A 288,358-nucleotide genomic window follows, 5' to 3' on the forward strand; every position below is an offset into this window, starting at 1 on the left:
TTAGCTTTTCACACGCAGTTAGGAGATAGTTGTCTCTCTGTGAAGTTTGAGATGAAATACTCAAATGCAAGAGGAAAAAAACTATATCACCTACCTTAAAGAGGTCTTCAGAAACCTGCTGGGAAGAGTCTGAAGAGGAAAGATAGGAATGATACACCACCATTTTTGAGAAAGGATGGGATAATCCCATTGGTTACTACTATGCAGTAGTGTTTTCAAGGTTACTTTCAACTCCAGAGCAAATAGTTTGCAAGCAGTCCTGAAGATTTAGCTAGAAAAGAGAGATTCTTAGAAGTGAAAAAAGAGAGTCATAGGCCACTGGGTGCTGTGTAATTGGCACTCAGCCCCAGTCACAGAGGTGGGAGCTACATCCAAGCTTTCTCCATGTTGGAAGTAGGGAATATATTGAAGTTGGAGGCAGTTTAGTGAAAGCTCATTTGGACTATGCAGTTCTGTAAAAATGAAACCACTTTACATACAGCTTCAAAAGTAAGGTTGGAAGCACCAAGTCCCCACAGCTCTGAAATGTTCTATTTAAACAGCATGGAAATTCAGTAGCTTGATTCTTGTGTTTTACTTCAGTTTTTATTTTTTGCAAAAGCATCTATATATCTACATTAATGTAGATCTTGCCATATCAGTGTAAAATTACTTTAAAAGCAAAAAAAATCAAAACAAAACAGTAGTCGAAGGAAAGGTAATCTTAACCTTCAGATATCTCAGAAGAAATTATTTTGCCAAGCGGGGATCTGCAGTGGGTTAATCAGCCTTTTGCAGAAAGTGAAGGAAGAAAAATCTCTGACTAATCTCAAAGTAGTTGTCATGGGTAAAATCATCAAAATGTATAGAAGAAACAACACTTTTTAGTTTGAATGCATCACATTTTTTACAGACAGAAAAGACTTCCTAAGGACATTCTTGCTATCTTAAATCCCTCAATCTTGCTCAGTGTCATTTCTGAATGAAACCATTGTTGAGGCAACACTGAGTTGAATAGCTCCATCAACCTTCCTTAATTTTCTTGAAGATTATGGGAAAACCTCTATAAATCACTTTTATGACCTCATGAAAAACTTGCAGTTGTATGGCAACACTTGCATGAATTATGAGATAGCCACAACAAGGACCAAAGATGTCAAGAATGCCAAAGCAAAGCTTTTTGTACCCTGGGACATGGCATTGCATTCCTCAAATCTGCTGTTGGCAGAAACACCAAAGGCAGACATGGAATCTACACTTCTCTCTGTCTCCTAAATGCAAGGCAGGGATTTGGAAAAGCTGGGAAGGCACCGTTAAAATAGCCTTGAGAAGGGTCATTAGTCTGAAGATGTAGCAATTTAATTCCTCATTAGCATTATAAATTAAGCAGAATATACACATGAAAAAAATACAACAAAAAAATTCCAACATCATATACTTTGTGAAAAAAAGAATGCAGGAAAAATGCTCTTTTTTTTTCCTTTAAAAAAAGAAAAAAAAACCTTTGAAGTTTACACAGTATCTTTTGCTGAGAGACTTCATGCAGTTCCAGTGATTTAGTATCAAGCAATAGACTTCCAGTTGGTCTTTCTTGGAATTCCTTCTCAATTACCATGATCTCACACAGTGTTTTTCTCCCATGTGTTGAAATCAAAAGTCCCAATTCAAGAATCACTTGGCTTTATGAAATTTCATGGTACTGGAAACCTAAAGCAAAGCCTAAATTTTGCAACTTTTAGATGATAAACTGAGAGACAAACACCTGGAGTGTGTTAGAGCTAGAGACAATTGTACACGTACTAACTAAAAGTTATGTGATTCCAACTGCACTGAAACACTTCATAGCAACAAATTGATTTTGTCAGCACTACTTTCTGGAGGAAAACTGCAAGAAAGGTTCTGGCTGTGCTAGAGAACCCAGGCCAACTTTTCGGAGAGGACACAACAATATTTGGCTTTGTGCTTTAATTTTCTACCATATACTAGATAATTAATAAAAAAAAAAAAAAAAAAAAAAAAAAAAGAAGAAGTGAAATATTCTAGTTTTGTCAAAATATTTTTTTTTTCTATTATTGACACTAAATGAATCTTGAGATATTTCCTGGCAAGCGTACTGAATGTTTCAATTGTCACCCGCATTCAGAGCAGAGTCAGACTCCCAAATCTCCCCCCACTGCTACTGAATAAAATGTTTATCCTCTATCAATGGCAGCAACGTTCTGTTTAGGCAACCCAAACATAACCCCTCGGTGAGTTCCCGGAATAGAAATGGCAGAAGGTCCTGGGTTCAGCCTGAGTGAGCTTTGGCCAGGCTGACATACTCTCACCTCCTTCTGTCCCCCACACCCCAGTGTGCAGAGGGAGGCCACAAATGTCACTCTGAGGCACCCCTGGGGATGGATATTATTGATGTTCTGCTGGCCATGCTACAGCAAAGTGTCCTGCAGCTGCGGTAAGATGTGGAAAGCAGATTTGCTCTCCCGTTTGATTTCCACTTTCTCTCCTTCCTCCTCTCACTTTGGATAACTCTGTGACTTCTCTTGCACCTTAGAAGTTTTAGTTTGGGATAGAAGCAGCCATTGGATATGAGGAACTGGGGCTCTGTGTTGTGATTCAGACAAGCCCATATTCCATTTTTTTAACTGATCTTGACACCTCTCTTTGGAACAGAGAGCTGAGATGATACGCTTTCTGCTTTCTCCATTCCTGAGGTCTGCTCACACTGCTATTTCCCCTAATCCTCTTGCCCAGGCCCTGCTGTTTGAGCCAATTCCCTGAGCTTCTTCTCTCTCTTTTTCCCCCTGCCATTATTCCAGGTGGTTACCCATCCCATTTCACTTACTTCAGAGTGTCACCAGGTTGCTGCCAAAATCTCTTCTGTTTTCTCTCCCGTTGTGTTCACTCTTTCTCTTTTTTTAACTTTTAATCTCAGCCCTGGGTGAGGTGCACTGAGCAGTCATGATGAAGCTTTCAGGATGTTAGAAAGTAAACTGCTGGAAGAGGTCAGCGAGAGCAAAAACCAATAAAGCACAAGAAAGAAGTTTGATACATACGAACAAAGCAATTGGTAATGATGTGAAATAGTTGGGTCAACCAAGGGCTGTGCACAAATGAAAAGATTCACCTCCAAACACCTGAAAAGTTTACCTAACCTGCTTTTCCTTGACAGGAGTTAGTCTGTTGCCATGAACCACCGCTAACAGCTTTACACCTTATGTTTATTTGCACATCTCCAGGCATAGATGAGCATCTGGCCATGAGCAGCAGGGTGGATTCTTCTTTCAAAAGAAGCTCCTTAAATCCTATAAGCCTCCTGGCTTCCTTTTCTCTTCCATTCATTGCTGCGTATTACCTGAAAAGTGTGATTTAAGGCCAGGTTTTCAATATTCTCTCTTAGCACCAGAAAAACTGTTGAATTCAAAGGGGTGGCCTCTGATGTATGGGATTGTTCAGTGTAGAGGTGGCCTCCTTGAGCACCTACTTCATCGGGCAGCCATCAGATAGCGTAGCTCTCATTAAGGAGGGCAAAATTCCCTATTTGCCAGGCAGGGAAGGTTTGCCTACAAAAGGACGGTGATTTTTGAGATACATTTCACTTCCGCATTTCACAGTTTTACTCATGGGGAAAAAAAATAAAAGAAAGAAAGAAAAAAAAAAAACAAGAAAGAGAGAAAGAGAGAGAATTGTCAGCTCAGATTTTCCAATTTTCATGCTTAGAAAAAGCAAAGTTTTTTTTAAACTATGCGATGAAAATCAATATCAAGAGTGGTAGCCACAGTATGTTAGAGACTATCTCCCTCCTTTTCTCCCTTTCTAAGCTACTGGCTTAGAAAGATGGGAAATATTTTCCTTCCTTTGGTGCTTGCAAGCTGAGACCCTCTGACTCTGCTCTCAGTATGACTCCAGAGGGTAATTAAATGAAATAATATCTTTTGTGGAATTATATTTTCATAAAATTCCTTAGAAAGTACAGAACTTTCTGTTGTTTCATCTGTCTCAGTGTCATTGCTAGCATACAAGGAAGCACACTGACACTTTCATGATAGCTGTGGTACAATGACCTGAAAGGAACAAAATCCTAGTGCCTTGCTCAGATGGCCAATTCAACATGATTTTTCCCTGCTCTGGGAAGTCAGCCAGACTGCCAGCTGCAGCCCATGCCACCCCTTGTTGGACCTGGAGGGCTCTTTCTTAGACCTCAATGAGAGCAGCCTTTATTAAAAGGAGAATTACAGTATTAATAGGAATTTTTTTTTTTCCTAATGACAAAGAACTCAATTTCTTCATACTTGGAAGTGGTTTTATACCCAACTATGCCAATCTCAATATTATCTCAGATGGATACTTGTTCCCTGGAGGCCCTTAGGGGAATGACCTTATGTCCCTTACCTTTGATAAAGCACTGCTTGCATGCATATAATTCAATTAACATCATCAGCTTATGCTAATTTTGAATTTAGATGGCATGCTGGAAATAAACAGGAGTGTTTATGTCTGTCTAGAAAGAAAACACAATGACAAGCTTCCCTCCTCCATGCCATACACACCGCTATACCCACACCAGTCTGCACGCACACTGCAATCCGGCCAGCCCCTGCCCTGCGAGAAGCCTTCATTTAGCTGCCTGTGCTCCCTCCATTTCCTAGGGGGATTTGGACAAGCAGAGCAGCCAAAATAACACAGAGTGACACATAAACATCCTTTGTCAACCATTTACTTCTTGCTCTACTCCTCTGCCTGCCGCATTCCTGATTTTGTTGGTTATTTTTCTGGCGTTGGTTTCTTTAATTTAGGGTGCTCTACAGACTGTGGGCTACAAGGATGGCAAGGAAAATACATTTAGAAGTGGAAAGGATTACCCAAACCAGAAAGAGTACTTCATTTAGCATAGCCTGGCTGTTCATAAGAAAAGGCATGTCCCAGCCTCCCCCAGCCCACTGCAGAGCACAACTTACATGAGGAGAGGTCGAGAGCCGTGTTGACGTATCAGGTCCCAACAACAGCAGGGAGTGTGGTTGTGAACACATCCAGGAAGGAGACCAAGCCTTAAATCACAGAAGATGAAAGAAGCAGCCTTTGTGATCAGATGGAGGGAAAGAATTCCTTCCTGACTTCATCCTTAGCAATCAGGTGAGCAGCTCCTACGCAGCCATAGCAAGCAGACACATGAGGAGCTGTAAGGTCTTACAGGTTCATCAGCAGGAGCTTCCCATGTTTCATCCGGGAGGATTTCCCTTGCCCAGGCTTTCTGTGTATCTGGGGATGAGCAGGGCAAAGTGTTGATTTTGAGGGTGCTGTTCAGAGAAAAAAAACACAGCAGTATATGACATGTCTTAGTGCGAGACATGCAGAACTCCGTGCTGGGAATTCATCAACTAGGGATAATTTTTATCTCTGATTAAAGCTGTGAGCAGGCACAACTCTTTCGCAGTTGACAGCTCTGGGCAAGGAATGGATATGGCAGAATTGTCTAAAATACAACTCAAGTTAATTTCCTTGGATCCTTCAGTTCTCATCAACATGGGCATTTTCTGACGATCTGATTTACTTACCAGCAGTGCCCAGTCATCTATGCCAAGGCAAAGAAAAACAGAGGACATATGCTGAAAAATTTGTAACATGGTCCCCTAATCAAGTGCTGGCTCCATCCTGTATCCTGTTATAAATTGTAATCTACATTGTGTCTACTGTACACACACCATTATTCTTTCCTCTGATGTTTCAAGCAGCTTTGTCTGATTGCATTTAAATACTTTTTTGAAGTCATTATTGGTTCTCCACTTATTTATACGTTGCAGGGCTTGGTGGTTATCTCTTTTTCTTATTAGGAGAGGGACTCAAGGTTACATTTATTCTTCATATCCGAGGAGCCAATTAACTTCCAGGCTCCCCCAATGCCATCTCAATAAATAGAGGCTGCTGTAGCCGTATTTCCTTCCAGAGGGAGACCAGGATGTTCAGCCAATTCTGAATCCACTCATAGCACTGTTTCATGGTTGAGATATTCAGAGGACAGTCTCCACTGGAGAACTAGGCCCTTCTCTGACTGCTGTGTGAGCCAATTTCTTCATCATGTTTCTATTATTCTCAGAGTATCTGCATAACCCTGCCCAAAGGAAACTAATTTCTGAGCAATATTATATTGAGTATCTTTTGTTGGAGGTGGGGGACATGAAGGGTTTTTTCTTAAGGTTTGACAATAAAATACGCTCTCATTTTTTCCTCCTGTAGCCTCCTTACTTCTCCCTACAAATCCACAAAACACCCTTAAGATTATTTACCTTACTTTTAGAAGAGCTATGGGTTAGACTGGACACTGTGCTTTCTGGAGCAAGGAATTAAAACACCAATAGCGGCTTTCATGGGAACAGCTGTCCTAGAAAGAGAGAGCACCTGGGGCACAACCCCTCCATAAATAGTGTGGCTCCAACCCTCTTAAATATCCTGAGTAAGCCTCACTAGGAGTTGTGGGGAGCCATTACATATGCTTAAGTCCATATATCCCACCAATATGAAGCTTTTTCTCTGCTTGGGGGCAGAGGAATGGTGCCAGCATCAGGCCCTTGTTGAAGTTGGCAAACTGATGGGGGCAGCAACATTTATGGTGATCTCTGCCTTGATGTGTGGCAGTGCACTGCGCCTCGTCTCACTTTCTGCAAGTCCTTTTTTTCTATCCTTGAAGGCGAGGCCGTGCAGGTGGCTGCGTTCCCTGGGACAGGGAGAGTTATGTGACTGAAAGTTGGCTGAGCCCTGCCGTGGCATTGTGCCGTCCCAGCTGGCAGCACTACATCATCCATGCAGTGCCAGCCGGGATCAACCAGGAGTCAAGGTCAGGAAGGCAATGTAAGGGGAGCCAGCGCCACGTGGAGCAGCTCAGAGAGGATGTTGCGAGTGTGGGACTACCCAGCTATGGCTGTGAAACTCTGTAAGGGGGAAAAAAAGAGCCAGCTTCACACAAAAAAGTGCCATTTTGGTTGAACTACAAATAAAACCCAGGCTGAACTGAAAGGCAAAGAGGGTCACAATGGGTGGCTGTGATGAACACACAGTGAAGGATGGAGTGCCAAATCTTGCCAACAAGGGGCAAAAAATAAAAGCTCCATTTGTGAACCTAATTGGCGCGTGACACAAATGTGGTAGCAGTAGTTGAGCCATCCCATCTGGCACTTCTTATTAATCAAAAGACTCTAAAGCCAAGGAAACCTCCAAAAATATCTATCAACAGGAGCTGAGAAAGGGAGAACGTAAGGCAACCCTAACTGTGTCTCCAGAGGCTGTGCTTGATGCTAACAGGTGGCAATGAACACTGCGTGATTTAGAGCTCAGAGGGGAATAGGAATCTGAAAGATCAAATATCATTCCAAAACACAGCCAAGCTTTATGACCTACATATTTGAGCTCTGAGTCTTCCAGGACAGACCTGAATTTGAAAATGGGGGAGAGGAAATGGTTATATCAGCTCCAGCTCAGCATTTCTTGCCTTAAAATCATGTTGGCTTTCAAATAGTTACAAAAGAAATGGCTAGCTCACCTGACATGCATACTTTCTGCAGAACACAAAAAAATACAAAGAAAACCTTCTTTTGTTCAGATGCTAGACTTACTGAAACCCACTTCTTTCTTCCAATAGCACCTAGCATCCCTGACCCATTAAGTTGCGATAACATCCACACTCATACCCTGTATGAGGGTTGATTGGATGGTGACTGGCAGAAGGTCTACAAGTGATTTATGAATACGATTCAGTAGTGCTCGTCAATATGCCTTATGAACAGCCTGCTTCCTTGAATTGCAGTAGGCATCTTTTCTACAAAGATGCACACGGGTCTCAAGTGCATTGCAGGCAGCAAGAGCTCTGCAAGACAGCAACAAAGTGAGGAGAAGGAGTTCAGAAAAGGAAGCAGAAGCTCTGGAGGAGAGAAAAATAATTTGCCCAACAAGTCATAAGACTGAAGCTCAGCAATGGAAGAAGCTTGCTGTTTTGGCAAAATCTTGCCTGGATTTTGCCTCTGGAAAATAATGGAGGACTCCCTTAACTCTGTATCTGTTATCTTTATCTCTTAGCAGCACTCTGGAGTAGAAAGGTAACTGGAAAAGAGTTTATGCACCCCATAGTCAGTATTAAGCAGCAATATTAGCTATCACGGGCTCTCCTGGTAAATGGGGTCTGAACTGGTCTGACAAAGATTAGAAGTGGAGGCTGCAGAGAGTGGAGAAGGATTTGTTTGCCTTCTCTATTGTGTCAGAACGAACCCTGTGAAAAGAGGACGGTGCAGCTTTAATAATAATAAAAAAAAAAAAAAAGAAAGAAGGAAAGAAAGAAAAAAAGAAAGAAAGGTGCCTCAGTTGTCTCGGCAGCTGATCAACAAAGGAGCAGTTGTGAGCTGTAACCTCTTGGAGCTGCAGTCTGGAACATGACACATGTCAGGCTATGATAAATGGTGCGGAGTGTGTGCAATTTCAAGCGCAATGCCCTTGAGATGCTCAGGACCCCGATCGCAAATGTTATTGTTAAATTAAACCTTAAAGGAAGGATTGGAAAGGGGAGGGGTGAGTTTGTGCGTGTATGTGCGTATGCGCGTGCGTGTGTGTATTTATTTCTGTATGTATGTATGGATATACGAAGCACAGAAGGGATGGGAAAAGTGGCAAGGTGAAAAGAGGAAAACTTTGTATTTCTTTTAATTGAATTGTGCATCTCCTAGTTCTGGCTGAGCCATGGGAGAACTTCAGGTAGGATTTTCTGTCCTACGGTCATTTTATTGCATTTGCTCCATCATAATTTAATACCTAGAGATCAGCTAAAGTAAGCAACGGTAAGAGTGAAAAACAAATAAATAAGCAGGTACAGTGCCACACATGCACAGCTCATCTAGCTCAAGCATTCTGCATCCATGTACCTTTTAATGCAGATAAGTGGCTTGTTTCTTAGGCTGATTTCTGGCACGTATTTGTGAGGCAAACACACTTAAAAGATGCTCTCAGAAAGAGGGGTGGTGTTCACAGCCATAACTCACCTTGGGGAGCGTAGGCCTGGAGGCAGATTTCATCCCCAGCCAGTAGGCACAGCCCGAAGTTTGGAGCACACTACTTCTGTGGTACCAGCATCCTACTTTCCTCCTGTGATCTAAGCATCAGAGCTGGAACAGAAGCAGTAAATAGATGTTTTAAACAAGAAATTGAAATAATGCAAGTAGTGGAATAGAGAAGAAAACAGAATGATTGAGAGACAAAAATAAGCACTTTCACAACCTGAATAACCTTTTACTAGGAGAGGTGGTAAGGAAGGCTCAGTGATCCTTGCCCTCTGGCTTTTGTTTTAGGCAGGTGGAGTGGGGAGGGGGGACCACATCTCCTGAGCTCCCATCTCCTCCCTCTTGCTCCTTCCAGGGAACAAGATCCAACATACCTCCATGCTGAGGGTGTCTCTTATCACTCAGGACCTGGACTTTAACTTGCTCCTCTCTTCTATTCCTCCTGTCACTTATTTTATCACTTCAGCCTTTGTCATGTTTCAGCTCATGCAGATTCCACAGAAGTCCTTCCTTTACCTTCTTGCCTTCCATATTCCCTCCCCCATAGCATCCGCGCTAAGTGCAACCACTGTAGGCAGTGCAGGAAGCACGGAACAGAATGGAGCTGAGTAAATGAGGAGGAGAACACGGAGGGGTGAGATATGGGGTGGGGGGTGCTGGAAAGTGTTCAAGGGGAAATGCTTGCATGACTCACATAACTGAAGAGAAAACAAGGCATATGAGCAACATAAACCCTCCACTGGAAACGAAGATGGGAAAAACCTTTAAATCATAATAAAAACTCAATTCAAACAAGCAGTAAAAAATAAGAAAGAACTAGCAATGACTCATCAGGTAAGATACATTGTTTGCTCTAATTTCTACCAGACACAAGATAAACCCACTGGCCAGGAATGACCAGCATAAGAGAGTTCCATGACCTATATAAAACACTTAAGACAAGGAGAAGAAGAAGAAGCCTGGCCTCTATCAGCTGTATCCATCTGCTTATTGCTCCTGGTTGCCTCTACAGTAGTTCCTTGGTTACTACAGCCTTTAGGGTGACATGACAACATTGTAATCGAGGCCCAGATTTGGGAAATATAATGAAGGCAAAAAAAAGTGCATTAGAAACCAAAGTTCTAAGTATTATTATTTTTAGAAATCATCTTACAAACATCCTATGGCTTGTTTTGTGCTTTTTGGCTACCGTTGCCTAGCGTCCAGGAAAAGTCAAGTCCTTTTTCGGTTCTTTGGAACATTTTCCCCACGTTTCTTTTTATTAAAGAAAATAAACATTAGACAAAAGCAGACTTTATTGTAACTATAAATAATTCAATGCAGATGGATTCATGGAAAATACCAGCAGGCAGATTTTCAGAGAGAAAAAAGAGGAATGCTCTAAGGTTAGATGGTGAAGAAAACAGAAAGGGTGAAGAGTCAAGAAACCACAAGTTGTCTTGAAAAGAATAGATACAAATAAGACAGTAACAAGTGATGGGTAAACAAAAATAAAGGTAACTTGGAAAGGCAACAGAATACGTTTGAAAAGTTCAGGTTTTTTAGTTATAAACATGGTTGTTTCCTAGTGCCACGGAAAAGAAGCCATTTACTGTTGGTCTAGGAAGAGATCCTTTTCATAATATCACACAGTGATTTGTTATCTCTCTCATCTTCCCTTCTTACTCTTTAGGAAACAATTGGCTGTTACTTATAACGTCAAGATGATTACTGAATATCTATGTTCATGATGATTCTCACATCTAATACTTGCTTCATGTGACAACCCAGACTCAGGTGTGTGGCCAACTTTCTTTAGCAGCACACAGGAGTGCATTGCTCTGTTACAACCTTCTTCACAAGATCCTGTGGGCTCAGAATCCCAAGTGGTTTAAACAGATGGGTGATGGTACACCGACAGGTACCTGGGAAATAAGCTCTGTCAGTTGATAAAACTGTTCAGTATTCTGCCTCATCCTGGAAAAATGCCCTTTGCATTGCTTTCTCTCGAACCAATGGACAGTGGCCATTATTTTTCTAAGCTGCTAGAGCTCTTTAAAATACAGATAAAATACTGAGGAATTAATGGGAAGCTTGGAAATCCAAAGTCTACTTTCCACCCCGGAATCAGCCCATTAAGCAGCATAAATCTAGTTGTGCTACAGTCCAGGTGGAAGAATCTAAAAACAATTCTGAAGGGTATCAAAATGCTTTGAGACACTAATGGAAGATAATGCCCAGATACAGTGCATCTGGTTCCATTCGTACACCTATCATCCAATACCTTTGTTCATATACGTGTTTATCCATACCCATCCAACACCTTCATCCAATACCTACTCATATATTTCACATAGAGTCCTCAAACCATTTAGTTTTTCTCTCTCCACCGCTTATTCATCTGAATAAACATCAGCACACAGCCATTGAAGTCAGAAGGTTCAGAAACACACTCAGGAACTCTGAAAACGTGGAGAAGTGAACTGATGGCAGAGAAAAACAAACAGAAAAGTCCTGTTTTTCTGTTCAATAGCTAGGAGGAGTTGGTGAGGAAACGGGTGGTAGAAAGGAAGAAGGACATTCATAGAAGTGGAACAGCTTTGCTTGATTGCTAGAAAACTTTTCAAAACCACTGATTTTGCTGATGTTGCTCAAGAGAAATGCAGTGGCTCCTTTAGGTATAAGTTCTAAAGGGCAAAGGTGAATAAAAACCTGTTAGGGACTAAGCTGGAATCACTGAAAACAGCACAATTCCAAAAAAACCCCAAACCAATGGATTATGGGAATACTTCTATGCACCATGTGAGACACACAGAGCTTGTTTGTGCAGACACTCTTTGGAAAGGGATTGTATTTTTGTGATGCATTTTGGCTTCTTCTGTGTTTGTTGTTTTGTGGTTTTTTTTTCAAAACCAAGTGGCAATGGATGCTGAAGCGGAAGGCAGAGGAGCTTTAGAACAGGTCTGTGAAGACAGCTGGGTCTGTCTCTTCTTCTCAAGGTTGCTTTTGGGAAAAGCGCTGCAGTAGCAAGCTATCTTCTGCAAACACAAGGCATCAGGAGAGACAGAAAGAAAGGTTTGCAGGAAAGAGAACCACCCAGCTAGGGTGAAGAAAAGGCTTACTCTGGGCCTGTAAACATTTGAGAAACAAAAGTAGAAGCACAGGGAGAAATCATCTTGTCATTCTCTGCTTTGCTACACGCTGAGGGAACAGCACATTGTTCTCCAGCTGAACAATGCCCCATTCCCACCAAGTGAGATTTTCTCTCAATGGGAAAAGAATGTGAGCTTTACTTTGCTTTATTATCAACTCTGTGCATGTGGAGATAACTGCACAGGCTGGTCGGTCTCTGAAAAGCAAAGATGCATTTTGATCAAAATTGGATTACTGGGCATTTCATTTCTCCTTAAGAATGGTTGTGAACTGATTTCTCATTTACTCAATATGCAAAAAAAATTAACAAAATAAGAACTGTCAAGACTGAATAATGATGTTGAAAAGAAAAATAAAGCCCCCAAAATTCCTGAAAAATAATTGGAATGAAGCAGCTCCAAGTCAGATTAGTCTTAAATCTTCTTATGATGAAGGTTCTTGCAACCAAAGGCAAGTTATTTCATTAGGCTGGTTCTGCATTTTTAATACCCAGTCTATCAATTTAATATAATATTTTTTGGTTATCAGGAGCAGCTTTTTATTGCTATATATTAACAATATTGCAATAGGTTTAGGAGCAAGAGTCCACAATCAAGGCAATCACAGAATTAAGTGCTTAGTCAAGTCCCAGTCAAACTGCGGTCAGATGGGTTAAAGGGAGATGGACAGAGCTGCCAATCCCAAAATACAATCCAGCCTTCAGTCCATCCTGCAGCCAAAGGAATAGCACTCTGTTGACTTTAGCAGACTCTGCAATGGAAAATATTTCTGTCCAAAACAAAATTGGCCTGTAATCCGGGTAAGCTATTCAGGGCAAACAGTGGCAAATTTAGCCCTTTCTCCTGTTTGTAAATCGTCCATGTACGGACTTTGTTTCTTTTAGTAGCTTTGCATGTATTCTTCTGACAAATACTATATATAGAAAAATTTCAGCAGACTAGCAACATTGATTATGCCTTGTACTATCTGTGATAGATCAAGGTGATCACTGGTCCTCTAGGTTATGATGCGATTTAGCCACAGAGTCAATATGCAAAAATATCAGTCTAAGACATACTGTATCAGATCTTCATGAATTTTAAAGCGCACGTCTGAAGCTCTTCCTCAATCTGTTTACCAAATCAGTATGGCTGCTCCCAAATTAAAGTGCTGTGCCCCATAAGCAAGAAGATCAAAGTTATGAGCCATCATAATCTTGCCTGTGCTAGTAAATAATAGCAGATTCAGCTGCAAAATAAAAGCAGCTTTGGGAGCTATATTATTAACATTTCCAAAAGTTTTCCTAATGATATCAACCTTTAGTTCAGGTTGCCCAGAGCAGTTGTGGGTGCCCCATCCTGTTCAAGGCCAGATTGGATGGGGCCCTGGGCAGTCTGGTCTGGTGGGGGACAACCAGCCCACGGCAGGGGTTGGAACTGAGGGAGCTTTAAGGTCCCTTCCAACCAAAGACATTCATGATTCTGATTCTCAAAGTAGCCCAGAATGCCTGGCTGTAGATCCTGAGCTGAGCAAAGTGGCCTAGACTAACATAGATGCAACAGAGATGTCCTCTTTATTTTGAAATGTTTTATATGCGTTTTGAAGGATTCTTAGTGATAATAAGGTTATAATAACTGAAAGAGAAATGTCTACACACATGCCAAACACCAGAGAGATCCTATATGTTTGCGTCAAATATGGAGGCAAATTCAATTCAAAGACTGGGAGGCTCAGCCTGATGTCACTGAAATCTTCAATGATATTTGCTAACCTGGGCTTTATTTATTTAAAAATTACAACTTAGTGACTTACAGGTTTCATTTCTCTAAGGGAAAACACCTGTGCAGATGACTGAAGGATATCCACATACTCATTAATACATTCAAGCAAAGGAAAAGTTGATCTATAATCACAAATAAACTATTACCTCTGAGATATCTGATTCTCAAGTATGTCAGGGAAAGGAAAGCCCTGCATGGGTCACATTGACTTCTCATCTCAACGTTTACTTACGTTTCTCCTCAGGAAGAAAACTTTTCTTGCTGATGTACCACTCTCTTGTAATAAAAAAAAAAGAAAACAATCCCCTTCTGCCGACATTCCCTTCTGAGTCTGAGAACCTCTATTGTCTTTTCTCTGGTAATAAATGATAATAATTAAAGGCAAATACACAATAATTAGTCACACTAGGTTTATCCATCTGGCATACCTGTATCTCATCACTGTGTCTTTGAAACAGATGACAAGCACCATATTGCACAACATCCTGCTAATGGGTCTAAGCAGGGGAAAAGAAGGTAAAAGGGTTACCACAAAAAGAGGAAAAAAAAGAGAGAAAGTGAAAGAAAAAAAAAAAAAAGGTCAGCAACAGGGAATGAGAACATTATAGACATTATACAGCAATGAAAAAATAGCCATGGCTGACTGTCAAGTTGCAAACCACTTACTGGCAGACGTGCTTTCAAGCGGGGTTAGGAAAACATGGAAGTATGTCTCACTCTGCTTAAACTACCTCCTGCTTAAAATACCTTTACCTGACGTACCTAGTGTTGAAATGAGGAACATTTCCTGGAATATTTTAGCTGGCTATGCAGATGTAATAAGGAAAATGAGATACTTTAAGATCTTTGCTGGGACACCTGAAAGGTCTGGGTTTCGTTCAGAGGATTGTGTTATGGACCAAGTAATCAGCTATTTTGGTCCCTCTTCACTGAAGGCTGATTGATGCACACCAGGAGTCCCTCCTCATCCCTATCAGGGCAGCAGAGCAAAATTAATATAGCAAAGAATTTTTCAACAAATATTTACTCCTTTAAAAAAATGATCAGACAAGGCTGGCATTTGATTTCTGGGAACTTCTGAGAAGCAGATTTACTTGTATAAATAATCACAGAGAGCCAATTTCAGTCACATGTATTCAGATTTCGATTAAACCTTCACAAGTGCTTCACCTCTCAAACAAGCACGAGAAACTTGCATGCACTGAGGGCTGATTGCTGGTAATGACTTTCTGGTTGCAGTGCAGCCATGCCCAAGACAACTGTCATGGAGTTGGCCAAGCTACGTTACCTAGCTACACACACAAAAAAAAACCCATAAAAGCAAACAAAGGCGGTTCCTGGCCTAAGCATTTACAATCTAGATATAAGACAAGCATCAAGTCATTTTGTGCTTCCCTAGATTTAGCCTGTCTGTCTGAGGCTTGCATAGCTGCAAGCTATCAGTTGGCAGAATAGCCAATCATATATCATGAGGTAAAACAAAAAATAAGTAGACCATTGGTAATTTATACCCATTACTCACCAAGGCTTCAAGGCAAAATCACGCTCTGGAAACATCAGGCTGCTCTGTTACCCTTGTTATGGGAGGGTTTACATCTGGCTAGGATTTAGGAAACATTTCAACAGATTCTGTAGGTGTTATTGAGCCCAAAGTCATCCCAAGCAATAACATATCTGATGGGACTGCTAGCTGCTAGCTGTCCTTCATTGGGCATTCTGGTCTCAGGAAGACAATACTGTGGCGAACAAAGGCTGAACCTTACCTGTGTTTGTCTGTGCTCAAGCTTTCAGGGTTTGGTAAAAATACTCAGGCAAATTTGTTTTCGTGCAGCAATTCCAGTACAATAGGAGCTCAGATCTAATGAAAGAAATTAGAAGAATTAAAGAAAGGAATGGAAAATGTGATGTACTCCTAGCACCCTACATCTGACCATACTGACAAGAGGAATGCATCGCAAACTCTTTAGAAGGATGGGTTTTTCTCCTCATATATCTAGCATTTACCTTACATGTGGTTTTCCAGCCCAGAAGCAACTCATCTCAACCTGGGTAAACTCATTGGTGTGCATCACACCCAGTATGCTGCAATGCTCTGGCATTACTCTGCAAATGAGTTGCATCTCCCCCGGCCTAGTAAGCACAATGAGACTTTGGGACAGGGAGTGAAAACAGAGCAAAAGGCTCGAGTTTGTTATTAATTCTTCCTAAGCAAATTAACTGGGAGCAGCTTTTCAACATACTTCCTGTGCATATTTTCTATACAAAGAGAGCTTCTCTTGTTTGTTTCTCTCTTCCTCTGGACAGTCCCTTGTGATGATTTTCACAGCTCTTATGGAAACAGCTCATTGTTCTGCAGCAACTTAATTAAAGTGTACTTCCATGCAAAATTAGGCTATTGTATTTATTTAAACTTCATGGTAATTGCTGTACAAGGGCTGTGTCTACATCCGACACCACACACCCACATCTCTCCCCCACCCCACCCCACCCCACCTCACCACTCCCAAAGGAAATGGCTCATCCTGCCCTGGTGGAACTCCTCATTGACTCAAGTGATGCATTTGAACTTTAACCTCTGGACAGCAATATTTGCTTGCCATGCCAGCACCTTTATGGATGAAGGGTATGCGTGAGTAGCTCTGAAGAAAGAAATGTGTTGCTTGTGGTTTTCTTCTCTGGAGCTTAAGCTAATTCCATTTTGAATATGGTATTTCACACTTTCTTTACTAGGTCCCTTGGCCTTTCCTAGGCTGGTTTTCTTTGTGACCAAGTACTCTAGTACCATAGGAAAGCTATTTTCTTAAAATCTTTCAAAGTTCATGAGCTCCACCTACATCATCTACAATGTTAAATGTACAATTTCAAAGAAAACACAGTTGTCACGTATCACTTTATGTTCAAACATTATCCAAGTAAAGGGTAAAATAAAGCTCTGTAATTTAGTTTCTCTCCTTTTCTTTGGGGGATGGAGGGGTGAGAAAAGGTGGAGATCACTGCAAGTTGTTTGCAGAACATTTCCACGCAGAAATATGCTGATTTTCAAAGAGCTGTTAGTAAATTCAAACCAGCATCAGATTTCACTGACTCCACTATGGCTGAATATGTCTAAGCAGAGTTGCGGTGAGGAATAAAAATAAAATAAATGTAATTAAAGCGTCCAAGTGATCTGGTGTCAAGGTGATTGGCATGCATTATTTTGTCCACAGAGAATGAGCTCCTCAAGAGAGTTTTGCTGGAGCTGCACCAGCAGACGGGAGCTCTGCCCCTCTCCAAGATCATAACGAATGCTCAAATTTGAGTGAAGAGAGCCCAGTCACACCACGGGAAGAGGAAAGCTGAGGTTTCTGGCTCATCATTGTCAGGATGAAATTGCACTTTCTGTCATGCTCTAACATCTTGTTTAAATCAGTGTTGTTGCAATGCACTTGCGTAGAGGGGTTTCATATTTAACCTAATTTTTCAGATTTGCTGATTAATATACCAGTGTCCAGCAGTTCATAAATCGGTTGTCTAAACACAGACAATAATCCAAGGCCTGTTCAGAAATTATCTCGTCTGTTTTCTGCCAGGCTTCTATTTATGCAGTTGATAACCTCCACTTTCTTTCCATCTAAACTGATTATTTTCTTTCATGCTGTCCCACAGGGCTGTATGCTTGTGAAACTCTGAACTGGCTCTCTCTTCTAAATCGTCATCAGGAGCGAATTACTATTGCAACATCATATCACTATCGCTCAGATTTGCTTTGATTTATCTGCAGGCTGATCCCAATAGCCCAGCTCTGCTTTCCTGCTGAGTGGGTATGTTAATGCAGCTATTGTCCCAAATCTTGTGGTAGGCTGACCATAGCCAAACTCTTTCTTTGCAGTTTGCCTGTTTGGTTGATGGACTCCATCCTGACAACGAGGGCTGTGTCCACCACTTGGAAGAAGATAGGAGAAACCCTTCAAAAAGCAGAAACACGGTAATTCATCGCCTCTGAGAAAGCTTGAGCGTAATCCTTTGGACACAGAGAACAGCTTCAGCTGGAGATTTTATATCCATTGACAACTTCTTTAGTGCTAACTCTGACTATTCCTCTTCTCTGCATAACTGACTGATCACTGTATAAATGTCACTGAAGTTTCATGACTCTGAGATAGATCTTCCAGCAAAATTAATATCCTTGACACTGGAATATCTGCTTTGGCATTCCTTGTCCTCTTTCATTTTTTGTTGCAACCACAACCAGAGTACTGATTGTACAACAAAAGGATGTTTCCAACCCCAGGAAGACTCCAAAGAAGTTTGGTGTTCAAAAGTGCATATAGAGGCTCTAGATGGGGTTTGAGAACAGCCTGCTGCAGGTGTTAGATATGCAACTCAAAGGAAGTGCATTCCTGTCTAGGACCTCTCACCTTGGGGTAACACAGGGTTTAGTAAATACGTAGAAAAAAAAAATTAGAAAAATGGGTAATCTGTTTTTGTTGTTGCTGTTTTGGTGTCCACCCTCTCATTGGACTAGGCTCAGTTTCTAGGTAGAAAGGAATTTGGAGGATTGTCTGTGTCGCTTCAGTTTCACTCATTTTCACTCAGGGCTGTAACCTCAACTGTCTGCAGTCTGCTCTTGCATGTTCCTTCTTGTGCTGGTCTAGGAAATTAGGAGATGAGCTCAGCATCTCAAATAAGCTCCCAGTTTCACCTGCAATCCTTCCTGAGCACAGTGCCTTGGGCCCCCACTCTATGTTGGACTGCTTCATTAGTGCAATCCCTTCTCTCCTCAATGAAGGGCTGTTTTACTGAGCTTATTTGTACACACCAAAGGTTCTGTGCGGAAAGGCAGAGACGACAGCTTCCTTTGATGCAAACCTAGTAATACGAGTGCACTTGCTGGCATAATACACCTGCACTACAGCAGGAAATGCAAGTGAGGTGATATTTGATCTTCTGCATTCTTACGATGCTCTTTTTCACATGGTTGATATGGCTAACACCAGGCAGTGCTGTATCAAGGCCTGACCCCAAAGGAAGCATTTGGCAGCTTTATAAACCAGCCAACGTCATCCTTTAACCCTTGCAAAATGCATGGGGGCCACACCTTACGAGGCCTAAGGAGAAGAAAGAAGAAAAGCAAAAATCTCAGCCACGACAGGAACAGGGAGAAACTTCAGCTCTGTTATCACTCCCCTTCATCTGCTCAAACTCCTCACTGCAGGGGTTGTCATGGTGATGCAGGTTTGACCTCTCACTTTTTACTCTTCCAGGAGCTAAAAAGGTAAAAATGAGCCATTCTGTCTCGAATGAAAATCAGCCTCCCTCTGTCAAAAGACGCTGAATCGCTTTTTTCCCCCTTTGTCAAACCTGAATGTTTCCATAGGTGACATGGAAATAAATAACTGGTGCTGAGCATCATTGGTGGATTCGGCAGGATGCAGCCATGGGAGAAGGCTGAAGAGCGGCAAGAGCGGTCCATACCCAAGTTTCCCATTAGTCACAAAGCTCCATTGTCCCAAATTTCTCCTCCATCTCTGTGGTCAGGTCCTCACTCAGCCAGCTAAGCGTGGGGTTTGTGTTTCTGACAGCTCTAGGGCAGAAAAATCAAACTATTGATTGAACTGTGTAGCGGCCTCATAAGGCATTATTAGCAGCCTGCTGTAAGTGAGACTAGAAAGGGTAAAATCGTTTCTTTTTATTAATATCCTTGAGTCAGGCTTCAGCAAAACCCAAGGTTTGGCCAGGTTGGTAGCTAAGTGATGGCACCATCTCCCTGTCTCTGCATGAAGCTGGTAATGCACACATAGGGGTTTATGTCTGTACGAGGGGGTGGCTTATTTACTGGGATAGAGCCCCAGTCTGAACTGTGAGCCAAAGTAATCTCCTTCTGTCGATTACTTTTGAATCTAAGTCCTCTGCTTTGATAACCAAATCCTTCCCTGCTTTCTCGTTCCCTCCTCCAGTCTCTCCTCTCACCAGTGCCAGGGTAGCATGACATGTGAAAGCAGCATGACTTCAAATCAAATATTCAGGTTAACGATGAGCTGGCCTTGAATGAAACCTTTGAAGAACTCTGATGCAGACTCCTCGATGCTTTGCATGGCTCCATCAAATCTCTCTCTACCAAAAAGACTCCCTCAGTTCTGGCTTAAGTGAAAGCTACTGAATTTATTTGACTGAAGAGAAAAAAAACTAAAGCATATACATAAAAAAATATATATACACACGTGAATATATATATTGACTGTGTGCATATTTATATATGCCTTATATATATAAAGCATCAGCCTTAAAAACCTGCTAAACTGCAATTGAATTCTGGAGTCATCTGAAGTTCAAACGTTTCTCACGGTTTTGGTATTAAAGTTCCTGATGACCAGCATTGCTGGACCATGTACTGCTGTATAGGTCCTCACAGCACCAAGCAGAAGTCCAGCTCATCTCCAAACACTGTTATCCTCAGATTATCTCTCTGGCAATTCTTTATCTACATTCTCATTTCTACCTTTGTCTCTCTCTCCAAATGAGCTTTTGTTCAGTGAAGTAGATTCCACATTTTAGTGAAACAACTCAATTCAGCCACGGTCTGGTGGCCCTTCTCCCAGCACCAACCCCACAGACACACACAGTAACCCGCAGTTACACTCCAGTGCATGAGACACGTCCCTCAAAGGATGGGGGCTTGAAGACCTCTGATGTTTCACAAGAGTGAGGATATAACTGCCTACCTTTTGCATCAGCCACCATCTCAATCAGTAACTTCTAATCTGTTTGAAAACTGAGGAATATGGGTAACACCACCATAACCTACCTTACTCCTTGGCATCACCTCTCACGTGTGTAGTTCTTCCCTTCCTTATCACATTCTTGTGATAGTTCTCAAGCTGCTCCCTCCTCCACTTCCTTCTTTCTGGTTTTGGGAACCAAAACTTCCTTTAACTCCAGCAGTGACCGTCGCTCCAAAAGTCACTGTGACCACACTGTTCATCCAGCAGAGTCATGGGACACTACAGATTGCTTCTGGCTCTCAGCTAGAAAGTTGCCGATGTCCTAAGTTATGAAGACAGATGGTATAAGTGCCAACACTTCAAGAGCATCTCACAGTAGGGCATTCCACAGGTTAATTATACCTGAGAAACTTCTTCTTTTACAACATTAGATCCCAGTGAGCCTGGTTTGCCTCTATAAAAGATGGTTTTCATATTACGTGCAATCCATTTCCCCAGCACAGATAGGCATTGTCTATGATTACGCTTTACAGGCAAAAAAAACCCCCATATTATCTCAGACATACCCTTTTGTCTTAATTTCAGCTATACCAGAAGCAAATCCAGCTCTATTTACACTTATTTCAGGGATCGGGAGTGAGAGGGATTGAAGAATACAGTGCCCTAATCCCATTGTTTTCATATCATAATGCTCTGAAAAAAAAAAAGAAAAAGATAGTTGAGGGATGTTAGGAAGGTTCCAACTTCTCTATATTTACAATCCTAGGTTCAGCCCTGAAATGCAAATTATGAAGAACTTCCCCTCTACCACCCCTTTCTCTCTCTCGCTCTCTTATCCTACATTTTCTGCAGCCTGAAAGATGTAAGTCATTAGATAAATGACTGCCAGTGGAGCGCTAGAGCTGTAATGTAAACTACAACGACTAAATTCATATGAAAAAAAATAATACATCCCCCAGAGAAAAGTTCTGCTTTTCACATTTAAATGTACTAGTTATCAGCTATTCCTGCTCACAGGGCATTAAAATACATTCTGCTTCCTAAGTCCTGATGCAGCTCTAACTGGACTCCAGCTCGGAGCTAAAATAGCACATATTTCACAAAGTGGCGTAATGTAAAACTGTCGTCTAAACATCTCTCTTCTCTCTAGGTCTCTCTCTAGGGCTTTCTCCACAGAATCCTGCTTCTTCTTTACAGTGCCGTCATTTATGTCTTTGTTTATTAGTGGAACGAACTTGTCAGTAATTGTCTTCCCACCAGCTCCCACCCCAGCTCCCTCTATGCTCCTCTGCCCAGCTGGGGTCAGCAACAATGGGAAACACTCCTGCCAAAGATGCTTCAACATTGGCCCTACAGCATGCTGTGGGGTGAGGAGGCCGCTCCCAGAGATTCCCGAGCCCAGAGGTCCCTGCTGGAGCCATAAACAGAAATAGCACTGATGGGAGTGAAGGGGACTTGGCAAGGAGGTCACCGTGCAGCCTAGATGCACACACATGGACCCAGCCCAAGGGCTGGAGGAGGTGTATGGTGGGGCTCGCAGGACAGATGGGACGACCTTCCCACCTCACCATTCTAACTCACTGCTTTAACCCACGTGCTCCCTGGACGCAGCCTGCAATCCCTCTGTCCTTCCTCTCCTCCCAGGGATTCGCCTCACGGACGGCTCGCTGCGGGTTCCAAAGGGGCTGACAGCATGGTAGCTGTCTGTCCGTGGCAAATGCGAGATAATTTAAAGGACTTTAATCCTTTTTCTTTGCCAGTCTGCCTGATGAGTTCGTGCAGGGTGGTTCGTACACAGTAAATTCACACCGTAATTTACTGTGTACTAATTTCTCCAAGCTTTTAATTTCACAGTGTCTCAGTTTCCTCATCTGTAAAAGAGAGATAATAAATACTTTCCTTTCTGGCAGGAGTGCTCAAGATCCTTCAGCAGTAAACATAAAAGCAACCATTTTAAAATAGTTACTTACAGAAACTTAATTTTCATTGTAAGCACTTATTTGTGCCTGATCTCTTACTACAGCAGCATGACGCCAGCAAGGAGAAGCAAATCAAATATAAGAAGTAAATAAGCCTGCTAATAATGCAGTGCTGACCATCACAGCTTTTACGTGCAACTGCTATTGCAAACATTTGAAAGCTTTCTGCTTCCACCCACCTGTGATTCCATTCAAAGCAAACGCCCCTAAAACGATGCATTTGCAATAAAGACACACGGGAGTGTTTTCTTTTCAAAAGAACAACGTGTCAGGAAGGCCTAAACCTTGTATTCCTTGGGTTTTGTTTTGAAGGAGTGCTGCATGATCAGACCCAGAAAACAGTGTGGTTTTTATTTCGGATTTTTCTAGACTGCTGTAGCCCAAGGGTCCGTGCTATAAACTGGAGGAGAGCAGATTTTAAGAGGAACATGGTAAGGGCTGTTTCTGATTGGAATGTTTGCTTAAAAGTTTTCCTGTACAGGAACTTTTCCAAACTGGTCCCAGTTTCAGCCCTGGCCAGATTTGCCTTATAGGCTCAGCTCCTGAGATCTGCCTTTATTCTTTCTGCTACAGCTGAGACAACAAGAAAAGAAAGTTTGCCTTTAAAAATTGTTCTTCACACTGAAATTATGAGTGCCAAATTAAAACCTAAATACTTCTGAGGTCAGAAAGCCAACAGAAAATCAGGAACTTCCCTCATTAATACCCACATACTGGAAATTCTGATTAACATATGAAACAGAACCCTCTGAAACATATATATACGAATTAAGACTTTTTCCTCGACTGCTGAACAAAACTTTTAGATCTCTCCTTCTCCATTAACAAAGCAGTTCAAACCGAGTTCCCTCCTTTTTAATTCTGCAGGTATTCCTAAGCGATCTGCACGCAGGCAGGCAGAGAACGGTTAATTTCCATCCTCCGTTGCCTCCTTGGGAGTTTCACCCCGCGGTGTAATTCCGCTTCGTTCTTTCCCGTGGAGCTCAACTGCCCTCCGCTGGATGCGAGAGGCAAACGCACGCCTTCGTTTTACCGACAAAAAGAAAGTACGAACCCGGGGCGTAATTCGGTTATCCGGTCGCTTCTCCTGCCTGTCCCCATCACAGAAAGTCCCCGGGGTTGGCATGGTTGGAGTGAATCGTTTTGAAAATATATGGCTGCCAGGAAAATCACTTTCACTCCATCCCCAAATGGCTGTTGAGATTCTTGTTCGGGCAATAACTTCTAAACAGAATATCTCCTTCTAGAACTGCAGAGTTCGACAGACAGGAGAAAAACTATTGGGAGGAGGCACAATTAGGGGGCTTGGTTTAATTCATCTTATTGCAAAGTTAGGGACTTGAGAGCACGGGCTCTTGCACTCAGGAGTCTCCTTTAATGTGCTTCTGTAAAGGCTAATTTCTGCAAAGCTCAGAAATAAATAAAATGAAACCTCTAAGTGTTGACTGCAATAGCACTAGCAGCAGCAGCAAGCTGGCTGGCTCCAGCAAAAGCTCTTGTCCATCTGCCCGACATTTCGATGCCTCAGCTGACTTGAATTAGGAGAGAATAACTTGGAAGGGTTTTCAATCCATCCAGCCCCAAGTTAAGGAGCCCTCTGGAGCAACGATTTCCATCACATAAGCTGCACAGGGGGCTCCTGGTTGTGCTCCTGATGGCTTCATTAGAAGCACAGTGGTGGATCAGTGCAATACCAAAAAACAGCCCGAAAAAGGGGAGAGTTGCCCCTGACCTCCTTTTGCAAGGCACAGAAATAGTCGGGTGCAAAGGGGGAAAAGAAAAAGAAAATCAGCTGAGAGCACTTCACCATTCCCTGTACCTAACATTATGGTGCCTTCTCCCCTCAAGCATGCACGCCTCCCATGCACCACATGTTGCAGTGAACTTTTGCTCCTCAGAAAATGGGACAACACATTTTCCCGTGCAGGCGGATGAGGACGTTTGCATCCATTTCCTGCAGCTTGGAGCTGAAGGCTGCCATTTTCTGATCAGGTTTAACATTGTTGGTGCCTTGAGATTTCTCTTTTTTGCTGCTGTTGAGGCCCTGTGCTGCATTGTCTGGTTGAGTCTGCCCATCACACATAAGGAAATTGAGTAGAACCCTGACCCTCTGCCTTCTTTGCTGTAGGAGTCTGCTTTGTGCTTTCCTGCATTTCTGCAAACCCTGCAGTCTATGCGTAGATGCAATCCTACCAAGGTGGAGATTTAGTTTGCCTAACTGCAGGATCTGACCTTCGGAAGAGCATTCTAAGTCCCTGCAGTTCTGATTTGGAGCTTAAGCTTTGGCCTGGAATAACAAGGACTGTGAAGGAAGCAATAGGTTACGAGCTGGGTGAAACCATACCTGCTTCTTGCCAGAAGAGCTAACAGGATTCAAGCAACTTCTATTTTCGTTTCCCTTTACAGAAAGAAATAAAGATATTCAAACTTCCCATACGAGCTGCAATAATGAAAATAATGTGCACATTAATTTGTACGGGGGTCAGTGAGTCTCCCCAGCTCAACGATTTTCAAACAGAGTGCGTAGTAAGCCCATAAAGCATTTATTTTTCATAATTTATGAAGCATTACATATTGTGAGTCCACAATGCCAGCTGACGTAATATGCAATAAATTTGAAATAACAAAACATTTCTCATGTTTTTTTCCTCCTGATGTGACAACGTGGGACATAAATTTTAAAGAAAGTTGCCGGAGAAGACAAAGGCAAGGCACAAGAAAAGTATGCTCTGAAATCAGTGAGTGCTTCTATTCCACCAATCAGTTAATGAGCCGTTCCCCCGCTCATGGCTGCAGCGTTCATCTTTTTGAAGCCAGAGCAATTGGATGCCAGGGAGAGATGCAGCCCTGATCTGAGAGCACAGCCAGAGCCATCCTGCCCTGCCCTGGGAAAACCCAACCCAGCACCTACAGCAAAGGGGTGAAAAAGGCAATGTTGTGCAAAGCTCCTTTTCTTCCATAGCAATTATCATCCCCTTATTTCTGTGGAGAGCAGCGGTGCTCTTTGCTCTTTTAAGGATAACTTTCCCGTGGTAATTTTCAGGAGTATATAATTGTGAGACCATAACAGAAAGCACTAAGCAAAACAACCAAACTCACCTATATGTGGCTATGAAAGCAAGCTGATCAAGTCTCATGTTAGAGAAGATGTACTGCAAGGCTGAACTCTGAAACTCTCAGTAAACTCAAGTTACTTCCACCATGCAGCAAGAGTGCAGCATTCAGCACTGTTGGGTTTTGTTTGCTCTTGTTTTGTTCAAAGCTGCACCAAACCAATGTCTGCTTGGAAAAATGCTGCAAAGCAAGAAAGAGGAAACTATGGAATCACACAGTCATTAAGGTTGGAAAAAACCTCGAAGATCATCCAGTCCAATCATCAACCTATTAACAGTATTGCCCTCTAAACCACAGAACTTACATGGATGCATGATGCAGAGCAGGAGTGAAGGGCAGAACAGAGTAACAGAAAAGCGTCTTTCCCTGGGGTCTGTACTCCAACTTTCCTTATAAACAAACATGGAAATACTTACAGATCACAGAAAGAATGCATTGCAATTAAAAAATGATCTGTCTTTTTAATTTCAGTGTCAGCCTTCAAAGGTTTTGATTAAACTTTACGCCAGAAACCTAAAAGGGAATGAAAAAAAACCACACCTCTATATGAACAGTTCTCATCAGAAAAGATGTGAAGCTTAGCATCTTGGAAGCCGGTTTCCTAGGGCAGACAGCAAGCTATGTGAGCAGGGACATCTACTGGCAGAAGAGCCAGAGCTGGCCCTGCCCTGAGCAGAGTGAGAGAACTTTGCATGAAAAATCATCTGTCTCAGTGACAGCAGTGGGTTTTGCCTAATCCAGTAAGAGGAACACACAGGGGAAAGGGAGCAAAGGAGACTGGCCTGTGCCCAGGGTGAAATTAAGTTTCCCATCCCAGGCTGAGGTAATGGAGGAGGATGCTGGGTGCAGTCCGAACCATCCCATTTCTAACCTGTTTCTGCTCTCCCACAGAATTCTCCCCATGCACAGAGGCAGTGAGCGTGGACACAGCCCTCCACCAGGGAGGTCTGGCCATTCCTCCCCTTCCCCAGCAGCAGATACTCCAGGCAAGCAGCCGAAATGTTGTCAGAAGTGAAAGGCTCCTTTGCCTCCTCTCTGCCCTCTAATAAAACCACAGGCGACAAGACATATTTAATCCCTACTGGAAAGATATGTACACTGAACTGATTAGACAGAGCAGGCACCAGCCTGACCCCAACATTTGAAACACTGTCTACCGTTCTCCAGACAGGACGAGGATCACAAGGAGGGCAGGCTGAGTGTGAGAAGCTACTTAGAAGTGTTTGTTTTTCTCATCTCCAAATCAAGACAAATTTCTCAACTCCTTGTAGGAGTCCTGGTTCTCTAACTCATAAATGGAAAGAAGTGAGTGTCTTTTTTTGTTTTGTTTTTTTTTCCCCTTCCTGTGTCTTCTCTCTCCCCATACTGCTTTCTGCCTTCAGGGTATCTGTTCTATACTTCCAAAAAAATCCATCTGGTTATTTTACTGTAACACACTTACCAGAACTGTAAAATCATAGGGGAAAAAAAAAAAAAAACAACCCCAAAACCATTTGAAAAGGACCTCTGGGGGTTTCTAGGCCAACCTCCGCTTGAGGCAGTATTAACATCAACACTAGATCAGTTTGGAGACGGTCTTGTGTAGATGATCCCTGAAAGTCACCAGGGAGAGAAATCCCACCCCTTCCCTGAATGACATGTCCTACTTCTGTGCTGCACTCTAGGTGAAGAAGTTTAGTTCTAGTTTTAAACATGAACCAGTAAAATACTTCTTAGTTGTGCATAGTACAGCACCAGCCTTGGAGGAATGGTCTGAGATTTTCTTTATTTTTCTGTACTCCTGTCTGACTGCACGTGCTGGACACGAAGGCTCAGGCAGGACAGGCATTGTCCCACAGATAAATCTTCAGTGCATTTTAATGAAGAGATCCTTCAAGGCTCCCTTCAGAAGCAGATTTGGTACTTGAATTTCTACACAAAAACATTAAAAAAAAAAAAAAAATCAGTACCTTCTTAAAGTCAGTTCTAACTTTACATGACATGTATGCTACCTAAGTTAAAAACAGCTGATCTAGTAAAGCAGGCTAGAAGCCTTCTCCCCTGAGTAGTGACTGGCAGGGCTTCCAAATAATTAATTTGAAAACAGAAAGGGAACAGAGCAGCAGTGCTCAAGTTCAGTTTGTAACTGGATTTCAAAATCGTGCATTGGATGACCTGCATTGGAGCTTCAGTTCAACCCATGTTTTTCTCCAGTACCTTCCCAAAGAAAGTCCAGAATTGGGCTTAATCTGGTCTAGCTATCACATCCCCACCAAGCAGTGGGGGAGTTAAAAGGCCGACAGGGTTGGACAGATCAAGCAGGAGTGCTAGGATGGAAGGGAACACAACGAAGTTTTGATGGATACATTGGCAATGAGATATAGTCCCAAGATGGGATTCGTATAAATACCTCAGATATATGATAAACCCAAGTCCTATTTCAGGGTCATCAGTCCCAAATATACTCACCCTCCCTTTGATTACACAGGGGTGTAAGCAGATGCGTTGTTCCAGGCTCTTCCCAAAGGCAGTTGCTGAAATCCAGGCAAGTGATTCTTCAGAAGTAAACCATTCTGAAGCCTTTCACCCAGCTGACATTATGGTGATCAGAAAATGATACATAAGAGTATATTTCTTCACAGTTCTGGGCTTCATTTAAAATATTTCACCTGCTTGCCTTTCTTCCTTCTTTTTTTTTTTTTTTTTTTTTTTTCCCCAGTCATTACACAAAATCTGAAAGATAAAAGAGGAAATTCATTTTGTTACTTTAAATACTTATCTCAAGCTCTCAGTTTGACTACGTCAAATGCATGCAGCATGCTAAAAATGCACAAGGGAAAGAGTCCCAAGTATATAGTTAAGGGATTGTAAGAAGAAAAAATAGAAAACAACAACAGCAGATCATAGAAGAAGCAGTGTCTGAAAAATGAGAAACAACAAAAAAAGCAGAGAGCTATAGCATGGTAGAAGAAAAAATAAATATACCACATAATTTATTGCAGGGAGAGTTCTGAAGAAAATGTCTTGTGAAATAAATACAATGCTCATGAGGACAAGAGATCTCATTCATATCCAATCTGTCTTGTGTAAAGAACTAGGCAATAATGTTCAAGTAAGTGAGTCACTGCAAGATCTCCCAGTTCGGCTGAAGATTGCTCAATAGAAATAATAACAAGCCACAGAAAAAAGACAGTGTAAGTACAGGTGGGAAAGGGATACAAACTCAGAGCAATAAGCACATACAAAATACCGAGAGATTGCAGTACAAAGTAAAGGCATGATATGTGTCCTTCTCTATCTTACAGACTGCTTTTCTTTCTGTGCTTCTTTGTGACGGTGAAGATCTGCTGCCATGCTCAGGCTGACAGCCCCCCCGTGCTTGTGCTCGAGACGGCACAAACATAGACAAGCTGGATAGAGGGTGACTTATTTTTGGATCTGAGGTCGGGGCCATCTCTGTGAAGGGACATTGGCTTCCCTCACAGTTAGCCATCAGGATTCAACATCCGATACCTTTTGGTGCCACCAGAAACCTGTTGGTGGAGGAGCAGAGTTGCTGATGCCAAGCTCTCTTCAGGTGGTGGTGGCTCAAGCGTTTAGCTAAAGGATATTTACTGTGCAGCATCTGCACCTAAATAACTCAGAGGATAGCATTTAGTGTGTGCCATGTGACATTTTGGTATGAAACAGGGCCACTATTACAGTCACAGAATCACTAAGGTTGGAAAAGACCCCTAAGATCCTGTAGTCCAACAGCCAACCCACCCCCACCATGCCCACTGACCACATCCCTCAGGGCCAAATCCCCACGGCTCTTCAACATCTCCAGGGACAGTGACTTCACCACCTCCCTGGGCAGCTGTGCCACTGCATCACTGCTCCTGAGAAAAAATTCTTCCTAATATCCAACCTGAACCACCCCTGGTGCAATTTAAGGCCATTAGCTCTTGTCTATCGTGTGCAGAGCGCTGTAGCCACGTTGGCAGAGCTCCCCACCCAGCAAGCAGATGGACCTGGGAGCTAGGGCCTGATTCAGCCTGCCTACACCCGCAGAATGTGTCTGGGCACCTTGTGCAGTCAGAGAACAAAGCATCCTCAAGTGAGTGATGCATCACCCTCTAAAATCTGAATCTTGTGAGAAACACTCAGGTTCGTTTCCTCGCAAAATTCAGCAAAGCCTGTTTTTTACTTTTTCATTAACTGCTTCTGGTCGGTACTTCAAAAATGTTTGAGGAATGAAAAATGAGGAGGAATTGAGTATCTTTGCTGCAAAGCAGCTCTGGCCATGGGCTCGGAGCTTTGGAAGGGGCAAGGTGGGAAAGGAGAGGGGATTAACAGGACAGCAGCAGGATCTGCTGATTGAATAGAGTTTTCCAGCCCAGGATTACAAGTCTACAGCATGAATCCCCTTCTGTATGCTGTTTTTAGCTGCTGCAAATGTTTTCATAGCCAGGCTGAAATGCAGTAGGAAGACTGTTTTGTCTGCTCTTGCTTCCTCCTCTTCCTCTGTTGCTGGAGCCGAGGCAGCAAGCAGCCAGCAACAGAAGTAATGCAAAAAGCAGCTGTGGGGAGAAGGCAGGAAGGATGCAGGGAATGGGATGGAGTGGACAGGGACAGGGCATTGTCCTCCAGCCATCCGACACCTGCAGTGAAACCATACCTTCCACCCCTGGCAAAAAGCTGAAGGACACATCCCAGCTTGGGCTGCTGGGTGGTCCAGCACTCCCAGGAGTGCTTCAAGAGAAAAAATGCTATCAGCTCACAATGGGAAAGCATCCTCTTATCCACACAGCTCACCATTTTCAATTTTAAGTTAGAGTTTTGACTAGTTTCATTTTAATTTTTTTTTTTCAGGGGACGAGGGTGGGGAGATAATTTTGTAGAGGATAATATGTATCTGAAATGAGACAGATCACTGCTAGAGCCAAGAGCATGTTATGATGTCAGAACTGCGAGGAGGACATTGCATGCATTTTAAAGAATGAGAAACAGAAAACAGCAACAGCACCTTGGTGTCTTGACCAAGGTTGGAGCATGAGTCAGCCATGGAGGCAGGCAGGGAGCAATGCTGGTGCCTGGAATACCACTAACTGCAAAAAATCCTGGAGTGAAAAACCACATTAGTGTTCCTTCTTGATGAACAACATTTGTTGAAGCTGTTCAAACTGCTACTATGGAAATTTTTGCCATGCACAGTGGATGATACATAACAGGCAATGGAAACATTGCCCGCAGGTGTGGCAGTGTCTGTTTTAATTGCAGGGATGCTCTTCATGGGGCTCCCACGGCCAGCTGAAGGAGTCAGCTTGCGGCTGTGATTGCTCAGTAGCACGGGATGCTGTGGCCAGAGTACAACAAATAAATGTGGGGATGGCAATTAAACAGACACACCAGTGTCCCTGAAACACTTGTAGGAAGGAAATGTGTTTGCAGCTGTGCATCAGCACACACCATACTACCTAAGTTTTGGATTTTGCAAATGCAGTTAACGTGACTTTTTCAATTCAAAGTGCTGTAAAGATCTTGTAGCCTGTTCTTCAATCATCGCATGTTTCCCTGCCAGAGGATACATCCACCACTAAGATCAACCAGTCCAATTGTCAACCCACCTCCACCATGCCCACTGACCACGTACCTCAGTGCCAAACCCCCATATTCCTTGAACACCTCCAGGGACAGTGACCCCACCACCTCTCTGTGCAGCCTGTGCCATTGCATCACCTCTCTTTCTGAGAAGTTTCTCCTAATAACCAACCTGAAAAATATATATAAATATATATTTAAAAAATTCAGAGGTAGAGTTTTATATGCTTGTATATTTAACACACTTCCTGATATGCCTCTGAAATAAATCCAGTAACAACAATCATTTCCATCTTGGCAGTGAGTAAACTGAGGCAGAGAGCCCTGGTGTGCCCTAGGGCAAGCACTGGAGCTGAGCATCATGACCCAGCTCCCTTCACACACTGTGCTATTTAAGGACATAACTACCACATCAGTAATGTCAAGAAGACTTTAAGTGACTGAGAGACTGCTTTAAGTGCCCAGCTTGCAGGTTACATCTCACCTGTGGGAATTTGAAGGCTATATGGACATTTGATTTCATGAAAAGCGATCTGAAATGCTGCTTTAAAGCCTTTTGCATTTGATGGTTGCACAGCAAGTGGAATTATCCTCAGCATGTCACAGTCCAGTGGGCAGAGATGGTTTGTAAAAGCTGATAAGCCTTGTTAGGGTTTACAACTTCGTATGAACTTCAGTGATAAATACTGCATTCATGAAATGCCAAATGCTGCTGAAACACTGGCATGGGCAAAACAGATTACAGTTAATGTGGGAGCACATAGGTACACCATGCAGCAAATTACAGTCATGATGCGCTTCCACTTGCTGTGAAAAATAGGGGGTTTTGAGCCAGTTGTATCCCAGTAAAGAGAGATCTAATAGAGCTAATGACTTGCTTGTAAATTAACGAAGCAAGAATGATGTGACCAAACTCCTGCATGAGTACAGAAGGAAATGATTATCAATATTTGTTCATGGCTCTCATTCATACTTTACCTGTTGTGGTGAGGAAATGTGTTTATGGGCACACACTGCCAAGAGCAAAACAGGGCCTTCTTTTCCTTCCATTTTAACAAAAAGATGACAACCCTATTTACTGTGAAACCATCAAATTGTCTTTACTATTTTTTTTCCATAATTGATTAAAAGAAATTTCAGAACAATGTAGATGAAAGCAAAGCTTGATGTTCTGAAGTGCTGAACTTCTCAGACCTGTTTTGACCTGTGTGATGGAGGTCAAAGAGAATTTCATCTTTAAGATCAGCCCTAACTGTGAATGGGAACTTGCTGGCAACAAGTGACAACATTGTCTTCTGCTTCAAGGTGAGATGCCTCAGACTGGCATCCTAGAGATTACCCTTTGCTTTGGTCTAGCTGTTAAGAGGCTGGGAACTCTCATCTCTCTCGCCTGATTCTGAATGCACCTTGATCCATCTTGTGAGATAGGGGGAAGAATGAAGAGTCCAGAAAAAGAATAATCCCTTTTGCCTACATTAAATATACTCCATGAGCACTGCATTTCATGCTGATGTTCTGCTATAGTCATTCTTAGTGCAGCACTCTGACTGTTGATGTTCATCTGTTATCAGTGACCCTATTACTTGTTGAGTGCATTGGTTGAGGACTCTTTTATTGTTCTTTGGTCTTTACAGCCTTCAAATGTAAGGGAACCTGTGGCTGGGATCCTGAGCACTCTGATACACCTAACAAATAATTATTAGCATTCCAAAACCCATTCTATGTTTTGCAGTAGCCTGGAGATTGCATAGCAAGAAAACAATTGATGTTAGGTAACATTGCTGCAAAAATTCAGCATCTTTTTCCTGCTATTCCCCTCCAGTCTCACTCACATTGCCCATCACATAATCTCTCACAAACCCCACCTGTCAGCACAGGATCTGTAGTTCATGAAATGTGCCTGGTCATGGTGTTGGGTTACCGAGGCTTTCTATAAACAGAAGTACTTTGAATGACTTGTCATCTCTTACAAATTGAACAGGGAAAATGAAGGCAATGAGTGACAGAAGTCTACAACAAAAATTGCAAAGGCACTTCCTTTCACTTACCATGACACTCTCCAACTAAGCTGGAGTTTCACTTGCAGTGCCAGGGCTGATCAACGCTGCCTTGCACAGGTTTTTTTTCTTGCTTATTTGCTAGGCATCCTTGATGCTAAGCAAATTTGCCTCAGGGTTGCTTAATGCTTCACAGTCCAAATATTCCTCCCTCCAATTGAAGATACTGATAGTGATATTTAGTGTGAAGCTTGATGGAAAACAAAATCTTCCTGCTATGTTTTGGGGTTTGCTTTTTTACATCTTCTCAGTTTAATGCCCTCCATGCATTTCTTTATCCCACCATTAAAAAAAAAAACACAGCAAAGCAAACTGTACCTTGGGGCTCACCAGCATGAAGACGTCAAGGAAAAATTTTGCCTCTGTCTTTCAGTTTGGTGATGTCCTCTTGAAGCAGCTCTTTTATAGTTCAGTCCTATCCCTAGGAAGCAAAAGGTCACAGTTAGACTGAGTTTCCAGATGTCAAAAAAATGGTACCACATTTGTTTAATGCCATTTGGTGTCCAGAGACACATCAATGGCACCTGCTGATGACTCTGGTGGGTAATGCATTCCATGCATTTGTTGTGTTTCCCATCTAAATACTTTCAAATCTACCATGCTAAGTAGATAGCTGTGTGTAACAAATAATAAAAGAAGGGAGGGCACAGTAACATTACCAAGAAAATGTGTTGGCTTCAGCTTCCCCATGCATAATTCTGTAACGACTCCATTTGCTAACAAGGAAAAGATATTAGACTTTTGTAAAGTAGAAGGCAGCACCACCAAGGGCTTAATTATATAATGAAACATTCTCAAAGCCCTCACATTAGCTCACTTATGCTTAGTGGAAAAGGCATTACCTAGCAACAGTCACTAACAAATCACAGGAAAAATAATAGAGATTACATGCTACATCACTCTACAGAGTTAAATCTGGTAGCGAGCTGTGCTCCTCCTTTCATTCTGTATGGAAATGCCCATGCTTTACAGGTGTGAGGTGGAACAGGTGCACTTTAGAGAAAGACAGGGCAGCTGATCTTTCTTTAAAAAGCGGTCTTTAAAAGATGCCCATGGTCTGGCCAGAGACAGTACACTACAGCACAGATCTGACATGAGAAAAATGACCACTTTCATGTTTTCATCAAAGACATTATTCCTCAATTACTCTTAGAAGGATGAGCCATTGCTTTGAGCACTGATCTGGCTCTAACTGTGCAATGCATATCCTGTGTGTGGCTTGGCAAGGCAAGATAATAGAAATTGAAAAAGACCTCTAAGACCACCACCTAGTCCAACTGTCCACCAATAGTGCCCACTGACCACGTCCCTCTGCACCACATCCCCAGGTTTTTGAACCCCTCCACGGATGGTGACTCCATCACCTCCCTGGGCAGCCTGGGCCAATGCCCGGCCACTCTTTTGGAGAAGTTTTTCCTAATGTCCAATTTGACACTCAATAAAGTCCAGCAGCACCATGAGCATTGGGCTTTACAGGACAGCACCTTTGTTTTCATTTCCATCCTACTGCTGTGCATTATAGTGGCAGAAACTCTTAGAAATTGCAGTGGAAAGGATCACATCAGTATTTAAGACAGTTATTAGAATCATCTCCATCTTGTAAATTGCAGCAAGGAAAGAGAGATTGGTTTTATTACGAATTATGCTTTGTTAACAAGTTGTTAGCTAAGTTCTCACTCCAGAATATTTAGAGCCAGCTAAATAATATGTGTCAAATCATTGATCTGACAAGTTTCACAACTTTTTTTTTCCACTTTAAATTTCAAATATCTATTCAAAAAATAGCATGTTTGGTTTTTCACTCAGCTTTAATTACCAGCGACAGCATGAGAGGGAGAAAGAACAAAGCTGAATGCACAGATCCCAGAGGGATTTTTCCATCTCTGACCATTAAGGAATAAAAGTAAAGAAGGAAAAAAAACCCCAACAAACCAGCATCTCCCAACTTGGAAACTGAGACTGCTTATGCAGAAAGATGCAATGCAGCCTTTCCGCTCTGCTAGCATCCCTTGAGCTTGCTTTGCTGATTACACCTGTAGCTGAATGCTATGGTAGAAAACCTTGTACAATAGGATTATTAGAGGCAGCAGTTCTGCAAGGGTGTGATGTTGGTTGTGCTGAGTATGATATGGCTGGTAATGGAGAGAAAGGGAAAAGCTGCAGCACAAAGCTCTGCCCTTCAGTCAGAAAACTGCTTCAGGTTGGGTGGCTTAAAGGTACAGGTCTGTGATTCTTGGGAAGAGATACCTCATCATTGTTTCAGTCTTCAGTCCCAGACTCCAATGGAGTGGTTAAAAGACACATCCCTGAGATTGCACCTGACGTTCTGCTCTCCTATTACAAAGCAGAAGGATGCCAACTTCGAAGCTTAGAAATAAAAGCGTACTTCCTAAGTTAGATACCTGAATCAAGCATTCTTAATTCAAGCTGAAAATCCCACTGCAGGCACAGACCTTGAGCAAGTCTGGTTACGGTGATGTTCAGGTAAGGCAGAGCTTGCTGTTAGGAAAGGCTTGTGCTCTGTGCCCTGCTTTTGGAGGTCTCAGACAGGACAGGGCTGCTATGACTATAGCATTACTCAGAGCACGTGGAAGTGGCACAACTAGATTCCAGCTCCCCGGTAATTATCAGGTATACACGAAAGAGCCAATCAGGCACCCAAAAGGACAGGCTGCCCTCTGCTCCCCCTGGGTGCAGCTGGCTCCTTATTTCAAGCGCAATCTTAAATGACAAGGAAAAGGATTTGCTACAGAAGCAATGTTGTTTGGTATCAAAAAAGATTCCTCCTTCTTCCTGCCCCCTCCCCCTGCCTGCTTTTCATGTTTTATACAAAACTCACCACTCTGAACACTCCTGGATTTTCTTCCCTTCTAATAGTAAAGAAGTGAATCTGATGTCTCCCACTGATGGCTTCCTAACCTCCAAAAGCATGTGTTTATCATGAGTTTCGGCTATCCAAAATAGTTTTGACCCAAGGTTACAATGCATGCTCAGATTGCTTCCAAGTGGGTTAAATGGATGATAAGCAAACATTTCATTACAGACTCTCCGTTATTGTAAGGATGTGCAAATCCCCAGAACAATTTTCAGCATATCCTTGGGAGCTGCACACAGCTTTGCACCTGGAGCTTTGCTGGGGTTGAGCCCTGCTGTCCCTTTGCTAATAGAATGGAGAGGTGGCTCAGAGCCACCTGCACATTGCAGTACAGAGCTCCAAGCCTCCTGCTAGCTCCACCCCAAAATTAGTTTTAACAGGACTGTGCTGAGTCCCTTGATTTTTTGGTGGTGCAAATGGTCCAGCGTAGACTATCAAGTTTGCAAGGTGAACAGGCACTGCTGTCAAAGTGATTCTCATTTTAAATGTTGCTTATTATAAAATAACAGAGATGATGGTCCCGAAATGCATACCCATCCCAGATCAGCACCACGTACCCACCTCTCTCCCAGCTCAGCATGCCTTTCTAATTTAAACTACTTCGAAGCCCTCCATTCACATTAACCCTGAGTGGGATGCCCGGACCCAGCCACATAGCCAAGGACCACGTCCCCATTTTTCCCATTCCCACTTCTACACCCACCCAGGGCAAGAGCCCAGACTAATTAATGGCAGAGAAAAAAGAAGCCTGAGAGTGCTCTGTGCACATCTGAGATGGGCACTCTGACGATTCCATTTACAGCAGCACAGGGGATGGATGAGGACAGAGCACACTTACCAAGTCAGGCAGTAACTGCACCCTATATCTAGTCAAGCAGGAAGGGAAGAGCTGATCCAATATAGCATTAATGTAGCTGTACAGGTTCAGCTGTGTGTGGCCTGCTCAAGCATCACAGGCACCACACCAGATTTTTTCTTCCCTTGTTATTGTTAAACTCACTGCCTAAAAATGTTTAAATCCATGCTAGAATAAAGAAAACAATATGAAGACTTACTTTTCTTCTCCAAAGCACTTGCTTCTCTAAGAACCCCTATATTTGATGCCCGGATTTGGTGCTTAGCCTACAGACAGCAGCAGGCACACGAAGGATACTTCGTTATTGCCAGCAAAGTGTTCTACATCCCTAGCTCCAGCCTAACCACAGCAAGGCTATCAGTAGCTCTGTTCTGCAGCCATCAGTGTCATGCTGATACAGCTGTGTCATATTGCTCAGTTTAATCTGTTCTCACCAATTTCCAGCCTCCGTAACTCTTCTTGAGCCCAAACCATCCCTGGTGCAGGGCTGTCCATAGCAGTGTCAGGTCCAGCCCTTTATTTTTGTGGTACTATGGGGATTAGCATGGATTTACCTATTCTTGAACAGAAAAGCGTTCAGGAATACGTCTGATCATGCTTTGCTAAGTATGAAATGTCCTTCTATTTAGCAGATGCTTGGGCCCTACTTTGACCTAACACTGAGTGTTTCGAGTAAACTGCCAGCAGCCCCGTCAAACTGTTGTGGGTAATTTGGAGTATGAAATGTGTTAAATTATTCAAAGAGCTGAATAAGCATAAACAGGCAGTACAACAAGAGAGATATGCATACCCAGCGATGCCGACGTGACATTTAATACATCATATTAGCACTCCTGTTAGTACAAAGAGCTGGATGCCTAGCACAGCAGCAAATTCACAGGCAGAACACAATGTAACTGCATTTTGCCCTGTGCAGCCTTCCTCCAACTATTTCCCTTTGCAAAGCTAGATGTGGTTTCCCTGTAACCAAAGGTGAAAGCTTGGAAGCAAAATTTGATTCCCCCTTGCAATGGTCAGTACAGGAGGCCAGGTCACCCACCTCTGCTTCTCACTGGCATCAATCACTGCACTGATAGCAACTCTCTGATTGAGAGCAGGGGTGTATATCACATCAGGATCAAGCCCCAAACTGTCTGCTAGTGGAAAGCAGGCTCCTAGGTGGGGAAACTCTGCTCAGTAACAAAGCTATTGTGGCACGGATCACATGCAGGCTCACAGTGCATGTCTACTTCAGAAATACATACAAATCCCCGTGTCCTAGTAAAAGCTGACACTAAATCAAGAAAAAACCTTACATTTTACCTACTGTGGAAGCACTCCATTATTTCTTATTCTTCAAAACAAAGAGTGTTTTCAGGTTACTGAGTATTTCTGAGATCTCAAGGGATTACACATCAGGGGAGGAATGAGATGCTTCTGCAGTTGAGTTTTCATGATGGCAAGCACCAAGGGGGAAGTGATACTCTATACTTTGAAAGCTTTAAGTTTGGGACTGGCAATCCAATCTTCATTGCTTGGTTTGTTAATGAAAATAGAAACAAAACTTACAAAAAAAGAAATGTTCCACAGAGCCAGCACGTAACAAATAAATGGAATGATCTCTCCTGAGAGCAAATGGACGCCCTATTGATGGAGTTAACATAGCCTGGACAAAGCACTCATGGATGTGAAAATACTGTCAGAAATACGCCTGTATCAACAAGGGATGGACTAACTGAACTAAAAGGCCTTTCCTTGACTTTTTATGATTTCCTTTTTTCTTTCCATTTTTTTTTCCTCCCTCTCTGCAGCTTTAAGTAAGGGGGGTAGGATTAACTTGCGCATGGGTGAAGTCTGAGTGTGAATGGTTCTGAAGTCAGTTTGCTATCATTTATACACCCTTATCATTGAGTCACCATTTTCTTTTCTTTTTGATCCCATTTGGTGTAGCTAAAAACTGTGATTTTTATCTAACGGTCTTACAAGGCTGGAAGAGACATTAGTACATTTTGCTCATTCCTTTGAGGCAAATACACTGCAGTGTGTTTCTTGGCTCTCCTTTTTCTTGCTTCTGAACCACATTTAGCGATAACATTGGGTTGCTGAGTCTAACTCCATGAAAAATGTTTACTAGCTTTGTTATCACAAGTGCTTTGTGGGAATATGCAGACAAAAAGTACATAGCATAGATTTTCAAATGGTGAATGGGAACTCGTCATATAGGCACTTGGAAAAACTCCATTTGAATTTACAGTCTAAACCAATTTCTGTTCCTTCTGAAGTGAACAGTAGAAAAATATTAAATGCCATCTTGCCAAAAACATAACCTCTGCCTATAAACACACACAAAAAAATGGGCAAACATTGTGAAGAGAAAACGTTGATTCAAATTTTTATCTTTAAAAATAATTGTTTGTTTTTCAAATGTTTTAAGACGTGCATTTTCCTGGGGAAATGGCCAACTTGTATCAATTATTTAGAAGCCTTTGTAGAAAGCCAGCTTAAATTCATAACAAGAGTATCAGTTCAAGAAATGTGAGTCTAAACATCAAGTATAGTTAGTTGGGGAACAAAAACAAACCACATGATCTCTCAATCCAAATTACACAAGATAGGCTGCAACCACAGCTGCCCATAGAAATGACATGATAACTACTTGGAATTATGAATTGATACTGTTTTTTGCCTTCTCGTAATTATCTTAAAAACAGATGGGAAAAAATATTCTAATCTCCACTTCTCCTGCTGCTTATACAATCATGGAATCATTAAAATTGAAAAAGACCACTAAGAACATGTCGTCTACCTGTTGACCCATGTCCACCAAGCCATTCCCTAGGTGTCACATCTACTCTTCTCTTCAAAACTTGCAGGTAAAACAATTCTACCACTTCCCTGGGCATTCTGTTCCAACTTGTAACCACTGATTCTGAGAAGAAATATTACCTTTAAACCAGTCTTTTGGATTTATGGAGGGTAACTTCTCTGAATCAGCTTGCACAACTAAACTCACAGCCAAACCGGTAACGAAAACATAGAAATCAAGTCTGCATCAACTACTTCCCTCTGTGGAGTAGCTCAAAAGGTGCTGCTCTGCTTGTTGGTATGGATGCCACCATGTTTGTAGGCAAAGAAGCCAAGAGAAAGGCTGGGAAAAGCAGTGAGACCATTGAGTACAAGATGACATAGCTTGGGAGCCAAAGCAAACTCAAAGGTTCATCCACTTCCCAGCACATCAGTGATAAAAATAAATCCTATTAACTTCCAGCACAATTGAATTCTTGCTCAGCTGTGCCACAGTAGCCAACTCTTATTAGAGAAAGGGCACATCAAGAGTGTTCTCTTTGTCTCTACTCCAAACTTCACATGGCACCAGACGACATGCTCAGGCAGCAATAGACCCAACAGTCTTGTGAGCTCCAGGAATTCATCAAAAAAAAAAAAAAGAGACTGTATTTATGAACCTACCTGGTCCAAACTGCAACTGAGTTCCTTCTACTTGCTGATTTTATATGCAACAAATGTATTGTACAAAATTCAGTGATATTAAAAAAAAATGCACATTGATTCCTCCTAAACATTTTCAACTACCAGCTAAACCAAGTCAATTCCTGACAATTAAAAATGAGAAACTTACAAATTTTTTCTTTTTCTTTTATTTTTTTTTTTTTAATAGAAATCAAACTATGTGTGTTATTCTTAGCCACGCTAAGTGAAATCAGCACAAACGAAAACATCAAAGCTAAAAAACTGATTAACTTACTATTTTCTTCCTGCTTTGCTAGTATGGAAGATTTTGCAGTTAGTTTCTCTTCAACAGCAAAGCTTACTGTTTTCCTTAAATTATCAAGAGCTGATCTCAGTGATGTCTGTATACACACTTCATCTTGACCAGAAGAGCCCAACAGCCAAACCTAGACAAAAAGTCACAGAAAATTGTCACAATAGCTTTTACTGAGCAAGTTTCAAAGAGGGCTCATACTGCACTTTTCCTGTGTTCAATGAAAACAAATTCAAAGTTGAATTGTCCTCAACAACTTTCAATTTTGCTTTCTGCCTCTCACTCTCCTTTCTTGTTTCCCATCAGTGAGTGGATGCAACAGTGGTAAGAAGCCCCAATACTCCACTTGTTGTACCCTTTCAATGGAGTGTAATGATGTTGAAGGCAACGTTCAGTATTAGGCAGTGCAGTGTATACAAACCTCTCTATTAATATAGTAATCTAGATTTCATGGGTCATCTCAGGGAAAATACTATGTGCGTCCTTGCAAGTTTTCTGTAAGACTGCAGAGAGTTCTCATTTGGCAGAACTTTCTCATTTGAGTCCTAGAACTGTCATTGTGAAACAAATCCTGCTTTTCTTGTTGACTGAGAGGTAGTATGGATCCATACTGAAAGCTCTCCAGGGGCTTTAAAAGGTTTTTGTGCCCATAACAGCACATCTATCTAATCTGCAATGGTCTGCTCACTTAAGAACACTAACTGGTAGAGATAAGCACAGGTTTGCAGTTTCTTACCTGGAGGGCAGTGGTTAGGTGGTTTATGGGCAGAATGACCTCATGTTGCTGCCAACATCATCCTCTTATTCTGGGTGCTTGCATAAACGTCCAAACCTGTACACATCATATTAGCAGTCAGTTGAAGTGCTGGCCATGCTATCCATTCACTTCCTTCATATGAATGTGGAGGAGAACACTGGTAATCAGCGCTTTCAGCAAGTGTTAAGGAGACTGAGGAAAGCAGGGTGAACAACACACAGTAACTTCATTAGGGTGCACAAATTCAGCTTGCTTTTGAATGTCAAGAACAGAAAATGCAAGTCCGTGAGAATTATATTTAAAAAGACAAGAGTCCAGCTCAATTGAAGATTTTCCTAGTCATTTTAAAGATATTTCATATAATCTATTTAGACTATTTAAGAGTTTGCATCAAAGCAAAACTATCATATCTGACGTGTAGGACCTCAAGATTCTTCAGCTTCCCTTTGCCCTTCAATCTCATCTACTGTGCTAGCGTGGCTATCTCAGATCACTTATCCATCCCATGGAAAATTGCTGGATGCAGACATAGAAAAAACAGATAACCAGAATAATCAGGGTAAACTTGGACCCTGAACTCAGCAGCTAAGCAGTCCGTACTCCGTTAGCAAATGCAACTTCACCTATATAAGAAAATGCTGCAAAATCTGCTTAATATACCAAGCCTGTGCCCTAACAATGAAAATAAATAGATAATGCACTTGTGGTTAGTTTGAAAAAGTGAGCAGCAGGGAAGTATGGTACACACCTGACATTTTTGCCATTCCTTCTCTTACACATGATGAAAACTATCTGTACTTGTAAAGGAAGGTATTACAAATTAAGTATTCAAGTTTTCCATGATGCCAGCAATTGTTTTAAGCCTGGTTCTCATCCTTTTTATCTCTCTTACAAATCTTGAAGGGAATAGGATTCATCAGTACACAAATGGCCTTTATTTCTGGCTGTTAAAAACCTGATGATGAGCAACATTTCCAAGGAAGAAAAAGAAGTCAATTTCCGAAGCATGTGCAGAGTTAATGTCTACAGTAATTGCGACTAAGTACGGTAGAGCAGAGATGCACTGCCAGCTGGAGCCAGGGATTAAAAAGGAAACATCTGTGCTGAGATTATAGGAACAGAGGAAGCTGTGGGAAGGAAGGAAGCGAGAATGCCCGTGTAGGTCCACCTACCTCATTTGAACTTCTCCTTTTCACCGTGATTTTTTTTGCTTTCCTCTAGCTGAATTCTACATATTTACCATCCTGTGTGTAAAGAAAAGACTGTCCTATTTCTCCGCTAATTGACCTTTCCCTTATATTAACCTAATGACCTCACATTATCAAGATGGATCCTAAGCATTGGGATTTAGGTACATATTCAAAATTGAGCGACCTTTCAGGTAATTTGCTGAACAAGGATGCCTTCAGGTGTAATGACTCGAGGTGAAACTTTTTGGCCTCAACCAACTCACAGCGAGTCTGGCTTCAGATCTAATGAAAATTGCATTTTCTTCAAGAATCAGAATCTGTAAATTTGTCCTTTCTTTACAAACCTTCTTATCTAAATTCCTACTAAAATAGAAGTACTAAGTCACAAGAGAGGCATTCCAGTAAAACAATAAAAACTTCAGAAGTTAGGCAATGTCATAAGGGAAAATGTTAAGTTTCTGAAAATACTTTATAAAACATAGCTAGCAAAATGTATATACACACACATATTTAGCTAGCCAGCTTACATTCTAATGAAACATGCTTTGCTTTTATCCCTCTCAGTCTCCCAAAACGAAAGATTTAGAAGTTTGTGTCAGATTTGCAGAAATTGCCTGTTGTACAGGACAGGTCAGGAAGAGATTAGAGAGCTCTTTGCATTTGCTGTATTTCTTTTTTTTTAGTTTTGTTTTTTTTTTTTTTCCCCTACTACTTCAATTGCCTTTGAACTCCTGTTCCTTAGGAGCCCTGGTGAGGTGAAAACATAAGGATGAAGGAATTGAAGGTGGGAAGAAGGAGGGAGAGAAAGCAAGGAGGGAATTACTTCTTTCAAAAATAAATAAATCGATAAAAAAAGCACAGAAGTATTACTTAAAAAAAAAAAAATAAAATTCCCAGAGCCAGCACACACACTCCATTTCTACTAATCGGATTGTGATGTGTTTGCCTTTAATATGTGCAGCCAGCCCCTATGCCCTGCCTTGTGCACATGTCATGTCCTTTTAACATCAGCAGCCACTGGCCTGATTCTCAGTCCTTGATAACATGTTCCAAGTAGTATCGTGTAATGGGGGGAGAGCAGCGAGAGTAGTGGGGGACAGGAACCAAGGCTGGCACCAGCAATCGGTGCCTTTGTTGAGATGCTACAGACAATTCTCTTCCAATCAACGAACCTTTCATTTGATTTCAATTCTTTCTTTCTTGTTGATATGTCAAAACAGAGGCTCCATCAGCCATAAAACAAAAGGATGGATTCGAAGCAGGGTTTTTCCTTAATCCTCTCTGTTCCTTGCTCGCTCACCCTGCTTTCGGCAGATTTTCAATATCATTAGTTTCTCTGATTGCATTCCCTTTTGGAGATGAAAGAGCTGTCGGGCTCCTCAAAAACTTTAATGGGTTCAAAACAGAGAATTTTGGAATGCTGTGATGGAATAAATCAGATCCTAAAAGAGAGCAACAAGGTTAGGAAGGCCAGCATCAGCAGAGAGGGGCTGCTTGCTTGCTCCATCCTCCCTAAGACCAAGTTCCCATTTGCCACTAGACTTCAAAAATAAGTATTTTCACTTATTTATTTTAAGCCATTTTTAAAATAACAAGAATTTTTTTTAGAATAATTACTTAAACAGTAGTGGCAATCTTGCTGGCATCTGGATAAAGACCAAAATAAGCTCTACAGACCATGCTCTCGTAGCATGCATTTGCTCTTATAGTCAATCAAAAAGATTCCAAATCCACAATTTCCAGCTCTGCGAATTGTGATACAGTCCTGACTGTCTCCAAAAAGTTCCACAGGTTTTGACCTTCTTGGACATGAGGTATAATGTGATGCCCCAGAAAAAGATACTTAAGGGTGTAGTAGTCTTCCTGTTCTCTTAAACTTATCTTTGAAAATCTCATTTCTTCCCATTCCAGGTCCCCTTGGATGACATCCACCTCATTTCTGAAGTATTTAGATACCTCTGCACAGGTTAAACCTCACATTAGAAATCAAACAAGATCTGCACACCTTGGCAAAGACTATACACCAATTCTGGAGCCACAGCAGATCATTTTGCCTCATTTTTTTCCATTTGAAAGAGAGCAGTGAAGTTTGGGATACATGAGCCTGCAAATTACATTAGACTTAGAGGTCTCACTAGTTGGCTCTCCAGGGTTTATGTGAACTAAGTGCACATTGAGTTTGCTCAATGGAACCTTCTCCTAAATGCAGTTTCTTACGGTGTTCCTGGTGTGTCCATATTGGTGTGAATAAGAGAAACCTTCTGGTTCAGTGAAGACACAAGTTTGTCTGCAAAGTTACTCGGTCAACATCTACTACGTTTCTGCTTAAAATTGAACAAAAAGACTTGCTGGATTTTGACACGTCAGAACCAATAAGATCACCCATGGTGGCTTTTCTCAATGTCTGAGCTCCTCAGCTTCCTTCTTGAACCATCTGAAAAAGAAAAAAGGGAATAAAAGTCCACAAGGACCCAATGCCAAGCACATACCTGCCTTTAGCTTTTCTCATTGTGTTACTGGTTAAAGACAACGCTGCAGAAGCAGCAGCTTTAGAAGTGCAAGAGCAGGCATCCTGTGGCTGACTCCATATATATCTGTATATATGGAGTCAGCATAGTTTTCACCATTTTATACATCTGCCTTTTCAACTGCTCTGACCACCTCTGCACGCAAAACAAGGTAACCCAAAGCTTACAACTAACCAGACAGACACTAAAGAAAAGAGAGATGAACCAGCATGGATCGTTTCATAGAAAACACGCAAATGTAAACTTACAAATGTCTTGGGAGTGGAGAAATAGGCTAGCACATGGGAGCTAAGCACTCAACTTGCTTTCCTTGAGAAAAATACTAATAGAGATACAAATGTCAAACCAATGCCAACTGCTGAAGAAAAAAAAAACCTCCTAAATCCTTAAAAGAGTGAAGATCTGTGCCGATGCAATATGAACCATCAATTAGATCTACCCTTGCCCTGTGTGTGATTGGCAGATATGCACATCCTGAGCTCCGAAACCTCTCTGGCAGCTGAATTGCGTAGTGCTCGCTGATACCCACAGGTTCTGGTGTGTGGGTTCATATGGCATCAGCTCCAGCCACTGATGCTCCCCAAACCAGGCAACAGAGCAGCTACCAGTGCGATCCTGCCAGCAAAGCCCTGCAATTCCCTCAGCAAGTGAATAGTTTTCCCTTTTATCTCTTATTAAAGGGGATCAGGTGTTTGCCCATGAGAAATGCACTCTGAGCTATAGGATTTTTTTTTCTTCCTCCTGAAATATGCCCATAAACTAGATATGTGTCTGTTTAAATAAGCATAAAATTATGAGAGTGTCCTGCAGCAAAAGAAGACATCCACGTTCAGAGTAGCACGGATGAAAGAGTCCATTCTTCTCTCCTGCCATGACTTTGTTGGTGAACTTTGGGCCTATGGAGACTTTTCAAGGGCATGAAGAAGGGGCCCTACAGTTGCCAGAGTCTTTTTAGAATAGCCTTTAGGATTCATTTAGTCAGAAAGCAGCTGTGTAAGGGGTGTGATTTGTATTTACATGCACATACAGCCTCTCCCTGTAGCTGGCAGCTACAATGGAAGGCACAGCATCTCTCCCCAGGTTGGAGAGTATGCCCTGCACTTATCCAGACAACAAGAAGACTGTTATTCTCCGATCTGAGGCTGAAGAGCATCATTAGTGGCACAGGCTGCAGGATCCTCCTGTTCTCCAGCCTTCTCATTTCAAAGCCTTTCATTTCCCAAGACAGCTGCAAGGTGTCCCTTCAAGGATTTTGCTGTTTTTTGATTTATACTTTTATACGCTTGAATCTCAATTGAGACATCCCAGCCTCATTCCATTTCTGACCTTACACTATGAAAGCGGACTGACCCTCCATCTCTCAGCACTGGGCTGGCTTCCAGCCTGGGTTATGGAAGAGCAGGGGCAGAGCAGAGTGACCCACATGAGGTGCTCAGAGCCCAGGCGGTCACTGCGAGCCGTTCTCTCCACCCTCTGAACTTCTGACACCACTCTTGTTTTTCCAAGGCGTGCTTTTGATTCACTTCATTCTTCTGAGAAATTTCTACCCCACTCTGAGTACAGCAACCCCACAGTTGGCATGGAAGCAGATGATACGGGATGGAGATCTGCAGACAATACTGAAAATTGACATCAATTATTATTTGCTTATCTGTTTTTTGGGTTTGTTTGGGGTTTTTTTTGTTTTTTTTTTGGGGGGGGGGGTGGGGGAGGGGGGAAGATAACAGCTACTTCAGCTAGAAGCAAACTTGCTGGCAGCCTGTCAGAGTTCCTGAGGGCCTGACACTTGTTTCTGGTCATTGTTCTGCCTCTACCACACCTGTAAGCATGTGAGCATGCAGTAAGGATATCCAGGTATTTGATTCTCTCCAAATGAAGCTACGAACATGCAGCCAGCAGCAAGGCAATGCCCATGGGTTGACACTTTTGTGTTGATGAATCTATGAGTGAAATACACCCCAGGGAAATAAAATAAATGGGAAGGGAAGGGAAGGGAAGGGAAGGGAAGGGAAGGGAAGGGAAGGGAAGGGAAGGGAAGGGAAGGGAAGGGAAGGGAAGGGAAGGGAAGGGAAGGGAAGGGAAGGGAAGGGAAGGGAAGGGAAGGGAAGGGAAGGGAAGGGAAGGGAAGGGAAGGGAAGGGAAGGGAAGGGAAGGGAAGGGAAGGGAAGGGAAGGGAAGGGAAGGGAAGGGAAGGGAAGGGAAGGGAAGGGAAGGGAAGGGAAGGGAAGGGAAGGGAAGGGAAGGGAAGGGCTTTAGAGGTAATGGAATATTTGCACTGATATAGACTGGAGAAAAAAAACGCAGCTGCCATATAAATTTCCTACCAAAATTCCTTTTGCTTTCCAAAAGCTCCTTCCCTGCTCTACCTAAGATGCTTTTCTCAAACAAACACCTCCAAAAATCAGCAGGAAGGAAAAGTAACTCTCATTCAGAGAAACCGAGGTAGTTTGCATGCAGGTAGGCTGCATTGCCTTCCAACACTGAAGCCAGTTAAATAAACCTCCAAACAGTCTTTAGTACTTGCTTAAATAATAAAGGCGAGTGGGGGAGAGAGTTGTGAGGCTGCAAGTCTATAACATCTCTATTCCTGTCCTATTCAAGAGCCACCCTTAGCTGCTGATGAGAGCAAAATTGGGAGCAAATAATAAAACCATCCTCCTTCCTCAATAATGCCTTTAAAACAGATAAGTGCCAGTTGAATTAGCCTATTTATAAGACTTCTTTTTTCCCCTGACTGTAAACTCCTAATGACTCTCCGTTACACAATGCGATTCAATATGACTCAAGCTTCCAGGGGTCTTGATCCCCTCTAGATAGTGTACCACAAAAGTGATTTATAAACTACAGTCTGAGAAAGTCAGAGACTGAAGTGATTTGAGAAAATAGTTCAGGCTTGTAAGTGAATACAAGTGCTATGAATTCCAGTGCCAGAATGATACCCCCCTCCCCCCCAAACCTTTTCCTATAGTCTCATTTCATACAATGGAGGGAAAAGTGGTGTTAAAGGAAAAGAGGGGTGGGGTAAGAAAGTCCAAAGGGGAAAAGAAAATGAAGAGCTGTATGGTGAGAGCTAACATGCTGTGAAAAAGAGTAAGAGGAGGCTGTTTGCATAGCAAATTGAGTCTATGAGGCTGGGCAGTTCTGAGAGGAGCACACTGGCTGAAGAAGTGCTGAAAGAGAGGCAGAGAAGAAGCATTAACAGCAGAGCACTGATAATCTGAACGTGGATATCAGGTGTATCACTATGGGGGGAAAAACTTGCATTTGTCATTCATCCCCCAACAAACAAGTGGCGAGTAAACCTATATTCTTTTCTTTCTCAAAAGTTATTTTGAATTGAGTGGAAAAAAAAGAAATAGCAATCCCTAAGCGTGCACTTGCTTCTTGCAAGACAGATTTTCCCATCCAAATTTCAGCATGGGGTTGTTATTTTGGAATCCATTCCCTTCCCCCTCTCCCCTTATCGCCTCTCCCTGTCTTTCACAGTGAGGCGTTTGGTCTAAAGACAGCCAGGGAGCTAAATATATATTAATTAGAACTCTTGAGGCTGCCATCAATGAGATACAATTATCCCAAACTGTTGCTATTACAGGCTCTGATAGCTTCATTTAAATTCCTGAATAAAACATGAAATATCTTTAATGAGAAATGAATATAGTTGTCAGGAGGGAGTAGTTGTGATATTGTTACTAGTTGAGATATAGAAGATGAAGACATAATATGAATACCTTCGATTTTATATAAAAATGATTGCTGTTAAGAAAAGACAGATCCCCCTTTAGAGACTTCATTTAAGCTGAACATCCGAAAACACATAAAACAGCAACAGCTCTCTTGTAAGGAAACTCTGCTATCCCAGAGGCAGCTAGCACTCCTGCCTCTATGCAAAGTGGATCTGCTACAAGGAGTAACGGGGAAGAAACACCACATCATTATGGAAAACAAATCATGTGCAGCTCAGTGAGCTCTTCCCGTCGTTACTCAATGGCTGATCAGGGGGTTCAGCATCCAGAACTCTCCCCCACGCTCAAGGCACACACTGCCTTGTCTTTCTTCTTTCATTTTTATTATTTTTAACTCAAATGCAGCTCCCTCTCCCTTTCAAGGCAAACTGAAAGACACAAGGCCAGGACAGCAATGAGCAGTTTTTTAAATCATGCTGCCAGGGAGATGGGAACTGCAGCACCTCCTCATTCCTCCACAGCACCTCTTAGTGATGGACTGCACCTCTCGTCTAAAAATTCACCCTTGATCTGCAGCGGAGCTCTCCTCACCTCCTGGTATTTGACTGAATCTGCAATTACTCCCCTTTGTTCATACATTAAGGTTGGAAAAGATCATCCAGTCCAACCATCAACCCATTCCCATCTTGCCCGCTAACTCATGTCCCTCAGTGCCATATCCACCCTTTTCTCCACAACCTCCAGAGATGAGCCTGTCCTTCCTTTGGGTAAAGCGAGCTCTTCCATGTGCTTTGAGTTTCTCATCCCAAAATAGCCCACGTGTGAGTCCCATTCCACCCCATGCTGATGGGCACCGAAGCATTGAGCTCCAGCATCCCCACTGAAACACAGCTGTGGGTGGGATGGAGCACAGCAGCAATGTAACAGCAAGCACCACCACTTGTACTTCAGTACAGGTCACAAAGTGGAGATGATTATCATACTAATTGAAAGGGCATGGGAAATACTAAGGAAGGCGAACATAATTATCCAAACTGGAAATTACCAGGTCGTTCCCATTCTTGTGGGATCCTCTAGTGACCATGGAGTATGGTCAGGACCTCAATTTAAAGTCTCAGTACAAGTTTGGATCAAGGATTTTTACATTAAATCAATTAATATGCATGTGCCAAATGTTATTTTTGAGGTAGTTGGAGTGTAGCAGCTCTGTTTCTCCTACAAGCTTTGGTTTGCGTTTATTCTCTAGGCGCAGAGATAGAAAATTATCTCAGGGATACAATTCAATTTCTCCTAATCAACACCTCTTTGCTTCATCGAGTAAAGCACATTTAAACCATTTAGAGTTAGTTGTCAAGGAACAGTCACTCCAATTAATATTTTCCCAAAGATGTTTGTACACGACAATATAATAAAACAAAGAAATAATAAGAGTGAAGAGTTTCTAAGTGCCTCTGCCAGACTGGACCAGAAGAGATATCTCTATGGATTCCGCATCTGTTCCACCTGATTATTACTCTTAAATGGAGTTTCAAGACCTTACTAGAGGTAAAGGGAATGCATAGATCTACAGCGTCTCCTGTTCCTGGCAACTTGCAGTGCTAAAGACACTACAGTCTTACCAGTGAATGGCAGGGTCTCATAAGCTGCCCTTCCAGAATATATGAATCAAAACTTGAAGGCCAGTATTTAAGATGAGAAAAGTGTTCTCTAATAGACCTTAAAGCTTATTCCACCCTTGTCTTTGCTCAAGCTGTGAAAACAAGTTACAATTCAACTCTCCAAAATCAGTCACAAAAGACCTTGGAAAGGTAGGAATGGACCAAGAGCACAGCACCACCAGTAGAGTATAAACACACACTGAGCAATACCTGAACCAGCCTGCTTCAGATTTATAAGAATTATAGTTTCTGGGATCAAAAGCCAACTTTAAGGCAAAAAATTGCATCTCAAAAGCAAAGAGGCTTTATTAACAAGCAAGTCCTTTTCTATCAATTTTGGGATCGAGGTAGTCAAATTGCTGAAGCAAACACTCACCACTCACTGCATAAGTCATCTTTAAGGAACACAACTAAAGACCTCAGAGCCTGACACTGCAAACATCGAGTGCAATTTACAGCCCTTGAATCAGCACAACTAGAGCAATATCCAATTATACACACTTTATTTATATAGTTCATTTTCCACAAAAAATTAGTTTTATGTTCCAAAAAAACCCAGCCCAATGAACTAGATTAAAAGCCCTAGTCACTGACCACATCTATCAGCAGAAATATACGCCGACACAAACAATGACTCCACACAATTTTTTCTTTACTGCTTATTTTCATATGGGACTAAGAAACAGCACGTCTGGAGAGTGACAAGATTCCCCAGAGCCCTGTGCATTATTTTTACCCTTTTCGGAGACGACGTCTTCAGCGTCAGCTGGCTTTGACCAGCTGCAGTGGGGATGCTCTGATGGCAGTGGGCATTTTTCCATGGGTAGTTGACAGCAGTGACTTTTTTGACAGCCCCTTCCAGCTGCTCAGATCTGAAGCTGCATTGAAAGGGCAGAAAAGGAAAAAAGATACACAACATTACCAGAAGATGGATGCTTACTTCCAGAATTATGAATTCTCTCCCTTTGCTAAGCCTGATCCAAGCTCTCCCCTGTGTGCCTGAGAACCCCCCCAGCACTTTTCACTCCCCACATCAATTCTCCCAAATTTGTCTCTAGCTCTGGTATGCTAGAATGAGAGGGACTGGACAGAGCAGCCAGTTTGTGCTCAGACGAGGCTCACACATACTCCTCATTGCCTTTATTCTCTTTTCCACTGCTTTCTTCATTAAAAAAAAAAAAAAAAAAAAAAAAAAAATCCCTTCTGACAGAACATACCTGTTCGCTCCTATGTCCTGGAAAAGCAAACAACAAAGCCCTTTGAATTACTTATTGTTACAGCTTGGGGACGAGATTGCATCTCTAAGTTTATAAAGCAGCTACTACATGTGCACCACTAAATACAAATGATTTTAATAATCAGCATTTTATTTGCTTCTTTCAGCAGGGTGCCTTGTCATTACTTGAACGATAATAACACCCGCTTTTCATTTGCTAAACATTATTATGATTATTATTCAGAAGCTTTACTATAATTAACTAACGGAGCCTCACAACACCCCTGTGAGTCAGGTAAAGGATGAATTACAACATCCCCATGTTTCAGGGGGAAACAGAGCAAAGGGGAAGCTAAGTATCACAAGACAGAGGAGGCTTGGATTAAAACCAACGCTTCTTGGATCCAAATCCCATGCACAATCCACATCTTGACCTGTTTGCCTTCAGCTCAGCACCTAGCACTGCTGTCAGGTCAAAGGCACTGAGGACATTTGGGAAATTCAAAAAATAACACAAAATAAGGGAAAGGGACAGGGGTGTAGAAAGGAGAAAAAAGAAAAGAGACGTGGCAATCCTGAACAATCCCTAGAAATCCCAAATCCCTAACAACCTTTGGCAGCTCCTGCTCCCAACTGGTGTTGGTGCCCGGATCCTGGATGCTCACGTTTGGCACCTGCATTGAGCACATCTGTATCTATACAGACGACAGCTTCTGCCTATAATAGCCACCTGTGAGACCAAGGGAAAGGCATTAAAAATTAAAGAACTGCAGAGTAGATTGGAAGCCAATCTTGGGTTTATAGACAGGGAAGTGTTTGACAGGTGGTCTCTGTGCAAGAAGTGGCCTTAGAGACACATTTCCCTTGATTTTATTTTTTAATTAACTTTTATTCTCAGTATTATCTTGTCCTTTTTCCCCTCTTTACTTGGCTCCTTGCTTCCAGCCTGGAATGCCATTTAGCACAGCGCTATAGGTTCCTTCAGTACAGCAGTCCAGCTTTATAGAACCTTCCATCTCTGCTCTGATGTCAACCATCCACCCAACAAGTTTTATCCACATAAAGACTTTGGCATAAACAACAGCTACACTGCAGACCTTATCACCTAGTTAAGTGGGTTATCCTATAACACAGTGACACGTCCAGCAAAGCCCATATTTACGGGGGCTGCTCAGTAAGCAGTAACCCAGGCCCTGGGTCAAGCATTTGCCTGTTAAGCTGTACCACATGTGCCATCAGGCCCTTCCTGTTTGGGTTTCACGTACCGATTTTTCGCCCCTCTCTTCCCATAAAAACAGATGACCTTAGAGAGACTGGGAGTACCATCTCCATCACTGTCTGGAGCCCAGACTGCACCTCCTGCCATAAAAATGCTTCCTCACCTTCCCTCCTGCTCAGCCCTTGCATTCCCACTTTCAAGTTAATTATAATAACACATCTGCAGCCAAACAACAGAAACTCGTGCATCCCCTCCAGGCCCCCCCTGGCTTTGCTTCATTGACTCCTCCAAACCCTCCATACTTGGACGAGAGCACTTAACCTTCTGCAGAATATCTTTATGCTCCATTTTCCTTTCCATTAGGAAGGAGATGAAAGCAAGCAGAGGATGCTTTTGTACAGCAGTTGCTGCTGCCAGCAGATGTGCTCTCCCAAGTTTGTGTGTGTTTTAAGCATAGATTTGAAGACTTCTGAGTGTGAGGGGTTTTGGTGTGGGAGAGATGATAGGTTAATGGTTGGACTTAATGATCTTAGAGATCTTTTCCAATCTAAATGATCCTACAATTCTACAGATAAAGCTTAAGTGATGAGGTGTGCAGCCTGATGCAACGGTTTGTGCCCAAGTCAGAGCAATTCATCCTTTTTCTGTCCTCCAGTTTCCTAATGAAGAAGGTGCTAACCCAACCTGCTCCACTTTGAGTGCCATTTTCCAATTTTTCTACAGGCATAACAAAGTAAGATTCCAAGCACTGGTGTTTTTCACTTGAGGAAAATTTCCTTGATCAACCTGTTAAGCTTTTTCATGGCACCAACTGCTTTTCTCCCTGTTTGAAAATCTTCTGTATTTTTTTTCCTAAGAAAATATCATAACAAAATACCATAACAGCAGGGGAAAAAAAAGTGTAAATCCACTAAAAACATAATGAAAATAAAATAATTAGAATAATAGTGGAGTGAAAACTAAAACTAGATGCTTCTAATTGGAGAGCAGAAGACCCAGTCCATGCAACTGATGAACATTAAGATTTTTTGTATGTTTCCAGACTAGGCTGTGTACCACTGACAGTGAGTGCTGAAGCAAAGCCTGGGAAGTTCTGAGTGCAGAAAAAAATGTCTCTAATAAAAGCTTTCTGTGTCCTCCCAGGAGGCTTTTCACACACCACAGAGATATGGGCACATCTGGAGTAGGCATCAGCTAAGCACAATGTAAAGGGAGCTGAGATGCCGGATGTACTTTGAGTAGAAAGGTCCCATTTGTAAGACATTCAGCCCCACGACTACTCTCACTAATAGGCTGTGCCTTAAGTGTAACTGGTTGTGACCTCTGTTTCTCATCTCTTGTTGGAGGAAGGAAAGAGGTGCTGGACTGGGCAAGGAGGTGATGATGGGGTGGCCAGGGGGTCAGTGCAGGACATGAACAACCCCAGATCATCTCTTGGCCCTGTGTTCACTTCTGGCATGACTCAAGGCAAGCCATTTAATCCGTTTCCCATCTGTAAGCTCAGAATGCAACTGAGAATGCAAATACTGTCAAGGCAGGAAAGTGCTCAGCCACCACAGCGGATGGCAAGGAGGAACCCTTGAGTTATTATGGATTGAGAAGAACAAGTGCTCTGTTCCCAGGCACTGAGCACTGTTCCGCTCAGAATGATGCTCACAGAGCTATAGGACATCAAGGCAAACACTTGCCCCTCTTTAGTGCCATCAGGATCGCATCAAAGCTGCATGCATCTCTTTCTTCCTCTCCCTTCTCTTATTGCACTAGAGGCTCAGAGTTGCTGGCTCTGGCTCACCAGTCTCATTGTATTAGCTTGATAAACCACCCGTTTACCTATAATGCAACAGACTGTAAAAACCCTTGTGGCTACTGCATAATAAGGAAAATAAATAATAATATGCTTTAACAAGCATCAGTTGAAATAGCTGGGATTTGGTGGACCCAGCAATAAACAGCACATTTGCTTTCCCAGGAACGTGGAAAAACTAATCAGATTTGGTTGGCAGCTATGAAAACACAGCTGATCAACAGCTCAGTGCCGGCTCACACAATTCCCCATCACACAGGGCATCAGGGAGGGATGTTGTGCACATCCCTGCACTAGATGCAGTGCCCTGGCGGGCTGGCAGCTTTCCATCCCTTCGACAGGGGCTGCGGGGCTTTGCAGCCCAGACAGCAGTTTAACCCGAGGGTCAAAGGGCAGTCAGGCGTTATCTACCGGCTGGGTGCATTTCCTCCACATCTGTGGCTCCAATATTCCCGAAAAGACACTGACGAGAGGGTGAGAGCTAATGGGAGCTCCTCCGGTATTTAGAAATGTAAAGGGCTGCATTCATTTTTAATGATGTTGGGAACTCACTTTAAAAATAAATACATAAATAAATAAATAAACAACAAAAGCAAAAGCAGTCAATGGCAATTTACATAGGGTGAAGGAAAAAAAGATAAATTTAATCTCTGCTTGCTGGACAACGGAATATTGCTGTGTGCTTTAAGCACAATGCAATTTTGAGCATACCATTACAACTGTGGGATAGCTTGTACAGTTGTGCCTTGGTTATGCTATATTACACATCTATTGCGTGGGACTAAAATAACTCCTACCTTATTAAGGTAAAATCCATCATCATCTGCCTCCTATTCCTCTGCACAGATGGTGCTTCACTGACCCTTATCATTTTGCATGAAATGTAGGGTTAGCTTTTGAGCTAAGTACTTGTTTGGTACATTCTTGAGAAGTCTTAAAGCAACTTTTGTTTTCAAGACTGAAGCAGCCCTATATCCAATTGCATTGATAGTATGTAATACATAACATAATGATATATAATATATTAATTGACAAAACCAACAAGGAGCTGCTGCAGCATTCCACAGCTATGCAGGCAGATAGGGTGCTGATCACCTCCCACATGTCAGGAGCAGAGGACAAAGAGGTCCCTATGGGGCTCCTTTGCCACCAGCAACCCTTTTCCAGTGAGTGAAGCCCCCACAGGATCAACTTTCCCACTAGGACCATTATTCTGCATCAACCAGATCTACCAAGCTGACATTGCTGCTGTAGAGCATAGGGCCAAGGTCTGTCATAAGGGAGAAATAAAGCCAGGTGCAATTACCCTTATGCTCCTTGTATTGATTATACTACAGCATTAATTCTAGGGTAATGCAGCTGTGGATGGAGCCAGGATGACTGTCTCCAGCATAGGATGCTCCAACCTTTTTAGGTGTGCTGCAATTCAATTTTTTTTTTTTCTCCTTAGCTATCTTCTGTTTAAGATGATGAAATCTAAACATTTAGAATTCAAATGCCAACTGACTGCGCACAGGCCAAAGAGTTCTTCACATATATTAAGCTAATGCAATCCTCACCAAAATGCAGTAACAAGAAGACACCTCCTAAGAACTCCTTCCTGGTTCTTATGGGTTTTGGTGGTTTTACCAATTCCTTCCCATCCACATCACAGAATCATCTCTATGATTCATCTACACCTTCACGAGCATCCTCCACAGTGGGACAGCCAATATCAACATCACCTCTTCATTTTAAGAGTGACAGAGAATTATGAGGTCATTTTCCACGTCCTGTGTCATTTCCCTCCCCAAATGCACGACCGGTCCTTCAGAGAATAGCCTCGTGGGTTCTTGTCTAGACTGCCCTTTAATTGACTCAAGCTACAGGACTTCCATCATTTCTCCAGGGAGATCATCCCACAGTCTGACAGACCTTGCTGCCAGGAAACACATCCCAGTGTTACCCCTACATTGTCCTTGCCCAGTGTCATGGCAAAACTACAATCAGCTAGCATCTTTTACTAGGAGACCTATGCGTTCCAAGTATCCCACCCTGCACATGTGCCACTCTTCCACTGATCTAGTTCATTGCCATTTGACAAGTGGCAAACGTTGTTTCTAGATCAATGTAATTATTTTCCTTTAGCACCTGATCAGCTTATGGAGAAATGTTTTGGTCACACTGGTGGAGGGAATACAATTTTCTGGGAAACCATGAAAAATAGCGAGTCACATATTTTTAATTTATTATAGGGACGAAATAACACATTTTGTCTTTAATAAAATCAAAGTTCAGAACCTAGAAAAAGAGCTTTGTAAAATGTTTCTCTTCTCTTTTCTTTTCTTTTCTTTTTTTTTTTTTCAAAAGAAATCAATTTAAATTCATTTACTTTTGGGGTAATCACATAAATAGTGAGCAACAGGTTAATAAGGTAGTAATAGATATATTAATAATGAGGAAATCAATTGTTAGAGGCTGTTCAATAGTGTACTTATTAGGTTTATATTCATCTGCACTACTAGAACTGATGTGCTTTTAATAATCTATAACATGTTATTCATGACTCGAGTATTCTTCCCTATTAATAATTTACTAATGCTTTATAAACTATTTATAATTGCATTCTTCATATAAAAATATGATCTTTGATCTAACAGCAAGTGATAACTTGGGACAGTCCCTACTGGACTCAACTGACGAGGCAAGGAAACCACAACGGAGCTGCTGGAGCACCATCTGTGCAATCCACAGTCCTCAGCATTTGCTTTAACTGGTTTTGCAGCTCTTCTGAAACCTGATAGCCAACATGAATCGAATTTTAATTCTGCATAACTCAGTAGCAAAATGTTCTTAGAGAACAACCAGTTCTCCTACTCAGTGTTTGAAAATCTCTATTTCATCTCCAAAACTGAGATAGTGTTAGGAACAGAGGCTAAGAGGGGATCATTGGAACTCTTGTTAAAGAATTATTACAGAATTGCAACTTGTTTTCATCTTACCAATCGCATCCAGGCATGAAATCAGTAGAAATCGTGATGAAAATTACTGGAAAGATGCAAAGAGGAGTAATGATATTTCTTCAACAGTGTAGGGTCCTTCATTGAACTGGAATTGCCACTTCCGTAAAGGCTGGAATACATTAGAAGAGTTATTCTTTCTGAAACAAAAAATAATGTTATTACTCAAATAAAAATGAAAATAAAAAAGAAAATACAGGGAAGGGTATCAATAGTTTACAGCAACACAGTGATTCACTTACGAAGAGAACAAGGGAATTCATCTTGTTTAACCAAATAAAGATTAAATGTGGTTTTGATTACTCTTCTAAAATACATTGAGGATTCAGGAGGGTGAGGTCAGTGGAACATGGAGAAAGATTATATACGTTAAAAGACTCTATTGGAACTAGTTCAGTTGCTTGTAGATTGGCCATGAAAACTGATGAAGAGCATTGATTGAGTATCAAAAGCATATGATAATTTTCTAAAATTAAGCAGTCAGAAAAAAATTTCAACTGGAAGCCTTGGCACTTTATTGCCAAGGAAACAAAAATCTTGTGTATTACAATGTCCCCAAGGGGTTGAAAAGGAGACTGAATCACTGTTTGTTCGTGTTGTTCTTATCTTATACATCAGGTTCCTGTAGTCATCGCTGGAAAGCAAGAAGGATTTGAACTGTTGGTTTCTGGAAGGCTTATAGGTTTTGTCTGGGTTCAGTATTGGCCTTTCTTTGAATTAATGCTATCAGGGTGTTGCTAGGAACAGGATGTAGAAAGATGCACAGATACACATCCGCACATCCCCAGTTTAGATGAAGGCTGTAACTGATGGATGAGCTCTTGGGAGAAGAATACAGTTTGCTCAACATACCTTGATAACATAAACACGCTTTATTTCTTTAGGTAACTCAATAGTACAATATATGAACGATGAGGCAAAATAGAAAACAGAAAGAAAAACCTTCAGAGTATTTGTACTACCTAGATTTGATTGATTTTGAACACAATCTTGTATGCCAGAGTGATGGTCTGTCTTAACTGGAGTCTGAATAACCCTTGAAGTCTTGAATACCCTGGATCCTTCTGTATGAAGTTTGGGGCTACAATTCTCCCTCTCCAGAGGAAAAATAACTTCAGAAAGAGCTAGAAGAGAAGAAGGATCTGTTATGTCTGGTAGATAGGGTGATTTATCCAGTTTGGAAACAGAGTGATAAAAACACAGTCTCCTATTCCCCCAGAATAAAGTTGAACAATGTAGAAAATTAGCCAACTTCTTTCAATATTTTTTTTCTTAATTGCTATCATTCCCAGTTCAGTTTTATCATTCAGCAACGCTTAGAAGATGAACTTCTCCCCCTCCCCCAAAAGTACTTTCTAACAACACTTATTAAGTGTGCTGGAGGAGCAGCCCTAGTATCTGGTGTGTTCTCCTGTTCTGTCCTCCCACGCACAACTCAATCTTCCTCCACGCTCACTCAAGAACAGCATCCTCCTCTTTCATGCATCTGTGCTAAAAGTGGAAAGAGCATTTGACTTAAAGGAGCACTAGCAACCAGTTTTAAATCTCAAGGTAATTTGTCGTCAAAGTAATTTTTTAGCATAAATGGGGGATTTCTTTCAAGTGGTGAGAGAGGAAGGGATCTGTTAAGTGAAGGAGAATTAATTATTCCCAGACATTACTGAAAAATACAAACACAACCAGGGTGTGACAGAGCACACCTGAGAATTGATTTTAAACAAAAGTGAACCTGACCGCTCACATTTCATCATCCCCCTCTGTGAGACTTCTCCAGGCTTCACCTCTTGTTCAACAGAATTAAGTATCAATATGGCCACTGTTAGAGAGAGCTGCAAGATAACCCTATTTGCTCACACCGTCTCAGCTGATTAAGTCTTGTTTCCCAGCTGATTGGGAAGATGTACGAGAGTGACAAGCTTTTGTCTTACAAGATCTTTGAGTCTGAAGTCTGTAAATTCTCATCTCTCTCTTTTACTCACTTCTTCTCCCTGTAAGTCAATACAAACACTGAATCACAATTTAGGGCTCGAAGAGAAAACTGAGACCTTCTTCTTCCAAAACACCATTCTGAAACATTCATGGCACCTGCCATTTGGCATTACACCTTTCCAGATAAAAGATGCAAGGACATAAGCTTTGTTGTTTGTTTTTTAATGAAAAACATATTATTGGATTGGTTTGCATAAAAACAAACAAACCAAAACAGTAAAAACAGGGCAAGGGGATGCTAAATGCTGATGAGAGCTCAGACATATTACCAGCTGTAATGTGCTGCTCCAATCTCCAGCTTTGAAATCCATGCTAAAAGGCTTCGAACCATTTCTCTCACAGCCTATAACATACACAGAGCAGAGCACAAGAATGCAATTAACTCCAGCACAGCTCTCCCCTGCCTTGCATAGCTGAGTTAGGAAGGATTGCATGAGAAAGATTTAGAGTTACACCATTAACTGCAAAAAAAGTGATGAACAGGAATGTCACCTGGTGTGCCTTCAGCCCCAGACCATCTCAGACAACACTAAGATGATTTCTTTCTCTTGGGGATCAGCTGAGGACCATGGTCAAGGTTACGATGTGATGAAACAGCTGGGAAACAGAGGCATGCGTGAGGTAAAAACCTCTGGATCAGTAGCCCTAACTGCACATCAAACACCATTCCCTACTTTCCTCCTGCCTGAAAATATTTGGGAGAAAAGACAGAACAGTCAAGAAAGATTATCCGTGGCCACAACAATGGAGCAATTTAGAAGAACTCTGGGGATGGTCTAATTAGGCCATTGCACATTAGCTCATGGCACATTGCTGGCACAACAACAAATGCAGTGGCTATTGCATCAAAACACCTTAATGACATCTTGGAGCCTACCCTCCGGCAGCACCGAGACCCTGTAGATGGAAAGGACAGCAAGACTACCTACGTGTGACACTACTCACGAGCAGAAACAATCAGCCTTGATGGAGTATTTTATGAAGAGGTTTCCATCAGGCGCCAGCAGCTTTTTAAATATTAACCAGTGAGATCTACTGGCTGCCACTCTGGGATTACTGTCTCTGACACTGGTGATCCCAGCGTGTCAGCTTAATTTAGCAGCCAAATCCTGGCTCCCAGCGAGTGGCTTGCAGATGTGGATTTTAATTAAAAATATTTAATTTTCAGCTCCGAGTTCCATTTGCTTTACCTGGCAGTATGGTTGTTGGTGCTCATCATACAAAGCACCCCAATGCTGCTCCAAGGAAACCTCAAACAGCTTCCTCCGCCTATGGCAGCTCCAAACAGCCCCACGGAGCCCCGTTCTGCATTCAGCCTCAACAACTGAAACAGAGAGCTAAAAGTAAATCATTTGTGGCTCAGAACCTACCTTACACCAGAGCAGCTCACTCAGAGATTGGCGACATGGAAAGTGCTCCTTTCCAGCTCCAACACGATGCATCCCATGAGAGTCTGTTTTTCACCCACAGGACGCTACAGACTCTAGGTGTTGCTCAAACCCGGAGGAAAGAAAGCTACGTTTAAATTGGCACCTCAGGGTTGTAAGAACATGTCGTTTGACAACTAGCAAGCTGGGACTTCACATAGCCCAGTGGGACTCACGAGGAGTTTTATACAAATATTTTTCACTAATAGCTTTCTACATCTGCAGACGTATACTTAGCAAGTCCCAAGTCAAATAGTTGCAAAAGCATTTAGTGCAGGTCCTAACTATAAGAGAAGGTTCTGCCTTTGTCTTCTGTTTGCACACTGCAAACAGCATCCGTGGCATTTGTCCACATACAGATACTTCTTTTGATTATAGCAGAAAATTCGAGCACCTTGGAAGATGTACATTATGGCTAATAATTATCCAATAAGATGTTTAGAGATTCTCATTTAAGTACTATATTTTAAGGGAGTATCTTGGAAAACCATTTTCTTTATGTGGGAAAGAAAAGCAGACATAGAGAAAAGGAGCCAGAAACAAGTAGGCTTCACTAGACTAATATCTAAATCATTCAACATTCAGCTAACAGATGTTAGTATTTATTATGAATAGCTGCAAATTTTAATTATAGAAAGTATTTCAAAATGGTATATTTTTTATTTTGTCCTATCTTATTTCCAAGGAAGTACCTATCTTTTCATTCCTTTTGAGAAGAGAAATAAGTAACTCTAGATGCTCTAGAGAAAGACTTATTAAAGGGCACGTACAATTCAGTGCCAGCAAGAACCTATCCACGGAGAAAGACTTTGTAACTATTTGGGGGAAGGACAGTACACGGTTGTATAGCACCTGATGCAATGGAGGCATGACATACGACCCTTATCACAAATGGAAAAACAAACATCAACAAGACAGATTGAAGAACACATCAGAAACAGTAAAAATAATGTTAAAAATAATCACTGCTAACATTTAGCCTGGAGTCCTTTTTGCTTTGTTATTTTATATTGACAAACCCACGTAAAAATGGGTCCCTAAGACTTTTTGACTTGTAGACAACCCATTTTGCTCTGCAGACCCCAGTGTATCTATTGTCACCCATGGGAGGGCCCCAGGGCCTCTGCTACGCTGAGTCTTTGGGGACGGATCAAATGGCTTCCAGACGAGAACAGAAGCAGACATTTTCCAACCAAATACATCTCAGGTCACTGAGCAATGCTCTGGTGGCTCTGCCTCTCCTGCAAATGCCCACGGAGGCATTTCAATATGGAGCTTTGCCTGAGGAACTCCTCAGGCAGGAGGAGACGTTTGCCCCTGCCTTGGCCAGTCCAGTGAACTGACCGAAACCATCAGAACAGCTGTGTGTACTGATGTCTCCAACTTCAAATTGGGGTGCTCTAGACATGCACATAGGCTTTGATCAAGCAGCACTGCTAGGGAGGAAGGTAGTGATGGCAGAGTCATAACTGGGGATGAGTAGAAGAGTAGAAGATCTTTCAGGCTGGGCTTTGAGAAGAACTGAATCACGACATCTGCTTGTTGATGCACTGAAGTCCCAGAGACTCTGTGCCAAGTGCTGTAACCCAAAGCAAGGCCTCACATCTGACTACAGCATATTAAAGCCTTAGGACATACAAATTATTCATTCAGATAGGGATTTATGTTCAGCTACTGCTTTACAAATCATCAAGTACTCCCACAGGTGATTGCCACAGCAAGGATATTTGGGGAATCTCTCAAGATTGGTGAGTATTGTATCTCTCAAGAAAGTGAATGTTAGTGTAGAGTCAAAAGCACTTTATCACTCCCTTCCTTACTACTTCCTTACTACTGTCACATCAGACAACAGGGAGATATCACACTCCGTGAAAATAAGCTGTATTAACCCTGCAAGGGGGCAAATCTCTTCTACAACTAAATCACACTCCATGAACACCTGCAGAGTGACTCTTAGATCTCTCCAGTAAAGAACAGACAGATTTACGGGGCACCAAACCCTTACTATGTCAGAATGTACAGTGAAAATTATGCTATGTCCATAGCTGTCCAGAGGACCCCAAACAGAGGCTCTAGAAACCACTGATGACTTTTCTCAAGTCCAGGAAAATCCACCAGCAGTTGCTTATGGATCGGAATTGTCTAGAATAACGTTACCTTTAACATTTATAGCTCTACCACAGCTATACAGATGTCAACATCTTCCCTTCTTTCCTGACCAGGGCATGAGCAGCAGACAACCCACATAGGAAAAGGACCGCTCCAATTTGCCCAAAGCCTGACAGTTTTTTCTTCCCCAGACAGAAAATGGGGCAACTTTAATATGGTAATGATGTTCCACATGAACTTGTTCTTCAAACAAGGACTAGTTTGTTGTCAGACAGAAATGGAAAAGGGTCAACCTTTTCTGCCCCTTCTGCATACAACAATTCCTTCTTTTGGGAGGAATGGCTTGAAAGCTCCAGTTATCTCAGTCTGTTTTCTACTAAGAGTGACACCTCCAAACAGACTCCTCCTGTCCCTTTTTTAGGCTATGAACGGGTCCTTGGTGTTCCAGCCAGGCCACTTCTCCAATGCAGCTTCTGTCATTAGGAAAAAAAAAAAAAAAAAAAAAACCCACCACATTTTCTTGGAAAGTTCTGCAAATATTTTATGCCCCCTCTTTTTCTCTTTTTTCCCTTCTTTTTACCCCCCTTCGTACATTCACACAAGCTAAACAACAAGAGGGTCCTCTGATGAATGTGGCGGATCGCCATGGTTACGGTTCAGAGATGCAGCAAAAAGCAATTATGGTGGGACATAGAGGAGAAAAAGGGAAAAAAAAAAAAAAAAAAAAAGAGAGAGAGAGAAATGCACCTCTTTGTCAGAATTTCAGAACAGCTGTAATAACACTTCTGCACCCCAACCAGCGCAAAGTAACTGAAATATTGTGGCATGTTAAATGCCAACGCATTAAATACTGGGATTTCAATGTCACATTATTTAAAAAGACAGGAAGCATTAATTTCCAGCTGCACTTTCAGCTTGTTAAGTCATCTAGGGGGAATAGGGAAAAAGGAACAAGTCCATGGCACAGGGGCTCACATTTTGAGGTGTGAAATAAAACACTGTTCAGCGAGGCAGCGGAATGCACTTGTAACAGATTTAATCTGACAGCAGCTGTGGTTTCCCATTTAAAGTTTGTGTGATTTATTTTTCCCCTTGGTGCTGGAGCTCCTGAAAGAGATGACGATGCTCTCCTGACCTTTCCCTAGGCTGAGGATCTCAAAGCACTTTACCCCATGCATTCATTTTCACAGCCTCCAATGGGCGAGGTAGGTGGTTGGCACTGTTCTCACACAGTAGGTGAAACTTGCTCCAGTCTGATCTTTTTAGACCAAGGCTCACAAAAGGGCTGTCTTTGACCTTGGTTTGGGACTGAGAAAAGCAGGAAATTCTCATTTTACAAGTTGTTATTCTAAAATCATACTTAAAATGAATGCTGCATATTGCAGCCTGGGATTATCTGTGAAGTGTGCGCCCATTACACATCTATTCCTCTGTGGCTAGCAAAAAAGATTTGTCTCTACTCTTTCCTGACTGTGTTTACTCTTGAGGATTTCTACAGATCTAGTTTTGGTGTCACCAGCAGCATAAAGCTTCTCCTTTCCTTCTCATACATGTTACATACTGCAGCCCCCAACTGCATTCCTGTCTTCCAGGCTATGAATCAAAATGGGAACTAGACCTTTGCTAGCCCAGGGAAGGAGGTGGGAAATAAGACATGATTGAAATGGTCTCTGATCCTGTTCACCAAGTGGTGCTGCAAATTGGAGTGCCAGAGGAGCAGAAGTGGCGAAGTGTGCAACCGGAGATGCCCATGGCACCTCACACTGAGATGGCTTACTCTTGTCAAGATGCAGTCTTGGATCTAAATCACAGAGGGTGGTGACACGCTGGAACAGGTTGCCCAAGGAGACCCCATACCAGAAGGCATTCAAGGCCAGGCTGGATGTAGCTCTGGGCAGCCTGGTCTGGTGACTGGAGACCCTGCACATAGCAGAGGGGTTGAAACTAGACGATTGCTGGGGTTCTTTTCAGTCCAGGCCATTCTATGGTTCTATCATCAGTGACCGGAAAACCATTATGCCATCTCAGACCTGACAATGAACTTGTAGACCAGAAAATCCTGACAAAGAGTATACAAATGGTCTACGCACTCCAAAATATACCTTCTTCCATAATGTTTTGAAGATTTCTAGCTTTACAACTTTCCTCATTTATTCACTTACTACACAATTATTCAGGGAAGACTGTCAAGAGGATGCACTGCTCCAAATGGGCATGAAAAGGAAACAACAGCCCAGGAGAAGGGGATGCAATGAATACTGGAAAAGCACAGACACGTTACTGAAATTCTGACCTTTTTGACAGCTTCTGGCTTCCCGCTGGCGTTGTGTCAGGACGATAACTATCATGTTTCAGGCTGCACATTGCCTGCAGCAGACTGTAGCAATTTCTCTATAATTGCTGAATATATATATGCATGTATATATACACACATATATATGTTCAATTGCATCATGGTTTCACCTGAGCAGAGATTTTTTAGAGGAGAGCAGAGGAAGAGGACCTTAACTGAGTGAACTGAGTTCGGGTTAAATGGAACTGGGCTTATCTACAATAGCCACTGTTAGGTCCAAAATCCACTAACTACTTTGCTCTTTGCTAATGCAAAAACTTAAACAGTTAAATTCTGCTTCCCTTCACATCAGTGATAAAACTTTCCTTGACAGTAGTGGGAGTAAAAATGCCATTAAACAATTCTAATATGGCTTCTAAGAAAAGGTTTGGGTGGGAAGGATAATTGTTGAGATTCTTTTTCTATGTTAACTGCGGTTCACTTATTAGTAGTACTATTGCACTGCTACAAAATATTTTCAGAATCCTCATAATGAAACATAATTGGAAATTTAAATAAAACATAGGAAATGCGATTAGAAATTTAAACTACCAGCTTGTCACTTCCTATTTTGGAAACGGAAAAAAAGGGCTTTGGGAGTTTCAAAGCAACGTTTAAATTTCTACCTGTAGCACAGCACTTACTATCAGGTTGTGAACGGATTTACTTCTCATACATAATGGACTGGATATCTGCAAAGTGAGCATGAAAAGAGAGAAAAGAAATAGAAGCATCACTGACAAAAGCTATGGGCCCAGCATCAAGTTGAGTCCTGTGACTAGAGACACAGAGACAACTTCCAGTGCCATGTACCTGTGTGTCACTGCTGCACTACTTAAAGCTCCCTCAAACAAACCACTTACCACATAGCAAGATATGAGATTTCTTGGTGATTGCTCTCCATTAAATTTCAAAAAGTATTAGATTACAGTAAGGGTTTAAAACAATTTTTTGCAGATATTTAAATTTAATTGCATTGCTTCACTGGTGCTGACGGTAACAATCTCAGTAAATGATCATTTTGAGCAAGACTAAACATTTTTCCCCAGATCTCATCTGCAAAGGAGGAAAGAGTAAGTTTACAATAAGTTTACAATAATGAAGTATTTCTATTTTAGTGGTGCTTTCATCACTTCTCCAAAACTCAACTCCTAACATAGGCACATGGCTACGGACTGCCAGGTGCATCCAAGTTTTACATCTAAAAGCCTGCATTAAACTTCAAAGCCATTCAGTTGGACAGCTTTCTCCATTTTTCAATTTAATCTTCTAACTCTAGAGCTGAGGATGCAAGCTTGCAAAAACTCAATCCCTAAATATTAGGATCCCAACAAATGCCCAGCTTTCAGAAAGGTGGAAACAAACATTCAGACTCATAATTCATAGACCCACTGACTTGCTCTAATGCTTCAAAAGCAGGAGAAACAGCCTCTTCACAGAGGTTCTCACCTGCATCAAAGAACAACTGAAGCAAGGGCTACGGTGCCCTGAAGTCTGCAGTCCTGCGTGTGGTGATAGCATCTCAATGAAACCAGCTGCAGCAGGTGGCAGTGGTGGTGGAGAGGAACCATTGTGGTAGGTGCATCATAGAATGGCAGAATCACTGAACGGCCAGGGTTGGAAGGGACCTCAAGGATCATGAATCTCCAGCCCCCCTGCCACATGCAGAGCCACCAACCTCCACGTTTAATGCTAAACCAGGCTGCCCAGGGCCCCATCCAACCTGGCCTTGAACACCTCCAAGGACGGGGCATCCACAACCTCTCTGGGCAGCCTGTTCCAGCACCTCACCACTCCCTGGGTAAAGAATTTCCCCCTGACATCCAACCTAAATTTTCCCTCCTCTAACTTAAAACCGTTTCCCCTTGTCCTGCTGTTATCTACCCTTTCAAAGAGTTGATTCCCCTCCCCTCTGTAGGCTCCCTTCAGGTATTGATAGGCTGCAATGAGGTCACCCCGCAGCCTTCTTTTCTCCAGGCTGAACAAGCCCAGCTCCCTCAGCCTGTCCTCATAGGGGAGGTGCTCCAGTCCCCAGATCATCCTAGTAGGTGGATAGTTGGACTAGATGATCTTAGAGGTCTTTGCCAACCTTCGTGATTCTATGATTCGTTGCAGCCTTTCCCAGCCATGCCCCCACTGCTCTAGAGTTCAAATCTTTTCATCTCCCAGCTCCAAACAAACTCATTTCTCAGTGGTATTGCTTGAGACAAAGTTTTGCCTCGTGAGGTCAGTCACTGGGCTTCCAGACAGCAGACTCGCACCAGGGGCTCAGCTGCTCTGAGCACTGGCACTTTACCTTCTGGAGAACGGAAAACACATTAACATAGAGTTTGTTTTGGCCCTACGATACAGGGCTAGGGGTGCTCAGCCCCCACCAGAAGACTGTTGTTCCAACAATGGAAAATGGAAGGGGGGAAGAGATGGACTCAAAGCACACAGCACTCCAAAGCCAAAACACACATTGCCGGTATTTCTCCTAGTGGGATACGCAGGGCAAGCCAAGTCAATGCTCTGCTATTCAGAAAACTCCAGCAAGCAGCAGTCCTCAATAGAACAGAGGCACAGCAGCCAGGGGAGGGGAAGATGAAGGTCTGTAACAGGTTGCTTCATGTAAGATGGAATATTAGTCTTTCTCTAGTGCACTCTCCTCCTATAGGCTACCCTTAGAGAATTAAAGCTGGTTTTTTTTTCATCTTTGCCTTCTAGGCAAAAGGTGAAAGCTTCATGCCAAACATTGAGGACAGGCCTATATGCATGTTTTAGCATCCACATAGCCCAGATTTTAGGCCATACACTCTGCTTTTCTTCTGCTCTCTCTTTCTCTCTACTTCTCTTTCCATTCTTCCCACTGGCACAGCCACAAGCAGATGCCATTCTGTCCTCTCTCAGCATCCTTTCTCTGGGCTGTGATCACTTCCTATTGCCTTTGCCCCTCATACTCTCCCCCCAAAGCCCATTGCAATATCCCACCTTCAGCCAAGTCCAACATAAAAGCATTCAACTACACCATTTTAGATTGAATGCAAACTTGAGCTTGGGAAATGTTGCACATCCTTCATGCATTCAGCTTGTACAAACAGCGGTACATATTCCTATCCCTACTATGCAAGTACACACATGCTCCTGCTGCTCCCACTCCTACAGGCATTTCCCTAAAGCTATCTTAAGATTATTGCAAATGCAACACCACATTATGCCTCCTAAAAAATAAACTAAAATAGTCAAACCTTGGCATATCTCCAGAGAGGAAAGCGTCAGATCTCAGCTGGTAAATAAGATGTTACTGTGAAGCTTGTAAAGCCAACGTTATTTCTCCTTTGTAAAGGCTCTACCTGCATAACATGAAGGGGGCTCAGTGACAGACACATTAAAACACCATTAAACTGTGAAATAGAACACAGTGTGAAAATAGATTTAACCTTCACAGCATATTGATCTCTACCCCGCGCCGTGCCTAAGTTCTTGGACAACTGTTTTATAATAGGTTTTACTTATTTTCCTGTTGCTATTCTGACTTCCTCAGAGGAGGGTGTTATTTCTAAAAGCTCCTGACAGCTAAGGGAAAAGTGGGCTTGTTTCTTAGTCATTGCTCAGCGCTCAAGTAGAGCTGCTGCCAGCTGCTCCATAAACAGAAATCAGTTCTGTGTGAGGGAAGGATGGGTCTGGGCAGCAGCGATTGTGGTGGGATGGGAGGAGGAGGAAGGGGAAGCGGAAAGGGAAGAGGAGACGGGCTGTTTGCAAGGACTCTGCTGAACAAAACCACGCAGGATGCAGGCAACCATGCTGAACCTGAAATGCCTTTTGAAAGGGACAGCTCCAAGATTTATTTCAGCGTGCAGGGACGTGGGCTGTGTTTGTGAAGATGATAGGTAAAATAATTGTACGCACATCTGCATATTCAGACGGAAATCCTTCTGGGGGGTGACTGCCATGTATCATGCTGCTGGGTACCTTCACTGCGCGACAGTGACTCCTCACAGCCATGACTTACACCACAGGACCTCTGAACCCCGTCACCTCCTCCCTGACCCTCCATCCATCTTCCAAAGCCTTATGCTAAGAGTTCAAACCCTTGTGAATGGCCAGGTATTTTTCTTTTTCACATCAATTCAACAACAACAACAAAATGTTCCATCACCTCCACACTGGGATTTCCTTTCTGACTGCCCCAAAATAAACCCGTCCTGAACATGGGACAGATAAAGGTCAGCCACGTCCTGTAGCCCTGAAAGAGGATTTTGTGACACCCATGCATGATTGAGATAAATTTTAGGGATTGGTGGTGCTCTTTTTATGTAAATATCTCCACCATAGTCATCTCACAGATCCTGAATGCGAAGGGAAGGCTGAGCCCATCCTTCAGATATCCCATACACACTGCATGGAAATCCAGTACCTGGATGCTGGCTACTGACCAGAGCACCTCTGAGCAGCATGCTGGACCCACACACCCAGACCTTGCCAGTAACGAACATCACACCATTCACATTTGTAAACGTGGTTCACACATACAGTTTGCACACTGCCTGCAAGGCAACCAAGCAGCTGCAGGTGACCTAAGCCACAGAGGTACTCTCAGAGCAATAGAAGAGTTGCACTGACACCAGCAACACTGGGATGGTGCTCACTGTAGTTAAAGTAATTACTTACTAATAAAGTGAGTGAGTTTTAACAAAAATGTACTTCCACTTTGGGCACGTAGTCCAGCTTTCCATAATGTTGTACATATTGACATACCATGAATATCATCTGTTCCCTCAACAAACTGCTGTCAACAAGAATAAATCACAGTCCAACAGCAGCAAGTTCGGCCACTATTTATCTAACTCATAAGAGTAGCCAGGCTGATTCAAAACCTTTGAGCTCAGCAAGGATTTTATATCAATGCACTTCAAGTACAGCTCACAAAGAACCACACAGCAATTGCAAAACACTCAACTGTTAATTTCTTTCTCACGTAGAGAAGTGGCTGTACATCCCTACAGGAATCCTTACACTGGTTTCTGTTCCCTAAAAGCAGTTTACCTTTTGCCTGAGTCTCCAGCAGAGCAAACACTCCCTCTGCAGCAGAGCTGAAAAATCTGTTTCTGTTATTGATGATGCTGGATGAGAAGGACATGGCATGGGTGAGGATGTTGACTTTCACCTTCCATGTGCCTCATTCACGGACACCAAGGCTCTGTTTAAGCAACTTCTGTCTCACCAGTGTCCTATGCAATAGGTCCACAGCCTCCATTCACACATCCAGTCAACAACACAGATTAACGACCCATGGAAGATGACAAAATCAGACTGGCGTGTAAAAGCAGGACAAAAACATAAGGAACAAGGCTAAGGAAAGTAGATATCCGAGAACAGCAAAGTACAAACCCAAGTAATACAACGTGCTTTGCTGGTACTCCCTTGGATGATGCTGCACACAGTTGAGGAGACAAAAATAGGGGTTTCGGGATTTTGATTTTTGTTTTGTAAGAAAACCATGCAGCACAAAGGAGGTTTTCTTGTTGTTTTTTTTTTTAAATTGCAGAAAGTAGACAGCATTGATTAAATTCCAAAAGCAAAATCCTCCAAGGTAAAGATGGTTTCAGATTTAGAATTCTCTCCATTTTCCATACACTCAGGATAAAAGAATAACACAACTTTATAGACCAATTGCAAACTAATCTAAAAAAAAAAAACACATTAGTGCTGACCTTCAGACAGTTCCAGCACCCTGGAAACCCATGGATTCAGATCTGATCTTTCCCCGCAGTTTTCACTGTGGGGTATACAACCAGTCCTTGACAGACATGCACATACAAAAAGAAAATCAAAATTCATTTTTCTCCCAGAAGCAGCTCCCAAACTCAGCACTGTTTATCTACCTTCTCCAAATAGATTTCTATAAGTTTGTACAAACTGAAAAGAAAAAAAACATATGAAGCAGCAGTCCTGCCCCAGAAATCAAGCTCTCAAACTGTCTGAAAATGCGAGACTTCCAAGATAGTCCCTTTTCTTTCCTGCAATTCTGTGACCTTGTGCAAACACTTCCTTGCTAAATGGCCTGATTCTCTCTGCTCACCCCCAGTATCGTCCAATCACAATGCCACATCTTCAGGAGAGAGCCTGAAGGTTATGGAATGTATTTGGTTAAATCCCACCACTTAACGGATCCATTTAATGGTAATCTCAGGTGTAAAACTTGAGATGCAAATATCACATTCAGAAATGTATTTTGAAGCAATAGCCACACAAGTCTATGAAAGGATGATGATAATAGCGAGTGCTTACAGCAAATGGTATTGTCCAAATTGATATCGTATCTTATACTCAAAAGGTCTGAACAGAAGCATCTGGGCATCGTGGCAGAGTTAAAAACAAGCCCATCGAAAATGGATAAACAATTAAAAATGTATTGAAAGAAGAAAGAAAAAGAGAAATCATTCCTAATTAATTCCAGTGCCCTGTACAACCCCAGACTATTTGTAATCCTACAGGGAACATCTTTATTGATCTGGGGGACGCTGCAGCAGACTTCTGATGCTTATCTCAGCATAAAAATAGGCTCTTGTGATGAGCAGTGATTTAATTACATGACAATCACTGCTAACAATGCATGGCGAATACCAAAAATATGCAGAGCAAGAGTGGCAGTGATAAATGCAAGGGAATGGCAATGACTTTCAGTAAAGTCGTCCATTGCCAGACATGGAGGGAGACTTTCCCCCATCCCTGCAAGGAGCAATACATGGTTTTGCTATGCACAGGCTTAGGCCCTCAGAAGCAGTTGCCCTACATGACAATGAGCACAAAGATATTCAGATTCCGTCTTTCAGATATAAATGTTAAAACAGAAGCAGTAAAAAGGGTTTGCTCAAGAAATAAAACAAAGCATTTAGGTTTGTTTGCAAGTACCGACTCTTTGGTTCTTATCACCTTCAGTTGGTAGGTGACAGGTTAACATAATTCAATATTCCTCCTGTTGACAGAAAAACTTACCAAAGCGCAGGGATAGAGAGCCAGAACGTTTCTTTGTTCCTCTGCTATAAATTTGATCAAAACATGAGAGTGTAAATGGGAAACACCTAGCTAAGCACTCCTTACACTCATCTACCCTTCATTTCATCAAAGCCCAGAGCACAATCCATCCTTCATGGACTGGAGGCCACTGTAAATGTCAGTTGAGCACACGGCTTCACAAAGCCATTGAACAGCAGCGTGAGGGGCAACCTGTTCACATCCAAACCTGAACATATTTGTGTCTAGAAGACCCAGATCCAAATGCATGTGTCCAACCTACAAGCAAGTCTCTTACCTCTGTCTGCAAAGAGGTCTGGAAGAGGTTGGAAGGATGGTTGTGCTAAGAAAGCAGCTCAGATGAAGTTTAAGCTGGCCGATCTTCTGGCTTTTACTTTCTTCCTCTCTCAGAGGCACATCATTTCATTCAGCCAAGAGGGAAATTGCAGGTGTTCAATCCGACACAGGAAAACTGATTGGCAATGTTCCCCCACGTAAAATTTAACAAGAATCACCAGCCCTCGGGTTAGAGCCATGCTGAGAACTTGAACTCCTGCCCGCCCAGGTGCTGCTGCTGCTGCAAACACCGAGCCCTGAATGCCACCTCCTGCTGCCCTGTGCTCAGCTCCATGATTCATGTCAGAGGAGCACATCACTTATTCAAAACAAAATGACCTTCTACATGCTGCACTGTTTTAAGCCAAAGCAATGCAGAGGAAAGTAGATTAGAAATGGTATCATCTGGAGAATGCTTGGTTTTTTCACTTTGTTATTTCTAAATGCTTTTGAATACTTACACTAAGCAAAACATACTGTTTACTCACGTATCCTTTGGAACTACATAACTGCTGCTGCTGCTGAGGGTCTTCTCCATTGATAAAATTGTTGGCAGACATTTTATCCAAAAATCTTGGAATTTCACCTGGTTTAACTTATCCTAAAGTGAGAACAATTAAAACACTCCATTTGCAATACAGCAGGTTAACAATATGTAGTACCTCAGCTCTCTTCCCAGTTGCTAACTTTCAGGATGCTGAAGAGCAGATATGCTTATCGTGTCTCTGTGTGATTTGAAGGGGTAGATGCACCAGGGCACTGACACATGTAGCTTTAAAGATAAAATACAAGTACAGTATTAAGTCAGAAGAGGATTCACTTCTAATACATACCAAAGTCTCCAGAGTCAAAGCTAACATTTCCCAAACAGTCTATCAGCTTAGTTTAAAGGACGGAGAATCTAAAGGTTAAGGCTTGATTAAAATGTATTTTGTTGATTTTTTTTCCTAACCCCTCAGAGCAGCCAAATTCCTTTCCAAGTGTGAACCTATGGAGCTGATGGGAAAACAACTCTAGTTGTCGCAATTCCTGCAGGATCAGGCCCTACAAATAAAAGCTCAACCAAACAAAGTAGCCCCATGTAGAGTACAGGAAATTAAATGGCAACTCTCCATTTTCCAGAGGGACTACCCAGTCCTGGGAGCTATTAGTACTCCAGGCAGTCAATTAGCAGGAGCCTAATTTCTAGGGATGAGCACTTCCCCACACAAATGAAGGTAGGTCTGCAGGGCAACAGCCATAGGTGTGAACCCTAGAGCAGCAAGGCTGAGCCCGAGTTTTCCATCGCTTTGTGTGGGAGAGGACTGAGGGGGAGCAGAGAGGAATGAAAGAGCTGAAGGTTAAAACTGCAGCTTTGCAAGTAGGAAAGAAAAGGCGCTTGTGACATTTCCACCGACTGCTTTATTCAGTTGTTTGCTTGCTTTCCACAGTGTGCGTTTCAGTGACCGAGTTCTCCTGACAGTGATCCATAAGGGAGCCGAGTCCTTGTCCTTATTTAAGATTAGTCCAGAAACCAACTTTTAGCAGCAGCTTATGTTTGGACAAACACAAGTACATATTTCATTTGCACACGTATGTCAAATCCAGACATCTACATATTTTGAAGACAGTAGACATGTTTGGTCATATGCTATCAACAAATCTCCGTGTTCCACAAGCTACAGCAGCCCAAGGACCCACAGATAGATTCACATTTGTGAATGCCTTCTGGTCTTAGAGAAATTAGAATGCAAATGTACATCTTGTGGGACTCAATTGACTGCCGTAAATTAAAAACATAAGTTTATAATTTCCATGCTATACAGTGTATAGATTAACAATGCAAAAAACAATAATTCCCATGGGCAGATGAACAGTCAGCTACATAACAACTGATATTCTGGCTTCAGGAATCAAATGAAAAGTCTGAATAAAGATTTTGATTACTTCAGTGGGCAGCAAATGCACCTAACACTCTTTTCCCCTTGACAGGGGCTAGGAAATCCCATCCAAAAGTTTAAAAGCAGGTGGAGTCTCTCTTTACCTTATCTCTTCAGCAGCACAGAGTCCGCTTCAGGTAACCTCAGGTGTTGGTACACTGCACTGTCAAGTGATGTACTTGCTCACATAGCCAGATACTGAATAATACAGATCAGCAAGCATTTTACAAGGAATGAGAAATATATGTCCTAACCCAGATAAATTAAAAACATCACCATAACCTCAAATGTTTATTGCATTTCAAACAGCATTTATCAAAACAAAGAGCTCATTACAAGATTTACACATACTGGGCCATCCAAACCCCTTCATTTGATATGCCTCCAGCATAACAATCTAATACAAATTATTCCAAAACACACATCTATCTATCTATCTATCTATATATATAAAGACATCACCCTGTCTCCTGAACAGAAATCAAATGTGAAGAAATCTATAGGGGGGAAAAAAAAAAAAATCACTATTACAATATCAGTCTCAACTTCTGAATAAATAAACATTTGCTGCAGCTGAGTATTTTCACTCAGATCAATGATCTGATTTCACAGGCCTGCTTAAATATGTGGGACTTTGGTCCATAAAGCGACAAGACTACAGTATGATAAACTGGATGATAATCTCAAGCGAGACAACAAGGCATTGTTTACACAGAAGACTGAGAAACCAGTTTAACAAAAGAGATCCGTGGACATCCATTGTATGTACGAGAAGGAGATTTACTGGAGATTTTATAATTTCTACAAGACTCTTTCCAACCGACTTCATTAACTTGAAGTAAATCAAATCATGCAGAGATCTGGCTCAGCCAGAGAGACATGCCGGGAACGGTACAAAATGAAGAAGAACAGACACAAGATAAGCTTTAGAATCTTTGGCATTTTTCATAAACATTTTCAAGGTTTTTAAATCTGTATGTTCAATCACTTTCCCACTCGTCCTCACCTATAAATACATTATACATGTACTCTTCTTTATACACAACTGTGTACATGCATGGGTACACAAGCACACATCACACAAAGAGGCATTTTTATACTACTTTAAAGTGAGATAATCTTTCTTCTGTCTCTTCATACGCACCTAAACAGAGCTTTACATGAGCAAAACACATTCTTTATCACAGAGACACTGATCTCCTCTCCCTGGTAGCCCACGATAGGACCCATGAGGACAGCACAGAGGAGACTGAGACTGGACATCAGGAAAAGAATTTTTTTTACCACGACGGTGGTCAAACACTGGAAAAGACTTCCTAACAAAGTGGTTGATGCCCCCGGGTGTGTCAGTGCTCTAGAGGCACTTGGATGATATCCTTAATGATATTCTTGAACTTTTGGTTAGCCCTGAAGTTGGGCAGTTAGACTTGATGTTCTTTGAGGGTCCTTTCCAACTGAACTATTCCATTTTAAATCAAGTCTATGAACATGTGTCCTCATAATCCAGTGGCATAGAGGGGATTGTTACTTTGGAAAAATAAACACAGAAAAATCATTGGATCCAGTTAACAACCTATTGAAAAACACTCTGATCTTAGTTTTTTGTGCCAAATTCACACATCTAGCCCTCAGGTTTGCATCATCAAATGGTGCAGCACCATTTGGACTGCCAATCCATAAGCAAAGCTTTACCTGTTTTACCTTTAATTAGATGACTTTCAAAGTATATTTTTAAAAAGCAACTTGTGCACCAGGATTCTCTTTGTTTGTAAGGTGAACCACCTGAGGTGATGCTGGTGGAAACACCTGCCTGGAAATGGCAAGAATCAAGCTCCAGCTCTCGTGCTAACAGTGACGCATGGGGGCAAGTCACAAGTCACTCCCACAAAGTCCTACAAAAGGTTGAGGAATGCACTCTCAAGAAAAACTGAGCAGGTTTACACGATTCTCCACCTCAGTTTCCCAAGGCAAACAACATGGATTATGCTGGTTATGTGAATTTTACAAAGCAGAACAATAGCTAAAAGATCAAAGCAAGAAACCACATTTCCCTCAGAAAATTGGGTCCTTTCTCATGTTTCTTCATTGCTCATTTCCCATATAACTTCATTTTCTGATCCTTTCTTTGTGGACTCCAAAGGAAATCAGCGGGAGACCAACACCTGCCCCCCCTATTGCACAGCCACACCTTTGGGCACCACATACTCTTTCTGCACCAGCACTTGTTTCTTTAAGGCAATAAAGTGTTTTTCTCCTGGATCTGTAGTGTTGACCCCTCTGGATTTAGACAGAAAAACAAGAGCTGTGCTGAAAATATCTGATGAGATGGAGTTATAAAAGGCAAGTCAACAGAGTCTTTTCAGGTCAGTGAGTTAGGCTTTTCTGCAGTCTCTTAATCCTTTGCAGCAGAAGGTTCTCATGCATCCATTGCCAGCAATGGATCTCTGATGAATCCAGTACCCAAATAGTTAACCACAGGGTGGGCATTTTTTTTTTTTTTTTTTTTTTTTTTTAAAGAAAAGGGAAAAAGGAAAAATCCACAAGTGCTGGATGAAATATTGAGATACTGCTGGAGCTCCTCACTCTGCTAATTATGATAAAAAACTTTTTAAAATGTACACTGCTTGAACAGAAGATGGGTATCAAAGACTCGTTAATTCAGAGCTTAAACCTTTCTAGGCACAGTGATTTAACTCAGAAAAGAATAGCTTTCATATCTTAATGTAAATCTGTTGGATATGTTAAAAACTGGTTCAGAGCATCTCCTCACATCAGCTCAGCTGATCTGCTATGCTAGGCAGAATTATTTCCTCCTACATAAAAAAAAAAAAAAAAATGGAGCGCTGCCACATCCAGCATAGCCTCTACAATGGAAGCAAAATAAAAAATAAAAAGAGGGAATGCAGTGGCACCATACCCCTCCACACTACTCCCCACCCTACAAACTAATTCACATGTTTCACTCCGCTCTTTAGGGGCTACATCTTGGTGCCAAGAGACAGCCCAAAAAGACAACTCAAAACAGGTATTTATCAAAAAGACCAGCTTAAATAAAATAAAAACAAATAACAAACAAACAAACAAAAAAACCCAACGAATTATTGTGTTGTTCTGAACTACGACGAGAAGGGGGAAGCACACGTGTATACATGAGGGGTACAGAGAGAGATACTGCATTCCAAAATTGCACTTCATCCTATAGCGCACTCCGTTTCTTCCTAATGGGGCTGGAGCTGCTGTATGGTTTCAATTCAGCATGCTGCACCTGTAAAAACAAATAGACATGACGTTTGCAGCTAGGTAACTCTAGCTCAGTACAGCGTGTGTTAATGGCTCCCCAAGGACAAACCAAGGGAAACTAAGGAAGGTTCAAAAGTAATGAATCATTTTCTAAACACAGGAACATGGGGGATTAATTGCAGGAAGGATTTGAGAAGTCATGCATCATTTCTTGAAACAAAATATTAAAAGCAGATTTTTCTAATGAGATACATGGGGTTCTACCTAATTTCTGCAGCAGAGGAGAGATCTTTCGGCTTGTTTGGGTTTGGGAGCTGTTTTTCTTCTTCTGGCGTTAACCAATAAATAAGTTTAATCAACTTCTCTGAGGAGTAACAGATCAAGTGGATCCCAATATGCAGCAAAATGACTGTTGTCAAAATTGCATGCAGATCTTGGGATGTTTTAATATTTAATCATATCAAATTGAAAAATATTTTCTCAAATTGAGCCTGGACAAAAGCTACCTTTACCTTTCAAAACAACTTAATTTGCAATTTAATAGGTGAAACACGTATAGATAAACTGTGGAGTATCATGCAACCCCAACAGCAAATTGCCTTGTTGTGCCACAGAAAAGTATTCCCATTGAGATCACAGAAACCTTTTGCTGAATGTGCCATCTTTTCTACTCTTGTCTTTTGCCTAGCACGTGTGGGTTAAAAGACAGAGGTGTTTTCCAACTCATTGCAGTACCGCAGTGAAATGATGATGCATCAATAGCACGTTAAAGGAAGCAGACAGAAAGGATTTGGAGTTGCCACAGATGACTCCTCACTGGAGGAGCGCATGGCTGACACACAGGGTTCACTATTTTTAGCACCAGTGGAAAACTGCTCTGAGAAGGTTTGTCCCACCGAAGGAACTTTTATTAGTCCTCCCTCATAGTAAATGGTTATCATTTTCCTCAGAGAGTTCAAAGGTTTCCAAAATGATAGAAACCACTCAAGGAAACGTTATAAATGTAAATGTTAAATAAAGCATAAATAGAAAAGCAGTTTATCTTTAAATATAAACATTAACAGGGCATATGCAAACCATCACTGCAAATCCAGTGTGCTCTATGAGAGCAATGGCAAAAGAAAAAAAAAAAAAACAACCAAAAATACACTCAAGCTTAACATCTGCATGATTATTCCTGTTTAGCTCTTTTGCTCCCACCAGTCTAAGAAGAGATTTCTCTCAAGTTATTAGCGCTGCCATCAGCCAATCTGGTGACCTCTTGAGATAAATGTCACCACAAGCCTTTCCAACCCTGTTTCTACCAGATGCTTCAACTCTGCATGAAGGCAATTATTTTTCAGTCTCCAGCAGAGTGAAATCACTACAGGCGAGATTGTGATCCCCTTATTCACAGTAAGCAGCACCTCACTGTGAAAGTACCACGATTCACAGAGGAAGGTACAATGTCAGTGGGCTCCAGAGCATCAGGATCAGGGCCTGAGGACAGAGATTCCAGTTGATTAAAACAAAAGAAAAAATCCTCTATGTCATGTGCCTTGTTACTCAGCAAGACTATTCTCTTTCCTTCAGGAGAAATAAACAGATCCTGACATTCTAAAGGACTTATTGTTCAAATAATTTCCAGGAAGATTGGCAGGATTACTGAAGACACTCTTGTTGTTTCAAAGAAATATGAAAAGAGACGAGACTTGACTGAAATTGAGGGCAGATAGATTCTGGCTAGATTAAAAGTTATAATTCTGTAATGGTAGAAGATTGAACTCATCAACCGCAGAGTATTTTATACACATCTCAAAGCTTTCTCTAATGAAAAAGATGAGCTGAGCGTTGTCCAAGGGCAGCCTGGAGTTCAAGGTGGGTGGGGAGGAAGAATTTTGAGGGATGGCTGATGTGAAAAAAACCACAGCGAGCACAAAGTCATGGAAATAATCCCCCCACGCTCGATTTTGAGAAAAGGGAGAATTCAGAAAGCTTTTGGATGGTTATCTCCATCAAAGAGACTATTTTTCTCTTTCCTCCGTACAAATATAGGAGCAGAAAGGTGACGGAAACCATGGTTCACTAACCACGCTGGATGATTTTCCAGATCATTTTTAAGTAAGCCTTTTCAGGATAATTTTTCTGCAATCACACTTCTGACAAAGGATTCTGGCTCCTCTCTCTTGTGACATTCCCTCCCCCACTCCCCCACCCTCCATGGATTTTCCCAATCCCTGATCTCAGTTATTCAAAAGTGCAGGGGCATTGTATTCCCTAACCCAGCCGCCCTCAGAGCTGCTCATTGCCTCTGTTGGTGCTGCCCATTTCATTACATACCTTTTGAACATCAGATGGTACCCTGGAGAGGAAATCTAGCAGCTCGTTATTATCGATGGCATAGGGATTTCTAAGTTTCTTAGTAAATTTATTTATGCCTGGAAAAACAAAAGCAAACAAAATAACTCATTTCTATTCCCCTCCCTACTCAACTGTTCAGATGAGGTGAAAAAGGGAAGAAGAATTCACAAGTAAAAATTAGTGTGAAAGCAGTGCCTCAAACTTCAAGCCATGCACACATTGCCAGTCATGTAGGATCATTCACAAGTGCCTCCTGAAAAAAGCAGGTTTATACAGCCATTTCCCTACTTTGGGAGAAATCTGTTATCAACAGGGGGGGCAAAGTAAGAGATTGTAGCATGCATTCATCCTGGAGGGTAACGTGGGGAGAATATAACCAATTTGCCACTGAGATGACTGTTAAATCCACAATCCACTATCCCTCATGAGCAAAGACAGCCAACACCGTGCTGCTTCCCCACTGTCATTGAGCAGAAGAGAACAGCCAGCTCACTTGAAAGAACAGCCAAAAAAAAAATTCATATGCTAGCAGCCTCCGACAATCGTAATAGAGCACTGAATCCTATTACACTCTTGTCCAAAATCCCATACTAGTCTCCTTGAAAGTAGTTTAAAATGAGATGGCTGCTCCAGCCTTCTCCCCTCAGTGAAATGCTCCTGCTTCACATCTGAGATGCAGCTCTTAAGCCATATACTTGTAGCAAAATGCCAACACAATTTTCTGTGTACCTGATTTTTAAAAAACAGAAAATACCATAAGGTCTTTTAAGGCCTTGCCACAGGGTAGTTGTTTAACACGTATCATATTTGAAGGCCCTGTCAGTCTAGATGATGTTGAATGGATGTATAGCTCTCGTGTATTCACCATGTCCTCCATACCAGAACAACAGTATTTTGCTACAGAACTTTTTACTCCCAGCATTTTCTCCCCTTTCCTTTTGCTCTTTCTTTTGTTTGATTTAATCCCTTATTTCTTTTTTCTCCTACAGCAGTGGCTTGGGCTTGACAGGGTGACAGGAGCTCCCTACATCCCAGCACTGCACCAGGGCAGAGCTTAGCAGTTCGGTGAGGTCTACCTTTAGATTGAGATAAAAGATAGCACGATAAAAAAGACAGAAGACCACTTGGAGTTAAGGACAGACTTTAGCAGTTGAAACATGCTTTTTTTGTTGTTGCTCTTAAAGACCACCTCCTCTTCAGAGCACTACTAGGCACTTTTTCATATTTAAAAAGCCCCTATTTTGCTTCATCCCAGTAAATCAATAGACTTTCACACAACCATTCATGCTCCAAAGATATTCTCACTGCTTCCCATTGGACCACAGGTTATTAAGCACAACGCTCCTGATTTTGCTAAGAATCAAACGGCTGCCAGAGCCCTGGCCTCCATGGTCCAGCTCTTCAAACACACCTTGCCCACTCCCTAGCATTTCCCAGCTGGGGGCTCCAGCACGAGGAAGCTAATTGCTTCCTAATAATAATAATAGCAATAAATGAAAACAGCTTATCTACACTTATGTGCCTCTTGAAACTGCTGAAAACTAGCAAAGAATCCTATGAAAAGAAGATCACTGGATGGCTCAGGGAGCACAAGAAAAAATATGAAGAGGTTCATAGCATATTCATTCATTTATAAGTAAAAGCAACTGAGTGTAGCAGGTAATGTAAAGACTGATTTAATTCTATGAATACATAATGCATTTATTGCAAGTGCATGAGAGACAGTGGAGTACTTACCCCAGATTAAAATAATGTACCTCAGTGGTATAAAGTACAAAATGACTGTTGCTGCTGCGAGGAACAAGCAGGCCAGAACTGAGAGAAAGGGCACCGTCCAGTTCAATGTGCTGTAAAGAACAACATTTCTCAGTATTTCTACACTGTGCTTTATGACAAATAACAATTTAATGACCTCTTTGCAAGGTTTTACACATTCAAATACACAAACACGCTTTGGAAAGTGGGTAAGCGGAGTCCTGCACCTGGATGCTGTAAGAGATTAAAGGTGATATCTGAGAGGCAGATATCAGGGCAAGGAGAGAGGATAGCCTCAGGGGGGCTTGGTGAAGTTGTTAGCCACGCAGTGAGTTGTTCTTGTTTCTTCTTATACATGTTGCACTCGTTATACATCTCTGCTCACCGGTCAGCTCTCCATTATTCATGGGAAGATTATCTGATTTGAGAGAAGACTACGCTGCAGGTGCAAGCCATCTGAGCTGGCTCTCCTGGACCACAGTGGAGATGACATGAAAAGGGTGTTGATGCATGACTTGAAAGTGGCAGGTAGCCAGAGTCCACTCTGCCAGTAACTTGGAATGGATTAATTGCAACTAACACTAAACCTTAGAAGAGTAGTTAGTCACTTCTCTGCATAGTACTGGGGAATAATATTCTACACAAATACATCTTAATAGGTACACACTTGCTTCTATTTTCTTACATTTTTATCAATTTTCTACTACACTGCACATAGGAGGCTGCCTCAGCTCAGCTATCGTATGTTATCAGCAGTCCAAGCCTTTGCACACTGACACTTTTGCACATGGGCTCTCAGTCACCACAGGAATTTAGACTTGTAGCACATACAGAAGACATTTCCTTTCACCCATATCATTTACATGTAAGCTTACTATGTACTTTGGGTTATCAGCTATTAGTAATACATCCTAGCAGGTACTCCATCAACACGTTCTGTATCGCCAAACACTGAGACACCTGGAGACAATATGAATGTTAATTAGTCTGTAAGTGGATTTACAGGTCTTTGCCCATAGAAGCTGTGGGTGCCCCATCTCTGGAGGTGCTCAATGTCAGGTTGGATGGGCTCTGGGCAGCCTGATCTAAGGCGTGGTAACCAGCACACAGCAAGAGGTTGGAGCTCAATGATTTTTCAAGTCCCTTCCAACCCAAGCCATTCTATGATCTTAGTATTCATTTCATGCCATCTACCTGCTAATTTCATCACATCATGATGACAGGGAGTAGGAAGAAGTGAATAAATGTGGACCAGTCATCAGGCTACAAAATGACATGAACTTCTCTTGACCAATAAAATTACTAGTACGGGAGAATAATTACTTTTAAACTTCCCCAGATGTAGTAAGTATTAAGTAAAAATAGGTGGGGGAGAAGCCATCAACATAGCTCAAGTTAAAAAAAAAAAACAAAACAACAAGTAGCAAAACAGCTCAATTTTGTTAAAGTAGTAAAATTCCCTATGATTGCATAACTAGAGTGACAGATGGAAACTGCAGCACGATTCAGTCTGTCACTTACAAAAAATTTTTGGTGGCAATTCTTTAATGGTGCATTTCTGTTGAGTTACAATGGAATTCTTCTGAAATTACATTGGGCCTCCACATTAATACCCAATGTGTTCTTTAAGACCATTGTCACCAAAATGAATACAAGAATTAATAGTGAGTCTTCCTGCCATGCAGCTGGGCAGAACACTGCCCCGTTCATAGACTGGAATACATCTCTGGGCCACTTCCACCCCAGCTGGGGTGCACGGCGTGGAACCACAACACATGGGTTTGCTGTATTTTTAGCCTGAACCCGGCTCCTCATTAAAGTGTGGCTCAATCACAAACCATCACTTTGTGCTCAAAACAGAAAACAATGTGGGTCAATGAAGTGCCAAGAAAGATTGGGTTATAAAAGTTTGTAAGAGTTTGTGTGGGGGACTTTCCTTTTTTTTTTTTTCTCTCTCTTTGGCTCTTCACCTCTTTCCCTTTCAGGGTCAGGAATACCCTATGTGCCTCCCATTGTGACAAGACCAGAAAACTGCCTTCAGGCTTCCTTATGGCATCAGCAGGAAGCAGAAAGCCCAAAATGGTAGAGAAGAACATCAGTGCACTGTAGATGGAAATAAATGACTGATAACTCCTGTAACCAGGGTAGGGAGGGCATGGGAAAGGCAATACCCCATTAGTCCCCTATGTATTTTCTATGGAGGAAATACAAAGAAAAACCTGATAGTTCTGAGTCCACAACTTCAAGTAGTATCTCCCATCACGACTCCATCACAGACAGACAAGATCAGAAATCTGAGCAGATGGACACTGTGAGAGCAATACCAGCAGAGCACACAATCTCTCTTCTTCTCTATGCTTTGGGAACATTTTCAGAATAGAAATTCCATGGCCAGGCTTCTCCTGCTTCACCTTGCAAGAAAATTCACCCCAGCTCTGCCTCATTGCAAATCACTGTTAAGCAAGAAAAATCCATCACTTACTTTTTAATTCTCTCTCCAAACGACGCAATTTCCTCTAGAACGCTTTGAACAGCTACGACAATCTCTTGGACCATGTGGATTCTGTCAATTAATCCCTTTTTCTCAGATTCCTACTCCCCCCCCCCAAAAAAAAGCAAAACATTAATCTCAGTATTTGCTAACGTGTTCACAGATGCATGAGAAAAGTTAGATTCCTAATACTACTTATGTATCCATGAACTTAAGCATATCACTGAAGGGAGGAGAGAAAACATTTATTTTATATAATGAATATGAAGGCAAATAACTCCTTACATTTTCATTCTTTCCCTCAGCACCTGGGCAGAGGTTTCTTTATCTTCTAACACAAAGTTCAGGATTTCAATCCAGGCTTTCACTGAAGAACCCAGCTACATGTCAACCCAAAAGAGGTGCTGAGCACCCCTCAGCCCATAGCTTCTGAATATCACTTTTCTGAGCTTTGCAAACTTCCAATAGTCATGCTGTTTTCTGTACATAAATTAGCAGCAAGATAATGAATGCAACCTTTTTTTTTTTTTTTTTAAATCATTCTGCATACTTATTCCCTTACTTGGGGGGGAAGAAAAAAGAATCAAAGGAAAAAACGACATTTTCTTTTTAAAGCAGTCATCTCACAACTTCATTTCTTACTGCTTATTTTAGGCAACAACATTACAGGACATTACTACACATGTGCAAGAATAAAAAGGAAGCACAGAATGAATTAAAAATCAAAATGACTTAAATCAGCCTTGGAAATCAGTATACAATTATCAGCATTCAGCATTTCTTTGCCAGCAATCTAACACACATACAGGCATGCAAATTGGCGTGGTTGCAGATATTCTAGCAAGAAATCAGCAAAACATTCACTTATTCCAAAAGGCAGAGCCCTGGACACTGATTTTACATCACATTTAGACTCTCCAAAACCAGCTCCATTTAGAAAAAAATTATTATTATTTTTTTTTTTTTTCAACCAGTCAGCATTCAGAGAGGGGAGATGGTGGTGGTTGACTGTGGTGGTACGCTGCAAGTCATGCCCATGTTCTCCTGGAGGTGCTCAAGGCCAGGCTGGATGGGGCCCTGGGCAGCCTGACTGAGCAGGGGCAGCCAGCCCATGGCAGGGGGTTGGAGCTCAGTGATCTTTAAAGTCCCTTCCAACCCAAGCCATTCTGTGATTCTATCCTTCTCTGCTGGCCAGAGTACGTGGGAGTAAGAAGAGACATTGAGAGCAACACTGCCTACAATTCTCCCCCTGCCATGAACCCACAATATTTTGCTGTGCAGGAGAGAGGGTCAGAGGCTACTTGCAGTCACAATGGGCCACAGAGGTGAAGTCTCACTTCTACAGGCTTTTGACACTATCATGCCATGAGAGGGTCTCTATGCATCTGAGAGGGCACTGCCCTACATCTGTGTGTGCTGAAATAACATATGAACCATCCTTGGATACTAGGAGCCAGACACGACAGCACGGCCCTCATAACCCTTAAAAGCCAAGGTTTGAATTACTTACTGCATATTTCTCTTCACAGTAATTTTTGAGTTGAAAAAGCCAGCCAAAACCACCATGGAGTTATCAAGCTCCAGATATTTGAATATTTGCCTTTAGGTTGCAAGGGAATGCACAGTAAATAGAAGCAGGATTTTTAAATAATCACACATTTGGGTGTGAAAATGAGTATTTTTACATTAATAAAACAACCAACAAGAAAAAAATGAAACCCCTGGGGTGTGAAATAACCCCAGAACTAAATAACTAAATAAATAAATAAATAGTCAGCTCGTGAAAATAGCACCAAAAAGTCATTTTCACACAGCTCCAGCTATGACCTTGCTAGGCTCAAATGTAAATGACACATTAGGATTATTTTTAACTATTCCTTCACTAGAATGGTGCAACGGTCGCTTAGTCATAGTTGGCTCTTACACACCAAACTCGCCAGTAGAAGTCGAGAGTAGTATAGCAGCCGGCAGGGATTTCATTCTACCCCAATGCAGACAGGTGCGTAAAGGAATCACTTCAGATGATATTCAGTGATATTCCAAGGCAAGCCTACTCTTGCTACCCACAGCTGAAAGGATATTGTCCAACAACTCTATCTGCATCATGCTGGCTTCATTTACACATTTTCCACTGAGCAGAGAAACACGGCAATAATGCACTTTAACCAACACCACCTAACTCCTGCTGCAGACGAGGAAAACAGAACAGGAACCACAGGCTCATGGGATAAAAGGACAATTGTATATTTATCCTTACTTAGCATGCACACTAAAATCAATCCTAGACAATATGCTTTTTTTCAATTTGTAATACAAAATCTACGCAACCAAGGAATGGGCAGAGGTAGTTAAGATTAGAAAGCATTTTAATTGAGCTCAGTTGTTGGAGGATAATCTGTGCTAGCTGCTACTCATGCTCTATGTGCATTGCACTGCCAGTGCCAAAATAATCTGAAAATCTGTCAATATCTTTCCTTTGTTATTATTTTGTTCTGGAAACCTGCAGTCCACACATTTACTGGATGATTAGGCAAACTGGTTAAGCAGGAGAGAAGCAGACAAATGAAGCACAACAAGTAGGATCTTCCAAATTATTTAAGCTGTGGAGCACTGTGTATGCATGCTTTCTGAAGTCGGAACCTCAAAGAACACTGTCAGAAGAGAGAATAGTCGTAGTCCATCAAGAACAGAGTCACTGCTCCATATTTATTTATAAATGAGCAACTGCCATACAGAACGTTATAAACCTAGCATTAAGATATTTGTTAAAGATGTAAAAATCAATCCTAAATTCATCGTCCGCTCTACTTTTCTATCTGTGCAAAGTCCCACCTCCAGCACAGGTAATTGTGCTCCCTCCTTTTCAGATATTGCTCCTCTCTGAATTGTTTTGGACTCAACGTATTATGCTGCTGAAAAACAGGATTTGGATACCCATGGTTCAAAACCAGAGCTCTGAAGCATTTTCTTGAATTTAAAATAAAATATCCTGCCTGTTTCTCACACTTTTTTTTTTTGTCCCTAAAATCATTTGTGAAACTTCCTTTCCTTCAAGGCCTTTTTCTTCTTTATTTCTTAGCTGATTACAGCACTGTAGGTGGACCAAAAACCAGTCTGCTGCCTCTGGGAAAGAATTAAGTCCATCAAAATGAACTTACAACTGAGAATTAATTATATAATCAGTGTGTTACTTCAAATCTTCCTTGCATATCCCGATTTAAGAAACTTTCATTTCTACATTAATTGCCTGAACAAAAACACAAAAGGGGTCTTACAAAAGATTAAGCATGTCAGCGGAAGAAGGTGGAGGGAAAAAAAAAAAGCAAGAACCCAGCAAATTCACAAATTAAGTCTTTTGTGTCCAGTTAATGCACATCAGCTTGAACTTCCACATGAAGACACCAAATCTCTCTCTGCCCCGCTGAATGAAAAGTACTTCTAGATTTTTCTTTTTGAAAAACACAACGGTTAACAATCTGAACATAAGGGGTTACTGCATCTCTCTGATCTTTTTTTCCTTTCCCAGCAATGCTATCCCACTCCCAGACACTCAGGGACAGTTGCAAAAGAAACTCACATGACAACAAAATTGATGCACTTCCAGTGACAGAGACTTTGAAAGCACATGAAATATGGGGCAGGCCAAGAGGAGTCATCTCCAGCATTAACACATCAATTCACCACCAGTGAGCTCCAGTTGTCAGAGCTGGGACTGCAAGGGAAATCATGAAACCTATGGAGGAAGAGACTGAGGACAAAAATTACCCATTGTTTGCTCTGCATCACAGCCCAAACAATGTTACTTACTGCTGCTTCTCCAGCAAAGTATTCAGTGCTGAATTGAAAACATGGATGGTAGAGATCTGCTATTTCTTGCAATCCTGATTTCCATGATTAATAACTGCCATCTTCACAAAGGCTAAAAGCTGCTCCCTATTTTTTAAATCTGTCCTTCAGAGTTTGCTCTGGATACATCCAAAAAAGTGAAACGCAAGGATGTTTTGCCATGCTGTTTTATAAGTGCATTTTTCTTTATGTATATCGCACGTATAGTATGCAGACAACTGAAAATTCAGGCATGTACTCACAATCAACTTCTAAATACTTCACATTTAATACAAAACACACAAAATGAAATCCTGCTTGCAACTTTCAGACAAGTGGTATTCATCAGCAAATTTCTGGCATGCCAAGGGAAACTCAATATATAAAGCTGAAGAACACTTGGGGGCAAGGATGAGGAATAAGAGGAGGAGAGAGAATAAATAGGAATTAATACAAAAGGAGGAAGAAAGCAAAACGCAGGCCACCAAGTCAGGACTGAAAATCTGGAATTAGAAGAGTCAGTCTGTCTCATTTGGGCTGACCTAACCATCAGGATTAGCTTTTTTTTACAGCTATTCTGTTACATTACCACTGCTACAAACACATTAGGGCAATATTTTGGCAGGATTCACCCCCATGCACCAGATATGAATTCCCCAGCACGTTGATAGCAAAACAAGATCGAGAAAAAAGGGAAAGAAAAAAGCTGAGCCACACATGACTTTTAGTCTGCTATTCTTCCAGGTTTTGAAAAAGATGCTGTAGTTATTCAGAGAAAAAGAGAAGTAACTGAAGTTGGATTTCACTTGCAACTTAGAGCCATGGAATCATTTGAGTTGAAAGGGACCTTTAAAGGTCATCTTGCCCAATTTCCCTGCGATGCACAGGGACACCACCTACAGCTTCAGCAGGTTGCTCAGAGCCTGGTCCAGCCTCACTTTGAACACGAAACTCCAAACTCACTGCTGTCTGCCAAGACTCCTATCACACATCTTAAAGCCAAAATACTCATAGATCACAGATGAAGAACTTCTGCAACTAGAAAGATTTTATTGGGCATAAATAGGAGACCACTGTTCTCTACTGTCTATAGGGAACTGTTAGCTAACAGCTTCAGTCCAGCAGCAGAATGAAGCTGTTGTGAGAGGTGGCAGTCATGGAAGTCCCTTGGTAGCTCAAATGAATTCCAAGCAGAGCTTTGAAAATAGACACCACAGCAACCTTGAACCTCCTGCTTTCCATAGGAGCTAAGGGTGGCTGTAACGATCCCAGCAATCTGCCTTGCTGAGTCATTGCCTTGCCCTGTGCTGTGATGTCTGCTGCGTGCTGAGGAGGGCTTCTGGGCTCTTACAGGAGGACGAGCACGCAGAGGGGATGGCTGCCAAACTCCGAGCGATTGCCTTGTGCAGTCCCAAAACTGTGCATCACAGGATCGTTTTGTTTATTAACACCATGCTGCAAATGTGCCTGCCTGGCTGTGGAAATGTAGCGAATCTGAGCGTACTTGAAATAATTATCAAATAGAGGAAATGCAACACATACAGGTCAATTTATGCTCTCAGTTAAAAAGGTGTGAAATCTGGAATAATTCCACCAGAGCCAATAGAATTACTTCAGGCTGATATGAAGGACAGCACCACCAGCCTTAATAGGACGCATTTTAAAAGCAGGGCACAGCATCCTACAGCTAAGTCTGGGGGGCAGAAAGGCCAAAGATGGCCATCTCATGCCTCATTAAGGAGCACTCATAGGAAAACACAGCACTTTCTTTGCTTACATTAGACAGATTTCATCCGTGCACAGCAGACTTTGATTTTTCTAAGCCAACCAGAATTTAAGATTGTGTGGAGAGGCTTAGGTCATAACTCTGTTGCTTTCCCTCTGGACAGATGTGAAATACAGAGGTTTAAAATGCATGCTCTGTACTTGTGTGCATTTGCATAGAGATGTAAAATAACCCAGAATCTGGTGATATTATTGCAAGTCTTAAAGCAATATTAATACTCACAACAGAATAAAACAACGTTCTGGTGAGAAACCTGTGCACAAAAACCAAAAAAGAAAGAAGTATCTTTTATCTTAAAAGAAAAACAACTCTGAGAAAAAAAAAAAAAAGAAAAAAAAAGTGCCTTCTCCTGGAAATACATGAGATCTAAGAACAATTGCACCGTGATTAGATTTAAACTACTCCACCATCATCTATAATCTAGCAATTTGGGGTACAGGAGGAAGATAGTCCTATTCATACGTCTGCCCAATTCAAAAGAAATTTTAACACCGTTTCACATAGCTGGAATTTTTAAGGGAAATTTTTAAACTCCCTGAGTTTTATGAGCTCAGCCCAGAGGTCTGCTCGCTGCTATTTAATATTCCTCCAGAGATTTAGAGGAGTTACAGCGTTGGTTCGCCTACCTGCAGGGCAAGAGGAAGAATGTTAGCTTGCCAAGGTTTTTAATGTGAGGAAAGCCACGCAACAGCACCTGATATACCTGAAAATCTTTGCCAAGTCTCTGCTATGAATTCCTCTCTTCCATAACTCCCAAACCTACGGATGTCCAGAATGCTGGTGGGCCATAATGATGGGCCAAGGACTGTGCCAAGTTATGGCTGCTTACGGATCACAGCATTCTTAAAACATGTCATGTCGTAGACTGAAAAAATAACACATCATCTCTCTTCCAGTTTCTGGTACGCAGAAGGCTTTGCAAAGAGGAAAACATAACCGGAGCAATCTCTGTACTCTGGATTAACCAGAAGTTGATTAGGTCGATAAGAAGCATGGAAGAAACTTACCTAAGTCATAACAGTGTCTTAAGTGATAACTGGAAACTTTCATTACTTTAGTCAAGATTGTAACCAGACCAGATGGATCCTGTGTGCTTAGAAGTGCCCCAACCTCTTTCTTTGCACTGATCATTCCTGGCACAAGCAGCAGAATCCATTCCTTAATACTAATATAGATGATGGAGGAGCTTAGTTTATTTGTGGTTTGTACACAAACTCATTAGGAAGAAATAAGGGAGGATCCATCATGCTTATTGAAGACAGTGCAGCAATGTAAGGAAGTCCAAATTTACGTAAACGCACACCTTAATTTGTTTTTTTATGACTCAATCTCATCCACAATTTTGTGGAGAAAGTATGTGACCCCTCTTTGTCTGATCATACCCTTTTTAATTATGAGGGATTTTCAAACCTTTACCATCATTTCTCTTCATCTATCTCAATGGGAGATGATGAAATATTATACTGCAATTGTTGTATGGAAGAAAAAAGTAAGAGTCTAATAAAATTATTTATACTTTTAGAGAATAAAACAATGAGACATTATTGTCGTCTATGACCTTTCCTAAGTATGGGGATACAGCATCTTACACAATAGACTCTTGGTTCATGTTTCAATTACTGACCTTTACTGTGGAGAAAATTAATGTAATTTTCATCTTAATTCACCCGTACAAATAAGATCCATACGGAAGGTTTTCCACATGCTGAATCGAACACAAATGGAAAATGTCAGCTGTTTGCTACCGGATGAATTTGACTGTAATTTGTTTGGCTAAGTTTTTTCAAATTGTTCTCATACAAGTTGGTACCTATTTCTGAAAGAATTTCTTATATTGGGAATGAGGAATTCTTCTTTGGGGATTTTTTCTGGCCATGAGATGCTAAACACTTCTTGGAAGTTGTCAACAAACTTGGCTTGAAGTCACAGCATCGTCTAATTCTTTCCTATTACATCCTGTTAGTCAAGCACAGCTATGTTGGCTCACCACTGGATGGAGATCCTCACAGAAAAAAACAGGAATCTCTGCTGACTTTTTGTGTCTGATTTTCTTCAGACTCAATTACCAAATCTGGAAATAGTACTAAGTTTTTATTTTGTTTTGGTGGAAATGCAAAGCTTTTTCCACAAAACTTAATACTATGAGCAAACTTAAAGACTCTTTCCAATCTGCTGCTAGCACACTCTTACTTAACAAAGTAGCTGTCTGCTCTTGAAGCTCCACAGTCGTTGTCAAGAGAAGAAAGAGGAAGAAAGTAAAATAAACAGAAACATTCAATGATCAGACAACTCACAATCTAAGCTGCATGCAACTTGTCTATACCACTCTACTGGTGGGCAAAAGATGTTTCAGCGACGTAATTTTAAAACAATCCTTCAGACAGTCTGACAGAGCCCAGAGCCGACAGGACAGAGCCTGAACTCCACATCTAAGATGGAGTGAATCCAAGAAGGCATTCATCCACCGAGCAGCTTGTGCCAAAGGGACACAGCTCTCTTATCTCTGTGACGGTATTTGGAAAGGGCAGAGGGAGAAACGATGGGGGATTCGGCAATTAAGCGCTGTCATTGAAGACAGATAGTTTAGGTGGAGGGAGTTAATCTGCTCACGGGTTTTTGAACTGAGCGTCTGTGTATTTATAATTTGTAAACAGTTCATCTCTTAGAGGGTGTGTTACAATTCCCAGAAGCATGGTCTGTTATGTCTAACTTGCAGCAGAACCCAGAAAGGCAATGTGTGCGACTGTTTTGATACAACATGATGATAGGAAACAGAAACAGTGGCCTCGTAGACTACGACTCAACTAGCAGATTTCAACTTTGGTTCTTGTATTAGGGAGGAAAAAAAAATACACAGACTTCTTTTCAAAGTATGGTTGTCTATTTAAACGTTGACATTGCTGTGAGATAATGTCATAAAATTACATATTTCTTACACTCCCTAGAGAGCATTGGCCACCCTCAAGCATGGAAAAGTCACTTAGAATAACCTAATGCACTTAAAGATGTGCACAACATGGTCTAACGCTGGGGCAAATAGACCCAGGATAACAGGAAGACAGTGAGGCAACGCTGCAAAGTGAGTGGCCTGGGACATGAGGAATGGATGGCAATTCTCTAGTAATTCTGTGTCTGAATCTCAGATATACAACACTAGTATACAAATTAATACAAGTTAGGAATTATTTTGCCATAATATTGAGATAAAAGCATTATCTTGATAAGAAAGCCGAATGGAGGCTTTCTTATGGAGAACAGAAATAGGATTGGCTACAGAGAATATGTTACACATTTAGGAACCACACAAAAATACAGAGTCAGCATATACAAGCACCTAACACTGGGTACTGACAAAACAATCAACATTCCAGAGATGCAATATTTCTTGGGAAACAATGCAACTTCCATTTAGCAACTTCTGCTAGATACTGGTTCACTTAGTTGACCAATTTAACAATGAGAAGAATGAAGTAAAAATGAGAAACTTATTGTGCATTAAAAGAATCTCTCAATTCATCTGGACTGTCTGGACTTCCAGTTACAACTTCAATGGATTTCAGTGATTGCTGTATTTTGATGAGCAAACAGAAGAGCAGGTTAAATTTAAACATCTACTCCTATCAACAAGTCTGCTGAGCTTCAATTCTAGTGTCTGTGACTGAGAAGGGTTAAGGTACACTTTTTAACTGTGGTATTGATTTTCTTCACAACGATTTCACTCTTAAACCACAGAATATTCACAAAGAGCTTCTTAACTTAGTACACAATTTGAAAGTTTTGCATTGCCCTGTGAACCCTTCCTTCCCAACAGCTCAAGTTTCTTTGCATGCTGTTGCTTGTTAAATAATTCCTCACCTTTGAGCTCTTAAGTATTTATAGATTATCAGATTCTCCTTCTCTTACTTACGTTTTTTTCAAGCTGTATACATTAAATTCTCTTAATCTTTCTTCACATGTCATGCCCTCTAATCCTTTTATCATTTGTCACTGTGGTTTGATAAACTTGAAAAAAAATCCAATGAATTTTTCATAGTGAGCAGAATGAAGAAGCATGCTCTAATAAAATAAGGCCTCACCAGTGCCAACTCTTTCTACATTTCTGCTGAAAAACTAAAAACTTTTTTTTTTAAAAGGTTCTAGAAGAAATGTTGAGAAAACCTTAACCAGCCCTTCACAAATCACAACAATTCTACAGAAATGGAAATGCTGTACGATTTGTTGTAAGCCATTAGCACAGAATGTTCATCCAACACTCCCAACGGAAGTGATGATGTTTTTATATACTCACCTTGTCCACCCATACACATACATGCTGGCACATGAACATATGTCTCACGAACTCAAGCATACCCTGGGCACCCCCACAGAATTCAAATGAAGTTCACAGGTCTCATGCAGGTAACGCCATTATTGAACATTGTACAAATCAACCAGCGTTCTCGAATTGTCAGTTTGCTGATTAGCAAACAGGTAACAACTGTTTTCCCAGTTAAAACAGGTAAGGAATGCAGATCTCATGGTGATAGGATGGTTAGTGAGCTACACCCACTTTCTTTCTGATTCTAGCTAAAGTACCATAAGATGTATTTACCTTATCTTCCTCATCGTCATCTTCATCCAAGCCCATAAGCTCCTGCAAAAGCATATGTCCATATTAGAAGAAATTACAGTTCTCATTGACAGGCAATGTTCAAAAAGCTCAGCATTTCATTACACAGTTTTCTATCAGTTCTATTGTGAGTCATTAACAAACCCACAACTTTCACCTTTCTGAAATCATGTTTAGCATTCAAGGACTTTGTTTTTTGTGATATCCTGAACAAAGCAGGCAATACCCTATACAAATTTTAAGTCTAAATAAAGCATTAGTGGTTGTGTCCTATCATTTGAAGGCAACTGGCTTTCAAATTCATTGCCAACTTTAACTAGCTGTAAATAGCTGTGTTCTTAGTCTGACAAACGAACCAGTCAGCATGTCAAGGCTGAGGACTCTACACTCAACTTGTTCCATCCTCACTGATACAATGACTGCTCTCTCCCTTTAGGGCCATTACCGAAGCATTAGACAGTAGAAAATACATTAGTATGAATATAATCAATCTCATGATTCATATTCAGATTTCTATGCAGCATTATTCCGTCCCTTTAACCTCTACACTGACAGGTAGGGAAGGGAAACAAAAGTTTTGCTTATGGCTTGAGATTAGGAATGATTGGGTTTTAAATCAGGTATTTTATAAACTGAGTCTTTAATAGGGTCCTCTAAGATTTTCTTGTTTATTTAATATTTCACTCACTATATTACAAGTTTTATTACAGTTAACAACAAAGACGTGAAGAATCAACAACAAGAAATGTTTGGGATTCGGTTTTCAGTTTTCCTTCCAAAATAGTTGCAACTAGTATTCAGTATTCATTTCCAGGTTTACTCGAGCTCTTTACCATACTCAGAGTACCTAAGTTAGCAGCGATCATGGTTTACGTTTCTATAGAAGCTCCCATCTGTAAATCATGAAGTGTTTTACCAATACTCATGCATTTAACATCCTGGCAATTGGTTCATGCCTACAAGGTTAACACTGTTATCTCCATTTTATAGACAGAAATAGGAGTGAGAACGTGAAGTCCTCCCTTCCAAAGACTCTTGCTCTCGTTCTTAACTATACCTGAAAAGTACTGCACATATAGCCAAGGTCTCAAGAAGCAAAAATAAATAAGCAACTGTGAAAAAAGCACTCGTATTTTGAAGAAAATAACTTCTGTCATCTGCACGACAGATGTGACCAGAGGTAGCACCTGACTGTCTATTTCTGACCTACAGATGGTTAGAATCATAGGCACACATAAAAAAGGAATCAGGTAATATTAAAGGCACTTTGATGACTTATTCCATATGATCCCAACCCTGCAAAGCACTCAGGCAGACGTGTAACTTTTCTTATGCAAAATACACCCCTGAATTGCACAGCATCACACTGCTCACAGGATGCGTGACAGAAAGGGCCAATTTTCTGTTCAACTTTTCTTCCCTACTGCTTAACTTGGAATTTCAAATATGAACCTCTTGTAGCATCCACCTGAATGATCTGCTATTCAATCCTGCTGACTTGTGTGAGTCTGTCCTCATCTGAACGTGCAATAAACTCACCACGGGATGAGTGATAGGTGTTGAATGGTAGTCTCTGTGCACTTTTCCTAGGCAACACAGCAAGACTGTGTATTGCCTTTAAAATAATACAATAAAAAGAAATGCTTGGCAGAGATCCTCCCACATGAATAGTCCTCATTTCTTGATGAAACAAAGTAGTCTCTGGAGATGTACAACACCTTTCTATGTTATTCTGGACTTGCAGAAAAGCATTTTTTCTTACCCTTCGTATTCAAATCAAACCTCCTTCCTTTTCATTATAGTATGACTTTCCACGTGTTCCAACAATCCTTCCATTTGAGAATGGATCAAAACCGAACTAGAAGCAACTTTTGTAGCTAAAACTAATACAATAGCAATTTTTTCAAATCCTCGGATACAATTTCTGTGTACATAATTCAAGCAATTCATTTGTGTAAAGGAAGCCCTTAGGGGTACAAATGTCAATCATCTTTTTATCAGAAGTTATAAGAGTTAATTCAGCCTGTATTTCATTATTGTACTTGAAATACATTTATAAATGGCACGTTATGAGAATCTCCAAATTTATCCTCTGCTTCCATTGCAATTATCGTAGTTACACAAGTAAAGACAGTGGTCAACATCAGAGTTTCATATCTCAACATGCACAACTGCAACATGCAATTATTTTTGTATTTTGGATTTCTTTACTTCATAAAACAAGTGAAAGAACTGAGGACTAACTTTCACAAAAAATATTTGTCATTTAAATGGGGGGGCGGGAAGGAGGAGTAAGGGTTTCTTCTTGAAGTTTCAGATAGCAGGACAAGGTTTAAAATACAGCTAACTGCTATTTCAGCTTGAATTGACTTTCCTCCTCTGTGAGTCATGAATCATCACAGCGATGCAAAGTGTAAGAGCAGTGGAGGCATGGGCTTTGGGGTCTTGTCACACTGCAAGTCCTTCTTAATTCAACATAGTTACAAAATAACTACAACTATTCTTAAGTGAAACTTCCCTCCTACGCATTCTCCTGTATACTACATTGAATGGTTTATTGCTTGCATTGAATCAAGAAAAGTGAGAGGGTGGAGGACTCTTCAGTAACTTTGAAATAAAAATGTTTAGCTGCACAACTAGATTAATATCATTAAAATGCATGACATTCTGCTGAAGGACAAATTCAAGCTGTGGCTGCCAGAAACATTACTGATATTTTACTTGCCTGGGCATCCTGGGTGTTGCTGGCCTTCCCTGTTCTGACAAGGCAGAAGTTGTATGCAAAGAGCACCAGCAAAGCCAGGGGCACCATGTACAGTTCAACGCTCCATACAGTGACCATGAATACCTGGGAGAAATAAAGCAACAGAAAAGACCACATACAGGTGTTTATAGAGAATGTGATGCAAGAAAACGTTCCAGCCATTATCCTGATGTACACACATCCTTGAATCTCTGCTAACCTCATTCATTTCTTGTTTTGGCAAAAAAAGAAGCCTGCTTGAAAAGCATTCTCATTCTATTCTGTTTGAATCCATTAGGCTACTATTTGTTTGCTTCTCCTTCCCTTTTTTTGGTGAAGTACAAATCCATGAACATAAGGTTGGTCCAAAGGCATTGTTCACTCCTTTCTGGGACTTGCTCAAGCCTGAAAGCTTTGTCATTAATGCTAGAGCATAATAGGCCCACTTAAACCTGTCCCACTTCATCAAACCCTAATTGCCAGCAAGTCTTTCACTGACTAGAGAAGAGTTTCTTCCTCTTGTGCAACAGGAGCCATCCACCTCTTCAGTCAATCCAGGAGGTATGCTTAGCAAATGGAACTTCACCATTAATCCACTCACTCTTCTTGGCACAGCAACGCAAAGACCTTTGAGAAGGCTCTTGGCTACATGTGATGCTTTATTTGGAGAAGGAATCCGTAATTCCATTCTCCATTTCCATATACCTGCCATTTTTCAGTAAAGCATATTCTGATTTCACTGGTTGCTTGGGGCCTCTTTATCCAGAAAAGGCATGAGTTTGTGCCTTTGAAGCAACATCTGATAAAACTCACTGACTGCAAAAGTAGAAGCCAACTTTTGAGGTTCGGTTCTGCAAACTGGATCCATTTAATCTGTTTAAGTGTAACCATTGCGATAGGGATTTAAAAAGCATTTAACCATTTTTCAAAAACACGATACCAAGCCAAACTGCAATCTTGATTTACAAATACCAATTATACGTGAACAGACTCCAAACTTTGTGGTTGGAAACGTAAGTTAACAAACTAAATCCAGAACTGTCATAAAATGCATGTTGTGATCCCATTTCCTCTTCTAAAGATACACTGCATTTTCAGAAGAACTGACTGACGCTGATAGAAACTTTAAGCTAAATCTTAAACAATCTCCTCCAGAGAGTAGGCACAAAAACATTTATCAGATTTTTCTTCCCCCACATGAGTCTCAGAAGTGATCAAAAACAAGAAGTCACATTTTTGGAAAAATACAGGCAGGTGAAAGCGAGTCAGATCCTCCAGTTAACACATCTCAAACTGTCGTGAGAGGGCAACTGACCTTCAGGTGATCAGAAAACTGAATCTCTAGCTCCACTAACCCTCAGCCTGAGACTCTGTATATGAAGGCAAGGCTGGCATTTGCAGAACAGGCTATTTATGGCAACATATATAGCATTATGGACCCTGGACTCTACCCACTCCACATCAAAACACTCCTTCCCACCGCATTCCATGGGGAGAATTCGCACCCCTTCAAAACAGCAGCTTCTGCAACTTTTAAACAAAAAGTCTTGCCTGATATCTGACAATTGGTCAGTTAGAATCTACCAGGGGCCGGCCACAAACCAAGAGATAATGACTGTATACGTAGCCCTGCCCAAACAAAGGTCACATTTTCTAAAGCCAACCTGATTTTATCTTAACTGTTACTATGCATGGACTTAGATTGTCATCCTGTTATTGGCATCTATAGGTCAGCAAAACAATATTTGAGATATACACATTTATAAAGTGGGTCGACATCCATGAAATATAAGCCCCATACTAATGATTTGCAGCATGAGAAAACAGAAAAGGATTAGATTGCAATTTCTTTTTTTATCATGCTCTTCAACACGTTTACAAATTAGACAATTATACTAACAGTCACATTTCATATGTAAGCAAGGTAACAGAAAAACACGAATGCTGGCCAAGAAGATATGATACTTGAACTCTCTTACAGGAGTCTCCAAAAAGTGTGATATCTCAAGATTAAAATACAATTATTCAGTTATTCCAGTTCCCCCGAATGTTTTGTAAGATCCAGTAAAGGATCTCAAAGGATATTTGAGCTCTTGACCCACCTCAAATATAATTCTGAAGTATAAGTATCTGTTACTGCACATATCCATCTACATATACCTTGCATTTAAACAGACAGCTAAAATAGATGAACACACATATACGTCTGATCCTTACGAAAGCACTTCTATAGAAATTCATATTGGTAGATAATTATTTAAAAAATTTGCTTTGGCATGTTGGAGGAGGTTGCATATACATCATCTCCTCAGGGTCTACATAAACTCACTCTTGTCTCAGCACAGCAAAGATTCCACCAGCAGTCAGCTACGCTGACTCCTACAGGAGTCAATGAAGCCCTTGAAGAACCTTTCTTCATTCATTCAACTGCAGGACTTTCACCCATTCTAGTGCATCTGTCACCATCCTATATGATCATCACTCTGCTCTGTTGCAAGTATAATACAACCTTGCAATCACAGGTCATTTAGGCAAGATGGAAAACCAAGACCTTGGTGATTTTAGATCCAACAGTGTATTTTGTGTATTATTAAGTTTCAGGCCCTAAATAAAACTTTAAATTTAATTACAAAATCTCAGCACAGGCTCAATTGATAGCAGAAGCATACTGTTGCTTCCTTTCTAACGCTGAGTGGTTATCAGCTGCTGAGCTGTAATTCAGATGGCAACACTTAGATTGTGCTCCTTCAGCTACTTAAGAAGAGTTGCTTTGCTGTTACCATTGTAATAGAGGCAACTTTCATTACTGTTACATAACACAGATACAAGACAAATTGAATTAGCTATTCAAAAATTACTTAGCCTCGGAGGTACGGGAAATGATTGCTGTGAACATACAGTACATAATAAAAGTTGAGAGGGTGTTTATACAGTAAATAGATATATTTCTGCATCCTAACAGCCTTTTCAGTAGTTGTACAGCATCAGCCAGTAAAGCAGTTCCAATATAAGAACTGCCCCCTATTTTATGATGTTGGCCCACGACACCATAGGTGGACGTTGGTATGGCAGTAGAGGTTGAACCTTCCCATCAATATCCTGTTACATTTTGTTGCCATGCAGTCTGACACAACGGCATCCGACGTGGAAGTGCACATAAAGCAAAGGCGTGTCATTGAATTTCTTCATGCAGAAACAAGTTCCACACATGGACATCCATTGATTCTTGCTGAACTTTAACGGAGACCAAACGGTGGATGTGAGCACAATGAGGTAGTGGGTGGTGCTGACAGTGATATGAAAGACAGCCATATTCTGGATAGCCATGCACAGCTGTAACATCACAAATATGGGGTATTGGCTTCAATGCATTGGAAATGATAGTGGCAATGGTGAATATTGCAAAGTTTGTGCCAGGTGAGTCCCAAAATGCTCACACAAAACAGAAAGAATACTACATGCAAGTTTGTATTTCCTCCTCAGTGGTATTGGGGAAAAAGAGCTTCCGCCACATCCCTCTTAAATTATTTTCTACCAAAGCCTTTTGTCAAAACTCAAGAATGGTTCGGCTGACATACACAATGGTTATTGCAAGGATTGGTATTTTCCCAACTTCTTTTAGGCCTTAGTCTATCTTCTTGCCAACACATAGGTTGGTAGGGGAAATCATTAACAGGTTCAGATCACCTGTTCACAGAAGTCAAGGACAACATTCAAGAGCCCCTGATCCAAATGATCTATCTGGTTTTAACAATCCATACTTTATTCCTTCTTGTTTCATATCATCGTTAGACCAAATTCTGTCAAATGTAACCCATGACATCACTGACACCTTTTGTTCTGGGCTTCATACTGTGCATGAGAAAAGTTAAAATGACAGCAGCTGATTTCTAAAATAAACATCAACAAGCAAAAAACTAGCTGTGTTACATCTTCTAATGCAATTTGAGAACATAAAAGCCTATTATCGAACTGAACAATTTAATTCACGACATTATAAAACAATTATCAAAATAGAAGCAGAAAAGAAATAGACATATCTGGAGGGGGAAAAAGAAGAGCTCTTGACACTAATATTTAGACTACAGTTCTACCTCGAAGAGAACATCACAGCCTTGGAGAAAAGACCACTCGATTTTAGCTGATTAATGTGTTGCTATTTCAAAGGGCCTAATAACTACAAGTTAAAGCTCTGGAGGTTTGGAAGCTGTTTCATCTGAAAATCATTGAAGAGGGGTCCAACTGTTCCTGTCAAGAAGCATGGAGTTTGAACAACCACGAGCGTGGCCCTTTTGACAGCAGTACAAAAGATGAGAGAAGGCAATCTCAACTGAAAGTAAAAACAAACCTTTAGAAACACATTTCAAATCTGGTTTTTCTGCCCCTCTGGTTCCAATTTAGGATCTGACTATTAAGAACAGATTTTAGACGGGTGTCTACTAAAGTATGCCCATAAAACATTTGTCACCAGCAAACCCACAGTCAAGGGATAGAATAGTTTTAAGAGGTTTAGAAACCCAGCATTAAATGGGATTTTCTGTGCATTTTTTCTACATTTTAATTACTTTTTTTTTTTTTTTTTAAGTTTAAAAAGGAAAAAAAAAAAAAAAGTATTTTCTTGGCCTAGTAAGTCTTTCTAGAGAAGTAGCAAATGTTACGTTGCTTAACGGAATAATTCCTGAAAAACAGCAACGATGGGAAAAGGAGAGGGATGCATTCCATCAGATGGAAAAAATAAAGTGAAAGGAGATTAAATGCATGCAAGAAGCCTATGGTAAGAGGTTATTTTCTCAGGCAGCGTAGGTTCCAATGCTAATGAAATGCCTCATCAGTGCAACTGTGAAAAATATTATTTGAAACTTCAGGTTTCAAAACCACACACAATTTGACTGAACTCTAAATGACTAACAGCTTTGACAAAAGTTTCCTCTCCATTTATAAATGTGGCCTATGCAATTCAGGAAAAGTCAAGAGAAACAAATGAGCTAATGGTACTTCAAGTTATCTGTTCTCAACCAAATCAAAACACTGATTTTGATTAGAGTCATAAAGACACGTTTTCCTTCATTTGCAGTGAAATTAGATATTTCTAACTTATCTCAGAGTCTTCACAAATGGACTCTAAACATTCTAGCATTTTTATTTTTTTTTTTTAAGCTTTCAGCCCCTCTGCCCCAAAACACAGGATATCAGCCAATAACATAAGACACCGGCTCCCCAAAAGGGCATTCAAATCCCTCCAAGGCAATAAGCTTGTCAACAATAAATTACTTCTGACAGATATTTATTCCTGCTCTTAGAAAGAGTAAAAGAGCTGAAGGGAGAGTGGACATACCTACTTACTGCAGGAAATCTATGTGTGTACATACCTGCATTTACTGAGGCATCGGCATCTCCTTGAGATACCAGGCATCGTAGGTGCACTGACAGAGTGCTGAGCCTGTGTAATGGAAATCAAAGCACAGCATGCAGGGCCATGTGAATGCAGTAACCATTTCTGTGATCATGGAACGGCGTGTGCATTTGATGGGGGAGAACACTGAAAAGGAACTTCCTAGCAATTAAGAAAACACATCTGAAACAGCTCCACATTGAGGCACAGTAAACAGGGGCTGACACGTAGAAAATATTTTCCAGTAAAGTACCCCTCCCAAAGATTTTGGTTTTGGAAGACTCCTCTGAAGTTGCACTTCACCATTCTTCCTATTACCCCCATTTCATGGAAACTACCTCGCCATACCACGCTCAGCTGAAAGCACCTACTGACCTGAGCAGAGCTCAAGCTGGTGATGAGCGCTTACTCCCTCATTGTGATGCAGTAACAAAGAACATGGCAGGGAGAGAAATTATACTTAAGTAAAGCAACACTGTCAGAAGAAACCTATTTACTTTAGATTCAATTTGCTTTTTGTATCCCTAGCAAAAGAACACAGAGCATCTCAACAGCAGTATGGTACATGTGCTGTACTGAGTGGGGATGACCAAAATAAAAAATGATGTGAAGGAATAGAGATCATTAAATATTTATGCCACGTTACAAATTGTCCCTCCCTGCATTGCTCCACACATCTCACGCTTTACAGTTTGCACAAAACTTGCTAGTTTTATGGCTATATCACAGAGTTTAGCCCTTCTCCATAGGTGTACTGTTGCAAGGACAAATTGTATTAGACTGCAAAAAAAAAAAAAAAAAAAAAAAAAAAAGGAAAGGATCCACCTAACCACCCCAAAACCACATCAGAACACCAGACTGCATGTATTAGATGCATGTCACAGCACAGAGCTGAAATAAAGAGTTTGCTTAAACAGCACCGTTTGCTACCACACTACTTGCTTTTTCCAGAAGACGCCTTAGGTAACAGAAACAACATGGCTGTGTTTGCTCACACCAGCAGTCTGTGTAGGCTGAGAGCTGCTGAGCCACGTCCTGCTGCCACAGCCACATGTTCTGCCCCTGCTTGTTTGAGGTGCAGCCCCCTAAGAAAGTGACTGTCAGTGGGGTTAGCAGGAGATGCCTGATTTCCATTCAGTGATTTATATTACATGTGACAATGCAAGAAGGAAAACGAGTGACAGAATAAAGCCTTCAAAGTGAGACACAAAGACTGGAACTGTACTCACAAGGATCAATATTTTAAGATCAGTTTGAATACCCAAAAAAACCCCAAATCAATATTCCCTACTTCCAACAATTTAAGATGTGAAACAACCAACAAAACAACCAAAAAACTCCCTTAAGAACATTCAAGAAATCTCATTCTACTCAAGTCAATGTACAACAGGGCCTTTTTCTTTTTTCTTTTTTTTTTTTTTTTTTTTTTTTATAACTGCCTAGTTTAGATTCTTTGGGAGGGTCGCATTTTCTTTGCTGCTGCTAGGAAGTAGAAACTCATTTGTGTTTTAAATGAAAACTGTGACTCACGCGCAATCACAGGATTCCAAGAAATGGAGCTTACAGAACAGCATGCTATTCTGCAAAAGTCGCATTGAACTCAGAAGAGTTGACAGTATAATGGTCTGTTCTCCACCATCATCTTGGAACACTGCTATTGCAGCTCAACCCGGGAAAGCTATGATGGTACATTTCAGAATACCTGACTGCAAACACTTACAAAATGTCCCTGCTTGGATGATGATTTATGTCACTAACAAATCCAGTGGATTTATTCTTCGTTCCTAACAATGTCTGGAATCAAAATGAGAACTAAACATGAAACAACCACGCTCTCCACCCAACATCACCTAAAAGCAAAGGAAAGAAAGAAAAAAAGTGGTTTCTTTTCCTTTTTTTTTTTTTTTTTTTTTTTTTTTTTTTTTACATTAATCAGATTAGCCTGCCTAGGAAATGAAAAACAAAATCCTTAGAGATCTTTCTTTAACAAGGGGTCAGGGAAGAACCACTTGGTTTGATTTTTTTTTCACCAAACTGTGGTGGTGACTCCACCGCTTCCAAGGGCAGCCTGTGCCAGAGCCCAACACACTTTCTGAGAATAAATTTCTCCCAATATCTAATCTGAACCACTCCTGGCACAATTTAGAGCCATTACCCCACGTATACAGTCATAGAATCAGTAAGGCAAAATCATTTATGTGTTTCATTGCAGATATCTGAAGATTATCTATCAAATGTCATCATGGACAACTATTCTCACAACATGAAAAGCAGTGTCTGAAGGAGGCACGCTGTTTTTTTCCTTTAAGACACGTACATTAAAACCCCAAAGCATACCAGTCCCCCACAAGTTCCATGGGATGCCTCCAAACAATTCTCTTGTGGCTGGGCTTCCTCTTTATCCCTAACCCTAAAAAGAGGTAATTAGAATATAAACAAGCACAACACTGCTTGTTTTGGGGTTCTATATACATGTATGTGCTACAGTTTTACAGCAAAAGACTTCATATCTTCTCAGGCTGCAGACACTGAAGAAATAGCTGTTTGCTAGCATGCTGACTGCTCTAATTTTTCCCTCATGTTTTATCTAACATATTTTACATTTCCCGAGCCAAGTAAAATACAGCTAGAGACCCTCAAGCAACAAAGCTTAAAAATTGACGGGGGAAAAAAAAGTAACAGGGAAAAAATATTACAACAGTTTTCTATCTTTTAGGGTAGTCCACTGGGAGTCAGGAGAATAAATCTGCATGTTGTTTCTTAAGGGATAACTATGACAGACAAAGGGAATGGAGGAAGATTTTAAAACAAAGGGGAGGGGAGGCATGCCAAACAAAAATGTGCTGTTTTGTATTGTAGCTAAATTAAACGGTCATTTTTATCTCTGATGATTTGGTTTGTTTATCAGTAGGACTACAGCTTAAGAATTAGTCTCATTCAGAAAGTTATGATCTATTTGCAGGGAAGGCAGGCATTATGAGAGTTAAAAGCCTGATCCTATAGTAAATAATTCTTCCAGCAAACGTCAGAAAAAATATCTGTGCTGTTTTAAAGGAAGAAAAAATGTAGGCTAATTTTATTTTATTCTGGATAGGGTGAACACCTTAAAAGGGTCATGAAAAAAATGATCATTAGCTAAGCTGATAAATGTCCACTTACCTTGGAGACGTATTTGTTAACACGGTGAGAAATACTAGCTGTAGGGGTCAGATGGTGACGTAACTGTACAGTAAGTGTAACAGGATTCAGTGGAAGCATTTTGTAACTTTGGACTATCAACACTGGGTTACGATTGGTAGCGAACGGCACACATAAGCAACATGTTTAAAAGACTTCTTTATGTTCACAGTGAATATTGCAACTAAACGAGGAAAGAAAAAAAGGACTCTCTAATAAAGCAAACATATTTAATCAGACTTAATTCAGAATAGAGCAGCAGGAGGATCACACATTGTGTTACTTCCTTGGCAGTTGCCAGCTATGGCATGGAAAAAAACCAAGGTGCACTAAACCCACATAGGGAAGTGCTTGCACTCAGAAATCAGAGAATCATTAAGGTTGGAAAAGACCACTAAGATCATCCAGTTCAATCACCAACACATCACCATCATGCCCACTAACCACATCCTTCGGTGCCACAAATGTTTCAGAACTGCCTAGCACCCTCTTCCCCATGCTCCCAGCCCCACTGCTGCTTCCAGACTAAAACAGAATAGAAGGACCAAAGCACTGCTTTTGCTTTCTTAGCTGTGGGTTTTGGTTTGTTTTGTTACGGGGAGAGGAGATGTTACTTAAGTAGGAGAGCAAAAACTGTAGCTGAATCCCAGCCCTCCCCACATCTCACACACACACTGGATGCTCAGAACAGAGAGAACCATCAAAACACACATAAAATTTTTGCAGGTTCACAATCTTCAGAGAGACAAAACTGCCACATTACACGACAAACACGTGGAGATGGCTGGGATACCCCCTGGAATTACATCCTAAATATGTCAAGATTGTAAATCAGCAACAACAGCAGAGATGCAAAAAAATATAAAAAAAAATCCTAAGCACTGACAATGTGATGGTCCAATAGATATTTATCCCTAACAGACCAAGAGAAACTTGCTTTCCAAAACACACAACAATATAGGGGGAAAAAAAAAAAGTCGCAAGACTCTTGCAACTTCAGGCAGCTGTTCAGGTAAAACTAAAGCCAGAAGACTGTTTATTTTAATAAAGCTATTACATGTGCAGCTCCAAATTAGGAATGGCAGGAGACTAGGGGATGCCGAAACCATCACCACCTGTTTGCCCTGAAAATCAATTAAAGTCACACTATCGCAGCAATCCCTTCTTAGCTAATAAAAGTTATACAGCTTCAATGTGCGACTTGAGGTGCTTTGTGGGAATGTGCCTGAAATCCAAAGCCTTGGTCTCGTGTTACTTTGATAGTAAACACAGCTATGAAGTAACCGCTGTAAAACTTGCCTTTTTGGGGTTACAGAAGGTGTTAGGGGAAAAAAGATCCTGAACTGCTGTTTTGATGCAGTGGATTGAACTAATATTCAGTAAATTCTAACAATCCAGCCAAGAACATTATATAGAGTTTTAAATAGGAGAAGACTGAAGTCCTTTATAACACATGCCTGTTCAACATATTCTGTGCTGCAGAACAGATCCAACTTTACAAGTTGAAAGCAAGGGCAGTTGAGACATCCCAAGTGTTTTAGTAATTAAACGAATATGCATAATGAACCATATGCCCAAAGGGCCTGTTCTTCATGTGGGCCAGATTTTTGTTTGAATTTTTAATTTTTATATACAGATGAAACATTTCATGTAATATAGCAACAGTGCAAAGGAACATGCTATGCAGGAAAGGAAGGAGGAACTACCCATGTGAGAACGACCAGAATACACTTGATGAATTCTGCTCCTCAATTTCCGATTCAGAGCCAAGAGGGTTTTTTCTTCAAAAAAAAAAAAAAAAAAAAAAAAAAAAAAAAAAAAACAGCTTTTCTCCTTTGAACAGCTGTATTAGTCATCTGCTCGGAGTCTAGAAAGGATGCTTTAAATTTATGTATTTACATAGGTCATATTTAGATATTTTTTATGCATGAAATGGATTATACATATCAACAAGACTAGCAAAACCACTGACACTATAGGATTTAAAAGCTTCCAATCCACAGGAAAAAAAAGCCTACAGGATGGTCCTGTTTGACAGGACCTGAGGTGTGAACTGTACCATAACAGCACATCTGTCTATCAAGCAGACCCGGAACATTTTTCTGAAAAATGGGTGCAATTCCCCTCTTGTTACAATAATGTTATTCTACTGTGAACATTATGATATCACGGCCTTCTTGCAGAAATATTACATGTTCCAGGTTTTTCTGGTGTTGAAAAATCTCTCTCCTTTCCTAGTCACATTCACCCTTTCTCATCCCTTACTCTTAAAGTGCAGGAGAAGCATCCTTGGCAAACAGAATCCATTGCAGTAGGTCGGTGCTTTAAACAAACAACAAAACCATTCGGTGCTTCCAGCTGATTTTCAAATATCTAGACAGCAGAAAGATATCCTCTTCCAAGTGGTTTTCATCCATTGGACAAATGTCTATTTTGTTTTGTAAAACCCTGTGCTGAGGCCACCAACTTGTCTCTGCCAATGCACTAGTTACGCAGCAGGAAAGCTTTTCTGCAGGAGCCTTCCTTAGTGAATTTTTGCATTCAAGATTTTTTGTATTTTGTACTTTTGGGCTCTGCAAACCAAGGGAAACCAAAATCCTTGTCACATTTGTTGAGCGAGAGGAAAAGTTTGGGATAAGCAGCAATGGCTAACTCAGACTGTGGCACTGCACAGCTCTATAACATGCAGACGTAACAGCAGCTATTCCCTGCACTGGCTTGGCTCCATAGAGTTGGGAAACCATCTCCATAGAGTTGGGCTCCATCAGTTGGGAAACATCAGCCACGCTATAAGAAATGCAAACAATCACCTGAATCGCTTTGGAATGAGAGACTGGCTTTCCATCAGACTCAATGAGTTCAAGTTTTCGTGGGACTTCAGGAGTTCCCCTTGGCCACGTTTAAACCATACGGCCCGTGAGATCAACCCTGCTCCCACTACCAGAAGTATTTAAAACCGGAATTAAAAAAACAAAGTTCTAAATAGAGGCATCCGTTGCTCTCAACCCTAACTCTGGGTTTTTACTTCTGACACCGCCTGGCTGACGTGATCGAGTGATCTCGGCGGAAAGACAGATAAACTTCAACGGCTGTCGGAAGACAAAAATTGACATGGAGCGTCACCTTTTCCGACTGTTCAAATCCTTTAAGGAAGTGTTGGAGCAATTAGAAAGGGAGTCTAATCTTTGCAGAGTGCATTAACACTCTCCGACCTCTCAGACAATAGATCAGACCTTAGACACATAATGCTTCCCTAAGGCTTTTTAAGCAGAGCATTTGATCTCATAGTCACTCCCTATGTGTTGCTATAGGTATCAGTGCGTAAGACAGTATTCACTGGGCACTGAAGGACCACTATCTGTACTGGTACTCTAATTTTAAAATAGCAGGAAAGCCATTGCAGTGCATGCACTCACAGCTACTACTTCCCACGAAAAGAAAAAAAAAGGAAAAAAAAAAATAAAGCAATCCAGAGTAGCCCTGCAAAATGTCTTCATTTTTAATAATCTCGTATTTCCTTTCTGTCACCACTGTTTACTTCCCAGCTTTGCAATATAAATCTATCTTAAAAGGCGTACATTAGTTCTTCATTTGTAGAAACAGTTATCTGATAATAATTTCAAAATACTCCATTTCTCTAGCCCCTGTGGAGGGACTTGAGGGAAAGGGAATTAGGAAGACAGCTCTAGTTTATTAAGGAAATTGAAATACATCATTGCAAATAATTTTCCCAAATGTGTGCAATAAAGTATCTGGGGATGTTTCCTTAACTGCTAGAACAAGTCACCATCTAATTCCTGACGGGCATTGCTCCTGACGGGCAAAAAAAACAAACAAAAAAAAAAACGTAATTGAGACAGTGATATTAGCATTTCTCATTTAATATTCTAAACATTTTAAGAAAATTTGCTCAGTGCATTTTTCTAATGGAATCAGAGCTCCTTGCCATCACTTTCTGACAGAGGCCACGTCTGAACACTCCTCACGAGGACAATGCAAAACGGGATTTTACAAAGAACTGAATTGCCACCCACTGCTAAATAACGGGTGCGGAGGTCTTTCTTCTCCCCATGCCGTGGATTTGATGTACAACGCTAGCTAAGAACGCTTTATATTTATTTACGAATAGTTTGCATTAGCTGCAGGACTTTGTTTCACTTTCCTAGAACTACAGAAAGTGCCTTTTGTGAAGTCCTTGCATTACAAATGCTTCTTGCTGCTGTTTAAACGTGTATCTCAAATTTGCCGAGCCAAGTGCATCAAAAATGACAAAAAGGTCACGTATAGCTAGTATATTTAAAAAGAAACAAGTCTTCAAAGTCAAAGTGTAATGCAGTTATTTCTAATCTGAACAAACAATAGGCTACATCTAATGAAAGTTGACAATTGGCTCTGATACAAAGCTGTGCAGCTCCTCTGTTCCATTAAAAGATGAAAGCTGAAGGAAAGTACAGAAGACAGCGACTTCTCTCAAAAAGCAAGCAGAAAGTTCTGCATCTCAACTAGCAGAGCAGATAAAGGCTGTTTTGTTGTTGTTTTTGTGGACACTTCTGCTCACATATGGCACTCATCTCTCATTAAGCATGCTGGTGCTCCGCGGGTAAAGTTAATGCTAAAATAAAATAGCATATTAGACTGGTACAAAACACCGTATGCCCTACATATTTATTAAAATCACAGCACAGCATTTGAAACAAAAAAAAAAAAGCACCTGCCACCAAGCTAAGCTTTACTACAATGTGGATGTCACCATTAAGACTTATACACTAAATTCTAATGAAGCAGGGAGAAAGGAAATCAAAACTCGGGGATGCTACTGGTGCCAGTCTAATTCTTTACTGCTGCAGTAGTCAAACTAATTAATAATCAATAGGACTAACTTTTAAAAATAGATTTCTGGGATTCTGCAGTTAAAAAAAAAAAAAAACAAAAACAAATAATATTCTGACATAGGATACTTTTATTATGATTTTTATCCTTCAACAACCTTATGTTCCACACCCTAGAAACGTCCCAGTTGCTTAAGACCATCCTCAGTCAGAGCAGTTCTTAGTTGCTAGTGAAAAGAAGTAAAACTAAAGAGAATAGGTTGAAAAAAATGTCTTTCCTCAATAGCGTCTGCACTAATCCTCTTTTATTCTCAGATCCTGTAAAGGACCCAACTCTTTCTCATTTAAAAAAAGTGGTAGAGTGCTTTCAGAGAAACCCCTCAAGGTGCATCTGTCTCCATCATAAAACCAAAACGTTGCGTTACCTTCAAACATGAAATTTCTTCCAGTTGTCAACATTTCTGCAACTAGTGTTAGATTAGCGCCGAGAGAACGAGCGAATTGAATTAAAAATAAAATAGTTCAAGCAAGAAGAAGGAAAACCTGACAGAAAAATCTGACAAAAGCAGGAGCGTCAGAGCCGGCTCATTCATGAGAGGCCATCGCCACCTACAGGATTTTCCTCCTCTTCGGAAATGCTGTTGCTCATATTGGAGCAGGACTTACTTTCTAACCCATGTTAAATAACAGAAGTCGACAGAGTTGGGGTGACTTCCCATCACATATGGGAATCCCCTACATACTTCTCTACTAATTCTCTTGTTACAGATGAGTAAAACTTGACTATTTCCAGGGAATGAGCTGTTTTAAGATTATATAATTAAGTTTTATGTGCTTTATCCAAATAAAGGATTTGCCTTTTTTTTAGAGAAAAAAGAAAAACCACAAAGTATTGACAAGGTTACTCCATCAACAACAAGGGAAGTAATAGTCAACATCTACATCCTTTCTGTAAAACTGAGTTCTTTAAAGTACTAAGAGATGCCGGGTCAAAGTAATGTGAATGAGACCAAACCAAGCAGACCCTCACTGAAAGAAAATCAATGCACCTGAATTCCGGTGGGGGGAAAGCACACAAAGAAAGTAGGACAATTCTTACCTTTAATGAAAATTTCACTTCCTAATAGACATCATGGACTTTTTTTCCCCTCTCAACTTCTCCACTATCTTACATCAAGAACAGCAGACGTTTGGCCTGAGCTGATATCTTTTCCCATACAGTTTGTATCGTGCACAGCCCTATGCAACTAAGGGAATTCTATGCATAAGCTTCTGAAATTCGGCTATTTCCAGTAGCAGTGAGCAAATAGTTTTTCTCCCACACTCCTGCTCAACACGAGTCTTTCTCAGACACAACCCTCTCTGAACTTCAAGTACAAACTTTTACCATTGTTTCAATAATTTCTAATCTGCTAATAAATTGAACTTCCAGAAAAAGCAAAGGCAGATTGGGAAAACAAGCGGCTGGTTCCTGATACGGCAAATCAACTCTTTAGGACAAAATAAACTGGCAAAAAGAAAAAAAATTTCTGCTTTCTTTTTTTTTGTTTTCCAATCTATTCATTGATTGATAGGAATTGCACATGACTGTTTTCTCATGAAATCAGAAGATGCTGGACACTTTATGTGAAGTTCCTCTAAGGAATTTGAAACAAGAAAAAGAACTGCAGAAAAGCCAACTTTCAGGCAATGTGCAGTTCAGTCTTTCCCAGATGTTTTGCACCAAGTTCCCAATGTTGGGATGGAGATTTGTATTCTGAGTTAATTTCAACTTTGAAAGTGAAGGAACTCATGCCATCTTTCTGGACAGCAAATTTCATCTTTATAAAACAATTAAAACCCAAGGACAAAAAAAAAAAAAAAAAAAGCAATTTAATGCTAATCTGTGTCTAGATTAATAAATGGAAGCACACAACAGATCTGTTAACGCGTGGTTGGAAACAGGAGCTCAGCAATGTTGGACAAACAAATAAAGCCAACAACAGGCTGGATTTTACCCTGCTGGAAAAAAAAGCAAAACAAACGCAATATATATGAAATAAATAGAAAACGTACAAAGCATTATAAGAGCAACAATCATCTCTAACAAAACTTCAGGACTTCAAAAAACACAAGACGTTATATATTAAAAAAGAAAGAGCTTCATAAATCAAACAGCTAAAGTACAATACAATATAGCAAACTCCAGCCAGACCACAGAGAGGGCTCTTTCTTCATAAACATCAGATCAGGCAGCTAAAATTATTACCAAAGCTCTCTTGTAACTGTCACCTGTGGTGGGTATAATTACAGGCTACTGCTGCAAGCACGCCCACGTCATATGGCAATAAAAGGACCTATAGCTTGCCAAGACCAAGCAGACAATGGAGAACATGCACCACCTGACGAGAGCCCAAAAAGAACAGCCAGGGAGACTAATAAAAATGACAGCTTAGAAACAAACGACAAAGCTTCAGCCACAAAAAAAAAGGCAATATCAAATTAGCTGGGAATGCAAGCACTGAGCAGAGTTCTCCAACAGGTCACAACTCGAGCAGAAAGCCGGTCGGAACTGTTGTCAGATGCATTTAGCCCAGGTTTTAGCTATAGAGAGCCCCTTTTCTCCTTCGTACTTTTTTTAATTAAACAAAACGTTGGCACATTTGGGGTTGGCTTTGTGGGCTGTCATTAGACAGCCAAACAGATGAAAACGACCTATTTCTAACTGCTTCGGAGGCAGATAGATAACATATGTTAATACGGACACCTTCTAAGGATACATCTACACATTGTAACAAAGCTGAAATCCTTCCACATTGCCTTTTAATCCCTTGCTGGATGCCCGCACAAACATTCCTACTGACCAGCTGTAGAGAAGCTTGGCTTATGGCAGAATTGGGCTTTTAACTTAACAGTCTGACCATAAAGTTTAAAGCGCACAAGCGATGTATTAAAAGGCTTTGTCATCGAGTAACAACAAAATGCAATTACAGGAAGAGGGGGAGGCAGAGATACAGGGGTCTGAGTGAGGACTGAGTGAGAATGCAATGCATACAAGTATGCTGTACGCAGCACAAGAAAGTGCAGCTATTGAAGCTCCCCAACCCCCAAAAAGCAAAGGACTCGCCATAGAGAGCAAGTGACTTGGTAAGCAGTCCCAGAAGAGATGACTAGTATTCCTCAGATTCCTTTTTTGTTGCTGTTTTTTTGTTTGTTTTGGTAAAAAGAAACTCCCTGAACTGCTGAGCTTGAGACTCAGACCACCTCGCCTCTGCAAAGTTAAATTAAGGATCTTTGTATCAGTCTCTGCTATGCCCCATCCTATTCCGACTCCAAAGCTTCAAACTTTGTTTTTTAAATCTTGTTTATAGTGCTGTCAAGCCTCTAAGTAGTTATTTCCCTATTAACTTTGTCCTTGTTTGTTCTTGCATTTTTGAAAGAGCTGGAAATAACATGTGTTTACTTTGCTGTGTGGCTCTCAGCATCACCAATACTGCTGTTGCTATTCCAGGAATTTTAACTGCTGCAGCAAAGCCTGGGATCTCAGGCTTCAACCGTATCCTCCTAAAGCACAGAAGGATAATACTGGAAATGTAAAAACTGCTGAGAGAAATGCAAAACCACCTCCTTTAATTGCATAGAGAAGCCCGTTTCTCATCCGAGCTGTTACTTGCATGTGTCAGGTAACGTGCTTGTAACAGCTTCGTGTGCACAAACACTGGATTTTCACAGGCACTGCCATGAGCAGCGTGGAGGAAGCAGGATGTAAACATTTCCTCTGTCATTAGAAAAATGCTTTTACAGGGATATATAATAGCCCGAAATAAAAATACATCTCTGATCCAACCCTTTCACGGGAATTCAAGACAATAATTTGAGAGGTGTACCTTTGCCAGGGATTCGCAGAGGGAAAGAGCAGAGGAAATACTAGGGGCTCTGAAAAATTAGTTGCTAGGTCAAATTCTTGAAACGTTGCCTCTGACTGCTCCTCCAGCACTATCTCTAGTCTTCAATATGAAAAAGGAATTCTATCAAAGCGATATTTCTCAGCCTCCCTATTTAAAAAAGGGACTGCGTCCATTCCTTTGCCGACTGATTCTTCAAAACAGCAAAACACAAGCTGTAAGTGGGCTGAGAAAAGCCCTCAGCAAAAACTCTACAGTAAAGCCCAAGTGAGGCCATCTCTTTTGCATTAATACTTTTATTTTTTTAAAGCAGCTTCTTTTCCAAGTTCCCTATTCAGTGTTTGAAGAATACTCATTCTTCTCTCTTTAGGATTACATCTATTCATTTTATTTTGCTTTTTAATGTGGAGACATTTTAATCTACCATTACTTTAATGCTGTTCCCAAATAGCTTAGGAACAATGATTTATATTTCATCTTCAGCTACAAGAATTAAAGAAAGAGAGAACAAAAAGACTACACCATTCTCATTGGTTACACATGTAGTAGTGGGACGGTTTGGCTTGTCCTTTGTATCAGAGAACTGCCTGCTCAAAATCAGTGGGCTGCTCAAGTAGCATATAAAAATTTGGGGAAGGTAATGTAAGAGCTGTATGTTCCTTCAACTCCCTGCAGGTTAATTGTTACCACCTATTGGTAATTCATGCATGAATTCATGGTGAAACTTATATTCTATCTTTCGCTTGGTTGGCCAAGGTCTGAGAGATGCTTGGCAACACTCTCTATCCTCAGTTGTTTGAATGTCATTGGTCTAATTTCTCCATAGATTTCTCGTGTTGCAAAGCAACACATGACTTAAACTGGATGTTCTACCAGTATTCTGTTGTCATGTCCAGTGCGGCATTATATTTAGCACAAACAGGATTAGAACATTTTTCTTGGAAAAGTCTCAGCATCACATTCAGAAGATGCTTGCCCATATGCAGAATAAAAGATCCACCTCAAGCTGATTTCAGAAGACTTAAATTTTGAGTTAACAAACATTGTTCCTGAGGGAAAAAGTACATTCCCCTCCTACTGATGCACAGTTAGTGATTTTAGAAGCCACTGTCAACAAGCTCTCAGCCTTTCGTCTTTAGGTCATCAGTATAAATATAGCCCAACTCAAAGGGAGATTAAAAATTATTCATGTCTACTAAGATGGCTGGTGTCTCCTCTACAAGATGAGTTTAACTGGGCTCAGATCCAGCTCCCATATCACAAACTTAAGTGGCTGCACATTAAAGGGCATGCTAAGCACTGCCCCAACGTACATGAGCTGCTGAGCTCATGGGTTGAACTTTCCATGTTATCCAAGGGTAGGACCAACACAATCCGGTAAAGTGCAGTCCCAGCCAGCGTCCCCCATGGCTCTCAAAGCCCCAACAGGCTAATGCCAGAAAGCTGGGCATCCTCCAGCTCCTTCTGATTTACAAAAGGTTTGAAGCTCTGAACTGGAGAGGGTGCCAACATCCCACCTCTCCAGAAAAGAGTACAAAAGCTTAAGTGTGGGTTTGCTATTTCATCTATAGCTCCCAGCAGCTCTCTGGACATCTCAAATCCCCAATGTTTCCCTACCCCTGAATCACTGGCTTTTGGGAAACCCAAACACTCCAAAATGGTCCCGTGCCTGTCATTTTCCCAGCTGTGCACCATTAAATAACTACAGACAGTTTGACCAGAAACTCCACATTTTAACCACAGTTACGCTGCATCACCATATATTCCTTCCCTGTGATGGTAGTATCCCATCATAAAATAATTACCCTGTAATGTCACCGCAAAATAAAATAAATACTGCCCATGCATGCTGTTCACTGGTTTGGCTACTAGCTAGGGCAGAGCTTGAAATACAGCTCCCACCTGTACTACCCTGGCAACAGCCCTGATTAGCAGAGGCCTGAACCTGATGCAGGAGGACACATCGCCAGTAAAAATGAAGTATTCTGGCAAGGGTTCGTGTGCAGGGACCCTGAAGCACACTGCCAGCAAGTGCTGCCAGTCACACCTGAGGTGCCACAGCGGCTGCTTCCCCATCGTTTGCCTGAACATGTTGATGTCTTGCAACTATCACATAAACTTCACCAAAATATATATATATGATCGTAAAAAATTCCAGTCAATATATCCTTTCAATCTGCTCTGGATTATAGTTGGTTGGGGGTTTTTTTTGTTGTTGTTTTTTCTTGGTTTTTTGTTTTTTTTTTTTTTTTTTTTTTTTTAAAGCAATTACTGTAATTTCATTAAATGACATAATTACCGTTAATTCAGAGGAAAACTGTCAATAAAAGGTGTAATTACGTTGTATAAAATCACAAGCACAACGTTCAACGATGCATAATTCCTCACGAAAATCATTCTTGTGACTAAAATTAAGTCTTAAAATATTTTTAAAATACATATTGTGCAGTAGAAATGATTAAGTTCTGATTATGGACTTCTACAACCAACTTGGTAAGAAGAGGGAGAAGAGCAAGCAGAGAGATCATGCAACTAGAAGGTAGAAGCAGGAATTCAGCTTGGAAGCATATTGGAAAGGTAACACAAGTTTTCATATCAACAAGTGGGAAAAACAACTTATTATCACACGGATATATGAGCTGACATGTAAGCAGACATTCCCACAGGCACATTTCACCATGCAGCTCCTGTCTTTTGGGCACCATTAACACAGTGCAGAAGTGATGCCTCAATGAAGAAAGGTGACAAAAAGAAGGAGCGAGGTGGACAAAACTAACACCACAATATTTGCTTGGGAAACCAGGAACAAATTGTTCAGGGTATGATATGGGGAGTGCTAGGTACACAAACAGAATCATAAAGGCATACACTACAGTATGTTTCGGAATATCTTCAAAAGAAAGCCCCTTTTGAGGAGTATGTTCCCTGGAGTACATGATGAAGAACACACAAAGACTTAAGATCTCTCCCAGTAGAAGAACACTGTTAACATTACGGCAACACTTTCTGCAAGTGCCAATTTAGCCAGTATATCAACATAATAGCTTGGGATGACACATAAATAGGTGAACATGACGATAGCATTTTTCTCATCCACTTGGGTCTTGCCTGCCATTTCCTCTCTCTTTTTCTTTTGTGTGCCCCAACGTAGCAGCAAACATCCTTGTTGTACTTGGAAGCTGTCAGTACTAACTGGCAAGGAGGTGCACTGTAATGAAGACTAAAACAGCAAGGTGAAAGATATATGTGAGCTCCTATGGCAATGCTTTTGATTAATTCTTACAAATATTTTCTCCCAGCTGAGTGAGGAGCTTTGTGCACCTTCCCCACTTCTGGTTTCTAGTGCCAGATACAAGCAGGATGTTACTAAGAACAGCATGGTTCAGGGCAAGCTGATTCTAAGAAAGTATTCAGAAGTTGCTTGGTGGAGGACAGTGATTTTAAAAATGACATATTTTAACATACATTTTTTTTTAACTGTTAAAGACTGGATTACAGGTACATGTCAGGGCAGTGGGGTATAGCACGGATCTTGCTGTGTATATATTTTCCCAACTATGAATGCACATACTGGAAACAGCAAAAGATAGGGTATTAACACTTCATTATAAATGCCTAAATGGAATCACTGCCATGTGGAAAAGATCAAATACACTTAACTTTTGGTTTGTAGGAGAAATCTGCTTGTATTATCCTTAGTAGTGCATTTTATTCCCTTCCCACTACCCACTTCCTGTAGGAAACCAGGAGCATTATGTTACCCAGTAAAGATGTTAACATCTGTAACTTGTAACGTACCACTTCTTTTGTTCATCTTCCTTTTCACCTTGAATGAATTCCTTTTTCTGTGGACCCACTTTCCCAGATTCTTATTTTTATACCTTTCTACCACTTACAAACTTTTCCTAAGTCCAGAAAAACAAACTTCACAGCCTTAATTCACAAGTAATTTATTTCCTAATCTCCTAAGCACATGGTTAGGTTCCTGTTTAACAGTGATGGAACAGTGTTGGCACTGGGATTTTACCTATGTCCCTACTATCTTTGCAGCCTGTGTGTACAACCATACAATTCCTTGCACAATCATGTAGATTTCTTTCACAACATGGAGAGAAGTTTCAGAGCTACCAAATATTGCAAACAAACACACATGCATAGCAGCTCCAATTCTTTCAAGAAAGCCACCATCTTAAAGCCCAAAGGGCAAGGCTAGGTTGATTTAAGTTTTCTTTCTCTGAGCACTTCCAATGTATCTGTGCACAACCTACAGTATATCAGTTAGCATCTCTGTCTTCAAAGAAGACAACATTTTAACATATTAGTAAGCAGCTCTTGAGCCACTAATGCTAGATATGATTTGAATAAGCAGAAAAAAAACACACAGAAAAGATCCTCTTGTCCTATCTTAAAGTGCATGTCATGTCTATAACTTGCAGGGTCTTTGCTCTGATTTTCTTTCCATCACTTTACTTATCTGTAAGAAATACACTGTGAAGTGTCTTCCTCTAAAGAGCCTTTAGGTGATTTAAAATGCACAGAGAGTATAAAAGGAGAAATCTTGAAGACGTGGCTGTCCTTTTACTTAATCAACACTCAAAAGCTTTCTTTTTGCATGCTGGACCACCACAAAATGATTTTGCAACCTTTAATGGCACGCCAAACATTTCAAGCACGAAGAAAATGTCACACCACAGAATCAAAACCATGCAAAACCTTTCTGTGCTTGCATGGATTATGAGAAAACTGCAAATGGGGTGCTTACTACCAAGAGGAAAATGGAAGGTAGAGAATTTGGCTTTTTGTTTGCAGAGAGAAGAACTCTTTGACCAGCCTTTCTCTGTCCTTTCATATATATAAATATTTAATTTATTAAAAAAAAAAAAAGGAAAGAAACGTATTGTGATGATTAAGGGGATAAATTTGCAACTGGCAAAGCTGTTCATGTGCCAGGGGGACATGCAGCATGCTGTGTGGTAGCAGCAGGCAGAGCAGACATTGGTAACCTGCAGCTAACTGCCTCCTCATGCATCATGACAACCAATGACATCTCACTGCAGATGGTGCCTACTCTCTCGGCCACCATCTCTCTTCTCTCCTACCATCCAATTTCCATGCTCTGGAAGGGCCAAAACAGCAATATAGAATAGCCATACGGTCACAGCCCTTACAGTCTATCACCGACCACACATGGGTGGCCCAGGTCAACAAGAGCCTCTGCTCATAGCGAAAAAAGGCTGCTTCTGAAGGTTCAATTTCCACGTCCAGCAGACCTAACGCTGACCTGGCTGCCTTTGAAAACTGCACACCCTGCAGCCATGTAGCTACAAAATACCAATAACTGCAAACGATAAATGGCTTTGGACTGGTGGAGAGGATGGCATGTTAACACTCAAGATCTTATATCACTTAGCCACATCCAATAAAAGAAGAAATCCACTTACCACAAATGCTATCATACTCTTTACCGTGGACTCCCAGAGAAAACAGCTCCGAAGGAATTGTATTGTATTCCATATTGCCATGGTGATTTTTTTCACACGATCAACATTCCTTGATAAGATCTGATAAATATTGAGTGGGAGGAGGGGAGGAGAAGAGGTTTAATCAAACACTCTAATATCCTACCATTGCTTCAGAAACAGGGATAATTTAAGCTACAAATGCATGCCAGGGCACATATTACAAATAAAGCTTCTATTTCAAAGGCACTCTCCTGCTCCTGTCTGCTTTCTGATTACACTCATACCTCCCAGATTTTCCTTATTCATCAGAAAATAAAGCAAAAAGAAAAAACAAAAACAATATCTTGCCAAAACTAAATAGAACAGTAACAGAAACCTACCTACATTCCCTTGCAATTTCCATAATATAGTAATGCCTCAGAACTAAGGACTAGACATAATTTAATCCAAACACAGAACCTCTTCTCTATGTTTTAGATTCATCCACAGAAATAAATATGAGAATTTTAGCTTTGTTTTTAAAAGGATAACAGTCATTGTTCTATAATCTGTAGAGTTTTTAAATAATGTAAATCTGGTTTCTTCCTTCTGAAGTAAAAGAACAGGGCTTGTGCTTGGCTTCAGGTGCTTTTAACCGTGCATTACCCACAACTATCATTTTCCCTGTTCTGCAGCACAAAGCCATACTACTGACGCAAACTAGATCAGAAAGCCTTTAAACACAACGAAATGCACAGAATTTACATGTGTTCAGTGTTTTACATGTAAATGGGTGTTGTCCTTGGCCACAGTAACTCAAATCTTTCCCAAGTAAGCATCAGAGCTGAGCCCAGAGATAACCTTTACCTTCTTAGAAAATTTGCGGTTCTCCTCAGTGAAGCGCTTTTCGCGGGGCTTGAATGTTCTAATAGTTGCCTTGATCTAAAATAAATAAGAAAGTCATGTACTTTTAAATTCATTATTCTTTATAGCACTAGGATTTTTCTCTCTTTTAAGGGATTTCTAGGAGAAGACTAAAAGAAATCAAGAGGGCTCCTTAAGGAGGAAATGAAATAAGTATTCATCATCCTGCACGTTCAATACGTATAGGTGGAAGAACCTGGACTGCTTCTGCCCTGTTCCCTGGAGTTTTGCTAACCACTCTCACTGTACCACAGGGCTGGCAAAGGCAGAGCTGCGGCACAGCCCACAAAGGCCTTAACAAATGGGATTCCATTCAGCAAAGCTGGAGGGCATAAACAATTGAGACTGACTCAGCCACCTAAAAACTAAGTGCACCACATACATGCCTCATTAATTTTCCTGTCAACACCCTGGGAAGAGAACATTGTGGGTCAGCTTTTTTGGGAGGAAGTAGGTGTTAAAAGTAATGCATAATAATCTAAACATTAAGCCCTTTTCTGGCTGCTGCAAACCAAGCCCTGGTGTATGGCAATTGACACCTCCTTCCTAAAGCTGCTGTGGTCACTGTAAGTCCTGAAGTGCCCCTGCATTGTTCCATCCACCCAGATGGGCTGTCGCGTTAGGATGTGCCAATGTCTCTTCACCCACAGTATGAAACATTGCAACCAGATGCAGTGAGGTCAGGACTTTTCCCGCTCGGTTCCTGCTTTCAAAGGATCGATTACCTCCCTCCCAGGTGCACATATTTCCACATCTCTTACACAAATGATAAGCAAAGAGACAATATTTTAACTTACGGGATTAAATAGGACATCCAGCTCTAAGTAAATGACTCCTTTTGAAGCACGTTCCAAGTCTTTATTCTTCAGCATGTAACAACTTTGTTTGCCATTTCTGATCTATAGATTGGGAAGAGAAAAAGCATCAATATTTTCCCAGCTGTAATTTACAATGTAATTTTAAAAGACACTACCAAAAAAAAAAAAAAAAAAACACCTCACAAGCACAAAAATCCTCCTCAAACCATGATAATATACTCAGAGCCTGAAATACAAAATGACCATTGGATTAGAGACCTATAAAATTGCAGATTAAATCTCTTATGGTCCAACTTTAATTTACAAACCTTGTACTTTATAGTAGAGCAGTGCATGCAATAACCAGTTTGAAAATTCTGCCCTGGAAGCCAGTGAGTTGATGGGAAGTAATCAGCCTCCGTTATTACAGGTTGAAAATGGAATTTTTCTTCCAAAGTTCAGAAAAAGAGCCACGACAACAACTTACCCACCTACTGCACACCCCAGTACACGAACTCACTTCAAATGCTTCGCTTACTGCAAGGTTGTCAAATTATTACCCAGGAAACGAACACAATCCAAAGAAATTAATCAGCTTAAGTGGAATGAATGTTAATGTAACAAATGTTCAAAATTAACTAATTCACGTAAGAGACTTCTCCCCCCACCTCTGAATTTCAATACCATTTCCATGCTCTAATCTGCCGGTTGGCCCTATCACATTAAACGCCTATAAAAAGAAAAACAACCTCCCTCCCTCACCATTTTGTAAACTATTTGGCTCAAATCAAAAGCATTCTCTCTTCTAAAAGTGATGGCAGAAATGTATTTATTATACACAGTAGGATATGTATTGATTAAACATTTGGCTTTTTAGGAAGCAGACCAGTTAATTCTAAACAGCAGTAATATAAAAAACTGCAGCTTACCAAAAAGCTACATTCAGGGACTGTAATGATCAAAGATTAAAGATAACGGAGGAAATTTGGGGGCATGAAATTGCAACCATATTTAAAACGGCTATTGCTGCTCTGGCATTTAGAAGAGGCACTCGTATAAACCATGGCAGAAATGAGTAAGGAGGAAAAAAAAAAAAAAAAAAGGCATAATAGGAACCAAGCGATTTCACGTTACAAGGGAAAGGTCACTTTCCTTCCCAATGCTGCTCCACCCTTTCTGTACCAAACAGCTCGTCGAAGGGTAGACGGCTTTCCTGGCTGACAGTTAAAAAGGAAGAAGGCTCTCATAAAGCCCAAGTTCGCATCCTCATCAGGGTCCAAACAGGAATTCCAGCTTTTACTATGCTTTCGTCCAAAGCTGAGCTTAACAGGATGCTGGGAGCCATGCAATCAATTGCAGAGTCTCTTTAATAATAACAGGCACCGATCACGAACCTGCCTTCAATGTAAGGACAAACACAAAGGGTTGGAGTTAAAGATAAAGGAAGTGGCCAACCCCGTTTGTAGGATCACTCATATCAGATGGCCCTCAGACCAACTGCCATATAAAGTACTGCTTACCCATCAGAAAGGATTCTGCTACTTCAATAGTTCCCTCATCACTACCTCCAAGCAAAGGCAGAAACAGTTTTAAAAGATACGGGATGAAAACAAAACCACTCCAAGTTATTCAGAAACTAAAGATGCTTCATTTTCCAAACTGAAAATTGCATTTCATCTTCGAAGAGATAAAAGGCCAAATGGACTTTGCTTGAGATTATTATTGCTTTGATCTAATGCAACGGCACCAGAAGAAGACATAGAAGAAGCAGCTTTGTTCCTAGCAGTGTGTCTGCAGAGATAGAGATATCCAGTGCATATCAACACTGCGTAACTATTGATTCTTATTTATGAATTTGGGGGCTGAATTTTCATGTATTTCAGTTACAAAAAGTTCTCACAACTTTTTATTCTTAGGATGAAATGCTTCCATAACTCAGCAGTAAGGACACGTGGAAATCTGTCTGGATATATTTCTTACCAACATATTTTAAGAGCACAGCCAGTAAGGAAGGACACTGCACACACTGCTAAATTCAGTGAAAAAAAATAAAAAGAAGGAGAAGGTCTGGTAATTAATACAGATTTCCTAGCTTTTGACCTTCTTCAAGGAGAGAGAAGTACAAGAGAAAAAAGCAATTGGCTATAAACTGGCATTTTCATTTGGATGAAGAGAAAAAACCTTGATTTAAAAAAAAGTCAAACAGAAGTCTCTCAAAAGTTTTGGCAACATGCTATGGTAGCGCAGCTCAGCAAAAGGTGTAAGGTAACTCTAACACCCATGACTGCATAGAGATTCAACTGGCAGCACGTCTCAAGTGTACTCAGAAGAGAGCATCCAGATCTATTCTGGTTTTGGTCCAGAGTTTAGATTCTGTTCAACATTTCCCTCTGTCTCAAGAGACAAGCAGTCATATTAATTTTATTTGGGATCTGTTTCTTCCTCCTCTCTGGGAGCTCTTCTCCTATCCCTGCTATTTGCAAAAACCACTCAAATGTTCTCTCCAGATGTGGACAATGTCGCACCCTGTGCTGAGGTCCTAGGAACCTCAATTCAGGAAGATCAAATTTCTCTGCTGCTCAAAACACCTTCCACTAGATACCTGAACTAATAGTCCTGATAGCCATGTCTAAAATTGTTTAACTTATGTAAAAGCATCAAGAGTGGAATGGAAAGGAATATGGGAATTAAAAGTGAAAACACCTACAGGTGAGGTCCTTCAAGAGATATTATCAATATTATCCCCTTATTAATTTCACACACGTGCATATATGCCTCCTTAAGTTATACTAATGCTTGCATTCTTTGAAAGCTTGTTAGCTGCATGGAACACACTGGAGTTCAATCAACAATCAAGACTGCCCATAAGCACAGAAGGATAGTAGTACCAATCCCACTGATAAAGCTTCATTAGACACAGTTACCATCAGAAAAAAAAGAAAAAAAAGAAAAAAAAAAATCAACATTCTCACCCCATGAAAATTTCTGATATTTGGGGGTATTTCTGTGTTCTGAATCAACTCAGAAAGACAAAATACCAGCAGTACTATTTCAACAGTACAATTCACCCCTTCTTCTGTATCAAAATTCCTCCTCTATACAGAAGTTACCAGCTGGAAGCAAAGCTAAAATTCTTCATGCACTCTGTATTTCTATCTACAGGAGCACTTCAAGCCGAGGTAACCTCTGGCAGTGCTTCAGCTTGCCCTCCCAGCTGGAAGGAGATGTTCAGGTGCATAAGACCACAGCACAGTCAAGGCCCAAAGTGCATCAAGTTCCTTTCAAATGAGTGAATATATTTGCTAAACTCTTCCCACAGATGTCCCCAGTAAAACAAATGTGACTAAACACAGTATTGATGTAGCCAGCCAATGCTAAATCTATTAAGCAACAACCTTCTGACCGCTTGGGAATTTTAATGAAATAGCGAAAGCCGAGATTGATATGACACAAAACACTGAGAAGACAGGACCCTTACGCAGCAAAGGGTGTTTTTTCATTGCTCTTGTCTCAAAGAAATATGGTTTAGTGGCTTTTTTTTTTTTGTACATTGATTTTAAGAAAACTTCACTCCGTATCCAGCTTTGATGCAGATTCAATATCATATATCGATGACCTGACAGAACAATGCTGGGTTAAACCTCTGTACATCAACACCCGTGACGTGCAGAAAGGGTAATGGCTACTCTCCAAAGGTAATTCATCTAAAGCATTTGGGACCTCTGATATTCCTGCTTGAGCTCATTGCTGATGCACAATGTCATACCATTTGCCCTGAATAACATAAAGCTGTCTTGTTATAGACACACACCTTCTCTTATCAAAGGACATATTTCCCCAGGAAAAGATGAAAGCAAGGCACATATTTGATCCACCTGGATATGAGTAAGGAGGTTTTTTTTGTTTCTCCTCAGCCTTGTAATATACGCTCATTAGATTTTATACAAAATGTCCATTCATTCATCCCAAACTCTTTCCCCCAAACATTTTGCTTTTAATAACCTTTTGTAGGACCCAAAGTACAATAGAAATGCACATTCTTGGCAGAGGGTTGATGTCCAAAGACTGAACGCGTATGGGGTCAATTGTCTGAAAGCAGGCAGCCAAGCTTCCAAGGCAGAGTGAGGAGATGCTGAAAGCCCCAGGAGCACTCTGAGGCCAAGACCTCGAGTAGCACTCAAGAAAAAAAATCAAGCAAAAAACATCCGCATCGTCCCATCAATACTATCTTCAATAAGCAGAGCATTGTCAAAGCAATATTTTATTTCAGAAAAAAGGTGTCCTTTTCTTTCTGGAAGCGATGCCTTTTACCTTCATTCCAACATTTCTGGTTTGTGAGAGAAGTGAAAATCGGAACAGATGATCTACTGCACAGCAGCCTCTGCGATATAATCTCAGCATTTCCACAGCTCTCTCAAACTCTAAACCTTCCTCCTGCAAAAGGCTGTATACTTATGGTCAAGTGATAAGTAATCACAACTGGCAGGTGTCTGTTCTCTGAATCCAGGCTGTGTTTCAGACAATTCAGCTTGCAAAAGTCATGCTAGTTGTTTCCACTGTATCTTTAGCTACCGACCTTGTGCCGCACTTGGAAACATTTCAGAGACCTCTTCCTGTTTGCTGAAAAAAGGGCGCAGCTGAAATCTACTCTGAGCTGATAACTCAGCAGATAAAAACATTCCAGCCTGCCATACAACTCTTCACTCAAAGGTCTTTCTACATGAGGATATTTGATATACCCTGCTTTAAGATTTACTAAAGCACACGATATGATCCCATGCCTCTTGCTTGCAGCCCTCCAGGAGACAGGAGCCTCTTGAAGCAAAGCAAAAAAGGCAGAGCCTTACAGACAGAAACCTGGCTGCTTTCAGTAAGACCGAGGGCACAAATGAACACAGATGGGAAGGACTACTTTCATAATTAGTTCAAGTCCCTAAAACCTACAAAAAGAAAAATTACTAAACCCATGAAACTCCTTTCTTGAAGCACTTAACTTTTTGCCTTACTTCTCCATTTCTTGTGTCTTCTTCAGTTTCTAACACAAAAACCTGCTATGTTCAGTGGTCTGGTTTTCCCTCTCTTTGCCCAATGTCTGAGAATCCAATCCCTCTCCTAGCCAGATTCTCCAGGTCACCGTTGGCACAACAGAGCTCCATTTTGTTCAATACTGGTAGCAGTAATTTGCATCTTTTTCAGTTTATCTGCCACTTCTGTGACTGCGGATATCTGGAGCTGTGAACACTATTTGAGATGAAGTCTCATTTACATGTTTTAGAGGTGGAGAATCGTTCACCATAAAGAAGGGCAGGAGAAAAAACGCCATAGGTTGATTAACACAGAAAAGCTAAAAGTAAAAAGCAAGCTCTGCATTTGGATTTCATTTTTGCGAAATGGCAAAAGGCAAATCACTACTTCACTCCTTCTGTCCACAACTATCTGCACGTAGAGAAAACACCAAACTTGGTACAATGCTATCAAAATCCATGTCTGCACTGCTCATTAATAGAGCTCCATGAGAAACAAAGCAATCATGCAGTCATCATGCCCACCAAAAGAATGTGAAGTTTTCAGCTTTATTCCTGTCACTTTAAAGCTCTTCTTCTGTTGCCAAATGTGCTTGCTTCTTAATTAATGAATTCCATAAACCTAGATCACAGTCAATGGTGACTGGCAAGCACGAACATAATATTAATACACAAAAAAAATCACAGAGACTTTGAGTTAATGGGATGATGAAGGTGTATTCATGTTTGCAAAATGCCACTGCAAGACTTCTGGACACATTCAAACCAAAGTTTTCTTTCAAATTAAACTTTTCCAAATCCTCCAACGTATACCCTATCCAAAGCATTTCTTCACTAAGAAAATCGAGCCATCCATGAACAGTTCCTGAAAGAAACTGATTTCACGTGCTGACAGCTCACAGCTCAGGCCAGCGCATTTTTAACTTACATGAGAGGAACAAAGAGGCAAATGCATTTCTATTTCAAAAAGGAACCTAATGCAAGCCAAATATTAGGCCTAAGAAATTAAACTTGTATGATTTGTGAGGTTTCCTTGAATCTTTAACTATTGTTCGCTTTCAACATATTTATCTAAATGGTTCAAAGGATAGATTCAAATTTATAGCTAAATTCACAACATACGTCGAAATACTCATTTCAAGAATAAGAGCTTAGAAAATTGCCATTCTCTGTCTGAACCAAGTTAATAGGTGCAAAATGTTTTTAATCAGAAGCAGAGATGAATATATTTATGCTAGATTTGACTGAAATAGGAGGCAGAGAAGTTTGGATGGGAAGGAAGAAAACCAGTTGGCAAGGGAAAGCATAAACAATTTTTATTTTATTTTTTGTCTCAAACTTTGGACAAAAAACCTACGCTGAATAGAATTTGGACATTACCACACACATGCACTCCCCTGCTCTGCCTTGTTACATGCTTCCTAAGGGATACTTGACAAATGCCTATAAAATCAACAGAAAATCCAACTCTAACATCTTCTCACTGTGAGCCCACACAGCCTGCTGCCGATCATGCAGACCATTTGGCAAGCACAGGGTCTGCAGGAGAGCAGCTGCTCCAGCCACTCTCTTCCAGGAACATCAGAGATATGAGGACTTGGGGAAAAATTAACCAAGTGATCAAAAATGGAATAAAAGATGTTAAGAGTTTTCCCTCCCTGTAAACATCAAATCATCCTTCGTGCCAAACTGACTTTAATATTGTTCTGAAAGTGGACATACTGAAGACTCAAGCCACTAAAAAATAGACAAATAATCTAAAGCATCCCCAGCCTCAAACAGAACTTGCAGTGTAAGTCATGGAGGCAGACAGAATACAAGGCAGCTTGAACACAAGGTACGAATATATAAAATGAACATATCTGTTCCACAAAGTCCCCAAATGGAAGTTTTATTATTTTTCTGCCTACAGTGACCCCAGTCAAGCAGTACCCAGGTCTCTGGCCCTAATGGATGGATAGAGCATCTCTGCCTAGCACTGCTGCTTGAATGCAGCATTGAGGCTCCTTAAGCCCGTTATTTACCCCACAGCCACTGCTCCAGTTTACACATGTCTTATCCACCTTACTTAAGGGCAGGCTGGATGGAGCCCCGGTCAGCCTGATCTGGTGGTTGGCAACCTTGCCCACGGCAGAGAGGCTGGGATTTAAGGTCATCTCCAGGCCATTCTGTGGTTCTGTATCCCAAGTATGCCCACAATCTGGACTCCAGAATAGCTCAGAAAAAGCACACAGTGGATGAAAATCAACATAAAAACACGTTCCTGAAGAAATTCAGAAGCCACATTGCTTTCGACTTGAATGCACGAGAAATATACATACACAAAATAGTAACAGAACTGGAGCATATTAGCCTGTTCCTTTACCACTATAAAGCATTCTTTAAGCTGCGATCGTATTCTCTAAAACGATTCAAGAGCTTTTCAGGCATTTCATTATTTATTTGGAAACATCAAATATTTGTAGTTCAACTTCCCCCTTCTTGATTGGTCCCTTACCTAACCTGCGTCCATATATTTCCCAGCTGACCCTGAGGGGCTGCTTTGATTTAATGGAATTTTTGCTTTCTCTCTAGAAACTTACCATCACTGCACTTTCAGCAAGGATGGAGCCCCACTAACTCATTCCCACAACAGAGCTTTCCCTGCAGTTGCCCACCTCTAAGAGTCAAAATCTTTTGCCTTGAATGTGAGAGATGCACACCAGCCTTTCTGCAGAGGTGAACATGCCTTCACAGGAATGTTTCAAAACAATACGGCAATCTTGTACTCTGTAATTTCAATCAAGAGTCACCGACTGCCTATTCAGGAGAGCTATAACCCACAGCATCACACTGTGCATTACCAAAAGGTTTGCACTACTGCAGGCATTGCTCACACTGTGTGATATGCCGTAAGCATGAATATTTGCATGGAGCACAAGGCAGTACCCATGCACAGCCTGCAATACCCTCTCTTCTCTGTACGGAATCGACTGCAAAATGTGATGCTTCAAAACTCAAGGGAAATCCCACGCTTGAAGTTAAGTGTGTGCTTACAGAACTGGAATGATATAAGAGTCCATGAGACTTGTCCTCAGCTACTGATTTAACAAAAGCAACAACCCAGAAAGTTATTTGCAAACTTTACTACAAAATTTACCAGAACCTTCCATGATACTGCAAACACACACATGGAGCTGTTTGCATCCTCTTGATCTGGTTTACTCTGTTATTACCAGCCTTGTTCCAAATTAAATCAGTCTCACCCTACACAAAACTGCTTTGACCCATTTCTCTATTAATGCTTTATAACAACCCTTTCATGTTCCCTTCTCTTTAGCTTGGCCTTTTTTTGGCCATTTCAGAAAAACCTTTAACACTCCTTCATCTCTAGAGCAACTCTTTTCCCCTGAGCTTGCTTTGTTTCCAGTTTTGATTTTATACTCCCGTGGTAGCATTCACTCTTCACATATTTGTTTACAGAACAAAAGCCACCCGTCTTTAAAAGCACTGTGGAGCAGAAAACACCCCTTTTAGGTAATTTTATTCAGCTGTGCCAATAACAACAGCTATCTCTAGTCAATCCTACTGTGATGTGCAATTACTTTCCTGGAGCAAAAAGAAGCAAGACAGAACAAAGACATGCATAAAATGTTACCTTCGGAAGATGATGTGGAAACACACAGAACAACTCAATTATGTTTTCAGACCTACATGGCATGTAGTGCTGATGAAGTACAGACACTTCTGCAATTTTCTTTCCAATCAACTAAATTTCTATTAAAATAGGCTGGCAATGCTTGTTACACTAAAGAGGACTACAAACACTGCCAGCTAAGGCACATACAGGTCACTAAAGCTGTTTGTCTCCAAATGATTGTTGCTTTGCACTAAGAAGAATGGAAACACAACTCCTTCCCAGTGAAACCACCAATGTTTGAAAGATGTATGAAGGTAACTTACAGACAGCAAAGGGATAGCAACTTTCCCAAGAAAATCAGGGGGTTTATCTCCATCTTCATCAAACACTGTCACTTCCAGAACGTCATGAATATCTTTAATAGGGCTGTAATGAAAAGGGCAGACACAAACAGTGATATTCGATACACATTCACGCAATCTTCCCCACAAAGATCTGAGAATGCTGTTTTACTAATTAAGTTTGTATTACCTTGGAGTATAAAACTAGCGTTTAATTAAATTCCAAAAAAATTGAATCAAATGATGGATATTCCCCAAGCTTTCCCCTCGTGTTGCAGTCACATAACTAGGTGAAGAATAAACAACTACCAGACGGTGGTATTTTTTGTGCATCTATGTTGATTGCAAGGGTGGATTAACTCTTCTCTCAAACAGAGAAAGCTGGTGGCCAGGAAGGGTCCAGGACTGAATTCAAAACCAGGCTCCAGGATATGTGCATATGTGAAAAATAATCCATGAAGCAAAACATGTAATTTCATTTGACTTGAGCTATTACGTTCCTTTTAAACTATTAGCAAAACCAATTACTTCAAAAATAATAAACCTAACAACCCTAATTAAAGGCCAAATGTACAATATTTTTATTCCATTCAATCCAAATTTTCAACTAGTGTGGCAGCAGGCACTCGATCCTGAGTATTTTATCAGATCATTAGTAGATCAGACTCATTTCAGAGAAGTTACGTGTGTGCTTGCAAAACCCGGGTAACCAGAGCTGATTTATGAGTTGCATTCATTATCTCCTCTTTTCCCTCTACCACATGCTAGAATTAAAGGAAGAGGCACATGGCATGGCACCTGCTTGTCATTTAAATCAGTGCAGCTATCCTCCCTGGAAGGCCATTTCAGGGCAGTCCCGCTCATGCAACCTCCCCCCTTGACACTGTGGATTTGCTCTTTGCAGAGCAGAGTCAGGAGCTCGAAGATACCTGCGTGTCCCTCCAGCTAGCAGCCATAGTGTGTTCTTAAGCATGACCCAGGAACGATCTGCATGACATATGCACTATTTACAAGACCTTATCTTTAAAATACATCAAAACCCCCTCACTTCAGCAACCAAATTTCCACATACCTCTAACAAACCATTACAGTTTTCCATACATCATAGCCACCAGTGGTATAAAATATTAAGAAACCCACAGTGTGACACAATAAGTGCGTTGCAGAATAACCAAGTATTACAGGAAAGGCTCTTTGGTGGTATTAAATGCTCCATCTGAACGGGATTCACTAAGAACAATCCACTCTGCTCTAAATCATCACCAATAGCTTTTAAGTAGTTTGATCTTGATTAAAGGGGAAAACAAAATAGAAAAAGAAATCTAAAGAGAGTTGTGGGAACCTGATGGGCTCTGCGAATTTGCTGCTCAGAGTGGCCGTGCACCAGCAATAAGAAAGTTAGTGATAGCCTGCAGCTGACATTTCTGAGACTCTCATGAAGTATAGAAACAAACTTCCTTTTAAAAAAAAAAAAAAAGATTTGGGATTCTTATTAAGGTTTATTTTATTGTCCGAACATCCAAAAAGACTCATCTGTTGGCACCATCACAGAATAAACAACGAGTGGGAACTTCCTGAAAACAGACAAAGCAAAGGAAAGGAAAGGACTCCAAGAGACATGCATTCAGCTGCATCCATGAATTAAACAGAAATCCAGCAAAGTACTTCTATCAAAGAGATCTGATGTTTTTTATTGTGTTCGCATCCAGCTAAGTGTTTTGGAATGTTGCTTTTGCAAGAAATCTGTAATTCTCAAACTGTTCTTCCATTCTTCTATAAATGCTACAAATGCTCAACTGCCAGCCCTCACCATTTCCTTCTTTGACACAGACTATTACAACCTTGGAGATTTTTATTTCAATCAGATATCACAAAACTTAAAGGAAGATAAAGAATTTGACTGCCAGTAACTGAACTATCACTTTTTCTTACTCATGAATTCACCCCCAAAACACACGCTTTTGTTTTCATAAAAATCTAAGCTTCTTATTTGTGTTAAGCAATCTTTGATTAGTTTAAATTCATAAGAAACAAGCAGAAAATTAAAGCTCACATTGTGCCTGTTGCTTATAAATTAAATGAGGTATTCTGCCATGAAACATTTTATTTTAAATTATGGAAAACGTAGGCATGAGTATCTGGTCATAACTTTCCATTATATTATCTCTTGGATCCAGATACAACTCCATTATGTCCAGTCATGATTCTTCCTATAAATATCACAGTAATTCTTCTTTTAATGACTTCTATTAATAAACTCCATGCAAGAACTACTAAAAGGCAAAAAGCTCCAATTGAGTTATATTTGATATTTCTCCAACATCCTCTTCTGACTATGAAAAAATGACATATCTTTAACTTGACCTTTGTATTTTTCCAAAGTCAATAGCTTTTATAGATAAGCTGCTAACTGTTTGGTGTTTCATCATGTTTTCAAAAGCAATTCACTTACAATGTGAAAACTTTGTTCCACTCTGGATTGAGGTTCTTATAAACGGTGTGTGTTTGAAGACTGTCATTTCCCAGCTCCAACACACAGAAAGGATCACTTTTACCTATGGAAAGAAAATCAGACTGGAATTAGAAAATAAGAAAGGTGGACCTGTCATTGTGGTTAGCATGCACTCTTTCGTTGTAGTACAGCCACCGAACTTGACTGGTGTCAAGGTAACTGGAAGTTGCCTCCCACCTGTGGAATGACTGGTGCTAAATAAACAATATCACCACTGCGTCTTCAGTTTTGAAATCAACACCACTTTATAATCCACTCAGGTGTCTTTGCTCTAATACCTGAAATCTGAGATTTACAGAGAGTAATCTCTAATCTCCTCAAGTTGACAACTACTCAGATGACATGAAAGCGGTACTGTCACTCTGACTCAGGAGAGTGCCAGAGCTTCAGTTACAGCTCTTTCACCCTCTTCTTAGAGTGTGTGGTCTTCTCCAGTTGATTACAGGATTAATTAGGCACACCACAAGAAGAGATGCATGGCACTGTGTCTGTATCAGTAGCACTTCATCAGCCAATTCCATGTGAGCAAATCCTTGAAGCTAAGGAGACCCTACACAGCGTTGCAGCTTCAGTAAAACCCAAATCAACTAAAAGATCCAACTGCAGAATCCAGGTGTGAAGCGGGCAGGGTATTTAAAACCAAAAACCAAATAGAGTAAACAAAACCTTCTAAAGAGAAGGATGCTGGTGTGGGACATATTACAGTGCAGATGTTTGCTAATGCATTAATATATGGTTTTGATAAAGCACACTGCATGAATTTGTAGCTTTCAGAGTATAATGCAGCTCAGCAGTTTGCACCACGAGCAGAGCTCCGTTTATCAGTGTGTCTGACTCAGTATCTGATTTAATCTCATTGTCAGTTTTCATGTACAATTCAGCCACAGACTACCCAGCCTAACTTCTACATATGCAAGGAAGTACGGCAGCAATTCAGGGATTTAGGAAGTAGGGTGAAGATATTAAAGCCAAAGCTTTCTTTTTTGTAATCTACTATTAATGAAAGGCTCTTAAGGTTCTTACTCTGAAAAGTATACGAAATAACGTGGAATCTTTTCAGTATGTAAACAGTGGGCATTGACTAGTTCAATATTGGTAAAATTTAAGAACTGTGTACACTACTAGAATCTGTCTTTTTTTCAGCTTACGTGTCCACTCCCTGAAAAGCAACACTTCAGAGAAACTGCTTGAAATGCAAACTGGTACGTGCCAAAAACAATCCCACTGTATAATCTGATATTCTAAATGCTATTTTTTGGTCAGTGAGCAAATGCAGCATTTGACAAGAACTCCCATGCATACGCCGAAAACATCCAATAAAGCAGAAAGTCATTTTCACATCAACAAACTATTATCTAGGAATATTCAAGTGTGGAAGGCTCAAACTGGGCTGGCTGTGTCTGAAGAACTTGTACATATTTGGTACATCTGTGCGGAAACTTGCCTAAAATTTGTATCAAATGGCAGAGTACAGATTTCCAAAATGCTGATCAAAGCAGGAGCTGTGTTGTTTCCATGGGATAGAAACCTGCACTTCAGATCTACAGCACTAACATAAGCAAACAGAATTCCCAATCACACCAAGTAAGGAACAAGGTGTAAGGTGACACAACGCTTCTCACCTCCAGAAGTTTGCACACCTGAGAATTGTTACTACTGCTGTGGGACAGCACAGGGAGGGAATGCCACCTGCTCAGACAGTTCCTTTATTAAGCCTTCAGAAATCTGCGTGCTTCTTATTGTCTCCACAATTATTCCTTTATCAGATTTTAGCCAGACTTTGAGTTTACTTTTATCAATAACAATAAATCTGAGCAGTCTCTCTGGTAATGCAGGAAATATGGCACTGCTCTAGGAGGGCTCTATTATGGAAGCCCATAATTGCTGCACTAATCATTTATGAATGGCTCAGAACAGATAATTAATCTTTATGTCTCTCATTACATGATCAGAAATTATGCTATTTTTACCTAAAATGGCTGCATCCTTTTGCAATTTGGTGGGTCTATTACAGCATAATACTAGGATATTTTCAGCCCTGCCATTGAAAAACAATTTGTCATTTGCTTCATGAATCAGGCTCAAAGCCTGGGTTATTTTGAATATAATGACAGACTGAGTAACCTTTTACTTAAGCAGAATTTCATTCTCCGCTATGCACAAGGAATGTGTGTCACAAACCCTGTATGAAAAGTCTTTCAATTGCAGAATCAAGAACCTGTGAGTCTCTTCCAATGTTCATAATCCACCCAAATGCTCCTGGTTAAGAACTGAGGGAAAGGGAGCCAAATCCATCACCGATGGAACTGCTTTAGCATCTGTGAAGTTTTCCAAAGAGCCCCAAAACCTCCTAAGCTCAGTTCTTTCCCTACACACCACGTACATATTTTGATACAGCACTAGCACTGTCATTTGACAAAAGTCGTGCTTCACCATTGCAAAGTTGCTGCACAAGCTACCTTTCCTTATTGGAAGGCTTTTTTCCTTTGTTTTCAAATTAAATTATTCAGTTATTTGAAGTACCAGTATCTGCAGAAATCTCTCCCGATGCAGGGAATTGAAACTGAAATAGAACCATGATTAATGCTGGGTTTTATCCTTTAGTCCTTATTTTAGGAGCAGCGTTCTATTATGTTATACTGTCTGCATGAATTCCAGAGAATGGGGCAAGAGTGTTTTCTCTCTAGCATCGTTCTTGCCTTTATCAACAAGTTATCCTTGACCAAAAAACAAAACCAAAAAAAAAAAAGCAGACTGTCAGCAAATATACAGCACACAATGCTGTGACTGTGAATTATGAGATGCTGCAAGATACAGAGGGGAATTAAAAGGTCTCCAGAATCCTGGAGAAGATGATAATAAAAATAATAACATCCTGGCAGTCAGTACAGAACAATATCAATTCTCTAGCCCTTCCCTGGAGAAACAATATGAAGTTGTATTTTTAAAAAGTGTTAGTCCCACACATTTTGGGAGTGCAAGTCAAAGATATTTTGCATCTCAGTTTCTTGGGGCAGGCTTCACACTGCAAAGAAGCAATGAGACTTGCTTTCCTTTGTTCAACAGTCAGTGTAAATAACATTCCAAATATATTATTGCATCAGATGCTGGAAAACATAAATGGAATACCTGCAAAATCTGCTGCCAGGAGGTCAACTGCCTTTAAAACTTTGACCTGTAAGAAACCAACATCCTTCATGTCTCTAAAGGAATTCTTTATACTCTGCAAAGAGAAAAACATTTTGTCAGGATACATTAAGTTGTAATTCAGTAAGAAACAAATTGATGAACTACAAAATGGTTTACTAATATTCATTCCCTGTTTCCACAGCATTTCAGTTTAGCAGCCAATATCTGTGTACATCCTTCCACTATCCGCTTCTCAACGCATAGCAAAACCTAAATTTCATGACATCTCCAACTAGCAGCTCTTAAGAGGATTCTTAGTTCACTTAAGTTACACCTTAATTTCATGATGGAGACTGAAGGAACTCTGCTCGCTTATGGAAATATCATCTGCCCATCAAAACAAAATACGAGACAGAGGTAGATCTGGAGAAGCAGCATGGGTCTAGGAAGATAGCACTCTAAATCAGGTGCTCTTCAAAGCGTTGTCAAGTTATTTGAATTCATCGTGCTTCAGAATCACACCCCATTTTACAGAGAGACAGGCTTATTCTTTCATGCTCAGCTTAAAAGGATTGAAGCATGGAAGCCATCAAATGAATCAGTCCACGCAAACATGAAAATTCAAAACATATTCCATATCATCCCAAAGGAGAAAAGAAAACTAAGTACTATTTTCTCTTTCCTTGATATTCAAAGTCTCTCATTCCTCATGATAAGGTCTTAACATAATTCAAGTTTTCAAAGGAAAGCATTAGCTTAAAACTCAACAAATACAAGCATCCAAATTGCTCTAGTCTATCCGCCCTGCCAATCTACTTGTCATTCTAAAGACAATAACTGTTTCCAAGTAATAGTTTTCTGTGGTAAGAGACATGCTATTATGACTGGACAAATCTTATTTCTTTTTTCCCTTCTCTTTTTGTCTTTGTTTTGGTCGCAGTTTTGGATAGTTTGCAAAAAGAAGCAGAAAAGGGGTTAAAAAAAAAAAAAAAGAAAAAAAAAAGAAATGCAAACTCACATAGCGCTGTGCAATCTGTTTTCTTTCACTGGGGTCTCCCAGAGGGCAGACACACAGATCAGAGATGGACACTCCCGTACAAGGGGTGACAGCAATCAGCATTATCAGGGACCCCGGATGTTTTTCCAGAGGCAGCTCTAAGTAATTTGTCTGCTTCATTGACAGGGCAGAAATGTCAACTTTACATCTAGAACAACAATGCCAAGGGTTAATGAATAAGAGGAAGTAAATAAAATAAAGCAATATTTAATATTGATTTCAGTAGCAAGCAGGCAACAAAAGCTTTGTGGAGGTATGCACGTGTGTATACCCATATGGAACTAAACATGGAAAACAAAGCAGCCAGTCTCCATTGTACCTAATGCTGTTTTTTGCTTTCTGGTTCACCTACTGGTAAAGCAAAGGTAAAAGGTTTGGGTTGTACAGTAGAAAACTCTGGCCTGCCTCACTTCTCCTCTCAAATCCCCTGGTGCTTTCTGATGGATTTGAAAGAATTTTACTTCGCCTTGGGGAAAAGGAAAGGGGCAAACACAAAATTTAAAACATTAGCCTAAAATAGATTCGTTTCTTTAAAGTCACATACTCGATTTTATGCTACATTATACTGTATGCCCCAATCTCTTTTACAAGCCTTACTAGAGTTACGTTTTCAGTGTACTGTTATATTTCCCAGGGGAAAGGGCTGCCTTGAAAGCTCCCCCCACCCTCAGCGCATTGTATGCATCATTAATCTGATGTAAAATAAAAATAAAAAAGAGAAACATTTATGAAGAGACAATAATAAAAGATAAGGATGGGCTAAAGGGGAGATTGCTAGACATCCATGTGAAGGGAGCAGCTCAATGCAACTGAAAGTCTAATAACCTTGCTCGGCTAAATGCCTTCTATTTAGAAGTCCAGTAAATAGAGTGGAACTTTTCTGAACCTCTGTGGGTCTTGGCTTTCAAGAACAAGCTAAACAAAAGCAGGAAGGAGAGGCTTTGTTGTCACAGTGCAAGGGGAGTCACATTCCTCCAAGGGACGGCAAGTGGATGATGGAGGGAGAGAGATTTCACTCCGCTTAATGCCTGCCGACAAGTTTTTATTTAAACTAAACTTGTTAAGGTGTTGTCTTAATAGGCTAAAATTCCACAGGGTTCCCCCAGGTGGGTTTCTTCTGGGTAAATGGTGCATGTAGTGTTCCTGATTGATCCCATTCCAGTAGTAGAGCTGGAGCAGTTTATACCCATCTGCTATAAATTGTGTGCTTTCCGCTTCTTAACAGCCTATTTTCTGTGAATGCTAAGGGAGGTGGGAAAAAAAAAAAAAAAAACAACCAACATTTCAGCCTGAAAACCCAACAAGCTATGTTACGAAGTGAAACTCATTGCTCTGATGAGTTTGTGAGTCATCCAGTAGCTCTGTGTATTCACACACAGCTCTGTGTGTAAGCTTCTGACCAGAGTCAATGGAGATGACTTCGCTCTGAGTGTGCTCTTTATCATTCACCATGCTGAGCACACAACAGGTTGCAAGTTTACTCTTATTAACTGCTTTCAAGTGACTTTGAAAGAGAAGGAAAATAAGCCAGGAAGAATTCCAACACAGTTCAGCAAGTAGGCTGTCTCTGCATAATTTCCAAATGCGAGAGGTTACACTTCAAGCTCATTGCTATACCTGGACTCTTCTCAAAGATACGACGAGAAAATGCATAGAAAACAAACCAAAAATAAAAGAAAAAGGCAAGCGTTTCAGAAAGACCTCATCACTTTCACCCCTCAGTTCAACATCACCTCAGCTGCACTAACAGCAGTGCTACCGATACCGTACGTATTCAGTGCAAAGGGGGACTGTACTTTTTTTTTTTATATATATTTTTATTTTTACAAATGAAGAGTCTGAATCCAGGAGAGAAGAGAAACTTCCAGCTGGCCACACAGGCCACATCTTCCACATCAGCATTTCATACACCCACTCAAACACAATGCAGAACTAGGAAAAGCTGCATTTGATTTTTAGGTTAAGAATTGTCCATGTGAAAAGAGAGAGAAAAGACAAAGCTTTCAAAGAATGGTGCAGCTCCCACCAGAAGATAACCTTAGAAACTTCTTGTATCTCAAAGACAAAGTTAAATACGATTCCAGTTTGTTTTGGCAAATTGGAATTGTTTCACTTTTTCAAAGAATTTCATAGCCAAAGGTCAAGGAAAAGATTGAGTATAAGGGTGTGGGGGTAGGAGGGATGCACATGTGGAGGGGAAAGCAGCAGGAGATGGAGTATAAGCATTTCTTCCTCAAATCATGTCTGATTTCCGTGCAAGCTAACTTCCTAAAAACATCTGTGTTCACTCAAGGTGATGGCATGCTGCTGCAGTTTCTTTTGAGGAACTGAAGAGAAAATCCACATTTGCACTTGGCAAATGGCAAAAGGCTTAAGAAAAAAAGACAATGTTTCATTTAGGTTATAGAAGGCAACTGATCAGACTATAATGGATGCGTCTTGACGAAGCAATTAGATGTTCAATTTACTATGTATACACTCAGAAATTTTCACACAAGCACTTCTACACTTCTAAACTGAGTCTAACTATTATCTCCCACCCTCCTGAAAGAGAAATCCTCCATTTTCCATCTCTCAGCTTCATATACGAATGACCTTATATAGATAATTATTTCACAGGAAAGCAATAAGAGACTATGGGGATGACCACGGCATAAAACTAATGGAGGCATTCCACAGGCTTTGCTGAAAATCAGCCAGATCTAAATGTAAAGAGCAAAATCCACAGATTGTTTGCACCTGAGGAGATGCAAATGATTTCCTGAGTTAAATTCACAATGCAGTAACCTTATTTCAGAACAGAATGGCTCTGTTTGTTGCCACCCTTCCATAAATCAAGGAATTAAACTCAGGCATAATATTTCACACATGGCCATACGCATGTTCTACAGAGGATAGAGGTCTGTTACCTCAATTAAACCATTTTCTTCCTTCTCTTGATCAGTATAGAAGCTTAAGCCTCTATACCGACCTCTAGTCCTGTAGAGAAATATGCCACAGCTTTAGTTTTCATTTAAGATTGCTCTTTTGACATTATGGCTTACAGCCCTTATATTTATCTGCCATATCTTTTATTCACTCTTTTCCAATTAATTTTGCAGAGAAACTTTACTTCAGAACAGTATATACTAAATTTGTTTTAATTTACCAAGGAATAAAATGTGAAGATTTCACTAGGAAGAGCTGGGCTTCAGCACTTCCAAGCAGTCCATCAAATAATGGTAAGTATCCTTACATACACTTAAGTATATATGACAATGCAAAGAGAAATGGTAGCCTTTTTTCCTCTAGAAGCCTTGGAAACCCTTCACAAAAGAGGTCAGAATCATCATTGGTATACAGCAAGATGTACCTAAGGTTAATATTTGGAAAGGGATTCCATATGCCACAGGTGCCAGAGAGATGGTTGACATGGTCCTATTCTGATGTATAGTAGACATAAATTCAGTGAAATTTAATTACAAGGTTTGGTTCCAGTCATCACAGATTTTAGCACTAAGTCCCAACTGTATGGCCTTTAGAACAAGTTGTTCCTGCCTGCAAAGGCACCGCTTCCCTGAGGCATTCCTCATATTGGATGCTTTCCCACCACGCTGCTCATGGCCTTAAGTCTTGAGATTTTTTGTAAATCCTTTTCCTTGATGCAAACTTGTGGTGAAAAGAACCAATTTTTTGGCAATATCACTTTTTCAAAACGTATTTCTTAATGCAGAAACGCTCGCTACCATCTTGGCATAAACAATTGAACACAGCCTGGACAAATTCTGCACACGTTAACACCTTTGTTTATTAATATACATTAACATCGTCTCCTGTTTATAGCATGCCTCCTATCCCAAAGGACACAAAAAGCACTCCATAAACGTTAGCAGCAGCTCCATGCAGACTAAATAGTGGGATTATTTCATCCAGCACCAAAGAACAGACACCCCTCAGTGTCATACTATGGCAGCTGAATCCCCCTCAGTGTTGCAGTATATTACGTGAGAAATTGGATCCCAGTGGAAATATAAGGACAATGTAGGTTGGCTGAATGTAATAATTTAGGTTGCAGCACACCCTGACAGTGAGGGTTCATTGCACAATAGGAGAAGGGTGACATGAAATCACAACTTCGCTAATTCAGAAGCAGATAAATGCCCCAGGTGTTAGCGTTTAGTACCGAAGGTCCAATGCATTTCTTATTCTATATGTTCTATAAGCTTCATGGGCACTTCAGGCTCTGTTTCAAGAATATTTTACCTTTAAACCAAATTATGCCTGGGAGAGACGTTCCAGGGGCTTAAAGCATTCAAACTACATGAAATTGTGCGCCTAATGGAACGAACAGAAGTCTTTATTCCACAGAAGTTCAGCAGCATGTGACAACTCATTATTTTAACATCAAACCAACAGTCCAACCTACACAGCCCTGAGAGAACATAATGAATTCCACAAGTTAACCACAGAATTATTAAGATCCAGCCAATTTTGCTTTTTCCTTAAAATTATGAAAATAGGTGAAAGCAGTTGGGACGTAATGCTGTAGGTAATGACTGCATACACCCACGGATATTTCACTTAGATTCTTTCCTTACAGCAAAGTCGTGAAATCCAGAGAATTCAAAACTCAACTTGGAAGTCACGGTGACAATAAACACGGCACTGATAATGCTTTCTTCCCTAGGAAAACCTTTTCCAGATTAGACTGCACTTGAACCACAGATTAAAAAAATATTTATGGGGTTTCAAAAGTTTCTACACTGTGCAAACAAGGCTGGTCATTACGCATTTGGTATTCACCTACACATGCCATTGCTAAATCTCGCATATTTTTTTCCCTGTTTTGGTGCTACAGTGAAATCACTGCGCTTAAGGCAACAGCAATATTTCCTTTCCACTGACAGCAAAAATAACTTTCAGGTAAATCTGACAGACACAAGCTTTCCCCTTGCTGAAATCCTTAATAACGCCACTGCTTATAGAATAAGCTGATCACTTTTTGCCATGCTGAACACCTGCCTGAAAAAGAAAAAAAAGAAGGGGAAGAATATAAGGAGAAATTCCTCCTGATCAAGGAGACTGACTGAACAGAGGCAGGCCACAAACACTGCTACATTTCTTAACTCTAAACAGAAAATATCAGAAGTAATAAAAGTAACTGTGAGAACTGAAGGAACAAATTCATCTCCAGCCATTTCTCCATGTGATGAACAACAGCATTCAGCCAGAAAGCATTTCCTGCTCTGCAAAACCACAAACATTTGTAGAGCCAAAGGGGATTGTTCTTCTCAGTGAATAGTTTCAAACTATTTTAATACTTAAAGCAAGAGGATGTTCTTATTAGTTACTGGTATTTAGTCAGCAAGTTGTGAAATAATCGACAGGTAAGAATGCAAACAACTGCAGATGGCACCCCTGACCCTGAGAATTTAGAGGCTGGAGCACTGATCCAGCTGTATGGATGCAGTCTGGGGAGGCAAAAGAAGAGATGAGGGCAATAGGAAGAAAGTTGAAGTTATCTCTAGGGAACTAAGACTGTGCTAGTACTGTACAGAAATGGATGGAATTAGACAGACAAAAAAAAAAGATTAGGACTTAACAGTAGGAGCCATATTCCATTTCTACTAAGAAATTAAAATGAAAGGTTCAACTAACCAGCCCACAAAATGTCTGCTGCTAGTGTGACTTGAGATTGGGAATTCGAAGTTATAACGTAATACTGCAGCAGGACAAAACCTGGTATCAGTAAGGAGAGAGACATTACCTGAGAGGTCACCCCTGCAAATGATGCAAGAGATTGTGCAATAAGTTGGGGTACCAATCTAAATATAAATGAATGTAATATAAATTACATCAGCTTTCGCATTTAACCCCCCTCCAAAAAAGAACTTACGTTCCCAAAAGCTCCTCGTGCTTTTTGTTATCCTTTCTCCAGACCTCAATGTCCAACATATCCTTCCTGTCAGAGAAGTAGTGAAAATCAAACTGTTCCCTCCACTGAGGATTTGCACTCTTACACAGTGTCTAGAAAACATGCAGTTATAATATTTACTTTTCTTAAATGGCACATATTTCCACAATCAAGCACATATATTTCTTCTACAACAAAGCCAGACAAATGCTAAGATCATTCAAAGTAAAGCTTCACAGTCCATCAAACAGAGCCTCATAGTTCTTCCTCATGCTAGCTATTCAAATGCAGTATAATGAATGGCTGAGGAATTGCAAGGTGGATCCCTCCAGTTCCACTCTCACTGAACCACAGTCATCAGTCAACATCACTCATGCCAGAAGAAATCAGGAATTTGCCTTATGAAGATGATCACCTTAAAGCAGGTTTGAATTAATTCAGAAATTCAAGCTACTATTCTTCACTCTTTAACATTAAGATATTAGCAATGAAGAAACAGCTTCGGTAATATTAACATGCCGCTCATTTGGTATCTATAAATTGTCCTTCTGGTTCGGGGCTATCTCTCACACTTTCAGGTTACTCTGAGAATGCAAGTATTCACCAAATTGAGACTTAAATCACTTGCAATTCATATCACACTACACTAACCACCATCAGCATGGCCACTGAGAGAACAGGAGATAGGATTAGCTGGACCATGACTGAGATTTCCTCCACCCTGGCTGCTTTTCTGGACCATGAGATTGTACTTCATAAGTTAAATAAACTCCAGGAAAGAACATGAAGTACAGACAATTTGAATTCCTTCTGCAGCGTTAAAGCTGCGGTCCCCAACTCTCGCTGGACTCCAGACAGAAGTACTAAGCAATTAATTCAGTGCAGGCAACATTGGCCTGAACTCCCGCTTTTAAACTTTTCAATTTTCTGTGACTGCAAACAATGGAGAGTCATTCAGATTCATAACACAAGCTATGGACCATAAAGAGAAACATAAAAAGGGATCTTAGCTAGAATACTGTGTATTTATTCTAGAATAACTAAACCATTTGTAACTTTTCAAAGCTGCTTTTCAAAATAAAATCATCATATCGTGGCCTTGGTTGAGGTCTTTTGTAGGGGACGAGAGTGCAGGTTTCAGTCTACATCTGAACGCTCTGTTCTGTGAACTTGCTCTGCTCATTTTGTACGGGAGGGATTTTGTTTGTTTCCTCCTCCCTCAACATTTCCAGCTCATGATGTGAGGAGCTTTTGCTTTCTCAAGAGAATAGTATTTTAATTACTGTTTATTTCCTTATTAGACCTTGGAGATGAAACATGCATCTTTGGGAACCCTACTCATTTCTGTGTTTTCTGTGAAATGGTACTTTATGCAGGTAAATACAGCCTAAAAGAACAAAATCGTAAAGCGAAACTCTGGAATGTTCCAGGTGTTCTATGGTTTGGTGGTGGGCTTTTTCCTTTCTTTTTTTTTCCCCCCCTTTCTGTAAAAGGTAACATTTCTCAAGAAAAGCACTTAAAAAAAACAAACCCAAAACATTCCCCTTCAGCAGGAACCATTTCAGGTCTGCTTTCCCAGCATACCTAACATTGCAAACCTGACTTCTGTATTGGCAGAAGAGAAGGAACATGTGCGATGCATGTAACCTTGTTTCATTTCACATTAACGCTGGGCATCCATCAATATGATGAGCGTGTTAAATGCACAAAAATAGATACAACGCTCCCAATTTCCTTATTTCTGCATTGCTGTATATAGTAAACATCAATAAACATCTTTGAACCGGTCTCCTGCTTTTGATCTCACTTATATAAAAAAAGAAAAATTCAAGGATAGTTCCAAACTGGAGGAAATTCTGAGTACTTACCTTACTCTTGTATCTTTGATCTCCCAGTTTCAGGAGAATAAAAGCCTCTGCCAAGCCCTCTAAGGGGATGTTCCTCCCTTCCAGGAGTGTGATGGTGACCTGTCCATTCCACAGCTGGTTCTTGCACAAAGAGTCAGAGAGCCGCACGCTCCGCATGAAACTTGACTGAAAAGCAAGTTGGAGACACAAAACAGTTATACACCCTAAGCCAGGTGCTTATGCACACGCTGACAGTGAAATCATCAGAAGTAAGAGAGGTACCAGCAGTTCCTCGCAGCAAGCAAGGAACTGAGGGCGCAAAAAAACTAAGGGTTTTCTGCCTACTCCATGCTACAGCTTTGTGTCCCCCTTTGTGAAGGGACCATAATCCACATCAAAACAGCATTTCAGCACATTTAGTTAAACTACCAGAGAGGTCAACACCAGCAAACCTGGCTGAGCTTCAAAAACAGTAGAGCAATCTGTTACCTCGTCTTAGGGAAAGACTCAGGAGAGTGATGTGAAGAAGGGACAGACACGAAGAGGGAAGAAATGAAAGCAAACGTCTCCAGCTACACCCATAAAATCCAGGTATGTGCCTTCCTGTGAGGCAGCCTACAGCCATACACAACCTATAGCCAGGTGAAGAACTGAAGCCACATCTTCCACCACTCATTGTGTGCCCTCCGTGTTAGCTCTTTACCTGCAGACCTTGGGAGCTACAGCTTCCAGAAACACAGCTCAGGAACCAAAAGCACTGACGCCTGCTGAAAAGCACTGACACGACTGGGCTCTTTATCAGGAGTTATGGTTACCTAGTAGGCACATTTGTTACCTTCACGATTTCCTCTTACATAGCACGGCTGCACTAACAGTTTGCTAACTGGCAGTATTTTATTGGACAGAGGATGATTAAATAGGCCTTTATTTGGAGGGAGTAAGAGTGAGAGCTGGAAACGTTAAAATTCAAGGCTATCCTCTTCTCGCAGTAAAAGCCCTACCATATTTTATTCTTGGGAAGCAACTTTTAACTCGCCACACTTTGGAGCTTCAATCATATCATATACAGGTGGGAGACGGACAGAGGAGATTTCACAAGTCACTTTAAAGCAGGACGTGTTGGCTTTAAAAGCAAGTAAGAAATGTTGTTGCTAAATAAAACGATTGAAAAAGCACCTGATGTCAGAAGATTACTTTTTATGGATCAATTACCCAGCTACAAAATTCTTAAATCACGGGTGGTGAACTCACAAATTTTTACTCGCTTCTTATTTTAAAATACCCAACTCTTTGGATCCCACAAGCATATTAATATACTCCTATTTAAATACCCTGTTTGGCTTTCCTGGCACACTGGAGAAAAATTCCTACCTTTGAAAAGAAAATGAGATTTTGATTCATAAATCCAGCTGCAATGTAATTTTTTTCTTTTTTTTTTTTCTTTTTTTTTTTTTTTTAAGTTTGTCTTTTAGGCCAAAAAACTAAAGCATGACTGTTCCCATGGACATACTTCAAAGACCCGGCAGATATATTCCTCCCTAAACACTGCAACTATTTCAAAATCCTTTTTATAAAAAAGGGAGTAATGTCCACAAGGGATCAAAGGGCATTCTGCAGTCTGGCAATCGCCTTAGAAAAATGGCAGTGCTTCCATGAAATATGCCCTAAAATAATTTTGCAGCTTGGTATGTCCTAATTTCGAATTGGATGTTTATCTTGGAAAAGCTTCTATCTAACTTGTCCATAAAACAGCTCCACTTAGCTCTATGAGCCCTGTGAAAATGGAATCCAAAGCTGGCTATTAAAGGGGCCTGGAGATTGCTTCCATATGGCGTAACAGCATGGGAGTGGAGGGCTAAGGCCTACAGCAGGCGCTGCTTGGCTTGAGCTCCCGATCTATCCATGGACACTCGTTGCATTACACCATAACATCTGGATTATTGCTTGTAATGTCCCTGGGAAATATCCACTTCCCATCAAAGCCTTTATCTATCTCAGTTGTACTTTGAACATTTTAGTATTTAACATAGTCATGTTTGATGTGATGTACTTGCTGCTTGCAGACCAAGGATTTTCCCTCCCCCCCCAACCCCCCCCCCCCCATCCTTCCTCGGAGGAGGAAGAGGTATTTGATGTTAGGCCACAAAAAAAAAAAAAAAAAAAAAAAAAAAAGACAAAGTTTATAATTCACATTACAATTTCTTTTAAAAACAAAGCATCCCATTCTCTTCAAAGCTTCCAGACCGAACACGGAAAGAGTTGTTATCACTGAGTTTGCAAATCAAATTTGGATTCTTTTCATTTTTTAGCTAGTCAGGTATTTTAGGGAGTCACTCAGTGCTGGGGGGTGGGGGTCCTCCTACCCAAATTCGGTCTAAAATATAATCCTGCCTTCTCAGCCCCTAGTTTGATAGATCAAAGGAGAGCTGGGAGGTACTCAAACCATTCCCAGGAAACATCAGCACCTGCAGCTCAGTACTATCAGAGCACATTGCAATGCTTCAACTCTGACCTCCCAAAACAACTGACCCTGAGCAAACAGCCTTGTGCAGCCCTACTGCATGGCTGGGCAGCTGCAAAGCATTCTGTGCTGGGGTGCTGAGTCCAGCTCAGGAGTGGAGTATGTTGGCCACAAGCTGTGCAAACAGGACCTGACTATTTTCTGGACAAGATCAAACATCACTTTAAAGCACCGCACTTTTAGAGGAGCCAAAACGTTTTCAGCTGGTTCAGAATACGGTGCTGATCTGCACCATCTCAGCAATGTTGTCTGCTTCCGCAGTACAGCAATTGTCCCTGTAATCCTCCTTCTAAATGGAGCACATGATGCCCCAGGAAGGCTGCTTCCCTCGGGGCCCAATCACATCAGCAATGCTTTGGGTTTCCTGCCCTTAACCATGGCTTAGCAGGTCTGAGAAGTCTCCCGTGCCCCATATTTCCTATGTGAACACCGAAGGCCTGAACTGTGCTTTCTCTGCAGCTCCCTCCTCAGCATTCCCACACAGTTGGCACGCTATTCCTCTGACCACCCTGATCTGATCGAAATCCTGGCCTAACAGGCAATGTCTCAGTTTCCTCTCCATTTTCTGGAAGAAAGCATGTTCAGGGAAAGCCAAACGTGGTACACCCAAGGACCTGAACCATCAATGAGTCAATTTTAATGTTGCCTGGGGAAAGCTGTACTACAGAAAATGTCTCCCAGGTGAAAAGAAATCCATACTGTATTATTTATTTCAAAAGTCCCAGCTCCTCTCTGATACCCCACGTATACTTATTTCAAACAGATTTACACAGAGTTAATTGATTAAACTTCACAGCCTCGCTCCGAGTTTGCAAAACTATTACAGAACAGAGCACAGAGCACTGCAGTCATTAGCCTCCATTAGTCCACCAAAGTTAAAGCAAAACAAGCAGTACAAAACCCACTTCAAATTCCCCTAACCATCACTACACTAATCTGCCTTCACACCAGGAAAATCAAAGCCCCTGCATGCCACCCAGCATAGGTGGCTTGCTCAGTGATAATTAGAAAACATTTTTAGCTATTCAGCTCTTTCCTTCCCTGCTGCCTCCAAAGCTGCAGACGCCTCTTCATATGGGTGCTCCAGCTCCTCCTGTCTCTGAACCCTGCTCTTTTCAGCTGCGCTCCCCAACCACTTGCCAGGCTTCAGGCTTCCTGCTGCATTTTCCCTCCAAATGCTGCAGTCAGCCAGTTCACACTCTGGCTACATCCCAAACCAAAATCAAGGTGCTTTGCCGAGGTACAGAAAAGTTGGCTGCAGCTAAGGTTTGACTAGAGAGCTGAAAATTAGGCAACACATGCTTTATGATGGCAGTTGGCAGGTGTCCCAAGCACAAGATATTGGACAAGTTCACTTCCCCCACCCCCCCCAATCCAGCATTCATCATTCAGAAATTAAGCTTCTGGCCCTGAGATCAGAATTTGTGGGGTCGTCTCAAGAGCTCTGACTTCACCTGAGCTCTCCACGCATTAAAAAAATATTCATACATGCATCTAATGTGGGTGTTGGCTTGCAAATAACCAGCGACACCATAAAAGTCATCTTTATGAGCAGCTCGATGCTGTAAAAATGGGTAAGAAGTGAAACAAAATGTTTCCCACACAAACATGACAAAGAAAATGAGCACAAGAACATCCAAGAAAGCTGTACTGTAAAAGAAAACAAGCCCAAAAACACGCAGAGGATTTCAAGTCTAAGCACTCATGTTTATTGCAGATTTAGGGACTGCAAAACATCAGGTAAGCAGTAATATTTTCTGAAGCCTTGTCATGGAGCAGGACCCTGTCAAATGAAGAACAAAGGTGGTTCTTTTCCATACACTTTCTTCCTGGAAAAAAACCACATCTCTGAACAGGAAAAAACCATCAGTGCTGACAGTACCATTTCCAAAATTTAGTTGCTGATTTAAAAAATGAGTAGAGAAGCTTCTCGCACCAGCTTCCAGTTTTCTGCTGCTTTCTGGTCTTGGTTTCAGGAAGAAAGCTGGATGAGAACAAGCAGGTGAGCCACACTGCCTTCACAGAGACTAACATTAGAGATGAGTGAGAGTGAGTTTTGGAGGAGAAAGAGAGGACTCATTGACCCACAGCTTCACAAAACCCTTTAGGAGCTTGAGTCTGCCTGTGAAAACCATTGGATATAATGTCCCTCTGTAGGCACCCAGTGAATCCCCTCTGGTGTATCGGGAGTTCTTTCAAATCTGTCTCTTTTCCTGACACACACACACGCCCAAAGTTCAAATTTGTTTTTGAAGCAATAAAGAGATGCAGAAAAATTGTACATTTAAATGACACGGCGAGGTGGCCAAGTGTGAAGTGAGCCCATCTCTCACATCTTTCATTTAAAAGGATGAGACAGGACAACAGAAAGCCTGCTGCAATCCCTGTGAAGAGGTCAACGTAGAAACTGGGCCACATAATTTGCCGTTTGAGAAAACAACAACACGCAAATAGAAGACTCTTTGGACCTCTCCTCATTAGGCAGGGAAACCATTTTGCAAAGGCAGTCTCCCCCTGGGATAGAGGAGAGGGCAGTGAGAATTGCAAGTGAAGCGACACGAGATTGCCGCCACGATGCGTGACCCCGTGGCAGCCGAGTCCCTGCGCTCCGCAGAACGCTCCGAGCACGCCGCTGCCCACGGGGTATTGTGGGAGAAAGGCAAATAGAATGAGGCAGGCCAAAATGAAACCTAACAGCCCACGCAGAAAAAGCAGAGCGAGGGATTTTCCCCTGCAATGAGACGCCGAGAAGCGCTTGGGTCCGGTCAGCCTTTCAACCAATTTATTCAATCAGCTTCGGCTATCAAGGTGGCAATTGCGTCGCTTTTGTTTCAGGACTGAACGGCTGCAGGTCAATCCACCCCAAGCAAACCTGCTTATTTGCTTCAGAGATGTTCAACACTTAAAGGTTACTCAGCTGTACAAATGCTGGAAATAGCACACGGGGCTCTTGGGGCAAGACTCAAACCACCCGGGACAAACAAGGCTACTGAGCATCACCACATCAGACTCTGGCAGAGACGGTTACCAACTCCTGCACCCCAGATAGCTCCAGAAAATAGAAATAAAATCATAAAAGACGGTAGAACTTGCCAATACTCAGACATGAGCTCATGTGTTAGTGCTACTTAACAGCATCCCCTTCCCTTTGCAACGCCACTCTCCATGAGAAAGAAGAAAGCTGCACTCTTGGAGACAGCTCCTGCAGAGGACAATGCAGTTCTCAGCTCCCATGAAAAATGAGGGCTCTGGATGTGCTGCCCATGTCTTGGGGTGCTGCCCAAATGTGCAATGATTCCCTCTAGCAGCAGTGAAGGATATATACTGTGTAATCAACAGATAGCTAAATCATCCAATTTAACAGCTCTTGCACCAAAATGATTTAAAAGACAATATTCAGTCGCTGAAATCCTTCCTGCATAATATTCGTAACGAATGTGAAACTACTGTAGCTAGACTGGATTAACTCATCCTGCTGCTGTTTCTATTGTTGTCTGAAATGCAGCTTTTTTTCCCTGGAAAAACAAGGGAATGTGGACAACAAACATGAAAAGTATGCAGCATCTACAACAGCCCAGGTGAGTCCCTTCACCTGTCTGACACAGTCACATTGGGCATTAATACTACCAACAGAGGTACTACACATCTGGGGTGAAGCCAGCAGGAACCCCACAGATAATGTAACAATTCATTTAAAATAATCATGTTCCAAATCTGCTAAGTGCACTGAGATAACACAAAACAGCCAAAACAGAATATAGCTCAATTTTTCTCATGTAAGGGAAGAAAAAAAATGAGATATATTCATTTTTGCCCATCCTCGCAGTAAGTCATTTTCCTTGCATTTTTTTTTTTTAGGAAAAGAAAAGCTAAATATTACAATATAGGTCAGCTATAGTTCACTTCTAATGAAGTCAAGAAAACCATTCCTAATAGAAAACTTCTATTTGCTTAAACCTGAAGAGATGAAATTTAGATCTGTCTCAGTTCAGCTGCTCAAATGGAAAGTATATGGCCTTCATTCCTGCGACAACCAACCGGAGTCAGCTCAGGAGCCAAAAAGGAGATGAGTTTGTGCATGCATTACAGAGCTCTTCCCATTTCCCCTGCCCCCCTTATTGCTGTATCTTTATCTCGTCCAGCAACATTGTTTTCTACCCCATCATACTCTCTGGCCATTCTTCCATAACCTCTTGTGCCTTCCCTAGACACCTATATTCCCCACGCACACCATTTTTCTTTCTTGCCTTTATGTTCTGCCACAAACTGCTAGTACTGCTTCCACAGCCCAGAGTTTCCTAACTAAAGATGGTTATTGATGTACAGTACTAGTGTTTTAGTGCAGTAGCAGAATCAATAAACTAGGAAATACTGCTTTGTCAGATTTTGCCACTGCATGTCGGGAAATATTTTTAGTGCCTTTGGATGGTCACAGAGCTTTTTCTTTAGAGATCACACTGGAGCATGAACTATGTCTTCGCTTGGAAGAACTGAAGCTCTCCTACCCTCTAGTGACTGTAAATGAATAGAGCACAAGGTTGCAGCTTTCCCCCCTCCTCGTTTAAACATCACTTGCATCTCTCGCAACTTGGTCCCATGCCTTAGCATCTCAATTTTATATAAAAAGATGCCTCGGCACAAGCTGGAGTCTTGAGAAGTGTCAGACCTGACAATATGGCTTATAGCTGAAGGTCTAAAAAAGTGTGTGTATAAAAAAGATTGTTCAAAATGCAATGAGATACAGCATACAGTAGAAAAAAAACACACGACAGTGACCAAGACAGAAGTTTGGCTATTCTGCACAAAAAGGAGCAGAGTTTAAAACCTGTCCAGGATGAATTTACTCCCATTTTCAGATAGTTCAGACTCCTTCTACATTACTTTGCCAAATGAGGCCTTACTCTCATTTGCTGATAGGTGCGACCATAGAACATACTGCAAGAAAACCAAAGTAATTTCTCATCACACTGAAAAATTAAAAAAGCAAAGGGAATGGCAACTACCACACTTAGGCTGCACCTAGACTTCCAAAGTTATGATGCTTTTCAATTTGTTACAGAGGAGAGCACAAAGATTTGGGGAATAGACCTTTTTGAAAAGAAAAAGTATGAATTACCTTGGATGAAGATCTCTTCTTCCGACTTGACCATCTCTACTCGGGAGTCCCCAGCATTGTACCAAAGAGAACCCAGAGAGGAGAAACAAAGGAGTAAAATGGGGAAAGTTGTTCAGTAAAGTAATTCAAACATCAGCTTATAAAACTTACTGGAAAAGCTCATTAACGAGAAGGGCTTGGATCTACTACTGCATTAATTTACCTTCCTCCTTCATGGCACCACCGAAAACTCAAAATACCTGCATTGCACCAAAAATAAGAGGACTTAAAAAAAAAAATCAGGAAAAATAATCTGAGGGACAGAGAGCCATTAGTAAGAAACATGGCTTATACTTTTGGTGCCATCTGGTTCTACAGTAAGCTAATTTAAAAAAGAAAAAAAAAAAAAAAGAATCATCTTGCTGTTAAGTGCTAATGTGGACAGAGCCATTTCACTATTCTGATTCCAGTGGAAATGGCTGAGCAATTTGCATTTGAAATACGAGGGCTTAAAACATCATCTTTAAAAAAAATTACAGTGTGCACCAACTCTTCTATCATCCGCACTCTGAATGTTAACTAAGCACCCTAGAGTACCAAAAGCCTCTACTTGAAACCAACGTATTTTCTGTCTCATTGGCTAAGTCCACTTTATTCCATGTCTTCCTAAAAATCCCAGAAGAATTCCAAAGGTTCTTGTGGCTAAATTACTTTTTTCCAAAAGATGCTATGTTTCTGCTTCACCCCTTCCTTTAACCCAGTGACACTTGCCAACAACACTGTCTTGTACAAGCTCACTGGGGAATTCACATCTCGGATTGAAGCCACTGTCTTATAACACAGGCATACAAATACAGCAGCAGCGCTTTGACGTCATTAAGTCTTTAAATAATCACATACCAAAGTAGAAGTAAATGTACAATTATCATAAAATTAACAGAGAATTTCATGTTTTTTAAAAAAGGCAACAATCTGAAAGATAATTACTGAAAAGCAGGCATCCCATGTCAACTTTTCCTCATTTTGCTTTCAAACGCTTTGAAACACTTACATTTCTGTAACTAATCCCGTTTAGACTGTAATTTCATACCTGTAATTCAGTGTGCTGTAAACAGCAACTTCCATACTAGACTATACAGAAGACTGTAGAAAGATTTTTGTATTTATATTTCTGTTTCATATTTAAAACTAGGCTAGCTTGAAAACCAGAGCTAAGAAAATACCAAAGTGTGTCTTATCCCCACCACTTGCAAAGCTGCTCTGTGGACAGGAGAAACATGAGTTCACCAATATAGCACACTGTATCCAACACTGGTAGTAATCTTAGAACTTTAAAACAACAACAAATTCAACATACGTACAACATGAAATTTCAAAACTATCATCAGCTTTGAGCTGTTCACAATATCTGCCCAGTTTTTTTGTTGTTTTGTTTTGTTTTGTTTTTTTTGTCTTTTTAACATCAAAGCTGCACCATATTTCAGCATCAGGAACCAAGTTCAAGTGAACTCGAGTCAAGAAACTCAGTAGCAGTAGCTATGAGATAGGGTTTAGTAGCTTGTGGTACTAATAGGAATGGGAGGGTGGTTGGACTAGATGATCTTGCAGGTAGTTTCCAACCTCGTGATTCTGTGATTCTGTGTAGCAAAATCAGTTGTTATGAGAAATCTCTTCCTCTCAGCCAGTGTGTTCTTCCTGCTGCATTGGAGCAGTTTAATCTTGATTTTAAATCTCTACTTTCAGATGTTTTTCTTTGCTTGGTTTTTGTTGTTGTTGTTTTTTTTTCCCCCCCCCATGAACTGTAGTGTAAGAGAAAAGAATTGCATTCAAAACATAGGGTTCTTTCTCGGTGTTAAAATCTAAGCTCTTTGATGGAAATCAGAGAACAGCATGCTCTGGAATAGCAATTGCAAGAGTGGAAGATAACATGCACATGATACATGGAGAGCATTGACACAGTGCACTTCACAACTACAAGACAAAAGTATTCAGCTACAGATGTCTAAGCATCTATTACTCAGTTAAGTATGGAGTTGTTTGTTGTCTTTTCTTTTGTTGTTTTTTTTTTTTCCCTAAAGCCATCATCGATATCGATTTCAATATAGAGTTCTCTGAAGATGAAAATAAAGGTGGCATTTCGAAGTAAATCAGATTAGGTCAGGTCCTTCCCCCCTCCCCCCCCCCCCACCTCAACACATTTCAGCTATAAATTTAATTTCCTAAGCCACTTACATTTCTCTTGAAGTCTCCTTGCTTGACTGCTAGACTCAAGTTTAATACAATCACTCCCATGTCATCTTCTAAACTGTTGGGATCCTCCAGTTTTAAAACCTGTTCAGTAGTTCTACAAGCAAAAGAATAAAAAGAAAAAAAAGAAAAAAGAAAATATGTGGATTTGTTGTCTTCGGTTAACTCGAGTTCATTCCTAAAGGTCACTCTGAGCTGTGCAAATTTCAGCCTCTTGTCTGAATTCCCAATATTGAGTTTAAATATGAAAGCAGGAAGTCCGAAGGGTTCGCTGACAGTCCCGACAAAACGCACAACCCTTTTAATAGCACGTCCTATCATGATGTTATTACGTTACCTGCATTTCTTCAGATGTGGGTACAAGCTGAAATAAGTTACTCCTGCCTCCATTTCTCAGGTAAGAAGAGTGACAAAAACTTATCCAAGTGAATTTTCTAATATTAATGGCTGAGATTTGACTCGGGATACGTATTCTACCTTACCTCCATGTGCATTTGATCTCCCTCTGTGACTCAGTTCCCTCTCTGAAAACGGTAATGCTGACATTTACTTGGTGGCACTATCTGACAGATAAATTCATTAATGTTTCTGGAAACACACAAACAACAGCCATGGGAGCTATAATACACCCGCACAGGGAGAACTCATTTTCTCAAAAAAAAAAAAAAAAAAAAAAAAAAAAAAAAAAAGGAAAAAAAGAAGTCACACAGTGAGCGAGTATAAAAGAGAGAAATAAAACTTGAATTCCTGGCTTCCAGCTTCACATTCAGACCAAGCAGCAGTAGACAAAAGCGAAGGGCTTTGCCTCTGCACTAAATCAGGGCCAGATGCGGATGCAGCAGGGCTGGGTGGCTGCAGGGGGAGGATGGAACTGGGGGAGCTTGCCGGCAGCAAGGCAAACCACTCCCCAGTCAAATAATCTGCAGAAAAATGCACCCTGCTCTACAGGGGGCTCATAAGGGGTTCTCAGCTTTCTACCCCCTTTCTTCTGCCATAAATCCACCTCCACAAATTATTCTGGCGCAGCTAGAAAAAGTAATCCCTGCATATAGAAACTCGTTCTTATTTCTAGGTACAAAAACAGCAGCTTCTTCTGTCCAGGGCTCCATCCAGGTAGAACTGCAATCCAGTACATGATGCCAGATAAAACCACACCTATTCAGGATTTAGCTGAAGCTAATTTCTCATTTTTGAAACATGTTCCTCACCCTTCAATCGGAAAATGTTTCCACAAACAGATAAATTCCAAGCTATAGCATTTCACTGTTTTATCACGTCCCTCTCAAGTGCAATAACAACATTAATTAAATAATCATGTTACCTATTGAGTTCAAGTTCAGTGAGCACTACAAATGCCGAACCCATGAAGTCAGAAGAGGTTAAGTCTCGATCGTACACCTGGTAACAAAACAAAATTGATGTTTAGAATGTTCACATCACAAGGCAGTCTTATCCAGCTGATAGAAGAACAGATATTTTAAGGCTTTTCAGATCAAAGCTGAAATATAATTCAGGGCTAATTTTACATTTCCCTGCTTTAATTTGTATTTTTAGCTAAATATTTAAACAGCGTTTTCAAAGTATCATCTTAATGTTATGTAAACAAAGATGTGTGCTGCTACAGACTGTGCCTGTTCCTTTATGCTCTATGATGAAACGCTGCACAACATCAGGTAGTTCTTGCTACAGATGTTTTAGCAATTAGTGCTCACAACTGGTAGCCTGCAGTTCTGGTAACTGTAATGGTACTCATAATGAGAAAAGGCTTTGCTACTTGTCACGGTTGCATCCCAGGCAATAACTCTGTTCAATCCAGCCAAATTGCACTCTTAAAATGAGCGTATGAAACCACTATTGATTTCACCGAGTTTGCCCAAGCAAGGTAAGTTACAGCAGAATTGAGCTCTGTAGTCTTAAATATATCCACTCAAGGAATTTCATTTCAACTTGAATTTTCAGTGAACGAAAGCAAAACGTTCAAGTGAAATCTGGAAAAGACATACGTGCATTTTAATTTGAAATTGCTGAAACCCTTAAACCAGATCATGTTTTACACAATGCTACTATGTGAATAAAATAATCACTAGGTTTTCACAGCAGAAAACAATTGGCTTAGAAGGATATTTGTGTATCTTACACAGAATTAAAAACCAAGACTTACCTTGACCCAGAGTTTTTGATCGAGGGTCTGTACAGGCAGCACGACAGTCTCATCCCAAACTGGGTTTAGGTTCTTGTAGACTACCTTACTTTTGTATAGAGTTTTCCCATTCAGCTTGAATTTCACATACGGGTCACTAGTACCTGTGATAATTATAAGGAAATAGATCAGCACTGCCCCTGTGTAAACCCACAATCTGAAAATATAATTTACTAAAACCATACCTAACAACAACAATAAATAGTCTTTTAATATGCATTCACACGCATATATAGAAATTTCTACTTTGTACAGGAAATCAATTGAACATCACCAGAAAGTTCTCTGAGAGCAGACAGCAACATCTTCACAGTTTATTTGATCTCTTCCTTATTATTCTTATGGAGTGTTAATTATTCTTCAGTATCTTTGTTAGTATTTTGAGTAAAGAGCAAACAAGAATGAAGAAATATTTACAGGCCAATTAGGAACACAGACAGTAAAAGAGAAAATGTGATCCTGAAACAATAAATAGCCAGACCAAAACTAAAAGGCATTATAACTCTGGATAGGAGTGCCAAGGACACCAGTAACAATAGCTAAAACACCCATCAGGATTTCATCACTGGTGTCATTCTCCCATTTGCTTAAATCCAAACTTGAAGTTCTGCTGAAAAAAATATTGACATTATTCACCAGCTCAGGATAGAATCACATGGAGAACAGATTCTGTAAAGAAAACCAACAATACTCAGGTAACACGTTTTTTAATCCAAGCAGCACATCCTGCCATGGCCACAATGTCCCATATTTTTATGGAGCAGATGTCCATAGACAGACCATGAGGCTCGTGCCACTCGGCAGCGATAGACAGACTTGCAGCTGTCAGAGAAAAAAAGAGAAGAGGGAAACTGTATTATTATTATTAAACCAATGGTTTCTGCACTAACACCAATCACTATGGAAAATATTTAACTAGATGATTGATTTAGTAAGGCACACAGACTACAAAAAATCACAATTGCCAATAAGCGAAAGAATAAAATTGAGGCGTAGCATCATTTACAATTAACCGATCCCAAGTGCTGCTTATCTGTAATGTTTTTTGCCTGCACTGTACTTCACATTTAGAATTCCATTCCCCTGCTAACAGTTCCATATCAGCTAACCCAACAGATGCATCTGCACCGGGCACTGCAAGCTGCCAGTGCAGCCACCACCACAAACACTTCATTTCAAAGCAATGCTACCAGCACAACTTCAGACTTCACAGCTTCAAAAATAATCTCAACGTGTCCTCCCAGGTCACCAAAGAGCTACCAGTGATGAATGAGAAGATATGATCAATGCTATGTGAAGAAAGATGCAGCCTTGAGAAAAAATAGCTAAGCAAGAGCATCTATTTTGGCACTCAGGGACGCAGTGGGCATGGTGGGAACGAGTGGATGGTTGAACCTGATGATTTTAGTGGGCTTTTCCAACCCTAATGATCCTACGATACTATCTGGAAACAAATAGTAAATACCAAGAAGAATGGTATGTCTGGGAATATACAGAGTTATTTTTAAGAATTATAGAAAGTTTTTATTTTGCTTTCACTTCAAAAGTGATAAATCACAGAGCCCTGTCCAGTTCTGCACGTAAGGGGTGTTTCATTCACAGAAAGAAAATACTGATTGGATTTCAAATACTACCCACAAACAATTCTTTTTTTAAATAGTAACTGCTGAAATCAACTTTTCTGTTGGGAAAAACATCACACACAAATACAAACTTCTTTTCCTTCTCCTCTGAGACAGGATAGCAGCAAAGGGCTGATCTAAAGGCCAGGGAAGTCAGAGGTCAGCTTCTCATTGGTTTTAGTGGGTTAGGAGTAGACCTTCCACTCGGATACCTATCAAAACTATGATTGAAGTTCCACATAAAGCACACGGCTTAGAAACAGCACGCTTTACACAATGAATGGAAATAGTAAGATAAAACACAGCTCCGCTATGTGGGTAATGGCCCTCAGAGGATTTACGGGTTGAGAAATGACATCACTGAGCTCTGGGGTGTTAGCTTCTCCCAGCTCCCAAGATCCCAACTCTGTTCTGCTTTAAAAGGAAAAGAAAAGATGGGTAGGAAGAAACTGCACGCTCAAAAACAATAACAGTAATAATGACGTCCGGAGCCTATCCTGTCCACAAAATAGTAACCAGCTTAGATAAGGAAAGCAGTTGATGAAATTAAAGCATGAACAGGATTGAAGGAGGTCTGTGGCTGTAACTCAACTGGTTTTGGCACAGAAAACCCATGAGAGAGGGCAAAGCCTAAAAAGACAAAAAGAGGAGCTGAAGAAAGCAAAGAGCCAGCAAGTTCTATATCTGCCAGCACGAAACTCCAAGCCCTTTCTCCAAGGATGGGAAGCAAGAGGACCATATCTAAGTAAGCATCCTAATTGCATTATTGCTCTGAAAGCTTTCCAGATCATTAATAAAGGGAAATAAAAAGAGGGGGAAGGGCTGTCTGGTGCTGTTCATGTGAATTAGGCTTTAGCAGTCTTTCTTTTTAAAAACACACATAAGAGGAAAAAGAATACATACAAATACATATATATATATATATATATATATATATATATATATAAATATATATAAAACAGTGGGGAAAAAAGCTGTAATAAAAAAAAGAGGCCTTTAATTAAATAAGATTGCCACACTGGGATCAGGCCTTCATGCTTGTCAGCTTACTCTCAAAATAAACATCTCAAACCTGGGCCTCAGTGGTGTCACTTACTCCGGCAAGGCACACTGGGTAATCCCTCGCTCTCTTGACAGCTACATAATGTTCAAACTGTTTCACGGGTGAATGGCGGCACTTGCGCAAAAGAAAATATTAATGCCTGGAATTAATAGAAAAAGGGATGATGGCTTACAAAAGCCAAACAAGGGAAAGGTGTCAAGTTAGTGCGGTGTTAATTGTTAGGGAAAATAATTGTGAGCGGGCATGGGTTTCGGCAACGCTTGGCTGTCGGGCTGTCAGAGGGGTAACGTCTCAACTAGGCAGGCAGGGGAGAGGGGCCAGCAGTGCGGGAGAGCGGCTCCGACATCCTACAAATGACAGAATGGCACCTCTGTGCCAGCAGGCAGATGGACCTCAACCTCTGACGTGGCAGCTGGACACATACCGGGGCTCGGTGGCATTTCTTTGGGCTGATCGAGTTAGGCAGGAAGGCTGGATGGAGTGGGTAAGGCACTGCAGCCCTCTTCGAGGCTTTCAGGGTTTCCCTCACATAGTGTTGGCAATGCTGCTGTATCTCCCTGGGTCACTGCGCTTACTTCTGGTGGTCTTTAATACGCCCCAGATTGCTTTCAGGGTGTTCAGCGCAGGGTAAAAACAGACAGGGGATGAAAAGCGGGGCAGGTGGGGTAGCCATACCTGATGGGATGAATAGCACAGGCTGCAAATTACTGTCAACTGCAGCTGAGCTCAAGGTTTGAACCCTTCTGGATTCAAGATCAGACAGATATTTGCATCTATTAAATGCTATTAATTAAGGACAATCTACAGTCTATCCAAACAGTAAAGCTTTTCAAATCAGTGCATGGTGATTTATGAGATGAACTGATCTAAACTGATCTAAAAGGAGGATGTTTTAGCTTTCTATTAGACAAAACAGGTGCTCAAGATACTCTGAAGAAGCCAGGCCATTAAAAAAAAAAACTTTTGAGAAGTGACCCCCCCAGCAAAGGCAACCAAGACAGTTAGCAGAAAAAAGAAAAAATAAAAGGATGACTTCCAAACAACAACCAGCTGATCATTCTACCAGCTAGACCTATTTTTGCACATGAACATATCAAAAGGGATGCTCACCTCCATTCTTTTGCCTCTCTTATCTCCCACTACAACTACAAAGACACAAGTGCAGGCACAGCAAGCCCCAGCTAAAACCTGGGCAAATTCTGTGAGCCAAAGTGGCTGAGACACAGCAGCAGGACAAGGTTCAGCGGCACAAGAAACTGTTAATGGCGTTTTTAAATGGATACTGCTGCCCTCTAGCAGCCAGCAAGAGATGTGCCACATCAGCCATATTAACAGTATACACCTTTGATCCATAATTAGAAAAAAAAAAAAATAACATCAGATCCCATATGATTTCAAACCACACTCCATTTTACAGCAGTAAACTTACTGGAAATATAGCATATGAAACAAGTTTTGTTACATAAATAAAGTTACCACTTAGTTGCATTAAAATCCTGAAAGCTCAAAGCAAAAACAGTGTGAAACATTATCCAGACCATTTCAAGTTCTGGTTAAAATCCTACATTTGCATCTTCAGAAGGAAATGAAGGATTTATTTTATATGCACATAAAGAATGGATTTCTTATAATCTTCCTAGAAATAGAATTACTGGAGTTATTTACAACAAGTAGTAAAAGATGTTTTATAATGGAACACACTCTTTAAATGGAGAACCACTGTCCTTGTAGTGAAATAGCTGAGATCAAGACTTAAAGGGGAAATCAGGAAGAAAAAAAAAAAAATGTAATCTGAAAACAGGAAATCCAGATAATTTTAGAAAGTTTCATGCACAGCAAATTTTAAGTGACCAGACGGAAACAAAACATTTCTCGAAAACAAGCACCACCAATACACTCCAGGGGAAATTAAACCAAAAAAACTTAACAACATATGAGAAGAATGCATGCAGATCTGTACGTGAAGAAAAAAAAAAAAAAAAAAAGGTAAAATTAAGGATATTTCCAAATGATAGTTAAAAAAATAATCCTTACAGAAACTGGATTCATCGCAGCAGCACAAAGCACTGCAGCACGAGCTGCTGTATGCAGAGCCATGCAGAACCCAGAAAACATCAAAAATGAGTACTGAAGCCATTCAAATCCACAGCGTTTGTAAATTAGTCATGATTAAGCCTTTCAAAAAGAAGTGTGAAAAGTTGCCTAATACATCTGAATAATTAATAAATCTGAAGAGCTAATGATCTAATTGCAGATACCCTGAAAACAGAGAGAATTTAAATTAATCAGTGTGTTTGCAGGGAGTGATTCAGCCTAATTGCTCTGAGCATTTGCTTTCCAAACAATGGATTTATTCTGTGCAAGCCGACAAACCCCTAAGTCTTGTGCAAAGCCATCCAGCACTGCCACCACCGCAGAGCTGGGCAGGAGACAGCCCAGAGCTATGGCTGGTGCAGGTGTACAGCAGGTGTGTTGGTGCTTAAAGAAGGAAATGTGTGCTATCCTGTCCCCTTTTCTCTCCATTTGCTTTCTTTCAGCCCCTTTAGGTTCTGTGAGGCAGCTCTCAGGTCTCTCTGGAGCCTTCTCTCCTCCAGGCTGCCCATCTCTCAGCTTGTCCTCATAGTGGATATGTTCCATCCCTTGGGTCATTTTTGTGGCCCTCCTCTGGATGAGCTCCAACAGGTCCACCTCCCTCCTGTACTGAGGTCTCACAGCAGAGTAGAGGGGCAGAATCACCTCCCTTCCCTGCTGGCCACAGCTTTGGATGAAGCCTAGGATACATTTGGCTTTGTGGGCTGTGAAGGCACAGTGCTGTCTCATGCCTGCCCTTTGAGCAGAGATGATGGGATTCAGACAGCAAGCAGACAGCCCCTTCTGCACTCCTGCAACCTGCACTGCTCCCTTTGTGCAGTCACTTCCCACACTCTACTGTCTGGATCACGAAAGAAAAGAAATGAGAACAAAACCACAGCGTAGCAGCAGGAAACAATCAAACCCGAGAGGAAGAAATGCAATAGGACTGCCAGGGTACAAAGAACTTGTAAAAATCTAGAAAATGCAAAACTGTGCAGTAAAGAGAGAAAAAAAATCTGTTAGAGCAATGCAACTGAGGAAAAACAATAAAGAGAACGACAGAGACTCACCAGCTGACATCACATCTGAGAAATGTATTTCTCATAACCACAGCGTGTAACAGAAGTAAACATACACTCCAAGCCTGAAAGTATGGAATTTAGAAGCATGAGGAGCTTCTCACCCTTAAATGCACTCCAAAATATCTGTGTTTTTTTTTCGCAGTAGTATAGTGGAGTTTGTCAACAGAAGGAAGGCAACACCTCCCTGCAGCTGTGACGCCATCTTGCTGCTCAGTGTCACAATGAAGCTGTCCTGTGGAGCTGGTTGGTCCTACAGATAATAACAGGCACAGCCAGAGCATCCCAGGACCAGAAGAGACTGTGACATTTCAGAATTTGTTAGATCAAATCACACAAACATCAGGCATCCCTCTGCCAAAGCGAAGTGGAGGAACAAGTAGAAATGGGCTCCACCTCCTCCCAGTTCAAAGCACACAGAGCTGGGAGTCGTGAGCTTCACAGAAATGCACTCAAGGAGGCCATAAAGCTACCAAACGCACCAACAAACTAACAATATTTGGAACTGGTGGCTTAGAGTGCTTAATATTTTGTCAAAGCCAAATAAAATGTACCGTAATTTTTGCTCCTGCACAACTGAGCAGCGTTGCCCAGATATGCACATTTCAAAAACGAAACGCATTTTGCTTTGTTACCATTTACAGTATTAAAACTACACAAGTCACAAACTCCTCACCATTACCATTATGTTCCTGGGTTATTAGTAACAAGAACACTACACAAAGTGCACAAAAAGCAAAATGTTGGCATTGGGTTGGTATCCACACACATTCACAGTGTTTGGTTCATTAGTTGCAGCTGTAAATAGGGGAGGACCCACGCAATCTGCCATGAGGCACGATGTACCCATTGCCACTCTCCAAGCACACCTTCCTGTCTCCTTAGGCAGTCTCTACTGTATGGCCATGGTGGCCTGTACCCCAAGAAGCATAATTGAGAAGCAAATAAACCAGATTCCAAGAAAGCTGATGGTCAGTGAGCCCCTAGGAGAGGACACTGCAACACTGATCAGGAGAGGGATATATTTGGAGCATCTCTCAGTTCTACCAAGTCAAGATCCTGCTCTACAGTTCTTTCCTCCCTTGGCTTGGATACATAAAGACACAGACAGCTGAAAAACAATGGGAGAGGCAAAAGGTGAAGAAAAAAACAGAAAGGAGTAGAAGTTAACAGATAATATTATGAAGGTAAATAAAGAGTGAGAAAAATCTGACTAAGTAGAACCAAAGGAAACACGTCCCTAAAAGAGTATGCAGTGAGTGAGAGTTCAGAAGAGTATCTGCAAGGTTTAGAAAAAAGTGAAGTCACACCAGTCTTAGAGCAGAACCATTCCTCACCTTCACACAGCCAAGTGCAATTACTGCCTTCATTACAAATGTGTAACAAGCCAACACAGGGAAAGACATGAACTTGCTAAGAAGAACCAGGACTATCCAGCAACAGCTGTTTTCAATGGCAGAAAGATATTTTCTCTGCCAAACATCTTAGATGAATACATACCTACACACATGTATTAAAGTGCCCAATGCAACTGAAGCCTCTGCCCTGAGGCTGGCAGAGGCTGCAGACAAGGCAGCAAACAGGCGGCAGAGGGCAGCAGGGACACACGGAGAGGCTTCTGCTGCTCCTGCAAGCCCCTGAGCCTCAGCAGGAGCTGTTCAGGGAGCTGCCAGGGAGTTTACATCGAGGGCAAAAGTGCAGGTGTGAGAACACGGTAGGGCACCACACAAGTGCAGTTTTCTTTGAGCAAACACAAAGCTTTCCTGAAATATACGTCAATGAATTTGATTCCTGCTCAAAGTCTCTTTTCCCCCCAAAGCAATTGCTGTTACTGCAATGACCAAAAGCAAAAATGCAGGCAATCTACAAAACTGATCTAAAGCTGAAGATGCTGGTAATACACTCTTCCTTCAGGCTGTTGTTTATATGACAACTTTTTGTCCTTTCGTTTCCATCACTTATCACTTACCACCAAGTATGACCACTGTATGTGAGCCAATGCTGCTGAACTCCTACTCACAAAGCCTGACATCCCTGCTACCTACCTGAGCATTTTTGCAGTTGTTCACACAGTGTCGACCAGAGGATGTTCAAACCCCCAATACCCACACTAAAATACATGACAGCAACACAGCATTTACCCACTGCAGAGTTCTAGAGAACCCTGCTGCACGTTAAAAGAATACGTGGTGAACAGGGTTTGAAACCATCACACAGCCGTGTCAGACAGCTTTCCTTGGTTAGATCTGGGGGTTTCCTGTTTCCAAAACATGAATGAGCACAGTTTGGCCTCCAGCCCCGGCTCCACAACCAGACTGAAGGATGCACTGGCTGCAGACAGCATGTTCCTATAGTCAAACTATTGGAGTGGGATATTACACCCCAGCTCAGCTGCCATATCTGGAGTCACAGTGAGGGAAAGAAGGGAAGTTACATTCTCCCAGTCCACAAGTTTTCTGAGGTTTCCTCATGTTGGCTTTGCTCATCTCTCCAACAACTTCCCACTTATAAGAACACACTGCAAAACCACCAGCAGCTAGAGCTCAGACCTACATATCTCACAAAGATCCTGAGTAACCAGTAGGACAGCACAGATCGATATGGATGTGCATCAGGCATCACCACTACGTTTTCCTGAAGAGGCCACCAACATGACTGTGCCTGAAGAATAAACTGAGTCACTATTTCCTCCACATCCCAATGTCCATTTAAAGAAAATAAAAAAGCAGGAATTTTACTGAATTATTTACCACCTCACAGTCTTCTAAATGAACAGTCACCTGCCACAAAAGTGACAGACCCAAATTGATTTTTCTCCCTGATTATGCTGTTTCACCATTGTACAAAGCTTTGTTAAAGCATTTGCACTCTTATGCAGGAAACCACAGCCAAGAGCAAACTGTTCTGTCTTCCACAGAAGTCCTCCTCTACTGGAATTGCTCATTTATAGTATCTTTTCTGTAGAAACAGCTGGATGTGTTCTGGCTTGTGAGGCTTGCTAGTAAACTGATGAACTGCTATGCTGTCAGGAAGTACGTGCTTCTGACTGAAGAGTGATGATCTTAATCTAAGTATTCATTTGCTCCCTCCAAAAGCTGGAAGCTAGGAGGGAAAATGTAGCATATGCTTGGCCGAGAGTTACTGCTTGGTGAAGACATGGAAAAAGTTAACTGAGATAACAGAAGATGGAAATCCCAAAAGCAAGCACCCATATGAGGTTAATTAACCCATGCAGATTCTTCCAGATGCAAACCCTCACAAGCCTATGGCTAGTTCAAGCTTATCTCCTTTAAACCTGTATGAATAAACCCTATTCCTTCATTTCAAATCGTAGTTGACGTTAGATAGGGGGTAGATTTGGTTTACACCCCTACTCTCACAGTTACCCTTTCACTAAAATCTTCACAAATAACCCAAAAAGCACTCCTAGAGCATGCTACTTCATTTATCGCATTCCAAAATTTTTACTTTAAGCTTAATTAGAACTCAAGATTAATGACTGCAGGTGCTAATTACAACAAGGGAGGGGTTTTGCAGCTGCACAATCAGGCAGCAAACACAGGGCAGCTCCCTCCCCTGTGTATATAAGGTGGACAAACCCAGGTGTTGAGTGCTCTGATCTGGACAGAAGTCAACAGCTTGTTGCATCAGAGATAAGAAAAGAAGCTGACGGTGCAAAGTGCAGCAGAACTCAAGTCAGGGAAAGCACAGTGGTGCAACTCTTAAAAGGAAGCAGACGAAAGGTGTTGCTCACCGCAGCGATCTCTGATAACCAGGTTTCGGCCTTCTTTCAGGTGGATGGTCAGCAGGTAAGCAAAGGGGCTGGGCAGGTGGCTCAAACCATCACTTCCTTCCTCTGCACCCTAAAATGAACAGAGAAATCAATCCCTGCTGCACGCCTCACCAGGCAGACACATGAACAGAGCAGGTCTTCTCACAGACCTTTCAACGGGGAAACCTTTACAGTGCACTTGTCAGAAGAAGAAATAAAGATGTTTTTCTGAGACTTTGCTTCATTATGTAAATAACGAAGTATCACTGTCAGGTAAACTCACAAAGCCAATGAGGATTACACCCGAAAATGGGTTGTGACAGTAAATACCATAAATGCATGAACAGGATTTCCAAATCCTAGAAACTTCGTGCATTTTATTTTTCTAGCTGCCTCTTCCTTGCACATTCACAATCAGGTAATGAACTCGTGAGGATGTACACACTTCATAAAGCTACTGAGCAGACTGTTTTTATACAGCTCTAGAAGATTCAGAAGCAGCAGTGGGCAATGCTAATTATGAAGTTTTGTCATAGCAAACTCAGTAATTCTTGTTCAGAGTTGCTGCCAGTGTTATATCCCATGTCCCACCACCATCCAACTGGCATGTTTGGTGAAAGCAGCCACTGGATAGCCCTGGGGAGGTTAACAGAGAACAAAAGCAAAGAAATTCTTTCAGAAACAGCAAACACATTTCACATCATGATGCACGTGTCACAGCTGTCAATGCCTCTTCACACTATCATAAAACTGTCATCTATTTCTTAAACCCTTTATCCATGTTAAGGCATTTGAAGTCTTCACTATGATGCAGTTTATTACTGGGACACTGGTTGAGTATTTAAGCCGACACTTTCATCAGTTATTCACCACAGAACATTTCACAAAATTACAGAACACTCTATTTAAAATATTTGTGTCTTGCACTGCCACTTCCATCTTGCCTGTTTTGTTGGATTTTTTTTGGTGGTTTTCTGTTTATTTTTCATCTGTAAGAAGCAAAGTAGCAAAGGACCTGAAGCTAAAAATATGTTTCCATTAAACAGTCTCATCAGGTTAAAGAACTTACCATCTGGTCATCAAACATTTGAGAAGATACTGACGACTCTAAATCCATTCCTCCACATTCCTATAAAAAAAAAAAAATACAAAGAATTAGACAACAGTAACATAAGGATCAAGGAAATTCTCCTAATATCCCTAAAGTCTTAATATTAGTGAAGAAAACCCTCGCAACCATTTAAATTATTTGCTAAAACATATTTATACTTCTGCACACAAGCTACCAAATAATTTGGATGGGAATTTTTTTTCCTTGTTTTACAGTGATTGCATACTTAATGTGACCTTCAGTGTGATCTAAGTGCTTGCTTCTAGTGATTGGAAGAAATTCTCCACAGTAGAAGACTGTGCTTCCAGTGCTGAAAGTCCTTAACAGAAACTCCTGATGCCTGCAGGTTACTGCATCTGGTGACCCACCAGTTGAAGTTGCAATGCTGACCCATATTCCTGGACAGAATTTAATTTCTTGAATCTTCAAGTTTCCCCTGTAAGATGAAATAGGAAAAATTCCAAAAGCCATGGCAGCAGCAAAGATATGCTGGAGCTGGACAGTGGGTGGTACTCTCATATCACTCCCATTTTTCTTTAATTGCCAGTAAGTTAGGGTCTAAGACATGTTTTCTACAAAATCCCCTTTGTGTGTTTTGATTTAGAGCCCTCTAAACATTTGGCTTATACTCAGTAACTCAGCTATACAGGTATACAACATGTTTAACTCCAAGGGATGGAAAGACCATAAAAATACTAATAGTAATAACAATAAATAGTCAAAGGGAAAGGGGGAAAAAGATGCTGGATGTGTACTTCCCCACATTCTGTAGTAACTGGAAGGTTCAAACGATTGTTATTAGAGCACGTTAGAGGAAGTCAAACATTTCCACCTAAAACTGACTCACACAAAAACTTGAAGCTATGGTGGGATGGTGTCTAGACTGCTCAGACACACGAAGGGTTCACTCCATAGTAAGGACACCACTGATGCTATTTTGTCTTCCAGAACAGTCTACCATGGTCACTTACACTGAAGAGGATCTACACGCAAAGAGGATCTACATGCAGGGGCAACTCTTTGGTTTAATACAAGGCAGTCACATTCAAATTCAAATGGCAGTCCATTCAAATGCAGGAATTTACTGTAAGAACAACCACTTCACTCTACAGAAATGCACACAAAGTGGAATTTGATCCCCATGTGAAAATGCTATTGCGTGCAGTGTGGTAGCATCTACGCCTCTCTGATGAGAGCTGCATTGAGTTGAGCAGCATAAAAAGAAAAACAGAAGCAGCTTCTGGATCACACATAAAACCAAGATATACTGACATGCTAAAATAAATACAAGCTTCTATGTAATTATTCTCTCCCTGTCCCCGAATACATACATTACATATCAGGAAGCACAATACTTCTGTACTGCAAGTAAAATTTTACTCGCATGACAGACGAAATTTAACATTATGGTTCCCATAGTAATCATAACTTGGCCACCTTGCAAAAACACATTAGAAGTAGAAAAATTATTATCATAAAGAGCAGCAGCAGAGTTTCCTTGCACAACAGAGCTGAGTTACAGCTGCTAGGGGAACCCTAACTTGAAATATCCTGACTAGTATGCATAAAATCTCACTTGTGTGCATTAAACCAAGTACTTCTATAGTAATCTTTGGCTTCACAGGAATCCCCTACAGGCACCATCATTGCTACTGATAATACTTTCACTTCACAGCTTGTTTTGCATTGCATAAACACAGAATCAAAACTACATTTTTTTTTTCATTTTATCTTCATATAGTGTAAAGTGCTATTATTCTAGGTAGCTGATTGCAACAACATCACCAAATAGAGATGAAAGTTCAGCTGAAAATTTATGCCTGAAATCTTGATTTTAATTAACCACAGAGACAATTCTGAACTTAAATATGAACAAATGAGGCCACATTCACCAAGCGGGTCATAGTCCCAAATGTGTCTGTGTACAAAAGTAAAACAACAGCACACGCAAGAATACATACAAAGCAACCAAACTTTTCTCCTGACTGGGCTACAATCTTTACCATCTCCTGTTTGGTGTGGAAGAATGATTCAAAGCACAAGTTCATCAAGTGCATCGGTGGGCGGACAGGGCTTGGGGTTGCTAATGACAGAAAGCAAGTGTTAGAAGATGAAGAAATGGTGTTAGTGCACTGCAGCAGTGATGCACGACCATAGGCAGAAAGCGTCCGTAGAAATGCCATTATCTCATCTGCAACCCGAGCAAATGAGGCAGGGGTTAAAGGCTACATCAGTAACTCCTTCACTCTTCCAATTTGTTTAACTTGCTGCAACAGAGGATAAAGTAAGTAAATCTCTTAGCAAATTCATATGTGGTGCGTGTAGGAGAACCTTTGCTGACGACGGAATACCCCATGCACTGTCAGCTCCATGCTGAGCATTTAGAAGACTGAAAACCACAACTCCACACTGAGCTCGTGCGTGAGGCTCAGGAAGTATCTCACGCTATTGGGTGACCAAAGGAAACCAGGAAATGAGTGGGTGGCATGTGACAAGCAATTCAGGGGGAAAAAAGCTCAACCTACATCTTTGCTTTTTTTAGTTTATTTTGTTCCAGGGATCTGCCTTCCTTTTGATTTACACCTCGCTGCTCAGTAAAGGCTGCTCACAAAAGAATGAGTTGATTGTTGTGCTCTCTACAGCAACCTCAACTAGTAGGTATGCAACATGCTGTTTCAACCTGAGGCACACTGAGCACAGATTTTGTGCCTGTTCAGTCACGTAGAAGAGCTAAACATGAAGAGATTGACATTAGTATTCCTTATTTGTTGCTACATTCACTTGCTTCATCTTCTTCTGCATTTAAAAGTTGCTACTGGAGGCAGATAACAGATAGAAAGGCAGAGTATTCACACAGAGCAATGGTTTGGTATGAAACTAAATATTAAAATGTTTATATGCATAAACACACACACGTACACTGGGATTGATGTTAATGCTACAGAGAATAAGACAGATTGCTCTGCATCTGGAGGAAACTCATCCTGAAGTTAATCTATCCCATCACTACACAATTGCCACCTTCTGCTGAAGCACTTAGCTCACCCAAAGTCAAGCAGGTTTCGGGATTACTTTTGGCTCTGCTGCAAATACACTCAATGAATATTAGCTCAGAATCTGTTGGTCTTTAACAGCAGGAAAGGATTGCTGATATCACTACAACAGCATGGAAACAAACTCCTAAAATGACACCACGTCCATAGTCTCCAGACAGCTGTATATGCTGATTAACCTGAGATGCCACTATATGAGGTACTGCAAAGAAATGTAGAATATCCTGAGTTAGAAAGGACCCACAGGGGTCACCGAGTCCAACTCCTAAAAATAAAGTTACATACTACTTTAGCTAGTTTCAATGCAGACAACAGAAAGCCAGCAAGCCAACAAGTTTATAATTTAGTAACTAGAAGCCACAGTTGCTGGCTACTTATGGGATATGTTGCATCACAGCAGGCTGGTGCTAGCGACAGGAATGCACAGACCTTCGAGATGCAGAACAAGTGGTTTTCTACCAGCAAAGATCAATTTCCCTTGATTTTGAATGCAGAGCTCAAAAGATAAATTTGCCTGTGAAATCACCAATCTCAAAGGAGAGCTTTACAACAAAATATGTCTTTCATTTTTGCATCTCAGATGACAAAATCTGCCATCCCAGTGACAGTCCAACTATGGGAAAATGGCCTAGAAACATAGCTCAAAATCTAACCTTTCTAGTGATAGCTCCATTGGAAGAGATACATTTCCACAACACAACCAAAACAAATTCTGGCTAAAATGTTTCAGACAACCATCATGCACCTGCAGATTCCCCACTTCAGGTCAGGCAGGATTTACTGTTTCAGGACAAATTAGATGAGGATCCTGGAGTTCCAGAGGCACTGCCACAGAAGCACTGACCACAAGGGTGGTGAGAAAAAGATGTTATTTTTTTTGCTGCTCCAGACTGACAGAATAGATAGCTGAATCTCATAATATCATGGTTGGTTTATGCTCTTTTTTTTTCCCCCCTTACTCATTCCTGGCACAGGGCGCCCTTCTCCATCCCTTTATAATCCACTCAAATAAGCCCCACAATGGCTGCTCAGTGTGGCTAATTCCAAGCCCCTTACCTCCATCATCTCATTTGCCAGCTCAGTACTCAGGTGGGCTCTCTGCAGCAGCTCCAAGAAGTCATCACTGGACGGTCGCTTCCCCTCGGACACAGGGCTGCCTGCCATAGGCACATCCAAGTGGGCCACAGCTGGCTCCGTGCACGCAGCTGAAGCCTGCAGCCACGGCCAGTCCTCTCCCTCTGGCCTCATCGATGAGCTCCTTCTTTTCAGAGACACCATAGGCCTGGGGGCACCACGGGGGTAGCCACTGGACAGCATCTGAGTGCTTGAATAGGTTGTTTCTTCTTCCATGAGAGTCTCCACCTCCAGCATGTCAGGCACCGACACGCTGAGGCGTCGGTCCAGGGAGCGGATCTTGCTCACCACCATCTTGCTCGACCTCTTCTTCGTCTTCCTCACGCTTAAGTTTTGCAGGAACGGCCTCGTCCTCTGCTTCAGGGACCCCCAGACAGATGGTTTCTCCAAGTCCATGGCTGCACATGGAACTTCAGCAATGCCTCTGGTACAAAGCAGCATCAGTGATTCCTGAGGGTGATTAAAAAGAATGTAGGAAGAAGGCAAGTCAATCACGAGAACAAACAGCAGTTGAAGATTATGATTCATGTTGCATCATCTTAAAAACTTTCAGTCATTTTTCTAAGCGGTAAAAAGAAAGCACGCCACAAAGTATCAGTAAGTGCTTCCCAGTGAAATCTGGTAGGTAGGTTTAATTGTTGAGGGGGAAAACAGAACAAGTAATTAATCCTACACTAAAATGCAACGTCTGTCCTCTGTTTTATGACTGCTACGAGGAGATACTGTATCAGTTATTCTGCCAAGTGCCAACTAGCAAAAAATTGGTGATTAATCCCATTTCAAAATGTTTCTGTACAAAACTTACTGATGGGAGTTGAATCAAAATAACGCTAGCACACAAAAAAAGGTGGCAAAGCTGACATTGCAGTTTCTGATGATGATTTTCCAGGCTATGCACATCTTTGCTACTTCATAAGCTATGAGAGTTCCTACGTGACTTACAGGTGGATAAGAGCAACACAAAAATCAGCTCCACAAAAAAAGGGAGTGAGGCAGAAGAGTCTCCTGATGTAACATCAGAAAATCCATGTAAGACCTAAAAATATTCTCTTTTGTTACAGCATTCTCAATGGAAGTCGCCTCTGCACAAGTAATATTCCTCATAAAGAAGGAGGTTGAGAGAAAACGAGGACAGAAACAAACAGAAGGAATTAAAGATTCTGAAAAACTGCTGGTGGACTCATCTCTCATCTATACCTGCAACACTGATGGGTGACGAGAAAAAGATTCAAACCAAAATCACTCACTGAATCTGCATTGTAATGCAAAGGTCAAACGGATGCCTCTGTGCACAGGAATATCCTCAAGGACAGGGTCTTCCGTGGCTGATAGATGAACAACCATCCTTATTCTGAAAAGCAGAAAGTCGAATCATCATCCAAACTCATTAAGAAAAATGCTAATGAAACCTTCAAGATCTGCTCTTTTACAGTCTCTGATGACACATGTAACACAGCTTACTTCACATACCTGCATCAATAGCAATGTATACTCATTAATTTCATGATTGCTGCTTACAAAGCCCACAGCACATTTAAATACACACAGTTGAACAAACCGCACAGTTTACCAAAATTAACTTAATCCACTATTATCCTGATTGCTAAGGAAAACATCAGAATGATCAGAAAGCAGAAATACAACTGTGCATAAATTTAGATAGAGAAACCACTGTCTGCTCTCTAAGACATCTACTCTTACATTTCATTAATTTGAAGGTTGCATTATTAACTAATTTAAGTTATGTTATGATTATCCTCACCATACTTGCAATGTTTGGGCATCCGCAAAAAATTATTTTCCTGCACTGTTATGCAACCAAAACTATACAATCATCATAGAATTATACAATCCCTCCTGCCTCCATCTGTGTTGCTATACTGATGCTCTCATCCATACTGCTTGCTACAGAATAGTTATATTCAATACAAAAAATAATAAGCTATTACAGCACTACATGCATGCAACTCATCAGTCTCAGAGTTTGTCCATACAAGAGTGTGTGCTGGAATACATACATTGGCTAAACACAGTAGTTACATCTCTAGCTCCTGCAGTCATGCCCAGCATCAAAGCACACATGAACAAACTGGAATTATTCTTTCCTCACAGCATCTCTGAGAAGCAAAACCAATGCTGAAGCACTCAGATCCCCATGCAAGTTCACCAGAGACATGGCTCAATTTGCTCACCTTCGCTGACAGCTTCCTCTTTCTTCCCTCTTTAGATAAAAAATTCATAAAGCAGTTACAGGCCTCCCTGGTAGCATTTTATCACATAAGAGAAATCATTAGGCCAAACATTTGCACAAAACATTATGAAACACTACTGCTGGGACTCATTTAAACAACTCCATTAATGCCAGCACTCCCTATGTTGTTTATCTACATGCACAAAACCTGCCAAAGTGAATTCAGCGTAAATAAAGGCAGGACCCAGCTCACAACACTCACCTCCCAAGGCTCTTGCTGCTTCCCATTCCCTTCCTGTTATTCTCCACCCTCCTCAATTTGACGACCCACTGCTATGGTTTTTACTCTGTTTGCTTAGAGATTTTGTTTCCTAGCAGCACTCCAGTTCCTGTAAGTTTTACGCAGTTCCATTCTTCTAGGTTTTTTTCATGCTACACAAGTCCACTCAGCAAGGATTGCACGCAGGGACCACACAGTATGAGTCCCACTTGCATTCAACCCACCATGAGCAAATTATTCCCCAGGGCAGAAAAACCATGGTGGAGGGAAAAGAAAAAGAAAAAGAAAAAAAGGAGAAAAAAAAACATAAAAAGTTTTTGGTTTTTTTTTTTTCCAGGACAGCAGCAAAGATGCTCCAGCATCTGCCACCAAGCAGTGCTGGCAGTACTTGCTGTGTAAGGAAAGCAGAGGGATGCCTGAAGTGAGGCCAGAGAAGCTGTTTAGCCAAACCCTGCACTGCCAAGAAGTTTGGCCATATTCCACCCCTGAATCCACACACCCACACTCCTGCTGTAACTGGCACTTTCATTTTATAAACGCTGTCATGACGAGCAAATTAATCCAAATGATTGTTGTAAAGCACAAACGAAAAAATTATTTTGCAACAGCAAGTGTCCTGGTTTTAGAGAAAACCAGCACAAATACAGTCTGAAGTGCAAATTCAGTCTGACATCTGCCAGATGCAGACTGGCAATTTTTTCACTTCCCCACTTCATACAGGAAAAAAAAAAAAAAAAAAAAAAAAAAACAAAACCAACAACAAACAAAATCACCCTCAAGAGCAGAAACTCATTCCCCAGAGAGAACAGGGCAAAGTGAGGGATGGGGACCACCACACAACCCAACCTGGTACTCGATCCAGAGGTACCCCATGCCCAAAAAGCACACGCTGACTTGCACAACTGTTGCTTCTATTGAACATGGGATTGCATTGCTAATAAATCCAGTCCATTCTCTCTTCCTCCATCAGTCATCCTCTATTTTTCTTTCCCACACTGAACAGCATCAATAAAAAATTTTGTAGAGAAAAATTGCCCATTTCTTGTAAAAGCACACTCTCCATGTCAACGTGTTGCTCACTCACATACTCCTTATCTGCCATAGGCCAGAAGCTTTTCCTTTTCCTTCCACCCTCTCAGAAGTTCAGTGCCAAGCTTATCTCCAAAATAGCCCCTAAGCACCCATGGGGAGGCTCTAAGTACAGCCTCTATTCCTTCCTTGTATCAACGGCACATTGTACCAAAAAGCTGCAAACAATGATCATTCAGGGAGAAACATTTCCTGTTATCAATGTTAACTTGGTTGTTTTTAATTGAATGGCTCCTTGCTCTTATGCAAGAAAAAATAAAAAAAAAAAAGAAACAAACATCTTTTTAGCCTATCTTCACTGTATTCTGTAATATGCTGCTAAATCTCAGAGGCTCAGAGTAATCCATATATTTTAATCCCTTCCTTCATAGAGACCACTCCAGACTGCACCTGTCATTTTTATTACATCTTGTTCTTTTGCTTCATCATCTCCTCTTTTGGGGCCAATGGGGACTAGGAAAAAAAAAAGATTAATGACATAACAACTGGTAATGGCACATTGTCTGACTGATATAATGAGTATTTCTAGCTGTTCATCTTCCCTTAAGTACCTTCTGATCACAGTCCTCTGGTTTACTTTTTCCTTTTTTTAAAATAATGCATTTTGCTCTCTCTCCCAGTAGCACACACTACTTACTCCCTTAAGTAGTTACAATATTCAGAGAGAAAGCATTCTTCAGACGTTCTAACAGGAGGCTTCAAGAGAGATTTCAAAAGTTATTGCAAATATAGAGAAATCATCTTGTATTTCAGCTTCACTTACAGTCCTGTCGGGAAGCCAGAACTGGGACACAAAACCAAACTGATTTACATACTGGAAATCACAACACATTCCTGCTCTTCTCCTTAAGTAACCACACTCTGCACGTCAAAAGTACACAACACTCATTGAAACACCCCTGAAACACTCCCTGCCAGAGAGATGCACCCTCAAAGCCAGCAGATAGATCTGAGCGCAGCCAAGCATGCCACCACCACAACCTCCACAAATCTGGGAGTCATTGTGCACAGCTGACTTCTCTGGTTGAAGTCAAGAAGTTGGGTCAGTCTGCATGCCGTTAATCATCACAACGCATGGATCAATCAGTGTGTTTTCAGCTGCAACTAAATGCTAGCCAACATTTAGACCCTCAATAGCTGAAACCAGCAAGACGTGCTAGAAGCTGCTAGGAAGATGTTCTTCAGTTGCCTACATCTTACCATACGTTCACACTGCATGATAATAATGGAACTCCCTTGCTATATAATCTGTGTCGATTCTGCCATAGGGTGCTCACCCCAATCTCTGCCTGCCTGGCAGGCACTGCCATGAAACGTAACATCACATGATTTACAAAGCTAATCACAGTTTTCCTACAAATACCAGTAACCAGAAATTAAACTATTTCTCCCTGAGGAAAAAAAAAAAAAAGAAAAGAAAAGAAAAGGATGAGGAAACAGCTCTCTGCTAGCTAAACAACAACTGAACGCTCCGGGCTGTTATTCCAGCAAAGTACCTGAGTCCTGTATGAACCATTACAACCAAGAGCAGAATCACTTCAGAAAAAGAAACCTATGCTTTCTTCTTTGCAGTGGCTCCTTTTGGTTGCTTCTTTGGAAATGCAGCACTTAACCATAAGCATCGACTGCCATAGAGATAAGAAAATATTTATCTGTACATCTAAACAAAGCCACAAAACATCTGCACATCTCTTGGGTTATCAAGAACTTCAAGCACTGGGGCTTCTTTTGCAGAGAAAAACAAGTCCAAAACAGAAATCTGATCGAGGTGGGCTTAAGGCCTTTCACCTGAGATGACTGCACAAGCTAGAGAGGGTCACTGTACTGGATACATACATGACAATATACAACAAGTGAGAGACATCTTTCCTCCTGCATCCATACCCTGCAGTGCAGGATAAATACCTGATTCTAAATTTGCGACAGCACCAGAAGTCTAATCTCAGTCTGATTCTGCACACAGGCCAATTACCCTGGGGAAATCAGTATCAGAATTATTTTTAGTACTAACAAGCATCAAAGGGAGCACACTGCTAAAGTGTAGCTAACATCTCCACTGCACACGCAGCTGCAAAAGCAGAGTCAGGTCTTGGCCAGCTCCCAAATCTTGCCACTGTGTTTGGATTCAGGTTTCCCTTTCAGGGCTTCGGATAACACAAGTCCATCCATGTCAATCTGTGCTACTGTTACAGATTCATTGGCAAAGCACACTAGGATGCAGAATTTTAAAAAATATGACCTGATGATGCCAAACTCATGCTCACAGAAGACAATTTTGTTAACTGAATGCTTGAATGGAAATAAGATAACCAAAGGAAACTTACTCTCTTGATACAAGGAAGAATCCTACGGTTTTTGCTGCAGAAGGACATAGAACTAAAGCAAAACACAAAGCTTAAGAAGAATGTTTGTTCTGTGCAATCAAGGCATCTTGAATAAAACTCTCCTTAATTATGGTTGTTGGTTTTTATGTTGTACCTCGATCCTCCTCAGATCCCACATGGTTTTCAGGCTCTGGGTATCTGGATCCCATGCCTGGCTTTTCATTTCTCAATTTGCTCAAACACTATGAACTCCATCTTAACAAAACCACGAAACGAGCACATATCTTCCTCCATTTTTGATATGAAATGAACAAGGATGTTCCAACTCCATGGCACAATCTGCAGAGCTTTCATCTGACCATTTACAAGCAGACAGTAAGTAGAAGTAACAGACCCACCAGCTGCTTCAAGCACCTTAAGATAGTACCTGATAGTGAAAGCTGCTGAAGAAAAAAAAAAGCCTGCACCTGACTACAGCTGTGTAAGTACTGCTTTCGGTTTGTTTCTGCCTATTCTGAAACGAAAGAAAAATGATGAGTGTGTATGCGGGGAAATGAAGGAGGAAGCGCTTGGCTGCATTTTTCTAAAAATATTTCACAATTTCCTTCCACTCTTTCAATTTCCTTCAAAATATTTTCACTTGCAATTGTACCTGTGCATGCCAGAAGGCCTCTTTCCATCTAATTCGCAGGACTGCACTAAGGTGCTACAACCAGATACATTCTTTATAATGTCATTCCCCACCAAGCATCACACCTCTCCAGGGACACCTGGGCACGAAGCTCTGCCTCCTGCAGCCATCCATCACAGGAGGGGCTGTGCACATCAAATCACACCCCAAGCAAAATCCTGGAATGCTGCTCCTCAAAGGCACTGTGCCATGTGCAGAGATCAGGCCAGCAAGTGGAATGTTTCCTTAAAACTGGATTCTCCAACTTGCCACATTGATTCCAATCACACCCCTGGAAATGTGGTACCTGGAGCAGAGCGCACCCAGGAGTATGAGAAGAGGGATGCAGCAAGGGGAAGGAGTGATGTGGGAAGTTCAGCAGGTACTGGCAGTGTGACATCTAGAATACATAGAAAAATGGAAGGCTTGCCATGGCTCACATGAAGAGCAGTACAAGAGAAGAAAGGCAGCACCACGTGTTCCAGCAGCTCCAGAGGGAATTCAGGCCTGCAGTCTCCTCTCTCACTCTCCCCTTCAAGCTGATCGCCTCCTTCATAACAAGAAGTATATTTTTGTAACAAGAGGTTCACAGAAATAGATCATCCCTTTCCATAACTCACAGGGAAAAACAAACCTAGGAAGGAAACTGGAGACTCGTTTCCAGAGGAGGCCCAGTAAGGCAGCGCCTTTTACAAGCACTGAAGTATTTTATTTTTTTTTTTAACCAAAAAGTTTGTGTTTATATGCAAATCACTTGTGTGTGCTCCCTAAATAACAACCATCACTGTCAAACCACTTATGAAGAGTCAGTGGCTACAGAGAAAAGATCTATTCAAAGCTCTGCACAATCCTGTAATGACAGTTTACCAAAGGGGCACAAACTGAACACCTTCTATCAGAAGAAAGGGCTTGATGCTAACTTGGTAAGAACCACCAGCCTTTGCACAGCAAATCCTTGCATCTGGGTATATTGCATCAGGCATTGCCACTGGGAAAGATGAGACTGGAAAAGCTGCAGAGAATGAATCCTCCAGGAAGCTTTTGGTGAAAGGAAATGGTTGAGGCTTTCAGTGCCATTTCTCACGCTGTCACACAACCCAGAACACGACGTGTGACCACATAACAGCACAGAGACGATGATGGATGGTCACCACACTACAAGTGAAATGGAGAACCTAGAATCACAAGGAAGTTTAAGTGAAGAATAAAACAAATGTCTCGCGTTCAGCAAAGCAGTCATCAGATCCTCCACGCAGGGGGAGCTCATTCACAGCCACAGTAAATATGTTTCTGATCTCCATATGATAAATACCTCAGACAAGTGTTTTTGGAGGGACACAAAACAACTCTCTCACTGATGTGTTTTTCTAGGGCAGTATTGCTGAAAGGCCCAATTCTCAGCTACCCAAGAAATTAAGCTTGAGCACTGAGAACTACTGCACACTTATGCCCATGTTACAGTCATGATCATTTAAGTGGAAAGTTAATACCTGAGCAGTCTATGGAGCTTCATAATTTGGCTCAGCTACTCCAAAATTCAACTCTGAAAGACACCGAGATAAGAAACTAAGGAAAATAATAAGACAGGAGAAGAAAATTATTTGGGAAAGATTCCTGGAAATACACACATTTGAAAGCCTTGTTTTGGCATTCCTTGGCCATAAGGCAGCAAGGATCAGTACACTTGCTGGTAAGTTTAGAAGAAAATCATATCAGCAATGCTATGCTTCTGAAAATGACAGGAACTTCGATAATAAGAGTAAGCCATAAGGTGCATTGCTAACTTCCTAAATACATGCTGCAATACATTTAACTTGGTTAAAATGTGGAAAAGAGCTATAATACAAACTAACTGTAAATGCCAAGAAAATTTCTCTCGCTTACACCAGCCTGGCTTCTGGGTAAGAAGCAGGACATGATAGAGAAGTGAGCATATGCATCAGGATGCCTTCATTCTGGAGTAAAGGAGCTTCATCCTACTTATTTATACCTGTGCTCTGGGGAATGGATTCATCCTAGACAGACAGTAATGTCTTACTTTAAATATTAAAAAGCAAAAGCATGCAACTAAAACCTGTCACACCATCCCTCCAAGTGATGTAGCAGTAAGATGATCAGCATGCAATTGGCAGGAAAAACCTAACGACTCCTTTCAACTTCTTTTTTCTTTATTGTACAGACTAAGCATAGGTGTCTCTCTAACCACTCGCCATTTCTCACAGAAGTGAAACCTTGAGGTTTATCTTTCCATACACCATTTGAGTTTTCAGCCTCCAGGAACAAGAAATACGCAACTTGTCTCTGGGTTCTGTTACAGCACAATTTTCCTATTGAGAAGACCAGACAAAGTTGGTAAATTTAACTCTCATCTGTTAGCAATCACATACTGACCCTATCCAAGTCTACACACCAGTTTTTCACTTTGCTAAAGCTGAAACCCCTACAGACTGACATCAATCTCAGGAAAACCACAAGCTACAGTTCCAGTAACTATCAGAAGATCAAATAAAAGGATAAAAAAAATAAAACATATGGGTTTGCTGCCACTTAATGCAAGGATGAAGTGAACCATTCAGGGTTTTAGCTGCGTAAGTTCAGAGAGCCTCAACACTACGGTGAAGTGATATGGTGTTAATTCTGGTGCATCCCAGTAATGACTTAAACAGAAAAGCTACCCAAAACACAAAGACTGTTTGTATCAGGTAACTTAAAAACTCGCTTTTAGATCTTTTGAGATAGTTCATTTATATGACAAAGCCCACTGAAGAGCTTCGATGTTGCACATCTTTGTCCTCCCTGCAGCTAGCTGCAGGCAGTGCATTCTGTCGGAATTAGGCTCACTGACATTACACTGTCATTCTGGTCATTCAATCTGATGTCACTGGCAATTTTCTTCACTGTTCTTTGTTTTAAACCCAAAACTTTCCAAAATATTCTGTCCTGTCTAGGACCGTCTGAAGAGCATCTTTATAAGCATCGTCCGTTCCCACTGAATGCCAACAGGGTGATTACCTCATCTGTTGGCCTGAGATACCTAAACTTCAGCAGAACAGTATTTTGAATACTTTTATTCAAGAGCCACAGTTTGCTGGATTTTAATCCATTTCAGTGATATCAGATTGACTGAAGAACACAAACCCCAGCTGGAGAGCTTCTCACATCCCCATGCTGTACCCAGGTGAAGGACCCACAGAGACAAAATTTATGTACAGACCAACTCATTCACGTGAAAAATTCCAAGCAATTTATACAGCTCTTAAAAACACCAAAGGACTTGACTCACCCAAGGTAAATTCACCAGGTGAGGTGGGGCAAATTTTGGTAAAGCTGAAATATTTTTCCTTCAGCATGCCTGCAGCACCTTTCTCTCGCTGCCCAATTGCACATTTGCTCACAGCATTACCACAGGGCGTTTCTAATTCTTCTTTCACATATTTTCAGCTTCAGACAGGAGATTTCAGAGCAGATCAAACCAACCAGCCCAGTGATCATCACCATGCCCCATTCACACGTTCCACTAAATTTTAATTGCCTAAATTAATATCACCTACCCTACAATTAACAAGCAAAAAGCAAAGTTGATGAATCAGTGCTATTTACTTCCGACAAATGCTAACCAAAAGTTGCTTTAATACAGCTAGCATCATTACAAAACACTCTATTCTTCTTTGTAGATTACAACCACTTAGAGCTCATAAACAAAGCTTTTGCAACAGCTGTCAATAAAAACCTTTTGAAGATGCAGTAATTCTTTTAAAGGATTTAAGAGCTATCCAGATCCCATTTACCTGTGCTAACAAATAGAGGCAAGAGGCGGTAATTTGACAAGCGTCCTGAAATGGGAACTGCCTGCAGTTACCTAAATAGATTAAGAGGTTTTCTGGTTCAAACAAATTCTGCACCTAAGTAGATGAATGCTTGATCTTTCATTTGATTACTATCAAAGACCAGATAGTTTTTTGTGGGGTTTTTTTTTGGCTAAATGTGACTGACATCCAGCATTGTTTAGTGGATGTTAAAAACAGGAATCCTTCTTGAATCAGAAGAAGCAGGCTCCAATCCAAAACTCACATGTCCTCACCTAGCATGTAATAAGCTTTGTGTACCAAATTATAGTTTTATCAAGTTAAACATAATGCAGCCACTTACACAGAATCACACCCCAACCACAACTGTATCATCACAATTACCGCTATTTGAGCAGGGAAAAGGGAGTTAGAATATAAACACACAATCAGTTCTGAGAAATCCACTAGCACAAGAGATCAAATACTTGTACTTAAAAAAAGAAAAAAGAAAACGGTGCAAAACAAAACTCTACAGTTAATTGTTTCCAAGTACAAGAAACCTGGAACAAAGCTGGCTATTGAATTAACATTAATGATTTGTCATTTGCTTCTGCAGATGTTTCCCATGAGGGAAGATGCCAGAAAGCATTCCACTTGAAAGCAGCGATAAAGAACTGAGTTGTGTTACTTCAATTTATGTGGATATTTTCATTTGAATTTGTCAAAAACATCAGATGCAACAGGGCTTGACGTTAAGGGGAACTGGTCTGCAATAAAATTTCAGTGCAGAAAGCACCATCACCCCTTCCCACTTAAAGCCAAATAAGCCAGGTTTAGAAAAGAAAAAAAATCACAGCCATGGTAATATGAGTTGAGAAATTCTGCCAGTCCTCGCCAACAGCTCCAAATCATTACCACTTCCACATCAGTGACATTACAACAAATGCCTGCTTAAGTTGTAACAGCCATCTCATTTTCACTCATCTCTGTAAAGAGATTACCAAAAAACCTAGATTACATGCCATATCCCAGCTAAAACTTAGTTCCTGAGCAGTTCTCCTATATTTAAGAGCAAAAAAGGAATAAAAGCAGTTGCTAGAAAATCCCACAGAGATTTTATCTTTTAATTTATCGCATTATACGGAGCTGGAACTCTCTCTAAATTAGATTTTATCTCTGATTTTAAGGCAGCAAAGCCACCCAATTCCAAGAATTTCTGAAACAATGAAGGCTGTATCAACCTAAAGACTTCGCTGAAGCAGAATTTACTTTGCAGTATACAAATGGAGCTCTTAGGAGTGGGTAACAGGAAGAATGGTCAAGGGTACAAGTATTTTCCAGAAAGGAAGGAGATGAATGCTTCCCCCCCCCCCTCGATCTAGAAGGTAAACAAAATAACAACAAAAAGATTTTAAAATCTATGTCACTATCTTACTGGTATTTTAGCAAATTGTTCTTGTCAGAACATGAAAACAAGCTATCAAGGAGCATCTGTGTAAATACATACAAAACAAGCACCAATGTGGCAAGCAGAAAAGTCGTCCTCTGCATCAATCTAACTCAACTCTCCACGCATTAACCAAGAAACCAAAAGAAACCATTTAATTACTCGCAGCTAAGGACTATCAGAAAGCATTAACACCAAGCAATGCTGTGAGACCAAAAGGTGGCTGCCCCATGCACCCCACCTACACAAGTGGGGTTCTCTCTGGTGACAGGGAGGCTGGAAACATGCACATCCAAGCTGGAAGTGTTCCAGCACAAATTCCACACGATGCCTTGAAGGCTCCCAGCTCAAGGGTCTGTTTTTCTTAGACAACAGCTGAGGTCAATGGAAAGCACAGGCACAATCTGCCACCGTCAGCCCTCGTGCAGTGCTTATCAGAAGGTGGCATCAGCAAAAATATAACATTCTTCTGATTTTCACAAAATAATTCAATTATTTCATTGACAAAACAAAACTTTGCAGCTGCAGGGCAACCTGGCAAAACGTCAGATTAATTTGCAGAAGGTTATAAACAGCTAACTGATCAAAATTTAAGGACACTGTATTATGCACGCCCCTGCAGATTTCACCTAAGCTTGAAAATCAAAGTTGCATCCAACATTCACCTGTTGGGATATATTTTGGGCAAAGTAATGGTGACCTGAAAATAATCTCTCCAAATTTTTGTCCCATGCAGCGTGTAAGTGGACTGCATTGCTCCAAATGCCACTTCAGCCCAATAAGCTGCCTCTAACTCTGACCAAAAGCAGATGCTCAGAGAAAAGAACACAAGATCAGCAAGTCATACAGACTCCACCTGCAAAATAATCTCCTGGTTTCCAGAAATCTGTCATTTAGGGGCTGCTTCAGCTAGAAATCGTATCTGCAGCTTAGAGATTAACATCTCTAGAACACTTTCCTGCACGGATTTGTCTTAATTAGAAAATCGTTTAGAATAAGCAAAAGGAATACTATACGCTCATGAGTTCCATGGGTAAGTTAGTGTGTAAACCAGTATCTCCTTTCACTGACAAGAAACTCAGGATTAAAAAAAAAAAAAAAAAAAGAAAATCACTGAACTTTTGCCATTTATTCTCACTTCGGATTCTGAGTTATATGAAATAATGAGCAATTTTAAAGTGGAAGAGACAGGTCAAATGGTTTTCAGCTTGTCTCCAACTGCCTGTGTGAGGTTTTGCCTTCTTTTAAGGACTGCATTTTTAACGAACAATAACAGAACTTGTAATTCCCAAATACTTTTAGCGGGAACTTGCTTCACATCAGCACAGCTACATGATGAGTCAGTACAAATGAAAATACACAGGCGAAGGTATTTGCCCTAGCACAGAAAGACAAGCTATAACGTGGGTGGCAACAGCACAGTTTGCTTTCAGAAGTGATGTCCTCCTCACCTTACGAGCAGGACAGGCACACAGTGCATCCATAGTGCCCTACTACTTGCACAGTACTGGAGACCCAGGGAAGATGGAGCACAGCTAACAAATGAAATGTTTTATTAACAACTTCCTTATAATTGCTGCCTAAGGTAGAGCAAAACCACCAACGCAGCAATCACCCCACTCTGTGGCAATGCTGATAAACCTGTAGTTACACCCAATCTAATTCCTTCAAGTGAGAAATTGCCAAGCATTTAATAAGATGATCAATCGTTGGGCCAATTGGACAGGAAATTTGGCCCAGTTTCTCTTAGCACATGATTCTACAGCCCTCATTCAGGATTCTCATTTACATGGGACATGGGATACCCCCCCTCAAAAAAAAGTGTAAATTTAGAGACCCAAACTGCCCGAAAACAAATAACTCCTTTTCTTCCATCACTTGATTGTTACAGCATCAGCAGGCACTCTCAGATGCAGCTGTTAGGCTGATACTCAATTTGAAAGCAAGTTGGAGGCACTTGTGTCTCTGACAACCTCATAATCCTGCAAAGAGCAATTTCATTTTGAGAAACAGTCCCCCAGGACCTGGGGAACATTTAACTGCTTAATGTGGATAGGAATAGACTGGGGAAAAGCGGTCCTGTCACTTAAAAGCAAGCTTCTATTGCATGTATGCTGTCTAATAAACACAACTTGAAGTAAAATGGGAACGTGGGAAGGATGCCAACATAAATCCTCTAGATGTGAGGAAATCAGGAGCAATTTTCCACTCAAGGGTAGAACCGGTACAGAGGAAATTAGGGCATATTTAGCATGCTTTGGCCTCCTCCGCCAAGGTGAAGCTTCCTTCTTCCCTCCAAAGTCAGCCAGAAGGCCCCACATCTCCACAGACCGCTCAGAGAGACCAAAATTCAAATCCCCCACTAAAATTAATTCAGAGTATAGGGATGAGTGACCGAAACTGACAGGTTCTCCAGTCATGGCAGCACCTCGAGCTGCTGCACACGTGCGTGAATTTCACTACAGCTAGCAGAGGTCTGATGGCAACCTTCAGTTAACAGCAAGAAACCCTCTTCAGAGACAAGGAGATGAGCAATTCACTCTGACTTAAACCAAACCAGCCAAACAGATGTACAATGTTGCCTGGAAAAATCTCTCCGGGGGTAACCACGGCATGCAGGCTGCATGCCAGCCCAAGCTGGTTTGCCATAGACAGCCCCAAAACCCAGAGGGCCTCAGCACCACAGACAGGAACATCCTTAGGAACAATTCTTGCCTGAGCACGTACTATAAACAATTATCTGTTCGAATAAGAGGAATTTCATCAACACAGTTACCTGGCAAACAGCTTAAACTCACGCAAAAGACGAAGGAAAAAAAAAGAAGTTGATCCAGTCTTGCAGCTGATGATCCTTGCAGTGAAGCTTATTCAATCTTGGTAGTAATTATCACAGCTGAGGGGACAAGCAACCTCCAACCCTGTGCTACCACCTTGTGCAGTGGGGTCAATTTTAGGGATCCCCATGCTATTCAGGTGCCTACCTGTGCCAAGTGTAGTTGCAGGTGCTCGTTACATCTCAGGTTTTAATAAACAGCTTCAATACACACAAATGTACACGCATATGTCAGGCTGAACCAGGCTCTGAGCAACCTGATTGATCTGCAGGTGTCCCTGTTCAGCGCAGGGGAGTTGGAACAGATGGCCTTTATGTGCTCCTTCCAACCCAAGTGATTCTATAACCTACATATTCAACCTATTTGATGGTTTCTTCAACGTCAACAAAGTTAAAGATGCTTCTAACACCTCCATCTCTATTGAAAATGAAGCATGTTTTAAAAAAATCTTAAATAAAATGAAATTTTCCTTTCTGCACTACATTCTTCAAACTCTTTCTGCAGTCATTGCAAAGCGGAGCTGCACATGCTGAATCCACCCTCAGCCTCCACCATCTGAAAGCATTTTTGCCTCGCTGACAGCAGCGAGCAGCAGCAAGAAATCAAACAAATAGGATTATTACTCAAATGCTCCCATTCACCCTGACAGCCAGAAGCAGCCATTCAATAGGATCATTGCTGAGGCAACCTAAATTACTTCAGCGTACCTGACAACTTCTATGGCTCAATCACCAAAAAATTAACACCAAAATACCCAGGTGAGAACTTCCACTTTCTTAAAGTCACGTCAAGGTAATTTAGCTTCCAGTGAATGTCGTAACATTAAGGGCATGAAGCATTTCCCTGCCAGTTACTACAGCTGTGCTATGCAAACACCGCTGAAAAAACGGATTATTTCTCATCGTCTTTATTTAAAGAGTTTTGGCTTACTTCTTAAGCCTCTCTTGAAGATACTCTTAACACAATTTTGCCACGTTGATGTATTGCTGTGAATGCTTTTTTCCCTTTTTATTATTTTAGGTTTGTTTGTTTGACCAACTGGTTTGATTAACTACAACCTAAACTTAACTAAACTCCTTTCCGGTTAGCAAATGGGACGAATCAAATCAGGGACGGCTAAAAGGCATTTGCATTTTTTTTCAGCGCAACTTTCTTATGCAGATAACAAACATTCACACGACCCAGACCGCTTTGCTCCGAGTGTCTTGCACCGCATCGCCAAAGCTGCACGTTGCAAAGCCAAAGCAAAGAGCGGAGTTAGCGCAGAGCCGCGAACACAAACTTACTCCCCCTGGATACTTCAGCGCTGTAAGAACAAAGTCCTGTAACAACCAGACCAGCCGCAAAACAGGCAAAATCCACCCATTCCCATAAAAGAAGCATAAAGCCCCGCTCCCACAAGCGGCTTAGATTTCTAAGAGAAGCCACTGTATTTACCCCACGCAGATAACAAGAAACAGCTGCAGCCTCACGTCGGGACCGAACGGGGTTACCTGCCAGCCGGGCACGGCCATCTCCAGCTGGACCTCTCGGCGCCAGCGCTGCTCGCCCAGCGTAGGGCACGTGTTGCTACCAACACCGCTTCCTCCTCCCTACTCCGCTCCCACCCCGGCCCGGGGCGGTGCCACCGCCGCCTCCCTGCGCGCTTCCCCCGCCTCCGCCGCGGTCCGGCGGGAGCCGTTCCCAGCACCTCCTGCGGTTATCGCAGCATCCCCCCCGGCAGCCGTCGGTTCCTTCACCGCAGCGTCCTATCACGCTGTTTGCCTCCTCTCAGAGCAGCCCCATCTCCAGGACCATTCCCCATACCTCTGTACCTCCATCACCACTCCCCACCTCCAAATCCCACTTCCCCCCCCCCAGTCACCTGCACTCTGTCTCCTGAGCGTACCCCAAGCCCAGCGAGTTTTGTCCCAGAGGCCCGTGGGCAGAGGAGAAGGTGATGGACAGCCCTTAGTAAGGGTGGAGCTGGAAAGGAAATTGCATGCGTGACTACAGGCAAGAGAAAAGAAAACCAACAGCAGCATGGCCACGTAGCACATTTTCTTGGCTGCATCTTCAGGTGCCTAGAGAGAGAGTGAAGTAGCACAGCTGTGTGTTTGAGGCAAGGCAATCAAGGCAGGGCTGGGTGAGGTAACTGAACAGGCATGCCTGCAGCTGAAGCAAGCTTGGATTTCCCCCCATCAGTATGGCACAGCACGGAAAGGCAAATGATACTTCAGCAGCAGTGTGTTTCTGGCAGCATTCTGTAGGTCTCATCCTCCACCACACTCCTGCCTGAAAGGTCTCACGCAAGACAAACATCACTGCTTTTTCCTGTGGTGTTCAGCCTCCATTGGACATAGTATCACTACATCAGGCACAGAACAGTGAGTAAAAATGAAAGCCTAGTAGTGGAATCTACTTAATTCTCCATCTTCTGCTCACAAGGATTACATGCTATCATGGAATAATTTGAGTTGGAAGGAACCCTTAACCTTAACCCTGTCAACTGGTCTGACACATCTACAGTGAATAGGAACACCTACAGCTGAGCAGATACTCAGAGCTCCTCCAGCCTGACCTTGAGTATCTCCATGGCCACCCACCACCTCTCTGAGTAACCTGTGCCAATGCCTCACCACCCTGATATGAAAAAACACCTTCCTTATATCTAATCTAAATCTCCTCTCTTTTAGCTTGAAACCACTTTCCCTTGTTCTACCACAAACAGACCCTGCTAAAAAGTCTGTTCCCCTTTCTTGCAGCCCCTTTAGATACTGAGGGAACCACTCTCAGTTCTTCCCAGAGGCCTCTCTCCTCCAGGCAGCCCCAGATCTCAGCCTGTCACCTTTTAGAGGTGTTCCATCCCTCTGGTCATTTTTGTGGCTTTACAGAGCATGTTTAAGAGCACAGCTGATGTAGTGACACCTCACATCACCCAGTAAAACCTGGTGATGCAATTACGTTATGCTATTGTGAAACAAATTGTCATGCACATGTGGTGAGGATCTGTCATAGTGCAATGAATAATTACACTAAGCACTGAAAGAAAACATGGGAAAAACTTTGCATATTATCACCCTCATCTCTACCAAATCTAGACAGGAAGAATTCACATTTGCCAGTCCCACACAAACCTACAGGATGAGGCACAAGGAGCTACATAGGCAACATTAAGGTTATTGCTCACATGTACGAGATATTTATAGGACCTGGGCAAAAGGCAGTATTGACAAAGCTGTATTTTGCTTCCTGATTTATTTGAGTGGCCAGCTCCTAATGTTCCAGCACTACTTCAATGAGAGTATCAGTTACCGCAGTCACTGTTATATCAAATATGCAGCTACTCCTAGAGTGCATACAGCTTTCCAAAATCCTGCTGAATGCTGAGCAGCCAGCTTTACTTAGCTTGTGCAACTAAAAATACGTGCTTTAAGGGGAACTTTGCTGAGAACAGAAAAACTGATCAACTACCTAAGCTGAAAGCAAAGAGAAGACTTGCACCACTAATATTTTTTGTCTTTTCATTTAAAACAAGAAAGCCATCAGGTTTAGATAATTAGGTGAGAGTTCTGGAACAAGAACAATGTAGTCCTTAAAAAACTTGTAATTCCCACAAAATGCATATCATAAAAAGAGTTCTATGCATGTTTTGTCAAAGACTGCAGCCAAAAGAGCAAAATGCTAAGCATGCTCAAGGGCCACCTAATAGAAAAGACTCTCCATTTTTGGAGAGGCAAAAAAATCAATAGTTGTTTGCCAGCATCTCTGCCACACCTGTGACAGTGTGCTTGTATGCACCAGGAGGAAAATGGAAATACAAAAATCACATTCTTGCATCCAGTATCCACCAAAATGAGAACTTTGTCCCAGATATGGGATGTGACAACTTGTCCCACAGAAGTGTTAGTTTTGCTTGTTTACTGAAGACGTCTCTGTCTCACTGTAAAGCAGATGCTGAGCGTGAAGCCATATCTGCTTTCTGGTTCCTGTGAGTGTTGGTGTGTGTGGTGAGTCATTACTGCTCTTCAGCTCCTACAGAGACTTTGATCTATTCATGGTCTTCTTTCCTCTATTTTACATATTCACAGCTATCTAAATAACTAACTATTACCAACAAGCAAGAAATCAGAACTGTTGAGAACGTTTCTTCTGCCTTTATCTTCTATCTGTAGCAGCACATCTATTTACTATCACTCATTTTTAACAAATTCAAGTGGAGAAAAGGAAGAAGGAAGACAACACTTTGGAAGGATCTGGGAGGCCTGGTTTGGTGGTTGGTAACGCTTCCTGCAGCAGGGGGGTTGAAATTAGATGATCTTTGAGGTCCTTTCCAACCCAGACCATTCTATGATGATTCTATAAAGGATCACCAAAACTCTGGTACAGACAGTGGTAAAACATAAGCAAAGCCAACCTGAAGATGTTTTATGAATGCATTCAATGCCCTTTGAAGCCATCAAGAGCTACCACATCAGTTGTTACTAACTCACTTAGTGTTGAACTTTGACACAAACATTAGTTAAATCCTGCTGTAAAAAAGCACATGAACAGATGAATGCACAGTCAAAAATGCAGTGATAATCATTTCAACTGGAAAAAAATTAAAACATATCTAAAAATTCCATATTACTTTTCCAGACAGCTCTGTGGATTACTTCCAATGAGCCACAGCACAACTTTCCCTTCACACGCACAAATGATTTTCTCTAGATGTTATTAAGGATGGCATTAACAATTCCTTTAGGAGAAGAGAAGAAAAATATATATAATTGAAACCTACAGTTGGCTTTATCAAATTCTACTTGTCTTTTGTAAAAATGTCTCATTTTTCCTCATGAAAGAAATAAAAGCTCTTTATTTCTTTATTTTATTTAAAAGTTCCACAAAGAAAAGAAACGCAACTTTACTCCCTCACTGTTTTTTTTCCTTGCAGTACAGCTACAGGAAAAATATAACTTAATTGGCTGCTAACAAAACTTGTCCAGAGTAATTCAACACAAAACCACCAATCCAGCTGCAATCTTTCAATCTTGAGGTGCAACAAGTAAAGCATTAACATCTAGGCCACCTCTCCGTGTAGACTGCTTCCAACAGCACATCTTCCAGGGCCACAAGGAAGGGAATTGGAAGCAGCATCAGACACAAGGAAAGCCAATCACAAGAAAAAGCAGTCCTTCCATCTGCATTAAAAAACCCTTTCCCCTCACCTTGCAGGTACTGTATGTAGTAATACAAGTTTTGGGGGTTCAAAACTTAGATTGGTTGTTACTCCTCTAAAAGTCTCCCGTCCCATCTACAAGTAGGTGTTCACTGCCATGACCACTGGTCACCACCAGAACCTCTACAGATCTCTTTAGCCTGTTTCTAAGCAACTGTCTGAACCCAGCTATTCAACACTGAGTTGTTTGCAGAAGTTTACTTAACAGATTGCTTTGACATTTGTTAGCCTAGGGCAAAAACCCTCAGGTACACAACCGATGCAGGCGTTTCAAAACCACATGGCAACACTCATCTGTTTTATTTCTTTTATTACAGAGTTGAACAATTAAAACCAAGAAGTCCTGGTGACCCCAGCACAGAATTACAGGTCTCTAAAGCGCAGCTGAGCACCTGGTTTACAGGCAGAACTTGGAGCAGGACCAAGGGCGTGCTTGCTCCCCATGTCCACGAACATTAAGCCATTCCCAGAATGCAAACCAAACAGGCTGCAAAGTGCAAGTCACTGTGTAACTACACAAACATACTCAAAACTTCAGGACACTTAGACTTGTTGGTAGTTTGGGATTAGAATATGAACAATGGTAATCAGTTGTGACTTGAATACTCACTTTCAACTTGAATAACCCTTCCTGAAAAACACATACCTTCCACTCACCGTGATTCACCTCAGAAGTGAAGCATTGTCCCTGGCTATTTTTCTGCCCAAACAGTGGAAATGCTGCATGCTGAAACCTGAGTTTAAACTTCCAAGAAATGAAACCACTAGAATCTCAAATTTCCTCTTCCCTCTTTTTCAGTCACGTGCCCGTATCTGAGGGCAACTCAACCAAGTCAAACCGTTCAGTGCTGACTACACCTCAATCAGCTGTCTCTGGTAAGAAAGAACAGAGACAGTTGTTCCAACTACTCCGGATTTATTAATAGTTTTGAAAACTATTCAAGCATGCTGCATTTTGTGACAGATAATTTATTATCTGTGTAGTAATTTTCCTGACAGCTCACTGAGCAGTGATGCAGAGGACTGTTTCTTGTGCAAACAGTGGACTTCAATAACATTTGAAAAGTCATGTTTTGATTCATCCCCAAAGTAATGCAGAGCTGTACACTGGATCCACGTGCTTCTGAGAGCAGCTGACAACTGCTACAACAGAAGCACCGGGGGCAGAATAAGGAGCTACATCCACGAATCTCCAAGCAATTTACCAATATCAGTTCATCCTCCTACATCTCAGAAGCAGTTATTAACGTAACTGATGAGCTAAGTCTTTGTTCTATTGTTGGCTTAAAGTTACATAGGAATATATATTTATAAAAAGCCAATAACAGTCAGGAATAGAATATAATATTGATTCTTTCAGTAACAAAGTATTTGGGAAGGAAGGAAAAGATAAGTGACATATTTTGGTTTGGCTGTTCTGTTGGTACTCCTTGTTCTAGGAAAATGGAGCCCATGAAGTTTTCAGCTCTCAGCTCAGTGTTATTTCCAGAGTTGCAATAAGTATTTGGTTCTAGAAGTCAGTGAAGATCAGCAACCCCACTGCTTCTTTCCCTTTTTTTAAGATTCAATAGGTGTTTCAAAAAGCACAGAGATCTTGCCATGAAAGGATGAAGGTGGTCTCAGCTCCTGCTGAGCTCTGAGTGCTTCTGACACAAGTTTGCATCTCTCATATTGAACCCACTTTTGCTTTGATGCCAACTAAACTGCCTTGTTCATACCTTATTATCAGCTTTAAACATTAAACCTAAGGGTAGCTACAGGTTAAAACTTACAACTGACACATCATCAATTGTGTTGTGGCAGCAACAGAACACCAAAGGCACTGGTCAGTAACATATAAAGATTGTTTTACCCCATAGCAATCTCTAGCCTAAAGTTTATTTAATCACCAAATTGACTTTGACTGCAACCTTCAGCACTGATAAACATGAACAGCAGATGGTTTGAACACATCTACTGAAGCCCGAAGATATTTGCTCTTTTCAGCCTTTTTTTTTTTTTTTTTTTAAACATATATTCATTTCCTTATGTTCTTATGTCTGAAGAAGTCCGCCAACACAAAGCACAAGCTATAGAGACTACAAGCAGTGCAAACAAGAAATACAGGGCTGGCAAATTGAAGAATATGGCTATTCAGAATTTTGTAGCATTTCTTCTGAAAAGCCTCTTCCTCTCCCCACATCTACAGAGCAGAAAAAAAAAAAGAGTATTAAAAGCAGATTCTTGATGTACATTATCTCCTCTGTCCAATTGATCCTTGTGGAAAGGACAAGGAAAAGTAAACCAGAAGAGTAATACACTGTGCTCGAGACAAGTTCTGGAACTAGGGAATGGGGAAGTGAATTTAAATGCTGTATTCTGCACCAGATTGTACCAAGTATTTTCCATTATGGTTACTTTCAGAGAAGTGCATGTTCAGTACAGCACATCCCTGCCTTGAACTGCCTCTGTGGGAATTGGCATTTGGTCATAAATTTTGAACTGCAGTAGGTGAAGGAAGGAAAACTTGCACACAGCCAAAGTTTTAACACGAGAGACTTCAGCTGTATTTATTTGTATTTAATAGCTAGAAAACAAGCTGTTCATCCTTCAAAACTGACATGAAGACATGAATGAATATCTCTTCTATTACAGCATTTATCACCACCTAATAAGGTGTCATGGTACTATGATGAAGGTATCTAAATCCAGACTCTAAAACTAGAAGCATAGCAGACTCTATCCATATTTATTAAACAATCTCCTGGAAATGACTGATCAGACTCACTAGAATTGTTGACTGAAGGATATTAGTCTTGCAGACACTTGTAGGTGTTGAACGCACTGCACAATTTTAAGGGTGCTGGATGAGAACAAGTATTTCAGTGCAGACATAAGCCCAAGCCCACTTAGGGTACTACCAAACAAGGCTCTCCAAGTGATTTCCCATGAGCAAACAGACTTTTGAATAACACCAACCCATGCACAGTTTAGTCTTTTCATTTCAGTCATTTCTCCATATCTAAAACCTAGGGATGACTAAAACTGAGCTCTTCTAAAATTAACGAGGTTTGATGATGGCGACCGGTTTTTAAAGGCCAACTGTCCAAGCCACCTAGTAGCACACAGATCCCAAAAGGTCTTTATGGTTGTACTAAAGGCCATCATGCCTCCTACACCAAGGACAGCTGTACATGCCAAAGGGGTAACCAACTCCATCTGCTCACCACCGCTACATGCTAGACATCACTGCTCTCAGATCCATCAGCAGGGTTGCAGTTTCAATCTCTCATTAATCCATTTTTGGAAAAAAAAAAAAGAAAAAAAAAAAACCACACACAACACTACCAGAATCCTGTTAAACTCATGCAACTTCCTCCATTGCTGAGCAGAGACATACCCAAACTAGCTGGTATATAGAGCTAGGAATGGCTTGCTGCTGTGGTCCCCGCGTCCCTGTTCTGAGCTGTTCCAAGCAGTCTGCAGATCACTACATCTATAGAAGGCACAGTAAAACTCTTCAAGCAAAGAACATCTCCTATGCTTCAGTGCAATACAACCACAAATGTTGAGAACAAGCACTACCCACCCTAGATACATGCCAAATGTGATCAAAGGCTGTTGACATCAGCTCAGCTTCTCACCCTGCTCCCAGTCACTGCTCTTCAACACAGCTATTTCTAAGAGAAGAGGTACATTGCTTTGCAGAGGGTATAACTGTCTTCAAAGCAGACCTGTCATCCAGGCAATCTTCAAGGCAGCTTGGTGGGAGGGCAGGAAATTGTATCAGAACAAGGAAATGATAAGAATAACTAGCTATTTTTACAGCTATAGATTTGCTGGAACTGGATCATTTCATCAATCCATCAATTTCTCTGTGCTGCCTCTGGCAGGAACTAGTGTTTATTAGAGCTGAGGAAAGTGGAAACCCCAGAGAAGGCGTCTGATTAATTGCACAGTGCTGGAAGTTTGGGGAAATTGTCCTCAGCAGCTTTAGGAATGGTTAACTTTGCATCCATGGGCACAATTCCCAGGAGCAGTTATTCCAGCTACATTCCTATTTCATCAGTCTACACACCTCAGAGCATAAACAGTAACGCTGAGTTACAATAACTGGTAAATGCCCATTTCCCAGCAAAGCCAGCAGGCTCTCATTCTCTCATTCCTGCTTATTTTATTATTCCTGCTTATATATTTCCTAGCCTAGGAAAACCTACCAGTGACGCAGAGCAGAGTTTTCTCTGGGAAGGTGAAGATCTGAGTTTATTGCAAAGCGGTGGTGCAAGAGGCACAGGGTGGAGGAGCATGAAGGTGCTGGGGCAGCCTCAGCTGCTATGATTTCAAACAGCCCCTGAAGCTGCTCCAATTTACTTTGGAGCCTTTCCTAGAACAAGGTTGAAATTTTGCAGACAGAAATACAGAAGTCTCCTGCATAGGCAGAAGTAAATGAAACAATTCCTCAGTGCAAAATGCTAATCCCACCTCTAAAGAAGTCCAGGTGTTTTGGCTGAGAGCTTAAAGCTTCACTTAAGCAAGGCCAGGTGAGAACCCCATCTCTGTGTGTTGTGCTACATTCCCTTTCCTCTGGGTTTGACAGAATCCACCCTGACTGTAGACAATTTTAAAAAAACAAGCCACCCCTCTGATGTAAGAATAAAAAATGGGCAAATTTGAGGTGTAAAAGAGAGAGGTGAGCACTTAGCTTTGAGAGTACTCATTAAAATTCATCTTCCAAATGTCTGCATTGTTTATAGAGGATCACCACAGCCACTCAGCCCCTATAAACCAAAGTGCCAGATGAGAAATTTATAGTACTGCAGCCTTAAAGAATGCCTGATTCTTGTGTCAAGCAGTTTGAGGCTGACATAAAATAAGCATACATTTTATTAATAAGTATTTCATGCTTGCTTCCGCTCCACCCATCCTGATAAACCCAGCAGATTACTGTTAAGGTTTTTAATGTAAACAGTTTACCTAAGGACTCAGTGGGTAAAAGGGGAGAGAGAGCACTGGAAATTGAGTGATGTTTCTAGGTAACAGCCAGAAATGACAGCCAGGTGCTTCATACATCCAACTCCAGCGCTTCTGATAAGAGATACGCGAGCATCAATAAGCTGGGAATGAAATCATGCTATTCTTTGAGCAGGGATACAAGTCAAATATTATAGGACAGAATTAATTACTGTAAGATATATATATATTTTTTTATGCCTGTACATTTACCATCCAGGATGTCTGAAGCAAAGAAAAATACATGGAGCAGAAGAAAACAGGAAGAGAAGCACAGGCTGCTGAGTGTGGGTGCTTGAAAGGGCTTTCTAATGCTTAGCATAATACATGCATTATTACAGCATTTCCATAAATCACATGGCAAGATGTTCCATGGCTGTGCATTATTTAGGCACCTCGTCATTCACTTCCTTGATGAATCTTAAGTTGATGGAAATGATTAATATCTGAAAGAGAACAAAGCCAAATTCACAATTTTTCTCACTGTAGGAAAACACTTGCTGCTTAACTCCTCTGAGCTTTTGTAGGTACCTCAACCTATTCAGATTTGATAAGAGACATTTGCAAGTAATACCCTCACAAAACCTGTGTTCCTTCTTCAGCAAGTTCACCATGCCCTCTGTGAATGTAGAAAGGACAGACTACACAAATTTCATCACAGTACTACAAGCATAAGATGGCACTGTTTGCTTTACAAATTTAATGAACTCCCTACAGTGCAACTCAGTAGAAGTCACACTCTTGGAGGATAAATCCTGGAGACAACTGAAGGGGACTCTGTTGCCTGTCCAGTTCAGTAGACATCAGGGACTCAGATCTTCACAGTTCTGGAGAAAAAAGTATTCACCCACACTAACTTTTAAAGCTTTCTTTCAGCACAGCCAGCGCTTCCATGTTGCAAATTGACCTAGTGGTTCATGAAGGAAGTTGTGACACAACCAAGCTAGAACAACAGGATGAGACCAAAGCTTTCTCTGAATCCTCGGCATACAATGTCTGAAGCTATTCGCTGGGTGACAGAGGGGAGAACAGAAGGGATAGATAAGAGACAGAAATGTCTACTAGTGGGAATCAAGAGCTGGCAGCAGGAAAGCAAGCCGTACATCTCAGTATTGGAATCACACTGTCACGGCATTTCTGGGAGCGAGCCTTCACTATGTGCTGTCTCTGCTTATGTTTTGTAAAAAGAGAACTATTTTGCAGAGTCCAGAAAGACAGGAACCAACTCAGACCATTTGCTAAGAGGAAACAAGAAGTTTATGTGGAGGGATCAAGAAAGATTTGAGAAACCAAGCTTCTTCATCAAGCTACACAAACATATATAAATATAAATATATATATATATATATATATATATTTATAAAAGGTCACATGCCAAGCAGCCACATAAATACCAAATACTATTCTCAGTATCCTTGAACTTCTAATAGTGCAATTCACCCCAGCATCAGCTGGTAAGTACTTTTGTTTGCTTTCCTGTGTATGTTCCTTTCCAAGAGATGAGACGCTCAATTCTGCTGAAAGCCAGGACTGAAATGGTAATTACAGTGGTGTTCAAATGAAGCAAACTGGGAATCCTTCCAGACTCTCATCTTTAAAACACACAAGTAACGTAGAAAGTCAGATAGGGACTATGAGAACAAGAGGGATATATATTGGGAAAAGGAAGCACATATTTGTTTTCTGCCTAAGTTCTTCTCCCCCTACCAGTAAACAACTTAAAATTTAATTTAGGAAAGTAAATAGATGGTGTTCCATCTTGGAGTTACAGGCAAACCTATGACAATTGATGAGTCCAGAGGGATATCTGCAAGTCTTACTAGCCCAGAAGCCACAAAAACTCTTCCAGTGCTTTAGGACCATTATAGTTCTATTTCACAAGAAACTACAAACTATAGAATACAGCACCTCAGAAAACTAACAGATTAAATTGGTGTTGATGATGGTATCTTTAACATCGGTGACAGCAGAAGGGAACTCTGCCTTCTCCCTGCCCTTTGCCTCTCCCCACACTCACCCAACATGGGAATGTCCCTACCAGGGCTTCTGAGGTGGCCACTTCCAGCAGGAAGATGTGACGTGGATAACCCGGGGAGCAGCAATGTTTTCCAGCAGCCATACACAGAGAACCCACTGATGACACTTCAAGTCCCATGGTACCATTATGGTTTCTCAAAATCACACCTCCACCGCAATTATTGCTCTTGCCCTAGCTCTTAAACAATAGGAAAGCAGCAGCTAGGTCAGATGTGGAATCTGACAGAGCAAGTCGCTTCCCACCTGAAGTCAAATTCCTTTCTGAAGTTTAGATATTGTTTTAATTTGTCTGAAGAGAAGTGTTTGTCTGAGAAGTGCAAGTATAAAATACTTCCCAATTTTGGTTCATAGCGTGTGGCAAAACAACAGACCAGCATGGAACACTCCATTTGCCCTTAGGAATATTTTGCACAGTATTATACATAGATTTCTTTAAAGAGTGGAATGCTGAGAACATCTGATACAGCATAAACATTCTTAATGCCAACAGAGTGATCTGTGGCCTATCCAAATAGCCACTTACTCCTTCTCCCTTCAATCCCCCTCTTTTTCACTTGTAAGAAAGGGAAAATTCAGATGTCAAATTGTGTAGTACAGTTTTTACAGAGAAATTAAACCTAGGAGTGCAGTTTTCCCATTAATAAGAAGGAATGGGAGTTGCAAGATTGCATTTCAATATTAATAGGTATTTCCTGGAACCTCAACAGCTAGGAAATGCCACGTACAAGGAATCAAGCAATTTAAAAGTGAAGCTGCACACACTGAATTTCACAAACAATGGGAAGGAAAATGCTGCTTCTTTTCCAATCCATCACATCTCCCAGCTGATGTAGCAGCATCACAGATTGACAATACTGTTTATAGCACAGGTAGTTCAACAGACAACATCTCTGGGAATCTGCCAAACGTCATTACACAGACCCAAAATTATCATTAAAATGACTAATTAAAACTGGGAAAGTTATTTTTATCCCTCCAGAAATGCTACAAACATCCTGTGCAGACTACAAAGTTCGCTTCCCCCGTAGCCATGAGTGAGTTGTGACTTCAAGGATAAACCTTACAAGGTGGGAAAACAGTCTGAGGAACAGTATGTGCACAGAGCTTAACTCTGCTTTCAGTAAGACAGATCACCCTTTGAGTCATTCTCTTCCTCCGTGCTTTTCTTTATTCAAAGCCTGATGTTCCTACGTGATTTAGTGAAGTTATAAAACAAAATCAAGAAATTTCTCCTCAGTGTTGGCAATATGAGACAGACTTAATGGGAGCACCTCCTTGTCCTCCCACTGAAATATTTCCCCCCACTCTTCCTTTGCATCTCACTGATGGGCAAACAGCACGTCATAGTCTTGCTACAGCACATTAATTTCTTTGGGCTGTAGGAGACCATGGATTACACTGCATGTAAAAGTGACAGCTGGATGTGTCCTATTTCCAGTGTGGATTAGTCTGCCCTTTAGGTGATCGTAGCATCTGAGCTCCACAGAAAGTCTGCTGTTATGGAAGGGAAAGCTCAGATTCTTCTCTTATCTCCAAAAGGAATTGCTTTATAACTAATTATGAACAGAGTATTTGTTACTGTATGCTAATTAGTGCTCCCTGCTTGTTTTTGCTGTCTTTACCACTAAACCTCCTGCCTTTCATAATCAAAAAAACACTCAAGAAAGATAAGTAGAAACCCATTTGGAGCATCACCTGCATGAGAGCCTAAAGCCATTGGCACAGGTCATTTTCTCAGTAGCTCTGCATTTTTGGCAGGTGTGCTTGGTTCACCATCCATGCTGGAACATGGCCATTTCTGTGGGAATCATATCTGCTTAAGTTCCACATGCAGCAATATTTGGGACCAGGAATAGAACAGAACAATTAAATCAGGTTGAAAACCCTGAGTGAGACTAGGAGCTAAACTCACCGGAGCAGCAGAACACACAAAGCACGAGTACAGCTCCAAGCACCAACTCACACCCGTTTAAGACTACAGCTAATAAACCCCAGGGCTGCACGCCAGTCAGGAAATATGCTTCTGGTTATGCAAACAACCAGGTTCAGAGAACATGTGCAAGCAGGAATGAGACCAAACAACAGGATCTGGGAACATTCGGGGAAAAAGCCACACTGAACAGGACCCTGGGAAAGAGAGGTGCATTGCCAGCTCACCTGGACCACTGGTACTACAGCACTGCCAAGCTGGCTGAGCACTGAGCAGGAGCTGAAAGCCTCATCTGCAAAGAGAGCAGGGAAATGCAAGGAAGCTTGGGGAGTTAGGAACAGTGTAAGGGGAATAAACTTTTATTATTCATAAGAATGTATTGAACATGGTCTAGTGTATTTGCACCACCTACAGTACATATTTGTATATCCCAAGAGCAGCAGGAGAAGAGCTGAGAGTGAGCTCACATGGGGAACAAGCCACTTGCCGTTATCCTCAAAGAAATAATCGCCAGAAAATCTGACTTCAGAATATAAGTTCAGCGTCTATTGATTTCAAATTCCTCAGCTCAGAGCAGGCTATGGGCAGCAGCCAGAAGGCTGTTAGAAAGCCCATGGAAGCAGAGGGACGGCAGCCATGAGACAGGAACTGGATACCCAGAACGTTCTCAGGAAGTAGTCTGATTTTCAGGTGGTCCTGGGTGGAGCCAGGACTTGGACTCAATGATCCTTATGGGTTCTTCCAACTTGAGATAGTTCATGATTCTATAGCTGAACATAAGCCTTTCAGAAGATATCTCCGATGTGTGACATTCTTTCAAATGCCTAAGGCTCTGGGATCACTGTCATGGTCAGTCCAGCCCTCCAACAGCTACATGCTGTGAAATGAACTTCATGCTAGGGTATGTAATTGCACATATGGAGTGGAAATTCAGAAGGATTATGACAAGGTCCTGTGTTCATCCTTGGACACAGGTGAATAATCTATGCCACCTTGCAAAGAAATCATGTTCCTCTAGACAAGGAGAGAAACAAAGATTTGTAGATCAGGAGATAAAAACCCATTTGGGGCTGTGCTGTTTCTCTTAAAATTAAATGATTAGTGAGAAAAGGAAAAGTTTAAAATTGGCAACGTGCTTTTTATTTCATCCAACTGCTGTTACCTTCAGGATAAATACATCTCAACTGCAATACTGTCATTTCTAATATAGAAATAGAAGAGCCACAGCCAGAAGCTGCAGCCCATACTGCAGGGGTACAGCACATCTGTACGACTGTAGCTCCTGATACCCTTTATTGCAGAATAAACACAGAACAGCGAGCTGAATCTGTCTTGTTCCACAAGAACTGTTTTATTAAGTTGTGCTATATTATTTCCTCTTTAAACCAATAAATTACCCCACATTAACCTACTTGCAAGGAATGCAGAAAAGTAGATGCTATAAAGTTCACATACCCCTTGATATCTTGCCCTGCTTTCCTATATGGCCACATTCCTTTGTGCAAATGTTCTGCCCGTGATGCTCTCCTTCCAGAGCCTCACTTCTCACTTGATTATTGCTTAGCAGTCTGCTCATGTAACTACCTTGTTCACTTTTTAGGCAAGAAACATTCAAATACTGAGAGTCCCATTTGATTTATGAATCCAAAGCTCTTCAAATAAAGAAACCCAGCTCCCTGTCTCTAGATAAATCCTCTGCTACAAGAAAACAATCCTTCACCTCCACGCTTTGGTTCCTTATCTGTATTTAAATTGTCCTTTTACTGCTTTTTCTTTAAGCTTCGGGGTTCAGAGGTTTGGTTATGGGATTGTTTCACTCTAGCATGCAGTCATACAGGAGCCTGAAGCCTTAAGTAAAATTATGACCGAACAGACTGAAAGAAAACTCTCAAAGCAGAGCGTCATCCTCTGCAGGAAAAGGATCGGGAACAGTCACAGGCTCACATCTCCTTCCACTGCTCCTGTGACCGGGGTAACCTAACTGGGTTTTGCTGCCACTACGTGGCCGTTGAGAGCAACGATTTGCGAGTAAAGCAGCAAAAGCATTAGAACTCCTTAGCTATGATCACATCCGCACCTCCACCAGCCCTACGGGACACTGTCATATATTTATTTTTATTGTAAAGCCTGGAAGAATTTACAGCATCCTTATAGTGCAGTGTAACACGCTGGATGCACACACATCCCTATAGCTAGGTAGATACAGATTGCCTTTAAAATGGAACAAGAAAAGCTTGATCCTAGAGGACTCTTGTCCCAAAAGATGGTAGCAGTTTGTCATTCTCCCTGAAAGGTAAAGCTTACTGTTAACAGGCAGCTCCAGCTAAACACTGCTTTGCATTAAAGCCAGTTTTAGAAAGAATTTGGAAGAATTAATGATCTGCAGAGAGCTCCTAAGTCTTCAATCAGCAGTACCGTGCACAGCCTCCTGCTGAGGCACAGCACCAAACCTTCAGAACTAACGTGCCTGAAATATTACAGAAACCCAAATTCTTCATTATTACTTTCAGAGTTAAATATTGGCTCAAACTCAAAAGACAACCAGTGCATCAATTACTGCGGTGTTTTTACACTGCATATTTTGGAGGAAAAAAGCACTGGGGGTTACTTTGCAGAAAGCCAACACCTGCAGTTCGGCTGTGAACTTGCTCAGATGCTTTCATCCTACAAGAAAGATGCCAGAATACTTCAGATTCCTGTTTCCAGTAAGAGCTCTCATGCTTTAAGCAAGGAGACACTCACATTCAATCAGGGGGTGGCAATATGTTCTGTGGGCAGACATCTGCTTCACATCAATAAAATATACATCCCATTCATTACGGGCTGTGATCTCTACTCTTTGCTGATAAACATTTTACATTCAGATGCACTCCTTTCACAAACATGAACGCAATTAACAATTTTCCCTGCCACAAAATCAAGTGTTGGAACACAGAAAAAAAACCAGGTTTGTTACACAGGGGCAAGATGGAAAATGCCTTTCAACTTCAGCCACTTATTGGCTAACAAGTGGAAAGTATCTTTTTCTTCCTCTCTACTCCAGCATTATGCTTCTACTTTGGAATTATCTATGCCAGTAATAGTCTGAAGATGGAGCATTTCTCTAAATTCTGATTTTAGTTACAAGCAAGAGCCATCAGGAAGATCCATCCAGCGGGATTGCTGGACTTGTTTGATAACACTAAATGACCTCATGGATGCCCATAGACATCTCCTTTCCTTTCAAGTCCACGTGACAAGGAAGGGATAAGGGCTGAAAAATTGGAGCCTGAATGTAGCAGGAAAACAGACTAGGAAGCTTGATTACATTTTCCATCGAGTTACCCTGCTTTATTGCATTGCAGCCCTCGAAAATTCGATTAGCAAGTTCTCCTCTTCATTCATCCTTCAGACAACTGGATTTCCAACCTCTGATCCACATCTGCAAACATGCTAATACAGATCCCAGCCAGGTCTTGCCACTACCCATTCCTGACATACTCAAATTTAGGTGTCAGGAACTCCAAACTTAATTTGTAGTTAACTGTTTCAAGTTCCCTAAAGGCAGAACTGAAGGGAGGCCAGGGCAAATCCAGACCCAAGTCAAAGTGCAGAGCGTGAATTGTAACAGATGACAAGTCTTTTTTATTTAGTAGTTATTTTGGTTTTTTTTTTTTGTTTATTTTTTGTTTTGTTGCTGTTGTTGTTTTTCAGGTGAAAGATTCTCTTAATTCTGGGAGATTAAAAGAAAAGATTTCAGTGAGCTTTTCCTTTGACAGAGACCCTGCTCATCAGAATGGTGCAATACACAACAAGCACAGCCATGACAAGAGCTTACAAGCAGTGAGTCTTGCCTGCTTGGACTCTGAGAAGCACCAGAGATCATTTCTCCTGCAGTATCCATCATTCCACAACAGATGCTGTGCTGGAGACAGCAGTCCTAGCATGGGATATACAGCAGCTCTATCAAGAGTGCCAATAGCAGCAAAGCCAACAAACGTGTACAGCTGATGCTGCTGTCCCAGGGCAGTTTTCCTTACCACAAGCTACTGCTGAGAGACAAGAACAGGAGGAGTTTCCCCATATCCTTCTGTCTCTTGAATATTCACTTGGTATTTCCGTCAGCCCATTTTCAGGGAACAAAGATTTCCTTTTTCTGCGACTGATTTTTCCCAAAGCTTTCTATCAGTATCCTTACAGCCTTACCCATACCCAGTTCTACTGATGCTACCATCACACCTGAAAAACCTGTGCCTTTGAAACCACATGGCTACGAAACCAACACAGCTGCAGCTCCTTTTGCATCCAGATCTGCTCCCATGGAGCATTACACCATGCAGAGAGGTGTGGAAAGCCCTCGGGCACTCGACTAAAGCCCAGCCCCGGCAGGGATCACAGAATGGTTTTACAGGTGCTTGGCCGCAGGGAACATTTGGTTTGCAAAGCTCAAGAAAGCAGCAAGGGAGGTCGGTTTGGGGTTACACCACCTGCAAAGACACGGGGAGGTGCACCTTACGGGAGAGGGAGGCTGAAGGGCTTAGGATGCATGTGTGAGGTGTGTGCCAGCAGATGGCATCGGGAAACCATAAATCCATCTGCAGGACGCAGGAACACGGCTAGTCCCTCTGCCTCCCTTCCCTCATCCTGACAGCACAGCCTCAGATGCAACACCCGGATAAGCACAATTAACGCATTAACCCGTGCACGACGTTTTCTGCTGCAGCTTGGAAACATTTCGGTTCCATTTATCAACATCCCAGCCCTGCGGTGGGAAGGATGCTCATGGCTTCCTGCAGACAGGGCAAAAAAGAAGTGGGATTGGATGCATCATCCATTGACACATAGGAAAAGTAGCATTTGTTCTTTCCATACAGCTCCTCAGTAAGCTCAGCACTCACACACGATGTGAATTCTGGCCGCCACATATCTGCACAGATGTGGAGGAACTGAGAAGTTTGTAAATGTTGTAGTTGAGCTCTTGTCCAAGTCCTTTTACTTGCACTGCATTTAGACACTGCTTTGTGACATTCCTCTCCAATTCACCTGAGTTTCAGCTCACAGTTCCATGAGCTCAGAAAAAAACAACACCGGTTACTGACAAAAGCTGGGAGGGAACCACTTTGCTAACTATGAGCAATATTTTGCTCCCAGCTGCTGTCCCACAGCATAGTTTGACCAGCAAAGTCCCAAAAAGCTGCTCTCAGCAGCTGCTTCAGGCTGGGGTATGGGAAAATACTGCCTTGGTGACAGCAAAGGGCAACACAGAACAGCTGCAATTGCAGGGCCAAGCCTCATCCAAATCAAGCTGTATTCACAATATCACTGGATTTCTCAGGGTCGTACTAATTCCACTGTTCCACAGTTTTCACCTCCAAATGTTATGAAATCTTTCCTTTACATTGCTATTTTCCTTCCATAGATTACTCTGAGAGCTTCCAGCTTTAAAGGACAGCAATATTTACATTTGCTGCTGCATACCTCCTTCCAGAGCCATGTCTTGGGGCTTTTAGGAGTATGCCTGAGCAAACAACACTCTTTTATATAGACTTAAAGAAGAGGTAACTCGAGTAAACACTGTGACTTAAAGCCTTGAAAGCTAATATTTAGCAAGCTCTCGCGTTCATAGCTTTGGAAAGGTTTGCCTCTGGAAATAAAGTAAAGAATATCTTCTTGGAAAAAAAAAAAAAAAAAAAAAGACAGTAGCAAATCCACACCCAGCGCTAACACTGGCATTCCTGACTCTGTGTTATGCTGGGAACAGCCATATCCAAATGCTGACTTTATAGAGCTGGGTTTACAGATGCAGGCCCCCAGGACAAGACATTCCAAGGGCTGACTTTTACCTCCTGAACTGTAGGGACACGTTGTCCCACGGCTGGCAGAAAAGCTGAGTCTCAGCACAGCAAATACAGGAGGGTTAAAGGCAGCCAGGGACTCAAAAGAAAACAGAGCACTCGATGTGACAGCAAAGTAACTGCAAATGTACCATGGGACATACAGGGAGCTCCCATCCCAGCTCTCTATCTCCCAGTGTCACACCAAAGGTCCCAAACTGCTTTAATAGACTCTCAATGAACAGCTGCACTTGTAAACTGACCCTGCACTTGTTGCACCATGAATTGCACTACGGATTCTTTATGTGACGGCCCACTATTGCAACAGAGCTTTCAATCCTGTACATTAGGAGGGAGAAATCACAGGAATTAAGTCCTGACACCTAAGCAATACTCAAACAGTGCCTTCTCTTCCAGTCATTCTTTACCAGTAGCTCACAAAGTAATTCAAGCAGCAGTAGCAACATCCCACTTCCCAAATGTGAAAACTAAGGCACAGGGAAAGGGCTGAGCTGCACCCAGCCTAGAGCAGATTTTCCCAGCTGTTGTTGGGTGCATCTTCTACTAAGGAACAAAACACAGCTGACCCTTCTGCTTTTGCTCCCAAGCTCCTCCACAGAGAAATAGAACAGAAAGACAGTTTTCCCACAAGGATACCAGAAGTAACACAGTAACCAATTCTCTCAGGACATCTAACTCAACCTACAAACCAAAGGGTCATCATTTGCAACTGAGCTGCACTCAGCCCTGTAGAGCTCTCCAGAATAAACCCACACCACTCAGGTGCTGGAGAGACATTTATCGGAACCTCCTTTGAAATTCAGTGGATTTTGGATTACTTTCCAGTTTTCCCAGCATCCATACAGGAATCACTTCTGTTTGGGCAAGTGGTCCAGATCCACAGCAAATGACCCTCCCACAGGGATGCTGCCTGCAGGTTACCATGGTCAAGAGCTTGGAGCACGCTCTTGAGGTCTACATCAGAGCAACACAAACAATTGCAATGCCCCATCTCCAGCAGGCTCTCCAGGGAACTTCACAGATGTTTTGGAAGCTATTTTGCAGCAATAGCTTCATTAGGAGAACTCTGCAGGAATTCTATACTCACATCTCCAGACAAATGATTCGTTCCACATTATAGCAATGATCATTATTAATTACTCATTGATTGTGTGACAGGAAGAGATGAAGAACTGATCATATTGAGGCATTGCTTTTAAAAAAAAAAAAAAAAACACAACTATGTGTAGACAACTTAACACTCACTTTCATTTTGGTATGCCGGTTGATCTGAGGAATGTGAAGAGTTGGCCAACACTACAAGCAGACCCACACCACCATTTCCATTCACATAATGGTAGAAAACTGTGTTCTCAAGCAAAGATTTACTTGACGTGGAACAAGTTCTAGCAGCAATGAGAAAAATCTCTGTGCATGCCGGTATTTGGATAAGCACAAAGAGCTGCTGGCACCTCTCCAACCCAAATTGCTCCCTCCTTTGATGTTGGATTCCATCTACCTTGTGTAACGGCCCACTGGTTTGGTTGTCAGCAAGAACCAGACCCGAGGCACATACCTGTGGAGGTAGATGAGTAATCCAATTAAATGGAAGTAAAAATAAAAAAATAAAAAAGAGATGCTTCTTGCATTTCTGGACATAAGAGGAGAAGAAGCATGATCAAATGAATATGTACTGAAAATGTTATTTCAATATTCTAGTTTGGGAAACTTGCCACAGATGATCATGGAAATTATTTTACTGGTGTAATTAATCTCTCTATCAGCTTATCTCCACATGGGTAACTGGTATCACTGCTTTGATTTCACAGAAAATCAAAGACACATGGAATATGTTCTCCAAATACCTTCTTCCTTCCAGGCCAGTAGCAGATTCTGGAACAAAGCACAGCTCCAGTAATATCTGTGTGTTTAGATCATACTGGGCTCACCTTCTGATCCACTTTGAAGCTTGTGTTCAGACAAGCTCTACAGAAGCTGCTAAATAAGCCTAGAAGAGTTTCTGAATTACTTCATTTATCCACACCTGCTTTGGCACAACTGCTATTTGCCACTCAGTATCTCTTTTTCTCCAGCACCCCTTCTATAAATATTGCAAAGCTGCCCACACAGCACCCGTTCCATGGTGAACAGGGTTCTCTTAGGTGGCCCCACTGCTTTGCTACAGGAGAACAGCCTCACAGCAAAGCTCCAACAAAATCCAGGCAACTCATTTGGCTCTTCACCTCCTCAAACAATTGGTATTCAGAGCACTACTAAAAGCCTCTTCTCAAGATGCCCTCCTCAAAAGGCTTTTTCTCTTTAGCACTGATCACTCATAAGGGTGGACAGACAAAAGCAGAGTCCTTGGGCTAGCTGCAAGGTTCCCTCCAGGAACACAGCACCTGGATATCAAAGATGAATGCACACTGTACAATATCATGGTGCAGAGGGACGAGCAACAGCCCATACACTCCTATCATGAGTTCAATAGATGCGAAGAACAGCAGCTGTTCAGCTCTTAAAGAACATACACAAGAACAATACAAAGACATCTTTCTCCTATTTTCCCCTTTAAGGGCAGGTTTTCATTGGTATACTTGCATTTTTGGGTGCCCAGCCCTCTAACAACTTGAAATCTGATTTCCTTCTCCTGGAACAGGAGTCTTAAACAGGGTTTAAGAAAACCTTGAACACCAGAACAAGATGCATTTCTTAGAAGGGGTCCAGACCAAGTGCTAATGCAAAATGCTAGTAGCACCAAAAATACCATAACAGCCCTTTACTTGCTATATTTTCCTGAAGAATTTGTAGGGCAGTGGGAAATGTGTGCCCTAATAGACCATACAACTTCCTTGCCCCTTTGAAGACAACAGAATTTCAATAAGTTGCTATTTCATCACTCATCTCAGTGATTTCCCTCTCAGCCTTCTCACCTACTCCCACATCAGCACTCACCTACACCACTGTTGAACAGATGGAATTTCTTCTACCTGCCATGAAGGACACTCCACCTTCCCAGAACCTGACAATTCATGCACTGAACAAGACAACAAAGCTGCTGTGTATCTGTAGGCTTGATGCTCCAGTAAGAATTATCATCTTGATTCCACCAGTGGAACCCATAACCATCACTGTAAATGGTAACCTTTACCCATTCACTCCAATGGATGTGAAGTTAAGCAGCAACCACAGCCACCTGCTAACAAATGGAGGTCATCCAAGCTCTGAGCTGCACCTGCAAGTCATGTTTTCACTTGGACATTGGGGCCCACACTGAGATATCTCCCAGAAACATACACTGGATTCTAACAGCATTTCTACCAAAAAAAGATTGTAACTGATTAATCAATCAGCCTGGGCAGCAATCCTGCTATTTCTATTCAGCACACAGTGAGCCCTATGGGCAGCTCTAAGCTCATGTGTCGGACAAAATATCTCTAGGACATCTATCACAGGTTCTTCAAACTGTCCCAAAAAACAGGTTTGAGTTTGTGCTTCCCAGCTAACCCCTAGGCCCTGAGAAGGAGTGAGTTTTGGTTTGGAATTCTTTGTCTGACCCAAATAGCTATTTTGTGCAACCTGTTCTGAGGATATTGCTTATTAAATAATTTGTTTAAAGAGATGAGGCACGATCTTCCTTTGTGTTTAAAGGGTTCAAGTGCACTCTAACCTCAAGTTCTTTCTGTGGCTACAACCAGCAAGTGCAAGTAGCTGAGATGTGCTGGAAGACAGCAGATTGCTGCTCAGTAAACACATTACTCACCTCTCAGCAACCACACACCCAGCTCTTCCCTTCAGCTTCCAAGCAGTAAGCAACAGCACGTAAAACAACTGAATAATCCTTCTATTAATTGTCCATGTCCCACATTTCAAATTTCCCATCACATTTCCTTCCTTTGCCACCAGAGTTCAAACACTCTCTAACTACCTACTGTCTTTCATAGCAAATGCCCACACGTGACAAAATCAGGAGCAAAGGAGCCAGAAGCCTCACAATGGAGAGAACTGCAATCATAAGACTCAGGACGTGGGAGACAGCTTTAGGAAATATCTGTTGATTTTTTCTTATTTTATTGTTATCAAATCCATTGGGGATGCTGTACAAAACTAAGAAAAGAATGAATTGGAAGCATGGTGATTCCTGAGGTCTCTTCCAACCCAAGCTGTTCTATGACTCTATTTTATGATTAACAGGGGAGACAGATCTTCCCCTTCCATCCTTCTGAAATCTTCCATATCAGAAGACAGAGAGATTAAATCTGCATGAGAGTTTCACACGACCAGGATAATAATGTAATACTCATCATATGGAAAAAAAAAAAAAAAAAAAAAAAAAAAAAAAAAAAAAAAAAATTGTTTCACTCAAAGTTCTTTTCTAGAAACTGGTCAGAATTTGACACAATCATTTATCTTTTGCTGATGCACATTTGTAGATGCTTGCCTGAATGCTGACATGGGTCTGCTAAGGGATGCTCTCACCTTCACGCATCAGGAGAAGGAGCAGCAGCTGCAAAGTATCTTTCTGGGAGCAGGTAAAGGCTGCTCCCTAAAGGGCTCACTGATGAACCTGGCCAGCACCACCACTGCCACCCTTGGGACTTCAGAGTCAGGCTCTGAGCCAAGAAATGTGATGAAGACAAGAGCAGCCAAGGCCAGGGATCCTCCTTCAGCTGAGGCCAATATGGTGCCTTCGTTCATTTTCCCTACACAGCCTGAAGAACGAACATCACTGCAAATCCATGTGGAAAGAGAAAGCAAAGCCAGAATTACCTTTCCCAACAGCTCTGCCAATGGACAGGAGCCTGGCCCAGTGCTTGTAGCACAACAGTTCAACTGCTCCTAGCCCAGAGAGCTCCATCTGAAGACACAGCAACGGGCTCCATCTCTGCTGGCAGAGCAGCTGATGTCTTTGTCATGAATAAGCAGACAGCCCTTTTTATCTGCAGGTGCCAGCCTTGCCCTCACATTCACCAAACTCAGATTTTTGTTCTAGTTTAATCAACACAACCCATTGCCAGCAGCACTTCCTTTCATCCCATTTTATGGCTCACATGTGCAGCACTGTCTTGTGCAAATTATGATGGCACAAACACCACCTGCCACTGGTTTGTGACTTTTTAATCTGCCTTCTGTGTGCTCAGGTAATCCCTGCTGCCATTTTCCAGGCATTTTATGGAAAACCCACAATTCTCAGCTCTTTTAATCAAAATCCCAGCAGTTTTGAGGAATCTAATTTTGATTTAAAGTGAGTAACACGAGTGACCCTGTGCCAAAGCCAAGAGCACCTGGAGAGAAACAAGAGGCCAAAGGAAGAGACAGGAAGAATGAATAGTGTTGCTAAGAGGATATATGACGCAGCCGAGTCATGGGGAAAAATAAAAAGCACAGAAATGCAGCTTCAACATAATCTCCATATCCCCAGTAAGCTTTCAAGCACTGAAGAGTGCACATTTGCTTCTTAAGAACACAGGAGACTAGTAACACAATTTATACAAGCACGGCTCCTCTACTGAGGTTGGAATAGCATCACATTGGTGAAGGCCTCAGGATCAGGCCTTACATTTACCCAAGAAAAAGAAATACTTGAAAATTCAGATGATTAAATGCAGACTGCTGCTCACTTTACCTCTGTGGTCTCCAATAAGTACCATAAATCCTGGTTTCACTTCGAGACCAATTGTCACATTATAACCCTGCTACATAGGCATACACACATTCCTTGCTATAAAGAGAAGGCAAGAAATCCATGCCAGATTAGAACATATGGAATCTCTGTTTATGGATAAGTCATTTTTAAACCCTCTCTCTCCATGAGTCATATGTGAATCACCGAAAGTGTCCTGTCAACAATAGTTTATTTACATACAGAACCAATTAGTATTATGATGGCAGCCTGGAGAAGCAGGATTATAGTGAGGAGACATAAACGCAGTGATGCCATTTTAGGAAAGCTGGGGGACAGAGGTTGGCAGACCTCCTGCCCAGAAGATATGAATTGGCCACCTCCCCAGATTGCCAAAATGAAACTCGTTTTGATTCATCTTCCACCACCAAGAGGATTACTCCTAAATTAAAAGCCTGAATCCTCATTTGTATCAGTTTAGTTTCTCAGTACTCCATACCCATTTGTGATTTCGAAAAGTTTTAAACGCCCCAAAACATTTGCATTCCTTATTTGAAGATTATTTCAAGTCAGCAACTAAATTTGAGACCAAATTAAATTTACACAGCCTCTTTAAACTACTCAGCTCAGTACATACAGCTTCTCTGGGACTCGCACGGACCTTTCATCATTAATAAGTGGAACAAGATAATTACATGCTCCAGTAGCTCATCGGGGTCTAGAAGTTATCACCACATAACCTGCTTCGTAATGGAAGAAATCATCTCTGCCAGAGCTGGGAGCATAATTCAAAGACATTTCCATAAATATATAAACACTGTGAAATGAATTTATGTGACGTGGAGGCATTTCATTTTCGGAGCTCCTAATGTGTTTGCTCATTAATGTGTCAGGAATATTCGCTTTGATTTGCTCCATTTAGCTCGGGAGGGTGTTCGACAGCAAAACAGTTAAAACCATTCCATCAGAGCTTGTGAAATAAGGGCATCTCAGATCAGCAGTACTAAGAGAACTCTGCCCAGCCCTTACACAGGACTAGACTCCGCTGTGGATGCTGCAGGGGATGCCCGGCACTGCGCATCCTCACAAGGACTCCGACCTCTTGCAATTTTAATAAACGCTTGCAGGCAGATAGATTTCTTGAAATTTTCTCCTGTCACAAGAGCTTCCTACAGCCCCGCTCTCAGTCCGAGGTTCCCCTTTAGAGGGCACTGCATTCACAGCATCGCCTCTCGGGGCGGGGCCGGAGAGCAGGCAGAGCATCGAACGGAAAGAACACGCCGAGCCCTTTCGGAGGGACAGAGTCCCATAGGGGACCCACGGGAACCCCCCACTCTGCAGGTGGCAGCGAGACAGCGAGTCCCAAACACCGCTCATAGACTCATTCACGTTGGAAAAGACCCTAAGATCACCCAGTCCAGCCACCAACCCATCCCACCATGTCCACTGACCACATCTATTCTTTTCTTGGACAGTAACTCCAACACTACCCATTGTCACCCACATCCCTGCACACCCAGCCGTGGGGTACCCTGGTTTTAGGAAAATACAGATATTTTTGCAATCTGAAAAACTTTCTGGCTTCTGTTCACTGCAGCTGTATGCGGTTTGGACTGTGTTTTCCAACAATTTCATGCTGCATTGGCACACTGCAACCACCACTCTTACATTCATGACAGGTCACTCAGGTCACTATGGGATACAAAAACCTCCCCCATCCTTCATCTCTGCCCCACCATCCTTCACTTATGATGAGCAGGGATGCAAGAGATCCCTCAGTGACTGGCTGCAGTCACGTAGAAGCAGACTGACTTGCTAATAGGCAGAATTTACTTCTCCCCATCTGACCTGAGCTACCCTGAACTTCAGCATGTTCCTAAAACTTCCCTTTGTCCAAGAGATTTCCAGCTTCTGACCAGTTTTTAACAGTCAACAGCAGCTGAGCAGTAAAAAGATTTGAAACTGGAGAGGTTACATAGCTCAGGAAGCAAAGAACAAAGTTCTACCCTTTTGAGAGAGCGAATTTGGCAGAAGTGAAGGGACACAACCACTAACAGGAGCCTGTCACCAGACACAGCAGAAACACATTGCTCTTTTCCCAGAGCACGTGTCCTAGGCTGGACGCATGAGGAGTCCTTTCAGGGAAAAGCAAACCCTGGCAGCCCTTGCTCACCAGCTTTGAAATTTGGAGAGCAATCCTGCCGCTAGTGGGGAAAAAAAAAAATAGAAACAAACCCTGGGAACCTCAAGAAGAGCTTTGTATTTCCTACACAAAGCCTGCCAGGTCAGATAAGCATTTCCACACCTGTAACAGAAGCAGTCAGAGGATGCTGAGGTCCTTCCTCCCCAGATCTGCATCATCACTGTCTGCCTCATTACCTCCCTGAAGAGCTATTTCAATCTCCAGCTTCCACTTCACCACATCTTCAGAGGGCAACTTTTTCTCCTTTTTGGCATTTCAATCTCTAAATATTCAATAAGCGCTGTTTTATTTTGTCATGATAGGGGCAGCTGGGATATTCCTCAATCACTACACCACATGCACTCAATACACAAGAGGCTCTCAGTGAGTCAAGTTTCACTCCCAGCCTTGGGTTTTCTGTGTGAACCATTCATTTTGCTGAGTTGGCGTTTATACACACTTCCAACTCTCCCCCCCCCCACACACACCCCTTTTCACCATGCGAAACCTGAGGCAAATAGGAGCTTGAAGTCATAACTTCTTTTTCTCTGCCCAGAAGGCTGAACTCACTGCTACTTCCACGTGGCCACCCAAATCCCACAGCACGCTGCACAAACCTCGCTTTGCTGATGCTGATTCCCACATTCCTCACTCCCAGCCCACTACTATTCTTTGGCATCTAACCTTACAGGGATGAACCCACACAAAGCAAAGCCCAAACAAGTGCACACTCATTTTTCTCCACAAATCCAAGCACAGTAGGGCCTCCCCTTCCTGCCTTCTTTCACTATCGTCCAGCTGTGCCCATAAACCACAGCCTGCTGAACCAATGCAGAGTGGAAGGCAGCTATTAAATCCGCTCCCTGGAGCTTTAACACTTGCAGCAATTTGTAGGGGAATTATTCTCCCTGCTCAGTTTGCAGCCTGCCTCCAGCCCTATGCAAAGGGGATGGTTCACGGAGCAGGGCTCAGCCTCCTCTCCAAGAGCAGAGTTGATGTTAGAAAATCTGCAGGGATTGCCAGCTGTCTGGCCAATGATTCCAGGCAGCACTGCTTGTTTACGGTATGGCTAGGCTATGCAAGCCCAAATTGGGCACTTATTTCATATATCCACCGCAGTCAGGAATGTTTGAAGGTGCACAGGGCTTTTAGAGACGAGGAAACAGCAAAATGTACCGCAAGCCTGGAGCTTTCTAAATATTTGCATTTTCCTTTATTTATTTTTCTTTTATTATTCCCTCACCTCTTTTTTAGAAGCCAGAAACCGAGTTGTATTTGTACACTGCATTCTCTTTGTCTCACAGGAGAAACACACTGATTTGTTTTTCAGCAATAGACTCCAAAAACTTCCTTCCTTCCTTCTTTCTTCCTATAAGTGCCCTCAAACACTTCCCTGGTGAGCGCTAGAAAAGAAAGATGAGGACCTTTGTGTGGTGCCCCAGCCCTCATCCATTGCCAGCACTGCACCAGAGGAAAAGCAGGCCATGAATTGCAATGGGGATGAACTACCAGGATTCTCAGCAGAGCATCCAGCTCTTCTGCAACTCTAGGCGCTCAAAACTGTTGCTCCTCAGCTTTCAGGTCTTTATACCAAGTATCCCAGCAGCACTCAGAAGATCACAAAAAGCCCAGTTAAAGAACAGCTACAAAGAAACCTGTATAGGGAATCTCAAATACACAAATAAATACAGACCAAGCCTCAACCCAAGGACTACAGAGCAGCTTCACCACAGCTACAGAGGACAGACACAAAGCTCAATGCTCTGAACTACTCACCCCAGAAGCTGAGCTGCCCTCAGCTCAGGAGTTCTGCAGTCTTCCCTCTAGGAAAACCCAAACTCTGGCTTGCCACAACCTTTATGGCCTAATCAGTCTGGCTAATTATGCCTCAGCTGCTTGATTGCAGATTGATTGGTGCTCTTTAACTCTTTCCACCCCAGTGACATGGGGGATATCTTCATACTTTTACCCACAAATGGGCAGATCTGAGCATTCTCACTCAATTGGGATCATGTGTCACTCTTTGTGCATTAGCAAAATGCTCTGATTGTTTCATGAATATCACTTCCATCTTGGCCAATCAAGCTGCAGCCTGTATGCATTCATATCATTCCTAATCGTGCACCAAGGCAGCAGAGACATCTCTGCAGGCTTCCTTCACAGTGCATAGGAATCACCGTGGCTCTACCTTCTCACTTAAACATATCCACAATCTAACAATGAACTCCATAAAGGGTAAAGGTGCAGAGGCTCCCACTATTTCTGCACTAGCCACTTCCAGACATTGCTGGCCAGCTACCTGGTGTTCCCATTTAACCTCCCTCAAGGAACTCAAAGGGAAGATGACTGACAGGGTGGAAAAAAAACCACAAAAACATGAAAATATGCCTTTCAAATTTTGTATATCATTGGTGAGATCTGTTATGGATCAGAGTTATCATTCCCTTTTTTTTAAACTCTGGATGCTGTGGCTCTTGTCCCACACAGCTGGGGGAAGGGCAGGGAATGGAGCCTCCTCAGGAGGAAAATTGTAGGAAATATTGAGAATGCAATATACTGTAAATAGCAGATACTTTAGAAGAATGAAGTGATGGTAAATAAAAATTCCAGGTTCTTGTCAGCAAGAACATTTCTAAAGAACCCATGTTCATGCTTTTCTCCTTGTTTTCTCTAGCCAACATGTTTTTTGTGTTTTTCCATTTCATTTCCTCCTCCATCTCTCTTTCTGCCATCTATTCCAGCTGCTCCATTTCTCTCTTCCCTCTTGCCTCCATTTCTTGCTTATAACAAATTGCCTCTGTAGTAGACTGTGAGACTTCTTTCAAACACTTGACCCTGATAGCTAATATCACATATCAGTGAAACAATTAGTATGCTTCATCCTGGAAGTTCTGCTCTGAAATGAAGGGGTTAACACATTGCTTGTCCTGCTTTTTAATAATGCATCCCCAGCTTTATTTTTCAGTGAGGAGCAATAGATTTCCACACGCCTGCTGGAGAAAGAAGAGCAGCTCTCTGGATTGAGTCAACGTTTGCACTGATATTCATTTCCCTTCCATTCACTGCACTGACCAATAGCTGCAAAATTCAGCCCTTCTGTCAAAAAGTAGCTGTGTTTCTTATGGATTTTTTGATGTGTGCTAATTATTCCCAACCCTTAGTCTCTCTGGTGGGTTTCTGTAGAGCTCCCAGTTTGTGTAACAGCCCATAAGGAATGGGTTTCCTCTCAGCTCAGCTTCCCGCCAGCATTTCCAGTGCCAGACCACCTCAACACCCCTACACCTGCTTCATCCCAGAGCCAGTGAGAGGGAAATCATGGCTGCGGCTTTGGGCGTGACAGAGAAAGACATGTCATGTACTAATAGGCTCAGCTCCTCAAGCTTTAGTTTTGACACAAACACCTCTTGCAACGAAAAACAGAAATAAATAAAACCAGGAAACACGCTGAGTCATCCAAAATGTTGCAGACAGCAGTTTGGCCCTTGCTGAAATGAGGTGCTCATTTCTCTGCGTCGTTTTCATTCTTTCCTACAGGTTGCCTTAACCTTGGCCGCAGATGGAAGAAATTTCTCTCCTTTGCTGCAGTTCCTCTTCTGTCAGAGAAGTGGCATAAAGCAGTGAGCACTCTGAGTTACAGCAATGACAATAAATGGAGAAGACATTTATAGCAGATCTGGTTGAATAGATGAGGCTACCTATTACAAGCTTTGCTCTACCCACAAAATACTGTTTCGTGCTGGCACTTTGATGTTTTCCTTTCTTGTCCCAAAGAAAGGGCTGAGACACCTACTGAAATGATGGAATATACAACTCCCAGCACAACTGCAGCAAGGACACATATTTCCAGAGTGGCTCTTTTCAAAAAAGCAATAAATTTATATATTGCAATAAATAACAACAATGCATATTTTGTTTTAAGAAAGATGCTATTTTCTTTGCAATGAAAACAACCACAAGCACCAGGATCCACTTTGTTTTCTCCCATTTTGAATCACAACAGTTGGAAAGACCTCTAAGCTCACCCAGTCCAGCCCCAACCCACCCCCACCATGCCCACTCACCATGTCCCTCAGTGCCACATCTCCACAGTACTTGAATGCCTCCTCAGCTTTTGTTTTCTCTTTTACTTTCTGTTGAGAAAACGAAGTGCACGCATGCAAGGGACCCTGGTGAAAAGCAAAAAGGAAAATATAGATTAAGGAAACTTTTAAAATTACAGCTGAGATAGTCGTTTTTCCAAAGATTGATTTTGATTTTCACTGGGCTTTTCAATGAAATACCAAAATATATAGGGAAAGAAAGTTAATAATATTTGGACTATAATAGAATATTGACCTATTTTTCCTCTGAGAGAGGAATAAATCTAGCACATGGTTCATCCTGCTACAGCCAGTTCCTTTCCCTGCACTTTTTATTAGGTGGGAATAAGTGGCCACCATTATTATCATCCTCCTCCACGTTATTACTGTACTTAGAAATGTTAATCATAGCTATATCACATGCCAGAGAGAGCTGTGAACTGCACTGTTTCTCACCAAATATACTGGAGGTGTAAATTAGACAAAGCTATGAATCAGATCTCTTTTGTCCGTGTACTTCCATGCTCTTTTTAGGCTTTTGTTGTTAATATTTAGAGAAAAATCAACAGTGAAAGTGAGAGACCCTTTCCAACCAAGAATAATCTCTGAAATGAAATATCTTATGGGAATATCTTTTGCATTCATCCTAAAGGATATTGGAGCTGCTGCAGGACTCTGGACCTGAGGTGTGCAGAGCGAGCTGCAGGCTGTGAGATACAAGCATCCAATTGAGATAAACTGATTCGTTTATCAACAAACACCTCTGTTAATTGTTTTCTGTGATATAAAGGTAATGGATGTATTAGCAAACTCCAGGTGGAACAAAGGAGGAGATAAGCCCCTCCTGTTGATAATGGTTTAATTTATCCACTCAGAGAATACAAAGAGTCGACATGTAATTTAAATACTTAGGACAAAAGACAAATTAGGAAAGTATGTAAATGAGGGAAAGAAAGAAACTACAGGGGTGAAAATGGAAGCAGACTGGTGGCAGGGAGTCATGTTATGCTGCTGCTTGTAAAGAGCTGGAATCAGAAATTATTCTCCTTAACCACCATATTAAATTAGGAGCTGCTTCTGTGCTGCAGATGGGTGCCTGACTACGAGGCGGCCACTGACAAACATCCAGAAAGGAAGATATCTGCCTTTCACTTGGGCAGAACAGCTCTTGTTGCCCGATGAATAGTGTTTAATGTAGTTATGGTTAAGGTATATGAGTGTCTGCAGCTGAAGGACATTGTGGATTGACCAGGGCTTGGATGAGCCCCTATGTACACAGCCTTGCAATCCTCGATACACGTTCTGGTCAACAGGGCTTCAAAGTTGCACCAAAAATGTTTCAGACTCTTGGACTGGACACCTTATGGACAGCCCTTGTGAGGCACCTTGCTGCCCTGTGTCCTGAGGCAGTGAAGACACAGGGCTACCAGCATCTGAAAGGAACCTGTTAGGGACGCTTATGGAGAAACCAGTGCCATTTCTTTAGTTGTGTCCTCCTCTCCCATCTCTCTTTCTGCTCAACTTTCCAGAATTGACATTAACATCCTATAACATAATGAGATCTTTTTACCAGGTTTACTTGGTATTACTTTACCTTTGCTGAAATTTAGAATTCAAACATGAGGAAGTTCACACCATGTCTTGTCTAGAACATTTAACCCGGCATCACCAAATTATTGGTTTTCTCATACACTGGTTGTAATAATTGAATGACCATAAACTCAGTCAGTTTTGATTTCACAGCAGCAAAAAGACGTGGCAGACCTTCATGATTCAGGCTTTCTTTTTCTTCCCCTCTACTTTTATCAAAGTCCTTTCTGACAAAACCAAGGACTCTTGGGCAATATTTCCTATTTATTTCACTGTCTGATGCTAATTTGAAGAGACACCCTGAGAATGACAGAAGTTAAGCTGCCTGAAAAATAGGTTTCCAGCCCTCGAGGCAAAAGTTAAAACTTTCTGTTGTTTTAACTATGTTTTTTCTTCTCAAAGCAGCCTGAGAAAACCCTACTGCTGAGCTAAGGGTTAATTGAGACACAGCTGCGTCCCCTCTTTTTAGTCTTTAACCAAGCTTGAAGTAAAAACTCCATGTCTCAGAAGCAACAAAACAACCAGGATAAGAAGTGATTATCCATCACGGTTGGATATCACAACTCAAACAAGAGGAAATCTTCTGTAAAACGCTTTTGTTTCCCAGAACTGACGTAGCTTGTAAGTTGTTTTATTCACTGCTGCTCAGTTCACGTGCAATGAGCTCTGATCCCTCTCATGTACTTTCCGGAAAGTTCACTCCCAAGTTCACTCTCCATCCAATCCTGATTTTGCATTTTTTTCTGTGTCCCAGATCTGTTTTGCTTCTATGGAGGAGTCGAGGAGTAGCGCTCCACCCCAGAGATAGTTGCATTTCAGCAAGGAGTTATTTTGTACCTATGAAAATCACCAGAACAAGAAATAAGTAAAGGTAAAATATCTTTCAACACTCAGTTCAAGATCAGAAGTGAGCTAAAGCATCACAATTCAGAAAATAGATTTATGTAAAGAATACTCATTCCTTCTCATTAAAGTAACACTAAGTCACAACGTTCCCTCACGTCTGTGTGACACTGCAGGCACGTAGCAGTTTGACCCCTAAAAAGTCCCAGAATTTTCACCTTGTGTTCTATGGTGCCTTCAGCTGTCAGTGTACAAATGTGTGCAGCTTATATAAAGGATGTGATTTACACAACAAGTGCTGACAGTCCTGCATGCAGCTAAGAACTGCTTTGCAACCAGTGTGTTGGAACGTGCTTATACAAACCACGTATCAAAAAAATTCAATGAATATAAACGTGAAAAAAAAAAACCAAAGATCATTTTCAGGATGCAGAGAAAAGTTGGAAAGGTCTCAAATCATGAAATCTTCTCAGTGATTGGTTCACTCAATTCTGTTCCCAATCACCAATAAATGTGTAGCAAGATTCCAGCAACCGCTCCGGTTGTTTTCCTTTGGCTGTTTTGTTTGGATTTCAATCTAATTAAGAACATCCAGAAAGGTTCAGGGGTTTATTGCCCTTCAGAATATAATTAGAGATCAGATCTAACAGTGTTATTCATTTGTGGAGATAAGGGAATAGCAGTATTAAAAAACCACAGCCATTTAGAGAATGCACCAATTAACTAACACATTGATATAATACACGTTATGTCTGCACACATGTGCACATATGTGAACACAGGAACACTTGAATGTTTGACATTCAAATGAATATTTCATATTTTGCTTTGTAAAGCTCTGTTTCAGTGCTCCTAGAGCTGAGCAAAGAAGTAGGTGGCCTCTCCCCGTGCCTACTGCCTGCAATCCCTGGAAGAGCTTAGTATCTCTGAAATCTCAGCTAGTAATGACCACAGCACATGGCTTATTTCATTGTCAGCAACTGACAAGTACTGATGGCACCACTGCAATTATCATAGAATCACAGAATCATTAAGATTGGAAAAGACCACTAAGCTCATTTAGTCCAATCATCAACCCATCCCCACCATGCCCACTAACCATGTCCCTCAGTGCCACATCTACGCTTTTCTTGAACATTCCACCAGTGATGATGATGCATGGCAGCTTGATTTGGCTGCAGATGAGATATTCAATCTTCCTCCTTTCACAGGGCTCTCTAATGACCTGATGGAGGAGATGTGGCAATGTCAGTCTACCGAGAAAAGCTTTGTTTTCCTTAGTTACCTTTTATGTTCCTAGTTTGAGTTAGCTCCTGGATTCTCAGCCATCAGCAATGTGAAAACCAGTGCTGCAGAAGCTCAGGTTAAGCTCTGTAAATCTTCCCTGGAGAGCGGGCACTGTGTCTCACTGCTGAATCAGCAACTGCAAACTCAACAGGTTGATTCGAGCTGACAGGAGATCCTGCATTACTTCCATCAGTAAATGCTAGAGACAAGCCCATCCAGCCTTCACACAATGTGCTCCAGTTGTTATTTTCTTCAGCCCTGACATGGTTCTTTTCTCAGTTTGTTCCTATTGTGGCTGCGCCCTTCTTTCACTATAAGTGAAAGAAACAAATGTTCAGCAGGAAAAGACCAGTTCTGCTATTAGATGCTCCCTGTGGTGGGACAGCTTCTTCTCAGAATGAGCGGTGATGCATGGGCACAGGCTGCTCAGGGAGGTGCTGGAGTCACTGTTCCTGGAGGTGTTCAGGAACTGTGTGGAAGTGGCACTGAGGGATGTGGTCAGTGGGCACAGTGGGGGTGGGTTGACAGTCAGACTTTTTTTTTTTTCAACCTTAAGGAACTCTATAGCTCTTTGATTTCCTCCTCATGCCTGTGTGAGTGATCCCATAGCTAAATATCTGACAGCAGCATCACAGGAGGAAGGCTGAGGGCACCAAGTGGGTCCTACAGCTTCAGCAAAAACTGTACCAAAGGCACATGGCTGGAGTTGGTGGAGTGCAATCTGGGGCCCCAGAACAAGTTCAAAAGCTCAACCTTATCTTAAAACAGCATGTCTAGTAGTCTTGACATCTGGGTAAATGCCTTTCAAGTCAAAGCAGCATAGCAAATTTGAGCACTTCACCTCTCTGATAGGAAATTGATGCATCCCTTTAGCATTCAGGTTCCAAACCAGATTTCTTCTTTCTCCACACCAAATTCCTATCCTGCCATCAGCTGCCTTCTGCTTTCCCAGAACAACTCAGAAAGGGACTGGAGCAGAGGGGAGATGGAACAGAAATGGTCATCAATGCTTTTGTCACAGCGAGCAGATGCCAGATGATGACAGATGGGTGACAGCCCTCACACCTGGGCTCCTGCCCACACTTGGCCATCTTGCCTTCGAAATCATCACTACACCATTGGTGCCAGGTGAAAAGGAAGCAAGGAATCTAACATGAAACGTCTGCAAGGCTCGTGACAGGAATGTCTGCGCCAAGGAAATCTGGCATGTCTGAACCCCTTGTCCTGACAAGGATTATTCTCCCCTTTCTCTCTCACTCTCTATCTTTTTTTTCTTCCCCATTTCCCACCACATCCTGAGGTTTGAGTCACTGTGGGTTGTGCTTTTATCAACAATAAAAACACACAGACACCCTTCACAGCTGCCGAGCTGGTTGCTTGCTTGGAATTTGGCTTTACAAAAGCTGGTTGTTTGCTTTTAGAGAGTTCACACGTGTATATGCAGCCTCAGACCTGCACACAAAGAATTCTCCATTTGCCTATGCTACAGCCAAAAAACACGGCCTTACACAGCTCAAGCTGTCAGCAGAGAGGAGCACTGCTGTGCTGTCACTCCAGAGCAATGAGGCAGGCAGGTAGCCCAGTGGTTAATTAGGACCCTCTAAAACAAAAACAAACTGAATTAAACAAAGAGCAATCAATGGACAGTGAGCTTTTCCAGGATGTCATGTACCTAGCAGAGTAACAACAGCATCAAGATTAATGTTACTGATTTGGAATCCTTACAAGGAAAATTCTTTGTACAGCTGAGAAGTGCAATACAGCTCCTCATTTCAATTACACTTCTCATCCTTTTGCATTTCTTACTGACAGTGGAATGCTATGCCTGCACTGGACCAATGGGAATCAGTGGGCGAGCCTCCATCCCACGACATTCCAACACAGCAGCCCCTTCCCAAACTGCCCTGTTCAATGGCATCGGCAACACGGCTCCCTTTCCTCCTGGTTTTTCATTTTCACACTGCCTCTGCACTTCCCGATTCCTGCTCACTCTGAACATGATGAACTACAGCAAGGAAGGCGCCTCTGATGGTATTTCCTGCCTGTCAAACAACAGAAAGCATCAGAAACTTTGGGAGAAATCCATTTCACCTGACACTGCTACGTTAACAGTCTGGGCCCAGATGACTGTGATGGGTTTGTACCGGGGAGTAAGGAGTTTTCCTAAACTCTGATCCTGTTGAGGCTTGGTTACCTCTTTCAGGTTCCATGTAAGTTTTCGTGCTGCCTATGATGCTTCCTTCAGGAGTTCCATGGTGAGGGTCATTTATGCTTCTTAATCAGCTCAATATTTGCAGTGCTCCAAGCTGCTCTCGTTTCATAAAGGTGCTCCGTAATGAATTCTTGCTGTTTGTCTGACTTGTGGGGTGTCAGCTCACACTCATTCCAACACAGGGATCCCTTTGCTAATGCATTTCACATGAGCAGCCTTTCATTCAAAACTCTTCCAAGCAAATAAATTGAATTTTTTTTTCCATCGGTGCATTTCAGTCATTGAAAACAAGGAAAGTATATTGTGTGATTTAGATCACCTGTCATGCAAAATAAATAGGTACCAGTTGGACTTGTTAACAAATAATGGAAGAGAACACTTGAAAAAAGCTGAATTCACTTCCCAAACGTTTGTGAGTCAGAGAAGCAGTCATATGCCTGCTTGGAAATGGACCTGGTTCCTCTTGAAATTAGCACCTACTCTTAACAACCACCACACACTTAAATCCACCAAAGATGAGTGAGACCAACAACTACTGAGCTAGGACACTACCCTGCAATGTTTTCAGCTGTTTTCAACACAGGAATTCTTCCCCAGCATCCTGCAGACACAGCCAGAAATCCTTGAGGCCATGGAGGGCATTTGGATATTCATTTCTGCGAATCAAAATTTCTCCCAGGCTTTGCAGAACTTGAACCAGCTCTGTTTTGTGTCCATCCATGACAACGTTAGCTACTGGTTTCTCTGGGAGAAAGGATAGTTTCAAAAACAAAAGCTTCCATTTTGTTGTAGGGGTAAATGAAAGTACAAGACAGGCAAACTACCAATTTCCTCCATAGAATGAAAGGAACTACTGAGCAATTAAAAAAAAAAAATGTTAGGGACTAAAACTCCATGATTCAGCAGAGCTTCTCAGGATATACCTGAAAGTGCCTCTTCCCTCTATTTTCCCCAGCTGTTCACGGGTCGACCAGACTTTCCTTACTGCGATGTGTTGGCAGCAAACAACATTTCATGAGACAGCTATAGTCTGCAACATCTTGTCTGCTGCTCTTATTAACAATTTTTCTCCTCATCTATGTCTGCTTCATCTGAAACAGACAGTCTACATGTCAGATGTTCATTATATTGATGATGTCCCAATGACAACCAATTTATTTTCCTGCCTGCACCACCAAGAATTGTATTACTAATGATGTCTATCTGCTCTAGAAATGCTTTGTAAAAACTGATGGTCTGCCATGGGGATACTTAATTATATCTTCTTAAAGGAATACAATTAAGTTTGTAGGTAAAAGATTGCTCTGGGGTTAAAAATGTATCTCCAAATTAGTTTTCCTGGTGGGTAAGATATTTAATTTTCATTTCAGTAACCAAACTGGAGAATTGATCTGGGAGATCTGGTAAGATGAATGCTCTCAAAAGCACACGACACCCATCTGAGCCAACATTCAGCCCTTCCCCAACATGATATCTGGTGGTGAAACCAGGAAAACACCACACACACACACACATGACAGTGCATCCAGCAATGAAGGACCTGTGAATACCAGATGCTGATGGGGTCAGGCCTTTCAGACAGTTACAAACAGCAGTGTGCAAAGTGCAGTTCTTTATTTGCATTTCCACCAAGGAAATCCCTGCTGAGATGACTATAAGGAAACTTACAGAGAACATCAGGCAAAGTGCTCAAATTGGAAGCCACAAAAACATGGTATTCCCAGTTGGCACAAATCTCCTCGGCACCCTTTAGCAAGTCTGCAGGGCTTGGGGCACTATTGACACTTGGATCCTCACCCAGAAATGGGCAGCGTGAGGACATATTGTACAGACAGCAGCTGGCTCCTTCACTCAAGCCAACAAAAGGTGTCTCAGCTCTCCTGAAGCCTACACACAAGCTGGGATCTTTCATCTGTGGTTTCCAAACTGTCCCGACTGGTAACAGTTGGATTTTCTGCAGCAGCTTCCTTTGACTCCTTAGGATCATTTATCCTTTCAGTTCAGTCTGCTCCGATGTTTTCCACATCACCTCTGACATTTTCAGTTTCCACATTAGCTATAACATATTTATTATTTTTAGCTGAGCGATTCCTTTCTGAAAGCAAATCACTTTTTCATAGCATTTTGGAAAGGAACCCAAGAAGATGCCTGAAAGGAATGTCATGAAATTACATGTAGCAATACTTCCCTGCGATGCAAAGCTCAACTCATTTAACATGCAGATCTCTTCAAATGCTGGAAACCACCTGCTCCCCACAGCACACAATTTTCAAGTCCAAAACTGAAAATAAACATGTGAAAGTGGCACGCACACACACACTCACACACACAAACCCTTATCTGAGTCTATTTTAGCACATCAGAAACTGCCGATGTGAAAAAGGACATAAAGAAGAAACTCCTTTGTGTACTACTACTTTAAAAATAGTCTATCATAGTTATTTCCAGAATATGTCAGCGGATAATTTAAAACAAATGTTTTGGATGAAGGCAGAAGTTTTCAAATTACTTGCGGCAAATAATATGTGTAATAATATTGATTTTATTTGTGGTCTTTCTCTCCTGTTTTCTGCTAAGACATTCATTGCTGGAACGTATTTACTAAACAGTTTGGAGAAGTGCTTGCCAAGCTGTTGTCTTTTTGCTAATTGTACAGTGTGATATTTTTGTTAGTTGATTTTAATAATAATGATTGTATTGGCAGGCTCAACCACATGATATTCATTTGGTTTCTTGACTGGAGAGACTGAAGAGCCGCAAATTAAAAAACTGCAAACAGTAAAATTGCTTTCATTCCTAGGTGCAACATTTGCTTGAAAACAAACGTTAGGGGAGCTCCTAGGGATCAGTTTTATGAAGTTCTATAGCTGCTCCACCTGACTGAGCAACCCAGAATCATAGAATCATAGAATCATTAAGGTGGAAAAGACCTCTAAGATCACCTAATCCAATTCTCCACCTACCACCAATAGTGCCCACTGAGCACATCCCTCATTACCACCTCTACATGTTCCTTGAAGACCTTCAGGAATGGTGACTCCACCACCTCCCTGGGCAGCCTGTTCCAGTACCCAACACTGCTTCTTTCAGATAATTTTTTCCTAATATCCAACATGAACCTCCCCTGGCACAAAATGAGGCCATTCCCTCTCATCCTATCAAAAGAGTAACTGTTCTGGAAAAAAGCTAAAGGAAACATTTGAGTTGTGCTGTGTGTGGGAGAGCTGGGAACATCCTTTGCCTCATTGGTTCCCATGGCTGGAAGCCCCTCCACTCCCCAGCTGAAGCTGCTTCAGCCACTCTCCCCCAAGCTTTCTGATCAAGCTGGTCATCCCAGATCCAACAGATCTTATCCACTGAGAAAAAAGCCTGACGCATTTTCCATGTGTGTACAAAAGATTAGAAACCAATCTTCCAGACACAAAAAACTCCTGTTCATTAGCAAAGCTTGGATCAGGACTGAGATCCCGACTCCATGGCTCGGGACGGCTGCCAATTCTGTCATGTCTTTCCATCCCTTTTCTGGACAAGATCGATAGCAGCCGTGCCAATAGAAATGAGAGTTCGAAGCTGTTTTTAGAACTCTGGTAATTTGTGTGAAAGCAAAAGGAACAAAAATATTCAAACTGAAGCCTAGCTCCATGAAATTTCCATCTCCATTCTGCAGAGCTGGGGTTTGGACCAGGTTCAGCTTGAAGGTGCTTAGCACACGCATCTTACCATATATTGCTGCCACAAGACCAAGACCTCGTTCTGCTCCCTTTCAGCACAGATTAACTTTGTCTCAGATATCAATGGGTGAGCTCAGGATTTTACTGTAGTTAAAGAATTTGCCCCTTTTGGTAAGTTTTGAACTCTTTAGTCCAACTTTCTTCTTTGACTGTATTGGCCCTAGCACTAACCTCTTGAAATCCAATGGATGGGCCACCTTTGAGGAGCTTTGCCCTCAGGTACAGAGAAAAGCATCAATCCTTCACATTACAAGAGGAATGGTAACGTATGGGAAGGTATGCTTCTAGAGAAATATTTAGAATTGTCCTTGTTCTCTTATTCATTTAAGGCATTAACTGCAGGATTCATTTGCTCTTTATAAGCAAACTATGAGACTTTCATATGCATGAGCCATAAATATTGCATTTAGTCAGGTCCCTGCCACATTATTAAAAGGTATTCTGTTTACAGCCAAGAAGATCTGATAGAAAACATTGCCTGCTCTGTCAGTAACACGCAAAAACTAGTTGGCACCCATGAAATAAATGCTGTTTGATGTAAATTGCTTCAGAGCGAGACTTGGAAAATGTTTATTCAAGGCCTTACAACAATCTGTTTGGATACACTGCAGCTAGGGAATGTGTCACCTATAATGCTGCTGAGCAGAGGTTCCAGTTAAATCATTTTAATGGTAATATAAGCCATGCTAGCAAAGAATCCCTTGCAGAGAGTGCAAGCTGTGCCTCTCTAAATTTATGAAATGTTGATTTATGGCTTTTGTTGGTGGTGTTGTTTGGTTTTTGGGTTTTTTGTTTTTGGGATATGCATCTTTGCCATCATATCTCTACCTACACTCAGCACATGACCACTTTGCCTACAAATTACATTTTAAAGTGCTTTTGACATTAAAAGAAAGAAAAAAAAAATACTATATGATACTAAGTTTTCTGTTTGCCAACCTTAGAATCTTAGAATCTTCTGAGTTGGAGAAGACCTTCAAGACAAGTCCAGCTATCAGTCTGACCTACCATCTCCCATCACTATGCCATGCCACCTTGTAGGAGACCAGGACTGAAAAAAAAATCATCTCTTTCTGTTAAACAGTGAGGGATTCTGCCACCTGAACACTGTACAGAGAACATCACAGCAGAGTGTTAATCCACAGGTAAGCTTGCTATTTGCCCACAGTAGGGACATCTAGAGGATAGCCCTATTATTGCCACTACTTTGCGTGGAGGCAGCCTCCCGAGGAGAGCAAACCCAACATCCCAGCACATCCTGTGGAGATCCTGACCCAAGGAACTTGCAGCCAAGTACTGCTCAGTAGACAAGCAGGTGACACAAAGCAGTGATGACAGGAGCTCGATGTCCCCATCAGACTGTGATGAGCAGTGTAATTGGGGCATGACTGGTATCATTGCACACCGGCTGTCAGTACGAGTGGAAAAAGCACTCCTCCGTAATGAGCCTGACTATGCTGCAAGAGAGTGCAATGCTTTTTCTTTTGTTTCCGAGCTTGACTCAGCAAGGAGCAGGTGCAGAGCTGGCAGCCAGCAGCAGCAAAGCCTAGGAAACAATGAGCTGAGCGAGGAGAAAATTACGGTGACCCACCATGTAATTGCTCTGTGGATAATCTTTTCTCCCCATATTCCCTACAGAGCAGTCTGCAGGCAAGCACTCTTTCCAGTCACTCAGAGTTCACAGGATTGGGGTGGCTCATGGAAAGCACTTGGGTCTCCCAGCTTCATATAACAGTGTTACCTACAAGAGAAGCCTATCCCATTCTGTCCATGAATCACGCATATGGCTGCTGCAGAGTCAGATGGAGCCATTTGTTCTGATCTCCTGACTTTTCTATTCCCCACTGCCTTCAACTCATTGTCTCTTATTAAGCTGATGGATAAGCTTGGCAACCGTGCCCTCTTTAGAAATGGGGTGGGAGGGAAATGTAAAAAAAAAAAGTACTGTCTTGCCAGGCAGATTTTCGAGACGATTCTCCATACATCTGGAATGTAGCAAACCGTGAAACGTCTCTGTCCCCTTAAAGCTCCACTTTAACCAGCCTGGGGGTATGCAAAAAATAGTGCTGCAAAGGATCGACACAATTGGCTGTAGGTAATGCACCAGTGTTGAAGGAAGAACATTTTTAAAAGGCTAGATCACTCTGCTCCTTAAACTCCCTTGTATTCTCCCTGTAAATCTGGCCACACTCACCATGACTGATCTAAAATATTCCATTTTTAATTAGTTCCAGGCTTGCAAATGTGATTGCTACATCTGCACGACACAGCAGTGCCAAATCAAAGTCTGAGGCAGATGAAGGAGTACCGAGCAGTTTAAAGACCTGTTGAAGGAGAAAGCAGGGCTACTCCACTCTTGGAAATTCCTTTTTGGAAAGTTTGGAGCAGCCAGGTCTCCACCTTGATCTTGCACTGCCATTAAAAATGAGCAACTGGGGGATATTCTTCATCTTAACCTGGGTTCAAAAACCCAGCTCTTCGATAAATCCATAAATTTGGGGCTGTTCGAGACATGTCTCTCTGAAGATGTACTACAGATTTACCATCTCTAGATTTATTTATTTATACCTTTAGCAATAACCCCCCTGCAGTGGTTGTAGCTGGAAGCTGGGAGCACCACGGTTCACTGAAGTCCTGTCCTGAAGCTGTCACTGTGTCAGGATCCGAGAGAGATTCTCACGGGAGATCCCATGACACAGAGGAGGAACAATCCTCCCGTTCAGTCTCAGGTGACATGCCAAATTTCCTTCTCTCATCTCTCTTTGGCACAGAGAATCTCTTCCTTCAGTGTCTTCTTTTGGTAGCGTCTGACCTGATGTTATTTCCTGTTCTTTGTCAGAGGTGCAAATTATTCTAAGGATGAGAACTAAATGCCAATGAATGGCACGTTGTCATGATACTCGGGTGTCTTTTCTCCAAAACTACAAGTTCCTTTGCCATGGAGCTGTGCTCAGCAGCCACTGAAATCGAAGGCACTTCAGGAGATAGTTTAAAAAAAAAAAAAAAACCTTGAGAAATTATCTTATAAGGAAGACAATACCACGAGAAGGAATGCATACTAATAACAAAGCATACAAGAACGACTGACAGACAGAAAGACAGATGGACTGAGAGATAGTCACAAGTACTGCTCTGGGGAATTTTATGCCAGCTGAACCTAACATTTTTTTATGGTTCACAGAAATCATTGCTCTCTCCGCTTAGATGTCACGACCAAAGCCATTGTAAGCCTGTGCATGTGTTATTCTTTTCTTTTTTACTTTTGTAAATATTCTATGTTTCTCTCTGTCTCCCATGACAGCCAGGCTGAAACTCTCTCAAAAGGACCAGGAGGTTACATCTAAACCATTACAAACTGTGGCTTACATAAATCTAACCATACATACTTTTGGAATGTCTCGGATTTTAAACTACAGGTCTGTATGTAGCTGTTCTTACTTTCAAGCCTCAAGTCCAAAAAAAAGGAAAAAAAAAAAAAAAAAAAAAGAGTAAATATGACTCTGACTGTCTCCCTTTTCCAATAAGCTTGCCCTGCACAGGCACCTGGCTTCCCCTCGCATCAGAGTGCTTCACAAACACATTTTGCTTGCAACTGCAAAGTGGCCCTAAGACAGAGTATGAACGTGGAGGATCCAGAGGCTGGATCCTAAGGGTGAATTATCTAGAAGCAAAGTGCCACTGTTTTCCCAAAAACTAGATTCTGGTGAGCTGAAAAGCAAGTCTGCTTCTGCCTTGCCTTGTCAGGATTAGCAGTACCTACCTGGGATCTGCAGTGTTGACCAGGGCTGTCAATTAAAACTAAACACATTTCAGTGTGGCTGCCAGCCAAAAACACAGAACCTGCCAAATATTAAACACAGAGGATCTGCCTAGTTTCAAAACAATTGTGCCACCGCTGCGAGCAGGGTGTGCTTATAATTTCAGTGTAATCCAAGCACTGCTTGTGCCAATTCCTAACTCACGGAGGAGGCCTTCCAAAGGAGCCATCCACAGCTCTGCCTGTCTATCAGATCTTTTTCTCTTTAGTTTTAAGACCTCCAGAATGTTACCTATTGGAGAACCTTTGTTCAGCGCTAAAATCATAGCATCATAGAATCATTAAGGTTGGAAAAGACCACCAAGATCACCAAAGTCCAACCATCAGCACACCACCACCATGTCCCTCAGCGCTGCATCTCCATGGCTCTTGAACACCTCCAGGAATGATGACTCCACCACTTCCCTGGGCAGCCTGTGCCAATGCATCACCTCTTTCTGAGAAGAAACTTTTCCTGTTATCCAAAAGACCACAAGCAAATTCAGGTTTCTTCTCTTGAAGAATAACAGAATCAATTAAGCTTGTGAAGTCAATGCATAATGAGATTTCTTATTACTAAAACTACCACTGAGGGCAAAACTTCCCCATAAATTATATATTGAAGTGTGTCATGCTGGCATCACGTGCTGATTCCAGATAACAGAAAGGGCACTGACTGTGCATATAACCTACATTTGCAATTTCTAAGCTGGAAATGGATGCTCACTGAAAGAAGTACATCTGAAATAAAAGGCAATTGAAAAAGATCTCAAAAGACAAAAATAGGTTGGTTTTCCTCCCTAAAATTTTGAGACATCTTGGCCCTCCAAATGGAACATCTCAAAGCTACTCTTGCTTGACAGGAAATCCTCTCAACATACATCCATGCATCTCCAATCCAAAACTCTGCTTTAATCCTTTATAACAGGGATGAAAATAATTCTGATTTCCTAAGCTATTCCCACACAATAGGAAATACAGAAGAAGAGATCACAGGTGCAGTGAGAAATGGTGATGACTGCACGAGGTGGTAGGCAAGCAGGCATGCACAAATAGCCACAGTGATGGTATTAAGGCGAGAAACATTTCCTGTCATCACAAGGGCCAGACCGTAGAGTCCTAGAGAGTTCTATTTTGGGTTTGTAAATCACACTTAAAACCTACAACAGAAGAACACATGCCTTTAACCTTATATTTAAAATGGAAACCAAACAAAGACGCCAGAGCACATTCTTCTGTGTTAAACTGAACACAGCAGTGCCTGTGACAGCCATGTTTCCCTTTGCCAGAGATATCCTCTTGTCTTCTCAATTAAGCTCAGATTCAGTCCAGAACTGACGTGATGCTGGGCCTGGATAGGGCTCACATGTTCTGGCTTTCACCATTATTGCCTCAAATCCAGACTGTGAAGATCTGGTAACACAGCAAGACAGATGAGGGAAAGAAAAACTGAGACACTAATAACTAAACACTCCATATCAGTCCATACTTTTCATTCTGAAAGCCCCTAAAGTAGATTACAAATTGAGTTCCTTATCTCCCCAAACCACCTCATTCACCCATGAAATAAGACCATCCTAGAGGGGTAGAAGGGGAGGGAGAGCAAAGCAAGAGGCAGATGTTTAACTTCAACCCAACAAAATAATTTTAAAACAGGAAAAATAAAAATAACCAACCCAAAGGCAGATTTCTTTAAATACCAGATACGAGGACGCTCATCTCTTTATTCAGCCTTTTCTGTGATGCAGGTAACCATTCCAAGGTTCATAACTCATATTTTCAGATTGCTTTGGCAGCCTGTTGGGAGTAAATTATCACCTCTGACTGGCAGGTCACTGAATGCTCCACTGCCCATCCAGGAAAGCTCAGGACTCTGCTTGCTGCAATGCCTTTTCTCCAGGGGATAGCTCTCATATAAACTCTCAACTTGGGCATCAACAAAGTACAGCAGAATGTCATAGTCTCTCTAGCTTACAGAACTACATCATTAAGGAAGAAATGACAGCAGAATGAGCACCGCAAGACATTTTTCTATCTGAACATGACCACATAGCAATGATCTATTTACTACGACGGTGCTTACCGCATTTCTCTCCATTTGAGCATGATAGGCAGCGCTGGCACGGTATGTTAGGCAACAAGCAGAAAAATAGCTTGGCTGTCTCTGGACTTGCCCACCTTTTCTCAACAGCAGCTCCAAATGCTGTTTTGTTTTGACACATGTTTCCAATAAAAACACAAGGTTCATATTGACAAGAGGAATGCTGGACCAGACCACTGGCATTTCAGAGCAGCCACAAATCCTGCTTTCTCCGAGCCCCTAAGGGTCAATTCCATGTGGCAAGACTCCCCACTCTCTAATTACTCATGTTCCTCCACAACCAGCCTTCTTATCTCATGAGCTACTGTCAGCTGAGGCTGATTTATTCAATTATTTAAAGAGGCACCGTCAACTCAACTATGCTATATTTACGTACATAAAATCAATAAAATCTTTCCAATTACTTCTGCTATCTCTGCTTTAAGCGCTGCTCTGAAATTTGGATGCAGGCAGATACCTACTCTTTACAGTAGGTATCTCAGAGAGATGCTCTGACGGTCCATATAAAGAGCGGGCTGCAGGCGTGTGTGAATGAAGAGTTGCTGCTGGGATACATTTCTGCAATGGTCTTAGTTTCATAACTCAGCAAAAAGATCAAACAATTTTCTTTTTGCATTAATGATTTGTGATTTACGCATCTCCTTGGGTGCTCAGAATGCCTCCTTCAAAACTCCCAGCGGAAACGATGATGCCAAGTGCTGGATTTTTTCCCCACACCTCTCCAGACCATCAAGGAGGGGATTAGGAGGAAATGCAGCTGGCTGAAGACCACCAAAAATCCCCCAAACTCCTAACACAACAACCAGGACAACGGCACTTGGTCCTACCCACCTCCTGGAGGGGTGAGAAAGAGGTTCATTTGTATCTCAGCTCCTTTATTTACTGATCCCAAAGAAACTCGATGATTCCACGTCTACTGGAATTGAGTCTACTGAAGGAATGAGGAGTATAGCAAAATGGCTGATACCATGGACCTTTGCCTTCCTCCTTCCAAAGAAGCAAAAAAGAAAGGAAAGAAAAATGTTGTGGAATTTATTCTTTAAAATAAAATAACAGTTAAAAAAAAAAAAAAAACAAACAAAACATTCCTGAGACACACACACGGATGTTACATGCCATAAGTTTCCACGTCATCACATTTCATCTCACGCCCATAGCGGAAGTCCGAACTAATTTTTTGAAGCGGCCAGCCGGGCTCTCCTGAGAACAATTCAGTTCATTTGTTGTCCTTTTGCTTTGATGTACTCCACGATCTCACATGAAAATCAGGCTGCAGTGGGAACGGCTGGGCTCAGTGGACAAAAGGCAGTAGGCTCCCTCCTAGGAGGCTAATCAAAACCATCCAACCCCAGCGGAGGGAAGGCACAAGCAAAGAGCCAGCGAATAACTAAATATTTGCTACCCCTTCAGTAACCTTGTCACTGAAACTCAGAAGTACAGAGATAACTCGATCCTCCTCCTGAGCAAACATACTGTGCGTATTTAACTTGACAGGTTTTTCAAGACTCATATTCCATAGCTTTCCATACTGTCCCCAGCAGGACACAGCCAAAAGTCTGGAAAATAATATCTTCTCTAACTTCACTATTCCCTCCTCCACTTTTTTTTTTTTTCCCCCTTGTAATCATCCATATTATTAATAGGAGGCAGCTGGTTCCCATTAATGTTGGGAAAACTGGTCTATCTCAGGAATTATGGTTTAAATTGGCTTGTAGTCTGGGGGAATTAGCCATCTGCACCTGGCCTAACATGGATATTTTCAGCCATGCTAATCATAAACAGGGCTTTGTTCTAGTTGTGTCCACTCAGGTCTCTCTGTCTTTTTATTTTCTCCTTAAAGAGTGGGAAGGAAAAAAAAAAAAAAACAACCAAACAAAAAAAAAAAAAAAAAAAAAAAAAAAAAAAAAAAAAAAAACAGGCAAAAAGAAAAGAAGAAGAATCCTATTAACCCTTTCACAGAGTTAATCAAAACCTAACTGTTCTGCATTTCATTTGGTGTTTTTAACTGAGAACATCGCCCAAGTTTGAATGGGGCCCAGAAGAAGTCGTATGGCTTTTTGGAGGCTGAGGAGAACTGGCGTGCAGAAGGGCCAGTTGTTTGGCAGGACAGCTGTGATTTAGCAATCGCTTTGTGACGTCCATGAGAAGCGTAACACCATGTGGGCAGGAAGGACTGTGCACCAGACTGGAGCTGGAAAGGGGGAGGGCTGCAGCGTTTAAAGCAAAAACATCAGAACACTGCAAATTGCTCTCAAGAACGTGCTATAACCTAAAGTGAATTTTGTTGTTGTTGTTGTTGTTTTTCCCCATTTAATATCCATTTTTGGCAAAATGACTGTGTTTGTGCAGTGCTTTTGGGCTGAGATAAGAAAGGGGCCTTCAAAGGTGGGGGAAAATAAATGACATCACCAGTTCAGAGCCTGCTCTCTTTGTCTTGGAGACTTGGGAGCACAGGTAAACGTTCCATCCCATCCCCAAACCCTGCAAGGAAGCCATCCACAACCACAGTTCTGTAGTTATAGGAATGAGTAGTTTCTACCTCAGAAGAGCCAACCTAAAGTTTTGTCCACGTATATATTTGTCATTAGATTTAAAGATTATTTTTAAGGATTCAGCTTCTCTCTCTATCAATCTTCCTGCCTTAGTAATTATGAATTGCCAGCATTAATATGTTTGCAGAAGATACAGAGAGGACGGGTTCATCAGTAGCTATCGAGTACAAAGAACCGGACACAAAATTTGGCTTGAAAGTTACTGAAGCACTGTATGCTGGAGCCTGGGAGGCTCTGTCAAGGGCCAGCTCAGCTGCTCACACCCCACTTTTCCTCCTGTGTCCACTGCTCGCTTTGGCTACAGACAGGATACTGTGTTAGCTATCATACTACAGATGTTAGTATACATAAGGTTTTAGGATGGGTTGCCTTGCAAGTAATAACATGGTTTAATCTGACGTTTGCAGCTTCATTCGTATTGTCTTTGGGGTTGGTATTTTTTCGTTTCTGAACAAAGCTCCACAGGCCACCTTTGTGCAGCATCCCTCCTCCATCTAGGCTTACCCCTGGACAAGTGCACTGAGATGCCAGAGCTGTTTGTGTGCCAAAAGATACTCTCTCCAGTCCTTTATCCAATGTCAATCTACAAACAGTGGCCATGCATGCCCGAGCCCTCTCACTCTCCCTCCCAGCCTAAGTCTAACCAGCCTGTTTGCTTGCTCACACGTTTTGCAGGATCCAGCTGAAACAAGAAGTAGAAATGCTGACCTCTACTGCAAGAGCCCATTGCCATGCTATTTGGATCAGGAAGTGCCAAAATCTCAGAAAGAAGCCTGGATCTTCCAAGCTAATTTAGAGTCTCAAGAGGATCGTATAGTTTGGATAATCCCCAGTCAAGCGTTACATTTTATGGGAGCTTATCCAAACTAAACTCTGACTCAGTTCGCTCGCCCATCAGCAAACGAAACACCTCGCGGAACAAGGTGTGCTGCCAAAGCCAAGGAACCAGCTCTGAGGTGGGGCTGGGCGACGTGGGGACAGGGAAGGAACAGCAGGGAGGGACTTCTGGAGCCAGGGTTTGGGGAACAGGAAAGCTGCAGTCACCCTCTGGGTCAAACGGACAGCAGGAGGAGAAACAGAACATAAGGGAGGCTGTTTTTAATAAGCGACTCTGCGAAACCAGTTAGAAAGAAGATATAAATCATTGGCTTTGGACAGCAGGGCAGAGTGCTGTAGCCCCCAAGGGGAAGGATGAACTTCGCATCCACGGTGCTTGGTGCTGCTCCCACGAGGATGCAGCTGAACGGCTGAGCCCCATTTTATGCCCAGTGGCTCTGTGGGAGCACCTTGTCTGATTGAGTGCTAGGTTTACTGACAGAGAATGAAAGGGTAGAGGTGGGGCATGCAGTCATCCTTAATCTCAGTGAGCTCTTAAGAATTTACTGAGACAGCCACAAATTCCTGGAAATGAGATTTCCCACCTCTTCAGGGACCGGGATTTAAGTATGAAAGCCAGAATAATGAATCTTGCATGAGAAAGGTATATTAAAAACAAAAGAACAGAAATGACACAACTTCAATAACTGAGGAAAGGCACCTGTAATCCCCAGCCGTGTCTGTAATGGGGCTGTGTGCAGTGCCTGCGATCCAGACACAGCATCTCAGTGCAAGTGTAACATGAAGCCAAGGGCTCCTTGGTGTGCACTGTGACACGCTCCTTTGCCGGACCCTCACCAACCAGCCTCGACCCCCACCTGCTCTGGGTTTGTCTCTCTGAGCTGAGCTCCTTAGTGCTAATCTTTGCTGTAATTAGTGCAGCACTCACTGCAAACCTGCTCTCCGTCTGCACGCTGGACGTGCCTCTTTGCAACAGTGTAGATTGCAGAGCTCAAAACAAAGTGTGAAAGCACAAGACAAAGCCTCACAGCTGAGGAGATCCAGCTGTGGAAGAAACCTGCAGCGGAAATGAGACAAATCCAGTCAGAGCACCTTTGGGAAACAGTGAAAACCCTTCCCCTTTTCCATCATGGGCAGGATGACATTCACAGCTTCACCGTCTCCCCACATCTGAAGGAGAGAGATCTCTTTAGCCATAAAAAAGACAAGAACCAGAGACATCCTAACCTTGCTTTTGTGGTTTATTTTTGTGTGTGTGAGGAACGCTAAGATATTATATCGCTGCGATAACAAGAAGGATAAACCATCAGGAAATTCACTATAAGAAAATACCGATGGGAAATGTTTGAGGAGTCTGCAGAGTTCCTTAAACCTTCATGGGAGATGAAGCGAGACTGGGGAGTGTGCAGACAAGGGACTCTTTGCGAAGATTGATTTCTGTATCATAGATGTGTAAAGAGCCCTTGGGTTTAGTGCGGTGCATGAGGATTTGCAGAAGGCAAAACAGTAACCTGCACTCCAGGCAGCACTAACAGACGGGATCTGGAGTGTATCACAGTGCCTTCTCACAAGCCCTTGGCTGGCGGCTGCTGATCTCAGAGCTGTGCTCCAGGTTTTTTTCCAGTACATCTCCTTTCGGGGCCCAAAAATTCAAACCTGGCCCCTTAGGCTTGTTATTCCCAAAACTAAAAAGTTAAAATCTCATGTTCATAACTCTTCTCTCCTTCACGATTCACACAATGCACATCTTTTAGACATCTCCAAAATCATCACTGCTTTAGCTATTATTTTCCCCAAGGCTTTACTGGCTCTCTTGGCATCGGTTGAGATTGCCTGTACAGCTGCACCCACACTTAGATTCTGCTGCCAGTGGCAATCCTGTCTATCTCCCTACATATCCATTCCATGGTCCTGACAGTGCTCTCCCCTGTAAAGTCACCAGCACAGGCTGCCCAGAGAAGCTGGGGATGCCCCTTCCCTGGAGGTGCTCAAGGCCAGTCTGGATGTGGCCCTGTGCAGCCTGAGCTGCTGGGGGGCCACCAGCCCATGGCAGTGGGGTTGGATCTCCATGATCTGTAAGTCCCCTTCCAACACAAGCCATTCTCTAATTCTACAATTCTAGAACATGCTCTCAGGAACACACCTTCCCATCACCAAACGAGGTTTCTAGTCTTGCAGGTACTAAAATCAGAGATGTCAGACCACGGGATGTAGAATTATTTCCATTCTTCATCCTGCATCCTTGCTCTCTTTATAGAGAGGCTGAGTTGATGAGTCTTCTCCAAGGTGCCATAGTTCACCAAAGAACTTGCTTTGCAAAAGTGGAAACAGAAAAGTCCAATTGAGAAGGAAGAGGAATTAAGAAGTCTATGAAATCTGTTTACTGCATTCACGTAGGCTCAGGACACTTGCGCAAAGCTTGCAAAAGGCATTCCTGGGGAGCTTAATAGAAGCAAACAGCAAACCCTTAAGTGTCAGACTGGTAAGAAGATGATCAAATGTGGCAGGGATTGACTAGGGCAAGTACTCCGAAGAAACAGGAAATAAATAACTGACCTTGAGAGCGAGTGAGTATGTGCTCAGATGATGAAGCAGAGATTTTAAATGAGTTTCTGTGGAGATGAAGAAGGGATGAAAGAAAGATGAAAGAAAGGACATTCACATACAGCTGGGCTATCAGGGTTTTTGCTTTTGTTTCGGTTAGGATTTTTCATTTTGCTACCTTTGCTGAGGTGAAGCTTGAAACAAATGGGCAATAAGTTGATGAATTCATGAAGCCTAACATTTATTCTCTGTTGTGACAAGAACATGCCATCTTCAAAGCAAAAGACAGAGGGCCACAGCTCAGCAGCAATGTGAGACTGCCAAAGAAATTAACCCACTGAAATTAATCTGGAAAAATGGAGAGACCAGAGGGCCAATCTCTCCGGAGATCATGGAAGACCCTATATGCTGCAGAACAAACACTTCTCTATACGGTCATGAACAAATAACATGGACAAAACTCTCACTTGCACATTTAATTAGGGAAGGGAAGACAAAGGCTAAGGGGATTTATAGCTTTTGGGTGCTACATCTTCTAGTTTTCCCTGCCTTTTGCTCTCAAGGAATTACTATCACTGGGCAGGTGCTTAATGATCTACCCATTAAAATGATCTACCCATTATTTGTCCTATTTCCGAATTGCTGTGCACATCCCCATCACAAATAGCCTTTACTTGTTTTTATCAAACCCAAATGTCCTTGAACACCCTGAAGCTTGGAGCTCACCTTCTGGTCACAGCCAACGCTGCAAGAAGTGGCCTTCCCATCACCAGCTTCATTACTCAAGGGCCTCTGAAGATCACAAGTTTTACATGCTGCTTGGTTCCAGTGGAAACATGATCTTGTAGCAAAATAAACAGAAGAAAAAGTTCCTAATAGCACAAATACCTAATTCAGAAAGTAGAATTCACTATGGGAATAGCACATCCCTCTCTTGCAGACCTTAAAGTATCTCACTGGCTTTGCTTATTTCAGAACCTGATTCCACAAAACAAAACATGGTAGGATAATCTCATTTATTTGTTTAGTTTTCCACTTTGCTCAGCTATCCCAGCTCAAATCTAAGCCAAATGTTACACTAAAAACCCCATGGATATACATGTTTTTTTTATTTACTAACAGAAGTAAGAAAATAGGTTACAACAGCCAAGACCAGAGGTCCTCATTTGTAACCATTTATCCTCATGTAATTAAAGGTCACCCACAAATTACATCTGTGGGCTCTAGCACCATTTCACATAGATATATACATATGTATATATGTATTTACAACTGCTACGTACTTATTTTCCACAGTGTGGTGCCCGATGTTTCTGCAATATCTCCCACACGGACAGCTGCCTGGTGTTATATTTAACACATTTTCCATTGGATGGAACTGGAACGGGAGGAGGAGAGGTGACATGGCAAAATCAGCAGTGCCAAAGGTAACTGTTGTTGTTTGTTGGCTGCTTCTGTCCCTGATGGAGTAGAGGAATAACCCTAGAAGCTGCTCCATTAAGGAATCACTCAGCAAAAGTGGAAAATCTTGCAATTGCTTGGATTAGATGATCTTAGTGGCCTTTTCCAACCTTAATGATTCTGTAATTCTATGACTTGTCATTCATCTACAAACAAGGGAGAAACTGGAGTGACAAGCTGAAGCACCAAGCACCATCAGAATGCCTAAATAACAATAGGATTTGTGGTGAATTCCAAATCTGAGGGGGAGTTATTTACATTCAAGGTTTATGATGCCTTTTTTTTCCTCATTGTTTCTCTGTAGCTCCTGCCATTTGAAAAGCCAAAAACTTGCACTCTCAGGAAAATACATAACTCCAAGAATCAACGCTATGTGAAAAGCTGCAAATGCTGTGAGACTAGCACTGGAACTGGGGAAACAGGCAACAAGCAAAGTGCAAAGTGATTACCCAGCAAGTTGATGTGGCTGATGAAATTACTACAGAGCAATTTGTAGCTACCTACAAATCAGAGATATCAGGTGAAGCAGATGGTGTGTTACCACATAGCAACCACTTATGCAAAGGAGATGTAGTCTCTAGATTATTTATAATGAGCCATTGAAATTACACTTCAAGACTGACTATCTTTGGGTGTGGGCTTGTCTAGGTGACCTCCACAAGTCTCATCCAACCTGAGTTATTCTGTGAGTTCCAGATTTTGCCTGAAAAAATATTTCAGCTGGGAAAAAAAAAAAAAAAAAAAAAAAAAGCCATGTTTTTCAAGTGGACAAAGTAGGCAATCCAATCTGGGAAGGGAGAGATGAGGGGGAAAAAGCGAGTTTCTATGTTTGGGGTTTAAATGGTATCTGGCCTGCAGAATGTTTTCTGAACTTTTGACATTTTCTAAGCTGTTCTTCACTGAAATTATACAGCTCCTTCAGTTGGATGCTGCTAAGTGAGGTTTATTGCAAGGTTGCTAGCTGCTATGGAGGACTGCATGTACTCTGCACAAGGTGCCCAATCAAAGCATGGCACTCGCAGGGCAAATGGAGAAGATATCAAGCCACACTTCCCCTCGCTTTCTGCTCCCTTGGAGAATCACACAAGTACAAAACCATGAAAACAATAACCCCAGCTGCAGAGGCAATGAAGCAATTTGTTAGGGAGATGACATTTTTAATGAGAAACACTTGCTGGAGGAGAACAAAAGGCCCTGTTTGGTCAGAGAGATGCTCTTGATACTCCTCTGAAGTGCATGAAAAAGTAATTTCATTTAAGCGTCATACACAGAGCAGCTGAATTTCCTGAGGCTCCAGATGTTGTCCTGTGCAGATGTTGAACAAATGGAACTCTGTCCTGTTGACATGAAAAGAAGAAAACAGGCCTTCCTAAAGCAAAGCCCAGGCGCAGAGGATTTCACATCTTAAAAGAAAAATAATAATATTTTTTTTTAAAAAAAGAGAGAAAACCCTGCAAACTGGGGAAAAAGGAAGTTCCTGACAATGATGTTTTCTTGGACATAGGGCTAGCTGTTCTTAATTGTCCAATAGATAATTGAAGGAGCTGAGAATCTGGATTTGCAAAATACCAAATTCTGGCTCTGTCTTCTCTTTTTCTTGGCTTTATATTCGTTCTTTGACAGTTATCTGGCTGTGATTCCACTGATTTTGTTCCCTAGAAAGGGACAGATCCTGAGAACCTTCATTAGGCCAGAAGTTACTGGAACTTTCCTGGGTGAGTGACGGGTTTAGAATCAACTGAAAAATCCTAGTTGATGCTTCACTGAATGGCTCTCATAATGGCACAGAACCACTTCTTGAGACTACACTAACAAACCGCCTGAATTTCGGGGAGGATAAGGAGTTTTGTGCCTCAAGTAGTATAAGCTTTTGAAATAAGAGAGCACACCAAGATCAGCTCTCATGTTAATGAAGACTAATGAAATATAATGACCTCAATACTCAAATACTTCATTTCAGAGCCTTGGGACTTGTGACAGAAGTAGATTCAGATGATTACCAGTCTTTGTCTGTACACAGGGCCTATAGAAATCCTAATGTAAATGAGCATAGCCTTAGGTCTGATGGCTTATGCTCTTTTTTCCTGCCCTTTTAGGCCTTGAAAAACGGAGACTATTCAGTCTTACTTCCAAAGCCCAAGTCTCCTTCCGACACAGCACTATCCTTCTGCTAAGTGGTAGCAGATGAGAGAGTTTTGATCACTGCACGAACATAAGAGCATTCCTGCCTCTAACACATGCCCCTTCCTAAGGACCGAGGCTGTCACAGACAAGTCAGCCTTTGACAAAGCAATAATAAAAGCCAGGTTTGTGATGATGGCCCATCAGCAGGTGGTACTGTGTAGTCAGTTTATAATGAATAAAGTGAGAACAATCTCATTTTGAAGGGGAATGTGGAAAAAGAGATTAGCATCACATCTAACACGAAGCCAACCAGCAAGGATAAACCCTGACACACCAGAATACAAACTGAAGGAGAAGGATTCTTAATGACCTAAGATAAGCATTAGCAAGCCAGCTCACAGCTACAATGCTGGTGGCTCATAAGAGCACCGTGCTTTGTAGAAACCTGCTTAAAGCAATTCTATAAAAGTGAACTGATCTTCCAATGCAAAAACAGTTTCTACAGAATTGCTGTACAAAATATTTACAAAAGAACCCCAATTCCAACAATAGATACCACTTTTAAGAATGTTACCAGATTTTAATTCATGCATATGCTGCCAAAATAATCCCTTCACATACATACAGTAGCCAGTGAAACTTCTGGTATGCACTTATAAAAGACTGCAGGCAAACGGTGCTTTATATTCTCTTCTAAAGATGTTTCCATTAAGTCCTGCCCCATCAGTGCTCATCATGAGTCTTGATTGCTTAATGAGGAAAACTTACTAACGTAGAGAGAAACTAAGCATGAATAAGGCTTTTTCATACTCACTTCCTCTGAGAACACACTGCAGCAGAGCATGCTGGATCCATGTGGCATACAGGAGGTTTCATCCCACATACCTTTTGCTACAACGGTTTTGGTAGCAAGAACATTCTGCATGTCCACACTAACAGCCAGTGCTGCTGCATGAGCCATCACAGAGGAGACAATCAGAGTGATGGTGGATGACTGAGGGCTTCAGGCAGCATGTAATTAAGGCTGAGTAATGATAACACGAATCTAGAGTGTTCATGAAGTCCTGTTCCTGGCACAAAGCAATGCAGAGCCTCGTTGCAGCCCCACGTTGTCTCCCATGCGTCATTTCCCTCAGCAATCCAAGGATCATCTGCACAGCAGATGCTGCATCTTCTTTATCCAGAAGAGATGAGCTGCACTGATGCACACCAGTAACCAAGAATGTTTGGTACTTATGCATTAGCTGTAAGGGGAAACTGGCACAGGGCTTAGAGGAGTCGGGAGCCCTCTCCTTGTGCATCATCACCAAGCAAGGTGGAGGCAAACAAACCTTTGCTATGATGGTGTAGCAATGGGGAATCATTAGAAACAACCTGGGCTCAAACTCCAAAGTGTCCATATCCTTCTTTTCTGGGACTTCTCAATCTGCTGATTGAAATACTTGATATTTCAAAACAATTTTTAAAAGTCTCCTGGGCATAAATATAAAACATTTCCTTAGAATTATCTGGAACACCTAGCTTCCTCATGGACTGCTCCATGAACACATTTAAACCCTTTAAAACACCAGGGAACGATGATTTCCTTGCTCAGGAATCATATGTGCACTTTCATGGGTCATTAGACATGGATAGCTCTGAAGGTAGTCTAAATCTTTAAGCTCCCGTCTTTTAGCAAACGGGAGAAAACCAGGAGGAAGACAAAGAGAAAAGAAATAACGAACGTTTTGCGTGGCCACTAATGAGCTATTGCAGGTCATTACTTTTATTTCCAGTAGGAATCTAAATTACAAACTGTTTGGGAATCAGTCGCATTAGGCATTTACTTTATAATGAGCGTGACTGCAATTTTAAAAAGCCAGCATACAGGATGGCAGAGAGGTTATAAAAACCTGAGTTACATATTGGATTGTGTGTACACACAATGACTGTATTATTTCTAGGGAATTAATTCCTCATTGCCCCCTCCCTCCCCCCAACCCTCCCAACTTTCCAGACTCTGAATCATTTTCTAATAGAATCTCAACAGGCAATAGTATTAAAAATGTGTTAGATGTTAGTGTCTGGGCCAGGAAAAGCACGACAATCTAATACAGAGAATCTAACTGGGGCATTCATCCAAGCCTGCCATCCATCTTTCCACTCTCTGTGGTCTCTCTCCCACTTCAGGATACAAAGATTGAGCAAGTCCTTGGAATAATGGCATTTAAATGAGGCAAGCTCTACCTGACAATATTTCTTTGCCAGGCAGGTTGCAGGTCCCAGGGAACAGATGCCCAAACTAAATCATCTTCCTCTTGGTTAAGGCAATTTGAATTGAGAGTCATTTCAGTACACGGAGGCAGACCGAAAACAGCCATCTTATTCCATTAAAGGGAAAAGAACCCCTAAGCCCCAGGCGTCATGATTTTGACACTTGATTTTCATTCCACAGTGGAACAAATACAAAACCTTTCAACAGTTCTCAAGAAAACTTTCAGGAGAGCAAGACAAGCCTGAGTTAATGAACTTGCTGGGTGGGTAAGACCAGCAAACTGGAACAGCAGCACTGGGAGAATTTGAAACAGTGCCTGACTCCATGTCTCCATATTCTATAAAGGATTCAGTGTCAAGATCCTCCTCTAAATTAAACAAATCCCATAGCTATAAGCAGTCTGAGCAGCAGAACTCAACCTCCTCCAGTTTTTGATAAAATGGCTTCTTTAATAGAAATGCTTTTTCTCCCCCTCCAATTCTAATCCTCGAGGCTGTGGAAAAAATAGAATAAAACCTTGTTTTGACCAGCATGAAATTCTCTGTCTAGATTTAAGTTGTCCATTTACACCCTTCCTATTAATCACAACAGAACAGATGAGTTCACATCGGAAAAACAGAAGCAGAAACCTAGATGAAAAATACCTGTGTATTTCCAGAATGCCTGCCTTTCACGAGATAGCCAGGGTGGTTAAAAATTAATCAGTCAGCAGCATAGGATATCATATTTGGATGCTGGTGTGCTCAGTTAAAGTCTTGCTTCAGTAGTGCAGGCTGCAGCTGTATCTGAAGGTTTGAAATCGCCAAAGGCGATATAAAGAGAAGTAAGGAGGAAAAGCCATTTTACAGAAACTATCCCATGCACTTGTTATAGCTTACCAAGGGAATCTTTGTCTGCAAAGAATGAAAGGAAACAAATTACACTACTGTAGTACACTTCCAGCGGGTTCAGTATACAACAGTTAGAAACAATCTCACTCCATCTGAGGGTGGCTTTGAATAAAGGAGCTGAACTTACACTGAAGAAACACGTATTGTGTTCTCCTGCTCAAATATGCAGAGTATGGAAGGAATGACAGATGGCATAGGATTTTTTTAGACACAGCCAGTCTCCTCAGACTGCAGGGCCCATATACTGTCAAAACTTCAGCTTAAAAAGAGGCTGTGTCCTTCAGTGAAGTGAGCAAACAGAAAACATATCTCCCTTCCACCTTTCCAGTCCAATCTCTGGACTTACTGTAATCCCTTCCAGAGAAAAGTCATTGCCCTGTTTCCTAACGAAGTCAAAGATGTTGGATAAGACTTGCCTGTCTTCACCAAATATTTACAGAGTCCTGTAGTTACTCTGTTGTCTAATCCTTTCTTCCACTAAGTAGAGAAATGAAAGCTGAAACTGAATGCCTCAGAAGGTGCAGCAGAGTAAATCTACCAAAAAATCCCACCTCTTTTCTGCTATGCAGAACTGTTTGTGTCAACCAAGTGTTCTACAGAAGCAGTTGTTTGGAAAGCCACTAAGTCGTGGATATAACACAGAGACATTGTGTCTCTTACCTAAGGTGGTAATGCTTCTAACAAAGTACAGTTCAATCTTCAATCTACCTCCATCTCTCACCATGAAATTCTAACCAGGACATCGGGATGAGGAAAGATGAAGTGTAAGATTAATAAAAATGTGAGCAGCCGAGTCTTTGTACAGTATTATCAAAAAGCAAAATAAACACTTGGAGGAGTACGAAGTCAGTCTTGTAAAAGGGCAAGGATACACAGCAGCATCCATTGACAACACTGGTACAGCATTTGCTTCCTCTAAACCGTGCAACCAAAGCCTAGATGGTCTTCAAACTACCCTGCTGACCTGACATGATTTGGAAATCTGATACAGAAGTGTAGTCGTCGTTTTATCACTGACTGAATTATGAATGTTGCTGTGAAGTCCTTTCCAGTGTCTGTGCTTCCAGCCAGGCTGCTCTGTAGACAACATGCATCTAGCTGTGAACATTCTGCACCTAGTGCAAGGGCACCTCTGTGCTTCTAGTAACTGCCGACAGAAAGTCACTGCTGTGTTTTGTTTGGTACTGAGTCAGGAAATGCCTAACTGAGACAGCATGTTTTATTCTCATTGCTTTGAGCAAGAGACAAAACAAAAGGAAACAAAAGTTGAAAGCTGCTGTGGCTGAATGTTGTTTATCTTACATCTAAAGAAAAAAACAATATTTTCTTCCATAGTTTGAGTGTTTTCAGTGTCCTTATTAGAGTGTATAAAAACACAAGTGGGAGGAAACAGCATCTGCTGTAGGTAGGTGGGGCTCCCCAGACATTACAGGTCTTTCACAAAACTTCTATCTGAATCTGATTGCAAAGGAGTCAGTCTGTAAGTACATTATGCTATTGCACATTTGATCCGTTAGTCTCTGCTTGTTTTCACTTGACTTTTGGCCATAAATGTGTACCCCAAACTAATTTGTGAAGAAGCTGCTATATACATTACTTGAACTACTGAGAATCACAGGAAACATCAAAGCCTGAAGATGACAACCACAGGGTCCTTTTTGCTGATTTTTTGACAATTATCCCCTTCACAGAGAGGTCCTTGCTCAGTAAGCATCTATACAAAGGTATGGATGAGCAACAGAAACCACTGCCACACCTCTGCTTCAGGAGAATGGCATGTCTTACTGGAATGGTCCCTTAAGAACTTGGATGACTAGCACAGAGTGAAATGAAGAGCTGTTACTTCCAGCTCAAATAAAGGAGCAGAGGATCAAAGTGGATAAGACTGGGATTAAAAGCATGAATTGAACAGGGCAAGGTATATTGGGCTTTAAAGGAAAAAAGTTCACTGTGACTGAGGACTGCTCAATAGGGAAGGACCAGAAGCATGGGCCAACACAAGAAGTCTGGTTAATTATTTTACCAGCAGAAATTTCAGCAGATTGAAGTTGCCAGACTGAGTCCTTCAGTAAGGAGAAATGGTTGGTGGGAGCAACCGGAGTAGTAGTTGCAGGTTTGTATGAAAAAGAGGTGTAAGAAAACAACAATCCCTTTCCTTCCATACCTGTCCTGCTAAGTGTGATTTTGGATGTTCCCAGCAATACCAGGCACATGTGGAGTGCAGCCAGAGGTGAAAAGGAGGAGGAGAGAGGGAGTGGGAAGTTGAACAACTGTCCTGTGAAAGGAAAGTCTGGTATAAAAATAGCATGAAAGCCTCATTTTACCAGCATGGAAACATATGTGACAATGCAGCACATCAATGCAGAAATAGTACACATCTCAGCTGGTGCTCGTGTGTCCATCTTTGTTTGCATTGATACTATACTGCCATTATTACCACATATGAATGCATTCACAGCATGTACAAATGGGATCTTTCTGAGATAAAATGCAAACCTGAGTAATTACATGAATTTATCACACACCTTTGGCTGCTTCGCCACCTTCACCCCCCTGAATGTTTTTTAGCTTTCAAAACAACCCTTTATGGAAGAAAATCTTGAAGTGTTTAAGAGGAAGGAAACCAGTAGGGTTCTATAAAAACTGGATAAGGTATTAATGAAAATATCCTGAAACTGTATTGGCTCCCTTCTTCTTTTCCAGTATAATTACACTGCTTATATATTAGAAGACAACACAGATCCCAGACCTATACAGTGAAATTGTCTTCAATGCTTATCAGGCTTACAATCTCCTGTAAAACTATTAACACTAATTAGGATCACTAGAGATCCTTGGCAGTGGTGTCTCATTAATTTATTGATCTATGTTTTAAAAAACAGTCCAGATGTTGTCACTACTACTTGTGTTTAGAGGTTACTGCACAACATCTCTGCTGGTAACTTCCTTATTTTTCCAGCCTAAAGGAACCATTGGTTGATCAGTTCCCCACAATGACACTAAGTAAAAAAGTAAAGTAACCCCCACACTTACAGAAAGATCCTACCCCAAACAGAGCAGCTGTTAGGCATGTCAGCTCTTAGGCATCTCAGTTCTTGATGCTCTCCATTCCCAACAAAGCCATTCTACCAGGCCTATGAAGGACCCGAAGAGCAGGCAGATGAAACTGAAGCTAGTTCCTCTGGTAATGAGCATTATAATAATCCTATTGTGCTTCATCCACTCATACAAATCCTTCTGTCTCAGAAGTCAGGAATATTCGCATTCATGACTCTGCTTGACAAAGCAAACCAACACTTTCTAAGAATTGCAGGGTTTTGGTACTATAAGCCAATATGCTGGAAACATTTATGGGAAGGAAAAACAACACACAGAGAGTAACAATAGATAGCAGTGCTACGCTCTTTCTTTGATGAGGTTTAGGCAGTGGGATCCACAAATAGTTACCACATTCCCCCAGGACAGACAGATGATGTTTGTCATTTTCAAGACTCTGCCCTCCCCACCCCCCTGCTAGCTCTTTTGTGTGGTTGCTGATACTCACAGCTTCTTCATGGGACGGGACCTTGAAATAAGTTCTGCTGTTGCTGTCACATCTGCACCACAGAGACTTCCTGGATATTCACGACAAAACTGCAGCACGTTTCTGGTTGGGTGTCATCTTCTACGGCTTCTTCTCCACCTCCATTGTGTGGATGACATTTGTAAATTGCTCTCCATCTCATCCAGACACAGACATACCTGCAATGAATAAAGAGTTATGCCCATTTATTACCTTCATAAATAACTGGTTGCTGTTGAAGGCTTCAGGTTGCTCACAGGATGATTCCATGCATAAATAGCATTGAGTGAGTACATCCATATAGGCACGCAGACTCAAATGCTGGGGGCAGGGATTGCTGTTAAGTTGATCTATTTCTTTGACCAAATGCACCATTATATACAGACCTGCAGATCTGCCTTAGGCAGACTGTACAGGTGCTTCATTACATTTGATTTTCCTCTAGATCAATGTAAACTCCCAAGAACCCATAACTCTGCCTATCCCATTCCATCACTGACCAACTTAATACTTTGCACTTCAAAAAACATCTAAGAAACATCTCAAGTTATCACTATCACTGCACCTTCCTCATACATCTCTTCTTTATCCCTTTTTGAAAGATTCCTTTTATCTGCTTTTAACAACATGAATACAAGCTCAGGAGCATGATTCAGCTCTCTGTATTTGTGCCAGTCTGACTCATGGCCATTCTAAAGAAGCTCAACTTTACCACTCACTCTTTGCTTCAAGGCTCCAGGACTGAAATCCTGTGGTCAGAACCAGCAGCTTACTCAGCAAAGCAAGCAAATAAAATGCTTGGATTCATGATGCTGAATTATTTTTGCTTTTCCTTTGCTTTGTATCTCAGCATATGGACATCTGTTTATTTCCACTGATTTAATTTACGAATTTATGCAGTGGCAGTAGCACAGCACTAAGATAAGCCCTCTGTTTTAATAAAAAGCAAATCTAACAGAGAATGTGATGAAGTATCTAGTGTTATGCCATACAGCTGGAAAGAAGATTGAAGGGTATGGAGTTTGCTTCTGAAATATAGTGGCAATTTAAAAGTCTTTGCAATTTGATGGCTCAAAGTTTTGTGCATCATTCCACTGTGTCTGGCAGTTTCAGTATCCTCTGGGCACCATGGAAATACAAATACAACATGAAAACAGGAGAGTGGTTTCAACAGTTGTGGAACAGAATGGCTCCGAGCACTAACCTTAATAAATCTTTTAAATCCCAAGTTTTGAATATCTGAAAATCCTGAATATTCAACAGTGAGGTTCAAAGCTGATCAAATAGAACCAAGAATTCGTTTGATGCTTCATACCTGGTGAAAATCAGTATACCCCCAATTTATCATTGGTTATTTAACATCTTTCTTCCAATTCCTGGCTCTGTTCAGATATTAAACATGAGAAATGCCCTTCAGTGATACCATCCTACAGCTAACTGATGCTGCTCACCTGCAATGTCATGTGAATGCGACCTGGTTTCAGAGGTTCTAACAAATCAGTTTTATACAGACGACTCCTGTCCTTCATACCTTTGATATGCAGAAGTTGTACACAGCAAAGGGGAAATCTGGCAGGGAATTTCTATTGCTCAAGATCTGATCTCAGTGCACAAAGCAAAATCCTGAGATTAGAAAAATGCATTTGCTTCTGGGAAATATTCTACATGCATGAACATGCTGGGAAGACAGCTTCTCTTGGCACTGGATTGTGATCTGTATCTGCAGCTCTTTGTTCAGAAGCAGAAAAAGAAGTGGAGTTAGGAGAGAGAGAGTAGAGATAGCATGGGTGAGAGACCCAGCACTTTCTTATTCAACTCCAAAGCAAAGATGACTGAACTCTGCCTATCTCCTCAGACTGAACAGCCGCATGTAACAAGCTGAACAGCTGAAGGCTGGAATTGGGTCAAATATTGGGCAAAGAGAAATCTGAGATAATAGATTCCCTTGCCCTAGGCTGACCACAGAGTGTTATGAGTGGTGATAACCTCGAGGTGCTCCTCTTCTCATCCAAGATTCCCAGCCCCTGCCAGCTCCAGCCTCTCCCCATCTCCAGCTTCTGTAACTTGCTCTCACTCCTGCAGAAGTAGGAGACCCACAGAAGCCATTCCCCAAATAAGCCCTCAGGAATCCCTTAATCATCTAATAAAATCTCTTACGACCCATTTAAGCAAAGAAGAGCAGATGATCGAGTGTTGCTGTTTGCTTTGATGCATAATCAAAACTGGAGCAGAAGACAGTTGAAATGAAGGCTTTCAAGGATTAGTTTGTGCCAGGATTCTACCTGATGATTCCTAAAGGTTGATTAATCAGAGCTGACAACCTTCTAGGGAGTCACACAACTCTTTTTAAGTGATGCAAAATAAAAAGGGGCAAATTTTTCACCATTACTTTGAAACTGAACCCATAGGCCTTACAAATATTGACACTTGCGCATGAGATTATCACACACGGGTGATCAAAATTTCTCACTGAGAGGCTCAATCTCCACCCATATTGATTTAAGAATGCATGTTTGCTATCAGACACACTACCTGCTGGACAGGCTTCTTGAGGATCTTCCTCAGCCATGTTGCATAACCTCTGGGTATCTCCAGCCTTAGGGTGAACTGGGAAACAAGAATCGGGAAGGGGACCTCTCGTAGCTGCCCCATGACAGCATCCCTCAAAGTGTCCCTGAAGGTCAGAGACATATTGGGCATCACAGAAGTGCAAACGCATCAGTCCCCAGCAGTTCAGCTCCTCCAGAGTAAGGGAATGGGAGCAAACAGGAGCTGCTGCATGCAGGAGTTTATATTCCCAAAGAGTGGCTGACTACCTCTCGTCCCTGTCAGGCTCCCAAATGCCAATGATTTGGCAGCAATTAAGTGACTCAACCCCTGCAGCCAGAAGTGGTAGTCGATTTCCTTATCCTGAAGACAATTAACAACCATCTTGAAATCACCATTTTTTTCTTAAATAGCTGATGATAACAGCTTCACTCCAGAGATGAACGCTTCAAGTCATTGCCCTGACTCTAAATATCTGCAAAGTCAGGTACTAACCAGGAAGGCACCTGTACCTATTCAGCTCCTTCTGAGCACAAACCACTTGTTCTTCTGGCATCTTGACCCTATGTTCTAAAAAGCCCAAGGAGGTACACACAGCACATCAGAGATCTCCCCATACCCAACAAGTCCCAAGCCCAAGCTGGAAGCGACCTGATGAAACGCACTGAAACTGGTCTTTCCAAAGGGTTTACAAGCACAGATGGTTTGATCAATATGTGCTGCAACTGGCAAAGTTGTTTCATCTGCTTTTGGCACCACTAGATCGGGAATTACTTCCATATTATTCTCTTAGTTGTTAAACCAAGATTTTAAGGGAGGAATAGAATGGGGGATGTGGGGGGAGCGTGAGTCTCTCGTGTTAAATCCACCTCATGTGCAAGCACACAAAGCCAGAGAAGTTTGCTGCCTCATGCTGTGAGTGTACGTCTTGGTTTTTGGCAGTGGAACAAAACCCTGGAAGCAGTCTGGAGGCTTTCACATGTTTTGCTGCTTGCTTTGGCTACCGTCGGAGCATCCCGAGCCCTGTGCTGGCTTTGCAGAGGTATGTTTTGCAAGGCATTTTTTAGAAAATGTTTGCAATGAAAATAATTTAGGTGGTTTCTCTCCCTCCTTTTAAAAAAAAATGTTATTTAACAAGCTGATTTTCAAATTGTTCAAATAAAGAAAACCTGCAACCTTATCTGTAATAAAATCAGAGCAAGCTGCTAAGATAAATCCTGTGAGCTATTCTCTGCATGCCTCATATGTTATTGATAACAGCACAGATTCTCCCCTGTGTGATTTTCTAGGATACAAAATGCGTTTGGGCTCTGGATCCTATGTAAGGAGATCTGGAAGCCTTCTTGAGCACTGCCTGATGGCACCCTGGGCACTGCATTCCCCTCTTATTCCAGAGCTTATGAAGCAGCAGACAATGATGGGGCCGCGACCCAATGCTCACTCTGCTTCTGAAGTTAATTTCACAGCCTGTATTGATTTCTCTGCTGCCTTGGCTAAGCTGCTTCCGGTGTATTTGCAATTTATGCAAACTGAAAAGTTTTACATTGCTTTCTGGTGCTGTATAGAATACATTTGCTTCCTGCTTTCTTAAGTGCTTGCAGAGTAAACGGAGCTGTTGACTCCAGCATTCGTTGGCTCAAGTGCTCTCCCAGAGCTGCACAAAGATGTAAAGAATGGCACAAAGATGCAAAGCATGGCACAGAGGGCAAAAAAAGGGCTGAATTTGATTGTTCAGGGCCCTTGCTCACGGTCTGATGGAAATATGGGGTATGATCTACTTTCCCTTACTTCAAAACAGCCTCAAACCACCAGCTCTCGGACGAGCCTCCTTTTAGACTCCCTGATAATGAACTTCAGTAAGTATTTTGCAATCAAAATGAGTCTTGGTATTTCTGAAAGACGCCAGATTCATGCCAGCACATCTGCTGAGGCTGAATGTCTGATTCATCTGGGCAAGTCACTGTGCCTCTGTTTCCCCCTCCTAATAAAATAAGGATAAAAATTAAACCTTCAGTAGACTGATGTGCTCATCCCAGCTCCAGATTTTTCTGTTTTCTACAGATATCCTTCAACACAGGAGAAAAAAAACACATATTTTTTTTCACTGCTGTCATTCTCATCTGTTGTTCATCACAGTGCGGACTGGAGGATTTTGTTTATATTGATAGATGTTTTATCTTTAGAAAAGAAATAATATTTCGGAACATGAAAAATATGGAAAGCAGAAGGAAAGAGTGAAAGGGAATAGGGGAGAAAAGCTAAACACAGTACACACTATTAAGAAGAGTGCTAAAAGAGCTTATTCCAACCCTAGATAATAGTATGCATGAAACAAAGTAAACCCCAGGAGCTTTTAGTATGTATCAGCTATATAAGAGAAGACCTGAAAGATATCACTGAATGAAGCAGGTAAGAGACATGTGACTGTCAGAGCTTTAATTTAATTAGATCTTGAGCTGATAAAGGACAGTTAGGCAGATAGTGTGCCAGCAAGGGAGAATGGATGGAGTCAATGGTCTCTAAAGTATGTAACAGAAAGTGACCAATGACATGTAAAAAATAGCACAAGGGCAACAACAGAAGGCTGACTTTGTTTCCCCCAAACCTGTTGAAGCTGTGGTATGTTTTATACATTAACCTCTCTGTATCATAAGCAGCACTGGGCCAGACAGTACGAAGGTGATAGGTCACTGAAGCAATAAAGCAATCCTTTATTAATGCCTATGCTCCAAAAAATGCAGCCCCAAATTTCTTCCAGATATTCAACTGGCTGATGGGAGTTTTATTTGTAGATTAAACCATAGAGCAAACTGCAGCCCTTACATCCTCTTAAATCATGCAGCCTCCTCGGAATGACTACAATTCTCTTCGAGTTGCGTTACCCAGAGTTTGTAAATGTCTGGAAGGCATAAACCACTAATGCATGTAATTTCTCTTTTCCCTCCTGCCATTTCTCTGGCTTTCCCACACAGATCGCTGCTTTCTCCCAGCCACTTCAAGAATGGGATATATTTCTGTCTCAGAAACCATGCACTATCTCTCCCGATCCAGGGAGTCAGATTACACTGAGATTTAAAACATATTTCCTTGCTGAACAAATCAGATATTCATTTCGCTTCCACAAGAAGACATCTGCGCCCAAACCAGGTGTGACTCAGAATGGTCGCCTCCAAATTTTCATTCAGGGAGAGTTCAAAGGCCTTGGACACAAGTTATTGATCATTGTGTAGCACCACCACACACACATGGCAAAGAGCTGGGAGGGTGATTGAGGTGAGTTATCACATCCCCTTGAATAACATCCTTGGATGAGTTCTGCAGGCCCCCAACTGCTCAGCATAGAATCATTTAAGCTGGAGAAAGCCTTCAACATCATCAAGTCCAACCATCAACCTGACCTACTGAGTCCTGTCACTAAACCATATATAACCCTTAATGATTTAGTGCTATTTTCTTATAATATTCCATATTGGTCCTAGTGGTATTTCTGGATCTTAGTGTAAAGATCAGATAGGAATACAGAAGGTTCCTCCTGCAGCAGAAGTGCTGAGCCATCCCAAACCTGCTCAGCACTTGTACTCTGCTCCGAATCACTGCTGCCAGATTCACTTTGCATGACATCCTAGCACCAGTTCCCAAGGAAGTATCTCGCAAAGAGCAAGCATCCTACTTTCAGATGCCTGTGAGTTATCAGAATATTCAGATAGCACTTCTTTTCGTAGCTTCTTTTAAAGCAAGGCACTCAAAAAGCCTGAACACCAAAGCCAAACCAATCGGGGCCAGTTCACCTTTAATTTTCTGGCTCTACAGCTCACTAATACAGTGGACACTGTATCAAAAGAGAGATTGCTTAGTTCTGGGTACTTGGATGAATTTTTTGCATAAGCTCTACCTGGAATTCTCAAAGCCATTTTCCAGTCACTCTGCTGAAGGGCTTAGCGTGAACTCAGGCAGCGCATCTTATCCTCACTTAATGCAAACACCCATCCTTCTCAGAGGTGAGTGCATCCAACACCTCCTTTTAGTCCCCAAAGCTGTGCTTCAATGCAAGAGGTTTTAACTGCCAAGCTGAAGTCACTCACATCTTTGAATAGCCCAATTAATAATTACAGTATGATAGACCGTATCAGATTGATGGCAATAATGAACTAACAGTTTTCTTATATATCTGTGTAAGACTACAGCTGTCTCAGAACTTACTGTTGCAGTTTTAAACAACAAGTATGCTCTGCTTCAGGCTTAACCTTCAGAAGTGTTGTAACAAGAAATAGACTTCTCTTATTTCCCATACTGTTAACCTGTGAAAAGCAGATAGCTCTGAGACTGTCTCTCCAAGAGTCACAAAGAAAGTAATTGCATGGCTCACATGGGCTGAAACCATGCAAGGATGCAAAATCTAGGTGCTTTCCAAAACTCATATTGACCATCCCTAACTTCTTCCTTCTCCAAAGGTGATTCAGAAATGTTATAGTAACAGGGCTGGGGCAGACATAAAACTTCAGAAATAAACAGAAATGATACTGAAGGTGAATGAGGAAGGAAAACAAATGTTACCCCAGGTTTCTGATTGATTAGGTTGGTGTAAATGTGCCCCTATGAAGCATGCAGTGTGTTATTAAGGTTGGCAAAGACCACTAAGATCATCTAATCCAACAGTTTCTTTGCTCCTGAATCTTTTTGCCCATCTTCCCTGGGCCAGTAACCTGCATCCACACATTACAGCTCTGGCTTTTGAACCCTTACAAATCCCTCTGTAGGATTTTGATGCTGCTCACAGTAAAGGAAGGCACTATGTGTAGCAGTGCACCTCCTGCCTGACATTTCACATGCCTGTGCAGCCTGATAACAAGTGAGTGCCCATGTGCCAGCAAGTTCCTCCGCCTGTTTGTTTTCTTACCTGGGTCTCCTGTGGTGGATAAACACTGAAGTGGCACGACTTGTTCTGCATGAAGCAATGAATTGGCCTGGACTGATGTTTGCTAACAAATCCCTACTCCATTCATTTCCTGCTTCCTCCTGTTACAAGGATTCTACTCTCCTAGGGCTCTGTATTACTTTCTTTCATTTTTAACTGTTTTGCCTAGATTTCAAGCAACATAGAATATTTCTCAATTCACCATGTTTCTTCAAACCTCTGCCCATCGCAACTAATCACTTAATTGTGGGGAGCTGGAGATACCAAGCATTCCAAATGAGCTTTTCCAGGTACCCAGCAACCTCGCCCTGCCAGGTTTCCCAACTGCACTCAGTTAGGTGGAATGAATCCAAGTGGGTTTGGCAAGCCAGCTGCTCCCACCACCTACACACGCACACCTACTGGTATTTCATTCGCTGAGCAGCCCTTTCTTCTCCCCATTGTCCTACCCACTACGGTTGCTTGGCCAGGAGGGAAATTTGTAGTTCAGGAGTTCAAAAGAAAGCTCATCCATCCTGCACTGAGAACTGCAGCTGGGGCACGTCTGCCCTGCCCCAACTTGTCTGGAGTGATTGCGATGCTCCCAGCTGAAGAGACACATGGAAGCCCTCCTTCAGTCCCACCAAGCACTCCTGGCATTATAAAATGAGAAGGGTTTTCTGCATACATCTGAATGAGATTTGGCTGCCAGGCAGCTGGGAGCCAGTAGAATCACAAGACCATTAACATTGGAAAATACCTCTCAGATCATCCAGCCCAACCCCAGCCCACCCCCACCATGATAACTGATCACGTCCCTCACTGCTTCATATCCACATTCCTTGAACATCTCCAGGGATGTTGACTCCACCACCTCCCTGGGCAGCCTGTGCCAGTCTCTTGGCTGTTTCAAAATGACACAATGATACCATGCAAGTTCTGTGGTGCTAAATAAAGCTCCAGTGAAGGGGATAAACAAAATAAAAGCAAAGGCTTTCTGCATCACAAATACCTCTAATACTTTAAGGACTTACTCTTCTTGGAAGGGACCTTAAAGCCCATCAAGTTCCAACCCCCTGCCACAGGCTGGTTGACCCCACCAGCTCAGGCTGCCCAGGGTCCCATTCAGCCTGGCCTTGAGCACCTCTACAGATGGAGCACCCACAGCTTCTCTGGGCAGTCTGTGCCAGGGCCTCACCATCCTCTGAGTAAAGAATTTCCTCCCCTAACATCTAACCTAAATATCCAACCTTTCACTTTAAAACCATTCCCCCTTTGTCCTAGGAATACTTTGTTTTCTTCCGCCTCAGAAGAAAATGGAATGCAAACACAAGTTAGCACTTCTGGAGAACCAACAAAAACACCTTTCTGCCTGCAGCATCTCAGCTGCCTTTCTGCAGAAACCGGCTATGGAAATGAGCTCCCTGGAGTCCTGCTGACACTATCTACTGTCACAGTGATGATCTGACCTGATAAAGGTGCTTTTCATTCTTTTTAACTGACAAGGCAGTGCTCATTTCAGCAGGAAAGTGGTGGTGTTAAAAAGAAAAAGGGCAAGAGTAAAAGGAAGAAATACTGATAAAGTTTTTCTTCATCAACAGTGGAAAATAAAAAGCATATACAGGTGGAAAAATCTATGCTTTCTTTTATCCCTCGGAAACCTTGGAAACATGTGAGGCAAACTCACCATTTCAGTTGGTAAGTAGCCAAAATGCTGCTGATGGAAAAGTTGTGTCCTGGTCCCAGCGTCCACTGTTCTTCCCAGAAGGTTCAGGTATTATCCTAAGATGAGACGTGGTGCAAGAAACAAGCACAAGAAAGTCAAAGCCCTGCATTCTGCCACTTCTCTCATTCTGGCTTTGAAATAAATGCAGCTGGAACAAGAGGAAGGAGCAAATAAAGTTTGCTATGTGGCTGTGATAGCTGTTCAGTTTCTGGTCTTACACCAAACCACTGATGCTCCCTGCAAAGGGCACTCACCCACAACTTCTATACAAGCCCACAGGATAAGAAAAAAAAAAAAAAAAGTGCCACAGACAGCAACAGAACTGACTGAAGCAAGGTTAGGTTTCTTACAACCTCATCTTACCTCCTGCCTTATCTGTAATTAGCTTCTGTGAAATGCTTTGAGCTTTATTTTTCCCTTATCTGAGCTGACACACTTGCAAAGCAGCCCTTGGATGCAAGGGGTAAGGGGAACCTCAACCTGCTCATCATTTGGTTTTGGCTGCATTAAACATGACTGCAGTCAAGCACTTCTTGAGAACTTTAAGATTAATGTCATTTATTTTGGTCAACAGGCTAAGTCTATTCAGCTTTGGTTCAGCTCAAGCTGTGATTTTCCAAAGAGAGTGACCAAGTTTCTCTCAACAGCTTGCTTCTGGAATGACCTGGGCGATAAATACATGTCTGTGTAACACGAGGAACTTCAGGGAGCTGTAAGGAAGGGTTTATGTACCAGACCAATCTGAGGCTGTGGGGTTTTTTTGTGGTGTGAAAATATGACTCGTTTGGTTAGGTTGGGTTCTTGGCATGGCAACAGATTTTCTTTCATAAAAAGTACCAAGGACAAAATGAGATTTTAATTTGTGACAAAGAGTTGCACAAAGCAATTTGCTAAGGAAAGATCCAAAACAATTCAGCACCAGCCCACTTCTTCCATTTTTTTTTTTATTACTGCTATCTCTAATTACAGGCATGAGACCCAGGTAATAAGTGGGTTACATTTTCTACTAAGAAAATGATGTGTATAATTATAGGCACATGTTCAACTGAGATACTGTGGCATCCAGTGCTTCCACAAAGATGATAATTGTCAACCTTTGCACTGTAATTAAGTCTAAATGAGAATCCTAATCGCTTTCCAAATGAGCAAACAGTAAGCCTATCTTGATTGGTTCTGTTGTGCCAATGAATGAAACTGATTTATTCTATGGGTTAATTAAGTTTTATAAAAGCACATATCCCCCCCCTTCCCTCAAAACCCACATAGTCAGCAAATATTTGAGCTAATTAGTCCTATATTGTTTTAGTGCTGTGTGATAGTATTACCTGTATTATCCTATTAGGAGCCCCGGTTTTCTGCAACTTTGATTTCACATTACCCCCCTGAAGCGACTACGTCACCTTTGATTCACCTGTTTTTTGGGGTCTGTGGCCTTATCTCCCCTTTGATGCTTGTGATTTCAGCAAGGGTCACGAACAGAAGAGGATGCTGTGCAGTATGACACTTAAAAATGTCATTAAAAATGTGCTTTATGCCTAACCATGCCATAACAGGCTCAGCGTAAGCGATCTCATCTCACTGACTTTCTTTTCACTGCTATTCATGTGGGATATTTTCCTATAAAGTGCCAGTCAGCCAGCCCAGCAGGACTCTGCTAAGCACAGACCACACAGGGAGATCCCGAGGATGGCTGATGCTATGTTTCATCCCGGGTAAACCTTCAAACTACACAAGATGACCAAAACCAGCATGACTCACTCTTACCTCCTGTTTCCACATTCAGCACAACGCAACCATCCAATAAAGCTAAAGAGATCATTTAGTGGGCATGGTGGTGATGACTTGATTGGTTGGATTAGATTATTTTAGTGGTCTTCTCCAACCTTAATGACTCTATGATTTGAACTCTACATGTGATTTGCTCAATTTCAACAAAGACAGCAATTGTATTTAAATAGGCAGTAGGAGAGTTGGGAAACTTCTGCAACACTTCAGTCAGGCCTCCCAGGGTAGGCATGCACATGTCCAGAAGACCCCAACATCACTTCTGCTAGAAGATGACACAGTGCAGGGATGAAAAAAGGAAGAATTTGGATACATTCATCACCAATCAGCACAGATACACAAAGTCAGTGCATACATAGCAACTTATGATAGGAGAAAAAGTGTTTTGTTTCCCTATTGTTTCTGTTCCCTCTCCTCTTTCCCAACTCAGTTGTTCGCCCTCAAGAACATATTTATTCTTCCCTTTAAGAAGGACTTGAGCTACAAAATAAATGCCGAGTAAAACGTTTCCAATGCACTTGCCCAAATAAAATGATTTGCGCAATTTAGTGGAAAAAATCACAGAGCTGAAAAAATATATGTGCTTCCTGTGGCGAGAGCACCTGAAAGGCAATGAAATTCCATTACCTGAAACAAGCCCATAAACAGCATTACAGAGCAGCCACTTGTCAGTGCTGGATGCTATTTGTGGGAAGCCACTAATTGCAGCTTTCATAAAACGGTTTGACTCCCTTCCAGGCTGATGCACAGTGCATTCCAAGTGGGTGATTTAGAAGCTGCAGAAAGCCAAATGCCCCAGCCACAGGGGAAGGCTGCCACACTGGCACTCCCTACGGAGAGCTCCTCAGTTGAGCAAGACACTGGCCACTTCATGTCAAATGCCTTCCTTGCTATGTCTCTTCCTCCATCACAACCACTACGAAAATCAGGAACCCGTGGCAGCAGGAATGGCAGAGGACATTGTAAGGGTTTCCTTCCTGGAAAGGGGACCTGGAGGCCTTCTAGAGCATCGCAAACAGTTTCTAATGTATACAGGTAGGCTACAGAATCATGGTACAAATGAGTTGCTCATGGCCATACAACGAGCACGCAGCAGAAGTAGATTTTTCCAGCGTAATGCTTTAGCAAAAGACCTTTCCTCCTATTTGCTTTTCTTCCAACATAGCATGGTCTTCCTTATACAAAAAAAGAAGAAAAAAAAAAGGAAAAAAAAAAAAAAACAATGAAATTTAAGTCACACTTCTCATCCGCATTCTGAATCCAAAACATACACGCTTTGTTTCTGACCCTATGGTTGCTTCATATTTTGCCTTGTGAATCTATTCAGATGACACAATAGGACAAGCCTGATTGGCAAGTGGGAAAATTGGCACTCAGAAGTGTGATTCATCAGGCCTTTCAGAGCACACAGAAAAGACAATCTGCTGATGTTTGGATAGTTTGCATGTTCTTATCTCAATGGAACTTGTTCACACAAGCCAGGTTTGATTTTATGTTATCCTAAGCCTTGCCCTATACTTGTCCTAGTAGCTGAAAACAAGTTATTTTAGCCAAAGGCTCCAAAACCCTCACTTCTTTTTTAAAATAAAAATAAACTGATCAGTGAATTTAAAAAAGAGAGAAAGAGAGGGAGAGAAAAAAAACACAGAACAGTATTTTCAGTGGCTCATGAGCTGGAAAATCAACAGTTTTTAATGAGGAAAAAAAAACGATTAAGGCCATGCAGCAGCTGAAAAAGCAAGCACTTATTAAAACAAAATATTTAATGATCACAACCATTCAATGGTTGGAAAAGCATGTTCTAATGACCACGTTTAATAATGTTTAGAGCCACCCAGGGCCTTGAAAAGCAACTTCTTACCTAACTTTGTAGAGCTGCTGATTTCAATAAATAACACGCAGTTTAACCCACATGTAGGGGATTAGATTCCATTCCACTTCTGGAGAGAAAAAGGTTAAAAATCCTCTGCTTTTAACTGAGGGAATTTTGAGACAGGTAAAAGGGAGAGAAGTGAAGAACCCAGTGCTGCAGGAGAAAGAGAGCTCAGCACTGTTCTTCCCAGCAGGGAATTTCTGGCATTCCAGTAACAGCAAAGGAGAACAACCACAGATTTTCTATTGCCAGGAAAAGAGGTGAGATTGTGCCACTGCAGGCATTTCCACCTCCATCTTCACCAACTGAATGCTCTGGAGATGGGAAAAGGGGCCAGGGGCAGACAAAGCATCTCCAAGCATACTGTAACATAAGGTTTTGTTCAGTGTGAAAATAATATCTTGCCCTGAGGTGGCACCAGACATTTATTCTGAAGTTCATATTGGCGTAGAAGATGATATTTGATGGAAAACTGTCCTATTTTAGCTGTTTTCTGCTCAGAGGAGGCCTGTCCATATTGAAAAAAATGCTCCCAGTTATAGGAGAGCCAAGGTGCTGCAACCCAGCCCTCTTCGGTAGTGTGACCACCTTCAGTTTGAAACACTACCACAATTTGTTGCCAATATTTCACACTTCTCTAGCTTTAATACACAGAAAATAAGTGCTTGGGGTTATCACACTTTGTTGACTGGGACTCAGAGAATCTTTCTGAATCCCTCTGTGCATTTGGAGCCTTTCCAGAAGCTCAGCATGGTACCTGCAAAGCAATTTGTCTTTGCAAAAATATTTTGCCGTTTAAAGCCACTACGTGACAGGGAAAAGCAAGTCCTGAAAATATATGTTGTGCTCAGGGCTGGTTTGTAGCTTTACATGCTGAGGATTTAATGCAGAAACCCCTCCAAGGGAAACCAGTTCTTAGGCTGCTGCTACGAGAACCCTTTCCACCAAGCAGAAACAGGAGAAATCAATGTGCATTAATCAAAGTATCAGATGTAAGAGAGATCTATCAACAAATAGAAATAGGGCCAGTCTGCCGGCATGGTGCCAGGCATCTGACCAAGGCTGCGTGCAAATAGAGACACAGCACACTGCAGCACAGGCTCCCAGCACAGCAACGAGATGACAGTGAACTGCAGTGCTCGGCTCATGCGTTCAGGAGTCCGTTGTGCTTATCTGACCCTACTCCAATGACCAGTGCAGAGCTCAGGCTGTAACTAAGATGACGACAGGAATTGCTCTGAACTTGTTGCCTCAGAAAGAATGACTGACATTTCTTAGGAACAACTAGGGGCTTCAGCTGTGAGAATAGTCATGTGCAATGCCCCGGTGGGTAGGCAGTGACGTCCAGCTAAAGCAAGGTCTCTGTTAAGGATGAACCAACCTGAAAGCTTGCGATCATAGAACCATAAAGGCTGGAAAAGACCACTTAGATCATCAAGCCCAACTGTCAACCCTTCACCACCACACGCACTGAACCACATCCCTCAAAATGGCAGTGGCACAACCTCACCTGCAGGAGAACAGTTTTCAGAGGGAAAGCATACTGGTAAGCTTCCCATGCTGGAGTGCTGGCTTTGTATTCCCAGATAAAAAGCATGCACAGCTTCGGTGGAAAGCACATCTGCCAAGACACATCAGGTGATTCATACCCATTGGCCACTTCAGTTGCTGCCCATGGTCAGTAATGGGGGTGCCTGCTGGCTGCCTTGTCTCCTCCATGTGCCCTCCAGTCCCACCAACAGGGTCTCACTGTTACAAGGGCAGAACACACAGAGCCCCACATCAGCAAACAACAGATTCCTTCATCAAATGTGCCACAAATCCCACACCCTGCCCTGTCCCATAGCAGGTGGGTGGTGTTCTTCCCTGTGGGCACCACCACTGCCCACCCTCCACCATATGACCCTCTGCCAAGGGTCCACGTTACTCTGTCTTGGTGGGCTCTGGCCTGTTTCCAGCTCAGCTCACTGAAATATTGAGATGGAAAAAATAGCCTTTCCATATCACCAGCCCAGGGCACCCAGCCACCAGATGGCAGGCAGCCAGCTGGTGCACTTGGGTTTCCATTTAACTCAGCAGAGACAATTACAGCCTTTGTGCTCTATACGCACCTTGCCCTGGACATGTTGCACCCTCCTTCCTTGGCATTCTGGCTCCTGCACCTGGGTTGCCCTCTCCTCTCCCAACATTTTGAAGTCATTTTAAAAATTCCAGTTGCTCAGGTGCAACTTTTCCAATTTTTCTGGATACTGTAGCATTAATAAACCACACCTTCTCCCCTTTCAAATTGTTTTTTCAACCAGAGCTAGAAGCTAGTTGATACTAATAGACTGCAAATGATAAACACAGGGAATCAGAATGGCTTCAATTGGAGGGGACCTTAGGGATTCTCTATTTCCAATCCCACTGTCATGGAGAGAGTTGCCAACTGCTAGATCAGGATGCCCAGGATCCCATCCAACTGGCCCTGAATGCCTCCATGAAGGTATTGGTGGAGATCAGTCCCCAAAATTACCTTGCAGTGGGGAAAAACAAGACAATGACATAGAACAAGAAGTAGCCATTCAGCAGGACACATCTGTTGCTGCTTCCAGCACCATTCAAGCACTCTGTAAGAAACTTGGGGTTGCTTCTCATGGGACTTTCTCCCACTCACTGCAAACATCCTGACAAAATCCTACAGCTTAGCATCCCCAGCAGCTCCTGCCACCTGCTCCTTCCAGCCTCCAGCCCTGCATTTGCCCAGGTTCTCACAGATACTCTGCAGATGAGAGCAGCCTACAAGAATCCTAGGGAGGAAGCACATGTCTTTCTGTATATCTAAATGAAAAATGCCCCGGATCCAGTTTCCTCCTCTAAAGATCGTACAAAACATTCACAACCGTATGTACTCTTTTCTCCTGAGGAGCTACAGGGAACCACCTTAAGCCCTGTGACAGGTTTGACAACAGCTGCAGCAAGATTAATGTTTTAACTGCATTAGTATCCTTATTGGTACTAAGTAGTTTTTCATATATTTGCTCTTCTACAGTGGTACTACAGGATATTTACCCACTGGGAATGCTGTACTTTAAACAGTAAAAGAATGTAATTCTGTTCTTCCTATGCTATTTTTTCCTTCATGATTCCTAATTTATTTATTGGGATTGCTTGTGGTTTCCAATAATGCAAATGAAGCAAAACAAAAACAAAACCCCAAACCTGAAGAGTAATGTTGTTAAACTTTAGCACTGGGGATGACAGGTAACAAGGATTGAGAAGTAAAAAAAACCACCAACACAGCCCAGCTACAGAAAGACACCCCATCACGTTCTGTATTTCTGCTGCAGGAAGTTTTATGGGGTGAGAGCTCATGAGTAAACACTATAAAACAAGTTGAGAAATGTATATCTGATGTCAAGAGAAGGCAAATAAAATAAAGTGAAACTTGCATGGAGAGATGTAGCTGTGGATGTGAAACCTGGTTGTGCCCTGCACTTGCCTTGAGCTCCAGCTAAAAAGGAGTAATGTGTTCTGGCTTTGGTGGGAGATGGTTGGAAACAAATAAGATTCATCTTGTTCCCAAAGAACAAGAAAATAACCAACACAAAGTCAGCAATGAAACCACCTGCTTCCCATCATGGGCTTGAATGCAATTTGTAGAATCATTAGCATTCATTTACCAGAGTCTCTCTTCAACAATTTCTCCAAGACAAAGAAAGAAACTCTATCTGGAGAGCTATGCTAAAATGTTGGCCTTCGCTAGCTGAGCTGAGAAACTTTTGCTGACAATGCTGTCACATTTCTTCTTTGCAAAAAAGATTAATAGAGGGAGTAGAACTTGTTAGGAGATACTCATGACAATGACTTTGTCCTCAAACCATCTCTAAAATATTTAGGGGCATTCACAATCTAAACTTTTTGGGGAGAGAGAAAGGGAAATGGGAGAGGGGAATCTTTCAGGACTTTGGCAACAGCTGATGCTCCAAATTTACTGCCTCACATCTGAAAAAGTCCATGTAAGGCAAGACAGAGCAATTACTCCTTAAACAATCCTCAACAAGCATTGCTTGCAGGGCAGCTGTTGAAGTGGACACATTTATAACCACCCCTCTATATTCCAGAAGGATTGTGATTACAACTTCTGCACTATCAGCCCAGTGTCTCACGTGACAGATGCAAACTGCTTGAAGGAGTTTTGTATCAGTGGCATTTGCTGTCGTTCTCCATCAAACTGGGCTAGCAGTGCAGAAGTCAACAAGCTGGAGTGCTATGGTGTTATCTTCTGGATGCAACTCCTTTAAGGCTTTGTGTTCTGAAAACAGTGGAAAACTATCCAGAAAAATAAATGAGGCTCTTTAGTAAAGGACTGCTATCAGACAGAGGCATCTAAGGACAATAATTCCTGATTTCAGAAAACTGCTGTTCTCTAAAAGGCAAAGAGACCATGTCATTCAAGTTAAGTTCAAACAGAAACTTAAAATCCTGCGTTTGGAAGGTGGCATGGGAAAACACTGACATATTACTTAAATGTCAAGTGAAAAGGTGGAAATTTCATGAAAATGTGGTGCCTTGCTTTGCTGACAAGCACTAAGCCACTGCAGTGAATGGACGAGGCTCAATGTTGGGCCATGGAGGCCCAGGCATCTGCAGGTATCATTGTAGTGCAACAGAGGTTCACAAGAACATGAGGAGTTAAATCATCCTTTCTGTTGACAGGACTATTTTTTCTCCTGCTCTGGGAAATAACCTAGTTGGACTCCTCGGAACAGCTGTTTTCTACCATCTTTGTCATCTGTTTTTCAAATTACCTAGCTATTAAGTGATTATTTCTGATGATTCCAGCCTGAGAGCATCTGGAATTCTTAAAAACCCCCATCACTTCAGGTTTCCTTTCCACCTCCTTTACATCCTGCCTTCCTCTCTTTGGTCTAAAAATGATTTTCCCCCCCCCCAAATTCTGAAGATCTTGGACTTAGGAGATCTCAGAGCAGAGGGTACAGGGGAGAAAAGATTACTCTTCCAGAGCCTTATTTTCAGTATCTCATTCTCCTAGTAGTATTTCCAAGGGAAAAGACCATCTGAGTTGCTCATGAAACGTCTGCTCTTATAAGGCAATTGCTCAGAAGTCTTCAGGGAACACAAACCATACGTGACCACTGAAACACGAAAATTGCTCTCCATCTTCTTGGATCTCTATCATAACAGTTAAATCCCATGACCTTGCCTTGCAAAGGTATTTCCACTGCTGCAGATAGCAAAGGTGAATCAAGAAAACGTAGAGCAGAAACCTGAAGAGCTCAGGGATGGAACATTAATGGATAAATGTGTGACACAAAAGATAACATCAAACAGCAAGATGGTGAGCATGACTGTGGCTAAAAACGTCTGGCAGGAGAGAATGACTGAAAACATGATAGAAAGAAAACTCGAGCCCTGGTTTACAGCATGGCACACTTTACAGGCCTGGGACAACATGGTATCTCAAGGCTTTGAATGCTGCAAATGTATTTTGCTGTGTTTTGGGTGTTGTTGTTTTTCATGGGTTTTTTGTTTCGGTTTGTTTTGAACAAGATACTGCATAGTCTTTAAACTGCCACCTACTGCCTGTATTATGCAGTGTGCATCTTAATTCAGGTATTGCTCACTATAATTGCACTTGGCTTCTCTCTCTCTTTCTCTCCAAATCATCAAACATGTCTTCTCTTCTTGCACCAACCTGCACTAATTCATCTGAGGTCAGAGCTGCATTTTCACCTGTAGCAAGGCATTGAAACAGCACTTGTGATTTCTCATCTGGCTTTCCCAAACAGATTCCTTGATAGAGTACAGCAGGGACTCAAAATGAGTTTTATTTGTCTGCCTTCGGGTCGTTTGTGGTGATTGCTTACTCTCTGTAAAGGTTACAGCTGTCAGCAGCACGCTGCTTTGATGTACAAAGGCTGCCACTAAGAACAGCCCACGTGGGCAGCACATAGACATTCAAGTCTCTCCTGCTGTCACAACATCCCATCCTCATGCTATCAACTAAGGCTTAAGAGGGAGCTCATATTACAAATCAGTCTTTCTCCCTGTGAATAAGCAGTGATGGATGCTGTGGCCTGGGTTGTCATCCGCCTGCTCGCGTCACACAACAGCCTCAGTGTTATGGAGTTGGGTCTCACCCACATGTGTGTGGATGATGATGAGTTGGGGCACGTTATTGCACTGTAGTTTGAAGTAAGTCCTCAATGAAAATATCCCTGTTTAACTGTCCTAGGATGATCTTTTACTTAGGAACACCTGGCCTATAGGTTCATAAGCAACTAAAATGAAATTGGAGCAGAGTTCAGCAAGAATCACAGACTGAAGAAAGTCTTCTAGAAGCATCCATCTACCTGATTGATCTAGATCAGACAGTGCTGAGCCTGTGAAATAAATCTAAGACTGCAGTTGTGCTGCTTTCAAAAGCTGCCTGACACCACTGCTGCTGAATCGGCATCACCATTGAATGATGGGCTGAATTTTTGTCCCACCTGGATTTTGAACACTCAGCAGCTCCTGGGCACCATCGCCCTTCTTCACAAGCACATCCATCATAGCTGGCATTGACTGATTAACCAAGGAGGGACTGGACATGAACTAATGAGCATCATTCGGCTAAGGCAGGCAAATGCTAAACGGGCAGCATAATGGGAACTTTCATACCACAGGACACATCTGTGAAGGAGACTTTGTTCGGACACAGCTTTGCAAACTCACAAGCCTCTGATCTCTTCAGGATGCAGAAAACTGAATGGCAATTAAAAGAGTGCAGACAACATCTTTACCATGCTGTGTGGTCTTCCCCATGGCCTAGGAAGCCAAACTAATGCAGCAGAAATGTCCAAACCAATTCACACCTGGATCAAGAGGATCAGTTTATACAGAGAATAAAATAGCTATCAGCATTGACATCAGAACCACAGGTGGGTAGACGCTGTGATAGGTAGAACCTTTCCTCAAATACAGTTTAAGATAAAGAGACAAGTATGTAGGGACAGCCCCCAAGGCTTATAGGAGAAAAAGAGACCCACAGGACATCCAACAGCCTCTCAAGACCAAAATCAGATTCCCCACCATATTAGAGCATATCTAGAAGGGCAGCTCCTTCTCAAGACCAATACGTGACAAACTTTCCTTGCCCTAGGACCGAGCTCAGAGTTACCACCCACAGCTTATTGCAGACTTGCCCACTCTTCCTTCTCTGTTTCTCCCTTCCAGGTCTTTGGACTTTCTTCCTGTCCTCTGCCCTAACTTTTGAGACCTCCACTTCTGAAAGTTTGTTCTGTTCCTGGCTTATGTTGGCTCTGATGCCTTCATCCCATCTCAAGTCTATATCCTAAGCTGGCTGTATCGGTATATCATGCTTCTCCTATATGAGATTCCAAAACCCAGAACTTCCTACTACTATTAAGCTAAATGCTCCTTAGCAGCTTCCACACCCTCTCCACAACCTTATGGTCATGGCTTAACAATCAGCATATGCTACAGTAGCAGTGTCCACATTGAAAAATTTCTCTGAACTTGAGTTACCTATAAAGTTTTATCTTTGAAAGGCAAAATGTCCTCTTTCCACAAGTTGCTCTCCAGAATATTTAATGCTCCAGAGTCTGCAGCAACTGTTTCCCATTTGTAGCACCTTCTTTTCCATATAACACAAGTGACCAAAATCCCGATACAAATACTGTGGAACTGCCTATCTTTGTGAGTACACACTGTCATACTCTCTTTTTGAAGATAACTGACAGCATACAAGATGCAAAGAACAACTGGGAGTGGGAAAGCAAGAGAAAAATCAGATGAAATTCTAAGTAAACACCATAGGGACTGTGTATGGGTATCAGCAGAGATATTCCTAGAAAACAACGCTAAACTAACAGCCACTTAGGCTTCAAAATTATCCACTTACTCATTTGGACTCCATTATCATTTGACAAAGAGTTGTTTGGACAAATAAGAAGATAACCAAGGCTGGTTTGCCTGTTGCTCTTTGTCAGAAAGGTGCATTTCACACCCATCAAATGCTCAATTAATGCTCTAGTGCCTGCAGGAATCCACCACAGGATTTCCCTTCCCAGGGTTTCAGCCTGGGAGAAGCAACCCCACAGAGTGCATTACAGCCCAGATCTTCCTCGGTGCAACATCTGGCAGCAGAATGCTAATTGATGTTACATAAAAAATAGATAATCTGTCTGCTATTTTCCACCCTCCTCAGGAGGGAACCTTTTAATTGGCTGATAATATCCCCCCCATTAGTCTGTCCTCTGAGAGGATTATATAAATCAAGCATCTAAAAGGTCAAGGGATTCCCAAGGGTGGCTCCATAAGGAACAGAAAGTTTATGCCACAGCCATCCTACAGCCTCCCCCCAGGATACGCAAAGGAACTGCAGAAGTGCCCAAATCCAAACCACCCCTTGACAGGCCAGGAAGTTCCCACTGAGCAAAAACTCCAACTTAGGAACCCTTAGTTCCATTTCCCCAGGAAAACATGTTGAGTAGCATCATCCAACCATCAGTTTCAGCCGTTGGTTTGCAGAGAAGGAGTACCTGGTGATGTCTCCCCTTACTGCAGCCCCTCTTATTTATGGGATCTGTGCTTGCTGTGTTTGGAGGGAGGCTGCCTGGACATCCCAGTTGTTGCTGGAGCAGCTGTGATTTGCCAGTCAATCCATGGCACAGGCATGCACATTACATGACAGTCAGGCAACTGTACACATCAGGTGGATGGGATTTAAAGGGGAGATGTGAAAGAGCGTTTGTATCTGCAGCAATGCAGTATAATTTCACCTTTCTGCACAGGGGCAGAAAGAAAACTCAAATCCTACCCCAGAGACTAGATTATTTCACTAATTCAAATTAACATACGGTGGGTTACAGAAAATGATTTACCAAACTAAACAAAACCAATGTTTGGACAGAATTGGTTTACAACCCTCTGCATCAGACCCTGTGGCTCGATCATAGTGGGTTAATGACAGAACCCAGAAGTCAGATCAATTCACGGTCTTTGGCTTCAAAGGGAAAATCAAACAAGAAAGAAAGAAAGAAAGAAAAAGAGCATTTATTTGCCTTCATTTCCTGCATTGATGAAGTTGCCTCCAATACTTGCAATTACTCTTTTCTTGAGAAAGGAATTAATTAGCATCATAATATATCTTCAAAGTTCCAAGAAGAATAAAGGGATCTGGTACAATGCGGGATTCCTGGCATGGAAATCAGGCCCTCATCTAAACAGCAGGGGTGATTGTACAGGCATATTAGTGTGAAACAGGGGGATGCACTTCTATTTGCTGCTGGAAGAATTTTGATGAATAAATCAAAAACCCTGTCATGTCTGGAGGCACTGGAAAGGCAGCTAGTGTTCAAGGAGGATGGGTAGTGCCATGTTAGAAGTCAGGTCCAGCCACATAGAGAGCAATGGGAGTGTTGTCACTGGGTTTGGAGGGGGATACAGATCAGCCACTGAGCCTGTGCTTCAGCTGTGGATAGCCACATTCTCCCAAGGGTTAAATCAATAGCCTCCATCCAAAAGGAACCTCACAGCAGAGGCCAACACACATTGAATGCACCTCCCTTCTGAGATGCTGAACAAAGCCCAGCACGTTTCAAGTTAGGCAGAGGCTATTCCTAGAACAGCCCCACTCCAACCCATCCCCACAATGCTCACTAACCACAACCCTCAGTGCTTCATCCCCACATTTCTTGAACACCTCCAGGGATGATGACTCCACCACCACCCTGGGCAGCCTGTACCAATGTCAGGCCACTCATACAATTTCAGCAATTCCAGCAATTAAAACAGTGTACTTCATGCCACATTTACTGAGACATCTTGGAAACATGTCTGCAGACATTCTGTAGACTCAGTGGAAAAGGCATCCCTGTGTCAGACAACATAGTCGGGAGAAATGAAAGACGATGCAATAAGAGATGAAGGCACTTCATCACAGATCTGCCGTTTGCAAAATTCAGAAGAGTAATAAAGTGACGGGCAGCAAAAGTCACAATCTGCCACACATCTAAATGCCACTGGAGCAGTAGGAGCATGTTCAGTAAATCACAGTAAAGATGGCTCAGAGGTGGGATCTGAAGGACAAATGGCCATTGCTTCATCAGCCACCGACAGGCAGGCAAAGCCATGGCTGTGGTGAGTTGTGTCAGAAAATGATGAGCTACATAATGTCAAACCTGAAATGCAAACCCCCAGTCCTCCTCGACACAAATGGGAAAGTGTAAAAGAAAACAGATGTTGGCAACAAAGAATGGTTTTATGCATTCCTTAAAAACAGTTACTGGCATCTGTCAGTGCATCTCACACTCTTCCTTGAAGGCTGCTGCTGACATTAAACAAGAGTGTCGAAGATTCTCATCTTGAACTTGATAGCAAAGAGGATGGAAACAAAAGAGGTGACTTGAAATGCAATTACATTTTGCATTTGAGGGTGAGTGGGCAAGTGCAAGCAGTTACTGAGCTTCAGACAGAGATGGCTGCACTTGTTATCTTCAATCTGTTTATAGAGGAGTAATTGAAAGTAGTGATGTCTATCAAGCCAAGCGTAACAGTTTGTTCTTACCTTCCTGCCCTTTCAGCATAGATGAAACAACAGCAGGAGCGATAACAGACGTGGGTCTGTAAGGTGTGAAACCTATCTGATCGACACCTGGACACCTTGCAGTGGGCACACTGCCAAGCTGGCCACCACGCTGCTGCTGCTCTTTCAACCGTGACTCAATTTGCTTTGTGTAACCCACACAAAGCTGCCCCTGGCCACGAGGGCACTCTCTTGAGAGTGGGATTTGGGCTGGGTTTTGTGCAGGGCATGTCTTAAAAACACAGCCATAGGACAGCTCCTTTTAAGACAGACAGCCTTGCTTACGTCTTTTACTCCATTTTCATTTCACACGTTTTCTTAGTGCGGTAACAGGAACACTCTATATTAGACACTTCCAAATAAAAACTGATGGTGAGTAAAGCACATAATTTTATCTCCCTTTTCAGAGCAAGACTCACTTCCTAAAGTGACTTCCTAAAGGATGCAGATTTTCAGGGTGAGACCTATGGCAATCATTTCTGCAAAAATGAGTGCTGACATAACAAATGTAATAGACACGAGCAAACATGCAGTGCAACAGATTACATTTCTGGGATGTGATTTTTTTCCCAAAGTCATAAACTATCCTCCCTAGAAGATCTCCTGCAGCCAGCATAGATAAAGCATAAACTGTAAGATGCACAGTAGAAAAAAGTGCACCACGAGTAAGCCCACCTCCAGCCACAGCAATAGCCTCTCAACATACAGCTCTACCAATACTTCTTGCTGCAGGAAAGAAAAAAAATATCCTATTCCTACTGTGTTTCTTTCTGCCCTAGGTGCAAAAACTACTCACAGCATAAGCTGAGGAAGAGTAAATAAAAAAAAAATTAGCATTCTCCTGGTTTAGCAGCTTTATGCTAGTCAAGGGCAATATTGTATGTGATGAAATTAGCTCGAAAGTCATGGCAAGGCTGTGCTAAGTCAGAGCTGTTGTGCATACATAGGAACAGTACCACGCTCACAGGGCAGCGACATCTGCAGCCAAGTAGAAAAACAAAATCATGACTTCTAACCTAATGCAAAGTGCCAGCCGTGTAATAGGGAAGCAAGTGAACATTTAGAAAGAGTCGGCAAAGAGGGTGAAATCATTGCTATAGGCTGCAGAATGCTAAATATCACAGCAGGCATTTGCTCAGCACAACCATTACTTGGGAGTATCACTCAGAAAGGAAAATCTAGAAAGTAGCTTTGAACATTGGAAGAAACAGGGAAAATGAAGTGACTCTATATACCCACCAGATTTAGAAGATCAAAGTCAGGCACAGGAAACTTCGGACCAGGTTGTCACTCACTGCACTCTTTAACCCACTGCTAAAAGGGTATTTCAAAGGTTGTTTACTGCTTGAAAGAAAATCAAACTGGCACAAGGGAAAAAGGGGAAGGGCTCACAGTGGTCCTGGTCCTAAAGGACTAAAACCAATAACAGATTATAAGAACAACAGGGATGTATGAAATTTGGACAAAGCACTAAAGATCCCCTGCTTTTTCAGATGACCTCATCACCGAATTCGACTCTGGGCTCTTTTGGTAAGAAAAAGATTTACAGTAAAAAAACGCACAGGGCAGAAAACACCACACTATGTCTCAAGCCTTGTAAGTGGAGTCTGTTATAGAGATTGCTTAATGCTTCATGCAGTCCCTGCTTGCACATATGAAAAACAAACCCCTGACAGCCACGCTCCCCTCAAATCCCATTTACTTGTTTTCATGCTCTTTTGTCCTTGGCACTCCAGCTGGCACCAGCAGCAGACAGGGAGTGCAGTGGGGAGAATTCCCCATGCCTCAGCAGCTCTGGAGCAAGGGCAATGAGAAATCTCAATAGGAAGCCTGCACAGCAAAGATTTCTTCATCCTTTTTTGAAGCAACAGTGTGACCAAAGAACTCAGATAAGGCTCCAAATACCCTTTGGGGTGAGTACTTACAGCCAGAGCTGTACACAGCAAGGCTGAAGATCCCCTCAGCCACAGATAGGAACTAGATTAGGCTTCATACATATGATTGTTCTCCTCTCCTTTCTGTGACCAAGACACAATTCCAGCTATTTGATTACATTCCCTCTTTAACTGTTGCCACAGATAATTGTACCGCACTGGATTGCCCCACAGTCTGGAGAAGAAGTAGTAATGAATTGAACCCCTGGAGTTCTTGCAGAATTCATTGAGTTGGAAGGGGCTATTAAAGACCATCTGGTCCCACTCCCTTCACCAAACAGGGACATCTACAGCTGATCAGCTGCTCATAGCCCTGTCCAACCTGACCTGGAGTGTCTCCAGGGCTGGGCATCCATCTCTCTGGCCAACCTGTGCCAGTGCCTCACCGCCCCGATGGTGCAAAACTTCTCCCTTATATCCAGGCCTGAAGGTATGAAACGTTCTCCTCTTAAGCTTGGTTTTCCCTTTGCTCTGACAACTAGGGAATGGTATAGCACAGAACAGAGAGCTGTTTGTCTTTTGCAACCTGTCTTCAGCTCCATAGATCAATCCGTGAAATTAAATTCAAGGCGTGAATGGCCCCGCAGCCCAACTCCTCCTCTATCGATTTAGGCCATGTTGTCTGTGCCCCTCTCAATATTTATGCCAAAGAGCATTTAAAAACAAATAAATAAATGAATAAATGAGGCTGCTCCTTCAATGTACGCTGACATTCAGCAGGAGAAGAAATAAAAGCAAGGAGGAGAGGGGAAGTACAGCCAGTTCCCAGAATGAAAAGCACTGACGTGCGTATCGAATGGTTTTGTCTGGAGCACTGGGACCAGGTGGTGGAAGACTGCTGCAGTTAGGAAAACCCTCAGCTTTCCATCCTGGCAGAAGTGCCTGCGTAATTGCAATGTGGTTGTGCCATGTCAGTCCCCTGCAAGCTTTGCTGAGACAAAACTGCTTCAGAGGTTAAATTGTTTAGCATGAAGAGCAGAAAATCTAGTTCAGAAATACCTGCTAGAGGTTATTTTGATGGAGAGGGGTCAATCAGCAGGGAAATCAGGATAATTCAAGCTCCTGCCCATATTTTTCTTGAGGTTTAGATGCTCACCTCCCATGGGAAAGATTATGTAGATAACCAGAGCAGACAGATCACCACGATACCAAACAGACCTCGAGGTTTTACATTGCTCACTCACCCACCCCACCACTCACCCACTGGATTTACCAGGAAGAAAAAATGTCAAAAATGAATCTTTCTCCCAGCCCCGGCAAGGTGCTGAGCAGCTTCGCTCATTAGCTTGGTGGCACTGTTATCTGCCTTTTCTCCCTCACCCTCCATTTGCTGTCTGGGATATTACAATTCGCTCTGCTCTTTCAGCCACTTCCCCTTTGTTCACCTCGCTTTTGTATTTCTCCTTCTGCAAATACTCTGGCAAATGAGCTCACAGGGAAGAACAAAGGCATTTAAGGCTAATGCTGCTACCCCTGCAGGAAAATCGTTTTCGGATTTATCATGGTGTATGGAGCTGGGGAATATTGCACAGAGCAGACTTGATACAGGTCATACAAAACATTTCAGAAGTTTGGAATGATTAACATGGAATCGTGGTAGAAAAACATGTAGTAGTGGTGGAGAATAGAGAATGAAAAGCTTTCAGTTTTCAACTGGTCTCAATTTTGTATTTATTCAGTTTTATACAGCGGTCCTTTAAAGCCTCAGAAATTAAACAAACATTAATTTGGTTAAAAATAAACTCTTTTTTTTTTTTTTTTTTTTTTTATCTGACTTTTATTTTTCTTGAACAATGCCAAAATTATTTCCAGTTGAAAGGAGTTATTCTTCTTATTCTCATATAACAGTTATGTGCCATTAATGGCTTATAACCACTACATTCAGCCAATGAGCTAATAGAAATAAACCATGTGATTGGCAAAGACAACTCTAATTAGAAAGACTTCCAACAAATTGACCACAGATGAGATAAAGGGCAGGATAAGTAAAAGTGCTATATAAATTACTTGCCATGAATTATCTGCCAGCTCAAGCAAACTGACAGTAATAGACTTAGGCAGCATATTCTGTCACCTTTCATTTCAGGTCCCGATTTTCCAGTGAAAACAGCAGAAAAAGCCTGCTCTGCTCACTGGGAGAAGGTAGAAAGAATTCAGCTTCTGGAAGAATATTCTGTACAGCAGAGACAGCTTTTGTTTCCACTGTGCAATTGCTGTCTCCTTGCCTTGTGCTGTGAAACCTGCGCTCCTGAGGATTTCAGCATGATCAGCAAGGCTGATGTGCAGAAAAAGACAGGAAAAGAATCTTCCAGACAGCTTCCAAGGCCTGGGTTTGGTGATGTCAAGAAGATTTTCTGTGCTGGACAGGGTGTGCACTGCATGTTAAACGAGGTCTCCTAACAGATATTTGCAGGGATTGTATCAGACGGCATGATAAATCATTTCAAATAAAGGTATGGGATGATATCCAGAGCCTTCAAGCTTCAATCTAATTAAGCGTCTGGGAGCAGTGCTGGGCTGCTGGGTGAGCAGAGGCTGCATCCAATACCCGCATGTGGGGCACATCCAGACCTGGGGGTAGGATGCTGTGGGGTGCCGCCATGGTGGGTAACAGAATTAATGATGGTGGTGGTCTCAGTGGAGAGGAGGAATGGGATGAGTACGCTGCCTACCACTGGGTCAGAGTGTAGGGAGAATAAAAAAAATCACCTTGTAATAAGGTTACAGCAGCAGGAAACTTGTATTTCAGCTGGTGACACCACCAGGCCCATGACATCATGCCTCAGTGTCATGGCCCCGCATCATTTTATCATGAGGTAATCAGGTCAGCCACAGAGTAAAAGGCCTTTAAATCACACTGCGAATGCCAGGGGCTGTTCCTGCTGGAATTGCAGCCCTGGGGAGAAGGTGCCACTCGCAACCTCCAGCATCGGGCTGTCGTGCAGCTGCACATCTCAGGAGGGGAATTAAAAACAAATCGACACCCAGGTGTTTGTAGTTTGTCCTTGCTCGGAGGCAGCCAGATGTGTTAGCATTGCAGAAAGAGAAGAGGGGGGTGGGGAAGGGGAAGAAAAAGAAATACCCTCTGGTTTTGACAAGGAGACGGACAGAAACTAGAGAGTCCATTAGACGTTAATAAATTACCCTGCAATATGCTGGGCCAACAAGGCCAGCTCCTTACTCCACAGTTGGCAGCTTTAGGCAGAGATGCTGCTTCATGCACATCTGACACACAAGCTGCAATATTTTGCAATAACACACCAAGCTCTCTCCCGCTGCACCAAACACTTCCTAAGAGTCCGCCACAGACATCACTGTGATTTAGGAGCAGGATGAGTATGTGACCTACATGGCTAGTTAAAGCCCCAAAGCAAATTGCCAGAGGAGACTATGGAACCAGAGTTATCAGTAATTTTTAATGGCAGGGTTGACACCCTGATACAACGAGAGGGATGGAGCAAATAGCCTTGCAAAGTCCTTTCCAATTCAGATTTTAGGATTTCATGGTTCAGAGAAGAAGCAATGAGAGCTCTGTGTCCCATTCCACCTATTTGCTGCTGCCTGATCAGGAAAAAATAGCAAAAATTTAAACAACAGAATATCCTTCAGTTTATTTCTCTTAACCTTGGTCTACGAACAGGCCTTCAAGTCTCATCCACAAGGCTCTTCTCTCAACACATGGTAGATCAAGGAAAAGGTTCTGCCTTCACCTAGGGAGATATTCCAATTGAAAAAGTGTGCAGTGTTAGATGAACCTCAAGGACTGAAGCCTTGTCTGCAGCAAATACCCTGGCAATAAGCTCAGCCACAAATATCTGCAAAAGCAGTTCAGACCTTTCCCGGGGGCTCGAGCCTGTCCTCTTCCAAATCAACCAGACAGAAATGAATCCAGGAAAGAGCTCTTGCTGCTTATCACAAAGTTTTATTGGTCACATCAAGGTCTTTATGTTGGAGGTGAGCAACTAGGAATCAAACCGAACTGGTGAATTAAAGATAGTTTTCCTTGTGATCAGAATACCCCTCCAAGCTTCAAAGCCAAAAGGAGAAGCGCAAGCCAAGCCATGCGTTATTTTTTAATCATCTCAGAACTCCTGAGCTCTGCAGGGTGAACACATGTGATCCGAAGGGTCTGGCAGAACTGAAATGGTGCCAACTCAGAGCCCAACAGCTGAGGCCCAAAGCAAATCCCAGGAGGGTGCTGAGCACCCTCACCTCGGTCTCTGCTATTCCACTGCAGGGGTTTGCTCCGTGCCGAGGTGCGCTCTGAGTCTCCTAGGATTGAGTTAGCAGTGCATCAGTTACACCATTTACCCAAATGAAGATAATGACATGACAAGCAAAATCAATTTTCATATGGTCTCTAAGCTGAGATTTGATTCCAGAGGTTAAAGACACAGGGCAATACTCTTCAATGAAGCTAAACAATTTATAGCAGCTGAGCACCTATCCTTCAGAGCTTAACTGCTAAGAGCAGGGAGAAATTAATTTCTGAATCCAGTGCATGTTCAGCCAGGCTTAAAGTAAATGGGGATTATTATTCTTTTCAGGTGAAAAGCAGATTATAACAATAAATATACAATGTAGGTTTGAAAGAATGGCTCCAGGGAGACAACTAGATTCAGAAAGAAATTAGTTAGAAAGCAACTTCTGAAAGCATTGAATATTCTTTGCCATTTCCCAATCGATTCTCAACTCAGAAAGCAGGAAAACAGCCGACACATCTAATAGCTGCCCAGCAACATGATTTGTTAGGCCTGCTCGAGTTCCTGGCAGCCGCTGCAGATGAATCAGTGGTTTCTTTTTTAACATCTTTTGTGATAATAGCAGCAAGAAGTGCTGCTCTCCTGAAATTCAGGATTTGGTCTTCTTTGGTAAAGCAGGCATTAAAATTCAAGATCTGAAAAGGTCTTAATGTAGAGAGTACGTTCTAAAAATATCTGCTTGGCAGATCAATTTTCCCCCTTGCCAATGCATTTAAACATCTTTTTCTTTTGTTTGTTCCTATTATCATTCTCAGCTGCTATCAGTGCCACATTTCCAAATATGTGGTTGAATGAATAATGCCATTTCTTTACTAAGGTCCCTGCAGTTTTAACTCTATGATTTCCCTTCTCCAAGCGCATGCAGCACAGCCAGGTAGGCTGACCCTGAAGCTGAGAGGCACTTAGGCTGGGAATTGCCCCCTTTTAGATCCATCAGGCTATTCTCAGTCCAAACTCTGTTTTTCCCCAACCTAAAATGAGTAAGCTGTGCCTTGCTATTCAAAAACATTATCGCTTCAGGAAAATAAGTAAATAATTAAAAGACTTTGTGTGAGATTAATTCTCACCAGCAGTCTTTCTATCAACGAGCATTTCTGGCACAACAACCTCACTGATTAACAGTTCAGTCTGCTAAGGCGAATCGCAGTACAGCACCCAAAATGTTGGCCTGGGCCCACTCCTTGTTAACGCTCCCACCCATCTCTTGGGCAGTGGCTGAGATAAATCCCCCAAATCAATCCTCGATGGCTCCTCCATGACTGATGAAATCTGGCAAAGAAAAATGAATGGAAAACAAACTAAAAGAAAGCCCTTGGCAGTGAACAGAGGCATTTTTCTCAGTCTCCACATTAGGAGACAAAAGGCTCTCACATGCCCAGCTCAGCTTGATGCTATTGACAGCCCAACCTTTGCAGCAGATTTCTCTCAGCATGAATTCCTGTCCCTGGAGTGTGCTTTATCCTTTCTCTAAACAGCAAACAACAACGCAAGTTGGTAGAGGAGCCACTTCAGTTCCTGAAAATACAGACATTGACTACAGGCTTTACCCTCAACCTCCACTTAAACACCAGCCAAGTCTTGCAGAACAAGCCATCTGACTGGAGAGAGAAACAAATAATAATAATAATAAACAAAGAGCAACACACTAAACACAGCCTTCTTTACACCTCTTCCAGCACTCCACCAGGCACAGTGAATGGATGTTCCCCTTGGGCAGGGTAAGGAGGATTAAATCAGTACCTTACAAACAGGTGAAGTACATAAGCACATATTCAAGCCTGTGGTTTCTCAGGTTGAGAGTATAAAAATTGTTAATCAATAGTATAAATCCCAAGTATTACTCATGGGGAAAGAAGACTGACTGAGCATGTGCACAAAAGCAGCAGATAAACTGCTCTTCTTTTAAAATGTTCCAGTGTTTAACATTTTCTGGAGGGCTTACTACAACAAAGAAACAATCACAATTTGTTTCTTTGATGCTTTATTTAGTATACTACTATCAGAAATTGCCCAGTGCAATTCAGACATTCAGAAGTATGGGCAGGTCTCTTATCCCTCCTTCAGACACTGAATCTGATACACTTTGAGGTCTCAAATGTTACAATGGACTTTCCTAGCTCTCATTGTGAAGACAACATGTAAGGCACTGCCGCTCTGGCCTTCATCAGTCCTTCAAGGAGACAAGGACTCATGCAATATGCGTTCTTATAAATTATTCCACCTTCAAAACTGAAAATAGAAACCATCAATGTTGTGGCATTCATTTCCCAAGATAACTGTACTTTCTGACTGGTGCTTCAGTCATTAGATGCCTTACAATTCAAGATGAAAGCCTCCGGCACCCTGAACCCAGCTTGATGTCACTGACAGCTAAACCTTTGATTATCCCCTAGTTTTATGAGACAAATTTTAGCCTCTCTATATATTACATTCCATATGGAATCTGGGATCTTGACATTATTTAGGGTTCTTGAGAAGAAAGACATATTTATTTGAAGCCCTTTCATAAAGCTTGGTGAAGAGGACAGGAGGTACAGAGATGTCCATATTGAAGTCAGTAAAATTCACTCAGACAAGACTAGCACTTTTGGAGTGGAGAATAAACCAACTGTCTAAGCTATGCATTTTCCTTGCCCTTCCCAACAGCAAAACAATGCAAGTGCCTTAATGATGTCTTCTCCTTCCAGCAATATCAGGTGTCTCAGCTGACACCTGGGGAGGATTCTTGCAGGCAAGACTCTTCCCTGTAAAGCAAGTATCAACTATAGGTTTGAGGGGAAAAAAAAAACTTTCCTGCACTTCTGGTACATCAAAATAAGTAAAGAGTGAGTCCCAGTCTCAGGAGACTCTGGCCTCTGCTGAAGAGGTTAGAAAACTGTTTTAAGTATTAGAAAAATCCAGGCCCCAGTGTGCCAGGTCAAGGATTTCCCCTTAGATAGACTAGACAGTAAAGATGAGAGCTTAAACAGAACTAGGAACAACTGCTGAGTCTGTCTGGATTTTTACAGTGCCTTATTAGGAGCTGATTGACAACGAAGAGAAATAAAGGAATAACAAATCCATACTTTGACTAGCTGAGAGATGGCAATAACACAACAATTTTACAGGAGTGAAATGGAACACAAACTTCACAACCACGACCTTTAAAAGCATCGCTTATACTGGGAGCACTGGCATGGAACGGTGCTTTTGATTTGTGCAGCAATCAGAAACACTCAGAAAATCCAATCTGCACTTTGTCATCGGTTGGAGCCAATCAACCATTGCCACAGTAATTTAGAAAAGCCCAGGATTTTCTCCGCCGCAAGGTAGGATTGAAAGCTATTCTCACTCTCCCTGTTGAGCGTTGGATCCACACCATGTAACACAGACAGACCTTTGTAGCCACTCCCCACTCCGGTCTCCCCAGCTGAGTGTATAGGGAAGGTTACTGCCAGCACTGCAGTCTTCTACCAAAGTGCTCCTTATCAAAGACCCCAAAGGAATATCCATTCATTTGACAGCCTTCCAACAGAAACAGTGCCATTTTCTCTGGACATCCTCCACTTGGCTATTCTGTGACAGGAAGACTCATCAGGCCAAGCATCAACCAGTCAACCAGCAAAGCTCACTAGCTCTGCCCAAGGTTTGATCAGGTTAAATGAGATCACTTCCCTCTAAAGCTCTCTCTTTCAAAGACAACCAGGGCTTGAATAGCCATGGGTGTAAATCCTTGCCCAGGAATGAAGCTCTGCTGCTAGCCTGTGTCCACAGTGTAAAGTCAGCACTCTCACAGGTCTGTCTTTCACACAGTGATGCATGGAATACAGAGAGTCCTTGAAGATCCTGTCATTCAGTGTCTAGCAAAAAAACCCCACTTCTTACATCACATTTCACACAGATTCAGCAAGTGAATAGACATTCCAGGAGTCACAAGACATCACAAGGTGAAAGTCTGACACAAAGTCATCTATTCCTGTACTTTATCCCAGCTATTGCCAACAAGAGACAGATCCTGTCAAAAAAGAACATTTAACCTGTTAGCTTATTCTAAAATACTGTGGCTGGTTTCAGCTAAAAATAGTTTATATTACTCCCCTGTGTAAGCTCAGAAGCACAGGCTGTATAATATAACAGGGAAAGCTAATATTTCTGACCACACAAACAATCAGCGTGCCTTGAAAACATGTAATGAGTGTGGATCTACAGCCTGACGTTGCCAACCCATGAATTCTGACTTTTTTATACAAGTCTTGAACCATTTGGGCAGTCTTTCCCAGGCTCAAGAGCAGATCCACACCTTTTGAAATCAAAGCACTGGTAGTGAAGAAATACACAACGGAATTGCCGATATCTCTGTGTTGATTGAGTAACATGATTGCACTGTATTCATATAATGTAGGAGAGAGGGGAGCAGAGAAGTACTGGCAAGAAGGAATACTAAGCTATAGACAAAACTGGTACAAGAAAATAGGAGACATAACTGGACAAAAACAGGAAAGCAGAAATTAGATTACATTTCTCATCTTTGGTGCACATGGATCTGGAAGGGCTGTTTCATCAGGTCACGTTGGACCTTTAGGCTCTGAATTCCCAATAAGACAAAGCATTTTGGTCAACTACAGCTCTACCACAGATAAACTTGACTCCATGGTGCGTAGCTATCAGCTGGGAAGGGCAAAAATATAACCCAGAACTTCAGGGATAGTGTTAGTCTAACATGTCAAAAATGCCTTGTTCCCTTCCTCCAGCCAACTTCGTCTCAGTCAGCATAAATCTTCCCCTCTAGTCTACACTGAGATATGGCCAGGATAATAAAGGATGAATTGCCTTCTCTGAGGACTTTTCACACTTATCGGTCTGGAAGATTAAGATTAATTCAACTCCAAATTAAGGCAAAGGAACTTGCGATGCCTGGAGAGCACTAGAAATGCATCTTTCAGAATCCTGCTTCAGTCCTTTATTGACTTCGTGAAGCTGTATATCATTTCAAAAGATCTGAAAGACTGGTGTGTTTCTTTTCCAGGTGCCAGACAGTGGTCTTTATCCCACAGATTTTGACTTCACTGAAAAATGAAATCCAAATTGTAGCTTGCATGGCTTCCAGACCTCGTCCTCCAAACCCCAGCAGTGAGTCCAGATGACATTGCCCACAGCACTACAAGCAGTTCCCTTCTCAATTAAAATGCAGGTATGATACAAATTTTCTCCCCCTTCCTAGAGTATGAATAACGAGAAAATTCCTGAACACAAGTAGATAACTCATGAATAATTCATCATCCCCCTGTTCTCCTCCAGATGTAGGGACCCATGTGCTCATTCCTGTGCCTTTGAGTCTCCTGGAGGGCTTGGATACGACTGAGACAGACTTGTGCTAAATCTTATTCCAGCTTTAAATCTTAAAGGCCGCAAGCAAATTCCCTGATGAATTCCCTTGTCTCCATCTCTTTGTTTGTTCCTCCTTTCATTTGCTTTGTTCGATACATTTACACACAATCACCCTCTGCTTCACATCTCCTGCAGAAAGGCATAAAAAAATGGAGAAATGTTTTACACTTCCCCACAGAAATATGTCTCTCTTATCACAGTTGTGTGTTGCCTGAGGTTTAGCTGTGGGGACACACATCTGATTGCCTAAAGGAGCATCACCAGGTTCTGCTTTGCATCAAGCAGGTCAGAAAGAGTCCAGAGCTCTTTCCTGGCTGATTTACTTTTTCATTTTAAGCAGAGATGTTGGTTTGCATTAAGGGAATGGCAGAACAATACTGACAAAGTATGTCTTCAGTTTTTAAGATCCCTAATATAATAGAGAATATTAATCAAAGCACAAAAGAAACTCATACGCTTCCCCACTCACAAATGTCATTAGTATTGCTTTCCAGTTCTAGAAATTGCCTTCCAAGTTGTATGTTGGGTGGTAGTTACTAAATTAGGCTGAAAGTTTTTCAGCCATTCTATTTTCTCCCCCGAAATGCAATATTTTAACTTTATCTTGGAATAAATCATTTGTTTTTTTGTTTTTGTTTTGTTGGGTTTTTTTTTGTTTTTTTTTTAAGTCTATTTTTAATATTGATAAGGAAAAGAAAGAAGAGGGTGGGTTTTTGTTTTGTTTTTCATACAGTGGGGTTCAGATTTGGGTCTTTTTTCACAGTGTTCAAACCCAGAGATTTTAGAGGGCTGTTTATTTAAAGAGAGATGTAATATTTCTGTAAGTTAGTCTTTCTACTGCCTCAAGGAAGAAAACATGCACTGAAGTACCAGACTCCAAAGTCCGGCTCACTCCTGGCTTCCAGCTTTTTCTGTGCTTCTGTCTTATTGACTTAAAAAGACGGTGCTGCCCTGAGTCACAAAATCACACAAAGACGTTTACTAGAGTGAGCACCTCACTGCTTGCTCTTCGTTAAGTCTTACTGATGTTTCTTATTCATGAACTTGCATTGAAAAAGAAAGCAACCCTCATGCAGCCATCTGAGAGAGGACTGTAGATACAGAATGCAGAACAACAGCCCATGCACAGGGCTGTCAACAGCAAAAAGAACTGGAAACAGACACAGAAAAATATTTCTCTTCGTATTCATGTGTAGTCTTCTTTGGACAGTACCAAAAAAGCTGGCATGAACGCACAAAGTCAGTTGCATGCAAGACTTTCCCAATGACTACATCTTGCTAATAACAGTGCTCACATCACACCAAATAGCTGGAAGGCTTCGCCACTCTCCTCATCGTGTGGAGGGCTTGTGAGGTCACTGGCTTTCATACATGAAAAAATGTCTGCATTCAGCATGAAGGAATTTTATGATTGACTTCATTTGGGAGTGCGCCCTTTAAGGGAAGGAAGGTGGATCTTGTTTTAAGATGTGTTTATTTGCAATTCTTACACCTACACACATTCAGTTACTGATGCAGGTATCATAAACAGGGCTCTGTCTGTGTTTGTTTTTGTAGGAAGAAGCTGAGCAGAAAGGAAATGACAAAACATTTTCTAAAGTCTCTACTGTGCTTATAAAATGACTGCTCCAACTGTGAAATAATCCTTCCACCACTCCTGAGCGCCACAGATAAAAATTGCGGGTGTAAATATACCAGCAGCATGTGTTTAAGTGTTAATTTCTGTACGACATTAACACCAACCAATTCCTTTCTATTCCAGCTTGAATCTGGCCCTCTGGCTCCCCATGGCCAACTCCACACTCGGTCCTTCACACAACCATCCCCGTTGCCCCATGAGCCAGGACTAACACTTGGCACCTGGGTATTAGCGTTTATTAGCAGAAATATTTTGCACTGCATGAGTCAGCCCGACTGCATGTATGGGTATATTTAGGTTTATTACAGCACAGCTAAGCACGCTTGATCAAGGCTGTACGGCTGCTTATCCAGCCTGCCTGTGGCAGCAGAGATAATTTGGGGCTGATGATAGGGGCTCTCTGGGTGACTCTTAGGAGCAATAGCTAGCAGTGTGCATGGCCAGGCTAACACATAACTCCTTCAGCACTCTGCAAGTTTTACACTGTGTAAGGAAAATTGTTATTGAAGCAACTCAGCAGGATACCAGCAGGTATTTGGGGATCTGACCTCCCTGTGCACTTCTGAAACACACAGGAGAGCCCCAGCTGCAATTTTAAGCACATTACTAATTACTGTAGGCACTCCTGGGTGACTGTGAGTACCGTATAAAGATACACGTAGGTCGCTCTGAAAGTAATGCCTACTATTTACTCCCATGGAAACTACGACAGATATGAAAAGCACAATAACTGTTCCACAGGGCAAATTCTCAGCTACAAAACACAGTTTTTCAACCCAGTCACCACTACTAGCTGTGTATTTTCGCCAGCAATGGACAAGAGCCTGCAAGGCCACGCTTTTAAATATCCACAACAGCAGAGTTGACCCACTGTGACTCT

At 41.7% G+C, this 288,358-nt stretch overlaps 1 protein-coding gene and 4 long non-coding RNA genes across 14 annotated transcripts in view; all 5 read right to left on the reverse strand.

Annotated features, from left to right (window-relative positions):
• The window catches only part of LOC128075163 (uncharacterized), a 58,205-nt gene extending 29,691 nt beyond the window's left edge, over positions 1 to 28,514 (reverse strand). The window contains exons 1-9 of one of the 2 annotated variants that reach the window (XR_008203676.1): positions 28,149 to 28,514; positions 25,686 to 25,880; positions 24,931 to 24,984; positions 20,691 to 20,929; positions 9,389 to 15,764; positions 8,997 to 9,119; positions 5,168 to 5,273; positions 4,935 to 5,024; positions 1 to 3,574 (exon numbers count right to left, since the gene is read on the reverse strand). The exon at positions 1 to 3,574 is cut by the window's left edge and continues 1,792 nt beyond it. This is a non-coding gene — a long non-coding RNA (uncharacterized LOC128075163). Of the gene's footprint in view, positions 3,575 to 4,934; positions 5,274 to 8,996; positions 9,120 to 9,388; positions 15,765 to 20,690; positions 20,930 to 24,930; positions 24,985 to 25,685; positions 25,881 to 28,148 lie in introns of both variants that reach the window. The other variant, XR_008203675.1, reaches the window with a different exon arrangement.
• Positions 28,515 to 51,254: 22,740 nt separating this feature from the next.
• LOC128075379 (uncharacterized) lies at positions 51,255 to 58,965 on the reverse strand. The gene is made up of 3 exons (XR_008203806.1): positions 58,827 to 58,965; positions 57,847 to 58,004; positions 51,255 to 51,504 (listed from the first exon to the last, which is right to left on the reverse strand). It is a non-coding gene; the product is annotated as an uncharacterized LOC128075379 (long non-coding RNA).
• A 15,853-nt stretch (positions 58,966 to 74,818) lies between these two features.
• Positions 74,819 to 201,623, reverse strand: MCTP2 (multiple C2 and transmembrane domain containing 2). 9 transcript variants are annotated; one of them, XM_052672327.1, is made up of 24 exons: positions 201,604 to 201,621; positions 173,845 to 173,948; positions 172,520 to 173,047; positions 168,369 to 168,428; positions 167,282 to 167,390; positions 157,652 to 157,794; positions 156,812 to 156,888; positions 155,476 to 155,587; positions 153,265 to 153,300; positions 145,649 to 145,813; positions 143,763 to 143,893; positions 137,849 to 138,035; positions 136,831 to 136,924; positions 133,642 to 133,744; positions 131,172 to 131,274; positions 122,206 to 122,307; positions 121,352 to 121,426; positions 120,485 to 120,604; positions 97,744 to 97,866; positions 95,001 to 95,042; positions 84,790 to 84,899; positions 82,290 to 82,399; positions 80,532 to 80,629; positions 74,819 to 78,237 (listed from the first exon to the last, which is right to left on the reverse strand). In XM_052672327.1, the coding sequence occupies exons 3-24, from the start codon at positions 173,036 to 173,038 to the stop codon at positions 78,169 to 78,171; spliced, it is 2,688 nt and encodes an 895-aa protein (XP_052528287.1). In that variant the 5' UTR covers positions 173,039 to 173,047; positions 173,845 to 173,948; positions 201,604 to 201,621; the 3' UTR covers positions 74,819 to 78,168. The 9 variants fall into 9 exon arrangements, 6 of the variants coding, with proteins under 6 accessions (XP_052528287.1, XP_052528289.1, XP_052528290.1 ...); XM_052672329.1 differs by lacking the exon at positions 201,604 to 201,621 and adding an exon at positions 191,833 to 191,935; XM_052672330.1 differs by lacking the exon at positions 201,604 to 201,621 and adding an exon at positions 189,085 to 189,102.
• A 13,359-nt stretch (positions 201,624 to 214,982) lies between these two features.
• Positions 214,983 to 224,363, reverse strand: LOC128075511 (uncharacterized). The gene is made up of 4 exons (XR_008203877.1): positions 224,302 to 224,363; positions 220,668 to 221,500; positions 219,056 to 219,160; positions 214,983 to 218,620 (listed from the first exon to the last, which is right to left on the reverse strand). It is a non-coding gene; the product is annotated as an uncharacterized LOC128075511 (long non-coding RNA).
• Positions 224,358 to 260,093, reverse strand: LOC128075510 (uncharacterized). The gene is made up of 4 exons (XR_008203876.1): positions 259,986 to 260,093; positions 257,605 to 257,702; positions 250,840 to 251,036; positions 224,358 to 224,391 (listed from the first exon to the last, which is right to left on the reverse strand). It is a non-coding gene; the product is annotated as an uncharacterized LOC128075510 (long non-coding RNA).
• Positions 260,094 to 288,358: the final 28,265 nt, after the last annotated feature.

Source organism: Tympanuchus pallidicinctus, unplaced genomic scaffold (assembly GCF_026119805.1).
Source record: "Tympanuchus pallidicinctus isolate F22 unplaced genomic scaffold, pur_lepc_1.0 scaffold12, whole genome shotgun sequence".
NCBI classification, from domain to species: domain Eukaryota; kingdom Metazoa; phylum Chordata; class Aves; order Galliformes; family Phasianidae; genus Tympanuchus; species Tympanuchus pallidicinctus.

Coding starts and splice junctions, on each gene's coding strand:
- MCTP2 (XM_052672327.1), bottom strand. CDS start 173,038: ATGCTGCTTTGTACCAGAGGCATTGCTGAAGTTCCATGTGCAGCCATG. Junction 155,588..156,811: donor ACTGAACTTGAACTCAATAG/GTAACATGATTA, acceptor TTTTGCTTGTAG/AACTACTGAACAGGTTTTAA. Junction 143,894..145,648: donor ATCAAAGATACAAGAGTAAG/GTAAGTACTCAG, acceptor CATGTTTTCTAG/ACACTGTGTAAGAGTGCAAA.